Genomic DNA, 218,757 nt, shown 5'->3' with positions numbered 1-218,757 from the left:
GATCGAGGAGGACGCCCAAGTTGCGAACCCTCTCTGAGGGGGTCAATGTTTCTCCCCCCAGGGTGATGGATGGACAGATGGAATTGTCCTTGGGAAGCAAACTCCCCTAGTGTGTTTTATTGTTACCATAACTGTGTGTTTGTTTGTCTGTCTGTCTGACTGACTTGAGTCAGTGTTGAATCCTAGTGAATGCCTGGACTAGTTCCTACAATTCTCTTGACAAGATTTTCAGAAATGGCTTTCCACTGTCTCTTTCCTAAGGCTAAGAGACAATGACAGGTTGGAGGTCACCGACATGGCTTTGTGCCTAAAATAGCACTAGAAGTCATGGTTTCTCAAACAGAATAGAATAGAATACTTCACCAGAAGAGCCCTTCACTCCTCCACTCGAAATAGAATACCCTATGAGACTAGACTTTCAAGCCTGGGCCTAGAAAGCTTAGAACTAAGACGCCTTAAACAAGATCTAAGTATTGCCCACAAGATCATATGCTGCAACGTCCTGCCTGTCGATGACTACTTCAGTTTCAATCACAACAGCACAAGAGCACACAACAGATTTAAACTTAATATTAAGTGCTCCAAACGTGACTGTAAAAAATATGACTTCAGTAACCGAGTTGTCGAAGCGTGGAAGTCATTACTGGACTCCATAGTGTCATCCCCAAACCCCCAACACTTTACCCTTAGATTATCCACGGTTGACCTATCCAGATTCCTAAGAGGTCAGTAAGGGGCGATTACAAGTGCACTAGAGTGCCTTCCATCTCCTGTCCTATTGCTCTCCTATATCTCCTATACCTTTCTTTTATTCCTATATCTCTTCTTCTATTCTTTCATTGATACGTTTTATTACTATATCTTCTTTTCTATTCTTTCTTAGATATATTTTACTATGAGTATCTCCTCTATAACCTTAATCATGTATTTTACTATGTGTGTATATATATATATACCCACTAAAACCCTCATTGTGTATTGGACAAAATAAATAAATATATAAAAGAAATAAATAAAAGAATAAAATTCTTTATTAGCCAAATGTGATTGGACACACAAGGAATGTCTTTGGTGCACATGCTCTCAGTATACATAAAAAGACAAGATGCATCTGAAGTTAGTTCGGGGAAAGATTAAAAGCAACGTGAGAAAATATTATTTTACTGAAAGAGTAGTAGATCCTTGGAACAAACTTCCAGCAGACATGGTTGGTAAATCCACAGTAACTGGATTTAAACATGCCTGGGATAAACATATATCCATTGTAAGATAAAATACAGGAAACAGTATAAGGGCAGACTAGATGGACCATGAGGTCTTTTTCTGCCGTCAGTCTTCTAATGTTTCTATGCTTCTACATTTATCAAGAATCATAAGTTACAACACTTAATGATAGTCATAGGGTACAAATCAGCAATCAAATCATACTGGGAATCATAATCATGTTCAAATATTTTCCCCTTGTGGTTGGTGAACAAGGCCTTGACTGCTGTTTCCACATTCATCTCTTTTTCCTTCCCCAGTCCTAGCCAGTCTAAATCACTGTAATTTTGAGAACTTGGGGAAATCTTCAAATTATCAGCTATTTAAGATGGCAAAAGCAAGGTAGAGTCAGCCACTATAATCTTTCCTCCTGTCTGTAAAATACACCAAAGAGAAAAACATTGATTTGTTCAAGATTACAGTCAGTGGCAAAATTACCACCTTAGGGGACAGAAGCAATTTTTCTGATGTGATGAGAAAGATACATCCTAAGAAGAGCTTTATACCTTTTAGATGGTTTTGGTATTAATCAATTTTATTGATTTTCATTTATTTTTAGATATTGTAAGCTTTGGAGAGCCTTTTGGAGTGTGGCAGTATATAAGAATAGTCAATATATCAATCAGTTCTTGGAAGCCAAAGCAGGAGAGAATAATATGGTGTTACATTGAAATCTACTACATATATGTATATTGTGTTCAGATTAATTTTGCATAGTTTGTGATACATGTTTTAGGATACAAGCATCCTAAAACATTCAACATAGTGCTGTATCAGTCAGGATATATTATTACTTATCTTCCTACCACTAACAGCCTATAAGCTACAAGGAAATACTCATACAGAGGTACCTTTACCTACGAATGCCTATACTTATGAACTTTTCTAGATACGAACCGAGTGATTAAGATTTTTTTGCCTTTTCTCATGAACCATTTTCCACTTACGAACCCCCCTCCCCCAGGAATCTCCTGGGTGGAAATAGGGCTGGAAAAGATGGGGAGAAGCCTCTGTGGGGCCTCTCTAGGAATCTCCTGGGAGGAAACAGGGCCTCCACCCTCCCTGTGGTTTCCCCAATCGCACGCATTATTTGCTTTTACATTGATTCCTATGGGGAAAAAATTGCTTCTTCTTACGAAGTTTTCTACTTAAGAACCCGGTCACGGAACAAATTAAGTTATTAAGTAGATGTACCACTGTATTTATGTCTGAGATACTGAACCCTGGCTGATGACAATAGGGACAGCAAGGGACAGCGACAATACAACCACAATGACACTCTCTTAAGTGTCTCCTAAAAATCCTTCTCCAAAATGCTACCATTTTGTCAACAGGCTGCCAGGCCCTATTAACAATACAACCACCATGGTTTTACCATGGTTTTATGGTTTCTTAAAAGGCATTGAAATGTTTCACTGGTGGGACTGCTTTCCATCACGTTTGGAAAACACATAGGAAGGATTCAAGATTGCTGCTAATGGTAAGAATAGCCTCTTCAGTTGAATAATTCATGGGAAGTAAGGAAACGCCAGCCAGTTGAAGAACAAAAGCAGCACACAATGCAACATAATGATGAAGTGGCAGCAACACAGATGGAGCTTTCAGATGCACTGATTATGGTGACATCATACACCAGCCATAATGGAAGATGAATACACACATACAAACGTCCATTTTCATTTATAATAACACTGCTTCGTTCTTCAGATGAAATCTTAAATTCATTTGCAACCCTTAATTACACTCACGGTGAAATAGCCAACCCACACCTGATTTTAAAACATAATTTTAAAAGTTCTCACCAGATTTAGAAGTCTCTCCTTGATATTCTCTTCTGCAACTAGCTATAATTGGCACACCAACCACATTGGCGCAAGAACGTAAATGCCTAAGTGTCAAATAATGGCCCCTTGGTGGTGAAGTGATCGCTAACCTATTTTGCCAAAATAACCATGCGCTTATAATAACCTTGTTCTCCTTTCTAGGCAAATGAGGAGGAATACAGCTCATCTGTTTGGAACCCATATCATATCTCAGACATTAACACGCTTGAAAATGTCCAAAGATACTTCACCAGAAGAGCCCTTCACTCCTCCACTCGAAACAGAATACCCTACGAGATTAGACTTTCAATCCTGGGCCTAGAAAGCTTAGAACTAAGACGCCTTAAACAAGATCTAAGTATTGCCCACAAGATCATATGCTGCAACGTCCTGCCTGTCGGCAACTACTTCAGCTTCAACCACAACAACACAAGAGCACAAAACAGATTTAAACTTAATATTAACCGCTCCAAACTTGACTGTAAAAAATATGACTTCAGTAACCGAGTTGTCGAAGCGTGGAACTCATTACCGGACTCCATAGTGTCATCCCCAAACCCCCAAGACTTTACCCTTAGATCAGTGTTTTTCAACCAGTGTGCCGCGGCACACTAGTGTGCCGTGAGACATGGTCAGGTGTGCCGCAAAGCTCAGAGAGAGGAAAAAACAAGAGAGAGAGAAAGAGAGAGAGAAAGAAAGCAAGAGAGAGAGAGAGAAAAAGCAAGAGAGAAAGAAAGAGCAAGAGAGAGAGAAAGCAAGCAAGCAAGAGAGATAGAAAAAACAAGAGAGAGAGAAAGAAAGCAAAAGAGGGAGAGAAAGAAAGCAAGAGAGAGAGAGAGAGAGAAAGAAAGAAAGGGAGAGAAAAAGAAAGAACGAGAGAAAGAGAGGGAGGGAAGGTGGGAGAGAGAAAGACAGAGGGAGGTAGGGAGGGAGAGAGAAAGAGAGCAAAAAAGAGGAAGGAAGAAAGAGAGAAAGAGGGATGGAGAGAGAAAAAAGAGGAAGGGAGAGAAAGAGGGAGGGAGAGAGAAATAGAGCGAAAGGGAGGAAAAGAGAGAAATTTTTTTGTCCAAACTTTTTTTAGCCGCCCCCCCTCTCTACTCAATGTGCCCCATGGTTTTGTAAATGTAAAAAATGTGCCGCGGCTCAAAAAAGGTTGAAAATCAATGCCTTAGATCAGAGGTCCCCAACCGCCAGTCCGCGGACCAGGACTGGGCCATTGGGGTTTTTCAGCCGGTCCGCGGCGCCGCTGACAGCTAGCTTTGGCTGCCAGGGGGGCGGGGAGGATTAAATCCTCCCCCCCTCCAGGAGCAGCAAAAGCCTAAGCGGCGGGGTGCGCCCTTTGCATTTCGGCAATGCTTTCCCTACGCGGTGGGGGGTGCAGGGCAGGCGCAGGCAGCCCCAGGAGACGCCGCCGCTATTCGAGCCTCTCGTGGGGGTTGGTCAGCCGTCTCTGCCGTCGCACCCGGCCGGCCCCGGGTTAAATACCGCTCCCTCCCGGCTCCTTCCCCGACGGGGCGGGGCGCTCGGCCACCACTGACGCCGCGGCTCTGCTCGGCCTGCCCCGCGCTTCGCCAGCCGCCTTCTTCGAGCATGGCTGGACGGGAGGTGCGGGGCCTGCGCGAGTGGCCCCTCGGAAGAAGGCGCTCCCTCCGGCCCACGCGCCTTTTGCCCCATAGCGGCCGCTTCCCGGGCGCGGCGAAAGCGAGTCGGTCGAAAGGCTGCCCGGGTCGCGCCTGCGGTCGTCCTCGCGCTCCCATCGCGCAACAAGTGCGGGCTTGTTGTGGCTGCCGCGCGCCGCTTTGCCTCCCTCTGCTGCGAGCCTTCGGGGCTCCGGGGCGGCGCGGCTGGCGGGAGGGCAGCTTCCAGCGGGACGTTGATGGGTCTTGGAAAGCTTTCTCGTGGCGGTGGCTCTGGCGCGGCTGCAGGGCGTTGGTGGGAGCGGGAACTCCGTCGGATCGCCCGAACTCCAAAGCCTCAGCAAGGTTTGGCTGCCGGGGGGGCGGGGAGGATTAAATCCTCCCCCCCTCCAGGAGCAGCAAAAGCCTAAGCGGCGGGGTGCGCCCTTTGCATTTCGGCATTGGCGCTCTCCCCTCCAGGAGCAGCAAAAGCCTCAGCGACTGATCGCGTCGTTTGCCTTTCGGCTCCATCGCTGAGGCTTTTGCTGCTCGTGGAGGGGAGAGCGCCAATGCCGAAATGCAAAGGGCGCACCCCGCCGCTTAGGCTTTTGCTGCTCCTGGAGGGGGGGTTGGCGGTGCCGATACCAAATGCTTTCCCTCCGCGGTGGGGGGTGCAGGGCAGGCGCAGGCAGCCCCAGGAGACAAAGAGTGAATGAGAGAAAGGAAAGAGAGAGAAAGGGAGGGAGAGAAAGGAGTGAGAGATAGAAAGGATAGAGAGTAAGAGGGAATGAGAGAAAGGAAAGAGAGAGAAAGGGAGAGAGAGAAGGAAAGAGTGAGAGATAGAAAGGATAGAAAGAGGGAATGAGAGAAAGGAAAGAGAGAGAAAGGGAGGGAGAGAAGGAAAGAGTGAGAGATAGAAAGGATAGAAAGAGGGAATGAGAGAAAGGAAAGAGAGAGAAAGGGAGGGAGAGAAGGAAAGAGTGAGAGATAGAAAGGATAGAAAGAGGGAATGAGAGAAAGAGGAAATGAAGGAAATGAACCCCACCCCAATATGACCAAAGCGCCCCCCCCCCACCGGGCCATGGAAAACTGGTCTAGCTTAATGCCGGTCCCTGGTGCAAAAAAGGTTGGGGACCTCTGCCTTAGATTATCTACGGTTGACCTATCCAGATTCCTAAGAGGTCAGTAAGGGGCGAGTACAAGTGCACTAGAGTGCCTTCCGTCCTCTGTCCTATTGCTCTCCTATATCTCCTATACCTTTCTTCTACTCCTACATCTCTTCTTCTATTCTTTCATTGATATGTTCTATTCCTATATCTTATTTTCTATTCTTTCTTAGATATATTTTACTATGAGTATCTCCTCTATAACCTTCATTATGTATTTTACTATGTGTATACCCACTAAAACCCTCATTGCGTATTGGACAAAATCAATCAATCAATAAATAAAAATTTGGTTTAGCATCCATTGTTACAAACAGAAAATAATAGGAGTCCTATGTATTATGACTATGCTGAATTGATTTGGGTCAAAGTAGAAAATGAAAGAAGACTTTGAATGCAGCTTCAGAAAGCATCAGACAAGAAAAAGAATTAACAAAAAGCAATAGTGCCTGCTTCTAAAAGGTAAAACATTGCCTCCGTTAGTAAAACCTCTTTTAAATTATTTCTTTTCCTTTAGAAGTCATCCCTTCAAACAAACTAACACACCGAAGTGGTTTTCAAGTGCAATTACACAGCTGGAAACAGAAGCAGAATGTAAAATATTCTGGGGAGAAATGGAGGTAGATTAACATCTGCCAATATATTATTGTAGGCAAAAGCAGCATTCTTCTTTTGAGGGCAATCTAAGAAAGAATGGGATTCTGTTGTACTTTAAAAGCTTACTTCTTTCAACAAACACCTCCGATTTGTTTGCATTATAAAGGGAGGAAAATAGATTTTGAAAATAATTTGCTGCCATTTTCTCTTAAAAACTGCCAAGATGATCAAGAATTATATGCAAAATTCAATCACTTCTGCTACTAAATTACTATCTCTGCACTAAAACCAGGGTGGAATAAGGGCAAAAGAATATGCATTAAGGATTAGAAGATCATGCTTAGGAACACTAGATGGGCAGCCTCTTTGCTGGGAAATCATATTAAAAGAGAAAGGAAGGAAAGAAAGCAGAATTGCTCCAGTTAATTAAGAAAACAGCAGATCTTAATAACTTTAGTTTTAATCTAAATCCAATCAGTTGGATACATTGGCAAATCTGACTGGTGATCATCATTAAGCAGCTATGCTTGCAAAGAAAAGGGATGGAAAATTTTACTTCTTTGCAGCGTTTATCATATATTTCCATTTTTGTGTCCACTTGTATTCCTCCATCTCTTCTACATCAGGACTGTCAAATTCCCGGCCTGAAGGGCAATTGCCCATGTCCATGCCCGGTTTAACGAGGGGGGGGGAGTCCCAATACATAACACGATGCCACTGTGATGATGTGAGTTTGACAACCATGTTCTATGTAATCTACTGTAATGGGCAATGCTGCCTACAATAAATGTTAGCTAACTAAATCCTTCTCCTCCAAATTTACAATATTGCCCTTCCTTCTTTGTTGCCCAAATAAAACACAAGTAAGCAACTTAAATGCACATCATGATAAAATGAACAATGGTTAATTTGTAAAAAAAAAGAAAGAAAAGTAATGAAACCTCAGGTAGGGCACATAAAAGCACAGCTAAAATGCTAAAATGCTTGTGTTAATGGATTTGATAATGACATTGATTGCCTCTCATTTAAAAGGAAATTGCATTCTTAATGAGTCCTGCAAAAACCTCTTATTTATTCTGCAATCTGGAGATTAGTTGCTATGGGTATTTATGTAAAAGCAGTGAAGAACTGCTGCACATCAATGTTTAGTCTCTTAAATTTGTTTGAAACAGACGAAATCTTTAACATAGAAACATAGAAGACTGACGGCAGAAAAAGACCTCATGGTCCATCTAGTCTGCCCTTATACTATTTTCTGTATTTTATCTTAGGATGGATATATGTTTATCCCAGGCATGTTTAAATTCAGTTACTGTGGATTTACCAACCACGTCTGTTGGAAGTTTGTTCCAAGGATCTACTAATCTTTCAGTAAAATAATATCCTTATTATTAATCATTATTAATAATATCCTTAAACATTCCTAATTCAATTTTTTTATGATTTAAGTGTGCCAAATTAAGTCTACTCTAATACATGAGAAATAAAAAATACGTATGCCATCTCTGCTAACTCCATCAACTTTGGCAGCCATTCATCCATTGTGGGAATCAAAGTGTTCTTCCATTTTTGTGCATAAAGTTTTCTTGGTCTCTGGTCAATTTATGAAAAATCAGAATTCCATTTTTTAACAAGTTCTTTATCCATTAATCAATCTGCAAATTTATAAATTACATTATATATTTGTAACCTTTAAACTAATAGTGTGTGGCCTTTCTTTATAGTAACCTCTTACCTTCCTTGAAAAATTATAGAATATCTACTGGCCATTCAAATACTACAACTAATTGTCCCTCATCACCTCGAGGCTTGACTATTGTAATGCTGTCTACATGGGGCTACCTTTGAAAAGTGTTCGGAAACTTAAGGTCGTGCAGAATGCAGCTGCGAGAGCAATCATGGGCTTTCCCAAATATGCCCATCTTACACCAACACTCCGCAGTCTGCACTGGTTGCCGATCAGTTTCTGGTCACAATTCAAAGTGTTGGTTATGACCTATAAAGTCCTTTATGGCACCGGACCAGATTATCTCAGGGACCGCCTTCTGCCGCACAAATCCCAGCGACCGGTTAGGTCCCACAGAGTGGGTCTTCTCCGGGTCCCATCAACTAAACAATGTCACTTGGTGGGACCCAGGGGAAGAGCCTTCTCTGTGCCGGCCCCGACCCTCTGGAACCAACTCCCCCCAGAGATTAGAATTGCCCCCACCCTCCTTGCCTTTCATAAGCTTCTTAAAACCCACCTCTGCCGCCAGGCATGGGGGAACTGAGATACTCTTTCCCCCTAGGCCATTACAATTTTATCCATGGTATGTCTGTATGTATGTTTGGTTTTATAATAAGGGTTTTTAACTGTTTTAAAATTGGATTGTTTATATGCTGTTTTTATTACTGTTGTTAGCCGCCCCGAGTCTACAGAGAGGGCTGGCATACAAATCCAATAAATAAAACAAAAATAAATAAAATAAATAAATAATTGTACTATGCTTAAGTTGAAGGGCACGTGCATTAGGTACAGGTAAAAAAAAGACAATTAGAACAGGGGTCTTCAACCTTGACAACATTAATGACTTATGGACTTCAACTCCCAGAATCCCTCAGCCAGCACAGCTGGTTGAGGAATCATGGGAGTTGAAGTCCATAAGTCATTAATGTCGTCAAGGTTGAAGACCCCTGAATTAGAATATAGTCCTGGCCTGGGCCCATATCAAATATATATCTATATAAATGCCAATCTGGTAATACATTTTCTAAATTGGAAAAAAATTGTGCAATTTTATATAGGCAAATATTTCCCATCTGCGTGCTTTCAGAAGCATTTGCTGCCCATACGTGACAACAATAGATTTAGCTCAAGACTGAAAGGGGGGGGGGGGTTCTTGGTGCTCTCTCAGCTTGGTTGTTTTCTTGCAGATGTTTCATTATCCAAACTAGGCAACATCATCAGTGGTACTATTACATCCAAGCTCAAAGAGCACCAAGGACCCCATATTTCAACCCTGAGCTACAAATATTCTCCTTTATTGGAAGCTTATACAGATGTGTCTACTGTCCAGGTTGGGATGAAGAATAAAAGAAAGCAGTACTCAGTTTGCAGGTAAGAGTGGCAAGAGGAGAAGAAAATTCAGATTAAATTCTGAATCTTTGAAAATACTGAGGTTTCCCATTGCTATTGCAACTGATAGCTAAGGAAAGAGAAACATGTGCTTTCTCCTGACATCAACTTGCCCTCTACCTTAAGAAGAGAATTTTTTACTTGTGAAAAGGAAAATGCTTAGTGATTTGGAATGTTTCTAATGGGGTCCAATCAGAGAACTATGCTGAATTGGCCATGAATGTCCTATAGCAGGAGCATCAAATTCAAACCCCATGGGATGGATTTGGCCCATGGGACCATCCTTGAAACAGCAAGGGCAGTGCCTCTGCCAACGTAAACAGTGCTTGGAAGGGCTTTTCACTGGCTGCAAGAGGCTGTCACAGTGCTTGGAAGGGCTTTTCACTGGCTGCAAGAGGCTGTCACAGCTGAAAATGGAGGCGGGGGGCTGCGTGGACCCCCTAGTTCAGTTTTCACTGGCAGAGTGCTACCAAAACAAATACAGTGGTACCTCTACCTAAGAACGCCTCTACTTATTGTTGTACATACTCCTGGTCAGTTGGACGATGAAGAAGAAATTGGGGACTCTGATACAGGTAGTGTTTATGAATTAGTGGGGGGCCCAGGGTAACAGGTAGTAGAACAGGTGGGAAGCCAGCCACAGGATGGGGCTATGAGTTCAGGATCTAGCGATGAAGAATCAGATACTCGCTGGGTAAACCCTAAATTCAGAAGGGCCCAAAAACGTAGAGAACAAGTGTCTGGAAGAAGATATTAAGGGGAGGAATGGGTTAAATACTGTAGTGATGTATTTGGCACATAGGGGGTCAGTGGGGGAGAATGGTGGAGTTTCAATGTTGCCAAAGAGAAATATGGAGGTTTTCCGTGCCGCTCCTAAGTAAGCAAAAGTATTCTGTGTTGATTAACAGCCAGTTCTGCTGTTTTAGAAATCAAGCTGTTAGGAAATAAATCTTGTTAAGTGGAGAAGGAGAAGGAATGTGAGAAATGCAATTAAGGAAGATAACGGGCCAAGAGATAGGTGCCTCGGCAACGGGGAAACCCCATCTTCGGCTCCTCGCTGCTGCCGCGCTGCGGAGCAGATCAGCTGTTGGGCGGCCGAAGGAACCTTCCCTGGGTCTTCCCCGCCGCCCACACGCAAACTCCACCATCTGCGCATGTGCGGCCATGGAAAAAGGGGCGCGCATGCGCAGATGGTGTTTTTACTTCCGCACCACTACATCCCGAAAAATCGATTATCGCGAGGGGTCTTGGAACGGAACCCTCGCGATAATCGGGGGATCACTGTATTTGATTTTACATTGATTCCTATGGGAAAAATTGCTTCTTCTCACAAACATTTCTACTTAAGAACCTGGTCACAGAACAAATGAAGTTCATAAGTAGAGGTACCACTGTACTAGCATAAGTAGATCCACACCAGCCCCGTCTGAGCCACCATAGGTGCCCCCAACCCAAGTGATATTAAGCTGGCCACACCCACGATAGCCCACCCACATTCACCCAACTCCCAGAGGTCAAACACAATCCTGATGTGGCCCTCAATGAAATCAAGTTTGTCCCCTCTGTCCTATAGTATTATGGGGCAAGAACAGAAACCAAGCATTTTCAGCAGCTTTGACAAAATGTTCACTTTTTAAAAGTTCATGCTAAAGGCAGCAGGATAATAAATAATTTGGTTCATATGATATTATCACAGCTTTAAATATTAGGCTATTACAACATATTTCTCTGTAGCCTATTTGTACGCTCCTAAAAAGAGGAATGTTTGGAAAACGCAGCCAAGGACCCCTGGCATGCTAAAGTTACTTGAACTATAGATCTGTCTAGGTTGTGAATCAATAGTGGCAGGCTAATTGTTTTTCCAAGCATATTACTGGATCAAGAGATAACTCCCAGATGTTTGCTCTTAGAAAGGATCATTCAATAGCATGGGAGGAAAGTATCAACGGTCCTAATGCTGAAGCAAATATAGGATCGGCTGGTTATATGTCCAGATCATTCAATAAATGGTTGATAATTGACAGGATGTGCATGCTTTACTTACTTGGCTGCATTTGGCTCATAATGGAATTGCAGGCTTCAGTGTTACACTAGATCTTTTAGCTGAGCAATACAAAATGCAAATCTTTTCTATCCGAAACATTTAATAAACTCCCTTGGTGTCACTTCTATTAGCATATTAGTGTCAACCTCTACCTTTTCAGCTGATGGTAATGGGCAGCAGAGAAAGAGCCCCCCCCCCCATCTTTGTTCCCATCCATGGTAAAACTGCATGAAGAGGCTTTTTATTTTTGGATTACATAGAAATTACCCTGGATGATTTTTTTTATAACCGGGATTCAAAATATGCTGAGCTACACTAGTTGGAATCCAATTCTTGCAGATATTGTGGCTTTGAAGACATAGAAAATAAAATGAGATGTTTGTTTGTTTGTTTATTTGTTTGTTTATTTGTTTATTTATTGATTTATTGATTTATTGATTTATTGATTTATTGATTTATTGATTGATTGGATTTGTATGCCGCCCCTCTCCGCAGACTCGGGGCGGCTAACAACAATGGTAAAAGACAATATGTAACAATCCAATTTAATAAAACAACTAAAAACCTTAATTATAAAAAACCAAATATACACACAAACATACCATGCATAACTTGTAATGGCCATGGGGAAGAAATATCTTAACTTCCCCATGCCTGGTAACAAAGGTGGGTCTTGAGTAGTTTGCGAAAGACAAGGAGGGTGGGGGCCGTTCTAATCTCTGGGGGGAGTTGATTCCAGAGGGCCGGGGCTGCCACAGAGAAGGCTCTTTCCCTGGGCCTAGATAGAGTTAAGAGGGTTTTTTTTTGCCAGCAATTAAGCCAATTAAGGGACTCTAGGGCTCTCCAGATGATTGATTGACTGTCTGCTGTCTACTTACCTGATTGATTGCCTGCTGTCGACTTATCTATCCAATACTCTGAATCAGAGATGGGTTCCTCCCAGTTTGGATCGGTTTGCCCGAACTGGTAGCAACCTGCTGGTGATGTCATGATGACATCACAAAACCAGTTTGGTCAGTGCCAGTCTCTGGATGTTGCCATCTTTTTAAAAAAAAAATGGGAATTTTTTTTTAAATTTTTTTTTAAATTCAAGGTTTCTTTTGTTTTGGGCATGCACAGAAGCTACGTTTCTGGCATTGTGCACCCATCGCCATCTTGTTTTGGGGTTTTAAATTTTTTTTAAAAAAAATTGGCACTGTGCATGCATGACGCATGGCCACGCGGCACAGGAGGAAGCGAACCGGCAGTGAAGTATGATAGACCCCAGCCCTGCTCTGGATGACACCCCAAAAAAGCAGATAAATTGAGCAGAAAATCTCGCATGACAAGAGAAAACACACATCGCTGTCATAACAAACAATATAAAACATCACATGGGCACATTTTTCACATTTCTTTTTTCCATATTGTGATGCACAGAAGAGATTTTTCTGTTCTTCAGCTGGAAATAATTGAAACAATTGCAAAGGGGCTCTGAAGACAGATTATTTATTCATCTAAGCACTTGGGGATTGATGGGAAACTTTATATTACGGCATAGGAATATTTTTGTACATTATGTTGTTAACCTCTAATTGAACAAATGATACTGGTCCCATTGTCTGTTTGTGAATAGAGAGAAGAAGAGACAGAATGAAGAGGATTTTCTAAAACTAAGTGTCAGTAATTTACAAATGGTGAATTTATTCCTGGATATTATTCCAAAGGTTACACTAGTCCCCAATACAATTGGATTACCGTAATTCTTGAGTTCATTCATTTCCTTTTCTACCCCTGCTTTAAAAATCAGTAAACTCTGTAATTAAATTTCCTAATGATAATTTCTAATTGTATCAATCTTTGAGCATCTATTTAAGTATGATTGCCTCTTCTGTTTCCTACACCAAAAGGAATGTATTAGCATCTTAATGATTGCTCCTGATTTACCTGTCTTCCAGATCCTCAGGGAATGATCTCCAGGATGAAAAAACCCTGCGTGGGTTCTATTTTCACTTTTCTAGGTTTCAATGGATCAAACCACTAGTGTTATAGAACCAGCTTAATTTATGGCTCAAACATGTGATCTCAATGTTAAACGTAGTATGCCACCTATATGGGTAAAAAAAAAACCTTCCAAAGATAAAATCATAATTAGCCCAGGGGTGGAGTAAACCAGTCTTATCTGAAAGATACCTCCTATTAATTGTATATCAAATTTTTTGTAGGATTTTGCTTATAATTTATTGACTAAACCTTTTGTTTAACACCCTACCCCTGCAGTTGCAAATGATGGCATCTTCCTCAAAGAAGCATATTCTCTACTCTCATAATTAAGAAAATTCCCATAAAATGGCACATAAATTTTGCACGTACTGGGTACACAATGCTAACATTCAGTAGTATGTGATTGCTGCTATTTTTTTAATGAAGATTGCATTGCCCACAAGCTTTATTTGTTCACCTTCTCAACAGGCATTGTTAGAGAAAAACCAAACAAAACACAGTTTTACTAGGTTGAATGAAGAGTTTTGCAAATCAGGCAGTGGCTTGAAAATAGCGGGCACTTTTTCTCTTCTTTCAATATAATTCAATTTGTCACTATTTTACATGCCATTAAGGGAACCAATATTCTTACTAGTATAAACTACCAGATGAAAAAAATGTAGGGTACATTTCTTTCTTAATCTGATTATAAACAAATTCTTTACAAGCTTCTGTTTTTCAAAGAAGAAGCTATTTGCTCATTGAACTGGACTTAAATCAGGGAATTAAATGGCTTTCGTATTCTTATGAGCACCCTCTGGTGGTGGTTGTTAATTGATTAGACAGATTCAAAAGGATACCTCCGCTTCTACAATTTGATTCGGTGTTGCCTGAAAAAGCATGATCAATATAAAGAGATGGACCAAACTCGAGGAGAGGAGGACTACAAATGTCTCCGTCATATTACCTATTTCCCTGAAAATAAGACCCAACAGGAAAATAAGCCGTAGCATGATTTTTCAGCATGCTCCTAATATAAGCCCTACCCAAAAATAAGCCCCAGTTAAGATCGTAGGCCAGGTGGTTACATTTAGTACCGTATTTCCCTGAAAATAAGACTTAACCAGAAAACAAGCCCTAATGCACCTTTTGGAGCAAAAAATAATAATATAAGATCCGGTCTCATTTGGGTGGAAACATGGGTATTTGAAGAGCAATGTTTGCACACGTTTGTGAAAACTAGCATATTCTCCTGTATGTAAGCTGTTTAAAGTAGCTAAAAGCACTGCCATGCAAGGAAAGTGGTAACAAAAAGCACACATTAAACACATGGAAGGATGGCAGTGGAAGTAGAAGCCAGTACAAATCAGACGTATCCAGTGATTCTGTCTGGAAGTCGAAATGGGAGTGTAATGGTATGTGGGAATGGCCTTGGGAGAAAGGGCAAAGAGACACAGCCAAGAATGGTCAGATAAAAGGGAGCTGAGCACCTAGCAAGAATGTGGGTGGGCAAGAGGCTCAAAAGAGACCCTCCCTAGTTTCCTGAGCTGTAAACTTTGGAGGAGAGATGTACTTTCAGACTTGCAAAATTATGTTAATACAACATTACAATAAATTTAGATTTAATTGGATTTGTATGCCACCCCTCTCCGAGGACTCGGGACGGCTCACAGCTTGTACAGAAAAACAACAAACAATAATAAGAATCCAATTAATACATTAAAAAAACAATCTTAAAATTCTAATTTAAAAAACTATCAATATCATTCATTAAACTAAAGCATTCATTGGTCAGGGGGGAAGATCTAAGGAACCCCACAAGAGTTTTTAAACTCTTTCAGAAGACAAGGAGGGTGGGGGCAGGACGAATCTCCGGGGGGAGCTGATTCAGAGGGCCGGGCCCCCCACAGAGAAGGCTCTTCCCCTAGGTCCCATCAGCCAATATTGTTTGGTCGACAGAACCCTAAGGAGACCAACTCTGTGGGACCTCTTTCTCATAGAGTAGAAAGAGATCATTTGGTGGTTGTCTCCTGTCTCGTTTACTTCATAAGGCTGATACCAATTTTGCATGTTTCGTATTCTCTTTCAGTGAGAGGAATTTTAGGAATGCTTCCGATCCTCATGGGATTACGCTATCCACTGAACATTTAGCAGCAAAGTTATTGCAACACCAGCAGCAGGTAGACATAAAGCTTGCAGAACGCCATGATGAATTCAGTTGGGGCAGAATTTGCTTTAACTTGCAGTAGTAGCTCAACCACCTGCAAGTTCAGCTGCCTTTTATCTGACTCTATTTTCTTTTCATCTACTGTATTTTCACTCGGAATCCCTACATGCCCGGAAGACCAAATAGAAATATGGTAACTTTTAAGATGTTCAATCGCAATGCCAGTCACATAGTTGTACAGTCATGGGTACTGATTATGCTGTGAGGATACCAAGGCCTGTTTCTTAATTCCCTACTTGATTAAGAACTAGACAGTAGTGATTTATTTTACATGCAGCTATTTCAGTTCAACTTGGCTGATTCCATTTCCTTGAATGTGACAAAATTGTGTTTTATTTTGTAAAATCTAACATGACTTGGTTGTCTCAATGATGTAGTTAAAATCCTATGATTTTTTTTAAAGAAAAGATATTTGAAATGCAATCTGTTTAATTACCTTGTTGTTTTGTTCTATTACCTTGTTGTATTGTTTCTTCATTGCTTATTTGACCCCTATGACAATCATTACGTGTTGTACCACATGATTCTTGACAAATGTATCTTTTTCTTTTATGTACGTTGAGAGCATATGCACCAAGACAAATTCCTTGTGTGTCCAATCACACTTGGCCAATAAAATTCTATTCTATTCTGTTCTACCTGGTAGATGTCTGATTAGTGACCATTATAAACCAGGAATTGGTGGAAGCCAGGATTGGTGGCCAGTGCTGGTAGGAGTTGAATAAAAACAGGAGTTAAAGTTTGGCAGGCCAGATTTCTGTATTGTTGTGGTTAGCTCTGGCCCAGCTCCTGCCCCAAGGACTGTGGATGTGGGGGAAACATGCACATGCTGCAGGCCTGTTTTGGCCCCAGTGGAATTTGCTGATGAAGGCTCCTCTGACCAAGAAGACATGAGTGACAGGGAGGAGGAGAGTGTGGCAGACAGCTCAGAAGGAGATCAATTATCTAGTGCCTCCTTCAATTCAGAACAAGAGTTAATGATACAGCCACGCATGCAGAGAGCGATGCATAGGCAACAACAACTGAGAGATTATTATCAAAGAAAATGAGGCCACCTGTGGTTGGGTGGGGCTGTGGTAATTAGTGAGGCTGCTATAAAGAGCAGCCTGTGGGTTTGGCCATTGTGGAGGATTATCTGATCGTTGTGTTTCGTGCCTGCTTTGCTGACTTTGACCTTTTGTGTGCTGATTTTCCCCCGCTTTGAAACTAAACCAGAGCAAAGTGTGTTTCACTTTGTGAAAGAAGAAGGACTGTGAATTGCCTCACAGCTGCAAGCTAAGTATCACAGACTTGTACAAATTACCAGTTTGTTTGAAGATGAGTGCTCTTTGCTCTATAAAAAGAGGGCTTAGTTTAAGTGAATTTTCATTATAAAGAACGTTGGTTTGAATTTTCAAACGTGTGTGTGTCTGAAATTTGTACCTGTGAATTTTTGGGAGGAGTCTACCAGAGAGCCCGACAGAACATGTATGAGACAGAGCTTGGTGTATTGCAGAAAAATTGTTTAAAGTGAACTGTTTCTAAGTAGGAAGGGGTTATTTTGCTGTGTCAGAATGGCTTTCTCAGCAGCAAGTTTGCCATTTGCAAGATTAAATGAGACAAACTATCATTCATGGAGCATAAAAATGCAAAGTTTGTTGATTAGAGAAGGACTTTGGGATGTGATAGTTTTTCCGCCTGATGAAGACGATGAAGAAAAGCAGAAACTAGTTCAAAGATCAAAAGCAACCATAGTGTACATAAGAGGTAAATATATTTTTGCAAGAAGCCCTGCTGCTGTGTTTCATTGAAGACTTCGGCTTCATATCTACTGGTCTGTGGTTGGCTGGGTTTGGTAAGCTTCCGAAAGTGCAGCTCTGACAGAAATTACCTATACAGTGATACCTCATCTTAAAAATGCCTCGTCATACAAACTTTTTGAGATACAAACCCGGGGTTTAAGATTTTTTTGCCTCTTCTTACAAACTATTTTCACCTTACAAACCCACCGCTGCCGCTGGGATGCCCCGCCTAAGGACTTCCATTGCCAGCGAAGCACCCTTTTTGGCGCTGCTGGGGTTCCCCTGAGGCTCCCCTCCATGGGAAATGCCACCTCTGGACTTCCGTGTTTTTGTGATGCTGCAGGGGAATCCCAGCAGTGCAAAAACGGGTGCTTCACTGGCAATGGAAGTCCAGAGATGGGGTTTCCCAGTGAGGGGAGCCTCAGGGGAATCCCAGCATCACAAAAACACAGGGGTCTGGAGATGGGGTTTCAAGGACTTCAGTGTTTTTGCAATGCTGCTATTTCAATGATGCTCCCTTCGCTGGGAAACCCCACCTCCGGACTTCCGTTACCAGCGAAGTGCTCATTTTTGCAATGCTGGGATTCCCCTGCTGGAATTCCCCTGCAGCATCGCAAAAACACAGAAGTCCGGAGGTGGGGTTTCCTATAGAGGGGAACCTCAGGGGAATCCCAGCAGCGCAAAAACAGGCGCTTCGGCTGGCAAAAGGGGTGAATTTTGGACTTGCACGCATTAATCGCTTTTTCATTGATTCCTATGGGAAACATTGTTTCGTCTTACGCACATTTCACCTTAAGAACCTCGTCCCAGAACCAATTAAGTTTGTAAGACAAGGTATCACTGTATTGACAGAAGTCGGAATGATATAATCTTTATCTTGTCCAAATCTTTCCGAACAGATTTAGGTTTGTATTTTGTAGTATTTTGGACAAAAACATTTTTCAATGTTTCTAAAGAACACTCTGCGAAGAAATGAAGATATCATAGTGCAATTCATGTTTAACAATTTTATTCAAGTAAGTGTGCTCTAATGTTGAGACAAGGCCTAGAATAGCATTACACTGTAATACAATGTTAATCTTAGCCGTTGAACCAAGCCTGCTTGGCATCCTTGGTTTACCTTTCCTCCCCAATACATTCAGGGGGAAAAAGAGAAAAGGAAATCAGCTTATTCAATTTACATTTTGTTCGCTGGCATAAAATAAACTAAAACACAATAAAGATATATTACATAATACATTGACAAAACCAAAAAATACAATAAATTACATTAAATGTAGCCTGTCGATGTAATCCACAAGAGTAAAAACAAACCAGTCACTGCTGTCAATATTTTTAAACTCCAAAGGCGACAGGCTGTAACACTTTTTAAAAAATAAAATTACTCTCCCACCCTTTTCCTAACTTGCTGCGGAGTTCAAGCAAAAAAGGCAAACTTCCACATCACTTTAACCACTATCACAAAATGAAGGACACGTAGTGTTTAGCATACAAAAATTTGTAACAATGAACTGGGGACAAAAAACATACATTCCTTGTACTACAGTCTTTATAGCAAGATTTTAACAAACATATTGGGAACAGGAACCCCAATGGATTTTATCATGCCAGACTGAATGAGAAGAAACCAAGGATCCAACTTCCTCTATACGTTGCCACGCAAAACACTTGTCATGTGTGCCTAAACTAACACCAACCTAAAATGGCCGCATTCCAAACCAGGGCATGCAAGACCACAGGAGATAGCCTGTGAAATACGTCACGCATATACAATTATTCCACGTGAGCAGTCTTTCCAAAAGACCAAACCACACCCAATCAAGAGAGAGAGAGAAAAAAGATCCAGAGATGGCTGATTATGATTAGAGCAGGTAGATTTTGACCCGACTACACTTCTAAATTTCAGCAGATATAGATTGAAGAGAGTCGATTTGACAAGCAACCTCGTACCCCCGACACACACATTACATATAATTAGAGGTGGCAAGATATAAAAGAAGAAACAAACCACTTACCTGTAATATTCTTGAAGCTGTCAAATGCACAATCGATATCTAGTCTGCAATTGTGCACAACAATCTTTAAATCTTTGCCTATCAAACTTGTGCATGTGTGGGTGTGTGCGTGTGGGTGATGGCGGCAGTGATAAACAATCATATATCCATTAAAGACATTTAACCTTAGATCTGGAGAGCAATCCAACATTTAAATAATACTGTAGTGCTACTTACATTACAGTGTGCTAAATCTCTGCTATTTTATAAGGTAATAAGATGACCACGCTCTATACTCACAGAAAAGAAATAGTTTTCTCATAGGAATGGAATAATATGAATGATTCATGTGGAAAAAATGGATAGCCTATGCGCCCAGTCATGATACAGAATACCAGCTTTAGCACAATTGTGACAAGCCACAATTTAGTTAGCTTATGATGCCACAAATTCCAGTTTGTTTGTTTGTTTTTGAAAAGAAGGAAGTAAATATGAAAAGTTCTCTCTAGCCAACATACAGCATTTTCCTCAGATGGACAGCTTGATAACGTCCATTTTTCCTGTCATGAAAAAATAGGCATTAATAATTTGCATATTCATAAACAGAAGCTGTTCAAATAATTTTGGAATTTTCCCCTAGCAATGTGCAATATGTGGTGGAGTTGGATATATGTTTGTGTGTGAGAAAGATAGAGTGGTGGGTTCTAAGTTAGATTGTTGCCGGTTTGCGCTTACGTACCCACTCAATGCTTTTGCGCACGCACAGAAAGGTCCCAGGTGGGTGGAGCCTCCTGCTGCCACCACTACCGGTTCTGAACCAGAAGCAACTCAATACTGGTGTGTGTACATGTACATGTATGTCTATGTTTGTGTGTGTTAACACTGTGTTGAACTGCTGAAAAGCTAATGGTACAGAACTTCCTATGTGATATTGGTTGGAAGTAGATATGGGAATAAAGTTTTAAAAAGTACAGTGTTCCCTCGATTTTCGGGGGTTTGAACTTCGCGAATAGCCTATGCCATGGTTTTTCAAAAACTATAAATTAAAAAATACTTCAAGGTTTTTTTTTCTATACCACGGTTTTTCCCGCCCGATGACATCATACGTCATCACCAAACTAATAATTTTTGCAAATAAATAACAAAAAAAAATAATTATTGTTAATAAATAATTATGTTTATAAACATCAGGATCACTAAGTGTCTTATTCAATGGTGAGTACCAGTAATAATGGTGAGTAAATGGTTGTTAAGGGAATGGGAAATGGTAATTTAGGGGTTTAAAGTATTAAGGGATGGCTTGTGATACTGTCCATAGCCCAAAATGGTGTATTTACTTCCGCATCTCTACTTCGCGGAAAATCGACTTTCGCCGGCGGTCTCGGAACACATCCCCCACGAAAATCAAGGGAACACTGTACTTCACTTTTAAAAATGCAATCTTCTTATAGAATAGCTACCTGTCAAGTTACATTGAAATCCACTGGTTTTATATTTACTATAGGTAAGAACAAAGCAGTGATGGGCTACCAAAATTTTTACGACCACACTGTGGGCGTGGCTTATGCATTTTGTTTCAACATCTTTCAATGTAAATTGGGTGCTCTGGGTTGGAGCTCCAAATTTTGCTACCAGAACTGCGTTCTTGACCATTCCCATAGGGTCCCATCACTGGAACAAAGCATACGAGCCACTATGACAATCTGACTTTTTTTCTTATAATCTTTCTCTGCTCATTAACATTTCATGGCATGGTGCTTGAAAGATGAAGGTGAGCTGGGGATACTGAACTCTAAATCTAATTTAGATATATTAATCTCACTAAGAGATCTTTAATAAGATCTCACATTATCCATTATTGCCAAGATATGGTGGACGGAATGGAAGAGGACAATGTACATGAGATTCTTGCAAAAAAAAAAGTCTAATTCAAATAAATCAATACATGAAATAATATACATGACATTTGGAAATAACTGCCTTTTGATAATTTTGATATTCTTAGTCAGTTTTTGCAATGTGCACTGTAATATTAATTATGCAATTAGAGTTTGGAGATTCTAAGAGTGTATTAATCATTCAGTTTGCTTTAGCAACAGGCCCACATGCATGTTCAGGTAATTTAGGGAGTTTCTCAAAATGGCTGCCCTGAAACTTCAACAGGATGCAACACCTAGACATTTTGAATAGTGAATCTGGAGGGTACTTCATTCACTCATGAGAAGCCCCACAAAATGTTTTTTCATAGCCCTGATTACCTGAGTTCTCCCCAAAGTTCCAGTTGTTCTATTGCACCGTCTTCATTAAAGCCATACCAAATAACGTTCATTTGTTTTTTTAAAAAATGAAACTGAGACGACCAAACATGATTATAATGAGAGCAAAGTTCAAACCACCATTAGCAGCTTAGGAATTGTCTAGCCTAGGTTGGCCAATACTTATAACTGGGACAATATGGAGATGAAATGTTAAGCATACAAAACAGCAGTAATTGACTCTAGAAAGATACAAGCCATTGCACCAGACTACAAGTGTTTTTCCATGCTGATTGTTAAGTTTGTATTCTCTAGGCCCAGCTAGATGAATAAACTGATATGGAACTAGTTTAAGATTTACCTAGCTTATACTTTATACCAAAGAGAATTTTTTTTTATCATATGTAACTTTTCTTAACGTAAATTATCTACTATCGAGGGCATAAGTTCCCACTTGCACAGTAAGTCTACACTTCTGTTGTATGAGGTAGCTATTAATACAGATGGAGAAACTGAGGCACATATGGCAAACTGATTTGCCTAATGTCATACAAGAAGCTGGTGGCACAAGCAAAGTTAAGCCTGAATTGTCAAAATTCATGTTAGTTTTTAGGCAACAATGGTGCCAAAATGTGTATAACATTCTTTACAAGTGGCCAGCTTATGGTTCAAAGTAAGGAACTGTAGCCATTCATTGTCAAAAACAAGCAAGCAAATTTTTTTTAACATAGTTACAACAGGGAGAAAACATCCCACAATCTGAAGTTAAATATACAGCCTAGGAACATAGGACGAGTTCATTTTTTAAATTCTTTTTAAAAGCCAAATATAAGCAGCTGGAATAAAAAATAAGAAATAGACCCAATCATATAACATGGGAATAAGAGATCAATGCATGTTGCTTACCTTACATGGCTAGTCAATCTGTATCAAAACTTTAGACTCCTAGTCAGAAGATTACGTGAAAAAAAGGCAAGTGTAGTTAACTTTTTCATGAAAAATATTGCCAAAATCTGTGCAAGGAATGCAGAACTCTATACCGTATTTTTCAGAGTATAAGACGCACCTTCTTCCCCCCCCCCCACCCAAAAGAGGGTGAAAACTTGGGTGTGTCATATACCCCAAATGTAGGCCCACCTAGGAGCCCCTAGCCTTTTTGGCTTCTGCCTCCCAGCAATTTGCCACGTTGTAGCAAACAGCGCACAGCCTGAATGGCACAAGCAACTGATTATCAGCCTCCTGACTATCAGTTGTTTCAGGCTGCAGGCAGGCCACAATAGGCTATGGCAATCCCTGCAGCCTGAAACTATTAGCTGCTTGTGCTAAAAGTGAAACTTAAACTGCAAGGAGGAAAATTGCTGGGAGGTAGAGGCAGATTTTTATTTTCTTCTGCTAATCAGGCTGTGCTGAAACTGACTGACTGTTGTTTGCTGCAAGGAGATAACTCAATGCCTATAGAATGTTCAAATTATTAGACATATTTTTATAAAGACTGCTTTATTATTGTTCTAGGCAACTTAACAAAATGAAGAAGCTTTTTAAAATAAATGCTTGATCTGAAGATACCCAGTGCTTTTGTATCTTCTTTTAAATAGCAGAAAATAACTATATTTCCAGAAAGCCACATCAATTTTAATAGCATCTGTACAACTGAAATGTAACAGTGTCCTGTTGATAGGTAGCTGAGTCAGACATTGACTTTGCCATGTTTGGAGTAGATCTATTTAAATAATTGGGAGGAGTTAGTGTGACTACATTTAAGAATACTCTCTGGCATTAATATACTGCTTTAATGTACATTTCTCCAATTCTTTGCTATTTCTGTGGATTAGGTACAGAAATATACAGCTAACGATGTAAATCATCTGTACTGTTTGCTGTTTGCTGTGAAGAAAATTGCTGGGAGGCAGAGGCAGATTCCCCCCATTGTTTTATTCTCCCAAAACTAAGGTGTGTCTTATACTCAGAAAAATACAGTATCTGTTTTTTTCTCCCCCATTGAATTATACCACTTTCTAATTGCAACCCAAATGAAGATTTAAAATTGTTTTTACATGATTGGACTAGATCAAAGTATCAGTGTCCCAATTCTTCCACTATCAGAGCCTTCCCACTACATACATCCCACTGGTGATTCTGCCCTGATGTAACCCTGCATTCATTTACCATCCAAAAATAGCTGACTTTAGGAGCTTGAAAAAAAGGCAACTTTGAAACTCAAGGCTCCCTACTTCTCAACAGAAATCATTAAATATAGTTGAATACATGCTTTATATGATGTTGGCAAGTTCATTATTTATAAGGAATCAACCCCCCCCCCTCGAATGACAAATGACAAAAGGTGTAGTACAGACTTTGTCCCTTTTATATATGAGCTGTACTTCAACAAATATATAAGGAGCAGAGTTTGCATTATGATATCAAAACCCACAATGTTGTCAACTGCAAAAAAAATGAAGGCTTCCTGCAGATAGCCTAAAATCCCCCATCTCTAAAATATTCAGACTCAAAACACGTTTCATATGCATACAGAAAAGTAGAAGGGAAGAAGAAGAAGAAATTAGCAGAGGAATGTCCCAAGCTTGGCAACATTTAAGACTTGTGAGCTTCAACTGCCAGAATTCAAATTGGGGAATTCTGAGTGTTAGAAATCCACAAGTCTCAAAGTTGCCGAGATTTGATACAACCCTGGTTTAGAGCATTGAGAGAGGAAAAACAACATGACAAGAGTGCTGGTGCAGGAACATTTTTTACACAATTTCCTGCTCTCTAACAGTGCATTAAACACTGGTGTCTACTTTTGCAAATTATCATAGCATTCTTGAAAATCAAGAACAGAGGCTTAGATGTCTCACATTGCTTGTTGCAGTTTCACAAGCACTACAAAAAAAACCCCAAAAAGAGTCAGCAACTCTGTGTAGCTCAGCCACGTGCAGCTATAATAATAAAAAAAAATGGGGTTCCCCAATACCAGTTCTCTAGTGGACCAAGAAATGTGATATGGTCTCAGCACCAACTTCCTACTTTACCTGGCTTGAAAGTGCATTCTTAGTGCAAGAAGTAGAACTGAAGCAAAAAAAGGAGCTTACCAGCCCCTTGTGGATTTCATGCTAGGACCAAAATTCTTGCTTGAGTTCATAAGTTGCAGACTGATGCGTTCTGAGTTTTGTTCTGCATAGTGGGACTGTGCTGTCCTGATTCTGACCTTCAACATCCATGTCCAGCAGTGTCCGTTCCTCTTCGGGCAGCCTGGCACGAAAAGAAAGCAGCGCGGACTGCTCTTCAATTGTGCTGCTACTGCTGGCAAAGCAGGAATCCAGGTTACTGGGAGTTTCAGTACTGGAGCTATTAGCAGACGATTCACCCCTAGCCTTACTTGGGGATACAAACCACAAGGGATCAACTCGCTGCCTGTTAGCGGAAGGGCGTGGCCTAGGTAGGAATTCCAAGGTCTTGGGTCTCTCCAACATGGGATCCTGTTGAGCGCTATAACGCCTGGGGGTTGGAGGGAAGATGAGGTTGGGGTCTGGCAGACGAGGGACTTCATTTGGACCCTGACTTGGACTGGGAGTTTTTATTATACCTATTCTCTCACCAGGAAAATAAAATCACAAACAGAAGAAAGGAAGGGGAGAGAGAGAGAGAAAGAGAAGAAAGAGAAACCAACCAGTTAGACAGCACTGATGAAATGAGGCATTGGGATCATTTAGTATATAAAGGGTGTGTTAGACAGAGGGAGGATTCAGTTCACATAAGAGCTACGGGGACTGTTATGCCATTCTGTATGGCAAAAGCCAGTATAAGAATAGAGTGCCCAGATACAAGATTGTCATATACCCAGAGGTGGGCTGCCAAGGTGGAACGGTGATGTGTGCTTGCCCCCATGGCTCTGAGTGTTAGCAGAGTCCAGCGCAATTCTGCTACTGCAGCTGTGCAGGTAGCAGAATCGTGCGTGGAGACACGGGTACGCCCAGGTTTCGGCGCACACGCGGAAGACAAAAAACTGTGCCGAAACACAGATGCACCTGCATTTCCACCTGTGATTCTGCATACCTGCACAGCTGCAGTAGCAGAATTGCTCTGGACTCCGCTAGCACTCAGAGCCACGGGGGCGAGCACACGTCACTGTTCCACCTTAGTAGCCCACCTCTGCATATACCCAACATGCAGTTTATGTCTCTTTCGCTGGAATTGTTTCTCCAATATGGACCACTTAGCTCTAAACTCTAATAAAAACAATTTTATAGGTGGTAAAAATCAGAAAACAGAGCACACCTATATTGAAAAGGAAAGGTTTCAATTACTGTTTTAGATAGAATGGAAGACTGCTTTTAGGCCTCACTGCTTTAGAACTGCTTGGAACAAATTTTATTTATGAAGATACAAAGCATTTATTTGGCTACAGCTTTGCCAAGATTAGCCACTGCTTTTTTTTAAAAAAGTAAACAAAAACAATAAATAGCAACATTTTTCTCATGTCTAGAACCTGCATCTAGATTTCAGGGTAACACACAGGTGTGCCATGATTAGAAGGTAGAACTTTAATTCAAAAGCTCATTTTAACAGTAATTTCATAATTCAAATGCGGCTTCCTCCAAACAAAGTTACAATTAGCTTGTGTATTTTTTGAAGTTTAAATTGTTCTTTAACTATACAGTATTTGGAAACCGACACGGCTTCTTAAGTGTAGGCATTAATTATCCTTGTTATTAGTATTTATTTGCATATTATCTGCATCAGCAGGATACAAGTTATGGCAGTGATTCTATCATGCATTGTTTAGAATCCAACCTGACCAAGGGCGTGACAGGATTGTGAAAATTCAAAAAGGAAAAATATGGAAAGGCTCTTCCAATTGTACTAAGTGGCAACGCCTTAAGTCAAGTACAGTGGTACCTCTACTTAAGAATGCCTCTACTTAAGAACTTTCCTAGATAAGAACCGAGTGTTTAAGATTTTTTTCTACTTAAGAACCCGAGCCCGGAAAAATTTCCCAGGAAATTTGAGAATGGCCCGAAGGCCCGACCAGTTTCCTGCCATTCCTCCTTTAATCCCAGCCATCGCGGGCTTTTCTGGGCTGCCAGAGGAGCCTTTCAGTGGTGCTTAAGGAGGCTTTGGCAGTCCAGAGCAAACAAAGCATTTTCCTTTCTCTGGGTGCTTGGAGAGGGAATAAACTTCTGCCAGCGTCCATAGAAAAGAAACGCTCCCTTCGCTCTGGGCAGCGACTGTCCTCCTTGATTCATTAGCTTCTCTCATTAAACAGTCTCAAGATATCAAGGGTGATAGCATTTGAAACTGAACATATATTGTTCACTATAAACCTTTGATAATATACAGTAGGTATCTGTGAATCTATAAAGGTTCTGTTGTATTCAACTGAGAAACTATTAGGGAAGGCTTGTAGATAGAATTATCATTAGCTATCATGTAACATTCCATATTTTTCAGAGTATAAGATGCACCTTTTCCCTCCCTAAAAGTGGTTGAAAATTTGGATGTGTCTTTTACTCCAAATGTAGCTTTTACTGAACTTTGTTCTAGCCATAATGAGGTGCTAATGCAACCTTCTGTGCTTTGCTAACGAAGAGATCTTCCCTTTGCCTGCTTCTTTCATTGCTGCTCTCTACGACAGTTAGCTGAGCCTTTTTCAGCCCTATCAAGGTGCTAACAGTGAAGCAATCTTCTATGCTTTGCTAGTGAACCGATCTTCCCTTTGCCTGATTTTCTTGTTGTTTCTCTCTGAAGAAAAGTGAAGTGTTTTAGAAACAGTTATTATCCCCAACCAAGGGATAAAAAGCAAGCACGTGGGCTCAAAATCAGCACACTAATGTGCTGCAGCTGATCAGACTAAAGACTAGCGAGATGAATACCTGGTAGGCAGATTATTTTTTCCCTATTTTCCTCCTCCAAAACTAAGGTGCGTATTATACTCCAAAAAATATGGCAATACAGTGGTACCTCTACCTAAGAACGCCTCTACTTTAAGAACTTTTCTAGATAAGAACCGGGTATTCAAGATTTTTTTGCCTCTTCTTAAGAACCTGCGTCCAGAAAAATTTCTCAGGAAATTTGAGAATGGCACAAAGGCCTGGCCAGTTTCCTGCCATTCCCCCTAGGGTTCTCTCTCTGGCGCAGTGTACGTGCTTTTTTTTAAGCCTTAAAGTTTTGGATTTTTTGATTCCCTTCACCTCACCTTCTTCCTTCGGCAGCAACTCTCCTCCTCCTCTTCTTCCTCCTCCTCTTCTTCCTCCTCCTCCTCCCACCCAAATTCTGAGCTTTTATTTCTTTACTAATGGGTTTGCACACATTATTTGCTTTTACATTGATTCCTAGGGGGAAAATTGCTTCTACTTACAAACTTTTCTACTTAAGAATCTGGTCACGGAACGAATTAAGTTCTTAAGTAGAGGTACCACTGTATGTCTTTTTCCAGGACTGCTTTGCAGTTGCAGAGAACAGGTGCTGGAAAATGGTATTATTAGTTTTAGACACAGTCAACAGGCGCTACCTAGTGCCTCCATCTTTGCTGGAACACCTTCTTCTCTTGGAAATTAAAGCGTTACACAGCATATTGTATGTTTGTAGTATATAATATATTGATGTAGTTTTGAACTGGGTTGAATCACTTAGAAAAGACAAAATGGAAGAGTTTTAATTTTGGGTCTCTTTCAGTTATAGGTAAAAGATTTTTTTAATATATCCAGATTATGTTATATAATCATATATTATATTATAAATTGATTATATCCAGACCATTTGTTTAAAAGGTTTAGGAACTCTTTAAAGAAATGTATTTGTTTTCAACTGCAATTGTAATTAATTTAAATATATATTTAAAATTTTAATTAAATTAAAATTATATATTTAAAATATTATTAACAGTGAAGCATGCTTATTTTTCCTTTAAAGGCAGGAATTATAGAACTTTCTCCCCACCTTACTAATATACCCCAAATAACTTCAGAATAAACAAGTTATGATATCAATTTTATGCAATGAAATGACAAACTGATAGCTATAGATTTCAAGTGGAAAAAATAGTATTTTGTGAGAAAATGAAGTTTTTATTTTATTATCACCCTTATGCTTTATTATAATATGCATTTTAATATACAGTAATACCCCGGTTATTGCGTCCCCGACCATTGCGAACAGGGTAATTTGCGATTTTTCAACCCGGAAGTCAAAACACCATCTGCGCATGTGTGCCCTTTTTTTCTATGGGCACGCATGCGTAGATGGCACCCGGCAGATCAGCTGCTGGGCGGCTTCCCTGGGTCTTCCCCCTCTTGCTGGCGGGAGGGCGAGCAGCGGGCATCAGCAAGGAGTTTCCCCACCGCCCACGCAAACTCCTCGCTGCCGCCCGCCCTTCGCCCGCCCACGCCGTTCATTCTCGCCGCTTTCGAGCTGAGTCCTGAAGCGAATTCGCTCCGGGACTCAGCTCGAAAGCGGCGACAGCCAGCGCGGAGAAGCCGTTCGCTGGCGCTGGCTGTCGGCGCTTTTGAGCTGAGTCCCGGAGCGAAGTCGCTCCGGGACTCAGCTCGAAAGCGGCGACAGCCAGCGCGGCGCAGCTGTTTTAAAATGTCGCCGCCGGCATGGGGGGCTTGCCAGCACCCCCGGACCCCCAACCCGGGTTTGGGGGGCTGCTAGGAAGCCCCCCATGCCGGCGGCGACATTTTAAAATAGCCGCGCCGCCCCCAATCTTCGGCTCCTCGCTAGCGCTGCGGGAGTAAAAACACCATCTGCACATGCGCAGATGGTGTTTTTACTTCCGCAGCGCTACTTCGCGAAAACCCGCTCGTTGCGGGGGGTCCTGGAACGGAACCCTCGCAACGAGCGGGGGATCACTGTATATCTTAAGAAAATGGACAAAATTAGGGTATCACAGTATTATTTGTAGGGGAATGGCTAGAAAGCTTCTAACTATCTAAGCATCTATATTTGTAGCCTTAAAAATTGTAAATTAAAATAATGTCATGTTCAGTGCTGCCACAAAATTATTTTTTATTATTAGGTGGAGCGCACAGTTAGCCAGATGTTTAGACTGGATTTTTTATCCACCTATCAAGTTATTTCCAAAACTTGAGTAAGTTATTTTTAGATGTCGTTAAAAGGTAATTGTAGTAGGGTGTAAACTGTTCCAAATAAAACTTTTTTTTTTAACCGACTCATGCAATTTTGCCAATATAATTGGCATTCAATTATATTGGCTCCGGATACTTTGGGATTGTACCTAAGGCACCTGTTACTTGTGGTAATAATACGGTATACTAGTTTCAGTACATCTTTTTCACTGTGCTTCAGATATCCTTCCAATGCCTTTTTCCCTTCTTCAGTTGTCTGATATATTTGTAAGAGTCCATGCCCACCTATTTCCCTTGTAAATAACAGTCTGTCATCATTGCTGTATGAATAAAGGACATGATTCATTGTCCTTATTTATCTGATCCTCCTGCCCAGGGTTGTATTTCTAATGACTGGAATTTCCCAGATGTTGACTTGAAGGATATCCATGTATTTGTAGTGATTATCTTCATCCAATTGCTTGAAATTATTTCCATAAAGCATCTTGATTCCTTCAGTTTTCACTATCTTTAACCTGTTGATGGTAAGGTCATGGCAATATCTTGGATATAGTTATTGACAGTGTTTAGCAGCAATTCTACTTCAGATTGTGTTTTTCCATATACTGTAGCTTCAAATTGTCCACGTAGAGGAGGTGGGATAACTCCGCAGTCTGCATTGGTTTCCCATCAATTTCCGGTCACAATTCAAAGTGTTGGTCATCACCTATAAAGCCCTTCATGCCACCAGACCAGGGTATCTACAAAACTGCCTTCTGCCGCATGAATCCCAGCGACCGGGTAGGTCCCACAGAGTGGGCATTCTCCGGGTCCCGTCAACAAAACAATGTCGATTGGCGGGCCCCAAGGGAAGAGCCTTCTCTGTGGCGGCCCCGGCCCTCTGGAACCAACTCTCCCCGGAGATTAGAATTGCCCCCACCCTCCTCGCCTTTCGTAAGCTCCTTAAAACCCACCTCTGCCGTCAGGCATGGGGGAACTGAGATATTCTTTCCCCCTAGGCCTTTACAATTTATGCATGGTATGTTTGTTTGTATGTATGTTTGGTTTTACAAATAAGGGTTGTTTAATTGTTTCAGTATTGGATTTACATGCTGTTTTGTACTACTGTTGTTAGCCGCCCCGAGTCTACGGAGAGAGGGGCAGCATACAAATCCAATAAATAATAATAATAATAACTTGGCAGATGTTTTTGATGTCTGATAACCATGGGATAACTTCTTCAGTATTAATGACAGAAGAACCAATGAAATATCAAACAGTGGTAGTGATAGCGATCTTGAAAGATTTCTCTGTTGATATTTACCTTTCCCATTCTATCGTTAAAGTGGTTAAAGTGAGTTCCTGTCTTTTGAAATCTCCCCAGTCACATGACTACATAGCAAGCCCACCCACATGACCTCACCAAGCCACGCCCACCAAGCCACGCCCATCAAGCTATCCCCACCAAAATACACTCACAGAACCGGCAGGGGGGGAAATAGATTTCACCACTGGTTGGCAGGTAGCTAATTGGCCACAGTAGTGCTGCCCTTTTACTGAATCGTTCATTGTCAGATAAGCTTCGCTGGATTTGAACTAATCATTAATTTCACCTCTTTGCAGTAGGTTATTAAACTGTTTGGCAATGTGTGGGTGCAAACTGGTCAGCTGTTTCAACCAAAAACCATGCACTTCTTCTTCACCCAGTGCTGACCAACTCTTGAATTTCCTTTCCTTTTTCTCTATAATTTTTGCTATTCTTACAAGTTCTTTCATTTCAGCTTCTTTTTTTCCCCTTTCACATTCTTTAGCCAAGCTGCATTCTTATTATTATTTTTTTAGGTTGTCCCATAGCTGCACTCCGAACTGCAATATTTCTTTATCATCAGGTGTTGACTGATTCATTGCAGTCTCTCCATGGATGAACTGGTAGAAACATTTATGATCTGACTACAATGTGCAATTTGTTTGTTTACATTCCACCTTTATCCATTTTATAAATAACTCTAGGCAGCAAATGTGAACCTCGTATCTGCTGATCTTCTTGACTCCGGGTATTATTTGCTACTTTATTATTTCCAGTGGTTTCTTGAATTTCCTTATTTCTAGATGATGCTTCTTGATCAAGTATTATTTGGCTTTCTTATTCTTCAGCATCCTTTCTTTCACCTGTTCTAGCTTGCTTGCATCTGATCTAAGCACCCTGACCTTACTTTCCAACCTGATCTTCCATTTTACTGGGTTTCAGCAAGTTTTTTTCTCGTCACATTCAAGTTATTTTGCATGTAAGTTATTCAGTTAAAACTGCAGCTGTGTTTTATATCAGTCGGTTTGTCTCTTGCAGTGAACGGGTGCTTATATTTAATATATAGTACAGTGGTACCTTATCTTACGAACGCCTCTTCTAACGAACTTTTCAAGATACGAACCCGGTGTTTAAGATTTTTTTGCCTCTTCTTCCGAACTATTTTCACCTTACGATCCCAAGCAGCTGCTGCTGGGATGAAGGGGTTTCTTTTGCCCCCCCTTTTTTGAAGAAAGAAAAGGGAGGGGCTGCTTGGAGGAGTAAAGATTTTGCATGCTTGCAAAGGCACTGAAACGGTGTCTTTTTAAGAAAGAAAAGGGAGGGGCAGCTTGGAGCAGTAAAGATTTTGCATGCTTGCAAAGGCACTGAAACGGTGTCTTTTTAAGAAAGAAAAGGGAGGGGCAGCTTGGAGGAGTAAAGACTTTGCATGCTTGCAAAGGCACTGAAACGGTGTCTTTTTAAGAAAGAAAAAGGGAGGGGCAGCTTGGAGGAGTAAAGATTTTGCATGCTTGCAAAGGCACTGAAACGGTGTCTTTTTAAGAAAGAAAAGGGAGGGGTAGCTTGGAGGAGTAAAGATTTTGCATGCTTGCAAAGGCACTGAAACGGTGTCTTTTTAAGAAAGAAAAGGGAGGGGCAGCTTGGAGGAGTAAAGATTTTGCATGCTTGCAAAGGCACTGAAACGGTGTCTTTTTAAGAAAGAAAAGGGAGGGGTAGCTTGGAGGAGTAAAGATTTTGCATGCTTGCAAAGGCACTGAAACGGTGTCTTTTTAAGAAAGAAAAGGGAGGGGCAGCTTGGAGGAGTAAAGATTTTGCATGCTTGCAAAGGCACTGAAACTGTGTCTTTTGAAGAAAGAAAAGGGAGGGGCGCCCCCCTTGCCTTTCTTCCTTCCCACTCACCCTTTAGCCTAGCCTTGCTTCTTCCACCCGCCCCCTTTAGCTGCTCCTCCCTGCCCTCTGTTCACCTCCCTTCTAAAGTTTGGGATTTTCCTGAAAGATTTGCATGCATTATTTGCTTTTACATTGATTCCTATGGGAAACATTGTTTCATCTTACGAACTTTTCACCTTACGAACCTCCTCCTGGAACCAATTAAGTTCGTATGATGAGGTACAACTGTATTGCAATTTTTTAATACTGGCAGTAGCTGCTTCTTGGAACAAGATTCAAAGCAGGCAACATATGTTACTTCTGGGCTGCCCAATAACTCAGTTATTCCTTATTTCAGGTACTCTTATTTTATTTTTAGTTATATGGTGTTGTTGTTGTTGTTTTGTTGTTGTTGTTATTATTATTATTGTTGTTGTTATTATTATTATTATTAATAATAATAATATATGAAGACAACAGATCTTTGCTAAATTCATCAGCCAAAACATATCCCAAGAAATCAAACAGTTTTGGGATGTTAAACAACGTAGTTGTATCAAAGAATGAAATAGCTTCCTTGAGATTTAACAAAATTGTAGGTGTCCACAGGAAGTCTAGTATTTGTCATTTGCTTTTAAGATAATATATTGTAATAATTAAGAAGCAGGAAACATATTTCTGCCACAATAAAATATATGCACATTCATTCATCTGAGTAATTTTTAGTGTCACTCGTTAGTCATATTAGTTCAGTTTGGTTAATTTTCTCTTTTGGCAGGACATAGATAAAGAAACAATCTTGAATAAAAGAAAACACTAGGAACACTAAAGTAGAGATGAAAATGATAAAATAGTGATTGTGGGGTTTCCTTTCAAAGCACAGAAAAATGTGCGCAAGAAGTAAAATCATGCTAAAAGGAAGCAAAATACAGTGGAACCCCGACATAAGAGCTGCTCTACTTAAGAGCAACTCGAGATAAGAGCTGGGAGGGGAGAGATATTTTTGTTCTACTTACAAGCCCAAATTCGAGATACAAGCGCCAAGGAGCTGTCTCCTCAAGCCAAACGCTAACTTCCGCGTTCGGCTTCAGGAGACAGCTGCGAAGCGGCGCGCGTGTTTTAAAAGGTTGCAGCCGGCCTGGGGGGCTCGGGGGGGTGCTTGCAGCTTTCTTTCTTGCTCTTTTTCTTTCTCTCTTTTACCTTGCCTTCCTCTATTTCTTCTTTTCTTTCTCCTTCCCACCTTCTTCCCTCCCTCCCTCCCTTCACTCATTCCTCTCTTACTCTCCCCTTTCATAAGTTTCCTTGCTTCCTTCCTCTGTTCCTGTCCCTTCCCCCTTTCTTTCTTTCTTTCTTTCTTTCTTTCTTTCTTTCTTTCTTTCTTTCTTTCTTTCTTTCTTTCTTTCTTTCTTGCTCTTTTTCTTTCTCTCTTTTACCTTCCCTTCCTCTATTTCTTCTTTTCTTTCTCCTTCCCACCTTCTTCCCTCCCTCCCTCCCTTCACTCATTCCTCTCTTACTCTCCCCTTTCATAAGTTTCCTTGCTTCCTTCCTCTGTTCCTGTCCCTTCCCTCTTTCCTTCCTTCCTTCCCACCCTCCGTCCATTCATTCACCCATTCCTCTCTTGATCGCTTAAAGCCGGTCCCTGGTGCAAAAAGGGTTGGGGACCTCTGTCCTACAGGATTGGGTGGCAGAGAAGTTGAACATATGTAAATTTAAAAGTTTAAGAAAGTTTACAAGTTAAGTGAAAGAAACTTCATTATTCATTTATATGTACATGTACATTTCTTCATTAAAAACATGTCTTTCTGCATAATTTAGACTAACTTTGTGAGTTTTTTGAGGGCTGGAACCAATTAAAATTATTTACATTAATTCCTATGGGGAAAAGTCGTTCGAGATAAGAGCTGCTCGACTTAAGAGCCCAGGTCCGGAACGAATTAAACTCGTATCTCGAGGTACCACTGTAGGAAGGGAAGTTAGAACCAGAAGCTACAAGAAAAAGATTAACCTCCAGTTTGAGGAAAGATGACAAGAAATTGGATAAAGGTTTTCTTCTTTCCTTCAGCATCTCTACCAACTCTGTACAAAATAGCTTACTTTTGTTCTTCTATCTTACTTCAAAATCAACTATTGCAGAAATGCAGTGGCAAGGACATTTATGCTCGCACTTTGTATACAATATAAAAAAACAAAGGAAAACCTACCTGTTCCCAACACTCCTGGTGGACAATTACTGGAAGAATCTGCATTAGGAACAAGATCAGCCAGTTTTATGGCACCATCCGAGGGAGTGCGCCTATGCTTCTGTTGACGAGTTTCAGAAGAAAGAGTCACATGTGTAGGCGTCAAAGACTGGTTGGGATTCCGTTTGAATCTCTCAACTCGGATGTTAACTAGTGGGTGATTAACTACTGGCAAGGGAGCCTTCACTGTCACAGGACTAACAGGCATCTCGTATACCACAATTTCATCACTGTCTGAATGAAGCAAAGAACGGGTGGAGTTACATTCAGAAATTGAAGACAAAGAGAGCAGAGTCAGAGAACTGGAGGGTTCACCTAACAAGAAGGTGGGCTCTTCTTTCTTGAAGATCTTCCTTGAAGGTGGGCTGGTACTCCTCCGAGATAGACCAGCCCGTTGGAAGATATTTTCCCGTTTCTTTTTCTCTTCCTTGGACATATCCTGATCTTCCTGGGTTAGCAGCTGGCACTTGCCAGCCTCCAAAAGATCAAAACCGAGGCCAGCAGCAGCCAATACAGCCCCACAGCCTAGAAAGGCCAATTGACATTGTTTATACTGGGAGCCCCCACGTTTGAGGCTGTTGGTGGGAGTGAGCTGAGGAGTGCTTGTGCAAGAGTTCACTGGAGTAGCCTCTTCGTTTGGATCGTTCGAGGGGGTATCCCAGTCATCATTCTTCTGAAACGGGATGCAGAGGTATGATTGGTTAAGTCCAGCGGATTCCTGCATCTTGCTCTCTATATCATTCAAAGAGTCATTGTCTTCGTTGTCTGAAATACAGATACACAGGCAGATACATATAAATATTTTTAATATTCATATAATAAATACGTATTGGTTAACTTTGCATGTGTGTGCATCCTGAAACATGGTAAAACAATAGAAATCTGAATTTCAATTTTAATAAGAGTACAAAATATTGGAATATTGTTCATTCCAGGAAGCCCTTCAAAAGGCTACTTTTGAATTAATAAATCCTCTTCCTCTATCTTATGCAACTACAGTGATCCCTCGATTATCGCGAGGGTTCCGTTCCAAGATCCCTCGCGATAATCGATTTTTCGCGATGTAGGGTTGCGGAAGTAAAAACACCATCTGCGCATGCGCGCCCTTTTTTTCATGGCCACGCATGCACAGATGGTGGAGTTTGCGTGGGCGGCGGGGAAGACCCAGGGAAGGTTCCTTCGGCCGCCCAGCAGCTGATCTGCTCGGCAGCGCAGCAGCAGCGAGCAGACGAAGATCGGGGTTTCCCCTTTGCGTGGGCGGCGGGGAAACCCCGATTCGGCTCCTCGCTGCTGATGTGCTGCCGAGCAGATCAGCTGCTGGGCGGCCGCAGCAGCAGTGAGCAGACGAAGATCGGGGTTTCCCCGCCGCCCACGCAAAGGGGAAACCCCGATTCGGCTCCTCGCTGCTGCCGCGCTGCCGAGCAGATCAGCTGCTGGGCGGCCGAAGGAACCTTCCCTGGGTCTCCCTCGCTGATGCCCCCGCTCGCCCGCCCGCCCGCCCGCCCGCCCGCCAGCAAGAGGGGGAAAGATAGAGAAAGAGAGAGAAGGAAAGAAAGAGATGAGAGAGGGAGGAAGAGAGTGTGAGAGAGGAAGAAGCAAGAGAGAGAAAGAGAGAGAGAAAGAAAGATGAGAAAGGAAGGAAGAGAGTGACATCATCAGGTGGGAAAAATCGCGATATAGCGTTTCGCGAAGAACGAGATCGCGAAAATCGAGGGATCACTGTACACTGATTCAGGTATCAGTTCTAAGAAAGCTGTATTTTGCAGGCAATTATCTAGGATATAGGGGATATTCAATTGTTATAGATAAAGCTGAATTTCCTGCAATGAATCAAAACTATAATATGTTGTACTAATTGATCCAAGTTTGTTGAGAGGGGCCTACAAACACACATAACCTGGTGTTTCTACTACATTTCCTGGAAAGAAACAAATATGAATGATATATTGGTTAATTCAAGATTTTATTCATTCATTCATTCATTCACTCATTCATTCGATTTTTATGCCACCCTTCTCTTTAGACTCAGGGCGGCTTACAACATGTTAGCAATAGCACTTTTTAACAGAGCCAGCATATTGCCCCCACAATCCGAGTCCTGATTTAAAATTATATCTATAAATTGTCCCTAAAATATAGCCTCTAAACTGAAAAGGGAACTAACCTCTGAAATAACATACTATTAAAAAGCTTCATTTGCTATTAGTTTAATTTCTGTGCACAATTAAGAGCCTCGGTGGTGCAGTGGTTAAAGTGCAGTACTGCAAGCTACTTCTGCTGATCACCAGCTGCCAGCAGTTTGGCAGATCGAATCTCAGTAGGCTCAAGGTTGACTCAGCCTTCCATCCTTCCAAGATCGGTAAAATGAGAATTTTAGATTGTTGGGGGCAATATGCTTACTCTCTGTAAACCACTTAGAGAGGGCTGTAAAGCACTATGAAGTGGTATATAAGTCTAAACACTATTGCTATTTTCTTAAAAGTCAATAGGATGTTTTGGATCATTTGTTCTATATTAAGAACTTTGATCAATCCTCGCCCCCAAGGACCCCAAAATTCTAAAAGTGTGACAGTTCTGGAGGGAATGAAGAAGCTAAATATGTCCCAACATGGCCATTGAGATAAATGGAGGCTTTTAAAAAAATCGTGAGAGATATTTGAAAGGCTTTTATTTCTTTATCACAAACGGTGAAATAAAACAACATGCGATTCATTTAATACATTTAATTTAACATGTACTTTACCCATCTCTCTTAGGCTTGCAAACCCAGGAAAAGGGATTATTGTTCGCTGGAATTTTCCAAGGTTTGGAGCACTAGATGACCACTGTCTAGCGCCATCTGCCAAGGACTTTAGGCTAAAATGTAGAGAAGAAAAACTAAATAAATACAGGAGCTTGCTTGGTTCCTATTGTCTATTTTGACACTCTATAGATTAAACTTTAAAATTACTTGACACTCTAAAGATTATACATTAAAAATGATATTCACTTCACTTACTTATATATACATATGAGATGTTCCTTAGCATTGTGATTATGATTAACACAATTCAACAATACAATAAACTAAAACACAGTATAGTACCGTGATGGTAAATCTATGGCACACATGCAAGAAATGGCACACAGAGCCGTTGTCCCTTGCTCTTCCAGGTTCCAGTGCACCAGCCAGCTGATTTACATGCGCACCAGTGTTCCAGAAACCAAAATAACAGCCCTCCATTGTGCATGTGTGCTCCAGGAAAATTTTCTTCCTGTATTGGTTTGCTCAGGGGTAGGCAAAGTTGGATCTTTTATGGCATGTGGACTTCAACTCCCAGAATTCCAGAGTTAGCACGATTGGCTCAGGAATCATGGGAGTTGAAGTCCACAAGTCATAGAAGAGCCAACTTTGCCTATCCCTGGGCTAAGCTAGTCTTTTTTTCTGGTGCAAGTGCGAAGACCAGCAACCCGTGCCAAAAGATGCGGAGATGGGATCCCAGCAGTCGCTTCCTAAAGAAGCAGAGCAAGGTAAGCTGGGCTTCCCTCCCTCCCTACCCACACAGGCTGCTTGCATGGCCCCAGACGTCCAAAGCTTTGGTGGACGTGCAGCCCATGAGAGTAGGTTTGTGGTGGTGGTGAGCTACCTGTGCAGATGACTCAATGGCCTGGGCTCCTCCCCACTGGGAGTTGCCATTCCCCAGCCACCGGCAGACCTCTCTGCCCCCCTCCACCTCAGCAACAGCAGAAGCTCCAAATGCATGGCTTTGCCTGGGATCCTCACTGCTGGGATCCACTGTTCCCCAGCCACCAGCAGAGATCTCTGCCCCCCTCCACCTCAGCAACAGCAGAAGCTCCAAATGCATGGCCTTGCCTGGGATCCTCACTGCTGGGATCCACTGTTCCCCAGCCACCGGCAGACCTCTCTGCCCCCCTCCACCTCAGCAACAGCAGAAGCTCCAAATGCATGGCTTTGCCTGGGATCCTCACTGCTGGGATCCACTGTTCCCCAGCCACCAGCAGAGATCTCTGCCCCCCTCCACCTCAGCAACAGCAGAAGCTCCAAATGCATGGCCTTGCCTGGGATCCTCACTGCTGGGATCCACTGTTCCCCAGCCACCAGCAGAGATCTCTGTCCCCCCCAGCTCATCAACCACAGAAGCTTTAAACATGTGGCCTTGCCTGGGATCCTCACTGCTGGGATCCACTGTTCCCCAGCCACCAGCAGAGATCTCTGCCCCCCTCCACCTCAGCAACAGCAGAAGCTCCAAATGCATGGCCTTGCCTGGGATCCTCACTGCTGGGATCCACTGTTCCTTAGCTGCCAGCAGAGATCTGTGTCCACCCCCAGCTCAGCAACCACAGAAGCTTTGAACATGTGGCCTTGCCTGGGATCCTCACTGCTGGGATCCACTGTTCCCTAGCTGCCAGCAGAGATCTCTGTCCCCCCCACCACCTCGGCAGCCGCCATCCAGGCAACTGTGGCTCCCAACGGAGAGGATCCCAGGCAAGGTTGCACATTTGGAGCTTCTCCAGATATCGCATGGCACTGCCAAGGTAGAGAGGACAGAGAGAGCTGATGCCAGTTGGGCAATGGTGGTTCCCAATGGGGGGGATCCTAGGAATGGCTGTGCGTTTGGAGCTTCTCTGGCTGCCCAGGTAGAGAGGGCAGAGAGTACTGCCGCCAGCTGGGAAATGATGGATCCCAGCAGGGAGGATCCCAGACGAGGCTGCGCATTTGAAGCTTCTCTGCGAGTGTCATGTGCACATGCACAAATGGGGGCGCACATTGCATTATGGGTGCCGGCACACATGAGTACAAGAGCGCTCTTGCACTTGGACATTTGGCATGCAATGACAAAAAGGTTCACCATCAATATAATTAATTTCTTAATTGTTGTGGTTAGCTCTGGCCCAGCTCCTGCCCCAAGGACTGTGGATGTGGGGGAGACATCCACATGCCGCAGGCCTGTTTTGCTCCTGGTGGAATCTGCTGATGAAGGCTCCTCTGACCAAGAAGACAGGAGTGACAGGGAGGAGGAGAGTGTGGCAGACAGCTCAGAAGGAGATCAATTATCTATCTCCTCCTTGGATTCAGAACAAGAGTTAATGATACAGCCACGCATGTGGAGAGCGATGCATAAGCAACAACAACTGAGAGATTATTATCAAAGAAAATGAGGCCACCTGTGGTTGGGTGGGGCTGTGGTAATTAGTGAGGCTGCTATAAATAGCAGCCTGTGGGTTTGACCATTGTGGAGGATTATCTGATCCTTGTGTTTCGTGTCTGCCTTCCTGACTTTGACCTTTTCCCCCCGCTTTGAAACTAAACCAGAGCAAAGTGTGTTTCACTTTGTGAAAGAAGAAGGACTGTGAATTGCCTCACAGCTGCAAGCTAAGTATCTCAGAAGTGATAAGGGACTTGTACAAATTACCAGTTTGTTTGGAGACGAGTGCTCTTTGCTATACAAAAAGAGGGCTTAGTTTATTTGAATTTTCAGTATAAAGAACATTGTTTTGAATTTTCAAACGTGTGTGTGTGTCTGAAATTTGTATCTGTGAATTTTCGGGAGGATTCTACCAGCGAGCTCGACAGAACATTAATAAAATCCAATTTATTTTTTTATTTCAGTCAACCAGTGTAGATTATGATGATGATACTGGTATCAGTTACTCAAGATTTTGGAATGCCTAAATAAATTAAAAAGTCTACCTGAGACAAAAAAAGAATGTCTAACAGTATTTGAGAAACACTGCTATATACATGTAACCATCCAGATATACATTGACAACTCGTGACATGGGAGCAGATGTGTTTCTTACCCATCCTCACTTGATGTCAGTTCCTTGCTGCAAAGGGTTCCTGGCCCCCATGTCCGGCCCTTTTTTTTCTGGCCTCTTTTTTCCTCTTCTCCTTCCTCATCTTTCTGGAACACAGAGCTTCGTCCCCACGTTTTGCTGCTTTCACCAGGGGTTACTGAAGATGAGAGGCAAGATTGGAGAAAGGAAAAAAGTAAGCATGATTCAACAAATGTTGTAGGAAGCGACATTTTATACTTTATAAACTAGAAACTAGACTTATTTTTCAAAAAATTTACAAACCACAATGTTAATTGTTCATAGACATTCTCACTCAGCTTAGCCAGGGAAAAGACTTTCTATAGGGAAATAAAGCCATTTGTCATCTCTCTCTCTCTTTTATTTCTCTTTTTATAAGATGTATATTGAAGGAGAGAGCATTTGTTAGGGAAATAAAGATAAATAAATAAAATAATAGAGCCGGGGTGGCGCAGCAGGTAGAGTGCTGTACTGCAGGCCACCGAAGCTGACTGTGGATCTGTAGGTCAGCGGTTCAAATCTCACCACCGGCTCAAGGTTGACTCAGCCTTCCATCCTTCCAAGGTAGGTAAAATGAGGAGCCGGATTGTGGGGGCAATATGCTGGCTCTGTTTTTAAAAAGTGCTATTGCTAACCTGTTGTAAGCCGCCCTGAGTCCAAGGAGAAGGGCGGCATAAAAATCGAATAAATAAATAAATAAATCAAATAAAAAAATAAAACTCGGTCTCAAATAATACAATTAAATAGCAAAAGATCGCTGCAAGAAGTTGTGAGGGGAAAAACAACCCTGATAGAGCAGTGATAGTGAACCTATGGTATGAGTGCCGGAAGTGGCACACAAAGCCATCTTTCTGGGCACGCCACCCATCGCCCGTTGCTCTTCCGGGTTCCAGCATGCACATGTGCGCTGGCTAGCTAGTCTTCGCATATACATGCACGCCAGAAATTGGAAGACCAGGTGACTGGAGTACATGCACATGCCAGAAACCGGAAGCTCCGCATGTGCGCCAGGGAGCTGCTCTTCCGGTTTCCTGTGTTCCCCTGCCTGTCTGCTCCCATTCTGGCACTCGGTGCCGAAAAGGTTCGACAACACTATGATAGAGCAGTGTTTCCCAACCTTGGCAACTTGAAGATATTTGGACTTCAACTCCCAGAATTCCCCAGCCAGCAAATGCTGGCTGGGGAATTCTGGGAGTTGAAGTCCAAATATCTTCAAGTTGCCAAGGTTGGGAAACACTGTGATAGAGGATAACTATCCAAACATACTTATCATGCTCTGCAAATTGAATAGGGGTGAAGTTTCACATTTATTGAATATAGAATGTATGGAATAGAATATAGAATATAGAATTCTTTATTGGCCAAGTGTGAAGTGGAATTTTCTACTATTGAAAGTGTTGGTCTTCTCTCTTTATAAGAAAAATGCTGCAAACAAGGCCAATTACAGCCCAGGATGGTAAATATACTTTATTTCTTCAAGAAAATTGTAACATGATCTCTATACTTGTTTAAAGGTCAGACTACTTTATATACAACTGTTCCAGCCTTTTTAAAAAAGAAAAGGCTAAATAAGACATCTCCTTCAGCTGTGAAAGATTGTACCAGGCTTGTGATAATTAGTTAGAAACTGATATACTGGGATGGGGAAAACATTTTTTAAAAAATAAAATAAAAGCAGAACACATTTTGTTCCATCCACACAAGAGAAGTTATGAAAATCATAGGTCAATGTTGTACCACATAGTGGCAGACAGAATAAGAAACACTGACTGCATGTTAATTAAGATGTAAGTCTTAAAGGTATGTTCTTCATGGGTTTGAGAAAAAGATAGCTTTCTAATTCTGATGGAATATGCAGTCTAATTGCAGAATTAGTATTGTTCCTAGAAGTCAGGAAGCTGGTATTTAACCTCTTTGATAGACTAATTGTGGCTGTTCTTATATAGGTATAAATTAGTATCAGGGATTTTCACCCTGGCAAACTTGTACTGTACTTCATTATTGCAATGTCAGAGTGCTGCAAATATTAACAATTTATTATTTTTAATTCCCAGTGACTTTTGGTGGTCTTTTTGATGTGAAAATAAAAGCCAGTGCAAAATGCAGTAGAAAAATTACTGTGTACAGTACTGTGTTTAGCCCTTGCCAAATCATACTGCTGTTAAACATCTACAGACCCTACACCAGCTCTACATCTTATAGATATTGTGCCCTGCAAGTGACAGCTATGCATAACTATTTAAATCCATAATGTTAAGGATAAAATGGAAGCAAGCAATCAGTTGTTAAAAACAAATTATAATGAGACACAATGGGGGCACCAAGATTAGCTATAAACAAAACTCCCCAATATAGAAAGCAACACAATGTCTTTATTTAAAACAGAAATTTACAGTTTCATATTGGCACTGGACATTTTTTATAAATTGCAACTAAAATTTCTTACACTGAATGGCCCTGAGTCTAGGAATAATAGTAGGGCTGGCAGGAGGACTAGCACAGTTGTTGATCAAATTTTTTCTTTTATCCATGGTTGGAGATGCTTGCACGGTGAATTTGTGCTGAAAATCTGTTATGGAAGGAAATGTAAAGAAGGAATTATTAAAATGATGTATTAAAATTCATCTCATGCTATAGCTTTAATAAGCTAATTCAAAAGAGAGGAAGGAGAGGCATTGCTTTGATGGAAAAATGCTGCTAAGTTTGCAAAGTTCTGTATCACAAATACTTATTGACGATGTTCAAAATTAAAGATTTTCTTCCAGCAACATTAAGCACTATTTTAAAAATGCTTCCATTGAACTTGGACCAAACCAGAGATAGTCTACTTTAATTTTGGCTAAGATCTGAAGTTAAATTAAAGAAACAGTTCTTTTCTGTGTCTCACTTGTTAACATTACAAAGTCATAAAAATCAATGACATATTTAATTTTTTACAGAATTGATTTATTTTGGAGTAAACCTTTGGAAGTGAAGGTCAGCTAATAGGAACTTTTCAATACTGTTTTTTTTTAAAAAAAAAAAACTACATTCCATAACATTTTTGGTTGATTATTTGGAGACTCAGTTAAGGATCAAAGCAATTCAAATTTCAGGCCGATATTGAGTTTGTATAAATTTGGAAATAATTATGTATTTTTCCCTAAAAGAGGCTGATCATTAGGGTGCATCTTATACTCTGAATATAGCTTTTTTTTCTTTCCTGCAGCCCTAACTAGCTGCTAACGATGTTCCCAGGTCTTACCTTGCAGGCTCTTTCATTGCTACTCTCTGCAAATAATGTTTTCCAAGTCCTAAATCTTTGCAGGGTTTTTTCCATTGCTCTACTTGCTCCAAATGTTTCTTTCCAGGTGCTAATGATGTTCCCAGCTCTTACTGGCTTGCAAGCTCTTTCATTGTTACTCTCTCCAAATAACGTTTTTTATAGCCCTAACCAGAAGATAAAATAATGTGCTGGCTAAGGGCGCTAGCCAGATGAACACCTGGTAAGCAGATTCTTTTCCCCATTTTTCTCCCCCAAAACTAAGTGCGTCTTATACTCCAAAAATACAGTATATTTCAATTTTACTTATTGCCTGCTGATCAAGATCTATCCCTTAATCAGAAACCTGACAAATTACAGGAGATCTTTTTACAATCGGATTTTTATTTAAAAAAATAATATCAGAGTTTGGTAGCACTTACATAGGGTTGACCAAGATGTTTTAACGTTTGTCACATTGATACTATTGTCAAAAAACCCCACCCCAATTTGTCTAGGCCTGTAAAGTTACCAGAAACCTAGCTTGAATTAAAGAATGTTTGAATTATAATCAGATACTATAATTATTCACACATCACATATTTCCATGAATAAATCTGGAAAGTGATGTGTTTAGCTCTGGCCAGCTCCTGCCCCAAGGAATGTGCAGGTGGATGTGGGGGAAACATCCACATGCCGCAGGCCTGTTTTGCTCCCGATGGAATCTGCCGACGAAGCCACCTCTGACCAAGGAAGCGTGAGTGACAGGGAAGAGGGGAGTTTGGCAGACAGCCCAGGAGGAGATCAATCATCTGTATCATCCCTGGATTCTGAACAAGAATTAATGACACATCCACGCATGCCTAGAGTGATGCATAGGAGACAACAACTGAAGGATTATTACAAGAGAAAATGAGGCCACCTATGGTTGGGTGGGGATGCTGTAATTAGTGCTACAGATAAAAGTGCAGCCTGGTGTTTTAGCCTGATGGCAGGTTATCTGATTCATTGTTTCATCAAGATCATGGTTTTTGTGCTGTTCAAGATTGTGTGTGGACTCTCTGCACTTTAGAATTGGACTCAATTTCCCAGTTATTGGGTGAGCAATTGGATTGCATTTAACCTGTGCCTTGTGTACCAGAAAATCCCTTTGACATTTAAAAAGGGAGCTGTTTCTGTTTTTCTGTTTATAAAAACTTTTGGGTTTTCCTTTTATCGTGTGGTGTGTGTCTTCCTGGACTAATTATCCTGTAATTATGGGCGGTTGAAACACGCCGGCAGAACAGAAAGGAAGCAATAGATACTTTACTTTGTTTTGCTAAACGCACCAGAGGGAAGACTGATGTGATTGCCATCTTTCAACTTGAGCCGATTTTTCCTGAATTTGCCCATGCGTTTTCTTACACGGGGCTTTTCCTGGCACAGTTGGTGGATGATGATATTGAGTTCTCTTTCCAAAATATCAATTTCACGTTCGGCCAACTCCTGTTCGCGTTGCCGTAGTAGTTCTTCATGGTTCTTCTGTTGAACTGCTGCTTGTTTTAACTCTTCTTCCCACGTCCGCAACTCCTACAAAAACAAGTCCCAAATCAAACTAAAAATTGGGGTAGCAAAGTTCTTGGAGAGGGGTGGCATACAAATCCAATAAATAAACAAACAAATAAAATTATGCCTGCTATAAACTGAAAGGCTCAGAAAACATAACACAGTTGATATTTTGAATATTTTGAATATGCACATGGTAGATAACAGTTCTTCAATACATATAATTTGAATAATTAAAGTTTAGTGATATGAACGAATCACTTAATTTTTAAAAATCAGAATGCAGTAGTGTTAGCTTTTTTTCTAAAATCAGGCAGTAATCACAATTCAAAGCAACTACAGGTAATCTGGAATTTTGGTCATAACTTATTGCAATTGTTATGCATGTTCACCCATGATCTGACTTGATTTTTCAAATATTATGGGGATGGTTGTAAAGTAAGTCACCAGACCAGAGTCATTAAGTAAATCACATGGCTGTTAAACAAGTGAAACAAGTTAAGTGAATCCTACATATCCAATGGGTGGGGGGTTTTGTGCATTTTGTGCAATGGCAAAAAAATATTGCAAATTTTTGTCACATGACTATGGGGTATTGCAATAGCTTATTAATGCAAGTCAGTTGCCAAGCACTCAAAATGTGATGACATGACACTTTTGTGTGTGTGTTTGCATGCATGGGTGCCTGTGCATGTGCAGCAAACTTGAGAATGAGTTGTAATATTTTTTAGTCTGTTGTAACTTGGAACAGTCATTAAGTGAGGACTACCTAAATGGTGAGAAATTTAAAAACTGAAATAAATGTTTAAAATTGAGTGGAAATCAGATTATCTAGATAATTATAAAATAAGTAGACAAATAACAAGCAGTAGAGCTATATAATAAAATAAAGTAAAGCTATATAATAAGGGTTTTAAAATTGGGGGGGGTTTAATATTGGATTTGCACTTTGTGTTGCTTGTTGTGAGCCGCTCTGAGTCCTCGGAGAGGGGCAGCATACAAATCTAATTAATAATAATAATAATAATAATAATAATAATAATAATTTATTATTAATAATAATTATTTATTATTATTATTATTATTATCATTATTATTATTATTATTATCATCATTATTATTATTATATTATTACTTTTCATGAAGTCCGTATTCACAGCCCGCTTGTCTGATCTGCCAGAATCCAAACCACAGAAGTTCTATATATTTCTTTGGTTTCCATCTAATGGTGATACAGACTCTGCACTTTACTTACAGTAGCACTTCATTAAATAGCTCCAGAGATTAATTTGCAGATATATAAAACAGTCTTGTACTTTAAATCAGTACTGCCTTTCAAATTTGATACCAAGCCCTTTTAAAACTTCTCTCATGTTACAGAGCTTGATAATTTTATTGCCATGAGCTTTTATTATTTTTTAATATTAATCCGTTAACGCTATGATTCTATTTAATAGAATCATAGCAGAGAAGTGGATTATTTATTTATTTATTTAGTTGTTGTTTGTTTGTTTATATTTATATGCTCCCCACTCCAAACGGGTTATCGATGCCACTTAGTCCAATCATGATCAGTGATTATCTACATATACAAAAAGACAACTTGAATATATATATGTCTGTGTAAACAAATAATTATAAAGACAACTGTATATGTTGATTTTTTTGAAATTGTTTGGGTGCCCTCACATTGTTTTCAATTCTTAGCAGCCATAGATTTTCTCCACAACAATCCTGTCCCTAACCAGATCCTTTCAACACACATTCATCACTGCTGTAATGGAATCCCATCCATCTTGCTTCTGGTTGTCTTTCTCTTTTCTTCTACTCTTCACATAATCCTATTTTTCTGGGCACATTTCATAACCTGACATGACTGGCGCAATCAAAAATCTTCCTATCATGAATGAAGCACATTGCGACTTCTTTTTTTAATGTTCTTTGGTCTTCTCAGTTTGACCCCTTGCTTATTTGACCCCTATGACAATCATTAAGTGTTTTATCACATGATTCTTGACAAAAATATCTTTTCTTTTATGTACACTGAGAGCATCTGCACCAAAGACAATATTTCTTGTGTGTCTAATCACTCTTGGCCAAAAAAGTATTCTATTCTTTTCTGTTCTGTTCTTTTTTATTCTATTCTATATGTACATCAGCAATAATGTCTCATGTTCTATGGCCTTTTTTAAAACCCAGTTCAATCGCCTTTCCCTTTTTCCATTTAGGGCTTTAATCGACCTTTTATTTATTTATTTATTTATTTATTTATTCATTTGTCCAATACACAAATACAAAGGAAGAAAAATAGACATGTAGTAATATATATAAGGGTAAAGTGAACTTAGAGGAGAGGATATATGAAAGAAAGAAAATATATAGGATAAGTGAGAGAAAGGAAAGACAATTGGACAGGGGACGAGAGGCACACCAGTGCACTTATGTACGCCCCTTACTGGCCTCTTAGGAACCTGGAGAGGTCAATCGTGGAGAGTCTAAGGGAGAAATATTGAGGGTTAGGGGTTGACACAATTGAGTCTGGTAATGAGTTCCACGCTTCGATAACTCGATTGTTGAAATCATATTTTTTGCAATCAAGTTTGGAGCGGTTCGTATTAAGTTTGAATCTGTTGCATGCTCTTGTGTTGTTGCGGTTGAAGCTGAAGTAGTCATTGACCAGTAGGACATTGCAGCATATGATCTTGTGGACAATACTCAAATCGTGTTTTAGGTGCCGTAGTTCTAGGCTTTCAAGGCCCAGGATTGTTAGTCTATTTTCGTAGGATATTCTGTTTCGAGTGGAGGAGTGAAGGGCTGTTCTGGTGAAATATCTTTGGACATTTTCAAGGGTGTTGAAGTCTGAGATGTGGTATGGGTTCCAGACAGATGAGCAGTAGTCTAGGATGGGTCTGGCAAAAGTTTTTTAGGCTCTTGTGAGTAGTGTGAGATTGCCTGAGCAGAAGCTGCGTAGGATCAGGTTAACAACTCTAGAAGCTTTTTTGGCGATATTGTTGCAGTGGGCTTTAGCACTTAGGTCATTCAGTATTAGTATTCCAAGGTCTTTTACTGAGTGTGGGTTGGCAGTGAGAGACATGCACGTGTGTGAGCATGTAAGCCAGATTCGCTTAACAACCATGTTATTATCTTAACTGCAGTGATTCACTTAACAACTGTGGCAAGAAAGGCTGCGAAACAGGGCAAAAATCATTTACACAGAACAAGTCTTTTTGCATAACTTACATAGTTTGGGCTATGTGTTCTATTCTGCGTCACAATGACCTCAACTACAATTGTGTATTCATAACTGAATATATCCCAGTTTCAGCTAGACCATATTTATCTAAAACGGAGAGGGTTGGCATACAAATCTAATAAATAAATAAATAAATAAATAATTTTATTTAGGAACAAGTATGCATTTTGCTTTCTTAATTATTTAGTGTTAAGGTTTCTTCTCAGGATAGAGGTAGAAAAGAATTCAGATTTAATATGTATACTTCTGTCTGTGTTGCACAGAAATCTACTTTACTTGCAAGTGAGTCTAAGACAGAAGTGGCTATTTGTTTATCGAAGTAACAGTTCCCACCTAATTACCTTTTCCTTGGCTCTGAGTTGATCAAACATTTCCTGGATCTCAATTTTCCAATCTTCTTGCAAGGAATGAAATGATTCTTTGGGCATTTCAAAGAAACCAGATTCTTCTATATTAGTTAGTTTATTCAAAATATTTGCAAAGGATGGTCTTGAATGAGGATCAGTATTCCAACAATCTAAACAGGATAAAGTCAACAATTAAGTAGCTACAATAGTACAGTATTTGTGAGGCTTTGGTAATGAGCTATGCGCTTAATTACTGATATTCCATATAATCATCTCGGTTCCCACACGTACTCAAATGTCCTCTTTCGTTAGAATATATGTGTAATGGTATGCGAGATGACCGTGGAAGATGGGGAAGATGTGGTCCCTAAGGAATGATCAGATAAAGAGAGGACATAGCCTGCAGTTGCATAACAGGCAAAGAAACTCTCTAACATCTTAGGCTATAAAAAGGAGGCAGGAGGCTTGTATTAACAGACTTGAAATCTTCTGTTATTGTAGCCTTCTAAAGTCATTTCTCTGATCTACCTGGGAAGGCTTACATCAGTCTTTTGGAGTTCCTTTCTCTCCCTATTATGTAGCTGTAGGTAGGCTACGTTATATCTAATGAAGTGGAATACATGCATGGGAGACCTTGAGGAATGAGAGGAGGAGATGCTACCTAGGAAACAATCAGATAAGGGGGGAAGGAGCCCCTGGTGGCTTAAGGGTTGGAGAAAGAAACTTAGGAAGAATCTATCCTAATGGATCAAGCAATTAAAAACTGTTGGAAGGAAATTTTTACCTTCAGACTAGTGCAATAGATGTCAGCCCTCTCAGATAATCCAGACAGGAAATAGGACTAGATGAATTAATTCTACTTTATTGTAAGGCTTCATTAACAAAATCTTGCAAGTCTGCTTACCAGTATTTCAAAGAGGCTTAGTGAATCACAATTTTATTCCACTACCAAAGACTCACATTTTATCTGCTGTATTGCCTTTTTCTTGTGTTATAATTAATTTCCTAAATTCTACTTAGTCCAAAGCACCTTAATCCAATATGTATGCACATAAAATTAGAAACATAGAAACATAGAAGATTGACGGCAGAAAAAGACTTCATGGTCCATCTAGTCTGCCCTTATACTATTTCCTGTATTTTATCTTAGGATGGATATATGTTTATCCCAGGCATTGCATTAAAATTTGTTTTTCTGAAATCCAATACTTCGGTTGCAGTATAGGATTGCTCACAATCAGTTTTTACATCAAACCATAAATGGTCACTGCAACCTAAATTTTCTCCCACCAAAAATTACACCCATAATACTACTTTAGCTGATTTCTCTGTTACTTAGTCGGTAAAGATATACTTCTGCCAAATTCAAGGCTAATACTGATGCCAGAAATCTCGTAAATCTGAATGTTTCAAGTGTGATATACCCTGAAAGAACCGTTGTACATACCTGAACGGTCTTCTCGATGCACTGGAAGGAGAGTCCAACATGGGTAATTTACCAATCTTATTGGTAGAGACTGAGTTAATTTAAATATTTAAATATGAGGTAGTCACCGCCCCTTAGCAGCCCCCAAAACCTCAGTTTTAAAAACGAAGCCAGTTTAAGGATAACCTGTTTATTAAACAACAACCATATAACCTCATAACTGTTCAACTTGTAACCCCAAGACTCCGGCGACCTGGCGAAACCAACCATGCCGGGTGGGTTTGGACTCTCCTTCCAGTGCATCGAGAAGACCGTTCAGGTATGTACAACGGTTCTTCTCCACTGCATCTGGAAGGAGAGTCCAACATGGGATATACCAAAGATTACTGCCCATGGGAGGGAAAAGGCTGAGCTACGGTCGCAGGAGTTGAACACACTTGCTGCAAAACCCGTCTCCCAAACGAAGCTTCCGCCGAAGCTACTGAGTCCAGTTTGTAATGGCGTATAAAGGTGGTAGGAGACGCCCACGTAGCCGCCCTGCAAATGTCCTCTATGGACTCCTGAGTCCTCCAAGCAACCGAAGTGGCTGCACTTCTAGTGGAATGCGCTGTTACCCCGGTTGGTGGTACTTGAGACCGAGCTTTGTCAGCTTCCTCAATACAATCCCTCAGCCAGCGACTGATGGATCTAACTGATACTGCAAGACCCATTGATCGCTGGCCAAAGGACACAAACAGCCGCTCAGATTTCCTGAAATGTCCAGTCCGTCTGATGTAGATTTTCAAGGCCCTCCGAACATCTACCTTGTGCCATCTCAACTCGAGAGGGTTGAGGAGTCCATGTGTGCAAAAGTCTGGCAACACTAATTCTTGAGCCCTGTGGAACCCAGAGTTAACCTTGGGAATAAATGAAGGGTCTAACCTCAAAACCACCCGATCTGGGTGGAATACACACAAATCTGCACGCGTAGACAGTGCCGACAGCTCTGACACTCGGCGTGCCGACGTAATTGCCACTAAAAAGGCAGTCTTTAAGGAGAGCAATCGTACTGGAATCGTCCTCATCGGCTCGAAAGGAGGGGCTGTAAGTGCCTTGAGTACCAGGGAAAGGTCCCACGTCGGGAATCTGTGTACTGGAGGCGCGTGGGTGTTAATCGCGCCCTTAATAAAATCCCTAATCCAAGGATCTTGTGCAAGGAAGCGAGCGTGGGGTAATCGGATGATGGTTGCCAGAGCAGCTAAATGCCTTCTCAAGGTATTTGGGGCTAACCCTTTCTCTACCCCTGACTGTAGGAATCGTAAGATTGAAACAACCGAAGCCTCCCCCGGATTAAGGTGTTGGTTCGAACAAAACCTACAGAAGGCCGCCCATGTGGCCTGGTAGAGCCTTACCGTTGATGGGCGACGTGCTGCCTGTATGGTGGATATAACCTCGTCTGGCAAGGCTTGCTGTCTCAGACCCGCCCTTTCAAGTGCCAGGCGGTCAGTTTGAACCACTGAGGGTTCGGATGGCAAACTGACCCCTGAACTAACACTACCTCGGGATCTGGAATCCTCCACGGGGGAGACACCGACAGGGCTACTAGGTCTGCAAACCAAGGTCGTCTTGGCCAATGGGGAGCTACCATTATCATCTCTGCCCCCTCCCGAATTGTCTTGTCTAATATCCTTTGAATGAGACACGTCGGGGGGAAGGCATACAGTAACCCCTGGGGCCATGGTGACCATAGGGCATTGACCCCTTCCGCCCCTGGCGTTGGGAACCGGGAGAAAAACCTCTGCAATTGGGTGTTTGCTGGGGTTGCGAAGAGGTCCACCAATGGAAGACCAAATCGCAGCACTATCTGCTTGAAGAGTGCCGGGTCCAGTTGCCACTCCGAAGGATCCAGAGTGGACCTGCTCAGCCAGTCTGCTTGCACATTGCTGGTCCCCGCAATATGCTCCGCCGTCAGAGAGGCCAGATGAGACTCGGCCCAATCGAAAAGATCCGTGGCTTGAACCATGAGACAATGAGATCTCGTACCTCCTTGATGGTTTAGGTGGGCTTTCGTGGCCACGTTGTCCGTTAAAATCAGGACATGTCTGTCCTGAACCCAGGGAGCGAAGGCCTGAAGAGCTAAGAAAACCGCTCTGAGTTCGAGAACGTTGATATTGACCTGGGTTAAATCCTCCTGAGACCATAGGCCCTGAGCTATATGAGGACCCATATGGGCGCCCCAGCCCGACAAGCTCGCATCCGTTGTGATAATCACACGCTCATGGCTGTGAAGAGGAGAACCCTGGATCAACGCTGGGGACAACCACCATGCCAGCGACTGTTTGACTGAAGCAGGGAGTCTCACTTTCCGGTGCGAGTGACTCAGCTTGTCCCTCTGGGCCGGAAGGAGGAACCATTGGAGGCCTCTCATGTGATGACGAGCCCATGGAACAATCCCTATGGATGAAACCATAGTCCCTAGCACCTTGGACAACGTTGCTAACGGCATCTGTCTTTGCCGCCGAAGGCTGGACACCAATTTCCGGATATTGAGTACCCTCTCTGGTGTTAGGGAAACAGTGTCTTTTGTGGTGTCTATGATGGAACCCAGATGTTGGATCGTCGTAGTAGGATGAAGATGACTCTTCTCCTCGTTGACCGTGTAGCCATGCCATTCCAGAGTCTGCCTTGTGAGCGCCAGGTCGTGTTGCGCTTGGGCCATAGACTTGGACAGAACGAGGATGTCGTCCAAGTATGCCATGACCCGTATGGACTGGGCCCTGAGATGTGCTGTCAGGATGTCCATCAGCTTCGTAAAGGTACGGGGTGCCGAGGACAGGCCGAACGGCATAGCACGGTATTGGTAGTGGACACCGTTGAGACAAAACCTGAGGAACCGCCGATGAGCTCGCCAAACTGGAACATGCAGGTAAGCCTCTTTGAGATCGATAGAGGTGAGGAAATCGTTGTGCCGCACAGAGGCCAGGATCGATTGCAGGGAGTGCATGCGAAACCTGCGGTACCGAATGAAGGTGTTCAGGAATTTCAGGTTTAGAATCATCCTGAACCCCCCCGATGACTTTGGCACTAGGAACACAACGGAGTAGAATCCCGTGCCCTTGGCATGCTCGGGCACCGTCTCTATCGCTTGGATGTTGAGAAGATGAGTTATCTCCCATTGTAGATGATGTCTTTTGATTGGGTCTTGTGTGAACGGACAAGTGACAAACCGGTTTGGCGGGGGCTGCAAGAACTCCAGGCGCAGTCCTCGTGATATTGTGGCTATTGCCCATTTGTCGGAGGACGTAATCCTCCAGGAGGCACTGAAGCGTTGAAGTCTGCCTCCTATGGGCTGCAATGAAGCCAAGTCATTTTGTGCGCCTGAAGCCCCTTTGATTCCCTCTGAAAGGACGCCGAGCCTGCTGGTACCCTCTGGGCCTGTCCTGAAAGGCCGCGCGGTTTCCCCAAAAGGCGGGCTGACCATACTGATTTGGCGTGTATGTCCTAGTCTGCCCAACAGATGAGGAGGGATCCCACCGAAATGGCTGGCGGCGAGCGTAGAGAGTGGTCCTACGATCCTGGCGTCTGTATGCCCTCGGCAGGGTCTTCCTTTTGTCCTTATCCTCAATGAGGACAGGATCCAACGCCTCCCCAAAGAGCTTTTCCCCTTGATATGGAGAAGAGGCCAGGTTCCATTTGGACTTTAGGTCTGCTGGCCAGCTCCTCAACCATAGGAGGCGTCTGGAGGCCAGCGACGTTGCCATCCCTCTAGCAGAAAATTTAGCAGCGTGGAGAGTGGCATCCGCCGAAAATTCCGCCGCCGCCAATAATTTACTCAGGTCCTGACGTAAACGGCCATCCTCTGGACCTAGGCGGGCCTGCACCTCCTGCAGCCACATTATGGAAGCTCGATTGAAAAAGGAAGCAGCTGTTGAAGCTCGAAACGCCCAGCTCGCCATTTGGTGAGACTTCCGCAGTAAAATTTCCGCCTTCCTATCTTCCAGTTTCAAGCTATCGCCAGATTCTGATGGCACCAAGGCCTTTGAAATCAAGGTCATTACCGGCTGGTCGATAGGCGGAAATTCCAGCATCTTCTCCATGTCCTCATCCAAGGTATAAAACCTACGCTCCATGACCGAAGGCCCTTGAGCTGCTGCAGGCTGCTGCCAGGGGCGTTTGAGGCTTTGTCTAAAAATATCCAAGGATGGCACATGATCAGTCTCGGGCTGGGGCTCCTTGAATAATACAGTAGACGGCTTAGGGTCCTCAGAGGCGTCAGTTGCCTTGTTGGGACCCGGTAAATCCGCTGCCTGCTTAGCCTTATGTAACAGAATTTTGAAAAGAGGGGCCTTAAAGAGACCAGCTGTCACAGGTGTATCTGGAGTTGCCTCATCATCAGAGAAATCATAATCTTTTTCGGTGTCCTCTAAGGGTGAAGCCTCCTCCATCCAAGACCCCATACCTGAGGGGGGCGGTGCAATCCACAGGTTCCTGGACTGAATTGGGCGGGAGTGCTGTTCACTTTGCTGCACCCCCGCAGCCATCCCTTGAGAGTAAACATCAGTGATGAGCCCTTGTAAGGCCGGGGACATCTGCTGCCAGGTATCCGGCTGCACCCTAAGCCCAGCAGCCGTGGGCGTAAAGGTGGCTGAGGGAGCACTCCTCAGAGAGTGACTAGCAGATCCTGGCCTCGCCTGCTGAAGTCCAGAGAGAGGGACAGCCTGAGACACAAATGAATTCTGTCTCTCTGGGGACCAATCTTTAACAGATAAAAGTTCTGTAGGTCTCAACCCAGACTGGCAAGCAGGTTGTTCCCTGGCCTGTAATGAGGGGGAGGTGGATCTTGGTGCCAGAAGTGCTGCCTCCAACCTCTGCTCTAAAGCTTTTATACGCCTCTCTGCCTCCTTGATTGAAGAGGAGGTCTGGGACTTAGCTTTGTCTTTGGGCTTCCCCTTGCCTTTATCCTGAGGCATTATGCTGGGGGAAGATACTTTTTCCACACTCTTATCTTCCATGACTACTCACGCTTGACAGATGACACATGTCAAACAAGGCCAGATGAGATACTTTAATAACGACTGTTACCGGTAACTCGATCACAGCAAAAATGGCGTTTAAGCACCTCAGAGCCCACACATGCTCCATTTGCTGTTGGTCGCGCCCACTGATTGGACGGAGAGCAACAATTCTGCCACCTAAACATGGTGGGCGCAGTAAAACAGCTCGCCCCAAAATGGCGGCCTCTGCAGTTTTGCCGCCTTCTCCCCTTAAAAAAATGACTCCAATCTGAAGGAGCTCGGCCAATGGCCTGCGTATGACTTCCGCTGTCCTACTGAACGCAGCTCTTGTCAACAATAAAAAATTTTGCAGTCGCGGCGGTGGCAGTCGTGGCGGCGGCGGCTTTAATGTTTTTGCCGCCTCACAGCTGACAGGCGCTGGCCCTGCGCCAAGCTCACCCCCGGCCTGCCTCCAATCCGTTTCCTGATTGTCGGCGGTCTCGGCGGCGGCGGCTGTGGCGGCGGTTGTAACTTTCGCCACCTCCCAGCTGATAGGCGCTGGCCCTGCGCCAAGCTCGCCCACCGGCCTGTGTACAGGGGAAAATGACCGCGGCACGTCTTTGGTGCTTGCGGCGGCGGCGGTGGCGGCGGCGTTCTTTATTCCCCGTGGCCACCTCACAGCTGACAGGCGCTGGCCCCGCGCCCAGCTTCTTTGTGAATCGCCGATTTCAAGCCTCCCAGTGTGGGGGACTGACCCCCACACCTTCGGCTGACAGCCGGGTATGGCCACTGAGGCCAGTGACCCAGGCTGAGTTGCTCCTCGATAGGAATGGTACCCACTGAGGGAAGGGAAACCCGAGGAGAAGCACGGTGGGGGGTTGTGCCCACGGAGGGCAGAGACCCCCAGAAGATCCCTTTTCCTTTCCAGCATCTGCAAGAGAGAAAAGAGAGAAAAAACACAAAGGTTAATGTATTTATTTTAATCATTAAACGTTACTAAGCTATATCTTTTTCACTAGGAAAAAACTCAACAGTCTCTACTCTTAGACTGAGTTTTTAAAACTGAGGTATTGGGGGCTGCTAAGGGGCGGTGACTACCTCATATTTAAATATTTAAATTAACTCAGTCTCTACCAATAAGATTGGTAAATTACCCATGTTGGACTCTCCTTCCAGATGCAGTGGAGAACATTTATTCTGATGTATTAAATACAATTCAAAGAAATTTCTAACACAGCGTTTAATGGATGCTATCACTTCCCCACCCAAGGTTCTCATTTATACAGTACCATAGTCCTCAACATTTGTTTAATCATCATTTGATGATACCATGGCACTGAAAAAAGTGACTTATGACCAATTTTACTTATGACAATTGCAAGCATCCCCATGGTCAGGTGATCAAAATTCAGACTCTTGGCAACTGGCATGTGCCAGGGTCATGTGAATTGGTGGGGTGTGCCTGGTTTGGCCAGGTTCTGCAAACCGGTAGCAGCGGTGGCGGGAGGCTACACCCACCCACCTGGGACACTTCTGCACATGCGAGTATGCATGCAAAACGGTAGCAACGGGCTTTAGAACCCAGTACTGGCAATATAATCACCATTTGTAACTTTCCAAGAAGATGGCTTCCAATAAACAAAGTTAATAGGAGAAACCACATTCGCTTAATGACCACACACTTCACTTAACAACTGTTAACAGTTCACTTAAGAATTGTTGTAAAATCGAGCAAAATTCACCTAATCACTTCTTCTTCTACAGAAATTTTGGGCTCCATTGTAAATCAAAGACTACCAGTAATTCTATATCATAACCATGATATGATATACAATTATTGTATCATTTTCAGTGGTTTTCAATCTTTCTAATGCCGCGACCCCTTAATACAGTTCCTCATGTTGTGGTGACCCCCAACTATAAGTCTAGACTAGCACTAATTCTTCCAACAAAGCTTTAAGATGATTGGCAGGAAGGTCAAGGGGAGACCCCTCACTGTAAACACTTGATTAGTCATATTGTAAAAATATGTTGCAAGATACCAGAATAGAAGCTTTAGTTCCTAACACCATGGGAAATTTGTCTTTTCCCATGGTCTTAGGGGCCCTGTGAAACGGTTGTTCAACCCCCAAAGGGGTCCTGACCCCCATGTTGAGAACCATTGTTATAGATCATATATTCATAAACATAAACAGAAGTATAAACCTTCTAGAAAGAGCAAAGTGACATACTATCTATTTCCTATTTCTCAAGTACCTGCACAGGTGGTTTATGGCCTTAGTTATTAAAACCAGCAGCTATTGAGAGCTGTGTGATAAAGCATTTTGACAGATCCAATTTGTCCAACAGATTCTTACCTTCCATCAGTCTGGCAAAAGGTTCTGGGCACGTTGAAGGAATAGGAAGCGAAAGTTTATTCATAGCAACTCCGTATGCTACTGCTAGGCCATCAATTCCTCGAAATGGTACTTCCCCAGTTAGTAATTCCCAAAGCAATACCCCGTAGCTATGAATAGAAAACAGAGGTTTAATAACTAATGTAGTAACTTAGAGCAGTGTTTCCCAACTTTGGCAACTTGAAGATATTTAGACTTCAACTACCAGAATTCCCCAGCCAGCGAATTCTGGGAGTTGAAGTCCAGATACCTTGATGTTGCCAAGGTTGGGAAACACTGACTTAGAGTATACCTTCTCTAACACAACGTTCTGGAATCACTCTTTTCTTATATATAAAAATAAGTGTTCCTGTGCAATTAAGATAATGTACACACAGAAAAAAAATTAACTGGGAATAAGTCAACGGGCTATTTTCAGCTACCACTATTATGAATATAACATTTAAAAATATGTTTATCTGGAAGAAATTATTTTACATGATCATTTCAGACAGACAATGATATGGCTATTTTAAAGATATTTTTTATAGCCTAAGGCAGTGATGGCGAACCTTTTTTTCCTGGGGTGCCAAAAGAGTGTGGGTGCGCAGTATTGAGCATGCGTGAGTGCCCATACCCATAATTCAATGCCTGGGAGGGCAAAAACAGCTTCTCCCACCCCCCCAGAGGCTCTCCCCAGAGGCTCCGGAAATGGCTTGTTTCCCAAATTCTGGTGGGCCCAGTAGGCTCGTGTTTCGCCCTCCCCAGGCTCCAAAGGCTTTCCTCCCCCATCCTCCCGGAAGCTCTCTGGAAACCAAAAACGCCCTCCCAGAGCCTCTGTGTGACCCAAAAATCAGCTGGCCAGCACACACATGCAGGTTGGAGCTGAGCTAGGGCAACAGCTTGTGTGCCAGCAGATATGGCTCCGCATGCCACCTGTAGCACCCGTGCCGTAGGTTCACCATCACCGGCCTAAGGAATATAGTTTTTTTTCCAGTTGCATTAGCTGAATTTAAGACCCATTGACCATTTATTTCAATGAAGCATCATTGATGGAAACCACAAGTCTCCCAGGTGATGTAGGTTTAGCTGAATTTAATTTTAGCTGAATTTAAGACCCATTGACCATTTATTTCAATGAAGCATCATTGATGGAAACCACAAGTCTCCCAGGTGATGTAGGTTTAGCTGAATTTAATTTTAGCTGAATTTAAGACCCATTGACCATTTATTTCAATGAAGCATCACTGATGGAAACCACAAGTCTCCCAGGTGATCTAGGTCACTCCCTCATCCCTGTCTTGGGATTATAATTAACACTGTACCAGAAATTGGACTTAGCACCTTCCAATGAAACGCATCACCTTTGTTCTCCAGCCTGGTTTCAGTAATGCATACCAGGTCAAATTTCTCACTAGTGCTTAACAGGTTTTAATTAAAGACAGGGATGGCAGAGTCCCATTTAAAAAGCAGATCTGTGAATACAGCATTGGATACATGCTGGATGGTGCCTTTACAATAGATCAAGCATCTAAAAGTAGTGAGGAAAGCATTTATTCATGCAGCTGTCCACTTTACAACATAAACCAAACATAATTTTAAAAATTGGAAATGTCATGTTTACTACACTAATTTGATCGCAAGCTTTAAAACATTTAAAACGGAACAGTCAATGGTTGATGGTTTGCCTACAGTTCATGTTCAATGGATAGTAGAAGCTGTAGAATTTCCAAATTCATATATGCAAATTTAGAATAAAGTCTGCAAAATGAATATGCAGATTTCATAACCCCAGGCCAGATATACATAACCTTAACATAAGGTTTGGAAAATGAACAATTGAGGGTTCAATGCAGCAAGAATATAATATTACACTTATCACTTATAAAAACGTGTTTTAATGTTACTAAACATACCTCCACACATCACTGCCTTTAGAGAACATAGAGGAACGGATAACTTCAGGAGCCATCCAAGCATATGTTCCAGCTGCACTCATTTTAGTAGTCTTATGCCATTCTCTGGCCAAGCCAAAATCAGTTATCTTCAAATTTTTGTTGCTCAGGTCTCCATTTTCCACTTTTTCAAGGATCAATACTAAAACATAATGTGAGGGGGTGGGAGGAAGAGTTTATAGTTAATTTAATTTATAGTTACATAGAAACATAGAAGACTGACAGCAGAAAAAGACCTCATGATCCATCTAGTCTGCCCTTACACTATTTTCTGTATTTTATCTTAGGATGGATATATGTTTATCTCAGGCATGTTTAAATTCAGTTACTGTGGATTTATCTACCATGTCTGCTGGAAGTTTGTTCCAAGGATCTACTACTCTTTCAGTAAAATAATATTTTCTCATGTTGCTTTTGATCTTTCCCCCAACTGACTTCAGATTGTGTCCCCTTGTTCTTGTGTTCACTTTCCTATTAAAAACACTTCCCTCCTGGACCTTATTTAATCCTTTAACATATTTAAATGTTTCAATCATGTCCCCCCTTTTCCTTCTGTCCTCCAGACTATACAGATTGAGTTCATTAAGTCTTTCCTGATACGTTTTATGCTTAAGACCTTCCACGATTTTTGTAGCCCGTCTTTGGACCCATTCAATTTTGTCGATATCTTTTTGTAGGTGAGGTCTCCAGAACTGAACACAGTATTCCAAATGTGGTCTCACCAGCACTCTATATAGCAGGATCACAATCTCCCTCTTCCTGCTTGTTATACCGGTCTCTATTTAGCCAATGCTGATCCTGATACGCAAAGAGATTACTCAGAACTAAGTGCCAAATGCAGGGTTGGGTTCTATTTTTTTCCTCTACTGGTCCTATTGTGGGTGTATCCTCTTTCATTTTAAGAATACAGAATAACAGAGTTGGAAGGAACCTTGGAGGTCTTCTAGTCCAACCTCTTGCTCAAGCAGGACAAAGAGCTATCCAATCTCTTCTTAAAAGCCTCCAGTGTTGGAGTACCAACAACTTCTAGAGGCAAGATATTCCACTGATTAATTGTTCTAACTTTCAATAAATTTCTCCTTAGTTGTAGGTTGGTTCTCTCCTTGATTAATTTCCATCCATTGTTCTTTGTTCAACCTTCAGTTGCTTTGGAAAATAGGCTGTTCCCCTCTTCCCTGAGCCCCTCAAATATTGAAACTCTGCTACCATGCCAACCCTAGTTCAGAAGTCGTCAAACTTTTTAAACAGGGGGCCAATTCATGGTCCCTCAGACTGTTGCAGGGCTGGACCAGTTGGATGGGTGTGGCTCAGTGGTCATGTGATGGTGAGTGTGGTCAATTTAGCAGTGCATTAAAACTTTAATTTGTTATGCTTCTGGGGTGGAAAGCAGGTTAGTTAAGGGATATGGATATGGTTGGGGAAGGGCAAGGGACTTCTCTCTCTCTCTCTCTCTCTGTGGTGTGTGTGTGCATGCGTGCGTGCGTGCGTGCGTTTGTGGTGTGTGTGTCTCTCTCTGTCTGTCTGTCAAGCTTGGAAGCCATCTCGTCATTAGATTTTCAGACTTGCAACATTTAGTGCTGTGGGAAACTGAGAGGGGGGATTCCATGGAGCTGGGGAGATATATAATCATAACATTCCTTTCTCTGAGAGTCAAGGTCACCCTGCCCAGCACATGGAGGGATGTGGCTGGAAGGCATCTCCAGTTGGGATGCTGCATTGGTTCGACAATGTGATGGACAGGTGGGTGCAAAGTAAGAGTCTTGGACTTTGTTTTGGATGGGAAAACCCGCTCATTTTTGGCCTCCTGAGGCCTCCATGCATTCTGTTTTTTGCCTCCTTAGCCTTCAGTACCACTCTGCCACCCTAAAACAGATGCATTTTTGGCCTCCTGAGCCCTCTGTGCATCCCGTTTTTGGCCTCAACTTCTAGAAGACGGGTGGAGGTAGGTGGGGAGAGGTGGGTGGGGCAGCCTTGTGGTCCCGTGCTGGCCCAATGGCTTCGGTGGGCCATATCCAGCCCATGGGCAGTAGTTTGAGGACCCCTGCCCTAGTTCTTCTTTTCACTAGACTAAACATAGCCAATTCCTGCAATTAAATCTACACCTGGCCCCAATGGTGTCTGTCAATTGATTAAAAAAAGGATGCATAAGTTTATGCTCAAAATATTTAGAGTAATCCCTGCCTTTTATGTATTAATCAGGCAAATATCATACTAATAACAGGGATTGCCATATATTTGAATTCCTGGATTATAGATTAACAGGATGTTATTTCTACAGAACTATTAATTTGTGATAGAAACTATGAACTCCTTAAATTATGCTTTTGTTCAGTTCAACATACATAACACCCACATAATTTCCTTGGAAGCTGAAAAAGTGTTTGATATACTGTACCGGTAATTGAAATATTTTGAATCAATATGATCCATACATTTTATAAATTATTAACCCTGTAATTTAACTTTAAATTTATGTTGAAGTATGAATGAAATGTGATATTTTTTCCTTTTCTCTTTATTTTGATTTTAGAACTCCTGGCTTTTATAATTAGAAATAGGGCACAAGAAGTTATGATATGCTGATATTTTGTGTATTATAGATAGACCAAAATGTTTTATTTTTAGCTTTATGTCGTAAGTTCCTAAGTGTGAAATCCTGATTGGTTACTTTCTTAATTGGATTAATTCAAATCTGCTGCACATGTGAAATTGTAATAAGATTTTTAAAAATAAAGATGGGTGACTTTTTTCTTCCTGATATTGGACTTTCCAAGAATCATCTCAATAGGTGAAAATGAACTACAGTGGAACCCCGACATAAGAGCTGCTCTACTTAAGAGCAACTCGAGATAAGAGCTGGGAGGGGAGAGATATTTTTGTTCTACTTACAAGCCCAAATTCGAGATACAAGCGCCAAGGAGCTGTCTCCTGAAGCCAAACGCTAACTTCCGCGTTCGGCTTCAGGAGACAGCTGCGAAGCGGCGCGCGTTTTAAAAGGTTGCAGCCGGCCTGGGGGGCTCGGGGGGAGTTGCTTGCAGCTTTCTTTCTTGCTCTTTTTCTTTCTCTCTTTTACCTTCCCTTCCTCTATTTCTTCTTTTCTTTCTCCTTCCCACCTTCTTCCCTCCCTCCCTCCCTTCACTCATTCCTCTCTTACTCTCCCCTTTCATAAGTTTCCTTGCTTCCTTCCTCTGTTCCTGTCCCTTCCCCCTTTCTTTCTTTCTTTCTTTCTTTCTTTCTTTCTTTCTTGCTCTTTTTCTTTCTCTCTTTTACCTTCCCTTCCTCTATTTCTTCTTTTCTTTCTCCTTCCCACCTTCTTCCCTCCCTCCCTCCCTTCACTCATTCCTCTCTTACTCTCCCCTTTCATAAGTTTCCTTGCTTCCTTCCTCTGTTCCTGTCCCTTCCCTCTTTCCTTCCTTCCTTCCCACCCTCCGTCCATTCATTCACCCATTCCTCTCTTGATCGCTTAAAGCCGGTCCCTGGTGCAAAAAGGGTTGGGGACCTCTGTCCTACAGGATTGGGTGGCAGAGAAGTTGAACATATGTAAATTTAAAAGTTTAAGAAAGTTTACAAGTTAAGTGAAAGAAACTTCATTATTCATTTATATGTACATGTACATTTCTTCATTAAAAACATGTCTTTCTGCATAATTTAGACTAACTTTGTGAGTTTTTTGAGGGCTGGAACCAATTAAAATTATTTACATTAATTCCTATGGGGAAAAGTCGTTCGAGATAAGAGCTGCTCGACTTAAGAGCCCAGGTCCGGAACGAATTAAACTCGTATCTCGAGGTACCACTGTATTCCCATTCTGACGTAAATTAAAGAAGTTTTAAAGATCTAGAATTCCTCTGAGCATTTTTTATAAGCTAAAATATGTTTAAGATTAATTTAGTTTCAAGATTCATTTCTATTTTTAGACTCCTGCCCACATTTATTCCACCTCATTACTTAATCAAGTTCTTAAAATACTGCATTCATTTCCTTTTAAAGGACACCCTGTTAGATTTTATCTACATAAATTACAATTATTTCATGAGAGCAATTTATTTGGCTTCCTACTTTTTCAGGCTTGCCATTCCACATCAGTCTAGCCTCAAGTACTGAGGTAATTTGTCTGGTAACACCACAAAATGAAGGTATACAATAATAATTTATTAACCTGTATGCCATCCAAATCTCAGTGATTCTGAATGACTCACAATGATCAAGCAAAGAAGTGCAATAAAACAAATAAAACATTTTAAAAAGTCATGCATGATGAAGCAAAGAATCTTATTCTCCCTTGATAAACTCCTGAGTGGTCAGCTAAATCTTCAACCCTCTTCAAAACCACACTGAGGGACTAAATTGTTACAGGGAAAAGGTGTTGCTACAGAGAAAGTGCACTTCCAGGATTCTGACAGGTGACATTTTAAAGTCAAAACAACTTGGAGTACGCCAACCATGTGAGATGAAATTATTTGAGACAATGCTTAGGGCCTCAAGTTATCATGCCCTAACTAAGCCATGTAGAACTTTATAGGAAACAACTAATGTGTTGAATTGCACCTGGAAATAGACTGGTAACCATACTTGTCAAGCACAGGTGGTATATGGGCATATTGAGGGGGTGCTCATTACTGCTCATGATGCCACCTTCTGGAATGGTTAATGCTTCCAGATGGTCTTCAAGGACATGTTGAAGCACATTGTTGAGCACATTGCAGTAGTTGAGCTAAAAGATAACTGGGGGTATGGGTGAATATCTGAAAGTCACCCTCCCCAATCTAGGAAAGGCTATATTTGGTGTACCAAACGGGACACAGGTGACAGCTGCTCTTTTTGTAGAAGATGTAAATCCAGGAAGATGCTTAAAGGGGAAAATACTTTCCCATCTATGGTCAACCTCCCAATTTTGGTGCCCACTCATAACCATTCAGTCTTGCTAGGATAGAAATCAGAGATGATGCCCCCTCATCCAAACCTGGTCAGTTTCCAAGCACTGGGGACTGGGTGGCACTTTGATGGCCTCATTTGCATCTCCAGTTTAAGATATAATTGGGTATTATCAGCATACCATAACTGTTTTGAATTTCAATCCAATAAGATCACAACTCTACAGCGATAATTTGGTTGCAAAGTTAAAAGTGTAAAAAATAAAAATAAATCAAACTACTATAGACCAAATACACAAAACTGAAAAAAACTGTACTGTATTACCCAATCTGGGTTGGTCACCGGTTAAGTCCCATTCCATTAGAAAGAGTTTCCCTGAGGATGGGCTCTAGTACAAGTTTGAAAGCTTGGAAGACTAAACCTCTAGTCCCAGTGACCGACCCAGATTGGGTCCCGCAATAATTATCCTGGCACACATATATTTGCCTTTATTTGTGTATCACTCTTGTTATTGCCAATAACATCCAAGTAAGGAAGAACAATTCATTTCCCTCTAGTGTGTCTTAAGCACTAAAGGTTTTCCTTCATGTTACTAACAATTTGGTAAACAAAAGCAACAGGAAATAGTGCAGGCAGAAAAATTTCAAGACAGAGGATGAATAGTTAGCAGAAGTGTTAGGCTGAGAAAAAAAAAGAGGGGGTTCTGATTTCCCTTTATTTCTATTCTTGTTCAATCAGTTCCTTAGAGCAGAGGTCTCCAACCTTGGCTACTTGAAGCCTGGTGGACTTCAACTCCCAGAATTCCCCAGCCAGCAAAGCTGGCTGAGGAATTCTGGGAGTTAAAGTCCACCAGGCTTCAAGTGGCCAAAGTTGGAGACCCCTGCCTTAGAGGATTAGAATGGATTTTCTCTATTTATCATTTCTATAAACAGATTTATAGGCCTGGAAATTTGTTTTCTAATGTTTCTTCAAGTGCTATCCATCTGGTGATGACATAAGTGATCTCACAACTTTTAAGTACTATTTTATATTCCTGAAAGTTACTGGAATTTCATTCCAAATTTCCACTTACTATTGCTGGACTTCAGATCCCGGTGGATAATAGGAACAATTGCTTCCTCGTGCAGATAGTTCATTCCTTCAGCAATCTGGACAGCCCAGTTAACCAGAATGTCTGGTGGAATCCTTTTACCAGACAGGACTCTATTTAATGACCCTCCACGGGCAAACTCCATAATCAGGCAAAGGTTCGGTTCCTTTAGACATACACCTCTAAGGGCAATTATGTTGGGATGTTTTAGCATAGTAAAGAGCTTGGCTTCTTGATGGACGTTCTCAATGGCTTCACTGAGATCTTCATCTGGATCATAGCGAGCTGCCTTGACAGCAACTTCCTCTCCAAACCAAATTGCACGGTAAACTTTCCCAAAACCTCCTATGCCGATAATTTCCTCCAGAATAAGCTCAGAAAAGTCAATTTCCAGCACTAGGATACAAAATGAAAATGTCTAAGTTACGCAAAGATTATTTAAGACAGTAATTGCTATTAGCCATATTCATTTACTGATACAATTTAACCTTGACTTTTTAAGTCAAAAGACTGCTGAAATACTTACCTAATGAAATATGAGTCAGCTCATTTTGCCCCCTTACCACTGCTAGAAATATTCAGAAAAAATATATTAAATCAATATTGTGATTGTGTCTAAAACAACAGATTTAATTTAAATCAAATACAACTGAATCACTGTTTTAATCTTTAAAAATCACAATCTAAATTACATCCCAGGAAGTTGTTTTATATCATCAGATTCTAATAATAAGACTGCAATGTTGTGCCTGAAGAATGACAATTTTATTATGGGTAAACATTTCCTTTTAAAAGGTAGATGCATTCTTGCCAAACTTCCGGATCTTTAGTTAGTGCCTTAAGATCTGTGGCTTCAATCTCAGACTTTTCAGTAATGACAATGCAGGTTGTGGAATTCTGAGTACTAAAATCCACCCAACTAGGGGAAACAAATTAGGAAAAACTAGATTATACAATAAGAAGCAATTGCTTGTACAATGGTACCTCTACCTAAGAACGCCTCTACTTAAGAACTTTTCTAGATAAGAACCAAGTGTTCAGGATTCCTTTGCCTCTTCTTAAGAACCATTTTCTACTTAAGAACTTGAGCCCGGAAAAATATCCCAGGAAATTTGAGACCAGCAAAAAGGCCCGGTCAGTTTCCTGCCCTTCTCCCTGGGTTACTCTCTCACGCACAGTATATGGAAGGCAACCTTGCATTGGGTGTATGGGAGGTCGGTGCTCCTCCTTGCTGCCTCAGAGTCCCTCTTTTTTTTTAAGCCTTAAAGTTTTGGATTTTTTTGATTCACCTCACCTCACCTTCTTCCTTCAGCAGCAACTGTCCTCTTCTTCTTCTTCCTCCTCCACCTCCCACCCAAATTCCGAGCTTTTATTTCTTTCCTAATGGGTTTGCACACATTATTTGCTTTTACATTGATTCCTACGGGAAAAATTGCTTCTACATACAAACTTTTCTACTTAAGAACCTGGTCACGGTATTTTTTCCTGACTCAATTTAATTAGTCCCCCTGCCTTAGAAGGACAAATGCAGAGACAAAAGAGTAAGACAGAGATCACTGTTTTGAAGATACCAAATTCCACATTCTGGACAGTGTGTGAAAGAGAGGTCAAAGAGAACAATTCACCAACATTAAGATTGAAGAACCCTCTCTCAAGAGAAAGGGAGGGATATGACACTACCTATCTCCTGTTTACAACACAGCTCTTTCAGCAATCCCAAGAAAATGTCATACCCATTTGCACTATTCAGGTGACCCTGGCCTCAACAACTGTCACAAACTGCGCTAGCAACCAGATGACTGCAAGGAATATAAATCCTTCCATTTTTCATCATTCATTCAGAACTGAAGAAACTTCTTGGGTGAGAAGCAAAACATCCAGTTGCCTTTTTGAAGAACCTTTGAGTTCTCCTTCCAACCTTTGCATTTATATTCATCATAATCTCCTCTTTTTTTCCAGATGTATTTCATCTCTCCAGTTGTCTATTACTTTAATTTATTCGACTTCTATGCCACCCAATCCCGTAGGACTCAGGGTGGCTTATAACAGTACAAATATAATACAAAATTAAAAAGAAGTCAAATATCAATAATAAACTATAAAACCCCGTAATAAAACCCCTAATCCAATCTATCAGACAACATACATACCAATCAAACATGACTCAGCCGTGCCAGATGTTAAAATTCATTGACCCCAGGCCTGCTGGCAAAGCCAGGTCTTGACGGCCTTTTTGAAGGCCAGTAGACTGGGAGCAGTACAGACATCGGGGTGAGGTGGGGGAGTTGGTTCCATAGAACCGGGGCAACTACAGAGAAGTCCCTCCTCTGTGATCCTGCCAACTTACATTGCTTAGTCGACGGGATCCAGAGAAGACAGACTCTGGGCAATCTTATTGGTCCCTGGGAGGTATGTGAAAGGAGACGTTTGTTTGTTTGTTTGTTTGCTTACTTTACTTATTTACTTATTTACTTATTTACTTATTTACTTATTTACTTGTTTGTTTGTTTGTTTATTTATTTATTTATTTGTTTGTTTATTTATTTATTTATTTATTTATTTATTTATTTGACTTCTATGCTGCCCAATCTCGAAGGACTCAGGGTGGCTTACAACAATGACAAAATACAGTAAAATAGATATAAAAGATTTTTTTAAAGTTGAACATTTCTAAACTAAAACGTTATAAAACAAAACAAACCCATAAAGGTATTCCCGTAAATAGTCAGGCCCGCCTAAGCCATGTAGGGCTTTATAGGTGATAACCAATACCTTGAATTGTGACCAGAGACTAATCAGTAGCCAGTGCAGCATGCAGAATGTTGGTGTTATATGGGTATACCAAGGCACACCAGTAACACCTCACGCGGCTGCATTCTGGACTATCTGCAAGTTCCGAACACTCTTCAAAGGTAGGCCCATGTAGAGCACACTGCAATAATCAAGACGGGAGGTGATGAGGGCCTGAGTGACTGTCCGCAAAGCCTCCTGGTCCAAATAGGGCTGTAACTGGTATACCAGGCGAACCTGGGCAAAGGTCTCCCTGACCATAGTGGAAAGATGGTTTCAAGGTTCAGCTGTGGATCCAGGAGGACACCCAAGTTACAGACCTTGTCTGAGGGGGTCAAAGTCTCCGCCCCCCAGAACAATGGATGGACAGATGGAACAGTCCTTCAGAGGGAATGCCCAGAGCCACTCGGTCTTGTCTGGGTTGAGCTTGACCCTGTTTAATTTCTTTGATTTTGAAGGATGCTTTAAATGAGAGACTACACTTTTATACCACCTGCAGAACTGATCAGGTCAGTTATCTTTCCTTTCCTCACTCAGCAATTAACGTGTGTTGATGTACCTTAATTAAAAATTACTATTACATTTATAAATATACCTTTTCACTAGGTTCTTTTTTAACCGTTATCTTAAACATTTTTAAAAAAATTAAATCTACCTTCTATAAGCATGTTTTTGTTGTAAGCTATTCTACAGAAAATATCAATTTTTACAAAAGAACATGACTTTTCCTTTGCTACTGATCTTATATTTCAACTTTGCACTGGAAATTTTCTGAAATAAGTAATACTTATGTGAACATATTTCACTCATTCTTTATGGGCATTTCATTCACCCTAAATAATTATGCCAATGCAACAATATACTATATTTCACTGTTAAGTATCATCTTAAGAGTGCCATAGAGTATATTGTTGAGTTAAAAGAAATAATCAAAGTTCACTATTATTCTTTCAATATAAGAAGCATATGTAATATGAAGCACTTTTAAAAAGCTTTAAGATGAGCCAGCCACTCTTTCTTAGGTCAATCCACCTTACAGGAGTGTTTTGTGGTGAATTTAGGAGGAAGAAGGAGAATTAGGTGGAGGCAACAGTATTAAGAACAATCTATTTATATTGTACTTTTCCCTATTACAAAGGCTGCTCAAAGCAGCTTACATTTTAAAGCCAATTGCATGCCTGGGTTATACAACTGTATAGTACTCCTTATGAGTATATATCCTTGACAAACTTCAGCACACCTCTGGAAAAGAGTCCAGTCAAAACACAACAGAGTTGTGTCAGCTGCATTGGTTTTCAGTTTGTTTGCAATCTAAATTGAAATGGTCACTTCTTACCTTCAAAATCTAAATAGTTTTGTTGATGATTGGATACCTGAATTATTTTTCTCTGCAATTTACTCATATGTTAAAGGATAGGTTACACCATGTATGATGAGACACATGATTGGGTGCTGATGACAATGAAGTTGAAAGGAAAAAGCTTCTTGAGAGCTCAGTTTTCCATATAATAGGCTTGAGAAAATCAAGACGGACAAGTTCATCATACTGGTAGTAGGGAACAGCATCATTTGTTTTGAAATATAGCATTATAATATTTGTATGTTATTCTACTTTTCTGGCTGATATCCTACAATTAATACTGTAATACCACCACAAGGAGAATATATCCTCGATTTTCCATAGGAATTTTATAAGCATGCAAATGTCCCAGTATTATATTGTTTTTATCGTTGTTGTGAGCCGCCCCGAGTCTTCGGAAAGGGGTGGCATACAAATCTAATAAATTATTATTATTATTATTATTATTATTATTATTATTATTATTATTATAAAGACTATAGACTGCTGTTCAAATTATGTTCCAAATAATTCCAAGGAAGTCTACAAGTATCTTATAAACAGGATTGGGGGAAGGGGCAGCTATTAAATCAGGATAAAAAGAGAATAAAAATACTGACATGCTGCAATATAAAAGAAAAATAAATTTTAAGCAAAAGATCAATTTGGAAAAGTAAAAATAATTTAGGATGCAATTTAAGATGATTAATATACAAGCTCTATACCATATCCTTGACAATGAAATATTGGGAAATTGACCAATAGTTTTCCCAATAACTTTTGCTGAACTGTTGTTACAATGACAAGGGGTAAAAACTCTGCCTTTGAAAACCATCAACAGTCATCTTCTTCACCCCAATCTGAATTCTTGGATAAATAGCATGATGACCAATTTGCTGAGGACAGAGAATGGCTTCGCCAAATTTAAAAGAGAGTTTAACAAATTCACTTACAACTGACAATGAAGATATAAAAGTGATAGGTAGCTTCTGTCTTTAGAATCATCTATCTACAATAAAGGAACCAGCATTCAAGAAATATGCTGGCTATATTAATATTAACTCCCAGAATTCAAGTAGCTCTGAAAAAAGAAGGGCAGTACTGTATATTAGTTACTACAACACATGCAGTCTATCTAATGAAGACCTATCACTGTTGAAATATCAATGAATAAAGGTAAAAAACAGGCTTCTGAAAGACATTAGAAGTCTAAATAGTTGTCAGCTCTGACTGACCTTCAGGCAGGGGTGGTCTCATTACGTTGCAGCTTGCCTCACTCACTCCATGCTTGGAAGTCGCCTGGCTACAGAAATCAATCAGCTGGCCAGCAAGCATGTCAGACAGACTATCAGGTTACCATGGCCTCGGCTGGATGACGTCAGAGACAGCCGGCAATGCTGAGTGGGGCCAGGCAAACATTTAAAAGGGAAGAGGGAACGCTGGGGAAATGCTGCAGACAACAGTTATTTTGGAAATTTGTTAGTGCCAGAGGACCCTGGATTAAACATTTCATGTACAAACTAAAGCTTTTGTTCTCTTAATGTAGTGTTTCCCAACCTTGGCAACTTGAAGATATCTGGACTTCAATTCCCAGAATTCCCCAGCCAGCAAAAGCTGGCTGGGGAATTCTGGGAGTTGAAGTCCAAATATCTTCAAGTTGCCAAGGTTGGGAAACACTGTCCTAATGCTCTTCTGGAATCTGACAGGTTGTTTGCAGCCTTTTTCTTCCTGCTTATGAGTGTTTGGGGAGGTTTTAGGGCTTGTAAGGAGGGCAGAGGGAACAGAAGGTGTTTTTGCCACCAAAGTGCCAGAGGTGTCTGTTATGTTAACCGAGCCAACTCCAGAAACTTTATCAACATTGCCCTCTGCCACGGAGGGCACTGCTGAACCAGTGGTGAGGCCCAAGGAATATTTGGCCATGAGAGGCGTGGGTGATGCAGTGGGCATAGACTCCACTCAGAATGCGAGGCATGCAGATAATATGAGGAGTGTCCAGATCCCCGCCTCCAGTGTTAACCCCGACTAAGGGCTGTTTCTCCCAGTGGACAGAGAGGAGAATGTCAGAGGATGACTGGAGTTATTTATTTATTAGAAACATAGAAACACAGAAGTCTGACGGCAGAAAAAGACCTCCTGGTCCACCTAGTCTGCCCTTATACTATTTTCTGTATTTTATCTTAGGATGCATATGTGTTTATCCCAGGCATGTTTAAATTCAGTTACTGTGGATTTATCTACCACGTCTGCTGGAAGTTTGTTCCAAGGATCTACTACTCTTTCAGTAAAATAATATTTTCTCATGTTGCTTTTGATCTTTCCCCCAACTAACTTCAGATTGTGTCCCCTTGTTCTTGTGTTCACTTTCCTATTAAAAACACTTCCCTCCTGGACCTTATTTAACCCTTTGACATATTTAAATGTTTCGATCATGTCCCCCCTTTTCCTTCTGTCCTCCAGACTATACAGATTGAGTTCATTAAGTCTTTCCTGATACGTTTTATGCTTAAGACCTTCCACCATTCTTGTAGCCCGTCTTTGGACCCGTTCAATTTTGTCAATATCTTTTTGTAGGTGAGGTCTCCAGAACTGAACACAGTATTCCAAATGTGGTCTCACCAGCATTCTATATAGCGGGATCATAATCTCCCTCTTCCTGCTTGTTATACCTCTAGCTATGCAGCCAAGCATCCTACTTTCTTTCCCTACCGCCTGACTGCACTGTTCACCCATTTTGAGACTGTCAGATTTATTTATTTATTTATTTATTTATTTATTATTTAGATTTGTATGCCGCCCCTCTCCGCAGACTCCGTTATTCCACTGCACCGGGAAGCCAAACTCTGGATGCCATAAGGGAAATGTTTGGCCCAGCCGGTTTTCAGGCTCCTAGGTCTGGTCTCTGGGGGCAACCTGCACAGGATATTAGAGGGAAAATGGGACCTTTTCCACCTCAACGTTTCAACTTCTCAGAGACTGGTCCTGCGGTCAAGACTGGACTGGGCCCTAGGATGGGTGAGCCCCCCATCTGGACTGGTGTAAGAGCTGTTGCTAGATATCATGGTGTTTCAGGCCCTTCCATGGCTTGTGGACAGGATCTTTGCTATGGATTCAGCCCGAGTGGCCAAACGCAAGGCCCAGTTGTGCGGTGGGACCCTCCAGCATTGAAGATGGTATTTGATGGGAATCCAGAGAGGGTCGCTTTGTTCCTTGGACACGTCGTGGACCATAATGATAAATATGGGCATTTGTATAGTTCACAGTGCACCATGGTTATGGCCGTAACCGCTATGTTGGAAGGCGAAGTGGCAGAGTGGGTGGCCAACCTCTATGGGGATCATGCGGCAGAGCTTGGGGATGTCAGTCTTTTTTTGGCCACATTGCAAGAACACTTTGAGGACATGATCCGTGTACAGCAGGCCAAGGGCGAATTGATGGCTATCAAACAGAGGGGCAGGCTGGTGGTGGAGTATATACTGTACACCAGTTTCGCTGGTTGGTTGGAAAAATGAGGGGGTGGCCATAAAGATTACTAGTACACTAATTCAAGGCTGGACTGGACTGGTTGTTGAAGCAGGCTTGTGTAACTCAGTGCCTGCCATTGAGTCTGGTGTTCTGGATGCAAGTCGCTACAGAAACATGATGATTGGCATCAAATGGATTGAGTTCCACGATGAGGGGGCCTGCTGACGTGACCAAGAAGAGGTGGGCTCTGGAACACAAGACTCTGTAACCCGACTGCACCAACAAGACCTGCACTGGCACCAGTCTGGCCAGAAATTATCTGTTTCCATTGCGGGAAGCAACCGTGGCAGGACACTGCTATGGATTTCACCTCCCTAACAGCTGCAGTAACACGGTGAAATGGACCATGATAGATCTGTTCTCCAAACAGGGCCCATTTCATTGCTTGTCCAGGGTTGCCATCTGCCCGGATGTTGCCCAGCCTGTTTATTATGCTCATATACTGACTGCGTGGGGTTCCTAGGCGGATAATTTCAGACCGAGGGGTCAAATTCACTGCGAAGTTCTGGCAACAATTTTTACTCAGGATCGGATCTTCACAGGGATTAAGTTCCGCTTTTCACCCCTCCACCAAGGGTGCTGTAGAACAAGCTAATGCAATGGTGGAACAGTACATCAGGTGCTACGTGACTCACCAACAAGATAATTGGGCTGATTTGCTCTCATTCGCTGAAGTTGCCTATAATAACGCAATTCACAGTAGCACCGGATGTACTCCATTCCACATTGTTACGGGGATGGAATTTGTACCCGTCCCAGAATGTCCACATTCACAGCCAGATAGTATAAGGGGCACAAGAATGGATGTCCAATATAGAGAAAGAGTGGGTTGATGTACGGGATGCTCTGGCAAATGCTAGACATAAATATAAAATTCCAGGCAACAAAAAGAGACAATTGCAAACCCCATTCTATGTGGCCAAAAAGATTATCTGTCAATGAAATATCTCAATTTGAAGATACCCTCCAAAAAACTGGCACCAAACTTCATCGGTCCATTTACTATTGTTAAAATAATAAATCCCATCACAGTGCGACTGAAACTCCCACCTTAGTTGGGAAAGACGCACCCAGTATTCCACGTCTGCTTGCTGCATCCATACATCCAGCATTATGAACTCAAAGACATTATAGATTCCTGGTTGCATAGAGGCTGCCTTCAATATCTGGTTATGTGGAAAGGTTACCCATTATCAGATAGTTGTGGGTCCCTTATCACAACTTTAGAGCCTTGAAACTAATCGCCCAGTTCCACAAAATATATCCTGAGAAACCAGCCACACCTGCAGAGTTGGCAGACTTACTATCTACTCCTTCTCTCTTAGATAGCTCTAGAGAGGGCCGTGTGTCAGCACTGGCTGATTGGGCTGCCATTCAGGCAGGGAGTGTCGCATCATGTTGCAGTCTGTCTCACTCGCTGCATGCTTGGAAGATGCCTGGCTACAAACATTCAATCAGCTGGCCAGCAAGCATGTCAGACAGACTATCAGGTTACCATGGATGACATCAGAAACAACCAGCAGTGCTAGGTGGGGTGAGGCAAACATTTAAAAGGATGGAGAAAATGCTGGGGAAATGCTGCAAACAACATTTTTTTTGGGAAGTTTGTTAGTGACAGAGGACACTGGATTAAACATTTCATGTACAAACTAAAGCTTTTGTTCTCCTAATGCTCTTCTGAAACCTGACAATAATCATATGGGAATTTAATATTAAAAAACATTGAACTAGGAAACATCATTAACAACTGAAACAGTAGGCTCTTTAAGGTTAACTTAAAGTAAAAAAAAAGAAACAGCAGAAGTTATAGTTCTGAATTCCCTATTTAAATAGCTTAAGCCTGCTCAAATTTCCTGCATAGCCTTGATTAAGTGATTAAAACAAGTTAAATTTTTCATTTCATTTAAAATTATCATTTCATTTGCTGTTGTTTTTAGTACTGTATCATAGGACATAAGAATACTAAAACTTTATGAACAGAAAAGCGAGGTTCTGAATTAATGGTGCTGAATGGACAGCTCCTTTGGTGATAATACAAGTTTGCTAGAATTCTCAACAGCAGTCTGAAGCATATGCTTTTTGTAGACTAAAACCTTTTAATGATTACCATACTTTATGAACTATATAGGATTTTTTTAAAAAAGTTAAAAGAAGAGCTAACTCCCATACAAATATTTTCATGTAATAAAAAGCTGGTAAACTCAAAGTGTAGCATATTTAAATTTTACTGATATAAGTCATGAAGAAGTTTTATCGTTTATCAAATTTAATTCTGTTTAGACAATGTATGGGCATGTATATATTGTATATACGCACACAAAGATGTACATTTGGGGACCTACAGTCTTTACTTTCAATACCATATTAGTCTCAGGTGTACAATATTGGTTTTTTGAAAAGGCAATACAGTATAAAGAATGCACTTTTGCAAAAACTGGCTTTATACCAAATCATCTCTGTATGGCTAAAATAAATTCTTCAGCTTTGACTATTTGACTGTGTTTTCTGTTAATTATATTACTTGGCTAGAGATATGAAATTCCATAATTTTCTTGTGTAATAACAAAGAATTGGCCACCAAATACCTATTTCTGAGTAGACGTTTGGCTGTATTTCTGTGTATGAAAAAACAATATAATTATACTGCATCACACAGTATAGAAATATGTTTAAATATAATCTAAAAGAGACAAATGGGATATTATTTATGAAACTTAGCTTCTATTTTTATTTTATATTATGCATTTTATTGTTTTTTTTATCTATTTTATTTTAAGCCATCCAAAGTCATCTCTGTGAGGTGGATGCTATATAAATAAAACTCCTGTAACTTAACTTTTGTTGGTAGCAGCCAGGTAAGTTTACATATGTAAGAACTGAATAGCAACAACTGAAAACAGATAGCTTCGTATCATTGAAAATGCTGCATATAAGACTCCATTTTTTTCCTAACACATTGCCAATTATAATGGTACTCCTAAATGGTCTCAAAGCAACACTATACACACTTTTTTCTACAAAAAGGCAAATGGACAGGGAATAAGACTTTTGTTTATTGCTATTTTCTTTAGAACAAGATGCATCTCAAAACCAAAATGAGGTAGCGCTGTCAAAATTACTGCAGTTCCCTGTTTCAGATTATTTACTATTTCCTTTTAAGGTGGATATAGGTTTCCCATATATTGTATTTTTTTAAAATATATTTTTATTGATTTTTATATAATGGTTACATAGAAACAAACATAAGACAGTGCACAGTGCATGTGCCCATCACCTTACAAACAAAAAAAACCCCCATCACCACCACCACCCATCACAAGGGGTTCAAAATTTTTCTGGTTTGTTTATATATATTTCCTTGGCTCTACCCTGCATTAGGTATTACTAAAAGAGTGATTGCAGTTTATTTTTCACATTTACATCACATATATTGTATTTTTAATCTCTATTTTCTCTTGCAAATGTTTAATCTGTAAGAATGAAATGATTTGCAAAATTAGAATTTGAAAAGAAAAGAAAAATACCAGATCTAGCATTCTCTTTCAAATATCTTGATTTTGGCAATAAAGTATAAGAGTAATCCAAAAATATTGAGTAGTCCATACAAGACATATATATGCACACAAAGATGTACATTTGGGGACCTACAGACTTTACTTTCAGTACCATAGTATTCTCAGGTGTACAATATTGGTTTTTTAAAAGGCAATATAAAGAATGCACCTTTGCAAAAGAATTAATAATAAAGGCTACTCAGTGCAATTGCATAAACATTTAGTCTAAAACTGGCTTTATGCCAAATCATCTCTGCATGGCTAAACTAAATTCTCCAGCTTTGACTAATGCTTCATACTGAATTTTGCAGTGTTAATACATTTCAGTTGTGGCCACTTGTTTACAAGGAAATATTACAAAAGTAACTTGACAGAAAACATCTTAGAACAAAAATCCTGATGAAAACATAAATGTCTTCTTCTGAAGTTTCTAAGCAGAACAAGCAAAAAACTCAACTGTTCATGTGTTGAGGCACTAAGATCAGAAGAAAAAGACGGTGAAATCACAGAAGCTTTGACAGTTGTGACAAACCACTCAAACAGGGGAAGCTTTATCTCTTTGTAGTACGAACTGCTGAAATGTCCTCAATGAATCAAATTAATGAACAGAGGAAAATCATCTTGTGCTAAAATTGAGATCACAACTTTCACAATGAGTTTAAAACAAATTACTGAATTTATTAAACAACCACTAAAAAGTGCATGGAACAGAAGCAGATTACTACTGAAATTTAAGAAAAACCCATTAGGCATAAAGAGCATGGAAGCTACAAAGGTGGAAAACAATGACCTATAACAGCACTGATAATGTTACCTAGTTTGGATAATGAAATATCTGCAAGAAAACAACCAAACAGAGATTGCCAAGATAAAGTGCCCATTTAAAGTACCCATTTAACAAATAAAAGTACACTGCTGAAAAATGTTCCTCTCCTGACACAATTACACTCTACACCAGAGGTCTTCAAACTTGGCAACTTTAAGACTTGCTGGCTGGAGCATTCTGGGAGTTGAAGTCCACAAGTCTTAAAGCTACCAAGTTTGAAGACCTCTGCTCTACATTGTTATCATCCTTTATGAACCCAATAGACCCAATAGACATTCAGCAACACTGGTTGTTATTCTTGAGCGCAGAGTTTTCAGAGATGCAAATTATTAGGAAACCGTAATCAGGCTGAATTTTATATGTCCCAGTTTGAAGCATTGGGTCCATCCGATTATTTCAGTGGTTAGAGTGTAGAACCACAAGCTACTTCAGCTGCTAGATGTAGTTCAGCAGTTCAAATCTCACCACCGGCTCAAGGTTAACTCAGCCTCCCATCCTTCCGAAGTGGGTAAAATGAGGACCCAGATTGTTGCGGGCGACAGGCTGGTTTTTGGCCTTCTGAGAGAGGGCTGTAAAAGCACTACGAAGCGATATATAAGTCTACATGCCATTACTATTCATCTAAAATACAGAGCAAGAGGATGGGGAAGAATAAGTGCATAAGTGCACCTTTGTGCCTACCGTTCCTGTCCTAATGTGTTTATATCTTTTCTATCTCTACTTTATCCTTATATTATGTTAAACATACTACAATACTATATTTGTATGACAAATAAAAATAAATAAAAATATACAGTTCTCCGAGTTTATCGGCGCTGGGATCAAGAGCCTAAAGGGGGGGGGGGGGTGATGGAGAGATGGCAGCAATAAACATCAATGGGATACAATATCACACACTCCTTCCTTAGATGCCTCCGGAAGTATCTGGTTGTTCTTCTGCCAAACGTAAGCAAGATCCTGTCTATTTGCAGTCTCATGAAGATGGGAGAAGTGCCATCCCCGATGAAGTTTCAAAGGCACTGAGTCAAGCAGTGCCGTCCCATCCCCTACCGAAGTGACCAGTGGGCAGTCTTACACGCACGACCAGCTATCTATCCCCCTCCACAAACTTCCTTCAGCACAAGGCAAAACCCAGCCATCCCTTGGGTCATAGCGCTGACCTGCAAGGGGAGGGAATGGAGGGGGGGGAATCCCAGTGGTCATCTGTACGGTCTTATTATGCCCTGAAAATATGGGTGGGGGGATTAAGCCTCTTGCCCAGAAGACCCCCCAACAAACTTCTTCAGCACAAGGCAAACCCAGCTTCTCCTGGATCATAGCACTGACTAGCAAAGGGAGGGAGTGGGGGGAGGGATTCCCAGTGGTCCTCTGTATGGTCTTATTATGACCTGATAATATGGGAGGGGGGATTGTATTAGGCCTTTTCCCCAGAAGACTCTCAACAAACTTCTTCAGCACAAGCCTCCCCCTTGGGTCGTAGCGCTGACATGCAAGGGGAGGGAGTGGGGGGATTCCCAGTGGTCATCTGTACGGTCTTATTACGCCCTGCAAAATATGGAGGTGGGGTTATTATGCCTCTTCTTCCCCAGAAGACCCTCAACGAACTTCTTCAACAGAAGGCAAACCCAGCGTCTCCTGGATCATAGCACTGACATGCAAATGGATGGAGTGGGGGGATTCCCAATGTTCGTCTGTACATCTTATTATGCCCTGCATATGGAGAGGAGGGGGGGTTATTAGGCCTCTTCTTCCACAGAAGACCCTTCAACATCTACAGGGCATTCAGCCCGGGGTTTTAACTGGGGGGGGGGGCGTCTTCCTGAATCAAACAGAGAGAGAGAGAGAGAGAGAGAGACACCCCGAGCCCTCCTTTCTTACACTGGATGGCCGGGCTAGCAGCCTGGAGATCCGATCTCCTCCTGCCTTCCTGCAGGCGAAGGCGTCGCCCGCTGCCGCTTCCCCCGCTGCTGGTCACGTAGTTGCTGGGGAAGATGCCGACGCGCTGGTCGATCTGGCCCGTCCACCAGCCTTCGTCGCCGGAGACCTGCGAGTCCCTGGAGAGCACCTGCACCACGTCGCCCGGGCGCAGGCTCAGCTCGTCCTCGCCGCACGCCTCGTACTCGAAGACGGCCGTCCAGAGGCCGCCGGCGCTGTCGCCCGAGGCCGCGGCTTCCGCCTTCCCCCAAGCGGGGCTGCCCGCCGCCGCCCCCCCTTCAGCCTCTCCCGGCGGCTGTTGAAGGGGGCTTCGCGGGAGGAGGAGAGGAGGCGGCGGACGGAAGGGCTCCTCCATGAGGGGGCAGGGCTGCCCGCGGGGAAAGCTGCCTATCGCTCATGCGGCTGCCGGCTGCCGATCCACCCCGGAGGGAAGGCCGAGGCCGCGGCCGCGCCACGGCCCTCCGCGCGGGAGAGATGCCGCCAAGCAGCCCCTCCACGACCACCTCGCGCTCCGCCGGCCGCGCATCCCTCCTGAGACACCTGATTGACCGGGCAAGCTTGAAAGAGTGGAAGGAGGGCGGAGCGTCCGGAAAACCCCGCCTCTCTTAACCGCCTCTGGCCTCCCATTCGCTGACACGCCGGTCCTTCAATCTACTCCCTTTACCTGATTGAAGATCGGCGGCGCCTTCGCCGCGTCTTGCTTCCCTGTTTAGCCTCTCCGCCCCGCTTTTTTTTTTTTTGCTTTAAGTCGTCCTTCCTATTGGGCGGCTCCCTCAAATCGAGCGTCACTGCGGGAGCTCAAGGTTCTGCCGTTGCTAGGTGAGAAGGCTGCCTTTCTGCCTCTGCTGGCGAACGAACGAACGAATGGGCGGGCGCGGACCCTGTGAGGGGAAACGGCGGGGTCTCCTTCTGAAGAGCGCTTTTTCGCTTACTCCTGGCTGAAAATATCGCGGGGTTCTCCGATCCTGCTCTGTTGTTATAGTATTCTGATTAGTGTCGGCTAGACATGCCGAACGGTCCTTAACAATGAACAGCCTTTTGGCTCTATCGGTACTCTTGCGTCCCTTCCCTGCTCCTGGCAACCAGGTGGAGCTACCTGCCTTTGAAAGAAACTAGTCACAAAATAGAGCTGAGGCTGCGTGCGACCACCCAGGTAGTTGGGGTGTGTGTGAAGTGACCGTTTTATGAGATAAAACTAAAGCACCTCTCAATGTATTTCCAATTAGAATGGAATGGAATAGAATAGAATGTTTTATTGGCCAAGTGTGATTGGACACACAAGGAGTTTGTCTTGGTGTATATGCTCTCAGTGTACATAAAAGAAAATGTAGATTTGTCAAGAATCATGTGGTACAACACTTAATGATTGTCATAATATTGTACCACGTGGAGAAGGGCAGCATATAAATGGTAGCATATAAATAAATAAATTACAGTGCTGTAATTTAAAAGCAACGTCTCGGTCACTATTATTCTCCGGTTGCAATTCAAGTGTACGCCTGGTCCCTAGAAAAAATAATTGTGATGTATATAACAAATGTAAATAGATAAATAGATCCTAATAAAAAGTGTGGTCTTATTATTATTATTTAATTATTTTTATTAATTAGATTTGTATGCTGCCCTTCTCCGAGGACTTGGGGTGTCTCACAGCATATAATATAACAATACAGTACAATCTAAAAATCCAATGTTTAAAGGCCAACTCTGTGGGACCTAATCTGTCGCTGTTTCTTCAAATCACTTTTCCAAATTCTGTTTTCCTACAAGCTATTTCTGTATTCTTTTTTTAAAAAATTTTTTTTTATTGATTTTCAATCTTTAAAAACAATAATGCAACAATACTTTGAGCAACTCTGCATTGTTATATATTTCCATTTCTCGACACATAGTCACGGTACACATTATTTCCATATTCTTAAATACAAGCAAGATAGCTGCCTTGTTAATGTAGCATGTCATTTCAAACTAATGTAGCAATTTGCTTCCTGGAGTAGGAAAATGATGGCTGAAATGTTCAAATTCAGATAATCTCAGTGGACCATTTTTCTAGTTGCTAGATGTATTGTTGGTTTGTGAGTTATCATACTGTGTAAATTATGGCATACCTTTCATGTTGAATAAACAAACCATGTACTGTAAATAGAAAAAAAAATGTCAATGGGAATACAATAGTATTCCATGTGCCTTGATGTATAGTCATGCTGGCTACGTGACCATGCAAGTGTCTGGACAATCCTGGCTCCCTTGGCTTTGAAACAGATAGGTACTGGCATCCTAGAGTTGGATAGGACAGAAAAGGAGAAATCCTTACCTTTATCCTTATAACATCTGTAAATTAAATGTAAACTGACACAAATGACAAATACAAATAGCTATCAATTGTCTAAGTATACAAATTGACACAAGTGACATAAAATTACATCACTTGCCTAGTTTGCTTCATAAATACCAGGCTTTGTTAAATTGTGGGTGATATCTAATGAAAAATTGACCACCCCTCCCAAAATCTCCTAAACCCACTGCCATTAAATCAAGTGTTCAATTCACTTCTACTGAAAATAAAATGACATTATCAGGATGTTTTTACAAAGAAAACCCCAGGTTAGAATACTGAGCATCAGTATCAACATTTTCATTGTATTTTATACAAACTCTGAATTCAAAAATCTTAGAAAGATTTGGCAGAAATTTGATGGTCAAATATCTTTTCCTAATTTCTAATAAAAAGTTACCAACCATGATTGGGCATGGAGCTGTGATTTGTAAACAAGATGAGCCTACACATCAGCATATACCATTTGTAGGTTGTTTTTTTAAAAAAAAAATCCCAGCAATTATTTCCTTTCAACTAGATTAGTAAAAAAAAAAAAGTACCAGGACTGAATGAAAAGCAATGTCTCCAATGTTGTATGTGACCAACTGATGGCAGCACTGATTCACTGGAAGCTCTTTCTTTCACTTGAAGAGTTGCTGGGGGAAAAGCTTGTGTTGATATTGTTCATGAAATGAAAGCCTGTAATGAGTATTCCTCAATATGCTTTAAACCAGTGTTTCCCAAAGTTGGCCACTTGAACATATTTGGAATTCAACTCCCAGAATTCCCCAGCCAGCGAATGCTGGCTGGGGAATTCTGGGAGTTGAAGTCTAAATATCTTCAAGTAGCCAAGGTTGGGAAACACTGCTTTAAACAATCCACTATGACAGTAGTCCCCAAACTTGGCAACTTTAAGACTTCTGGACTTTAACTCTCAGAATTTTCTAGATGTGTGTGCACCACTTCTGCGCATGCGCAGAGTGTCCATGGTAACATCTGGGTATGTGGGTTGAGCCTCTCACCGCTGCTACCAGTACGCCTGAACTGGTAGAAACCTGCTATTCACTATGTAATCCAGATTTGATGCCCTGCAATTTTCACCTTTTCCCATAATATAAGGAATACATTCATGGGCATCTGACTCAAATGAAAAGGTAGAAACACTGTTAGGAGCAAATTACCTGATAAATCACTGCAGGCCATTCCTGTCTCAGCATATTGATTAGTTACAGTCTGGCTCAGACCAAGACATTTTATGGTCCTTAGACCATATCTTTGGGTAGCTCACATGAGAAATTAAAAAATACAGTAAATGTAAATAATTGTATGCCATACACCCAACTGCATTGCTTTTTGAAGATGATTACTTTTTTTCCAATTTACATATGTGCTTACATACAGGCATCCCTCTGCACCTTTACAGCCCTTTTGGTTCAGCCCTCCACAACTGTCCCAGTTTCTCATGTGAAAATAAATTGTCCACATTTGATCTGGCTCAATAGATGGACTGATCTTCTCTAAATTCTGTTTCCAAAGAGACAATGCAAGAACCTCACATGTCTAGTAATTTTCCAATATTTGCTTTTGTTCATTCTTTCTAAGTCACCTAAGTGAGGTGAATAGTGTAGAAATTTGATAAACTAATAAATTGAAGTATAATTCCTCTAACCAGAATTTTCCACTAATTTCCATTAAACAATGTGTTTAACAAAGGAAGAAAACGTAGCTGTCACATTGCTAAATAAAGATTACACATTTTGACCTTCTGGAAACTTAATTTTGATTAGCTTTGCAATGAGTTTTACTGATTCTCACCAATTGCCTTTCTCACTACTGTATATCTCTATTTCTCAATCAGACCTTAAATTTATTTCTGAGCTCAAATCAAATGAAACTATATACCAGTCAACAAAGCAAAGGGTATTTTTCTTGTAAATGTCTTATTTTTAATATATCATTTATATTAGGTATCTTATGCTCCACTGTCCTTTGTAAAATCTGCCAGTTCATTTGGTATTACTTTCTCCAAGTGTGAATCTCCACATCTTTGTGTTATAAAGCATAATACAAAGCATGCATTTATTTATATGAATAATGAATGAAATGAATCAATATAATTTCCCTACATCTCACTTTTTTGTAACAAATATATAAACTGATCTATGTACCTGTGTGTAATTCAGTCTTGGTTTTTAGGTTTTCGTGGTTTTCCTTTCGCACTTTTAGCAATCTTCTAAAATGCCTTTTGACATAGAACTGTTAGCTCTTTGTTAGAACTGTTAGCTCTTTGTTTATAAAACTCAATGAGTATTTCTGTTTCATCTCCATTTGGTAATTAAATGTCATATTTGACAGCTAAAGAACTTTCCTCAAATGAGAATTGGATAAAATATTTCAAGAAACAGATCAACAGGAGAATAGATGAGCCTAACTGTAATATGGGATATTTAGCAATTTTAATATACCATCCCATCATTTAATGAATTATACCCTAAAAGGACATATTATCTGAGTAATGTCCTTTCTAAGCATTATTGCCATGCCATGCCCTGAATAGTAAATCCTGGTACACCTAAGTTCACATATTCCTAAAATGACATTTTCAAGATTTCTTTTTCACATTTTTATGTTATGTCCCTCTTTCAAACTTTGCAGCATTGGTGATTACATTAGCTTCTCTCTAGCCTTATAATTATCTCCAGATCTACTTATGCAACTTCTCAAATAACTAGACGAATGCTTTAACTCTAGCCAAGCATAGGCTGTGTTTGGTAGCAATATAGAAAATAATGTGCTATTTTGTACCAAATGGGAAAGGAGTTGTCCTCTTAGATGGATTGATTTTCCTCATGCTTCCTGAGCGAATTCTGGGATGAATAGGACATTAGGAAATGTTCACAAAATTTGTGAGAATTGCATGGAGAAGTCATTTTACTGTAGATGCTAGGCAGACCTAAATGTAAAAACAGATCCCAAGGTTTTTCCCACCCCTTTCCCACTGCCGCCTTAAAACGGACTTTTTACAGTCCATTTGGTTGCTGAGAGTGCACACAGTTTTCCTGGCCATTGTTTTCTCAGTGTCGGTTCTCACCCTTATGTGGTTAGATGTAACTCCACCTGCCCTTATGGATTCCTCTTAACTTCAGTTCTCCCTTTGATTTTAATGGTGAAAGTAACTTTACAGTGAGTTTCTGGTCCCACACAGTTCTAAAGTCTATTGAAACTATTATGCCTTCCTGTGAATCAAGTAAGATGTGTTTTAATGAACATTGCCCCACACCGTTTGCAAAGCAAACTGCCATTTGTTTTCGGCTGGGGTTACCCTGAAACAACAAATTAATCGGACGTTATTTTGCCTAGCAAGCCATACATCATGCAAATCAAAAGGTTGTCTTGCGTAAACCATGGTTAATTACAGGCAAACCGACACATATCTCCTATGTGAATCTCAGTAATCCCAGACTATGCCCCACGGCAGATCTTACAACCGTAATAAAATATATATTTTATGGTTTTTGAAGATCGAATTACAGCTTTGTCAGCACGCCGCGATGGAAGCTTAGGGGGAAGTCTCGTTACTATGACACCAAGGGACGCTTTCGGATTTCCTGTTCTCGCGGGAATTGGCAATCTCGCGAGAGGGGACGACGGGGGCGTAACTTCTTAATAATTCCTGGCCCCGCCCACTACAATCAAACTCGCTGTTTTCACTTCAGGTCTTCTTTGCCGGGTTGTTCTTCTCCAAAAGCCAATGGGATAGTATTGTACCGCAGTACTCGTGGTTTAACCAGTGACCCACATCGCCCGATTTCACAGTCGCAGCGAACTGCTAACTGCTCACCAACGCTGTATACGTTGTCTTGCGCTTAAGCGTTTTCCTCAGCACAGAGAAGCAATCAGGCTTTTAATGTTCCGTTTATGGAGATTCTTAATCCAGGTCACGGTTGCCCCAAAGGTGTCCCCCCCCAAGAGGTAACTGGAAAAAAAGAGAAAAAATATAGAAATTCCAGTTGCCTCTTGAAAAAGCACCGTTGGGAAATTCAGACTCTCATATTCTCCGAGGAAAAGCATGCCTAGGACTGCGGTCCAAAACCTCAAGCGTCTGCGAAAGAATTGCCATTTGTACTTGGCACTACAAAGCCGCCCTAGGAAAGTTACACGGCTTCCGGGCCCGACAAAGCGAGCTTTCCTTTTTTTCTAGTTTCTAGGTTTTCGTGGTTTTCCTTTCGCACTTTTAGCAATCTTCTAAAATGCCTTTTCCCCCACCCACCCTTTCCCATAATGCTAGCAATGCTAATGGCGCTCAGGTAACAGAATGCAATCCAAAGCAACTAGAGTTCTTTGTTGCTTCTGCTGTCGGTAGCCTTGCCAAAGGCTTGGTTTCTCTGCCACCTAGCCAGGAGGAAGGCCTCTCCAGAGACCTAAGTCAGGGGTAAGCAAAGTTGGCTCTTCTATGACATGTGGACTTCAACTCCCAGAATTCCCGAGCTAGCATGACTAGCTCAGGAATTCTGGGAGTTGAAGTCCAGAAGTCATAGAAAGAGCCGACGCTGCCTACCCCTGAGTTCTAAGTAAATATCTCAAAGCAATTTGGGGACGCAGGAGTTAAAATCCAAGCCCAAGGAACGCAGCCTTTGTGGCTGGAAAGCAACTCCAAGAAAAGACCCTCCAATTCTGAATTCGTTCGCCAAGGGCCGAGAATAAGCGTTTTATTTCCCTTTGCGGCTCTGATTCACTTCATTTGGTGGAGGGGAGGCGGGGGCTTCCTGGCGAAACGGTTCGACAGCCAAACCGAAAATGCTGCCGCCGCACCTTCCGTTCGCGCAGCGAGAGGGAGAATCCAGGTTGGGCGCCGAGGTCGCGTCGGCTGCCGCAAGGGTTGCCGGTCCATAGGCGGGCGGGCGGGCGGTCCGGGGCCCGGACGTAAGATGGCGGCGGCGTTGGCGGGGGGGAGGAGGAGGAGGAGGAGGGGAAGACGGAGGACGGGGGGGTGGCTCTTGTGGCTGTCGCGAGGCTCAGGCTGCGGAGGAGGAGGCGGCGGGCAGTTGTGCCCGGGCTCGCAGGACGGGTAGTGAGGGGAAAGAGGGGCTGGCACAACCCGGGCTGAGGCCCAGGCCGCCATGGGCTCTCAGGTGCTGCAAATCCTGCGCCAAGGTGTGTGGGCGGCTTTGAGCGGCGGCTGGTACCAAGACCCGCACCAGGGCGCCGGGGTCAACGCGTTGCACCTCTACCTGTGGCTCTTCCTCCTTGGCTTCCCTTTCACGTTATACATGGTGAGTGAAGGAGCCGGCCTGACCCATCAATCCGCAGCTGGGAGAAGAAGGAGGGGAAAGGGGCTTTTTTCGGGCTTCAGACTCGCCTTCAGCTTGGGGGGCTGTCGCCTTCGCCCACTGGAGCAGAGTCAGGTTGGGCTGGGGAGACCGACGTCTATCCACCACCGCTCTTCCGTTGCTGCTTTTATTGTATTTTTTTGTAGAGGCGGAGGATGGAAAAAAGGGCCGCTGCCTCCTTGCTCAGGTCAAACACCAATACTAATAAACTTGGGGAGGAAAAAAAGAGTCCAAAACCGACCTCCCGCTCCTTAAAAACAAACAAAAAAGATCCCACTGGTGTGACCTCTCTCCTATCGTTTGAAGCGGATGCGTGGCTTTTTGGGGGGCCACCTCATCCGAGATGGATTTTATTTCCCCCCCTCACAGGAAATTCTTTGTGTGGAAACCGAAATGTTCCTTTTCTTTTTTGCGTGTAAAGGCTGAATGGGTGGCAATCTTACACGTGGGGTGTTTTGATGAGATTGTCCTCCAAAAAAGGATTGGCTGCAGCTTGTCAACATGTACGGTTGCTGAGCATGTAGTTGTGAAGGACCAAGGATAAATGAATAACTAAAGGTTTATGGGCTCGGTCCTAAGGTAGTGAAACACCTGGGGAGGGATGGAAATGTTGGTGCTGATGTTCCCCAATTGGATATGCATTCCTGTCTGGTGTGGGATAAGTAATATTCTCTTTTTTTTAAAAAAAAAGTAGAAATCCTACATCTGGAGGGGCAACTAAATGGTCACCAGACTCTCTTCCCAGTGCTCATTTTATTTTTTTATTGATGTTTATTTATTTATTTAATCAAATTTCTATGCCGCCCAACTTTAAGGCGACTGAGTGTTGTTGTATAATGTTAATTTAAGTTATTATCTTGATTGGAAAGATGACAGAATTGAGATCTGTTTGAGTTATATATTTCTGTAAAAATGAAGTCTTTGTATGTGTGTACAGAAAGCATACACTGTGTGTGAAATGACTGAACAAGTTTAATAGACTACAGCTTATATTTCTACTACATACATTTGTGTTCTGCGGATTAATGAATGAGCTGATGAAGAGAGGCAACAAGATTCTTTCTCTTGTTATAAACAAAATTTCTGTAATTTAAACCCAGCCAGACTATATTATGGAAAAGCTACAAAATATTTCTTAGAATCACTTTTTAAATACTGTATATTTTTCTCTGCATTTATTGTAATATCACTGAGATTCTTGGCCTGCTGAAATCTAGACATTGGTAGTCATAAACTGGTAATGGCTTAAACAATAATATACATATTTTTTGATAATTTGATTTCAGAAATGAATAATGAGCTGAAGAATTATGGAGCATAATTGGAAATTGAACATGCTAAATTCTATTGCTATCTCATTCCCCTTACTAAATTCAGTTCTGTCTAATGTAGGGGAAACTTTTTTGTGAGTATGGTGTTGCCATGACAACCAGACATTATTGCACTTTATTCCTTGGAAATTCTAGTAAACATAAAATACCAGGGAAAAGCTGACTTGTGAAAGATTTATGTTGTTCATCAAATAAGACTCTAGAGAGAATTGTGCATGAGATTGCAACTAGAAGGATAAAATGAGGGGGGCATATTACACAAACAGCTTGCAATAGCCTCTTGAAATCTGTGGAGAGGGGGAGGAAGCAAGTGATTTCTGTAGACAGTCTCATTTGCCTGACTTTTTTCCTGCTGCCAGTGTGATCACATTGCTTTCAATGTGTAAAGGAGCATTTCTGCACTTGTTCTCTTGAAATCCCTCTCCAGTTTCCACTCTATGATGGGAGAAGGGTGGCTTTGTGTAGGTGGGCCCTCCGTTGTCAAGGTTTTTCCACCTTTGGTCCTGGATAAGGTGGCATTATCCCACACAGACCAAGTAAGCAGTCCAGGAGTCCTCTTAGACTATGTATCTATGGTTAAAAGGGCTTTTGCACACTTCCAGGTTTTATGCCAGTTGTGCCCATTTTGGACCAGGAGGTTCTGGTTACTGTCACTCAATCCTCTGTGACTTTCCGACATAGTTACTGCAATGTGCTCTACCTTGGTCTGCCCTCGAAGAGCAGTCAGAAGCTTCAGTTGGCCCAGAATGCAGTTGCATGAGTAGTAAATGGTGTCAGGTACTTGGCATATGTAACTCCTATGAGCCGGAGTGGCACAGTGGTTAGAGTGCAGCACTCCAAGCTACTTCAGCTAACTGCTAGCTGTAGTTCAGCAGTTTCAATCTCACCACTGGCTCAAGGTTGACTCACCCTTCCATCCTTCCGAGGTGGGTAAAATGAGGACCCAGATTGGTTGAGGGCAATATGCTGATTCTGTAAACCACTTAGAGAGGGCTGTAAAAGCATTATGAACTGGTATATAAGTCTAAATGCTAAATGCTATTGGTTGCCAGTGTGTTTCCAGGAGCAATTCAAGATACTGGTGGTCTCTTTTAAAGCCCTTCATGGCTTGAGAACAGGCTATATGAGGGACTGTCTTCCCCCAGTTTTTTTACCTATACAATCTAGTTCAGCAGAATGGGCGCCCTCTGAGTCCACTTAGTCAAGGAATATCTGCTGGCATTGACTAGGACTCTGATGGCAAATCTATGGGATGTGTGCCACAGGTGGCATGCAGAGCCCTACGTGGGCACATGAGCCCTTGCCCACTTCAGCTATACTGTATGAGCGTGTGTCTCCCGCCAGCTAGCTGATTTTCATGTATCTGCTGTGCATGCGCGGAGGGCAGGACACATGCAGGAGATGTGTGTGCATGTGTGGGTGGGTTCGGGTCATGCACGGGAGTGGGGGGAGTGCGGGGGCATACAATGCCCCCCGCACCCAGTTTTTGTCTCAGGAAGCAGCAGGGAGGCCTGCTAGGCCCCAAATTGGGTGTGGGGCGCATGCATGCACAGGGGAGGGGATGGCGTAGGAGGTCACACATGCATGCGCGGAGGTATGGAGGGGTTGTGCACGCATGCGTAGGAGCAGGGCACGTGGGGGTGTTGTGCACGCATTGCATTATGGATGCCAGCATGTGCACTTGCGGCACACGATGAGATAAAGGTTAGCCATCACTGGATTAAGAGGCTTTTTTGCTGTAATGACTATGCTCTGGAATATTGTCACTTAAGAAATTTTCATGGCTTTGATCTTGTTGACTTTTTGTAACTCATTGAAGACCTAGTTATGTGCCTGGGCTAAGGTCCAGAATGTGTTAAGGTTCCCATTTCCTAGTTATGTTATCATTTTCAGATAACAATTTTCTTGGCTGCTGAATGTATTTAATTTTCTTTTGTATTGTACTTGTAATTTAATTGGTTTTGTGATTGTTTGCTGTGCAGAGTCACTTGCTTGAAATCGGCAGCCATATAAGATTTAGATTTAGAATAATAGAGTTGGAAGATCTTCTAGTCCAACCCCTTGCAGGAAACCCTACATGACATCAGACAAATGGTTATCCAACATCATCTTAAAAATAATTTCTAATGTTAGAGCATTTACAACTTCTGGAGGCAAGTTGTTCCACTGATTAATTGTTCTAACTGTCAGGAAATTTCTCCTTAGTTCTAAATTGCTTCTCTCCTTGATTAGTTTCCACCCATTGCTTCTTGTCCTACGCTCAGGTGCTTTGGAGAATAGCTTCACTCTGTCTTGTTTGTGGCAACCCCTGAGATATTGGAACACTGCTATCATGTCTCCCCTGGTCCTTCTTTTCATTAGACTAGCCATGCCCGGTTCCTGCAACTGTTCTTCATATGTTTTAGCCTCCAGTCCCCTAATAATCTTTGTTGCTCTCCTCTGCACTTTTTCTAGAGTCTCAACATTCTTTTTACATTGTGGGAACCAAAGCTGAATGCAGTATTCCAAGTGTGGCCTTACCAAGGCATTATAAACTTGTATTAACACTTCAAATGATCTTGATTCTCTTCCTCTGTTTATGCAGCCTAGAACTGTATTGCTTTTTTTGGCAGCTGCTGCACACTGCGGGTTCATATTTAAATGGTTGCCCACTAGGAGTTCAAGGTCCTTCTAACAGTTACTACTATACTATACCTGTGCACAGTGTTCCCTCTAATTTTTTGGGGGGGTGGGCGGAAAAGTATAGTGTCTGAGCGGCAGTCCCTTCGGGACTGAGCGGCACAGAAATAATAAACAAACAAACAAACAAACAAACAAACAAACAAAAAACCCACCCTGTTTTGCCTCAGAGAATTTCAAAATAAAATACTGTACTATGTGTCTATAACAGTGAGCTCATAATAGGGCAACTCTATCAATATCAAAATGCCACTTAAATAGTTGAGCTAGTTTCAAACTAGATTTTGATTTTCTTTCTCTCTTCCTTACTCCCATTCTTTTTCTTTCTCTTTTCCTTCCTCTCTTTTTTCTATCTGTTTCTCTCTCTTCCTCGCTCTCTCCTTCCCTCTCACTCTTTCCCTCTCGGCTTCTGGGCAGGTTTGGAAAACTCTGAGTTGATGATTATTCTTAAGTGAGCGATTGCTCACTGCTCAGCTTAGAGGGAACTATGCCTGTGCATTGTGTTTTTCTTGCCTAAATGTAGAACCTTACTTTTTTCACCACATTGATTAAATAAATTGAATAAATAAAGGAAAATGCATTTCTCTGCTCTTTGCTATTTCTTTACTTCAAGCAAAATGTGACAAATGGACAAATGAGGCAGTGAATCTTTTGATTCTGCACCTAAAGGTGATTGGCATTTGGATAGAGAGGAACAGACTTACACTGAATCTAGCAATAATGAATGGTTGAGGGTACAAAGACCTTCTGAATCTAGAGATAGTTTTTATATAGAGTGGGTCATGATTCCCCATCATAGTAGCTTTGTAATCTGATGGTTCTCTTGAATTCTTGGGTTCACCTTGAACAGCGACCAAGGCCAGGAAATCCTTTGTACAAACATATTTTTTGTGGTTTTCACTGGATTAGAAGGCATTACACATAGTGCCAGTGGTATTATCACTCCATAGTAGACTTAAATAAAATGTCTTCATTTGAAGACTATCTTCTGATAGACTTAAATAAAGTGTCTTCAAGTGAAGACTATCCAGAAGCTTAAATTAGTTCCAAGATGCACTAGTATGGGATGCACCTATGGTTACCCACAAAACACTTCTATTCTAGAAACTGTACAGGTAGTCCTTGACTTACAACAACCCCAATTTAGTCCAAAATTTATGTTGCTAGATGAGATAATTGTTAAGTGAGTTTTGCCGTTGTTTAGCACCTTTCTTGTCACACTTGTTAAGTGAATCTGGCTTTACCATTAACACTGCTTGTCAGAAGATCACAAAAGGTTATCAAATGACCCCCCAGGACACTGCAACCATCACAAATATGAGTCAGTTGCCAAGCATCTAATTTTGATCATGTGACCATGGGGATGCTGCTATGGTTGTGCGAAAATGGTCATGAGTCACTTTTTTCAGGGCTGTTGTAACTTGAATGATCACTAAATGGACTTGTAAATTGAGGACTATCTATTATTGGTTGCTTCTCAGTTTTAGGTGAAATTCAAGTTGCTAGTTATGAACTGTAAAGCCTTATATGCCTCAGGACTTGGTTATCTTCAAGATCAGCTGCTTCAAACTGAATCTAGCCATAAAGTCAGGGAAAGAACCTCTGCTAAAGTCCTGTCCTCAAGGGAGTCCTGTTTGTAGTACCATAGTAAGGTTTTCCCGGTTTTGTCTTCCCTCCCATGGAACAGCTCACTCCCATAAATATGGACTACTTGCCTGATTAATATTTGCAGTAATATGCAAACTGGTTCTGAGAGAGAGTATTTGAGCTTTCATTATGCTAAGTTTCGGATACAAAGTTCTTGTGATTTTGCTGTTTTTCATATTTTTTTAATTTATATAAAACTCAGAGCTGTGCATGTGTATAGCAATATCAGTAATAAACCTGTAGGAAGCTACGTTATCTTCCCTTATCAAAACTTGTATTTGAAATACTAGTCAAAGAATTATTTTACCACTGGGGCTTACATGAAGGATATGGAATTATCAGGTGAAAAGCATAGAGGACAATAAAATCGAATAACTTTTCAGAACTAAGATAATTAAAAAGAACTAAGATGTTTCTCGAAATAAATCTATACTAATCTCCCTTCATTTTCAATTCAGCAAAAATATATTATATACGCACACATATAAGATACTTATATCTTATATCTTTGTAATATCTGCATAATACAAAAGCAAAAAGATTATAAATAGATCTTCAGGGAAGGAAATAATTGTGAGTATAGGTTGGTTAGTCATACCACAAATCATAATGGACTCTATGGATTACATGTTTTGCCATGTGTGTAAAGTCTATATACCAAATTTGCTCTCAAAGTACTATTTATTCCAGGCTTTCTGGCTTTGGACCAGTAGGACAATTACACATAACAGCAATATTTATTTAGAGTTTGAAAATATATATATTTAGGTGTGGCTTTTAATTATGTAGAGGAGTAAACTTCAAAATGATGAACTAAAGTACAGTGGTACTTTGATGCTCATCCTTAATTGGTTCTAGGATGTGATGAGTACCAAAATGATGCATACCAAACAGATTTTTCCCATAAGAAATAATGTAGTGGTTACAAGGCAGCCAATACTGACAAGATGTAGTTTGTGTGTTGAGTACCAAAAAACCCCCAATGAGCACTCGGACAAAATTTTTGTGTCAAAATGCATTGAGTACCAAATTCTATAAATTTCAAAGCAGTTAAGCACCAAGGTACCACTGTATTTCCTTCAAATATTAGGCCTCTATTAGGGCATACATTTTTGAATAGAATAGAATAGAATAGAATAGAATTTTTATTGGCCAAGTGTGATTGGACACACAAGGAATTTGTCTTGGTGCATATGCTCTCAACGTACATAAAATAAAATATACATTTGTCAAGAATCATGTGATACAACACTTAATGATTGTCATAGGGGTCAAATAAGCAATGAAGAAGCAATATTAATAAAAATCTTAGGATATACGCAACAAGTTACAGTCATACAGTCAACATGGGAGGAAATGGGTGATAGGAATGATGAGAAAAACTAGTAGAATAGAAGTGCAGATTTAGTAGAAAGTCTGACAGTTTTGAGGGAATTATTTGTTTAGTAGAGTGATGGCGTTCGGGAAAAAACTGTTCTTGTGTCTAGTTGTCTTGGTGTGCAGTACTCTGTAGCGACGTTTTGAGGGTAGGAGTTGAAACAATTTGTGTCCAGGATGCGAGGGGTCAGTAAATATTTTACCCGCCCTCTTTTTGACTCGTGCAGTATACAGGTCCTCAATGGAAGGCAGATTGGCAGCAATTGTTTTTTCTGCAATTCTGATTATCCTCTGAAGTCTGTGTCGGTCCTGTTGGGTTGCAGCACCAAACCAGACAGTTATAGAGGTGCAGATGACAGACTCAATGATTCCTCTGTAGAACTGAATCAGCAGCTCCTTGGGCAATTTGAGCTTCCTGAGCTGGCGCAGAAAGAACATTCTTTGTTGTGCTTTTTTGATGATGTTTTTGATGTTAGGTGACCATTTTAAGTCTTGAGATATGATAGAACCTAGACATTTGAAGGTCTCTACTGTTGATACTGTGTTGTCTAGTATTGTGAGAGGTGGAAGAGTGGAAGGGTTTCTCTTAAAGTCTACCACCATTTCTACAGTTTTGAGTGTGTTCAGTTCTGGATTGTTCTGGACACACCACAAGGATAGTTGTTCAACTTCCCGTCTGTATGCGGATTCATCATTGTCTCGAATGAGTCCGATCACTGTTGTATCATCTGCAAACTTCAGTAGTTTAACAGATGGATCGTATGAGATGCAGTCATTAGTGTATAGAGAGAAGAGAAGTGGTGAGAGTACACAGCCTTGGGGGGCACCTGTGCTAATTGTACATATATCTGATGTGATTTTTCCTAGCTTCACCTGCTGCTTCCTGTCTGTTAGGAAGCTTGTGATCCACTTACAAGTGTGTTCAGGTACTGCTAGCTGATTTAGTTTGGTTAAGAGAATGTCCGGTACAATGGTATTGAATGCTGAACTGAAGTCCACAAAGAGGACCCTGGCGTAGGTCATTGGAGATTCAAGATGTTGAAGGATGTAGTGTAGAGCCATATTAACAGCATCATCTGTTGATCTATTTGCTCGGTATGCAAATTGCAGGGGGTCTAACAGTGGATCCGTGATGGCTCTCAAATGGAACATCACTAGCCTTTCAAAGGTTTTCATAACTACAGATGTTAGAGCAACTGGTCTGTAGTTATTCAGTTCCTTGATGGAGGGCTTCTTTGGCACTGGGATGATAGTCGAGCGTTTGAAGCAGGAAGGAACATAGCACAACTCTAGTGATTTGTTGAAGATTTGGGTGAAGATGGGGGCCAATTGGTCAGCACAGACTTTTAAGCAAGAAGGAGTTATCTTGTCTGGGCCTGGTGCTTTTCCAGGCTTCTGTCTGAGAAATAGATCTTTCACTTCCTTTTCTGTGATCACTAGGGGTTGTAAACACAATGGGATGGGTTCAGTTGTAGAAGATTTAGCTGTTGTTGGTGTGTCTGGGATGGAGGTTGTGCACATAAGTGGATGAGGTTTCTTTTCAAACCTGCAGTAGAACACATTCAGGTCATCTGCCAATTGCTGATCTCCTTCAGCTTGGGAAGGTGGTTTGCTGTAACAGGTGATGTTTTTGAGAGTTTTCCACATGTTTGCTGGTTCATTTGTTGAGAATTGATTCTTTAGCTTTTCAGAGTAGTTCCTTTTTGCTGCTCTGATCTCCCTTGTTAATATATTTCTGGCCTGATTGTACAGCATTCTATCACCTTTTCTGTAGGCTTCCTCTTTGGAATGACGTAACTGCTTGAGTTTGGCTGTGAACCAAGGTTTATTGTTACTGTATATTTTCAAGTTCCTGGTTGGTACACATAGGTCTTCACAGAAGCTGACATATGATTTTACAATATCTGTGAGTTCATCTAGATCTGCAGAGGTGTCTTTAAATATATTCCAGTCTGTGCAGTCAAAGCAAGCCTGTAGCTTTAACTTTGCTTCCTCAGTCCAAGTCCTCACTGATTTAATTATTTAATTATTATTATTTAATTGATGAATGTAGGTTACCAATAACCTTGGGCCAAAGCCTGATTAGAGAACTCTTTCACTCTATCAGATAGTGCAAATTCTCTTTGCTTTTTGTAGAGAAACCCTACAATTTTCTAATTAAATTCCAAATTGTATAGCTTTATTTATTTTGATTGATGTAGTTCTTCTACCTTTTGAGAGAAAGCTAATACTATACTCCAGGAATGGTTTTACCATTGCTTATGTACTCCTGTCTAGCATCATAGAGTTTGTATTAAGTAAGAGATTAAATTGTAGAAACAAAGTCCTTTTAAATGCTGATCATGTATGTCTTGATCTTTCCTGTGTCAGAATAGCAGTTTCTATGCTGGAAGACTCTGAAATGAGATTAGCACTGCCAAATGTTGTATTATACAGTCAATGTTCATTCTAAATTTAAAAAAAACTATATACAGATGTATAATGACATAAAAGTTAAATTAATTTCTGATTTGGCTGTCTTAGATGCCAGGTGTATTCTCAGACATTCTGTGCTCATTCCTCCCTTTTGCTGTTTTTGGCTGTTCATGTAGCACAAAATAAGTGAGCATCAAAGAAGAAGATAACCTAATTAGCAGCCTTTACAAAAGAAATATGTAAGCAGTTATATCTGGGCTTTTTAGGTGTTATTTTCTTCTACTACTTCATCAACTTCCAAATTTTGATTTTGTTTGTCTGCCACTTCCAAATATAGTACATAAAAAAAACTTTTGGGGGGCATTAGAATTTTGTTTGAATCTGGATAATTTTTTTTCATATACAGTACTCCTGTTGTAATGATGGAAATTTTGTTGTGAATTTTGTGCATAAAATGGCAGCTTAGATCTTGCCCTTTTACTCAACATGTGAATACCATCTTCAACTGCCTGTTGTATGAAACATAAATTTTATTCAGAAATGGTAGCCCTTATTGCCCAATTAAGATTAAAATCTTGTCAGTTTCACCTAAGTTCTTTGACTTGATATAATTGTGTACTGTATCATGTGGATAGGGAAAATTGAGTATGCTTTACATTCTGATGCAGGCAGGAAGGGAGTTGGCTAGGAATGAGAGGAAATCATAGTCTAAATTTTGAAAAAAAATGCTAAGAAGGTTAACAAAGCAAAACATCTACCAATGTAGCTTATTTTGTAGCTTGACATATAATGTAGGTTGACGTGCAGTGAAAAAATAGCCATTGCTGGGTCAGGTCAGTCTAAATCAATATTTTGTTTGCCACAAGTGCTTAGTCAGCTGCTTCTGGGTACCCATAGGCATAACACAATAGTAATGGTACAACTATTGTATGAGTTATCCAGTTGAGTTAGGCGGACATAGAAACTAAATATTCAGATGTGTAATATTTAGGGAAATTTTGCTCAGGAGCAGAGAGCTTCTTTTATAAAGAACGGTAGAGGCAACTGTTAGTGGCTGACTGAAATTATGTTATGATTATTGAAAATGGTTGTCAATTGCTTTGTGAACAGTAGTAAGTTTTCATAAACCAATTAGAATTTTCTCTTGACTTTTTTGGACTTTGCGCTTGGATTTCATTTGATAAATCTAGAGTTAGTTATGGTTATATATTTTGAAGCTGCTGTGGTGTGCATTTCTCTTGTTAAAGTCCAAGGGGCATGAATTGCTTTTCACCAACTGTGGGTGGTATAACATCTGCATATTCTTTCTAGCTGGAGATAATCTTGCTGCAGATTGGTGCAGTATATTATTATATATGAGGCTATGTTTAAAGACTCCTTTACCCAATAAGACACTTAGGTTAATAACTGAAGTTAATTTCTCTTACCAATCTAAAAATGGCCATTTATTTTGGAATTTGGAATTTAAAGTGCTGATTTTGATCTTTAAAAATTTATAGAGCATATATATTATTTATTTATTTATTTATTTATTGGATTTGTATGCCCCCCCCCCTCTCTGAAGGGTGACATATATGGACATAAATTAACTTTTTTCTCCATATTAAAATTAAGCACTGCGTATGTGCATAGCCATGCCATGTGTCGGGAAGCGAACTGGCAGTGAAGTAAGTCATTTTAAGTTGAGAGATTCTTTTGAGGATTAATTGACATTAGTAACTTAGAATATCATCTGCTGTTTTCATATAATTCAGCAGCTATTTTCCTGGCTAGAAGTAGAGGCAATTTTATCTTGTATATACACTGCTCAAAAGAATAAAAGGAACACTTTTAACTGCACAATATAACTCCAAGTAAATCAAAATTCTGTGAAATCAAACTGTCCGCTTAGGAAGCAACACTGATTGACAATCAATTTCACATGCTGTTGTGCACATTCAACTTTGTACAGAACAAAGTATTCAATGAGAATATTTCATTCATTCAGATCTAGGATGTGTTATTTGAGTGTTTCCTTTATTTTGTTGAGCGGTATATATTGAATTTTATAGCATTTGTAATTGTTGCTTGCTAATAAATCAAAACAGATTTCTCACTAGAGGATACATGAAGATTTACCTATCCTTTTAGTCAAGTTAATGGTTCTTCTAACCCAGTGCATCAAGGACTCATCTTCGGAGAGGGGCGGCATACAAATCTAATAAAAAATTATTATTATTATTATTATTATTATTATTATTATTATTATTATTATTATTATATATCTGAAGGTTGTAGCCCTGAAATGGGAAAATATTCAGCATGGTTTCGGCACCATCAGCTATGTTTATGAACATTCTAAGATGTGTTCATTAATATAACTGAAGGAGTTGCAGCATTAAGTAAGTAGATCTCTGGAGAGTTGAGGCAATTGGGTACTGTGGTGGTTTTTTATTATTACCATGGTGCTTCAGAGTAAGCTTGAGCCAGTAAGCTTAAGCCAGTTTGACATGGCACAATTTCTTCAAAAAGAAATTATAGGTGTCACTCTTCCCAAATAAGTGTTACGACACAGTGAATTCTAGAATGCATCAAATGATTAGTATGACAAATAAGTTAAATGATTAACTGCAGATATTAAAATATTAAATTTTATTCCAATTTTATTTGTAAAATAAAAAGGTAGCCCTCACTGTAACTCTTAATAAAATATGTGCTCTGTTAAATTCTAGAAACAGCTCAGTATGATAAGGAGTACTTAATAGAATTGTCAGAATTACTCTTGTTCTTCAGAGATCTGATTCCCACAATATGTGCGGAAGAAATATAAACAGAAGCATCAATAAGGTTTATTTTAACTAGTTTTTAAAGCAGCTAGTGATGTTCCATTTACTTACCCATTAGGAAATACTACATAATATTAACTTTGCAACTGAAAATATTTTATCCAAATTGTTATATGAAAATTCTGGCATGTAAAAAGTAAAAAAAACCACACCATTGTTTTATATATTAGATGTCAAGAATGGTGAAAAAAAGCTAACAAATTCAAAATTGCTGTTTGAATAGAACAGTAATGGAGATTCTATATAATATTAAACATATACCGTACTTTTAAACTAGAATCATTTTTCAAAATATCTTTTGAATTTTCTATTATTAATTGATACTAGATAAAGAGTGCAAATGCAGATAATTCAGCAGTTCACTAATATTTAATGCCTAATGCCCATATCTAATCTAACTTCTTTGCCAAGTAAATACTATTTTTAAGTTAGAGTTAAAGTACTTAGTGATTTAATTTACCACAATTTCTACTCTTAATAATACACATTAGAACCAATTAGGGCTCTTAATAGCCATTACCAAAACAAACTTGTCTACATCCTGTGATTGGCTGATAGGATGAAAATTAAATACAATCTGTTGGTCAAAGAAATGAAGAAGGCCAAAATTGTGCTCATGATTTCCCCAGCTAGAGAGTTCATGAGTATTTCATAACCTGTGCTTTTATTTGTACAGATAGGTCTCTATCCTCGGTTTGCATTTAAGTCAGATAGATATTCTACTTTGATGACATGGAACCCTTGCCTCAGGTAGCAGACTCATGATATTGCTTATTTACACATATTCATACACCAATAACTGTAGGTAAAATTTACCTTTTTCACTCATCAATGGGTGAAGATCCAGTGAGTAAGGATACAGACTTTTGGGCAGGATAGTTGGTGCATATTCAGCTATATCATAGCAATTATTATTTATTAAATTTCTTTGCCAGTTTCAAGCTACTCTGAGCAGCTTAAAGTGTGATAAAATATGCAAATGTGAAGATAATTATAAATATAAAAACAGACAAACTTATAAAAAGTTTAAAATCCACCCTCCCCCCCAACCCCAACCCCCCACACCTGGGTTTGGAGTATATAGGTGGCGGTGCCTTCTCTGTTACTGCACCAAGCATCTCCAGCCAGCAGGTTCTACTTCAGGATTCCAAGCCAACTAGCATAGCCAAGTTTTAAGTCTTTCTTATTTTGAGGCTAAAAGAGAGGTGGCAGACATCACCTCCTTCGAAAAGGCAGGGGCTGTGCTAGAAAAGGCTCTTCTGGATCCCACCAGCCAATATTAGTGAAGACTGGATAGAAGCATTTATACATTGTACATGGGTTTGGTGGATGTTACACCCTTCAAATGTGTGGAACACCAGTTTGGGAGGCATCTACAATAAAAACTTCATCGTTATTGCTTCATAGCCAGCTAGTGCTTTTGGACTTTGCGGTCCCTGACTTCCTTGCTGCATATACAGTAACTGAATTGTGGTTTTCAGTATCTTAAAGCGTGTTGCAAAGCTTTCACTTTCTCAATTTTCCTTTTTCAATTATGTTTTAAATCACACTCCCATTTTTGAAAATGTCTTGTTTGAGTTTAGGCATGAATATATAGACCTTTTGTAACAGTTCTCTATTTAAATAAAATTTTGATGGTATAGTGCTCTATTTCTATTCAGTAATTACAAAGATTATGTTGATTTAGAATTAGGATTCAGGGTCACCTCATTTCTGATCAGTTCCTTAATCAGCATGGTACAGACTCTTAGATGATCACTACATTTCATCTGTTTGGTTATCACTACATTTTCTGTGTGATTTGATGGCTGCATTTGTCCAGCCTGCATAAGAATAACTGAAACCATATATTAGTATGGGCCTTTTCCCTTTCATTCCCATCTCAGTATCATTTTTAAAAAGAGTCTTTATCAATTAATATTCTTTTCCAGAGAAAACAAAAATGAAAAACTTGAGAACAGGTTGAAAAGGGATCCTTCTTTCATTTATAATGCATATTTATATTGTTAACTTGTGGTTGGCTCTGGCCCAGCTCCTGCCCCAGGGAATAGGGAGATGGATGCAGGGGAAAATGCAACATGTCACAGGCCTGTGTTATTGCCGACAGAATCAGTTCAGAGTTTAGTTTCCTCGGACGAAGAAGGTGGGAGTGACTCGGCAGAGGAAGGCTTGGCACACAGCCCAGGCAGTCACTCTCCCTTATCTTCCGTTGATTCAGATGATGACATTTTGGACCCACGCAAGTGCAGAATTATGCGGAGAAGAGACCAAATAAGAACATATTACAGGAAATAAGGGAGGCCACCTGTGTTTGGGTGGGGCTCCAGTAATTAGGGCCACTGCTATAAATAGCAGCATGTGGGTTTGGCCGTTGTGGAAGAATACCTGATTGGAGTTCATCAGGAATCTTGTGTTGCTGGATTTTGTTGCTTTTTCACGCTTTTGAAACCAAAGCAGAGCAGTGTGTGTGTGTCTCACTTTGTTGGAAGAAGAAGGGGTGTGAAGTTTCTTCACAGCTGCTAGCTAAGTACTTAATGACTGCTTAAGGGAAATTGTACAGACTACCTGGTTGTTTTGGGAAGAGTGCTGTTTGCAATACAAAAAGAGTGCTTTGTTTATTTTGACTTTTGTGATAAAGAACATTGTTTTGAATTTTCAAACGTGTGTGTCTAAAATGTGTACCCTTAAATTTTTGGAAGGCTCCTATCAGAGAGCCCGGCAGAACATTAACTATGTACTAATTAATGCTTAATAAGTTGTACATGACAAGTTGTGAACAATCAGATTCAAAGTGTATATAATTAAATGCTTGAAAATAATTTCCTTAATTTCCTCCTTGTATCCAATTTCTTTTTTAAAAGGCTCTTCCTTCTTCTATGGTGATAGTAGCAATTTACTGCCCAGTGATAGCCACTCTCTTCATTGTTCTGAAGATGATAAACTACCGTCTTCACAGAGCACTTGATGAAGGTGAGATTGTGGAGAGAAATGCCAGTGAGCATATGGACAGGAGTGCAAAAGCAGAGCAGAATAACTCTTCTACCAAGAGAAGGGACAGTAATGGACCCAGGTAAGAAATCTTCAGTGTGACCATTTTTGGTCACTATTTATATTCCTGTATTTATATTTATTTGTATTTATTTATTTATATTCTGAAATTATTTTTTTAAAGTTTTATTTTTTTATCCTGCCTTTATTATTTTTATAAATAACTGTTTATAAATATTCCTTCCTACTCCTATTTTCATCACAACAACAACCTAGTGAGGGAGTTGGGTCAAGAAAGAATGACTGTCCCAAAGTCATCTAGCTGGCTTTCATGCCTACAGCGGGACTATAACTCCCAATCTCCTGGTTTTAGTCTAATGCCTTAACCAGTGGACCTAAGTAACGATTCATTCTTTCTTGTAGACTACAAGACTTGTTTTTTCATATTATGGCCTATCTGCCACTTTATTCATAGCTGCAGATTATTTTATTTACCGACTTTATTTGGAAGCCATTCTGTACAAAAGATAAGTGGATCGGTCCAGGTTCAGCCTAAACAGAGATTCAGACTTTCCCTTGAAACAAATTGCAGTTTGTTTCATCCTCATTTTAATTTCCTATCTGTAGGATATTATAGCCCCAACAATAACTTTTCTTATTCCCATGATTCAAGAAGATAGACAAGTTGGGTGAGGGAGAAACTGAAACCCTTATTTACATACTGTATCTCTTTTCATTAGTCAGTGCTTATAGCAGTTGTTCCTCGCTTTAAATTAGCCTCCAGAGCACAAAGCATGATCACTCGTGCTTGGTCAGCTCACGTAAGGACTTATGCAATGTATTCTACATAAGGCTGCCCCTGAAGAGCATCAATAGACAATAATTGTTGAAGAATGTGGCAACACAGGCAATTACAGTGATCCCTCGGTTAGCGCGGGGGTTACGTTCCAAGACCTCCCGCGCTAACCGATTTCCGCGTTATACTGGATGCGGAAGTAAAAAACCTTCTGCGCATGCGCGCCCTGGCCGCACATGCGCAGAAGGTGGAGCGACGCAAATTCGGAGGCTGGCAATGCAATGGTGATTTTTCCGGGCTCCTTGCCGCTACCCCCCGCCCGCCCGATTCGCCCCGCTCACCGTCATTCTTAAAAGCTCTGAAGGACGAAAGGAATGGAGAATTGCCAGAGCGCCATGAGAACAACAAACTGGAGGATGTGGATGGTGAACCGCGGGCCGCCTCGCCTACGCTCTCCGGACTGGCGGCGGCTGAAAGAGAGTCCAACCCGAGGGGCGCCGGGCCGAGAAGCGGCGACGCGGGCTGGCCGGCCCGAGGCGCCTCGACCCCGCGTCCTCCCCTCTGCTTTCCGCGGCGTTTGGTCTCGCCCGCGCCTCCGCTCCCTGCCATGTTCCTTGCCGCCGCCCCCCTCCCCTTCCTCCCGCTCTGTATTTACAATGGGGCGAGGTTCCGCAATCCCCTCTTCGGGCTTTTTAAAGAGAGAAGGGCGGAGTCTTTTCCGGACCTATTCGAAGCGGTGGGAGGGAAAGGAGAGAAAGACGCGTACCCGCCGATTCCCTCCAGCGGAGGGATACGGACTTTGGACCTTCGCCTTCCGCCCGCTCTCCCGACAGGCACTAAACTTGCACGGCCGGCGCCGGGGAGAAGTTGCAAGTTTAGTGCCTGTCGGGAGAGCGGGCGGAAGGCGCGAGGATTTCCCGGCTGGCTCGCGCGGGAGCCCCCTTCAGGAGTTGCTGCCGCCGCTCCGCAACCCGCTCGCGGCACCCCCTCAGGTCGCCGCCCCGATGCGGCCGCAGTAAAGCGCGGGGGAGGCAGGCTGCTGCGCCGCCACCCTCCAGGAGACGCGGGGCCCGACCCCCCCAACCGCCCCCAGGCGAGCTTAAGAGAGGCAGCGGCGGAAACAACAGCCAGCAGCAACAGCAGCAGCCCCCGCCGCCGCGGAGGGTCTCCAACGTGGGCTCCCTGCTGCTCCCCCCCTCGGCTCCCCCCCTTACCAGCCCCGCCGCGGAAGGCTCCATTCTGTTCCCTGCCGGCCCGATTGAGCGGCCGGCGGTCTCCATTCAGGGAACAGAATAAAAAAAAAATTTTTTTTTTTTAAAAATTTTTTTTAAATAATATTTTAATATTTTATTTTTTAAATAATATTTTTTGAAAAACCGCATTGCAGCGTTTCGCGCTAATCGAGAACGCGCAAGTCGAGGGACCACTGTATAAGCATTCCTCATTTTGCACATGTTTTATCAGGGATGGCGAACCTTTTTTTCCTTGGGTGCCGAAAGAACATGCAGGCGCACTATTGTGCATGCCCACACCCATAATTCAATGCCTAGGGAGGGCAAAAACAGATTACCCTACACCCCCCCCCCCCGGAGGCCCTCTAGAGGCTGGAAAAAGCCTGTTTCCCAACTTCTGGTGGGCCCAGTAGGCTCTTGTTTCGCCCTCCCCAGGCTCCAAAGGCTTCCCTGGAGCTAGGGGAAGGTAAAAATGCCCTCCCCCATCCCTCAGGAGGTTCTCTGGAAGCCAGAAATGTCCTCCCAAAGCCTCTGTGTGAGCCAAAAATCAGTTGGCCGGCACACACATGCACATTGGAGCTGAGCTAGGGCAACGACTCGCGTGCCAGCAGATATGGCTCCACGTGCCACCTGTGGCACCCGTGCCATAGGTTCGCCATCACTATGTTATATCTTTGTTCTGCAACCTGTATTAGCTATCGGTAAACAAAGTACTGGGTATTACCTAAAAAGCTCTTTATGACATGAGGCCAGGATATTTGAAGGACCACCTCTCAATGATTGTTTCTCCCTGTTCTATGAAATCTGCTTGCCTGGATATGCTTTAGGTGCCATGTGCCTTTACAATTGTAGTGCCTTTTCATTACCAGCTAAAATTAGCTTGACCCCTTACCCTGCTGGCATTCCAGAAAGCATTTAAGACTTTTTGGCTTAAGTGGGGGTTGGTATTTTGTGAGACTTGGTTCATTATTTTTATTTCTGTGTTTTATTCTTGGCTGCTGTTTCTGTTTAGTTGGTTTATTTATATTGATGAATTTTATATTTTGTTTGCTACCTAGGTTCACTTTGGCAAGAGTGTGGCTATAAATTAAAATGAATAAATAAATTCCAATTTGTACAAACTGAAAATAGAACAGAACAAAAGCATTATAAAATATTTGTATGGCTCTCCTTGCATTTCAATAAGATCTTAAAAAGTGGCTACGTCCCCAAGTCCTCGTTTAAAATGAGTGATGGGTCCTGTGTGCCCCCCTCAAAATAATCACTGACTTTTCCTGGACTTCTAATGATGTTTTTTGTTTTTATTGTGCATTTTATAAACTACTGAGTTATAGAAGATTGATTTATACTTTAAACTTACTATGCTGGCTTGTGTTCTTCAGAGTTCCCGTTCAGTATTTATTCTGTATAAAGTCTCTATTCCTATTGTTAAAAATAGTAGAAAATAATACATGGAATTGTCCTTGATTATTGAGCTAAAATCATTATGTGTTATTATGGGTTGCAATATGCTTATATTTGTGGGCTTCATAAGAATATATTCACTCTGAATCCATTATATAGGCTATAGAGTCTAAAGAGTAACACTTGAAACCCCAATATTTTCAAAAAGGTCCCTTCATTTTTCTGCATGAATGTGCAGGTACATATGGACTTTTGCCACAAAAAGTGCCTGTAATGAGTATGTGTGAAACTTTTTACTTTTTTATTCCTCTCAATCCCAGCAACTGATTTCCTGCTAAGGATACAAAAGTACCCATGAGATTGGGATTCTAAAGCATGACAGTTATGTGGGTAGATAGCTGGCTCAAAAAAACCTATCATCAAGGATTCATCATCAACAGCAGCAGAAAAATATCAAACAGGGAACCATATGGCTTAGTCTTACAGTCTTCTGTATTCATTAGTGCATATGTAAAAAAATGTGTGGGACAGCTAGTAACCAACAACAATCTTGATTGGTTAGAGAAATGAACTGAAAGTAATGGAATAAAATCGAATACAGAAAGCAGCAAAGTTTTACATCTGAAAAGCAAAAATCAAATGCAGCAATATAGCACAGAGGTTGTCTTGGCTAGGGTGCAATACAGTACTTGAGAAAAAGACTTCAAAGTAGTAGTTGAATGCTACTGATAATGAGTCAGCAGGATGATGTGCTTGCAAAAATAAAGACAAAAATGTAAAGGCTTTAAAGGTCATAACCAATATCTTGAAGGGGCTGGGTGAGATCATCTGTCACCATGGACTGATATATCATCAATATGCTGATGATACTTGCTGTGCTTGGAAGCTGTTAGGAGCTGGATGTGAAGCAATGGACTGAAACTGAACCCTGGCAAGACAGAGTGGCTTTGGATTTGGGGTTTCAATGGAAAATTGCTATTTTTGGTCTTGGATAGGATGGCATTGCCCCAAACAGACCGCATGTGTAATCTGGAGAGTTTCCTGGATTCATGATTCCTGCGTGAGGAGCATGTTGCAGTCATGGCTGGGGTGGTGGGGAACTGCACACTTACAAGTTGTGCAGCAACTATGCCCTTTCCTGGACCAACAATACCTACCCATAGCCACTCATGCTGTAGTTACCTCCCATCTTGACTATTGCAATGCACTCTACACGGGTTGTAGGACTGTCCTTGAAAAGCATCCAAAAGCTGCTGCTGGTTCAATATACAGTGGCCTGCATGGTTTTTGCAGACCTAGATGTGCACATGTATTACCTCTTCTGCAGAAACTGCATTGGCTGCAGATTAGTTTCCACGTGCAGTTTTGGGTGCTGTTTGTCACCTTTAAAGCCCTTTGTGATTTGAGACCGGGTTATCTGAGGGACCATATTTTGCCTGTTACATCTACCTGACCCTTATTCCCTTTGGAATAAGGAGCCCTACAGAAATTAAACTTGCCGCCGCTCTTCATTCTTTCATAAGACCTTGAAGATCCCAGAGTGGGATAGAACCCATCAAATGGCTTAACTTACTGTTTGTTGTTCTGTGAGTAGAGTGGGGAGGTGGTGGTGGTGGTATTATTATTATTATTATTATTATTATTATTATTATTGCTGCTGCTGCTGCTACTACTACTACTACTACTACTACTATTATTCTGTACTGTGTTATTACTGCTTGCAGGCTACTTCACTTCAGAGTCACGGTGAGTCAATAGGTGGACATAAATAAATAAATAGGCTGCACTCATCAGACGTATAGCCAGTGAAGTTTGTGGAGAAGAGGTGTAATATGGGCCAGTCTAGGGGCCCCAAAGACTGTCCTTACTGCTACATTTTGAACCAGATGAAGCTTCCAAATGGATATCGGGTAGCCCCATGTAGAGTGCATTGCAGTAATCCAGACAAGAGATGACCAGGGCTTGAGGAACTGGGCACAAGGAGTTATAATTCAGGAAAGGTCACAGCTGGTGCACTAATTGGAGCTGTGCAAAAGATCTCCTAGTCATGCCTGCCACCCACTCTTTTGGTAGGAGATGTGAGTCCAGGAAAACCCACTTTCTTGTTGACTTGTGGTCTCCCCTCGTGAAGCAACTGTCTGGAGTATTGTGAGTGATCTCAAGTCTTCTTGTCCCAAGAGAAATTAGGAAGAGCCTGTCTATTTGCTGGGTCTTCATTCTGTCACATTTAGTTTGTTCTGCTTTTAGCACAGACATCTTGAGTTTGCCATGTCTTCCCCACAAGTGTCTATCTTCATCTTCCAATCTAGCTTTCCTTAAATTCACTATATAGATTGATTGATTAAATAAAAGAAGAGTCACACTCTTTCGCCCAGCTGGAGCAGTTTATTTTACCATGTTCTGCTGTGCTGTGGTTTTCTGATTTGTATATACAGTACTGTATATGGTTTTGATGAGAACATTTGGATGTCCTGGGATTCCTATTTTTCTGAGCATATTCAATAACAGCTTGATATGATTAACACAATCATGTCAAGCACAAGCATGCACAGACGCATACATGAACACTGAAACCCTGAACATTAAAAGTTAACAACAACAGCAACAAAACGGGATGGAGCTTGGATCTTCTTCTTAGTCTATTAACCATCTCCAGAGTAGGACACTCCTATTGGGACCCCAATCCAATCGGCAGAGCCAGGTTTTTAGGCCTTTTTCAGAAAGCCAAGGGGGTGATGGTGGGTCTCATCTCAAATAGCACAATGTTCCAGGGTGAGGGAGCCACAGCAGAAAAGGCTTTTCTCCTGTCAGCCATTGTATCATTCTCTAGTCTGGTTATACATTTTACTGATTCTTTTTCCGTTGATTTCTATATTTCTGTGGGTTATTTCACCAGTTCCTGTACCCTTCCAACTTGGTAATGACTGGAGTGTTGATCTTACTTTATCTTCTAATACTAGAGGTTCTTATACAGTATTGCAATATACACCTTTTTTTAAGCATATCTATTTAGAATCTTGTTAATTCAGAGATCTTCTGCACTTTTTTGAGAATAATTACTTTTTGGATTCGTCTTAGGGGCATTTTTATGAAGAATAAGTTAGATATAAAACATTATAATAATATAAAGAAGCTTATTCTTATTTGGATATAGAAGAGATTGAACAACTCTTGATATTTTGCTAACTAAAATTTTTTGATTATAACATTGAATTTGATGTGGTTTCAGCAGATGTATTGAGTATTAACAATACTGGCAATTGAAGAAACTTCTAATATATCCTTTGGTGTAACTTGACATAGATAACCAAAATAATACTTTAAAATTTCTTATATTTTAGTGATCCAGGTGGAGGGATTGAGATGTCAGAGTTTATTAGAGAAGCCACACCTCCAGTAGGATGCAGTTCCCGAAATTCTTTTGCTGGTCTAGATCTAAATAACCAGGTAAGAACTGTTTGGGGACACATGCCTTTTTAAAGTTAAATTCAGCTGAGCCAAATAACAATATGCTTTAATGTTTGGAATTTTTATTTTATCATCATTTGTTTTAGTTTATTGAGGATCTGTTACTTCCTTTGCTTTTTGCCAACTTCCAGGATTTTAATATCGTACATTTCTTACTGCAATATCATACACTTGTTAAGTTCCACAGTATTATACATTTGTTAAATTCTTTCAAAGTGTTTGTTTTTTATTTACATAATTTGTTGAAGTTATTCTGGTAAAGAAACCATTATTTTTGTTGTTATTGTCTGCAGTTGTTCAACATTGGTCTGATTGGATTCTGTGAATCATTGTATGTTCATATATTTGGATGTCTGTAGGTATTATCAATTGCAGCTATTTATGCATTATTGTTGTGAGTGGTATTAATATTTCACATTATTCAAAATTCCAAAATATATTTTATGAAAGGAGCAAAAATAGCACAGTGATTTGGGAGAAGGAGCAACTATATGATTAATTTGCAGTAGATAATAGCTTAAAATTTTGTGTTTACAAAATAATCTTTTTTTAAAGATTTTTTTTAAAAAAAGCTAAAAGTACTATTCCTATTATTCTATTAATAAAGGAGATTTTAATTATTTACTCCAGTTATCCCAATTTTGCCTAAGAAGGTAAATGACTGGTGCAACTCATTTCTTTCCTTTTAGATTGGATCAGGTTTATCTCGTCATGGAACTGCAGGTACCATTAAAGGTAACATTCTAATTTTCATCTTTGAATAACCTCAGCAGATGCATTAGTATTAAAAGGATTTTCCGTTATATTGTTGATAGGTGCAAAAAAATAAAGCACAATATAAGATACAGATAAATTGTTATTGATCCTTGAGCACTGACAAGAAAATACAGAATATCATTACTTACTTTAAATTTTAATTTTTTTTTACCCTAAAATTGATGTCCCAGGAATTCTTTCCCTTTGCTTTTCCAGGATGGAAACCTATTCATCTAGAATGTCTTCAAAAGTATTTCCAAGTAGAAACTAGTTTGAACTTTCACAGTTCTAGTTATATGCAATGATATTTATAGACCATATTCATGCCTTTGGCAATATTGCCAGTAATTAAAGATGATAATGCAACAGTGACAAATATCTGTAGTTTGGATGTAAGATGAGAGTTCATTCTGTGAGTTTGTGGGTTTGTCTCTCAATGTTTTGTTACCAGGCTAGGTAACATCTTCAGCAAAGTCATTATCTAGTCTGGTAACAAAACGTTTGGAAGCCAACTCACAAACTTGGAGAACAAACCTCCACTTTCACGGATGGTATTATTTCATCTTAAACTCTGCAATAATTCTTGTTTCCTGATATAGTTAAATGAACTACCAACCCAATCTCTATAGTGCTTCTTCAGATCACAACTTCCATGTTCATAAAGTTGATCAGGCCATACAGGTTTTCCCTCCTTGCCATATTATTTGATGCACTAAATCTGTTCCAGTCTTTGGTTTTCATTTGGAAATGTAATGGTTTATTTCTTTATGCAAATGTATTATAAAATTTCATTTAATTGAACCCGAGGTGGTGGTTTACAGTAATATCATATAAATTAAAAACAGCTAATGCAGCAAAATGAACTACAGTGATCCCTCGATTATCGCGAGGGTTCCGTTCCAAGACCCCTCGCGATAATCGATTTTTCGCGATGTAGGGTTGCGGAAGTAAAAACACCATCTGCGCATGCGCGCCCTTTTTTTTTTCATGGCTGTGCATGCGCAGATGGTGGAGTTTGCGTGGGTGGCGGGGAAGACCCAGGGAAGGTTCCTTCGGCCGCCCAGCAGCTGATCTGCTCAGCAGCGCAGCAGCAGCGAGCAGACGAAGATCGGGGTTTCCCCTTTGCGTGGGCGGCGGGGAAACCCCGATCTTCGTCTGCTCGCTGCTGCTGCGGCCGCCCAGCAGCTGATCTGCTCGGCAGCGCAGCAGCAGCGAGCAGACGAAGATCGGGGTTTCCCCGCCGCCCACGCAAAGGGGAAACCCCGATTCGGCTCCTCGCTGCGCTGCCGAGCAGATCAGCTGCTGGGCGGCCGAAGGAACCTTCCCTGGGTCTTCCTCGCTGATGCCCCCGCTCGCCCGCCCGCCCGCCCGCCGCCCGCCGCCCGCCAGCAAGAGGGGGAGAGATAGAGAAAGAGAGAGAAGGAAAGAAAGAGATGAGAGAGGGAGGAAGAGAGTGTGAGAGAGGAAGAAGCAAGATAGAGAAAGAGAGAGAGAAAGAAAGATGAGAAAGGAAGGAAGAGAGTGACGTCATCGGGTGGGAAAAATCGCGATATAGCGTTTCGCGAAGAACGAGATCGCGAAAATCGAGGGATCACTGTACTGTATTTTCTGGAGTATAAAACGCAACTTTTTCATCCCTAAAAGTGGCTGGAAATTTTATACTCTGAATGTAGTTTTTTCAAAGCTTTTTCCCCCTAGCCCTAACTTGGTGCTAATGATCTTATTTATTTATTTATTTATTCAATTTTTATGCCGCCCTTCTCCTTAGACTCAGGGCGGCTTACAACATGTTAGCAATAGCACTTTTGTAACAGAGCTAGGCTATTGCCCCCACAATCCGGGTCCTCATTTTACCCACCTCGGAAGGATGGAAGGCTGAGTCAACCTTGAGCCGGTGATGAGATTTGAACCGCTGACCTTCAGATCTACAAGTCAGCTTCAGTGGCCTGCAGTACAGCACTCTACCTGCTGCGCCACCCCGGCTTCCTACTCCCTCTGAAGCAGTTTTTCCTGCTCTAAGTCTTTGCAGGCTTGTTTTCATTCCTACTCCCTCTGAAAAAGGCTTTTTCAGCCTTAACCAGGGGATAAAATAATGTGCTGAAACTGAAAAAGACTAAGGGCGCTAGCCAGATGAATAGCTGGTAGGTAGATTTTTTTCCTATTTTCTTCCCCCAAAACTAAGGCGCATCTTATAAAAAATATGGTAATGTGCATCATTGGTATTCAACTGCTCTATATAATAATAAAGTCTTAACATTTTCTGAAAAATAGGTAGTTAGGAACATTTCCTAACTTAGGAGAAAGTATAGAAAGTTTCAGGGCTTGGGGCCAACAAGAAGACATTTGGTTATTTTCCATCTTCTTCACTTGGCATGGGGCCAAGGCCTTCAATTTAGTTTCCTTTAAATAATGCATAAGGTGAACCAAATCTTCTTGGGGATATATTGTTGAATGAACTTGTTTTGTTGATATAAGGAATTACATTAAAACATGTCCTTGGTCCCTGCTGATTGCTCCTCCATGTGTGTGATTTTGTATGGAAGAATGGATTGAAGAATTACAGGTCATTAGTATAATTGCAGACAGAGCATTTAAAGGTGTTACTCATTGCTCTTTCATCCTTATATGAAGGGTGAGACTTATTTTAGTTTTAAGCATGTAGTGACCATTTGGGATTTCATTTGCAACATATATCTTCACAATATCATATATGAGAGTTGTTTTCATGCGATCCTCTTATAGGGATTATCTGGGGCTGTTCACTGGAAATAGTAAGGTAAGCCCTGTATATTATGAAGTCTCCCAGACTGCAGCTGGCCTCCCTGTTGTAAATTCTTCAGCTTCTTGAATAGTGGATGCAACACTAGGAAATTCTCTTAGTCTTCCATGATGTGTCTTTTCTCTTCATCAGTTTTGTTGCTGCATATTAGCCAGCAACATAATGCAATTTAATATGGTGGAGATGGCCTATTATCTTTTGGTTTTCTTAGATGTGCTGTCACAGTGTAGTTGTGCACTAATACAACAGGAGTATGCAATAGTGACCCTGCTGATGTAATACAAATTAGAGTATACAGTTCAGATCATTTATAACACTATGTAGAGAATTAAAAACACTTTTTAAATTTTATTTTCCTTTTGACATATAGGGTGGTGCTTTCTTAGCTAATATTATTTCTACTCCTTAGGTGATACAGACACTGCAAAGACTTCTGATGATATCAGTTTGAGTCTTGGCCAGAGTTCTAGTCTTTGTAAAGAAGGGAGTGAAGAACAAGGTATGTATGTCTTGTTCAACCTGTTATGTGTTATATCCATGTTCCTTTTTTTAGTAAAACAAATGATAACTGTCTTAATTTTGTATTTGCAAAATAATAGTCATTTAACTGTAACTTGCTGTATTAACTGATCATTTTATCTGTTATATAATTGAGCCTAAAGTTATGGTGATTACATCTGAAGTCTTTTGCTATTCTAAAGTCTTAAATTTTTTCTAGCAAACCTCAGAGTGTTAGATGTGTGATAAGTATTTTTCTCTGTGGATTCATATTCTAGTGATATGAATCTTAATGAAAGTAGCTTGCAAAGAGTCAGAGTTAAATACTTTAAAAAAAAGATTTCTCTTCAACAAATGTGATGAAGTGATTTTCACACATATCCATATGTTATATTTTGCATGCTTACAGATCTGCAGTCAAGTGAGCTAATACACTTAGCACAACATTCATGCAATATTAATGACTTGTTTTTGTTATCTGGACTTCCTCAAAAATTTAACTTATTGTAATTATCAAGACTAATTGCTTACAGTATTTTTATTGACATTATTTTATTATTTAACTATGGGGGCATGATGGCTCAGTTGGTAAAGACTCTGAGCTTGTCAGCTGGAAAGTTGACAGCCCAGGTTTGAGACCCAAGTGCCACATGACGGAGTAAGCTTTTGCCCCCCCGCCCCCCCCAGCTCTTGCTCTTGATAAGTAAGGGAGTGCATTTTCAGTTTCCTTCATACACCTATGACCCCCATCTCTACCCCTTTCACTGCTACTCTCCAAGTTGGGCACTGTGGCTCAGGGCATCTTGCTTCACCACAGCCCTGTGACTGTAGGAAGGGCATAGATGGATGCCAAGTGTATCGGTGGTTATTGAAATGGATGTCCATGTGCCACCTCTATGTTGGTTGAGGCAGGCAGGATTCCCTTGGGTACCATTTGTTGGGGGTCAAGGGAAAGGTGGGGTTTGCCTTCTCTTTCTTCTCAAGATCCCCACAATTGGTGGGCCATTGTGTGATACAGAATGCTGGACTTGATGGGCTTTGGCCTGATTCAGCATGGCTCTTCTTATGTTGTTATAGATGGGGAAAGATATATGGTTAGGGAGACTTGCAATATTTTTGTGGTTATTGTAGGCAGCTACCAAGTACCCAAAATGTGATCATGTGACCACAGAAATGCTACAACAGTTGTAACTTGGAGACTGATCATCAATCCCTTCAATATAATTTAGAATTGTCACTGAATTAATGGTTATAAGCTAAGAACTACCTATACATTATTCTAACTTTATCATTGTTTAGGGTTTACGTAGACTGTTCTCATGCATAGATTTGTGAATGATGAACAACTAATAAAACAATCAGCATTGTGGATTTTAATCATATTTGTTAGAGCAGATTCTATATTCACACATTAGCTGGGAAAAAATCTAGAATAAAGGATATTTTATAATATTTGAGAGTACTGTAATATGCAAAATTCTTAATCTTGTTTCATTTTATTTAAACAAACAGATTTGACAGCTGATCGGAAGACTTTTCATCTGGTCTCCATTGATTCCTTTGTATCCATTCAGCCCTCATTGTCAACTGCACAGGAGTTATCAAGAGACAGTACTGATAAAGTGTGCCTATCTAATCAGCATATAGATCCTTCTGGGTCTAATGCATGTGACACTGAAATGGCTTCTCTTGTCCCTTTGCATTCACACTCCTACAGGAAAGATCATAGACCCCGAGGTGTGCCAAGGACTTCCAGTTCAGCTGTTGCATTTCCAGATGTGTCATTAAATGACTTTCCTCTCTATCAGCAAAGGCGGGGTCTGGATACTGTCAGTGAATTAGAAGCTTGCAAACCTCGAACAGGATCCAAAGAATCATTAGCTGAGAACTCATGTATATCTGGTATATTTCAACTAGATGATATTCTAAAATGTAGCAGTCCACAGCTGCTAGTCAAAAGCAGCAGGCGTAAATCCCTACAAACAGATAAAAGTGTGGATAGCCTGAGAAGCCTGAGTACAAGAAGTAGTGGCTCAACAGAGAGCTATTGTAGTGGGACTGACCGTGACACCATCAGTACTGTCAGCAGCTATAAAAGTGAGCAGACAAGTTCTACTCATATAGAAAGCATGTTGTCAGACCATGAGGTGTCACCTAAAGAAGAGAACGAAAGCAGCAAGAAAAAAACCTGTGCTGTTGATCCTGAGGACTGTCACATTGCTACTAACAAAAGGACGAGTAAGGAAAGAACTATAATTGAAGCTAACACCAGCAGTTGCATTCAAGTAGAAGAATGCCTGAATGCATCAGAGGAGATGCACAATCAGAAGCCCCTTAGTACCTCTGCTTCTGAAGAAGCAAATAAGAATCCTCATGCTAATGAACTAACAACACAAGCAGAACAGTCTCCCGGAAACCCTACTGTGAAAAGAGATGAACATAAAGAGAAACCTTTGGTGGTTGACTCAAGAACTTTTCAGGAAATGGTAGAAAAGCAAAAAGAGGGGGATGTGCGTCCTAAATCCTGTAGTTTAATCCATCGGACAGCTTCAGCTCAAAAATCCAGCAGGAGAAGGACAGGGAAAAAACGGGCGAGTAGTTTTGACACAAGCCGACACAAAGAGTATATTTCCTTCCGAGGGGTATCTGCTACCAAGCCCCACAGTGCAGGTTTTTGCCACGATGAAGACTCAAGTGATCAAAGTGATTTGAGCCGAACGTCAAGTATGCAGTCAGCCCACCAGTTCAGCAGTGATAGCTCTTCCAGCACAACTTCTCATTCCTGCCAGTCTCCTGAAGGAAAATTCAATGCCCTAAAGACAAAATATATTGCCAAAGAGAGAGGCACAGACTTGGAAAATTCTTACAAAATTCACTTGGGTACTGATGTGATTGTCAAAAAGCATTCAGCCCGACAGACTCACAGTACAAACAGTGCCAAGAGTCGGACCAGGGTATTAAGTTTGGATAGTGGTGCAGTAGCCTGTTTGAATGATCCAAATCTAATGATGCCAGATACAATAAAACAATTAACAACTTCTAAATCTGACTTAGAGGCCAAAGAGGGAGAGGTGCTTGATGAGCTATCTGTGTTGGGAAGGGCTTCACAACTAGAATCAGTCACTCGCTCTAGAAATAGCTTACCAAACCAGCCTATGTTTACTGAAAGAGAAGATCAGGAGAAGGGAAGCATTGGTAAGTAACTGGAATACTTAGATGTAGCACTGTCTGTCAGTGGCTGTTGCTCTTTACATAGTCTACATTGGCTTATAAAAACTTCACTTTTTTGCAGGTCATCTATATTATGGGTGTTTTGCATTTTGAGATCATTTTGTGCTAATGATATTTTGAGTTCAATTAACAACTAAATAGTACGGCATTGCTATTTCTAATATTGGATCCTCAACACAAACTGAGGCAAGTTGAACAAATACAAACTGTACAGAATTGTTGAGGTTGTTTGGACACATTGGAATATTGAAAATGTATTGATGCTTTCACAAAAGGGATGTTTTGGCAGACCTTATCTCAAACACCCATTTGTCAAAAGACAAACTGGTGAAGTTATTCCTGGCTATCAAAGAATATAATCCCTACGACCCCTGGTTATCATTTATTTTCTGAACTAGTGAACACTTTTCTAATTTTTTTTTTTAAAAATGAAAGTCATCAATTGTATTCATTTTCTAAGAATTGCTGTGATTAAGATAAATGAGACCAATATTAAGGCCTTAATGCCAACCAATTACAGCCTATTGGCAAAAAGATCAATTTTAAAAAGCCATGCAGGATAGGCAATCTGACAGGTGCCCAATGAGGCATCTTGGTATCCAAGTATATGATGCTTTGTATTTGTCACCTAGTAAAATAGTTATTTTTATCACGTTTCATCTGTAACAATAAGGTAAAGTTGAACATAACATTTGCATTCTACTTCTTAAAGCTCTTAAATATGTGTAACATCTTTCCTTTGAAGTTTTTCTGTTACATCTCTTTGTGCTATTGTCATGACTGAACAAAACACAGGTTTCTTTTGTAGTGTGGTACCATCTGGACTTTTTGTGAATCCCATAAGTTAGTTCTTGATATGTGTGTGGTTTCTTCAGTTCAATTCCTATATTGCTTTCATCATCACCAAATATTCCAGTGGAACATGGTTGCAATTTACATTTTAATCCTGAATTAGTGCAAGTATTAAACATATAAAATGTTTTTCTGTTGAGTCACCTGGTATACCCAAATATGGGAGGGAGCATACTGCTTTCTTTTTCTTCCAGCCCCACTCCAGGGGCCATCCAGGCTACAAACCATATTTTCAAACTTACAAAAACCTGATAAATAAAGGGAGACTAGTATAGATCTATTTCAAGCTATTATATCTCTCATCAGCTAGCCATACTCTTCTAGGATTTGAACTTGGACTACTTGCCTAACAAGTATCTTTATCAGTTCTTTGTTAAATCTGTTTGTGTGTGTGTGTGTGTGTTTCTGAATTTATTTATTTATTAGATTACTATGCCGCCCATCTTGAAGCTACTCAGGGTGGCATACAACATAGTAAGTATAAACAGTCTTCGGACAAGGGCGGCATACAAACACACAAACAAACAAACAAATAAACAAATAAATAAATAATATAAATAATATAAATAATATAAATAATATAAATAATATAAATAATATAAATAAATAAATAAATAAATAAATAATATAAATAAATAATATAAATAAATAATATAAGTGTGTAGAAATCTAATAATTTTTTTAAAAATATACAAAATTAGCAATATTCTAAAACCCCATGCACAGACATCCACATTCATCCAATTCAATCATTCACAACATTGGCCGGAGACAATCTCGTCGCTCACGGCCCCCATGCCTGCCAGCAGAGGTAGGTCTTCAAAGCTTTGCGAAAGACCAGAAGGGAGGAGATGGTGCATATCTCCGTAGGGAGTTTGTTCCAGAGGCCCAGGGCCATCACAGAGAAAGTTCCTCCCCTAGGCTTCACCAGACGACATTGTCTGGCCAACAGGACCTGGAGAAGGCCAACTCTGTGCTACCTAATGGGACGCTGGGATGCACGAGGCAGAAAACAGTCCGTAAGTAGTCTGGTCCTAAGTCATGTAGGACTTTGTAGATCATAACCAGCACTTTGAATTGTGCCTGGAGACCAATTGGCAACCAATGCAGCTCACGGAGTGATGTCGAAATGTGGTCAGATCTTGGTTGATTGCCCACAATAGCTCATGTGGCTGCATTTTGCACAATTTGCAGTCTCCAAACACTCTTCAAAGGCAGCCCATGTAGAGAGCATTGTAGTAATTGAGCCTTGAGGTGATAAGGGCATGAGTGACTGTGAGAAGTGATTCCTTATCCAAATAGGGCCGCAACTGGTGCACCAGGCATACCCATGCAAACGTCCCCTCGCTACAGCCGAGAGATGGTCTTCTAAGCTCAGCTTTGAATCAAGTGGACACCCAAGTAGCAGACCCTCTCTGAGGGGGGCAAGGACTCCCACTCCCCCACGTGATGGATGGACAGATGGAATTGTCCTTGAGAGGCAAAACCCATAGCCATTCCGTCTTCTCAGGGTTGAGTCTGAGCCTATTAACATCCATGTATGTTTGTTTGTTTGTATGTATGTATGTATGTATGTATGTATTACATATGTACTCATGCACGCACACAAAACAAACAATTGATAAAGAATATAATATATACGCTCTTTGTTCTCTCAGTATCTTGGCCAATGCTTCTGAAGATTAAGTAGATTTTTCTTTCTCTAAAATGGCTGTTATTTGATTCTTTCAGTGCATTAGGTGCTAGTTAGCTATTTGCTTGATAGCTCTGTTCAAGTTCTACTTTAGGGCACTTTTAAACATATCTGACAGTCAAGAAAACTAAAGTCTTATTAGTGCAGACAGTCCTCGACTTACAACAGTCTGCTTAGTGACAGTCACTGAAAAAAGTGACATGACCATTTTTTTCATTGACGATCCTTGCAGCATCCCCATGGCCATGTGACTTACATTTGGATTCTTGACAACTGATTCGCATTTATGACAGTTGCAATGTCCCTGTCTCACCTGATCATCTTTTGCAATGTTCTGATAAACAAAGTCAAAGGGGAAACCAGATTCAATTAACCAACTGGGAGAAGAAAAATTGTAAAATGGTGCAAAATTCATTTAACAAATCTTTCACTTGGAAACTTGACCTTTGGGCTGGATTGTCATCGTAAGTTGAAGACCTCCTGTGGTATCGGCATATCACAAGTACACCACCACCTTCCAGTTTAGAAATTCTTGCAAAATATGCTTTGTATAAACCTGAACTTTCATATAAAGTTGCCAGTGATCAAAATACAACTTAGAACAAAAGGGTGGCAGAAAGCAAAGCATCTCCAATTGACGGTTCTGATTTGTAAGCATTTTCTCACTAGTATTTTGTATGTTTTTAACAATAAATAGTACCAGTGAATATAACTTATAACTATAGCTGATACATTATAATTATAACATATTATAAATAATATAACATGCTCTTCTGTTGATATAACATGACCAATTAATATAACTGTTAATAGAAATCTGAAGTGAGAGGGTTTCTGATAACTTATATTGACTGGTTGTTTGAGTTTAATTAGCGTAACATATTTATATATGCTGTATTCATATGTATATTTATGTGTGGGTGGGTGAGTGGGTGTGACTTTTTATAATATTTGAATTTTATCCTACTTTGTTTGCCAAAATAGCTGATGCTTCATATTTAAAGTATTTGCAGTTAAATGGAAAGACAATCACTGTTTTTTTAAACTTATGAAATATTTGTTTCAACAATATATAAGTTTAAGCTAACATCACGATTAGTGATGCAGAAAGGCTTATTCTAGCAATTATCAGAATTGATAATGCAAAGAGGCTGAATTTAAAATAGAATTTTTCTGCATTTATGATATATTTGTTTTCTTCTCATATCTTAATTATTAAGATTACCACTCCAGTTAAATTGTTTCCATGTTCATCTAATTAATAAAATATCAACTTCAATTTGATATTCCAATTTCCACTACCGGTATTTTGCTGATTGGATCCAAACATAACAGTGCTAACAGGCCAAGTTAGGTTATGGAGAATTCTCTGCTGTTTTGCGTGGCTTTTTCTATCATGATTCAATGTGGGCTTGTCAAGTGTAATTTGAGTTATTTGTTGTTAACACACACATTAACCAGATCTAGGTTGCTTTAAAACTGAAATAGCAGAAGAGGAAATCTCTCTGATCTCATGAGATTCATGATATGCATGAACTCGTGATTTATTTGTTTATTATTTGGATTTCTAGGGCACCCTTCTCCATAGACTCAGGGCAACTTACAAAACAAGAATAAATACAAATAGAACATATAAGAAACCCAAATGTTAAAGCACATCTAAAAACCCCACTTGTTAAACAACAATCATCCATCATTTATTCCATCACAATTATACATATGGCCGGAGCAGGGTATCGATGCTCAACAGTCCCAAGCCAGCCGGCAATGGTGAGTTTTTAAAATCTTATGAAAGGCCAGGAGGGTGGGGACATTGCGAATATCTGGGGGAAGTTGATTCCAAAGTGCCAGAGCTGCCACAGAGAAGGCTCTACCCCAGGTCCCGCCAGGCGGCATTGCTTAGCCGAATGGACCTGGAGAAGACCAACTCTGTGGGACCTCACCAGTTGCTGGGATTCATTAGGCAGGAGACTGTCTTGTAATTAAACTGGTCCTAAGCCATGTAGGGCTTTATAGGTCATGTCCAACACTTTATGACAACAATTGGACACAATTCATTATAATACAAACATTGATATTTATACGATAGGAAGAATTGTTTTGCCCCATCCTCATTTATCTTTCCTATAAAATATTGTATTTTTCTTTGTATAAGATGCACCCTTCCCCCCCCCTAAAAGCGGGTGGAAATTTATTTATTTATTTATTATTGAATTTTTATGCCGCCCTTCTCCTTAGACTCAGGGCGGCTTACAACAGATTAGCAATAGCACTTTTTAACAGAGCCAGCATGTTGCCCCCACAATCTGGGTCCTCATTTTACCTACCTCGGAAGGATGGAAGGCTGAGTCGATCTTGAGCCGGTGATGATATTTGAACCGCTGACCTACAGATCTACAGTCAGCTTCAGTGGCCTGTAGTACAGCACTCTACCTGCTGCACCACCCCGCTCTAAATGTTGGAGTGTCTTATACACAGAAAAATACGGTAATATATGTTCTCTGAGAATATGGTAACAGAGTCAAATTATTATTTTTTCTCTCATTCCAAGAAAAGTTTCAATTATCTTAAATTCAAAATAATTTTCCTTTTGGGTAAATATTGTAATTTATCCTCTGTAAAGAACTGATAGCCTTATGCCCACAGTAATGGTCGTGTTGGCTTATTCCAGTGATGGTGAACCTATGGCATGGGTGCCACAGGTGGCACGTGGAGCCATATTTGCTGGCACGTGGGCTGTTGCCCTAGCTCAGCTCCACGTGCATGTGTGTGCATATTTTTGGCTCACAGAGACACTCTGGGAGGGCATTTTTGGCTTCCAGAGAGCCTCTGAGAGGATGGGGAGGGCGTTTTTACCTTCCCTCAGCTCCAGGGAAGCCTTTGGAGCCTGGGGAAGGTGAAATACGAGCCTACTGGGCCTATTAGAAGTTGGGAAACAGGCTGTTTCTGGCCTCCAGAGGGCCTTCAGGGGGGGTGTAAGACGCTGTTTCGCTCTTCCAAGGCATTGAATTACGGATGCGGGCACTCGCGCATGCACGATAGCACACGCCCACACTTTTTCGGCACCCGAGGAAAAAAATGTTCATTACCACTAGCTTATTCTATGTAACCAATCTGTCATTCGTATCAGCCAAAAGCAAACTTTAGGAATTAATTGCTGCCATTTAAATTTAGGTCAACATGTAAGATACAAGTTACTTTATGTTCTTCTGTAACTTGCTGGAGCTGAGTTAGAAATGTGAAACATTGTAGGAAGTTGAATAAGAGAAGCATATGCAGCAGTATTCTCAGAAGAAAAGAGATTCAGATTTTATTTCCCCATAGTACTGAGCATAGAAATGCAAATCTCCTATTATCCTGTCAGCTTTAACAATATTTTTTTGCAGGGTAATAACTACTCTGGGTTTATTTGCAAGGTTTAGTTACATTGTTTCTAACACTTGCTCCACTTGTAATGAAACCTCTATATTCTTCATTACTTTCCAAATTGTAAATGTTGTTCTTGGTTCTATTTGCAATGTACATGTCAACTTGTTGGTATATTTAAATTCAAGGGCTAGAAAAAAATGTCAAAATGAGTGTGTTCATGGATTGAAGAAGAGAAGCAAATATAAGACATTTAAGAAACAATATGATAGCACTATTTTAAAATAACATAACAAAATTCATTCTTTCCTTAAAATTATTTTCTGGATACAATGCCAGTTTAGTTTATGTTCAACATTGGGAAAAATAAAACCAACTCAAGTTGCTTTTTTAAAATAGCCTTTCCTCCCTTTTCTACCTTATATGTTAACTTGTGCAGTACATAATGAGAAGATGTTTTGCCAGTAATGTTTTCAGATATCTTAGAATTCAGCTTTTAAAATCTACAATTTTCTCTCTTACTTCTTTAGATCCGTGCCTCCTCCATGGTTTTTGTAAAACAACAAATTCACATAATATAAAATTCCTTTGGGGAAAAAATATATTAAGACTGGGAAATAATTTAACAAAGGGCTTTCATGAATAATTTACCTAAATCTGGAATAAAATTCACCTGTTTGAATTTTAAAATATTCATAAGATTTAGTTAAGATTCATGAATATGGTTGAAAAAGCCAGGAATTAAATACGATGTAATTGTTAATTTTGAGAAGACATAAAAATTGTTATGTGAGATTATGATTTTATATATACACACACATACACCAGTAAAATGTGACAATCTATTTTGAAAAGACATACTCTTATCTAAAAGAAGCCTATATAATTTATTCAAACCTATCTATTACATGTTTCCTGTCCAAAGGAACAAGAAGGAAAGAGTACCATAATGAATGAGTGATAGACTGAGTGAGGAACCCAGAACAGATAGAAATGTTTCAGTGCTCGGTATGATGTATATTTATTTAGTTAATATAATTTGTATGTAGAAACATAGAAACAGAAGACTGACGGCAGAAAAATACCTCATGGTCCATCTAGTCTGCCCTTATACTATTTCCTGTATTTTATCTTACAATGGATATACTGTATGTTTATCCCAGGCATGTTTAAATTCAGTTACTGCGGATTTACCAACCAGGTCTGTTGGAAGTTTGTTCCAAGGATCTACTACTCTTTCAGTAAAATAATATTTTCTCATGTTGCTTTTGATCTTTCCCCCAACTAACTTCAGATTGTGTCCCCTTGTTCTTGTGTTCACTTTCCTATTAAAAACACTTCCCTCCTGAACCTTATTTAACCCTTTAACATATTTAAATGTTTCGATCATGTCCCCCCTTTTCCTTCTGTCCTCCAGACTATAAGTACTTTTTTATTTTCAGGGGAAATTTCAGTTTATGATAAAAGCATGTAAAATTCAATAAATTTCTGGAAATAAACACACAAACAAACAAATAAATATTGATATTTTATATCACTAGGGACAACTGCCCATCTTGATAGCGAGAGGAAGGCCAAGCTGGATGTATATGACCCCAGTTGTTGATAGAAATGCTTTGTTTCTGAGGCCTGCCTGATCTCAGTATAAGATTCTGTGGTGGATGGACTCCATGAAGTTTTGTTTATCTACATGCTGTTATTCATTTCCTTTTTAACTGAGCTATATTAATGGACAATAAACAATCTAAAGCATAATTTTTAAGGACAAAAATAGATATTAAAGAGAGAAGAGTTGCGTGCAAAATTAGTTTAACACATCCATTATTTGATTATGTTGATGCTATCCATTCAGTTGTGTCTGACTCATGATGATTCTATGGGCCAGGTCTCTCCTATCTCCTATCTTCTTGCACTACATGTTCATCCCATATTTAAATGCTGTATCCTAACTTTCTGATAGAAATACAGTATATAATAAATGAAGCTGATTAAAAGTATTCTCTATCAACTCTGCCAAAATAGCTACAGTGATTTAGCAATGTGAATAAACATAATGAACAGTTTTTCTTTTTTTAAATGAACATGCCTGGATTCTGAGCACTTAATGATTATCCATAATAGTGTGGCACTACCATACCATTCATACTTGCATAATTTGGGATAATTTTGAGAGTTCTCTTGGGGGGGGGATTATTCCCATAGTTTTTGTTTGCATCAGTAGCATGTATTTTCCAAAATACAAAGTGTAGTGTTAGTAGCTTTTTTATTAGTGGGATATTGCCTGCAAAGCATCTTTCTGTTTCACAAAATGATTAATTCCTTCTGGTAGCTTATGTTTAGTTCTACATTAAACTTCTGTGAACTTTGGCATATAATACATAGTTTTGGTGAAGTCAGAAGAGTCTTTTGATGATATATCTATTTTATGACCTATGGTACATAATTTCTAAGAAATGCAACTCTGGCTGCTTGTAGGAAAAGCCAGCTATGTACAATGTGTTGCAAGGACGTGCTCTCTTTCAACTGAATATGTTTATGTATGGCTTAGAGTGATGACAATTCATAATTAACCATGTATCCAAAGGTGCAATGACTTGTTCAGCAAACTATTGAGTGTCATTCTGTTTAAATCAAGCTGTGTTTTTCATTTTTTATGAATGTAGGCAGTGTCTACAAATTCAGATCCCATTTCTCCAAGCTAATCAACACCCTCAGAGGCTTGTGCTCTCCACCACTGAAAGCCATTAAGATATAATGATTAAAATATTGGACTGGGATTGGAGGTGACCCAGTTCAGTTCTTTATGGCCTAATCTATTTTTGTTTTGGTTTTGAGGATAAAATTGGTGGTGTAGTAAAAATAAGGTATGTACATTGCCTTGAGCTGTTGCAGAAAAACAGAATAATAAAATGGAAATCTAGAATGTAGATACATGTAGTACTCAGTAGTGTCTAAATTAGAAGATTAATACTGAACTTTGGCTTGGTAACAATTGAACTGATTCTGCATTTTTATTCTCCTACCATGATTGGCCACAGCTTTCAGTAAAAAAATTGCATTGATCTGATGAGAGTGGATTTAGCTTCTGAACGTTACTTCTTTCGAAGTAGAATTCAGTAGCGGTTTCAAAAGTAATATTTTATTTATTTCCGTTTGCAAAGCCATAAATGCTGTTAAAAGTGGAATACAAGTCTAAGTGCTATTGCTATTGTTAAATACTGAAGCCAAAGTATATACAGCTATTTCAGTATAACTACATGCTAAAAAGTGTGGTTCCTTTCTTCTTAATCTGTCAGAATCAGCTAACAGGAATCAGATAACTCTGGTTCCAAGGAAGGCAGGAAAGCTATTTTCGGAAACATCCAACAGCAATATTTTAAAATCCAGTTACTTGAACTTCCTACTCTTCGCTCCTCTCCAAGGATAATCAGTGGAATAAGTTCATTACCACACAGATCCTCATGGGGTTTCTATAAGTCTCTCCTTAAAGAAGATATTTTTAGATTCAATGTAAAAATAATTAATTACTTGAAATGCATTTTCCAAATATATGCCATATATTTCCAGGACAGGTTGGCTTACTAATTAGTTGCTAGAAAACAGTTCTGAAATATTTGGAAACTTGAAAGAACAGGTTAGGGATAGACTGTCCTGGAAAAAAATAATTCTGTGTGGTTGCTAGAACCTGAAAATGATTTAATGGCAGATAACAAAAACAAGATAACATCAGAGAATTCACATTCTCTTTTGTATATCATAATTACATTTGTTGAGAGGAAAAAGAGCAACCGATAATTTTTTTTTGCTTACATTTTACACTTCTAGAAAACTAAAATCTAGGTTCAAAGAAACATAACATTTCTTTCAATGACTCAAGGGGGAAATTTAAGGTTCCCCCTCCCACCACCACACATACCCACATTCTTACCCAGCAATTTCAATTTTAGTATAGAATTGTCTATAACTTTTAAAGAAAACATTGTGGGGTCCATTTAAAAAAATAAACTGTTATGTAATTCAGACTTTATTTGAAATTAGGATATATTTTCAGTGGGTGCTTAAAACTATTGATGTTGTAGAATCAATTTTTTAAAAAAATTGACTTAAACCCTCTGTCTGAAATAAGAAAACCTTAGCTGGATACTTGTTAAGTTGACCATTCCATACTCAGTTTTTATTTGGCAGTGAACTAAAATGATCAACTGATTTGCAGGAGAAAGAAAATTTGTGGGAATAACATTGGATGGTGTAAACATTATTGGTCTGAGGTTCAATTTGACTTGGTCTGTCTTGATGCAGCAGCACAAGCCAATGAGGAAGCAGTCACAGTTCGGCGTGAACGCAGCACATTTAGGCGTCAGGCAGTACGGCGCCGTCACAATGCAGGGAGTAACCCTACCCCTCCTTCATTGCTCATCGGCTCTCCCCTCAGGTATGGTATTTGTGTTCCACCGTATCTAACATGCATGCAGCTGATCACTGCTCCCAACTCCCAATGGTGTTGTAGGCATGCTTTGTTCTGCCTTTTCCCCTTACCCCCACCAATCAAATTCCTTAAGCTGTTACTGCATGCATTTGTGATATTTTTTCAATTGTGCATGTGTACACTAGATGGTTCATTATTTTGTCCATCTTTTCAAAATTATTAGTCCGCTAAAAGTCATCTAAGACAGCCAGAATGCTAACAAACTGATCTAAAATTAGCTCTTTCATTTAAGTTTAAATTTTTTTTCAATGATTACTTTTTTCTACAAATATTAAATGTAGAAATTACTTTAAATAATTCAGGAGCTCTCAGTTAGGGTGGTTAAGCCAATGCAAAACAACAGCAACAAAATATATTAAAGTAGTCTAATATTTTTGGTGACATTATCAATATATTCACTTCCATCTAGTCTTTAAATGTAAACTATATCAAATTTTAAAAATACTAAATCCATATTTCCGTTTTAAAATCTGTTAGCTATTATATTTAAACAAATAATAAATATAAATCTCACTTAATTGTACAGATTTCATAAAAATATGTTCTATTGTAAAATCTTAAATAAGTTTTAGTTGTGATTGTGAAGCACTGCTGTAACTTCAATATTTGTATATCTCACAGTTGTCACAGATTTTCTGTTGTATATGCTACTGAATCCACATAAAAGGCAAGTGTCAAGAGAAAAAAAATTACTGGTGCAGTGTTGTAAAAATATCCAAATGCTAAAGCATCGGTTGAGGTGCTTCAGATATTTATAAATACATATATTTTTCAACTTGGAAGCCAGTTTGTTAGAGTGGATGCCAATAGATAACTAGAGTATTTCTCTCTTAACAGTTACTTCTCGTTTAAGTTATTCCTGAGGTTTAAGTCGCCCTCTGGAACCTTGTGTGATAGGCTGGCAATGAAATGGGGGAATCAGGAAAATTCAGCAATGCTGTTCTATTCTTGTAAAACATAAACATAGCATTTGAGAGGATTGAGAAATTATGTAATTGGAACAAGGAGAACAGTTTTAAGTTTTTCTTATACTCCATCAGTTTCAGGTTTAAGTTTGTTCGTTAATTTGTACTTTCCCACTTTGTCTACCAAATTTAATTTTAACCAATTATGTAAAATTAGAGGCATCTAAGGAAAGGGCAGGTGGTGTCTACAGAATGTTCTGGGAAGACATAAATATGGTTCCAATAGAATATAATATGAATATCAAGGTTAAACTATGGAGTACTTGGTACTCTGAGTTTGGTTGGTTGTTTGCAGACATTTCATTACCTGACTAAGTAGCATCATCAATATTAGTGAATGCGGAGTTTGCTCCCTGTTTTTATATATAGTAACTTCCCTGACAGCGTGATGTGGGTGTGGCTTTCTTCTGGTAGTTTCTTGATTGTTTTCTGCTTAATTCTTTGTCTGATGTTAATTCCTGATTACAGTATCTGGTGTTTTTGCTACAAAGAATATATTTTGATCTTTTTGTTTCCTTCTTCAGTATTTTTTTTTGGGGGGGGGGGTCTTTTTTGAATGGTATGTAAATAAGTTTTGTCTCTAAGTGTTTATTGATAGCTGATTTGTCTGAATGCCAACTTTCAATGAATTCCCTAGTGTTGAATTTGACTTAGTGTTGAATGCTTATAGTTGAAAATATTGTTAATTCTGTCTGTTAGTTAAATTATGAGATTAAATTTTCATCTTGTCTTCTGATTGCTAGTTAGTGCATTCTCCTAGTCTTCTGCCAGTCTGTCTTTGTTTGGAGTCTTTGGGCTAATGGGTCTTCTGGTTTACTTCAGATTTGAGGGGGGGGGGGTTAATTGGTTTGTGTACTACGGTGATGTTGTGCAGACCCAGAACTAGCAAAAGAATACCGCTTTCAGGTTTTATATCAAAGATTATAATACAGTATCTAGAAACTAGCACTCCTAAATGTACAACCAAAAATATGGACAACAACTTTGTCATAATAAAAAAGTAACAACTAGAGAAGACACATGAAATAATCAACAACATCTTCAAAAGAATAAAATTCACAAAGGATAGTGTGGATATTGTCATCATCAGGAGAAATAATGGCAAATTAGAAAGAAACACAACTCTATTGAAAAGCAACCCACACTAATCATTAACAAAGTAACAACCCCAAATCCCTCAATAGGAGCTGGGTAAGATATTATTCAGGTGTTTGATGATGTTCGTCCATCGTGTTAGAGTTCCTATCCCTGAGCAGTAGCAAAAACATAAGTTCATATAGGATAAGGGAATTCTATACGGAGAAGAGAATTCAGACATTCAAGGTTCTTCTACATAAATATAGCTCCATTCAGCTTTTTGGAATCTCTTTCCTGATCTGACCTTGAAGGACTAACTTCAAATTCCACTGCTTTACATAGACTCATAATTTTAATGGGAATCCATTTATGTGAAGAGAATTTTCAATGGTGGGCTATTAAATCTATTGAGCTTGGTTAATATGATAAAGGCACAAATTTGATTCAGCTTCTCTATCTTTTAGACCACAGTTGGTTAATTCAATAATGGGATCAATGTTCCATTTTTCACTCTACTATTGCTAATTTTAATTTAGAATTCATTTAAAGTTATGCTGTTCTTTTAACAAAAAAGATCTCATTTACTGATAATTCTTATCTATTTCTTGCCTATTTCTTGTTACGACAAAACGTCTTTCTCCAAAAGAAGACTTTTTGGGAACATAAGAATTAGGTCATATTTAAGTATTGGGTAGTAGCAATGTTTTTTTTCCAAGTGTCTTCAGTACTTTAAAGAAGAAAAAAGTCGGTAGATTACATGTGTTAAGTAAGCAATGGGAACAAAATAAAATAAAGCAACCTTTCTAACATTTTCTTCTTACTGCAACTATTTATTGAAGTATTTGATTTCTCATTTTTAAATATTCGAAACTTGGTTAGAATATTCCTCAATCATAAATTAATGAACTTCCAAATTCAACTATGCAGTTGCTCTTTCACTTGAAAGATACTACTACATTACTGGATAATATACTACACCCTAAATTTAGATGGGCTCCTAAATATTTCATCAACTTGGGAAAATTGTCTGAGCTCGTTCCAGCTTGTCTTCCATACAGTTACAACATTCTTTAAATTTTAGTTAAAATTAAAGCTATTTATCTTCATTTGAGGTAGCTAGGCTTTGTTGTTTTTTCCTTTAACCTCTGAAACAAAATAAAAACTATTGCAGACAACCCAAAAATAAAGAACCAGACATGCAGGAATCTGAATTAATCTAAAGCATAGCACTTGCTATCAAGCCAAATACTGTACATTAACTAGCAGTAACTGCTTTAAGTAAAAGTTTCCCAGCTCTAACTTGGTGAAATTTAAAATGTCTAGAGTTCAGCATTAGTTTTTGTATGGCAACCAGAGCCCAGCTTATTTATCATACAAAAAAAAAAAAGAATTGTGGCTACTGCCACAAATAACAATGTTTTTAAGGACCATGGAAACTAATACTGTTCTTGCTGGCTTGCATGTTGCATGGTGATACTTTATGTCCATTGAAAATGCACAGCTACATGATACTTTGGTTGGAAATATTCTTCTACAGGATTTCTTACTGAGTATAATTTCTCATATTTTGTTGAATATACAGTATTCTTAGGGCTCTTTTAATAAACTTCATGGCTTAAACTTGTAGAATTGGTGATTTATGAATTTGCAATTTTTGTGCAACAGAATCGAGTACCAAAGGCCTGAGAGTAAATTATATTTATTAAAACTGTACAGTTTTTAAAACTGTATTCCTGAAGGCTTTTGCTAAGTAATGTCACAAAGCCCCCCCCCCCGCTAGACTAAACCCCACGACTAAATAGCAGGAACATTTCCCAAAGAGTACCTATCTTCATTTCTGTAAGAGTTATTTTAATAAATTTTACTTTTATGTGAAATATACTTTTTAAAAATTGATGTTACAATAGACTAATAATAATAATAATAATAATAATAATAATAATAATAATAATAATAATTTATTAGATTTGTATGCCGCTCCTCTCCAAAGATTCGGGGCGGCTCACGACAATAATAAAACAATATTACAATGAAACAAATCTAATATTAAAAACATGTAAAACCCCATAATTTAAAGCCATGCAGCACACACATACCAAACATAAAATATAAAAGCCTGGGGGAGGTGTCTCAGTTCCCCCATGCCTGGCGATACAGGAGGGTCTTAAGTAATTTGCGAAAGACAAGGAGGGTGGGGGCAGTTCTAATCTCTGGGGGGGAGTTGATTTCAGAGGGCCGGGGCCACCACAGAGAAGGCTCTTCCCCTGGGGCCCACCAAACAACATTAGTCGACGAGACCCGGAGAAGGACAACTCTGTGGGACCTTATCGGCCACTGGGATTCGTGCGGTAAAAGCGGTTCCGGAGGTATTCTGGTCCGATGCCATATAGAGCTTTAAAGGTCATTACCAACACTTTGAATTGTGACCGGAAACTGATCGGCAGCCAGTGCAAGCCATGGAGTTTTGGTGAAACGTGGGTGAATCTGGGAAGCCCCACGATAGCTCTCGCGGCATCATTCTGCATGATCTGAAGTTTCCGAACACTTTTCAAAGGTAGCCCCATGTAGAGAGCGTTGCAGTAGTCGAACCTCGAGGTGATGAGGGTATGAGCGACTGAGCAATGACTCCCTGTCCAAATAGGGCCGCAACTGGTGCACCAGGCGAACCTGGGCAAATGCCCTCCTCGCCACAGCCGAAAGATGATGTTCCAATGTTAGCTGTGGATAGAGGAGGACACCTAAGTTGCGAATTATTGAGGGCGTCAATAATTCCCCCCCCCCCCGGGTAATGGACGGACAGATGGAATTGTCCTTGGGAGGCAAAACCCACAGCTACTCCATCTTGTCAGGGTTGAGTTTGAGCTTGTTGACACCCATCCAGACCTCAACAGCCTCCAGGCACCGGTTGATGGTATCAAAAGCCGCTGAGAGGTCAAGAAGCACCAGGCCACAGCAAGAGACTCTGCCGAGCTGTGGACGAGTGAATCTGGCAAAAACCCCAAGCGCCCTCTGAAAGCCCTCTGGGTCCATCAGGCGTCTGGGGCGGAACCACCTAGTCGGTTCCGCCTCCCTTCGGGGGAGGATTGGAGCCAGGAATTTAAGCCGTAGTAGAAAATGGTCTGATCATGATAAAGGCAATGCTTCTAAACCCCTTAATCTCAGACCATTACTCAATTGCTCCGAGAGGAATACCATGTCGGGGGGGGGTGTCCCCTCGTGAGTCGGACCCTGAACTACTTGAGTCAGGTCCATGGCCGTCATGGTGGCCATGAACTCCTGTGCTAACCCAGAGGAACTGCCGAGCAATGGCAGATTGAAGTCCCCCATGACAATAAGTCTGGGGAACTCCACCACCAACCCAGCCACCCCCTCGAGCAGCACAGACAGGGCAGTTGACACTCAGCTGGGAGGCAGGTACGTAAGCAACAAGCCCACCTGAACCCCTAAGTCCAACTTCACAAGGAGGGATACAACCCACAATCTCAGGAGCAACGAGTCCACGCAGGCAGAGGTTCTCCTTGGCTATAATAGCCACTCCTCCCCCCCCTTCCCTGGGGTTGAGGCTGATGCCATACCCGAAACCCGGCTGGGCAAATTTCCGAGAGAGGAACTCCTCCCTCTGGGCCCAGCCAGGTTTCGGTCACACATGCCAAGTCAGCCTCCTCATCCAGGATCAAATCCCAGATGAGGAGAGCTTTATTTGGTATTTAGTTACATTTAACCCTCCGCACCCCATAAATAAATGCACATATACATTTTTTTCTAAGGTTTGGGAAAAGATAATGATAAAATACACACTAACATTAAATAACTTCTTCATTCTTATATTTGCATGTGTAGATATTAATATTATATTGCATGTTTTTTTTAAAAAATGAAAAAATATTTTAAACAAAAACACTAAATAATTAAATTCTATATTTTGACCCAGGTTTTATGGAGTAATGCTGCAACAAGCAGAAAGTCAAGGCTTTAAAAAAAATTAAATTATACCATAGTTCTAAAAAATATGGTTATCCGTTTTAATGGATTGGAATGCAATGTGTTACTCATTTGTAGATGGTTCTTTAAAATATATAGTTGGTGTTCAGATCTTAATTTATTTTACTGAAATATGATAGTAAGGATACTATTAGATTAATGGTAGAATTACTACAGTTTTAGGAATTATACATATCGAACATATGGAATTTAACAGCATGTATTGCATGTGTTCTATAGTATTATTAGTCAACAGTTTTGAAATTAAAGCTATTTTTTTCATAATTATTCTTAATGTAAAATCTCCTATAATATTTTCATGGAAAAGTTCATTTGAATCTATTTCCCAAATACAAGATTTATGGAAGAACCAGTTAAGACATAAAGGAAACCAAACATCCTGACATCTCCAAGACCGCCTTCTGCCGCACGAATCCCAGCGACTGGTTAGGTCCCACAGAGTTGGCCTTCTCCGGGTCCTGTCGAAAAAACAATGTCGTCTGGCGGGTCCCAGGGTAAGAGCCTTCTCTGTGGCGACCCGACCTTCTGGAATCAACTTCCCCCAGAGATTAGGATTGCCCCCACCCTCCTTGCCTTTCGCAAACTCCTTAAAACCCACTTCTGTCATCAGGCATGGGGGAATTGATTCCCCTGAACCAGGGGAATGGTTTGTGTGAGATGTATGATTGCTTTTTATATGAAGGGGTTTAAATTATTTTTAAATATTGGATTTGTACTGTTTTTATTGTTGTGAGCCTGAGTCTTCGGAGTGGGGTGGCATGCAAATCTAATAAATAATAATAATAATAATAATAATAATAATAATAATAATAATAATAATCCTGTCTCATTTTGTTCTGTAAAGAGAAAAAATGTGAGAGAGTGCTTCACAAGAATTAGGGAAAAAATTAATTGTTTAGAAGTCTAAAATGCAGAAAGACTGGTCAGATAATTAGGTATAAGAAGAATATAAACTGTGAAATAAATCAATGGAATAGATTATATGTAGCTCAAGGTTGAATTATAGAGTCCTTGGTGATCTCTGACCTTAGATGTTTTGTTGCAGACTTTTAAACTACCCAGCTAGGTAATACCAATACTTCTAAAACTAATGATGTAACTAGTTGGGTAATTAAACCTATGAAACAAATATGCATAAAACCTTTTATGGATCTCTTACACTTATTTAAATATTGCGAGCAATGTGAATTTATCAAACTTAATCCTTTTTGTTGGAATAATTCTTTTCATCTGAAATGTTATTTGGCTAAGGATTGGAGATACACAAGGACCTTAAGAAACTAATAATAACTAAGCATATTTATAATCTGATTGTTTTAAAATTCAATATTTTTTCAAATAATACTCTGTATTGTAGAAATATAAAACAATACTTTCTACAAACAATTTTAATTTTATTTCATACGAAATTAATAAATGAGCACAGAATAATAATACTTCAATGATGCACAAATGCAGACTGCAAGACTGAGCCAGCCCTATAAAGTTATGTAGAAAAACAATACAAGTTGAATAAATAAATAACTAAAGAGTTACACATTTAGAGATTGCTTGCACGTTCATTTTAGAAATACCACAAATTTTATTATATCTTCAAAATGAATACCTGTGCACATTTATAAGTTCCACCACAGTGTGATTATTGCATTGTAAATTTTATGGAAGGTTCATATCACACTGCTTCTTTCAGGGTTATAGAAATACATATACTGTATCCATTATTAATTTACCAAGAAGTAAGTGTAATTTAATTCAATAGAATTCAATTCAGCTGTAACATACATAATTTCTTTCTTTTTCTTAAAATGTGCTATACAGTTAGGACCCAGTTTATGAATGAATTCTATTCCCAAGTCGAATTTGTATGTAAGCTGGCACAATATTATTATGTAAAAAGTAATACAATGAATTAGAACCATTGCATATTTAATTTGAATCAGTATGTATTTAACTTCAAATTTGCTAGAATAGGCGCTATTATAGCAAATTTGAAGTTAAATACATAGTGATTCAAGTTAAATATACAGTACAATGGTTCAAATTTCAAGTCATGATTATGACTGCAATATTAGCACATGTAGCATATTGTGACTGCAGTACAGCAAGTTCCCAGGTTAAGAAAATCCCAGTGTAAGGATAGCTCATAAATAGGAACAGAGCCTGTTCTTAACTATGGGTTATTCTTATACGTAACCTGGGAATCTGCTATATTGCAGTCATAATGTGCTACACATGCTAATATTGCAGCCATAATCATGACTTGAAAGACTGTGCCTAATCTTATTCAGTGTGATTCCTACCTGTAAGGCAGACTGCTATATAGTGTTTTGCAATAAAACAATTGTAAATCACAATTGATATTAGAGTAGAACTCTATGTAGCGTAGAGTATCAGATATCTGCATACAGAATGGGTTTATTTCATAGTGCATTTGATTTTTCTGTATCATAATTCTATTCAGCACTTGGAAAAACTCGGCTTTATGCAGTACATATTTAATCATTTGTACAACAAGAATTTTTCTTGGTTTTTATCTTCACTACCATGCAAACCTCTGAATTTATCCTGATAAATCCAGACCTTTAAACAAAAAACACAAGTGGAAAAAAAGGGAAATTGGACATGTACTAATAATTTGTTTTCTTCCATATAAATAGGTACTAAAATGAAATAAATAAAACAAAGTGATTTTTAATGCAACAGATGTATGTTATTCTTAAAATTGAGCAAAGCTCTAATTTAATTTAATTTAATTGACTTCTATGCTGCCCAATCTCGTGGGATTTATTCCAATTGTATTTACTCCTTATAGTCTGTTCAAAGTTTACTTTAAACTTGCATGAAAGAGTTAACATTTGATGTTTGTTAGCAAAAAAAAGAAAAAGACAAGGCTTACATTTTTAAAAAAGTTATCATGATATTACATTAGACATTGACATCATGATATAATTGCACTTTCCAATACTGCTTAGAAGGAAACTATGTGAAACAAAAAATATTTTGAGGTAATAACTCCAAGTTAGGGTAGAAACTGCTTGGAATGGTTATCCAGCTAATTTTAACTTTTGTTTGTTTGACTTCCTGGATATATTGTAACAGTGTTGTTCATCAAAGATTGGCTCGTTCAATGTATTTCAGTTTTCTTTTAACCTTAATACAAAATACAGTGTTAACTTAGTCTCTAGCTGCTGTTTCTGTGTTCTTCCCTGTAATGTTTCCACCATCCATGTTCTTTCGTAGCCTTCAAGATGTTCAGCAAGGGCAGCAGTCCACAGCCAAAGTCAAAGTCCAGTCACGCCCCCATTCCCAGGCAGCAGTGCTCAGCGCTAGCACCTCCTTGCTGGTGAGAAATGGGAGTGTCCAGTTAGAAGCAACACATGACAATGCATCTGCTGTCGGCAGCAGCAGTTTGCACAATGAACTTGGTATGCAGGCATTACATAACTTAGTGCAATCAAAGTGTTTATTCCGTAGATTTGTGGCTTATAATGCATTCTACCTAAACTTGCTTAGTCTTGGCTTTATTTCAAACTGTTGAGGTGTGTTTCTTACAGCAAATTGCTTCTGGACTTCCTTTTGCAAGACTTTGTATGTTAAATGATTATCTAGGGTTGTTGTTTTTTAAAAAAAATCATCGATTGAATATACTGAATTAATTTACATAAAAATTCATCAAAATACCATGTCTCAACTTTTTGCATTTATTTTAAAGATTTGAATCATGCATGGAACTCTAATAAATCGCTTTTCAGCATTAATATGCAGAATGCAAATAATAATATTTCAAACTTTGTCATTATAATACACTTTTGTGTTAAATGTTGTCATTGTGAATTATTTATGATCCTATTTACAATACTGACACTTGTGATTATTATTTGTTTTTGATCAACATTATTATTGATCAACATTTCTGAATTCTGTACTGGAACTTACGTTTGGATATGGAAACTAAATGTAAGGAAAGCCTGATGCTACTTGTACTTTAATAATTCAGCAAGCCTATTTTTAATTAAAACGTAATTACAATTTATCATAGAAATAACTTCCACAATCTGTTTCATGTTGGATGATTTAAATTTGTACCAGAGCATGTGACCTCTGATGATTGCTGGATTATCATCCACAATGTAAAATCCTATTAATATTTTAATCAGGTGGGAAATAATTGTGGCTTCTCTGTTCACATATATATGAAAGCAGTGCTAAATTTAAGCACTGATACTTTCAGTAGTGGATGTAAAGGCTGGAATGTCTGTTTTGATTTCAGTCACCAAGATTGATTTGTTTGATCTGATTGGTCAGATGGCTGCCCTTCTTCCTTCACTGCTCTAGGTGCATTCCTTCCATTCCATTGCTTGCTTAGTAGAAGAAAATACCCATTTCAGATATGAATCTTCTCTTTATAGTTTGGGGTATATGATACATATGATAGCTGGATTCCCCTTGCTACAACATCCCAAGTTTTATTTTTGAAAAGAAGTTTTTATTCATGACCAGATTGATCACAGTTTATTTAGATGTTGCTGATGTCTCATTTTGCAAACTGTTTCTATTCTATCTTGTTGCAAAGTACTAGACTTCAATATTGCCATCTCATGATTAATTGGAATAATGTAACTTGATAAAAAAATCTTTTTGACGACTTTGAAAAAGAGCATACTTAAAATGACAACTTGCAAATTGCAAAAAAAACCTTTATGAAATATTGTAAATTATACAGTAAATGCTATTTTGCTAAAGGTGCAATTCTACTTGTATTGTCTCAAAATTAAGTTTAAGAAATGTAATTAATTTTATGTTAATTGATGGCACTTTGCTGGGAATCAAAAATTGCGAATGTGTTGGTTATTTTTAGAAATTGGTAACAATAGAAGTCTCTCGCTGATCATGCAAAACTCTTTTTGCTGCAAAAAGCAGTGATAAAATGAAATGAATATTTTTATATTCTTCCTAAAACACAATCCTGGGAAATAAACAGAAGGATCCTGCTGTGAAAATTACTCCCTAGTTGAAAACTAGATCTTTAATTAGGGAACTACACCTCTCCCTCTCCTCTTTTTGCTGTTTCTATTACATAATTACATAGTCTGTGAAAAAAAACTAATTTTGGAAATGTCCTGCACAATGTCCTTTGAATTTCCAAATCAAATGACATTTGTTTCATAGTGATTCTGTATAATCAGAAGAACCTTTCCTGGTGTATTGGTATATCTAGAGAATCAAATCAGTTACACGCTTTTAGACAAATAATTACTTTTAAATACTTTTTCCCCAGTTGGTCTGACCTTGCACCACCATTTCATTATTGTTCATTTTAATTTTAATTCTTTAAGTTGCCAGAACAGATGTCATTACTAAAGAACCACAAAATATTTGAAAATTATTATATTGCATGAATAGATGGAGCTTCTATATAAATAGTTTATTTAACAACAAGCAAATAGGAATTATGCTGAATTTATCTTCTCTAAAGGACAACATAGGAATGTCCTCTATTAGCATTGTCTTTCCTCCAAAATATGGATTTTCATGTCCTTAGTTTTCTGTGGTCCAGATTTAACTTGGACAACAGGGATGCTAATAAATTTGAGAACTTGATGCATTTTTAATATCATGTATGTGCTGTTTTCAAAAATAATTTGTATAAGGAAGAAAAGATCAGGAAAGCTATTGCAAAGATTTGAAGTGCCATTTTTTACTGGAATAACTTTAGGATCATGTCTGTTTTGATGGAGCTCTTATTCTAATGCTATGACTCTGTCTGTTAGAATGTGACTGCTCTACTGGTACCTGCAGCATTTAGTGGCAATTACACAATGACAGAGTTATATATTTATGTTTTGGAATGAATGGGCAGATGACTGTTATAATTCAGATGTAGGGAGTTCCTATTTTCTTGTCCTCTAATTTTCTTTCAAATGTTATACAGGCTTGCTACCTCTGATTAAGATTTTTGTTCCTCTTTATTTCAAAGTTGTAATTGTGGCCCATTAATATTCTTGGACTGTCATTGTTTACATGATAGAAGCTAAAATCAAATCAAGTGCACAATTAGCCTCACTGCTACCATATTTGACACTAGCAGTACAGGAAAGCATATAATCTGGTGAAAAAATTGTTAATTTAGAAGTGATTAAATGTTGACTTTTGGCAATGCAAGTGGTTGCTTTTAAAAAATATATGCTAATGTATTTCTTTTTGATTCAGTCACATTATATATGAGATTATTTTGTCAACCTTTGTTATTTCAACTTTAATCCAAGGAGTCTTTGCTGTTGCAATCATTATATCATTTATGCTGGGGAAGGTCAAAATATGGCTTCAATTGGAGCTTCATTATGTTCAACAAACTTGCTAAACATTTTTCTGTTAGATATGTGTATATACCTCTAAAATCTTTGTGGCTGATTGCTCATGATCTTCATTTGGGAGAAACAGTGCATGATTGGGCAACTATTTTTGAATCAACACACTTCAAATGGAGTAACTTAACGAATGCATCAAATCTATGATCCATTACTCCAGTGCGATTAATATTTAGCCATGTTGTGGCTGCTTTAGTTTTGCCCCGCTGCTGTACTTCAGCAGTCAGTCATAGTCGCATGTTAGCCATTTCCAAAGCACTCTGCAAACTTTCTACAAGGGAAAATCAGTGAGGAAGCTGGCAGGAAATCAGTTGCTCCCAATTCCACTACTTTTATGCCTGTCCCTGGTCATTCTGTTTCTCTGTTTAGGTATCTGAAACAGTGACTAATGACCCTAAACATTACAATAAATCTATCAAGGAATGGCTTGGAGGGAAAAAAAGAAATGGAAGAACCAAGAATGACCAAGTGAAAGTCTATATCTGCTGCAATTCCCATCAAGATGTTGTGGGATAATTTGAAATGGGCTGAAACCCTTCAAACATCTCACAGGTGAAAAAAATATTCATGGAAGAGTGGGAATAAATTGCAATGGATGTCAGGCACTGTGAGCAATTGAAAGAAATATCAGTTTGAGCTTGTTTCTGCCAAAGGAGGCAATATCAACTACAGATAAGCTGCAATGTCATGGAATTTTGATTGAAAGACTTTGCAGTTGTTAAGCAGATCACCCTGTGACCTGATTTTACAACTATTTTATTGCAGCTGACTGCAATATTTGTTAGCAAATCATATGGTTGTTAAGAATCTATTCTCCCAAATGCCTGGTATTATTATTATTCTTTTGCCAAAAATCATTTTTATGTGCAGCAATCATAACTTAAAGGATGGGTCAGAAGTAACAATTTGGGAGTCCATCATATTTGTTCTGGTTGTTAAGCAAGAACTACCTGCATTAGGGAAAGGGTGTACTTATCTTTTCCACAGAAGAAAATTGTATCTCTGTTATTTCTTTTTTGTTGAATAAATTATTGCAAAGTCAGTATTAAGTAAAACCATCTTTATCTTTATAGAGTAATACCTCATGATACGAACTTAATTGGTGCAAGGAGGAGGTTCGTAAGACGAAAAGTTCGTAAGACGAAACATTGTTTCCCATAGGAAACAATGTAAAGTCAATTAATCCGTGCAACCAAAACCCCCCCCGCAAAAAACCGGCTTTCCGGCTGTTTTAAAAGGTGACAGCCGGCCTGGGGGGCTTCCCAGCACCCCCCGAACCCGGGTTCGGGGTTCGGGGTGGTGCTGGCAAGCCCCCCAGGCCGGCTGCGACCTTTTAAAACACCCACGCCGCTTCGCAGCTGTCTCCTGAAGCCGAACGCGGAAGTTTGGCTTTGCCGTTCGGTTTCGGGAGACAGCTGCGAAGCGGCGCGGGTGTTTTAAAAGGTCGCAGCCGGCCTGGGGGGCTTCCCAGGAACCTCCCGAACCAAACCCGGGGTTCAGCCAAATTTTGCCTCTTCTTACGAACTTTGTTCGAGTTACGAACCGGCGTTCGGGAGGCTTCTGGGAAGCCCCGCCGCCCAGCTGTTACCTTTTAAAACAGCCGCGCGGCTTCCCAGCTGTCTCCGAACGCAGGTTCGTAACTCGAAAAAAGTTCGTAAGAAGAGGCAAAATTTTGCTGAACCCCGGGTTCGTATCACGAGTTGTTCGTAAGATGAGGGGTTCGTATCTTGAGGTACCACTGTATATTGTTTGGATGAATACAAACAATTATTTTGTCCACATATATTAAAAATGATTTTTATACATGGGGTATATTTAATAATAATAATAATAATAATAATAATAATAATAATAATAATAATTTATTAGATTTGTATGCCACCCGTCTCCAAAGACTTGGGGCGGCTCACAGCATTTGTCATATGATTATATACATACTTTAAAGAAATCAAATAAAAATTAAATAAATCGACATACTGTACTATTGAGGGAAATCTGGTTTCCACTGTTAAATTCATTCATGTACATTTATGTTATTTTTATTGTGAATTATCTCACTGTATTTAGGGAAGTGCTAAGAAGTCATCAAGTGTACTGTCAGCCAAGTATCAGAGGTTTTCAAGTGTTTAGATATCCAAAATGTAGCAGCAACACATATTTCTATTTTTTCTCTCTGCTTTGGGGAATAAAATTAAATTTAGATTATTATTTTTAATGATGCTAGATGACGATATTCAGTGAATAAGTCATTCACCCATGGTGTTCATCTGTGCTACATTTATCTAAATAAAACCATTAGTGGGAGATCATATGGAGCTTTGGAGTGGGAGTGATTCTAAGTTTAGTAATATTTGTGCATTCTCGAATTGGATGATTTTCTATTACTACAAATTATGACGTTTATTTTTTTTATAAATATTTTTATTGACATATAAAGCACAGTACAATTTGGAAAACAATAAAAAATGCAAACATAAGTAAGGAAGTAAAGAAAAATGGGGAAGAGCAGAGAAGAAAAAGAAAAGAATTAGAGGAAATGAGAAGAGAAAGGAAAGGGGGAGGAAGATAAAGAAAGAAAAGAAAACACACCGTTATTTTCTTTCTTTAAATTTCTGATAGTTTGAAAAGCAGACCATACACACATCACTCTTGCTTTATCTATATTGTCAACTGTTTATGCTTTTACTATTTTATTTACTAACTAAACAAATTTATGATAGATTTAAGATTCCAGTAGGTCATATACAACTTGGAATATAAGAGAGGTATCTACTTTATTTAAAAAGTATGACTCAGCAAATAAAAGAAAAAAGTGTATGCATTATGTGTCCAAGAAAAATGAGAAAAAGGATTAATAATGAAATAAATAAAGATGGGTTGATATTATGGATTTGTTTTTAGGATTATATGCAATGAAATGGAGGTCTACATTGGATTATAAATTATAACATACCATAACCAGCATGTAAGAAATAAGTTGAATAAATTTGCCTATAGGCTAAATGAATTCAAAATGAATAGGTGAAGGGAGAATGAATTGGTTGAAAGGAAGGGAAATCTAAAATAGGCATGATTGGATAGAATCGTTGAGATTCTGAAAAAAGAAAAAGATGAGAAGTTTAAAGAATTGAAAGCAATATATGAATCTATGTAAGTATGCAGTAGAAGATGAATGTGTTTTCCAAGACTAGAAGGGGATGGAGAAATACAGGCAATGTTACATCTGTGGAATAATTTTATTCTACTACTTTAAAAAAAAATCTTGTACAGTGGTACCTCGAGATACGAGTTTAATTCGTTCCGGACCTGGGCTCTTAAGTCGAGCAGCTCTTATCTCGAACGACTTTTCCCCATAGGAATTAATGTAAATAATTTTAATTGGTTCCAGCCCTCAAAAAACTCACAAAGTTAGTCTAAATTATGCAGAAAGACATGTTTTTAATGAAGAAATGTACATGTACATATAAATGAATAATGAAGTTTCTTTCACTTAACTTGTAAACTTTCTTAAACTTTTAAATTTACATATGTTCAACTTCTCTGCCACCCAATCCTGTAGGACAGAGGTCCCCAACCCTTTTTGCACCAGGGACCGGCTTTAAGCGATCAAGAGAGGAATGGGTGAATGAATGGACGGAGGGGTGGGAAGGAAGGAAGGAAAGAGGGAAGGGACAGGAACAGAGGAAGGAAGCAAGGAAACTTATGAAAGGGGAGAGTAAGAGAGGAATGAGTGAAGGGAGGGAGGGAGGGAAGAAGGTGGGAAGGAGAAAGAAAAGAAGAAATAGAGGAAGGGAAGGTAAAAGAGAGAAAGAAAAAGAGCAAGAAAGAAAGAAAGAAAGAAAGAAAGAAAGAAAGAAAGGGGGAAGGGACAGGAACAGAGGAAGGAAGCAAGGAAACTTATGAAAGGGGAGAGTAAGAGAGGAATGAGTGAAGGGAGGGAGGGAGGGAAGAAGGTGGGAAGGAGAAAGAAAAGAAGAAATAGAGGAAGGGAAGGTAAAAGAGAGAAAGAAAAAGAGCAAGAAAGAAAGCTGCAAGCAACTCCCCCCGAGCCCCCCAGGCCGGCTGCAACCTTTTAAAACGCGCGCCGCTTCGCAGCTGTCTCCTGAAGCCGAACGCGGAAGTTAGCGTTTGGCTTCAGGAGACAGCTCCTTGGCGCTTGTATCTCGAATTTGGGCTTGTAAGTAGAACAAAAATATCTCTCCCCTCCCAGCTCTTATCTCGAGTTGCTCTTAAGTAGAGCAGCTCTTATGTCGGGGTTCCACTGTATCTTTAATTTTTTGGCTTGTGATTTATTACACTTTTTGTGGATTTTGCATTTCTTGAACAGAAAGAACATGATAGTCATGCATGTTTGTATATAATTGTTACATATTGTAATCAAACTATGGTGACTACTGGATTTTTTATGAAGAGAGGTTTAATGTAAACTATGACTCTTTCAGTTCCATATTTCAAACAATGAAATGTGCATTTTCAAAGGAATAATATGCATATTATAAAACAAAAATGCACAGCATCTATTTGCTCAGAAGTTGTCATGAACTCTGTACAGCCTGTCAGTGGCTGCTTGAAGTGGAGGCTTTTTGTTCTTCTATTTTTTCTATTTTATTATTTTTAAATTTTCATTGTGTCATTGTTTAGTAACAATTTAGTAACTGTAGAATTCGACTATTGAGATGCAGAGTTTTATCTCCCTCTGCTGATAAAAGGCAAGCACTGCTAATTCTTTAAATATGTGGTTTAATGGATTTGATTTACTTCAGCAGACAGAACAATTGAAACAAGAAAATCACTAGAATGAATATGACACAAGGTCTTTTGTCCCTTTAAAAAAACAATCACAAAAATGTGTGGTTTTCACTAGCTTTAATCAGATTTTTAAGTGACACAGTGATATTGGGCCTTTACAATTCACCCTTTAAAATCCCACAAAATTCTCAAATTGCATCTTTCCTTTATTCATTTATTAGAAATATCTGAAAGGAACCATTTAGTAATTGTTTTTTATCAGTAGCTAATAATCATGGGTTCCTAATACTGTATATAGTCTTAATGGAAGCAGGTTTCCCATGTTTCCATCAAGTAATAGAGTTATTATGACAGCAAATTGCATACATTGACATCATTTCAAAGAAGCACTTCCATATGTTTGTTTTAAGCATATTGCCAATTAATTTCACTGAATGATCTCATATTCAAATATTATACAAAACAAATTATTTTCCCTTTCTTGTTTGTTTGTTTAATTATTTAATTATTTTTTTCTGCAACTACATAAATCTAACTGATTAGCTTTTTCCTACAGGAAAGGGAGTCTTGCTGCTGTAGGAATTGATAAACTGAATATGGTGAAATTTTCAAACAAAAAAAAATCCCATTGTAAATTCCCATTGTCTTGATGTTGTATTTTTAATGTTTGTGTTAACAAACCATGCTATACAAGGATGATGAAAATGGGTATATAAATTAGCAAGCTTGATAAGTGGCCATCTGTTTTAATTTCTAATCCTGATTACAACATCTTTTGGGGATCTTTCCTATAAAAATAATTTCATATTCATGATTTTTAAATTACTCTGTATGTTTGTAAATAACAATATGTTTGCTGTTACAGTGTTCAAAGATTTCATGATATTTAATGTATCTTGACTTTCTTTTTGATAGGTAAGTTCAGTTCCACGCTCTATGAGACGGGGGGCTGCGATATGTCGCTTGTGAATTTTGAGCCAGCTGCAAGAAGAACATCTAACATCTGGTGTGTTTTTGAAAGTAGTTGCTGTAGTTTATGCAGTGATACCAATTTATTTATAAATGGATAATATTTGTAGGATTATGTTTTGATACAAAAAGCAAATGTTTTAGATTTATATTGTAGAATATCAGGGTTTATGTATTGAATTTTATACTTATGGTTGAATAATAATTGGGAACTGCACATCACTATTGTTGTTATATGTGTGCATGCGTCAGAAAGAAAGAGAAAATTCTGGCCTATGGCTCAAACAGACATTCTGCCAAAATCAAATACAGTATTAGCTTCAATATAATGTGTATGTTTGTGTGTATGAGCATTTAGGGGTAATGTTCTATTTTCTAAAACAGAAAACTGAATTGAATTGGAAATCAGACTAAGGCATCCAATTAAACTTGTCTTCTTGTTTCAGTGATACGGATTCTCATGTATCAAGTTCTACCTCAGTTCGCTTTTATCCACATGATTTAGTAAGTTTTTGCATTTGCTATTATTTGTTGCAAATTATATATAATTTTATATTCTAAATTTAGCTGCTCCAATTAAATTCAGGCTAGCCACCTGAAATTTATGGTACAAATGTTCAGCAGCTAGACATTACAGGTAGTCCTCAACTTATGAACACAATTGAGCTCAAAATTTCTGTTGCTGAATGAAACATTTGTTAAGTGAATTTTGTCCCATTTTATGACCTTTCTTGCCACATTTTTTTGGAATATAATAGAATTTTTAATAGGCCAAGTGTTGTCTTTGATGCATATGCTCTTTGTGTACATAAAAGAAAAGATACATTCTTAAGTGAAACACTGCTGTTGTTAAGTTAGACAAGATTGTTAAGTGAATCTGGCTTCCCCATTGAGTTTGGTTGTCAGAAGGTGGCAAAAAGTGATGACATAACCCTGAATTTTGATCACATGATCAAACCATCATGACACTTTTTTCATTGTTGTATCTTTGAACAGTCATTAAATGAACTGTTGTAAGTCAAGGACTACCTGCGTAGCTGCGGATAATTAAAATGACAATATATTTAAATGGTTTAATATATTGGAGCTAATATGTATAAATTCCTTATTGATATCCAATCCATATGCTTTGTTCAGCTGTCTTAGTCTCATCCTTTGATGTATTAAATATCCCATACCTGGTGTGCAGGTATGTGATCTCTGTTATTTTATTTAATCTTAGAAAATATCTGTGTTTCTTCATTGGAGACAATTAGCCAATTCATATACATATGTATCTGTGGCATACCCATAGTGTTGTTGAGCAAATGGTAATAGTTGATGGCAGCTATTCAAGTAGTCATCACCTAGCAGGAACCCTCTCCTCTAACATTTATGTTCTTTCAAAATAGGACTGAAGAAGTTAAATATGAAAGCAAAATCTTATTAACATTATTGTAGCTTTCCCTCCCTCAGATCAGGCTGAACAGACTGTTAACCATAGATACCGATCTTCTGGAGCATCAAGACATTGATCTAAGTCCTGATCTGCAGGACCATCTACAGCCACAGGAGGAGCCATCGCAAAAAGTGAAACACTATTATCGCTTTTGGATCTTACCCAAAGTCTGGATTGGTATCAATTTTGATAGATTGACTCTTTTGGCTTTGTTTGACAGGTAGGTCCTGTATGCTTTATACTGTTCTAAAATAGAATGTGTTTAGATTATTAGTATGCTTGGAAAGATATCTAAAGATTCTATAAGTATCAAAGCATTAAGAAGTAAAATTGCCAAATAATAATTTATTGACAACTGAGATCATAACAAAATACTGACAACTGAGCTCATAACAAAATATTTACTATTAATTATAAAAAAACCTAGAAAACCCTAGGAACTCTAGAAAACAAAGAGGAAGTGATGATCTCTACTTGTTTAGATTTGGACTGCCAGATGATTTGATTAAATGATGGATTGAATGATGACCTGTTTTGGATCTATTTAGTAGAATAGATTGTTCACTTGAATTCAAGTGAAAGTGTGGTTGATTATAACTAAAATGTATTTCAAAATCAAAAATAACCAAAAATGTCTTCTGAATATGGATAAACAGTTGTTTGATTTGTTCCACTTTCTTGTATTCTTTGTTCCTGTTGTAGCATTTCACTAACATATACATAAACATATTTGTCCATAGGAATCGTGAGATCTTGGAAAATGTATTAGCTATCATTCTAGCTATCCAAGTGGCTTTCCTAGGTTCTGTACTACTTATAGAAGGCTTCTTCAAGGACATCTGGGTTTTCCAATTTTGTTTGGTGATTGCCAGCTGTCAGTACTCTTTGCTGAAGGTAATGTTTTATCCTCACTGTTGCATAGTTTTAAATTATTAAAATTGTCTACTGTATGAGTTAATATCAGTATTTTCAAAAGATGTTCCTGTTTTATAGCTTATTTTTTGAATAAAGACATTAAAAGAGCACCTTGAAGGGGAAAGCGGAATAATGATTCCCAAAATGAGAAGAAATCTTTTCAGTCTTCATATTCCTCTCAGTTCTTTTTTTTAAAAAAAACATGCCAACAATTAAAATAAATTAATTTTGCCTTTAAGTGTAAACCAGCCAAAGCTCAGTAGTTTGCATAAACTATGGTTTGTAGAACAAGCATGGATTTCAAAATATATTTGATTTGATGCTGGCTTGTTCTTATAATCGTGATTAAGAAGCCACTAATCCTCTTTTTGAGATGTCACAGAAATATTAATGTACATAGATGTAGTACCTTGAGAGACAGCAATGATTTAACATTTGGGAATATTATTCATTCTGTAATTTGTTAAAGTAAGATTTCAATCTTACAAATTGTTAAAAACCACATTGGATAATATTTAAAAAAAGAAATAACCAGACGTTTTCTGAATAATTAAAAAACTCACTCACAATTTGAAATATTTTGATTGCTCCAAATTAGGCTATTGCATGTTTGTGAATTTGGATTTTTTGGTCCTAGGAGTAACACAATTTTCCTTTCTATGGCAACCCACACAGAAAAACAGGGTGTTCTTTATATTGTCGATTAGGCTTTTTTATATATTTCTTAATTCACATTACAAGATTTTACAGAAATTGATTATACATCTATACAGAATGTCTAAGGTAGATTTCCCGGGTCTCCTCTTTTGATACGGAGGAAAACATGCTACGTTATCTCCCTTGAAAGACCATACAATGGTCATTTTCCCCACCCAAAATTTTCTTAACAGTTGTGTCTATTTTCTGTTGCAATTAGATATATCTAAACTATGATAGACTTTTTAGTTCCTGTTTGCTCTTGATAATAGTTGAGAAATATTTTTGTCACAGTTGAAAAATGTTGTCCTGATAGTTTAATGTGTCTAGGGAAGTCCAGATTATTATCTTAGGAGATACCAAACCAACAATAACATTTGTTTGCTGTCTTTGCACTTTTTCAGAGCGTTCAACCAGATTCTTCATCACCTCGACACGTAAGTTTTCCCATCTGGTCTTTATGTAGTGTAATACATCAAAAATTAAAGCATCTATTGCTGTTGTTTTAAAAGTATTGCCATTAAGTAGAAATTGTACTTTTAAAACATTGATGGATTTAAAAAAAAAAATCTGTACAGTATATGATATGCTTACAAATGGCGAGCATATGGTTCAAAATGTACTAATTAAATCCACCAGAAATGAAGGTGATTTTCTAAATCATGGGTGTCAAATTCGATCGCGGCATGTGACATTAGATGAGCTATTGTAAATTTTTTGCCTTTGCCAAGCTGGGATAGCCGTGGCCTGCACACGGTGTAAACAGGCCGCCAGTTTGACACCTCTGTGCTAAATAAAACGTTTTTAGAGTGTTAACCACAGAAACTAGAGGAGCAATATCACCTGCTGTCTTGATTATTGCAACACACTCTACATGTGTTCTGAGACTGTAAATAGTCCAGAATGCAGCCGCGAGAGCTGTCGTGGATATGCCTTGGTATGCCCATATAACACCTATTCTCTACGAGCTGCACTGGCTTCCTATTAGTCTCCGGGCACAATTCAAGGTATTGGTTATTACCTATAAAGCCCTATAAATAGGGCCAGACTATTTACAGGACCGGCTTTTGCCACATACCTCCCAGAGACTAATAAGAACACACAGAGTTGATCTCCTCCGGGTCCCATCGACCACGAAGCCCTGGCCACGAAGCCCTGGCTTTTCCGGCAGGCCTGGGGGGCCATGAACTAACAACTGACAAAGCCAAACTGTATGAATGGTATGTATGCATGTGATTATGACTGTTTTATAGTTAATGGGTTCTTTTAATATAGGGTTTTATAGTTTTAGATATTATATTCGACTTCTTCTCATTGTTCTGTATCTATTTGTATTTGTATTAATATTATTACTGTAAGCCACCCTGAGTCCTTCGAGATTGGGTGGCGTAGAAGTCAAATAAATAAATAAATAAATAAATAAATACATACATACATACATACATACATACATACATACATACATGTCCAAAGCAGTATTTATTTTAATGGTGCCTGATAGGAGTTCAATAAAGTCACAAAAGAGTTAAGGCAATTTCTATTACTTTTGTAGAAGCTGCAAAAAATAATAATTTAATGATAGCAGAAAATAAGCTGTTGTTTAGAACTGAAAATCAATGGTCCTTGAATATTTGTTACTTTCTTGGAGTATGAAGCTGATGTAATTGATACAGAATTAAAATAATGTGCAATGTCTTATTGGAGGGGGGGTATTCCTTCATCTAGAAAAGGTCATAAGTTCTGTCTTCAGTGGAACTAGCTTACAAAATGAAGTTTCAGAACTGATTTTTAAATAAAGGAATAGTTATGATTTACAACTTAAGTTGCAGTACTCAAACTTGTCTTCCAGGGTCATAACCGAATCATAGCCTACAGCAGGCCTGTTTACTTCTGTATATGCTGCAGTCTCATTTGGCTATTGGACTATGGCAGCAAGAGCACTTTTACTGCACGGTTCCAACTATATGGAATGGCTTTCACAAATCCAATATTGCTGCTTTCAGCAAGGGACTTGGTAATGGGTGAGTGATTTTTCTATTTGGTGCATTTACCTAAGGACTAGAAAACCTGTAGCCTTCCAGATGCTGTTGAACCAAAATTGCAGTCATCCCAAGTAGCAGCATCAGGGGGTTGCTAGGGTCTCCCATCCTTGATGTACGTTCTGATTGGTTACTGTGTCATCTTTGCTCTGTTGAACCTAATTACAGTGATACCTCGTCTTACGAACCCCTCGTCATACAAACTTTTCGAGATACGAACCCGGGGTTTAAGATTTTTTTGCCTGTTCTTCCAAACTATTTTCACCTTATGACCCCGCCGCCGCTGCTGGGATGCCCTGCCTCCAGACTTCCGTTGCCAGCCAAAACGCCCGTTTTTGCGCTGGTGGGATTCTTCTGAGGCTCCCCTCCATGGGAAACCCCACCTCCGGATTTTGCGATGCTGCAGGGGAATCCCAGCTGGCAAAAGGGGTGAATTTTGGGCTTGCACGCATTAATCACTTTTCCATTGATTCCTATGGGAAACATTGTTTCGTCTTACGAATTTTTCACCTTATGAATCTCGTCCTGGAACCAATTAAGTTCCTAAGACAAGGTATCACTGTATTCTATTTTAGTCTCTCCCTCTCTCTCTTTCTCTTTAAATAAGATGAAGTGTTTTGATACACCAGTTCCAGGAAGATCCCAGAACAAAGAGTTTAAGTTAACATACAGGATTTATATACTAGAAAATATAATCAAGACATAGGGTAAAGAACAGTACAGGTAGTCCTTGTTAAGTGACCATCTTTTTTAGCAACTGTTCACATTTATGACAGTGTTGTAAAAATACCTTTACAATGTGGTACAATGTGGAAAATCAGTCCCCAGTTCTTCATGTACTTACTGCTTTTTATCATTTTTGTCTCCTATAGTGTTTATATTATGCTTCCCTATAGTATTTTTCATTGGTCTTCTGCCCCAAGTGAACACATTTGTGATGTACCTCTGTGAACAATTAGATATTCATGTCTTTGGGGGCAATGGTGAGTAAAACCATTTTATTTCATGAAATATAATCAGTGGGTTTCTAAAAATAATTTGAATGTTTATGCAAACTCTCAACATTCAGTGTTTCATAATTTAGCCTTTTCAGATTATAGGTTGTCTTTGACTTGCAACCACAATTGGAAATGGAATTGCTAACCAATATGCTCATAAAGTAGCATGTCACATGCTTAGTGCAGCAATCCTGGCAATCCCCCTTAAGTATATTTTAGCAGTTGTTAGCAGAGCACCCACCCCAGTCCGAGTCATTTTATCCTTGGTCCCTCCCATCACCATATCTTAGAAAGATAAGCAACTCTCACTCCCACCTGCCTATATCTATGAATTCTGAGACGCCTGATACCTAGCTTACCTTTTTGGTCTTCTTGCTGCTGCTCCTAATGATGTGTGCCTATCCTGTCCTTTTGCACCAAGAAGCCCCATTGGCAAAAGCACTCCAGCAAAAGCATGTCCCTTTGAAAGCAGCTTCTCCAGGAACAAGCTTAGTATAAGAGGCAAGGATTATTCTTATAAATGCCCTTTTGTGCAAAGCCAGCCCAAGAGCATTCTGGCAAAAAAAGTGTCCCTTTTCAAGCAACTTTTCCATGCAACCATTCTTACCTGTGGCTTCCTGAGTCAAGCCCTGCCCTTTCCCATTGGACAAACCTGCTTTTCACTGTTTGCGGCATGTTTGTAACTTCAAATGGTTGCTGAACGAATGGTTGTAAGTCATGACCACCTGTATCTGGCTAAGTATTCCTACAATGCAATGACTTGATAATCAAATAGTTATGTACTGATTTATATAAACAAATATAATTTTAATCATATTTCAATATAATGTAGGAGTTCATTGGTTTTATTCATGGTTTTATTCATTTTTCTCTCTATAGTACTCAGTTGTGGGCGGGAGGGGGAAAGGAAAACTATAACGTATCAATTGAAATATAAAAGTAGACTATGGTCTGCTACAAGTTAGGAAAGTTAAGAATGAAATGCATGCAGTAAGGTTCACTTGAATTTTACTGTTCTATGCTATACTTTGTTTTTGCTATTGTGTGTGTGTCTGTCTGCACACATACACACACTTTTAACTAGCCACTGCCAGTCCCTGTACTTTTCTTTGCAAGATATTTGGAAATGGTTTGTCATTGCTTCCTTCCTGGGATTAAAAGAGAGTGACTGTCCCAAATTCACGCTGCTATTTTGTGTGTTAGACAGGGGTTAGAACCAGGTGGGGATTCCTACTTACTGCCGCTACCAGTGCGATGTGCATGCAGCTCCAGGTGATCGGTGGGCATGTGCATGCGTCCAGCACGCACGCATCCAAGCAAACTTTGGCTTCTGCGCATGCGCATGTGAGATTTTTGCTTTTTTTTGCTTTCATGCATGCGCGGAAGCAAAAAATCACCAAAATATTGTGCGGCCATGCATCCTTTTGTGAGATTTTGCTTCCTGCGCATACGCAGAAGCCAAATCTTGCTCAGATGCCTGCACCCACCCACTGGTCACCCGGAGCTCCGTGTGCAGCTCCATTTTCGTTACCGCTACACAGTGTGGGGTGTACCTGCTAGCAACCCATTACTGGTTAGAACTCACAGTATCCTGGTTTCTAATTTGTGCCTTAAACCACTATGGCAACCTAGTTCCTTTGCCATTATGTCTGCTCTTTGTTCTCCCAGCATTAACCAAGCAATTGATTCATCTGAAAACAGTATCTCAAGATTTCCTAACAAACAAGAACATAGATAGGAACTTTTCATGCACCCAGAATAATGATGAATTGTAATCTAATTCAGAATTCCAGAAATCAAATTCTTCAAATTATAGTGCTTCTATTAAGAATACAGATAGTCCTCAAAAGACAACCACAATTGATCTAAACATTTCCGTTGCTAAGTGAGACACTTGTTAAGTGAGTTTGCCCCATTTTATGACCTATTTTGCCACAGTTATTAAGTGAATGTTTGCAGTTGTTAATTTTAGTTACATGGTTGTTAAATAATCTGGCTTCCCCATTGAAGGTTGCAAAACATGATCCTGGGACACGACAACTGTCATAAATATGACTCAGTTATCAAGCATCTGTGGGAATGCTTGTAATGGTTATAAGTGCAAAAATATTTTTTAATGGTTTTTATGCTGTTGTAACCTTAAAGGGTTACTAAGCGAACTGTTGTAAGTTGAACTATCTCTGAATTATTTTAAAAGTAATAATTTATATTTGATAAAGTAAGAAGCTGTGAAAAAATATTTTCTGAAAGTGAATTCATGAAATTCATTCATATATACTCAGATATACCTAAAACAAACTTCAAAATAATAAATGTTTAATTTTTACATCAAGATAAATTGTGCTCATTTTTAATTATTTTTTTATTGTTATATTATTATCTAGCCACAACAAGCCTCATTGCAGCACTCTATAGTTTTATCTGTAGTATTGTGGCCGTAGCGTTATTATATGGATTGTGTTATGGAGCCCTAAAGGTGAGTAGTAGCACCAGTGTTATATTTTTATATAGTAGAGTTAGATTTTACATTGTTATATTCTGTTTTTCGTAAAATGGATAAATGCAATTGTTTGATTTCATGGTTTTATACCATAAATGGAGATAACACCTTTTTTTTTGTACAATACAGAAACCCAGGGATATTCCAGTAAAAATAGGTGCAGACAAAATCTCACATCTTTATATAAGAAAATATATTTTGAATATTTGTTGATATTAGTTGTAATGCCCTTACCTTAGGAAAATTCAGTGTGATAGTATTATTATTTTATAATACTGTAAAAAGAACTACAACACTATAAAGAAAAAAAATACAATAATGGTTTATAGTGAGAAAAAATATTTCTCTTTTTCTCAATGCATGTTGTGATTATTATAATAAATTAAACCTAGCAAAAAAAAGAAGGAAGAGGCTACATAGAGCAGTGATTTTCAACCTTTTTTGAAGCGCGGCACATTTTTTACATTTTAAAATCCTGGGGCACACCACCAACCAAAATGACACAAAATGACACCCTAAGACACTCTCCTCTCTATTTCCATCAGTCTCCTCCCCACCCTTGTGTGTGTATACACCCTCTTGAACCATTTCCAAAAACAGGTGAGGGCTGGGGGGGTTTTCTCTCTTATTCTTTGGGTGCTTTTTATCGTATGCTTTAAATCAAGAGTCACTTCTCTCTCTTTTGTTTCTCTCTCTTTCCTCATTCTCTGTCTCAATCATTTTCTCATTTCTCCTTTTTCCTCCCCTTTTTGGTCATTTCTCTCTCCCTTCCTCTCCTTTTCTCTCTCTCTCTCTCTCTTGCTTTCTCCCTCTCTCACTCTTGCTTTCTCTCTGTTTCTCTTTTCTTTCTCTCTCTTGCTTTCTTTCTTTCTCTCTCTTTCTCTCTCCCTTGATTTCTCTCTCTCTCTCACTCACTCTCACTCTCTCAACAAAAAGTTGTGAGACCGGAATCTGAGCTTCCTTCTTCGCGGCACACCTGACCATGTTTCGCGGCACACTAGTGTGCCACGGCACCCTGGTTGAAAAACACTGACATAGAGAATTAATTTAGCCTTTAATCTGCTAAATTCTTGAGGTTGATCATTGATTAATAATTTAATTTAATTAATTTAGGATTCTAAATTTTACATTCTTAAGCTTAAGAATCTGGACCATATGGAAATACAGTACACTAATTCATTTTCCGTTTTTATAACATGACAAAATTTCAAAAATAGCTGATTCATATCCTACTTTTAACAGGAGAGTCATACAGCAGTTATATAGGCATGCCTACATTGGGTCTCCAGATTTAGAGAAAATGCTTGCTGAATATAAATTGCTGAGAAGCAGAATTTGTGGTCATTTATTATCCTTACACCTGTATATATGACTCCTAGTGACTGACCATACATGTACTTTATGAAAACGTTCGTTTGTTGGAATGTGACTTACACACTGAGATTTACTACTTCCAAAATCCTCATTTATTTTTCCCAGGGAATTGTAATTTATTTATTTATTAATTAATCAGATTTGTATGCCGCCCCTCTCCGCAGACTCGGGGCGGCTAAAAACAATAAAAAGACAATGTAAACAAATCTAATATTAAAAATAATCTTAAAAACCCTGCTTTCAAATGCTTTCTGATCTTTACATTGAGTGATATGTGCCTTGTTTCAGAGCTCTCAGTTGGAATTCAGTGACCCCTGAATCACTGGAGTTGGATTATTTTATGATTACTTTTCATCATCCCAAAGATGCTTTTTCCAAAAGGCAACTGGACTTCTTGGTTTTTGCTTTGAAGACATTTTGCTTCTCACCCAGGAAGCTTTTTTAGTTCCCCACCAGTTAGAACTGAAGAAGCTTCTAGGGTGAGAAGCAAAACAGTTTCAAAGGAAAAAAATATAAGAAAGTCCTGTTGGCTTTTGGAAAAAGCACCATTGGAACAATCATTACTGGATGATTGAGAGTCACCATAGACATTTACATTTCATTACTTTGTTTTGTATTAATCAAAAAGCACGTTTAATTAAAATAATACCCAAACCAAATAATCTTGTGGTTTACCACTATGCAACTGATGTTACTCATTTTTGATGCAGAATTTCTAACCATTTTAAAATAAAAAACGATCTTTTATACTATAATTTGACTTAATCATTCTGATAAAGGAATATGTATTTGTCTACAGGATTCGTGGGATGGTCAACACATTCCAGTGCTTTTTTCAGTATTCTGTGGTACATTAGTGGCAATTTCCTATCATCTCAGCCGACAAAGTAGTGATCCTTCTGTCCTTTTGTAAGTGATGTCTTCCTGATTTACATCAATTTTGTTTCCCAGATTGAGAAATATAGAAGCAATTAACTTTTTAAAAGCCTAAAGCTGCTTCAATGAATAGGTTACCTTAACTCACTTGGAATTAATAGTAAATAGATATAGGATTGGAATTGTAGCTCTTTACTGCATTGAAATTTCTTCCTTAAAAATGCCAGATTACTTTAATCATTGCCATAGACTGTGATGATTCTGAAGCATTTGTATATTAAAAAAGCCTGAAAGGCCTTGCTCATGGTCACCAATCCTTAGTCACTTCCCAGTTGGATTTTTATAGTGTTCTTTATATGAGACTGAAAATCACTTGGAAGTTACTAGTCCAGAATGCAGCAGTGCGCACAATATTGGCTGCTCATAAGTTTCCCCCCTGCATCTTTATTGCATGAGCTGCACAGCACCTCAGTTTCCTTCCACATGCTTGATATCACCTTTAAAGCCCTATATGGCATAGGACCTAGTTATTTGTGGAACCACCTCTCCCTATTTGCCCATCTCACCAGATCAGATAGGATAAGTGTGCTCCCGATCCCTTCCCTGACATCTTGTCATCTAATGGGATCTTGAAAGTGTGCCTTTTCTGTAATTCCCTATCTTGTGAAACACCCACCCTCCAGCAATGTGATAAGTGCTCGCCCTTCTAGCTTTTTGTAAGAAATTAAGTCCTGGCATTTTACCATTCTCCGTACTGAAGGAGCGGGTCCAGCAGTCACATGGGTTGCTCATGTCCAATCCGGTGGAACTGAGCCTAGTATTAAAAAAGCTTGCCGGATCCGCCCCTTCCCCAGAATTCGCTCAGTTCGCATATCCTGCGGTTGTATGTGATAGCTCGTTCAACATTCTAACACCTTCCCTTCGATCTTTCCTTCAAAAAAGTAGTAAGATTTATTGTCTTTATTTTATTACTTGCACTATTTGCGCCAGCCGTTTTAAAAAGGAAAAAAAGTAAAAGGCGGCTAGGCTTTTTTACTTGGGAGAAGTTGCGGTTTCGTTTTCCCCCGGCGGTTTTGCCGGTTACGATTCCTGCGGCCGCTTGTGGATTCTTCCAATCCCTTGGCCTGGAGGTCCTGGTGCAAGTATTTATCATTGGATTATTGCTTATTTATTGTATAAAAATATATTTAAGGGCTTATAAAATACCTCCTGCGGAGTGAGACGCCTCTAGTCTCCTGGACTTAGTCGATCGCTTTTCCCTTAAGAAATTCTACGAAGCGATTTTTTGGCGCGAAGGCCTTCGCGCCCTTTCTTAAAATATCTAGGCCTCTCGTGTTGGCCTTCTGCCAGCCGCGTAGGCCTCAGTCCACCGCGTGGATCCGGGAGCGGGCCTTGGGGGTCCCAGGCTAAATTCTCCACCGGCCTAGCCTCCAACCAGAGTGCCTTGGTTTTACTTAATTGCAAAGTTTAGGGAGGCTGGCCCCGCTGGATTTGGGGGCACGAACTCTGGGTTTGCCCAGATTGTCCTCACGTTTCAGCAGCTTCGAGGCCTCGAAGCAGGATCCATTCCTCTTGGGAAGTCCTTGAAATCTTCTCCTTATAATTTAGTTATTGGCTCAGCCTTGTCTTCTGTTAATTGTCAGACTATGGCTACTTTTCCCAAGAGAGGCACAACTAAAGGTCCCAGAGAGGCCAGGCCTACAGGCGATGAGATTACTAGTATCCCCCAGGCCTCTTCCTCCTCTTCTCCAGGGGCCCGCCCCTCGACCAAGGTCACCAGGGCCGAGAAGAGAAGGGACCTAGCCCTACAAAAGATTCATGATAAATCAGCAAAACGTTTGAAAGTGCAGGCCCAAGTAATCAGTAGTCAAGACCCACCAGAGGCCTCTAGTCTGCCTCCTTCTGGGGTCCCTGTGTTATCTCTGGATGAGCCAAACCTAGACAGACCCCAACCTAACCTATGGGGCATAGGTCCAGAGGAACCAGATATTATGGAAGATTCCCCCCAGCCAGGATCCTCCCAGGCCTTTAGGAATTCTTCTGCCATTTCTGCTGATATTTCCAGTTTACCTCCTGAGTTCCAATCTATTTTTGCTGTGTTGTCCAAAGCCATTGATGCCAAACTCCCCTCCATCAATGAGCTTCCTTTACCTCTTCCTCCTTCTCGTTCCTCCCGCCCCTTGGGTTCTTCCCCAGCGGTCAGAGCTCCTATCCAGGATGACTCAGAGTCCTCCCAAGATGAATATGAGGATGTAGAGGAGGATGAAGACCCTTTCCAGGGCTTATCAGAGGATGAGGAATCCCAAATAAAGGTCCCTCCTCCTATTACTATTTTCCCTTCTCAACTATTCAAATCTCTCCTCCTCAAAGCTAGAATTGCTACGGGATTAGCGGCCCAGGAGAAACAAGCCTCCACTTCCACTGATCCCCCGGAGGAGAATTTACCTTACTTCACAGAGGAACAGGAGGATAACGAGGTAATCCCTATGCCTAAATTATTTAAAGATGCCTTACTTAAACAGTGGGATTTTCCAGCCTCTGGCCTTAATCCCTCTACCAAGGACAGAAAGTTGTATAAACTCTCCTCTTCCTATGAAGAGCTTCTATCTTTTCCCAAACCAGATGAACCTGTCAAAATTCTTCACTCGGCAGCGGCTGTGCCAGGCGAGGCGGAGGAAGTCCTCCGTCCAGAGGACAAGCGCATCGAGCAAATGCTCAAAAGAGGATTCTCCGCTGATTCCTGGGCCATTAAAAGTTCTGCAGCAGCCTCCTTCTTCTCCAGAGCCATGCTGCTGTGGCTTCGCCAACTTCAACAGCACATTCCTCCAGATGACTTGAGAGGTCAACAAGACTTCAACAAGGTCTTTGCAGCTGCCCAGTACGTGGCTGATGCCACCTTACAATCTACTAGATTTTCTGCTAAGTCTATTGCAGCCTCTACAACGGCAAGAAGACTCCTATGGATTCGCCCTTGGCAAGCGGGAGTTCGCCAAAAGTGGCAGTTATCCCAGGGCCCCTTAAAGCGCGACCTTCTCTTCGGTGATCTTCTGGATCCTCTCCTCACGGAGACCACAGACAAGAAGAAGGTTTTGGGTCCAACCACAAAAAAGGTTACTAAAACGCAGTCCTTTCGTCGCCCAGGGCGCCAGCAAGATCAAGCGGCTTCCTATCAGAGATCTCCAGGTCAGTATTCCCCCCGCTTTCGTTCCCAAAGTAGGAACTCCAGGGGTAGGGGTTTTCGTTTCCAAAGGGGAGCTGCCTCTAACAGGGCTTCAAAAAAACCTAGATGGTAACCTTTCCTCCATTCCCATAGGGGGTCGCCTAGCTCATTTCGCTGCAAATTGGCGTCTCACCTCCAAGGACCCTTGGGTCATTGACACTGTTCAAACAGGCCTTCTTTTAGAATTTATTTCTCCTCCCCCTAAACGTTTTATTTCCTGCCCTTCGCCCAGGTCATCCTCAGATTGTAACCGTATGGAGGAGGCCATTTCTCACCTATGGTCCATTAGAGCCATTCAGCCGGTCCCTTCCGGTCAGAAGGGCCTAGGTTTTTACTCCATCCTATTTATGGTTCCAAAGTCCTCCGGAGGTTGGAGAGCCTTTTTGGATTTAAAGAAACTAAACCTATTCATCAAATATAGGAAGTTTAAAATGCACTCCTTGTCTTCTATTTTGGCCGCCATTCACTCGGGAGATTTCATGGTCTCCTTAGACCTCACTGAGGCCTACCTTCACATTCCTATAGCCAAATGCCACAGAAAATTTTTACGTTTTTCCTTTCAAGGCAGGCATTTCCAGTATAGGGCGATGCCATTTGGCCTTTCCTCGGCCCCTCGGGTCTTCACAAAGCTCTTGGGGTCCCTGGCGGCCTATATCCGGGCGTCTCCCATCCACATTTTATGTTATCTTGATGATATTTTAATTCATGGGAACTCCCTAGAGAGAGTGAAATCAGACCTTTCTGTCACCATGTCAGTCCTTCAGGACCATGGGTTTTCCATCAACTTTGAAAAAAGTCACCTCCAACCTTCCACTTCCATTCCTCACCTGGGAGCCATTATTGATTCAAAATCTTCCCAGGTTTTTCTCTCTCCCGAGAGAAAACTCAGTATTGTGGAGTTAATTTCTAACATTTTATCTAATCCTTCAGTATCCATAGTTACTCTATCTTCCCTTTTGGGGAAGATGGTGTCATGCATAGGCATCATTCCCTGGGCTCGCCTTCATGCTAGGGAACTCCAGTGGCTTCTGTTGCCTTTTCAGAGATCGGGGCACAGCAACTCAAATCGACGCATCGTCATTCCACTGAGTGTTCGCAGATCCTTCAAGTGGTGGAAGTCTCCGGCCATGGACAGAGGATCCCCGTTCAGGTGCCCGGATCAATTTGTCATCACCACAGATGCCAGTCTATCGGGATGGGGCGCCCACGCCCAGGGGATGATAGCCCAGGGCACGTGGTCCCCGGAGGAAGCTTCCAGGCCAATAAATTGGCTAGAGTTAAGAGCCGTCTCCCTGGCTCTGAAGCATTTCTCTCCTCGCATCCCCAACCGGCACGTTCTCATTCTCACCGACAACATTGCCACAAAAAGCCATATCTGCAGGCAAGGGGGCACGAGATCCAAGGCTCTCATGAGGGAGGCCCTCAAGCTGGGCCTTTGGGCGGAAAAACATCTCCAGTCGCTCCTAGCCGATCACATCTCGGGGAGTCTCAACATCCAGGCGGATTGGCTATCCCGAGCAACGATAGACCCAGGAGAGTGGAACCTCCATCAAGACCTGTTCCATCAAATCACCCTCAGATTCGGCCTACCAGTCCTGGATCTCTTCGCGACCAATGCGAACGCCCAACTCCCTCGCTTCTATTCCAGATTTCCATCCCCGGGAGCGGAAGCGATCAATGCCCTCCGGAGTCCATGGCCTCCAGGCCTACTCTATGCATTTCCTCCAATTCCAATCCTCCCGGACGTGATTCACAAGGTCCTCACCGAGAGGGCCCGAGTAATCTTAATCGCCCCTCATTGGCCCCGCCGGCCCTGGTTCGCAGATCTCCAACAGCTGTCCGTCCAGGACCCTTGGCGACTCCCCGTTTCGGGGGATATGCTGCGGCAGGGGGCCTCTTTCCATCCAGACCCGGAGTGGTTCCACCTCACCGCCTGGCTGTTATCAGGAGAGATTTAGAACTGCGTGGGCATGACCCCGATTCAGTGGAGGTCATTCTAAAGGCCAGAAGGGGCTCGACCAATCGAATCTACGACCACACGTGGTCCAAGTTTCACCAGTGGTGTCTTCAGGAAGGTCTCTCCCCTCTGTGCATCCCCATACACAGAATTATCTCCTTCCTTATGCAAGGTTTCCATAAAGGACTCTCCACCAGCACCCTCCGGCGTCATCTGGCAGCCATTTCATCTGTCCTAGGGGGCCCCCGCAGACAGCCTCTCCGATCCTTCCCTGAAGTTCAGGAATTCCTCAAGGGCATAGCCAACCTCAGACCTTCCAAGGTCCACAGGTATCCATCCTGGGACTTGCCACGGGTTCTCCACTCCCTCACGCAGGCACCATACGAACCCCTAAAATCGGCGTCCCTCAGGTACCTATCCTTTAAGGTAGCCTTCCTGGTGGCTATTACCTCTGCCCGACGCATTTCGGAGCTGGCTGCCCTCTCAATCAGGCAGGACCTTTGTCAATTCCATCAGGACAAGGTAGTCTTGCGACTGGACCCCACCTTCTTACCCAAGGTCAGTTCCATGTTCCACAGATCTCAGGATATTGTCCTACCTTCCTTCTGCCTCCAACGAGACCATCCCTTGGCAATTAGATGGCACACCCTGGATCTCACCAGAGCGCTGAGAATATATATCCAACGCACAGGACCCTTTCGGAGGTCAGAGGCACTTTTTGTAGCCTATCATCCCAGAGTCATGGGGGCCAAAGTGTCTTCAACAGTAATAGGCCGTTGGATCAGAGGGACTATATCTAAGGCCTATGAGTCGGCCTCCCTCTCAGTTCCAAGGAACATCACTGCGCATTCCACCAGGAGCGCAGCCACCTCGGCCGCTTGGGCGACTCAAGCCCCGTTGGAGGAGGTCTGCAAAGCAGCCACTTGGGCCTCGCCAAATTCCTTCATCAGGCACTACAAAATTGATTCTTACGCTTCAGCGGACGCTGCCTTCGGCAGAAGGGTACTCCAATCCGTTATCTCACACGATAGCAAGCTAATCCCACCCTAGGGACCATCTATTGGGTATGTCCCATGTGACTGCTGGACCCGCTCCTTCAGTACGGAGAATAGGCGTTGATTGCTTACCTGAACGCCTCTTCTCGTACGGTGAGCGGGTACAGCAGTCACTTCCCGCCCTTGTATGTGTCTTCTTTACCTTTCTATCTCTTTCTTCCTCTAACAATGAGAGTTGAACACTACAGAGCTTCACAACTGAGCCTAGTCTATGGATTCGCGAATTCTGGGGAAGGGGCGGATCCGGCAAGCTTTTTTAATACTAGGCTCAGTTCCACCGGATTGGACATGAGCAACCCATGTGACTGCTGTACCCGCTCACCGTACGAGAAGAGGCGTTCAGGTAAGCAATCAACGCCTATTTTACGAAGGTGCTGGGATAGGATTGTATTATTGTCAGGCATAAACAAACAACCCACTTCTGAAGAGTTCAATTAATTGTTTTATTGCTCAAGTCTATACACAGGAATTTTCTCACACTGTTTGTACCTGGCTAAAGCTAGATAAAGTTCACGGCATTCAAGGAGGGGTTGGACTTTGCCCTCTTGTGCCCACATAGAGATTCTAGACTAACTCCCTATTTGATGCCTCCCCCTGGTTCAACCAATCCCTCTCCTAAAACTGGATAGATAGATAGATAGATAGATAGATAGATAGATAGATAGATAGATAGATAGATAGATATTGATTGATTGATTGATTGATTGATTGATTGATTGATTGATTGAAATATGGGCAACTGGAGCCAACCATGTGGTAGCCAAAGGAGATGATTAAGGCATGGATTTTTCTGTTTACTGCTTTACTGTATGTATGATTATTTTCCGTCATAAAACATTATTTTATAACTTGGTTTTACTGTTGTTGTGAGCCGTCTAGGGTTACTTAAGATGAGCAGTGATATAAATATTCTAAGTAAGTAAATAAATAAATTTAAGAGGCGTGAGAGCTTTGTAGGAATCATTCGCATAAGAACAGTCAGCTAAAAATTACTCAAAGTACTTTAAATTACTTACAGATTGACAGATTGTTTGAAATATTGAACTGAAACATTTCTGATGATATCCAATAGTTAAATGGTAACATTCATTTAGATTTTCAAATCTCAGCTATTTCAATGAAACCATGAATGATTGGCAACTTGCTATAGAGGATATACCAAAGCAATTTATAATATTTTCTCACATGATCTTGTAAAAATATTCGGACAGTGGGGATATCAAAGAGGGATAGAGCTCTTTTGATAGATACCATTTGTTTTATCAAAAAAGGAATGCTCATTTTCCTTTAAACTGAAAGGGATACTTTAGATTTGCTTAAAATACAGTAATGAATAATGCAGTTCTTTTCTGTAAAGACTTTGTTTAAAACAAGTATTTACTTTAGCTCTTTAGTGCAATCAAAGCTTTTTCCTACTTCAGAAGATAAAAACCCAGAAGATCCATTATCTGAAGTCAAAGACCCCTTACCTGAAAAGCTTAGAAACTCAGTGGTAAGTTGGAACATAATAATTCTCACAAGTTTGCTGCTATGAGACTAAATATTGAGCTAAATGGTTGACATATTTCTGAAATATTAGTTCGTAGTGCCATGGCTTGGGGATGCTTTGCTCCCTCAGGACCTGAATGACTTGCCAGTCATGAAGGAAGAAAGAATGTTGATCCCCTTAGTGAATTCTACTGGGAAAATATTACATAATCTGTCTGCCAGCTAAAATTGAAGTAAGGCACAAGTAGATCATACAAAAGTCAATGATTCAAAATACACAAAGAAAACTATACAATAATGGAGGAAGAACAAACTCAGTGTCAAAGTGCTGACCTAAATCTCATTGAAGTGTTACATGCATGGGTGGGTTCCTACTGGTTTGGTAGTCCGGTAGTGGCCCGCCGATTGCCCAATTTGCACGCAACAGGTCCGGTGCTGTCTTTGCCAGTCCATGCATGGCGCCATTTTTTTAAAGTAATTTTTTTTCTTCTGCGCGCGCAAGGAAGCAAAATCGTGTGAGGGGATGCTCACCGGCGTGCGATTCTCGACGATTTTTTCCATCTGTGCATGCACAAAAGTAAAATCGTGCGAGGAGACACTCATGCGGGTGTGATTTTCGATGATTTTGTGCTTCTGCGCATGCGGAGCAAGCACACGTGTGTATGAAACATTGCGATGCACCCGCAGTGCGCCAATATGGAGGTAATAATAATAATAATTAATAATTTATTAGATTTGTATGCCGCCCCTCTCTGTAGACTCGGAGCGGTAAGGTTACTTGCATTACTTGCTTACTTCAGATCCCATGTAATCAGGGGCAGGTTCCTTGCCCCTGATTACATGGGATCTGAAGTAAGCAAGTAATGCAAGTAATCTACAAAAAATTCATTCAGTGGAGTCTATTCACCATGGAGGAATGAGCCAGAATACCTGCTAATCACATGAGAATGATGATAAGAAGCTAATCACTAGTTTCAGAAAATATTTGGTTGCAGTAGTTGTAGTTAAACATGATGAAAGCAATTACTTTTTTACATGGACACATTTTTATGATGATGACGATGATGATTTATAGCTGTTATGCCAAAGAAAGAAAGAAGGAAGGAAGGAAGGAAGGAAGGAAAGAAAGAAAGAAAGAAAGATGATAAATAGATAGACAGACAGACACACACACACACATACACACAGAGTCACAGAAGTGAGTATATGCCCTCATATTTTGTGTAAAGTAGTGATCTTGTATAACAGTGTAAATGTCTCCCCTCAAAATAATGCAACACACAGCCATTAATGCTGGCAACAAAACAATATATACGCGCACATGCACGCACATACAATTTAGCATATTGTATGTGTGTGTTTAAATGATTGTATGTGTGTGCTTAAATGATTTGTTCAGACTATGCTAAGATTTATGATAGTCTGCTGTAATAATTGTTTAAAAAAATTATCCCTGTACAGCTTGGCAAATCATCTGGTACCTAAACTAAAATTCCACAAATATGTCAATAAAAACTCTGGGAGGGGAGTAGGTTTTGAACCTCTTTAAATATTAATTGTAACACTATATTCTGAAACTGTCTTCAAAATAGCCGTGTCAATAATAAAAATGTGGAAATTTTATAGAATCTTAACATGCAGAGGCATTGTCTTTTTTCCCCTTTCTTTCTAGAATGAACGTTTGCAGTCTGATCTTGTTGTTTGTGTAGTCATTGGTGTACTTTATTTTGCAATCCATGTCAGCACAGGGTTCACAGTATTGCAGGTAAGGTTTATTTCTTATTTTAAAAATCACGACACACATTTCTTTTATAAATCTTTCTTGGATATTTTTGATTGCTTAAGCACATAGAAAACTTATTTCTAGGTTCAGTCATATCACATTGACTCTATGTATGCCTCATATTTTTTTCTTTGCTATAAGTGATGCAGGGTTTATTCCAGCTAGTCCCCATTACTATCTTAAGAATTTTAAGTAAGATGGGAAGGATATGAGGTAGTCTGTGATTAGAAAATTCACTCATTTCTCCATGTTCCTGCTTAATGTGTATGGCATATGAGTAAATATGGGAACTTGGGATGCTAAAAACCATGATGTACTGAGGCTGCTATGTTGTCTAAACAGACCAAAATGTCATTTTTGTTTGTTTTGGTTTTGTCTGATACACATACCATAAAATGAAACTACTAAAAGGACTATAGCAAGAAAGTTAGTAAATATATGGTGGCGACTAAATGTTAAACTTCCAGCAAATTAGTGGTTAAAGAGTTGGAGAAGAATCTAGCTTATACAATAGTATAGAATAGAATAGAATAGAATTTTATTGGCCAAGTGTGATTGGACACACAAGGAATTTGTCTTGGTGCATATGCTCTCAGCGTACATAAAATAAAATATACATTTGTCAAGAATCATGTGGTATGACACTTAATGATTGTCATAGGGATCAAATAAGCAATGAAGAAGCAATATTAATAAAAATCTTAGGATATAAGCGACAAGTTACAGTCATACAGTCAACATGGGAGGAAATGGGTGATAGGAATGATGAGAAAAACTAGTAGAATAGAAGTGCAGATTTAGTAGAAAGTCTGACAGTGTTGAGGGAATTATTTGTTTAGTAGAGTGATGGTGTTCAGAAAAAAACTGTTCTTGTGTCTAGTTGTCTTGGTGTGCAGTGCTCTGTAGCGACGTTTTGAGGGTAGGAGTTGAAACAATTTGTGTCCAGGATGTGAGGGGTCAGTAATTATTTTCCCCGCCCTCTTTTTGACTCGTGCAGTATACAGGTCCTCAATGGAAGGCAAGTTGGCAGCAATTGTTTTTTCTGCAGTTCTGATTGTCCTCTGAAGTCTGTGTTGGTCCTGTTGGGTTGCAGCACCAAACCAGACAGTTATAGAGGTGCAGATGACAGACTCAATGATTCCTCTGTAGAACTGTATCAGCAGCTCCTTGGGCAGTTTGAGCTTCCTGAGCTGTAATCATATTCATCCAGAGAAGCTCATTTTAGGACAGCCCTATTTTCTCAAGGGATAGGTGAGAAAATATAGAGGAAAGAGTGGTCTAATCCTGGACAAAAGCCAGAATTTAATTCTAATAATAACATGCAGTATAATATTCTGCATTTAAAGTATAGCATTTCAAGGGAAAATACAGAATTCTATTGCCATTTTTCTACAGTTGGTATCTTATTCCTGACACACATCTAATCAAGGGAAGCAACTAGGATCCAATAGAGGACTACCTCATGTGTTTCCGATGTTTCTGATATGCTCTGACATACAATGTTAGTTGATAAGATTAAGCAGAGAAGATAGCTTTTTAATCAGAGCTGTTATTCACAATGAAATAAGGTAATACAATTCTGAAAGGGATGGTTATTATATTTACCTGATTTTGAGATTTTTTTTTCTTAAACTTTTCTTTTAGCCTGTATTAAGTTACGTTTTGTATGCACTGGTGGGATTAATAGGATTTATGACTCATTATGTGCTGCCTCAACTCCGAAAACAGCTCCCGTGGCACTGTTTTTCTCATCCATTGCTGAAAACCAAGGAATACTATCAATTTGAAGTCCGGAGTAAGTAGCACAATTTGCAGTCGGTTAACTGAATATTGGTTACATTATCAATAAATGTGTTGAGTTTTTCTAATTAAGCTGCATTTTTAAAAATTCTATCTACAATTAAATTACATGAGCCATGGTGGCGCAGTGGTTAGAGTGCAGTACTGCAGGCTACTTCTGCTGGCTGCAGATTGCCTGCAATTTGGCAGTTCAAATCCCACCAGGCTCAAGGCTGACTCAGACTTCCATCCTTCCGAGGTGGGTAAAATGAGGACCCAAATTGTTAGGGGCAATATGCTGATTCTGTTAAGCTGCATAGAGAGGGCTGTAAAAGCACTATAAAGCAGTATGTAAGTCTAAATGCTATTGATTCGTGCTTTTTTCTTTTTGCCATACAAACTTTATTCCTCTATATAAAGAAAAACAGTTGAGCTATCTTAGGAATGTTCTGTTAGAGGTATTAGGGTTGTTTTTGGTATTCTATGCATACTCCAGAAATACTTGATTTCAGATTGTGCTCTTTGACTTCTTAGATGCCGCACATGTTATGTGGTTTGAGAAAGCTCATATATGGCTTCTTTTTGCGGAGAAGAATATAATCTATCCCTTGGTAGTCCTCAATGAGCTCAGCAGCAGTGCAAAGGCTATTGCTAGTCCAAAGAGATTAGATACAGAGTAAGTAGAAAAAGGCATGCAATTTTCTTTTACTTTTGTTTTAATTATGATTAGCATTTTGAAAAAAAGTGCCTGTGTGAGAGCTTTGTTTCTATTTTCACTTCCCCATTGAAAACCTTTCATCATCCTTAACCTCTAGAAATGCTTTAGTATCTCTCTCCTGCAGCTGTAGAATAAGGTCTCATCCAAGCCATTGAGTTCAAACCCCTGATCAGTACAGAAATTCAAGTTAGAGTTGATAACAGATAAACAGTTCTTGTAAAGCAGGGGTGTCAAACCCAATTACATTGAGGGTTGTGTTTGACCTCATGGGGGCTGGATGGGGGGCATGGCCATGGTGGGTTTGGCTGGGGGAGGCGTGACCAGCTCAATGTCACTTGTGTCAAGGGGTCTGTGGGAGCCCAAGCACTGTGCCAGCGAAAACAGGCTCCCTGAATTCCCTTTTTTGTTGCAACCCTCTACCAGAAAAAATGGAGCTCGGGACCATCTGTGACCCTTGGGGGTCCAAATCTGGTGTGAAAAGTGAACTTGGGCTGATCTAGCCTGGAACTACTTCCATAGATAATCCTTTGGTCTAATCCAGAAGAGCTTTTCATATGATGACAGGATCTTGAGGCCTTTTACCCCCATTTTACCTAATCTGCTTTATTAACTGAATATTGGTATATAATGGGAAAAGGGAGGTTCCTATATATCATTTTAAGAGAGGAGAAAATGCATGCAACATAGGTGGGACTAAAGTTTATGACTTCAGTTAGATGAGTTGGTATGAAGGCATAGGCTGAATGAACATACCATTTGTCCAAGACACAAAGTGATCTGTTGCACTCCAGTACCTTTCATCTGTACTTATTGATTTAGTCTATACTTTACTTTTCTGCTTTTTAAAAAATATGGAGCTGGCATTCTGCTGTTAGATATACATTTTGTCATCTTAGTGTTACCACGACCAGTTACAAATCCGGAATGTAGACAATATGCTGAGAAACCAAACAATTTAGGAAGTCTAATAAAAAGGAATTTTAGAAAAATACGTTTGCTGAGAATAATCAACAAACCAATCAAGTACAGTGCTACCTCTACCTAAGAACACCTGTACTTCACTGTTCCCTGTAAGCTGCGTGCGCATGCGCGTGCGCACCCCAAAATACCCCCCCGCACACCCTTTTCCAAGGGCGCGCAAGGAGACGGGCGTTGGAGTCAGGGGCGGGGAGTGATGAAAGTGCGGAGGTGCCCTGCGCGCTCCCCATCCCCCTGCCAGCCTGCAGGGGGCGGGGGCAGGGAGGCACCGGCAGTAGACATGGGTGGAAGGAAAGGGAGCCGCGGCCGTCCCCACCTTCCCACGATGCCTCTGGCCCCCTCGCGCCCCTGGCCTCTCGCCGCTGCCCCCGACCGATCCGCTCCCTCTCCGGCTTTCTCTGCCTCCCGCCTTGGGGTGCGACTTCTCCCACAGTGGTGGCGGTTGCGGCTTCTCCTCCTCAGGGGGCTGCGAGAGGGTTTTCTCCACGCGCTTTGGGAATGCCCGCCCCGCCCCTCTCGCAGCCCCTTCACTGGGAGCGCTTTCGTCCCGAGCTTTCAGCAAGGGGGCTGCAGTAGAGGCAGGGCAGGCGTTCCCGAAGCGCTTGGAGAAAGCGCTCTCGCAGCCCCCTCGCAGAGAGAGAGAGAGCAATAGAGAGAGCAAGATGGAAAGACAGAGGGAGAGAGAAAGTAAGTGAGAAAGAGAGAGAGAGAGAAAGAGGGGGGGAGAGAGAGAGATAGCAAGAGAGAGAACAAGAGAGAGAGAGAGAAAGCAAGAGAGATAGAAAGAGTGAGAGAGAAAGAAAGCAATAGAGAGAGAGAGAGAGAGCAACAGACAGAGCGAGATAGAAAGAGAGGGAGAGAGAAAGTGAGAAAAAGAGAGAGAGCATGAGCAAGAGGGGGAAAGAGAAAGAGAGTAATGACTCTTGATTTAAAGCATATGGTAAAAAGCACCCAAATAATAACAGAGAAAAAAAAACCAGCCTGGGGGGGGGGAGGAGACAGGGATGGAAAAAGAGGAGAAGATAGTAATAATAGTAATAGATTTTGGTTTTGTTTTATTATTAAGTTATTTTAATAAAAATGAAGGAAATTTTTTTCTTATTTACTTGTTTGTCTGGTCACGGAACGAATTAAGTTTGTAAGTAGAAGAACCACTGTAGAGAGGAGTGAATTTCTAATGGGAAAACTCAGGGTTTCATCTGAAATTGTATTTTTCTCATTGCAGACTTGGTGCTTTAATGATTACTATAGCTGGTATGAAGTTGCTGCGCTCATCTTTTAGCAATCCAACCTACCAGTATGTCACTATCATTTTTACAGTGCTTTTTTTCACATTTGATTACAATCGATTCTCCGAGACCATGCTGCTAGACTTGTTCTTCATGTCCATACTCTTCAGCAAGGTAAAGTCAAGTACAGCATCGCCATTCTATTCCATATTGTTACAAGCAGCCAGAAACTGCCTTACTGTGAACATCTCAACATCTGCCAGAGCAAAGGCTTTTTGTGTAGCAGAGCTGTCTTCTTGCTCAGTGAACTTTTATAAAACTCAAGCAGACCTTTATTAAACGCAGATCTTGTTCATGTATATTAAACTCTTATTTATTTAGTCATGGTTTGCTGAATAAACTACAGCTGGCTGATTTTGAGCAACATACAAAGCCATAAATTATGTTTTATAAAATATAATGGCTGCATTCACACACTATTAAGCTGAAACCAGTACTTATAGGTGACCATGTCATGTGAGCACAACCTGTAGGCTTCTTTAAGTATTATTTTATTGTTTCCTGTGGGTGGTTTAGTATGATGTATGCCTTGTTACTAGCTGAGAGGCTATATAGGTTTCTCTGCACGAGTTAATAAGTAAATGGATAAACAAGAATTGTTATGGTATCAAGTATAAAAGTGTGTGTCTTGGTCAATGTTGACTAATCTTCAGAAACCAATTAAAATTGTACATATTAGACACATAAAGTAAAATTGGATAATTGGACAAATTTGGATTGGAGATTTAACATCTTGGGGTGGGGGGTAGACAAAACTGAGAATTTGAGAAAAAAAATTCCCAGAGGAAGTCAACATAAACTACTGAGAAAATGGTTTGTTGCGAAGAACAATACATGGGCACATCCATGTAGTCTCCAGAAGTGACGATTGACTCTACTTTTTAAATTTTTCTAGTTTTACAGTGCAAAATAAATCTTGCAATATCATAGTATTTTCCCCCCTTAATCTTAAAAGGAAACCCAGAAAAATTACACTTCATTTCTGTTGTTGACAGTGGTGTCTAATCAGTTCAACAGGGCTTGCTTACACACAGACATCGAATGCGGTGGTAGGTCTCTGGCAGAGGTGAGATTGAGCTAGCTCGGACCGGTTCACGCACTCACATTTCTGGTGCTGGGTGAACTGGTTGTTTCAGTTTGTGAATTCCACCTCTGTCTGTGGCTCACGCAAATTGAGTTCCCTTAAGCCTTAATTGGAGGCATTATTCTGCAGGTGATTCAAGAGGATAAAATCCATGCATGATTATGCTTCTGTATTGCTACTCCTGCTGGTGCTTATATTTCTAAATATTTTCTTCTTATTTCTTTTGTAGCTTTGGGAGCTATTTTACAAACTCAGATTTGTGTACACTTATATTGCTCCTTGGCAAATCACATGGGGATCTGCTTTCCATGCTTTTGCCCAACCATTTGCTGTGCCCCGTATCCTTTTGAAATTCAAACTTATTTTAATTTGATCTCCTGAAATTTAAATCTAATAGAGAAAATATACAGCCAGTGATTACAAAAATCAAAGATTAATTTACATGCTCAGTGCTGTAAGAAAAAAGTAATTGGGGAAAAATATCCAACTTCATTCTATCCTGCTCATAAGATATCTGGGTAACAATTATGGCATCCTTAACTTTATTGTCCGGTAGATTCTGCAATGCTGTTTGTCCAGGCAATCATCTCTGCATTTTTCTCTACCCCATTGAATCCTTTTTTGGGAAGTGCAATATTTATCACTTCTTATGTCAGACCTGTCAAGTTCTGGGAGAGAGATTACAAGTAGGTATTAATGAAATCACACAAGGCTTTCATGTGTACTTTATTTGTAATGGATTGAAAAATAGGATATTTTTTCATGAAGGTGTTGGATTGGTTCACTCTAGAATTTAAAATATTTTTTTTAATCTCAAAGGCACAAATGTTTCTTTTCTTGATACTGACTATCTGAATGTATAACTTTTTAAGAAACAATGAAGCTACACAGCTTCAAATATTTCCATTTAACACATACGTTTTTAAAGGAGCGGAAAAGATTTGAGTTTCATAGTGTATAGGAAAATAACGCATCTGCTTTTTTTTCAGCCACATTCTCATTTTGATATGTTTTTTGAGCAAGTCTTGTCAGAATTTAAAGAACTATTCATTATGTTTCTCCTGATTTTTATTTAATGTTTTGATTTCTTTATTGTAATGGCCCCCTAAAATGGATTTTTATGGCTGTTGTAAACTTTAGCTTTCTGGTTGCTACAACATTCATGAAAGTATCATTCAGAACTTTGAAAAACAGACAGGATCTGTTTTCACACACAGAAAACATATCTGACTCAGGCTCTCTTGTCAGAAAACAAGAAGAAAATAAATGAGCGGAACTGTCACTGTTCACCACCCTGTTTTCAGTTCTGTAAGAGGAAAAGTGTAGCACGGAATCAAATATTTTGCAGAGTTGGTAATTGGGGAAACCCCTTATTGCCATGATGGCAAACCTGTGGCAAACCATATCTTCTGGCATGGGAACCATTGCCGTAGATCAGGTCCAGCGCGCATGTGCACGCTGGCCAGCTGATTTTTGGCTGCCCCTCCCCTCTCCCTTCCCAGGAGTCTCCAATGGCCCATTTTGAGGTAAGTAAAGGGCTCGTGCGGAGGCTTTGGGAGAGTGCTTCTGGCCTCTAGAGGGTCTATGTGGGGGTGGCGGAGGCTGTTTTCATCCTCCCAAACCTCCAGGAAAACCTCTGGTGGCCGGGGAGGGCAAAAATCGGGCCTAGTGGTCCCACTGGAAGTCGGGAAATAAGTCATTTCTGGGCTTCCAAGGGGCCATTTTTCACCCTCCCCAGGCTCCTAGAAAACCTCTAGAGCCTGGGGAGGGCGACAAATGGCCCCACCATGCCATTGCATGTCAAAAGCTTGGGGGGAGTATGAAGGGGGTCCAATGTGCAGGGGCCGGAGTGCATTGAATTAGGATATGGATGTGCATGCGCACAAACCACCACCACCCGCCACACCAACCCACTTTTGGCATGTGATGGTAAAAAGGTTAGCCATCCCTGCCTTACTGTATATTATCTTCTACAGAGGTTTCTCCCTTACTTACTTTAAGATAAGGCATGCAAAAATGAGCCCCTGTCTGGAAGGTAGAATTGTAAGAAAAGAGATAGAGTAAGTACCCTGTGGGGCTTCATTTTAAGACAGTTCAGGAGTACAAGTAATTTTACTTTTTTTTGTCTTCATCTCAGCACAAAACGAGTGGACCACTCAAACACAAGATTGGCTTCTCAGCTTGACAGAAACCCAGGTAATATTGATGAAAATAGGCAGGTGATCTGTTGAGTGGATTGTGCAATGGTTCAATTCAATCCATATGAAACAGTATTTACATGCTTTTATAACATACATCAACTTATAGAGAACAACCTGTCTATAAAAATTTTGGGGTATACCAGATCGAGAGGGGGGAAATTAAAAATCGAACACATCATTTTATGACTTAACTATCTATAATAAAAGGGAAACCCTATAATATAAAATATAACAAAAGAAAGGAAAAATGTAAAAGAGAAAAAAGAGGTCAGTAAATACTTGGATTATATGTTCAATGTAAATAATTCCAAACGTAGCAAAAAAAGAAAAACAAGATTTTTAAATTTAGTCCTTCTTAGATACTTCTTAAGTCCTTTTTCTTCGTTTCATCTATCTTTAATACTGTAATATTTGGTCTATGATGTTTATTCCATTCTCATGTTCTCAGGTTCACAATTGTTTTTTAATCCATAAAACTAAGTAAAAAACAAAGTCCCAAAAAAAAAAGACTTAGCATCAATCCACAATCCTCAGTCCACAATCCACGAAAAGAAAAAAGGAAGAAAAAGTAAATAGTAAAAAAGTATTTAATCCATACGGTGCAGTCTCTTGTAAAATAGTCCCTCTACGAATCTAAACCTCAAAAATCCATTTTATACGGTATTTTATATGGTAGAATCAGGTTAATTTATCTCATCAAAAGTTGATCAGTATTTTTCAAAGTCCAGTATATAATCTTGCAATATTTTAATTTTAATCCAAATTATATATAATGTTCTTTAAAAACGGAATCGTTCTTCAGAAACCGGAAGTCATTAAATACGTGATATTTTCAGTTGGTTAAATTCCCCTTTTCTTTAAGTTTCATCTCTTATTTGCAAGGCAATTACATTATTCTTTCCAGGGATGTGAAATACTTAAAGGGTATGTCTTGTCTATTACAGTTTGTTTAGAAAAGAAACAGTAAATAGTTGAAGAAAAAATAGAAAAGTAGATCTGGTTGTAGCTTGACTTTACGCCCAAGGATATGATTCTTAAAAGGAAAACTTTTCTTTGTTCGCCTTATTTCTTTTGAGTTCTTTTATTTTTCCAAAAATGATAAAATCCAAAAAAAGTACATTATTCTGTGCTTTCTTTTCTTTCTTTTCTGTTGATCTTTATTCTGTTGACCTCTGTTTTAGCTATTTGTGCTTGCTCCTTCGTGAGCAAGCCACTATGGCCGCGTCCTAGCCGAAACGGAGGCGCGGTTCTTCATCGTTTGGGGCTGCAGGGTATTCCCTTCCCTCCGGGAACGTGGCGTTCTGCCCTTCGGGACCAGGAGGCCCCCTGTTCTGGATTGAGCCCTCCGAGCTCGATCGAATCGCAATCGGTGATCCCCCAACACGAAAAAAGGAGTGACAGGGACGGAGCTCTATCCCCGTCCTCCCAGCGCGGCTCGATCCCCACCCGGAAGTCCCGCAAATCTTTTATTTCTACTTGGGCTATCTCTGTATAGTACTATTGTAGAAGAAAAGGAGAAGGAAGTGCTGTGGGTACTATTTTGAATCCCGAGATGGTTCAACACCTGATCTCTTTCACTTTTGGGGTGCCCCACCTAAGAAATTTACCTTGATGCCAAGAGAACTACATATGTTAATGTTTCTACAGTGAAAATATTATGGCTAAAGGCAGGTGTAGAGTCACCTATAAACTCTTAGTGATCATCTATCCCAGTCTGTTGTAATATCTTGGGATGATTTTTCAGTGGAATTGTAAAAATAAATTTATGTTTTTAGTATACTGTATTATTTTTCTCCCCCCTGTAGGTTCTGATGACAATAACTTGAATTCAATCTTTTATGAACATTTAACTCGCTCCCTTCAGCACAGCCTGTGTGGAGATTTACTCTTGGGGAGATGGGGAAACTACAGTACTGGAGATTGCTTTATTCTTGCTTCCGACTACCTCAATGCACTTGTACACCTTATAGAGATTGGCAATGGCTTAGTCACCTTTCAACTGAGAGGGCTTGAATTCAGAGGTAAAGTCTATGTGAATGCACTTTTCATTAATCTTCCTGTACTGCTTTCTGCTTCAGACATTGTAACATGCAAATTGAGTCCACTGGATTAATCAGTATTTTAGATTGAGATGCTCTGAGTCTGGGTAAAATTGATAGAGCTGAGCAAAGTTCATTTTATAATCTTAGATCATTTAACTTTACTTTCTTCAAATACGTCAACAAAAGAACATGGTATTTTTCTTTCATTAGTGAATTTTATTTTAGTAATTTCTGACATCTTTCCAATGATATAAGCCAGTGATGGCGAACCTATGGCACGGATGCCAAAGGTGTCACTCGGAGCCATATCTGCTGGCACGTTGCCCTAGCTTAGCTCCAACATGCATGTCTGTGCCAGCCAGCTGATTTTTGGCTCACACAGAGGCTCTGGGAGGGCATTTTTCACTTCCAGAGGGCCTCCAGGAGGGGGGGGTGATGTTTTTACTCTCCCCTGGCTCCAGGGAAGCCTTTGGAGCCTGGGGAGAGCAAAACACAAGCCTACTGGGCCTACCATACATTAGGAAACAGGCTGTTTCCGGCCACCAGAGGGCCTTGGGAGTGCGGGGGAAGCTGTTTTCACCCTCCCTAGGAATTGAATTATGGGTGTGGGCAGTCGCACACAGGCTCTGAGGAAAAAAAGGTTCACTTATACCATCACTGGTACAAGCGCTCTAGTTAAAAAAAATACCAATGATACAGACATCACTGATCAAATGAACATGAACTCCTGAAGGTCCTTAATTACTTATCCCAATATTACTCATCCCATTTTATACCAGAAAGCAAGCGCAAAATCATTATTTTTAAATTATCAGAACTGGTGATGTTAATGCTCCTATTTTAAAGAATTTATTTTTTCCATTTCAGGAACCTATTGTCAGCAACGAGAAGTAGAAGCTATCACTGAAGGGGTTGAAGAAGATGAAGGGTTTTGTTGCTGTGAACCTGGTCACATCCCTCATGTGTTGTCTTTTAATGCTGCCTTTGGCCAGCGTTGGCTCGCTTGGGAAGTTCTAGTCACAAAGTATGTCTTGGAGGGTTACAGTATCACTGACAACAGTGCTGCTTCCATGCTTCAGGTCTTTGACCTAAGGAAAATACTCACCACGTACTACGTCAAGGTATATCTCTAGCTCAGGAATGTAGAATTGCCTTCCTCTTTACAAATGAGTACAAAGCTGTTTTACCCATGCTATTAATATCTGTGGTATATACAGGCAGTCCTAACTTAACAAAAGTTCATTTAGTGACCATTCAAATTTACTGAATAAGGCACTGAAAAAAGTGACTTAATTACTGTTTTTCATATAACCACTGAGACATCCCCATGGTCACATATGACAGAATTCAGATGCTTGGAAACTGATTCATATTTATAACAGTTACAGTATCTTGGGCTTATGTGATAACCTTTTGCGACCTTCTGACAAGCAAAGCCAATGAGGAAGCCAGATTTAGTGTTGCTAACTTAACAATTTCAGTGATTCACTTAACAACTCTGGTAAAAAAAAAACATGAAATAGGGCAAAATTCATTTAACTACCGTATTTTTCGCTCTATAAGATGCACCTGCTGATAAGACGCACCTAGATTTTAGAGGAGGAAAATAGAAAAAAAATATTGGTGGGGCTTGGCGGCGGGCGGGACGCGCGAGGGAGCGAGCGATCCGGCATGTGATGGCGTTGGGGTGCGGAAAAACTGTTCTCGTGTCTAGTACTCTTGTTGTGCTGAGTTGTTGAAGTTCGCCTTTGGCTTCAGGAGTCAGCTGGAAAGCGGCGTGGCTGTTTTAAAAGCGGCGCGGCTGTTTTAAAAGATCGCAGCCGGCCTGGGGGGCTTCCCAGCACCCCCCCGAACCCGGGTTGGGGGTTTGGGGGGGTGCTGGAAATGTCGGGGGCGCACGGGCGGTTGCGCGCGCTCCCTGTCTCCCTGCTAGCCTTTGCCGGCGACAGTCCCCCTGACAGCGTTCGGATCCCCCCAGCAGAAGCCAAGGACCCCCAGAGTGGGGCGGCAGGGGAGGCGACCGCCTCTCTGCTCACCAAGTGTCGGGATACCCCCCCTCTGCTCCAGCGCCTCCCCCCCCTCCCTGCCTGCATCTTCGCTCCATAAGACGGGGCTGATTTTTCATCCTACTTTGGGAGGAAAAAAACTGCGTCTTATGGAGCGAAAAATATGGTATCTCACTTAGCAACATAAATTCTGGATTCAGTTTTGGTCATAAGTCGGGGACTACCTCTACACCAATATTGTAATTATTTTCAAAAGAATAGGTGAAACATGCCTATAGAAAAAATATTGGCTAGAAATGCACTATGTGCAGCCTCCCTGAGCTCCATTTTTGCTGGTAGACAGCTGCAAGAGGTGGTCATGGCCGAAAACAGCCTCAATGAGTGCTATCACGCTAGCCATGCCCCCCCTGGCCACCCCCCCTCCCCCAGGTCAAACACAATCCTGATGCATCCTTCAGTGAAACCGAGTTTGATACCCTTGTTCTAAATTGTTTCATGTTTGTTCCTGTACAGTAGTTCTCAATTATTTTCTGCCTTCCCCCCCACCCACCCCAAGGAAGTAAACATTTCACACACACACAATTCTCCATTGGGATGATTGTTTGCAATGTTCAGCACATTTTCGCTGAAAAAACTCAAGCGGCTTATCAGTGTGATTGGGGTGTAATGTGTTTAAATGATGCCTTAATTTATTTGGCTTCGTGCTGTCCACTGCCAACATTTTTAGACACAGTAAACATACCTGTCTTTCCTCTTCTCCTACTGGAGTCACAGTGAAACCAAGCGCTATGTACGCTTTGTCATATTTTCTCAACTTAGCTTTCGGGAGACTTACATTTGTCTCATTATCTCTGTCTCTCTCCTCCTTTCTTTTCATCTCTGTTAAATTATTATTATTATTATTATTATTACTATTTTACTATTATTTATTTATTTATTTATTTATTTATTTATTTATTTGATTTATATGCTGCCCCTCTCCGCAGACTCGGGGTGGCTAACAACAGTAATAAAACAGCATATAATAATAATCCAATACTAAAAACAGTTAAAAGCCCATTATTATAAAAACCAAACATACATACACATATACCATGCATAAAATTGTAGAGGCCTAGGGGAAAGAGTATCTCAATTCCCCCATGCCTGGCGGCAGAGGTGGGTTTTAAGCAGCTTACGAAAGGCAAGGAGGGTGGGGGCAATTCTAATCTCTGGGGGGAGTTGGTTCCAGAGGGCTGGGGCCGCCACAGAGAAGGCTCTTCCCCTGGGTCCTGCCAAGCGACATAGTTTAGTTGATGGGACCCGGAGAAGACCCACTCTGTGGGACCTAACTGGTCGCTGGGATTCATGCAGCAGAAGGCGGTCCCTGAGATAATCTGGCCCGGTGCCATGAAGGGCTTTGTAGGTCATAACCAACACTTTGAATTGTGACCGGAAACTGATCAGCAACCAATGCAGACTGCAGAGTGTTGGTGTAACATGGGCATATTTGGGAAAGCCCATGATTGCTCTCACAGCTGCATTCTACACAATCTGAAGTTTCCGAACACTTTTCAAAGGTAGCCCCATATAGAGAGCGTTACAGTAGTCGAGCCTCGAGGTGATGAGGGCATGAGTGACTGTGAGCAGTGACTCCCGGTCCAAATAGGGCCGCAACTGGTGCACCAGGCGAACCTGGGCAAACGCCCCCCTCGCCACAGCTGAAAGATGTTTCTCTAATGAGAGCTGTGGATCAAGGAGGACGCCCAAGTTGCGGACCCTCTCTGAGGGGGTCAATAATTCTCCCCCCAGGGTAATGGATAGACAGATGGGATTGTCCTTGGGAGGCAAGACCCACAGCCACTCCGTCTTGTCTGGGTTGAGTTTGAGTTTGTTGACACCCATCCAGGCCCCAACAGCCTCATTATTATTAATAATAATTAGATTTGTATGCCACCCCTGTCCGAGGACTCCATGATGTCTCTTAAGGGTTCATATCTCCTGCTCTGTACTGTGCTGTTTAGTACAAAACCCCCTACTCCTTGGGGCAAAAATAAAGCACATTTCCCGGGGTCGTACGCCCCCCCCTGGCATTGCTACATGCTCTCCCAAGGGGGCCCACCCCACTATTTGAGAAGCACTACAGCCAATAGAAAATCTGGGTATTTTCCTTTCTTCCATTTCTTTACCTTTCCTTTCCTTACTATGACTTGGGTCTAGTAAATGAACCATCAGGGTTCCACATCTACAGACGATGTGTTTAATCCTTCTTTATGTTTGCCAAATGTTTTAAAGTTACAACCAGATGTATATACAATGTTCCCTCGATTTTTGCGGGTTCAAACTTCGCGAAACGTCTATACCACGGTTTTTCAAAGATATTAATTAAAATATACTTTCTGTTTCCCCCCCCTATACCATGGTTTTTTCCGGCCTGATGACGTCATACGTCATCGCCAAACTTTCGTCCGCCTTTAATAAAATTTTTTTTTAATAAACTTTAATGAATAAACATGGTGAGTAATAATCTAAATGGTTGCTAAGGGAATGGGAAATGGTAATTTAGGGGTTTAATGTGTTAAGGGAAGGCTTGTGACACTGTTCATAGCCAAAAATAGGGTATTTACTTCCGCATCTCTACTTCGCGGAAATTCGGAACGCATCCCCTGCGAAAATCGAGGGAACACTGTATTCTAATAACTAATGTTTTATTTTGTAGGGTATCATCTATTATGTAATATCCTCTCCCAAGCTAGAGGAATGGTTATCAAATGAAACAATGCAAGAAGGATTGCAGCAATGTGCAGACCAAAATTACGTAGATTTAGACCCGACATTTAATCCTAATATTGATGAGGATTATGATCATCGGCTAGCAGGAGTTTCAAGAGAAAGTTTTTGTATAATTTATCTCAACTGGGTAGAATACTGCTGCTCTCAGAGAGAAAAAGTAAGTATTTTTTAATGATTAAAAAATCCTTTGAAGATATGCTATCTTATCTCTTAAAGAACATCTAAATCCTGAAAATGTGAAAGAATTGGGAGTTGAACTTCTTAACTGAATCATATATATATGTAACATATTTTTGCTGACAATGAAAAGGATTTTTAAGAAAACTCGACAAAAAGATCACACACACACACACATATTTGCTTAAAGTATTTGTATTAGCTCTGAAGAGAATTTATTGCTATCAAGAACCTACTCAGTAATAACAATATCTCACAATTTACTTTTTCAAAGTGAAAATATACTTGGGTATTATTCTCCACTTTTTTTCTTAAGAAAGTAGAAAACAATGATAGAAAGTTACAGTTTGAGTTATATGGTGTAACATAATGGTATTATGCACACAGAAACATCTTATATTCTTTACCTAATGTTTTCAACTTTTGTTTTCGTTTTTACTCAAAGCCACTCAATGCAGATAAGGATTCTTCTCTGGTTACCCTTTGCTACGGACTGTCTGTTCTTGGTCGAAGAGCTCTGGGAACGGCTTCACATCATATGGCTAGGTACTCTTGTTTATTATTCCAGAATAGGTCTCCTAGAATATAGCTGTACCTTTTTCCATTCCCACTCTTAATTTAATTTACCAGATTTGAGTAGCTAATTTCAGTCTCTAAATATTAGTGACAAAATCTGACAGAGGAAGTTTATCCTGCTGCAGTTTTCCTCCATAATCATTTAGTACTTAGACCTCTTAGGCCTTGCTTTTTGACCTTTATGACCCTCATCTTGATGATTGTAAGAAAATGTTTTCAATGAAAAAAATTGCAACTCCTTTATGCAATACAGTGTTTCCTTGATTTCCACAGGGGATGTGTTCCGAGACTGCCCGCGAAAGTCGAATTTCCGCGAAGTAGAGATGCGGAAGTAAATACCCTATTTTTGGCTATGGACAGTATCACAAGCCTTCCCTTAACACTTAAAACCCCTAAATTACCATTTCCCATTCCCTTAACAACCATTTACTCACCATTATTACTGGTACTCACTATTGAATAAGACACTTAGTGATCCTGATATTTATAAACATAATTATTTATTAAAAAATAATTATTTTTTTGTTATTTATTTGCAAAAATTATTAGTTTAGCGATGATGTATGACGTCATCGGGCGGGAAAAACCGTGGTATAGGAAAAAAACCATGAAGTATTTTTTAATTACCGTATATACTCGAGTATAAGCCGAGTTTTTCAGCCCCAAAAATGGGCTGAAAAACACAACCTCGGCTTATACTCGGGTCATTGACAAAGTCACCACATGAGGGCGTCATTGCTTGAGCCAGAGCGAGGAGGCACCAGCTTTTGTCCCCTCTCGCACGCCGTAGTTCCTCTCCCTGGCTCAAGCAAAGGAGGCAGCCATTTGCTCCAACCGAGAGGGGAAAAAAGCAATGGGAAGCCGGTGAGGTCGTGTGTGTGTGTGTGTGTGTGTGTGTGTGTGCATGCCCCCTCTCCCCCCCACCGTGAAAAAAGCCAGCTACCTCTTGCTGAAACCCAGAGGCTTTTTTTTTTACTCCCTGTGTGTATTTGTCAACAGGTTTACAGTAACTATTCCTTGCTCTCTCTGCATTGCCCTTAGTTGGATTAAAAAGGCCCCCTGCTGTCACATTCTCCTCCCCCTCCTTTGAAAGGATTTAAACTGTTTAAAAAATGGTATTTTGTGGTAGTTGCTGTCCTTGCTTGGATAGGATCTAATAATGTGTTATGAGGCAGAGCTAGACAGGAATTCTTTTTCTATCTGTCTATCTTTCTATCTATCTATTTTTCTATCTATCTATTTTTCTATCTGTCTGTCTGTCTGTCTATCTTTCTATCTATATCTGTCTGTCTATCTATCTATCTATCTATCTATCTATCTGTATCTATTTCTATCTATCTATCTATTTTTCTATCTTTCTATCTATCTATTTTTCTATCTATCTATTTTTCTTTCTTTCTATCTATCTATCTGTATCTATTTCTATCTATCTATCTATCTATCTATCTATTTTTCTATCTGTCTGTCTGTCTGTCTATCTATCTATCTATATCTATCTATCTATCTATCTATCTATCTATTTGGTTTTCTATGCTGATAACCTCACAGCAGCTAATGCTGAAGCTCTTCTTTGGATACACTTATTTATTTGTTTGTTTGTTTGTTTATTTATTTAATTGGATTTGTATGCCATCCCTCTCCAAGGACTCAGGGTGGCTCACAGCATATATAAAAACAGAACAATAATGTAAATCCAATTAATGATGAGAAGGAATCCAGTTTTGAAGGATTTTAACTCTTAGGTTTTAGCTTTGTTGCTGATCGAGCTACTTTTTTTACTTTTTAATTTATTGTTAATATTGTTAATTTGTTTACCCTCTTTTAAATTTACAGAGCTAGTTTACTGGTTTTCTTTAAAATAAATATTCTAAAACATGTCTCAATTAATGTAATTTTATTGTTTTCCATTTTTATAAGTTACCAGTAGCCACTGCATTTTCTAACCTCGGCTTATACTCGGGTCAATACGTTTTCCCAGTTTTTGTGGCAAAAATTGGTGCCTCGGCTTATACTCGGGTCGGCTTATACTCGAGTATATACAGTAATATTTTTTGAAAAACCGTGGTATAGGCTATTCGCGAAGTTCGAACCCGCGAAAATCGAGGGAACACTGTATAGTTGTTTGTTAGGCCTTTGGCATTCCCTGAGCTTGCTTTTCTCCGTCCAAATATTTCACTCTAGCTAACCACATCAGTGCATGGTGAAGTGCAGTTTGCCATCTTCTTTCATTAGTGTAATTGTTTCTTCTTTGGTTGTTGATTTAGTGCTGGTTCCTATTCTGGCTTTGGTTAATAAGTGCAGGATGATCTTCGATCTGTTTGCCCCTTTCTTTGATTTTGGTTGCTTCCTTTTTTGGAATGGTTCATAGCTAGACCTTATCTCAATATGTCTGTTAATGGCTGATTTCTCAGAGTGACTAACCTTTAAAACAGTGTTTCTCAATCTCGGCATCTTGAAAATATGTAGACTTCAAGTAACGGAATTCTGGAAGCTGAAAGTCCACACATCTTGAAACTTCAAAGGTTGAGAAACACTGCTGTAAAGAATATGCTTGCATTTTTGGATCTTTTGATTTAGTTATTTTGATATAGTTATTGACCAGCACTGAGTTGGTATTTGAGACAAGCTCAGTGTGGAAGAATTGGGAGTTGAACTTCTTAGCTGACTTCCATATATATATTTGCTTAAAGTGTTTACATTAGCTCTGAAGATAATTTATTGCTACTAAGAACTGCCAAGAAAAAGAAAAGGGAACTGAGAGAATCTTTCCCTTAAGGTCAAGAATAGAATAAGTATAAAATTGATTCTGAGGAAAGTGAAAGACTCTGAGACACAGAAATTGATTCTGAGGGAAGTGAAAGATTCTGAGACACAGCAAATAAGCCATTTGCTTATTCAGTAAATAACTGCAGAGTACAAGGTAATGCAAGTTTCCAGACAGAGCTACTACTGTTTTCATTAACCCAAATAATTTATGCCACTTTTCTGTCAAATAATTTGAGGATGATTAGTTTCCCTGTAGTGTTTCAGCCATTCTTGAATACATAGTCAGGACAGATGAGGAACTGAAAAATGATTGCCATCCTTTTTTCTTAACTCTCCTGATTTATATCTGTTTATTATGGCATTTTAAATTTGCTTGGGCAGTCCACAATGTTTATACAGAAATGAAAGTCTTACTTTCTTCAGCTAATTTTAGAATACTGAATGCTTGCTTTAATGTTTGGGGTTTCTCTCCCAAACCAAACAGTAATCTGGAATCTTTCCTGTATGGGCTCCATGCCTTGTTTAAAGGAGACTTTCGTATATCATCAATTCGAGATGAATGGATTTTTGCAGACATGGAATTACTGAGAAAAGTGGTGGTCCCTGGAATACGCATGTCACTAAAACTCCATCAGGTATAAAGAATGCTTGCACACATGCACATTGGCCAAAAGTGACGTAGATAATTATAATCCAAACTCTGTGGGTTTGTAAAAGTCCTCTCATTAGTAAAAAGTTGATTGAAGAGCAAATGAAGCTCTTGGAAATGGAAACAGTTTTAGTAATATATGAGGAAAAAATTTAATTGTGAAATGAATGCCAATAAATATAGTAAAAATTAATTCAGTGTTATATTCATTTATTCATTCGTTCATTTGTTCATTCATTCACTCATTCAATTTCTGTTGCCACCCGTCTCAAGCAAGTGACTCTAATATCATCTGTTAAATTTATGAAATTTATCAGAGTTATTCACTGAGATGGGCGGCTTTAGAAGTTGAACAAAATAAATACATAAATAATGCATGGTTCATACATTTATTTGTATACAGAGTGGGAATGTGTTAAAATAATGTCCCAATAGACCGAAAAATAAATGGATATTGACTGGCAATAGTATTCTTTGTCAGTTTGTTTAGGATAATTTATCAGGAAAGGAAAACATTAAATTCCAAGAAGTAAATCGGCTTTGAATTTTTTGCAGTTTCTGTTTGAACGGGATTTATTTGCACAAATAGCTTCATAATTAAATATATGTAAGTTATGTGTATTTCGTTTACTGCCCATATTAGCAGGAGCAGCAGTTCAATATAGAGTGAATAGATATTTTGAATACATATTTCAACAGATCTGTTTGGTATGTTTTTAAACAAGGTTACCTCATTTAAGAAAGAACAGGACTGAGCAAATTTGGGGTTGGAATTAAACAGAGAAGGGGAGAATTGAGAATTTAGGAATTGAAGGGAAGAATATCGGCTTAAGAAAAACATTAAACAATGAAGAAAGCTGTTTCCCTAAAGGCTAAAAAATTTACTACTATATAATCATTTGTAGATAACAGACTAGGTTTTAAGCTGATATAAAACAACTCAGCCATACATATAAGACAAAGCCATACTTTGTCACTGGTTTCAAAATTCCCTGGTATTGTTTTATCAAATTTTCCCTGGTCTCCATTGTTTGACTATTTTCTCATTTTTTAGTACCAAACCTTCAGAAGCATATATTTGTTTCCTATGCATGTCTTAAAAACAAATGCATTTTACATCTTTTGGCAAGGGGGAAAAAACTATGTACAAGATACGAACCCCTCGTCTTACGAACAACTCGTGATACGAACCCGGGGTTCAGAAAAATTTTGCCTCTTCTTACGAACTTTTTTCGAGTTACGAACCGGCGTTCGGAGACTGCTGGGAAGCCGCGCGGCTGTTTTAAAAGGTGACAACCGGGCGGCGGGGCTTCCCAGAAGCCTCCCGAACGCCGGTTCGTAACTCGAACAAAGTTCGTAAGAAGAGGCAAAATTTTTCTGAACCCCGGGTTCGGTTCGGGAGGTTGCTGGGAAGCCCCCCAGTTCGGCTGTCACCTTTTAAAACAGCCGCGCCGCTTCCCAGCTGTCTCCCGAAGCCGAACGCGGAAGTTCGGCTTTAGCGTTCGGCTTCAGGAGACAGCTGGGAAGCGGCGCGGCTGTTTTAAAAGGTCGCAGCCGGTCTGGGGGGCTTCCCAGCACCCCCCCGAACCCCGGACCCGGGTTCGGGGGGGTGCTGGGATGCCCCCCAGGCCGGCTGCGACCTTTTAAAACAGCCGCGCCGCTTCCCAGCTGTCTCCCGAAGCCGAACGCGGAAGTTCGGCTTTAGCGTTCGGCTTCAGGAGACAGCTGGGAAGCGGCGCGGCTGTTTTAAAAGGTCGCAGCCGGCCTGGGGGGCTTGCCAGCACCCCCCCGAACCCCGAACCCGGGTTCGGGGGGGTGCTGGGAAGCCCCCCAGGCCGGCTGTCACCTTTTAAAACAGCCGCGCGGCTTCCCAGCATTCGCCGAAAGCTGTTTTTTTGCGGGGGTTTTTTGGGTTGCACGGATTAATTGACTTTACATTGTTTCCTATGGGAAACAATGTTTCGTCTTACGAACCTTTCGTCTTACGAACCTCCTCCTTGCACCAATTAAGTTCGTATCATGAGGTATTACTGTATGTTAATTGCATTTGGTATTGCTGTGGTGCCAGATGTCACAAATCCATCCCTGGAGAAATGTATGGCTGAGTTGTTTTATATCTCAGCTTAAAACCTAGTCTGTGATCTACAAATGATTATATAGTAGTAAATTTGTTAGCCTTTAGGGAAACAGCTTTCTTCATTGCTTAATGTTTTTCTTAAGCCAATAACTAGATGCAATCTTAAATAATTGAGTTTGGCAGAATATAAGCTTTGACTATATAATTTTAGTGCACACTAAAACTCTTATGTCTTGAATATATATAGCTGTGTTAAGCCCAGCTAAAATGAAATTAACCTTTAGATGACCCTAACAGATAACTTCAGCTGTTTTGGAGGGAAACATAGAACATTCATATTTGGAAGGGTTCTTTCCAGAATTATGATTGGTTAAGGCTCTGTGGGCCCAGAGTATTAATTACAGGGATTTGTCTGTTGTTTTTAGTTCAGTTCAATTTGAGTCAGTAAATGCTGTTGTATCTATGCTGGCCTGTTCTTGCCTATTGCAGCCCACTACACAATATAAACAATGTTTCTCAACTGTGGCAGTTTGAAGATGTGTGGACTTCCCCTCCCAAAATTCCTCAGCCAAACTTGCTGTTCTAGGAGTTGTAGTGCACATATCTTCAAGTTGCCAAGGCTCAGCACCACTGGATTAGAATATAATCATTTCCCTTTTCACAATAAAGGCTCATATTGATATGGTAATGTTTTTACTCTTCGGTTTAGGATCATTTCACCTCTCCTGATGAATACGATGACCCTGCTGTTCTCTATGAAGCTATCACAACGCATGAACAGAACCTGGTTATAGCTCACGAGGGGGACCCGGCTTGGCGAAGTGCTGTACTTTCTAATTCTCCCTCCCTACTTGCCCTTCGTCATGTGATGGACGATGGCACCAACGAATACAAGATCATCATGCTGAACAAGCGCTATCTAATCTTCAGAGTTATTAAAGTAAATATTATTCATGGGGTGGATGAGACCATATGTTCTAGGATGAGACATAATTGTAGAGTATAGGCATTTATTACTTTCTACTATGAAATTGATGGTTTTGATTTTTTTTTTAAATTCCTTTTTAAATGCAGTGATTTTGCTAAGCAACTCTTTAGTGTTAAATTGTTCTAGGTTTTTAAATACTTTGATTAGGGAAATCTGCAGGACTTCCACAAAAGACCCCCAATTATATTTTATACTTAATTCTATAATTGGGAAAAGTATAGCACAGGTATCTCTCATTACTTTGCTACATCTTACTTCTTACAGCACATTGATAACAGTTTTTATCTATTTATTGTGTATAAGCAAATTTTAAATTTGTTTACGCCAATGCTTAGAAGTAGAATAAATAATGATATAATATATGCATGAATGGGTTCCATAAAGTTAAATACAAAGGCTGCATGTTTCTGAAGTCATTAAATGCATTTTACTTATTTTTCTAAAAGATAGAACTTTAATGTATAATTTTAAAATTGTCTAAATCTTGAGGTTATTTAGGATTAGGATGGAAGTGTACGTGCACGCACCTTCCTGTTTTCAGTATGCATTTAAAAAGCATCTACAGAGACTCTCGATCATCCATGTAATATTTTCCCCAAGGATTTCTTTTTTCAAAAGGCAATTAGATTTTCTTAGGGTTTTTTTTCCCTTTGAAAACGTTTCACTTCACATGCAAGATGCTTCTTCAGTTCCCCGCCTGTTAGTTAGAACCAAAGAAACTTCTTGGATGAAAAATGAAATGTTTTCAAAGGAGAAAAACAAACAAACAAGAAAGTTCAGTTGCCTTTTGGGGTTGGGGGAAACACTTTTGCGACTTTAGAAAATGTTTGTAATTTTAGACTGCTTTCGTACTAGTAGATTTATTTGATAAAATCAGTGAATATTTCATGTCATAAGATTCATGTAGTTATAGCTGTCTGGTTTGCATTTTGCCACACTTATTTTCCTAACATTCCTTCTGGTTTTTGTTTTTTTGCAGGTAAATAAGGAATGTGTCCGTGGCCTTTGGGCTGGGCAGCAGCAGGAGTTGGTTTTCTTACGTAATCGAAACCCAGAAAGAGGGAGCATCCAAAATGCAAAACAAGCTTTGAGGAACATGATCAACTCATCTTGTGATCAGCCTATTGGATACCCAATTTATGTGTCCCCTCTGACAACTTCATATTCTGATAGTCATGAACAGCTAAGAGAAATTCTTGGTGGTGCCATCAGTCTTGGAAACATCAAGAACTTCATAGTATCTACATGGCACAGGTGAGTAAAATAAGTCTCCAAGGTATAGTTGCCCAGCCTAGTATATTTAATTAGAATGGTACACTATAAAGTTTTATTTTATCACTTTTCTTTTTATGGTGCAAACTCTGAGTAAGATTCCTGTCAAAACAAGAATATTGCTTTTATTAGAAATATGGAAAGCTTATTACAGTATTTTGTCAACAGTCAGTTTCAATATCAGTTGTGTTATCTACCTCCTGCATACATTAACTGTGGATAAAGTTTGCTTTTTGTGAAACTCTTTTCCAGGCACAAAATACTCCCTTAATATTTCTATTGAATTCCAGGGATGATTTGTAAGTTTCTGAAGGCAAATTAGACAATACAGTCTTACCTGTTTTGTTTCTCCCCTCCCTACAACAACTGAGAAAACTGGTGTTGTGTTGTATTGTGTTAAATAACTTTTGAACCAGATCCACTTGCTTACTTTTATCTGGCTCAATAAACTGTTATGAGATAGATGCAGGGATGGAGAACTGTGTGTATATGTGTTTGTTTGTGTGTGTGTGTGTGTATACATACACACACACACACACATTTACACACAATTCTCTCTCTCTCTCTCTCTCTCTCTTTATATATATATATATACAGTATGTATATATATATATACAGTGATCCCCCGATCATTGCGAGGGTTCCGTTCCAGGACCCCTCGCAATGATCGGGTTTTCGCGAAGTAGCGCTGCGGAAGTAAAAACACCATCTGCGCATGCGCAGATGGTGTTTTTACTTCCGCTGCAGCAGCGAGGAGCCGAAGATTGGGGTTTTAAAACACCCGCGCGGCTTACAAACTGAGCCCTAAAGCCAAGCGCCAAAGGCGAACTTCTGCGCTTGGCTTCAGGACTCGGTTTGGAAGCCGCGCGAGTGTTTTAACAGGTCTCCGCCATCATGGGGAGCTTCCTAGCACCCCCCCGAGCCCCCAACCCGGGTTTGGGGGGTGCTAGGAAGCTCCCATTGTTGGCGGAGACCTTTTAAAACACTCGCGCGGCTTCCAAACTGAGTCCTGAAGCCAAGCGCCAAAGGCGAACTTCTGCGCTTGGCTTCAGGACTCAGTTTGGAAGCCGCGCGAGTGTTTTAAAAGGTCTTCGCCAACAATGGGAGCTTCCTAGCACCCCCCAAACCCGGGTTGGGGGCTCGGGGGGGGTGCTAGGAAGCTCCCCATGATGGCGGAGACCTGTTAAAACACTCGCGCGGCTTCCAAACCGAGTCCTGAAGCCAAGCGCAGAAGTTCGCCTTTGGCGCTTGGCTTCAGGACTCAGTTTGGAAGCCGCGCGAGTGTTTTAAAAGGTCTCCGCCAACAATGGGAGCTTCCTAGCACCCCCCAAACCCGGGTTGGGGGCTCGGGGGGGGTGCTAGGAAGCTCCCCATGATGGCGGAGACCTGTTAAAACACTCGCGCGGCTTCCAAACCGAGTCCTGAAGCCAAGCGCAGAAGTTCGCCTTTGGTGCTTGGCTTCAGGACTCGGTTTGGAAGCCGCGCGAGTGTTTTAAAAGGTCTCCGCCAACAATGGGATCTTCCTAGCACCCCCCAAACCCGGGTTGGGGCCTCGGGGGGGGGTGCTAGGAAGCTCCCCATGATGACGGAGACCTGTTAAAACACTCGCGCGGCTTCCAAACCGAGTCCTGAAGCCAAGCGCCAAAGGCGAACTTCTGCGCTTGGCTTCAGGACTCGGTTTGGAAGCCGCGCGAGTGTTTTAACAGGTCTCCGCCATCATGGGGAGCTTCCTAGCACCCCCCCTGAGCCCCCAACCCGGGTTTGGGGGGTGCTAGGAAGATCCCATTGTTGGCGGAGACCTTTTAAAACACTCGCGCGGCTTCCAAAACAAGTCCTGAAGCCAAGCGCCAAAGGCGAACTTCTGCGCTTGGCTTCAGGACTCGGTTTGGAAGCCGCGCGAGTGTTTTAACAGGTCTCCGCCAACAATGGGAGCTTCCTAGCACCCCCCCCGAGCCCCCAACCCGGGTTTGGGGGGTGCTAGGAAGCTCCCATTGTTGGCGGAGACCTTTTAAAACACTCGCGCGGCTTCCAAACTGAGTCCTGAAGCCAAGCGCCAAAGGCGAACTTCTGCGCTTGGCTTCAGGACTCAGTTTGGAAGCCGCGCGAGTGTTTTAACAGGTCTCCGCCATCATGGGGAGCTTCCTAGCACCCCCCCGAGCCCCCAACCCGGGTTTGGGGGGTGCTAGGAAGCTCCCATTGTTGGCGGAGACCTTTTAAAACACTCGCGCGGCTTCCAAACTGAGTCCTGAAGCCAAGCGCCAAAGGCGAACTTCTGCGCTTGGCTTCAGGACTCGGTTTGGAAACCGCGCGAGTGTTTTAACAGGTCTCCGCCATCATGGGGAGCTTCCTAGCACCCCCCCCCGAGCCCCCAACCCGGGTTTGGGGGGTGCTAGGAAGATCCCATTGTTGGCGGAGACCTTTTAAAACACTCGCGCGGCTTCCAAAACGAGTCCTGAAGCCAAGCGCCAAAGGCGAACTTCTGCGCTTGGCTTCAGGACTCGGTTTGGAAGCCGCGCGAGTGTTTTAACAGGTCTCCGCCAACAATGGGAGCTTCCTAGCACCCCCCCCCGAGCCCCCAACCCGGGTTTGGGGGGTGCTAGGAAGCTCCCATTGTTGGCGGAGACCTTTTAAAACACTCGCGCGGCTTCCAAACTGAGTCCTGAAGCCAAGCGCCAAAGGCGAACTTCTGCGCTTGGCTTCAGGACTCGGTTTGGAAGCCGCGCGAGTGTTTTAACAGGTCTCCGCCATCATGGGGAGCTTCCTAGCACCCCCCCCCGAGCCCCCAACCCGGGTTTGGGGGGTGCTAGGAAGATCCCATTGTTGGCGGAGACCTTTTAAAACACTCGCGCGGCTTCCAAACTGAGTCCTGAAGCCAAGCGCCAAAGGCGAACTTCTGCGCTTGGCTTGAGGACTCAGTTTGGAAGCCGCGCGAGTGTTTTAAAAGGTCTCCGCCAACAATGGGAGCTTCCTAGCACCCCCCAAACCCGGGTTGGGGGCTCGGGGGGGTGCTAGGAAGCTCCCCATGATGGCGGAGACCTGTTAAAACACTCGCGCGGCTTCCAAACCGAGTCCTGAAGCCAAGCGCCAAAGGCGAACTTCTGCGCTTGGCTTCAGGACTCGGTTTGGAAGCCGCGCGAGTGTTTTAACAGGTCTCCGCCATCATGGGGAGCTTCCTAGCACCCGCCCCCCAGCCCCCAACCCGGGTTTGGGGGGTGCTAGGAAGCCCCCCATGCCGGCGGGAAGACCCAGGGAACGTTCCTTCGGCCGCCCAGCAGCTGATCTGCCGGAACGCAAACTCCACCATCTACGCATGCGTGCAGATGGTGTTACTTCCGGGTTGAAAACTCGCGATATAGCCGTTTCGCAATGATCGGGGTCGCGATACCCGGGGGATCACTGTATATCTATATATATGACGGTCTTGGTATATTCGGGTTTCTTCCCGTGTAGGATTTGGAAATTTCTGGCGACGTTTCGACGAGGTCTCACTCGTCATCTTCAGGCTGGTGTTTCTGTCCTTGATCTCAGGCGAACAGGTGTTCGCCTGAGATCAAGGACAGAAACACCAGCCTGAAGATGACGAGTGAGACCTCGTCGAAACGTCGCCAGAAATTTCCAAATCCTACACGGGAAGAAACCCGAATATACCAAGACCGTCATACCTGTACCCGTGAAAATCTACGAAAACAAATATCTATATATATCTATATATATCTATATATATATATATCTATATCTATATATATCTATATCTATCTATCTATCTATCTATCTATCTATCTATCTATCTATCTATCTATCTATCTATCTATCTATCTATATATATATATATATGTAGATTGTTCTGAGTTCGGGTTTTGCCCTGTGTAATATTTTGCATGTTTATGCGACGTTTCGGTGAAATCACATCCACCATCATCAGGCTGAACACACACACACACACACACACACGATATTGAATTTCTGGAAGAAAAGTAGGGTGTATGATAAATAAACAGGAAAAGAATTGGTCAAGATATGACTGTGAGATTTTGGCAGAATATGATAACTAATTTCTTAGTCTGCTTGCTATTTTTTTTATTGTTGCTACATTCAGGTTGAGAAAAGGCTGTGGTGCTGGTTGCAACAGTGGAGGAAACATTGAAGACTCTGATGCTGGAGGTGGTGCTTCCTGCACAAGTAATAGTGCAACTGTCAATGATTCTCAGAGCAGCGTATCTCAAGGAGGTGGGAATGTAACTGCTGGACAGGGATCTGGAGTAGGATTGCAACCCCCTGTCGCCTCTCATCCAGTCACCCTAGGTAAAACTGAACTGGTGTCGGGGAATGTATGTATTCAAGTACCTCGCTGCCAGATTGGGAAAATTAATCTTTGAAATGTTGTTGTTTTAACTTCTATCTTCCCATCAATAGTGTCTGTTAAGCATGTTTAGAATCCACAGGCCTGGTGCCATTCAGCTTGCAACTTGGGTGATTCTGTAGATGGTGATAAGAAGATAACTGTACCTTTTCCCCATGAAGATCAGCGCACAAATCATCTTCCAAAATCTCAATATTATGAAGCTTGCACATATTTCCCAAGTGGAAAATTCGCAGACCAAATCCTAAAGTAAATTTTGATAGGAATAACATCAAGTTTGGATTCTAGCCTTGAGGCAGGCTTGGCCTACCTTGGTTATCTGGGAAGAGTTTGATCCTATGGGTCCTAATGACAAGGGTTCTTGGGACTCTTAATTTCAATCATGGGTGTGTGGACCCATATTTTTCCTGGTTAGCCAAGGCTTCCTTGAGTTATGATAGATGGCTATGGCATTAGCAAATTCCTCATTGAGGGAGGAAGTGGTCTTACCACTGCTTAAAGAGGCAAAAGTTTACTTCCTGCTCAAGAAGCCATCACTGGATTCAACCTTTTAGGATAATGCTGATTCCCTCTCCATTTTTTTTTCTTTCTAAAGAAGGTTGTTGAGAATGTCGTTGTACAGCAGGCTTTAGAGAGTTCTGAAGGAAAATTGATTATCTTGACCCTTTTTAGCTGAGTTTCAGACCAGGGAATGAGACTAAAATAATACTGATTGCATTTATGGATAGCCTCTGTGGGAGAGGTATGGGGAGGTGTTCATCCTGGCTATTCTTGATCTCTTACTGCCCTTCAATACCATTGATTGTGGTACACTTTGAAACCAAAAACTTGACTCTAAAAAGCAGGCGATAGCCATGTCTTAGAGGTCGTTTTTGTTTTGTAAAGCAGTTGTGCATCTTCCTGCATCAGGAGACAATGCTCGTGGTCACTCCTACCTTGGTCATATAATGAGTAGATTACTTCTAGGTATTGTCATGACTATGTACTCTATGATTATCTAGAAGCTGCAGCTAGCCTAGAATGCAGGCATAAATGGGCACACCTTAGTATACCTATATTACACTTCAATTCCATAAGCTCCACTATTTTCCAGTGGGTATCCAGATGGAATTAAAAGTGTTGGCTATATAAAACCTACAATTGAATATAGGCAGATTGTTTCTCAGAGTATCTTTCTCCAGTTGTTTCTACCTGTCCCACTAGGTGGTGTCGGGAGAGACATGCTCCCTATCCCTTTGATTTAAAAAATGATACAGGACTTCTATCATAGCACCTGTCCAATGGAAAGCTATATTTCCGAAGACCAGATTGACTCCAATTTTGCTAGCTTTCCATATGGCCAGCACTATAAAGTGATAAAACTAGAATGTACTCCAGGTCTGGGTGTTGAGAGGCTAGCTGGCCTTTTAAGTAGTTTCTGTTTCTATTGGATCCATTCTTGGTAGTCATTGTTGATTTTTCACTTCACTTATGCTGTTTTTATTTTTGAGTTATTAGCCACCCAACAACGTGTCATATTTCTCATATGTAAATCAATTTAATGATTAATTAGTTAATTGCATTGTATCACGTTTGCATTTCCTTAGCCAGGGAAAGATCTGAATTTTATGTCAAGGTCATCTCATAGGGTTATTTTTCACTTTGTGGGAAGTTCTTTGTAGAAACCACACCACACAGACCAAACAGCTTTATTTATGCCTCAAATGATAATATCCAAAACTAAAATGTTCAGAGTACATTTCGAAAACTATCATAAAGAGCAATGATCAATCAATCAGAATAGAGCTGGAAGTTATCTGGGAGGTTTTCTAGCCCAACCCCCTGCTAAAGCAGGAGACCTTATACCTTATACCACTGATGGTGAACCTATGGCATGTGTGCCCCGAGTGGCACACTTAGCCATATCAGTGAGTACACGAGCTCAGGTCCGGCACACATGTGGACACTGGCCAGCTGGTCTTCAGGCCTTCTGGGCCCTTTGGGAGTCAGGAAACAGGAAAAAGGTCTGGTTTTTGCTCTACCAAAGCTCCAGAGCCTTTCTAGGAGCATGGGCAAGGCGAAAACGGCCTTTCCCAGCACACACAAACCCCCCACCCCCACCCCCGAGGTCCTCCAGAGGCCAGAAACCACCCATTTGCCACTTCTGGTTGGACATGAAGTTCTGTGGGGGGGTTTTGTTCTCCCTAGGATTCAGAGCCTTTCTAGGAGCCTGGAAGGGATGAAAACAGCCTTTCCCACCCTGGAGGCCCTCTGGACTCCAGAAATCCCCCCTTTGGAAGTTGACAAACGTGCCATTTCTGGCTTCTGGAGGGCCTCCAGGGGGATGGGGAACGCCATTTTCGCCCCCCCTCAGGCTCCTACAAGGCTCTGAAGCCTGGGGAGAGCTAAAAACAGGCGTGCCACCACATGCTGGAATTTGGGGTGGGGTGGGGTTATGCGTGCATACGTGAATGGCACATGGAATTATGGTTGTGAGCACGCGTGCACGTGACACCTCCCCCCATGCTTTCCCCCCTTTTGGCATGCAAACCAAAAAAGATTCGCCATCACTGCTTTATACCATTTCGGACAAGATGACTGTCCAGCCTCTTCTTTAAAACCTCCAGTGATGAAACAGACTGCCTGCCAGCGTAAAAAACCTGGAAACAGGAGGAGGGGAAAATTATATTTATCGTTGAAGAAAGTTGAAGGGGCTTCTCTGTAGTTATCAGATACATTTTCTTTAATTAATAGCCATTGCTGCTTCTAGAAGGAATGGATCCAGAATCTTTTGAATCCAAGTCAATAGCTTTTTCAATTTTCTATCCTTCCATTTTAGGAATAAACAAACTATAGCCTATTTTATTTATTTATACGATATATATATTGTATAAAGCATATAATAATTTCATAAAATTATTTTCATTATTTTTTCAGGATTTTCCCCCCCATATCATTTCATTTATTTTTTGTTCATATTTTATTTTTAGGCACCAGCCAGAGTGCTCATTCTGTTCAATCGAGCCTTATCAGACATTCCCCTGCTCGTGCTTCAGTTGCCAGCCAGTCAACGTACTGCTACAGCAGCCGTCACTCATCCCTCCGGACATCCACCACAGGCTTTGTGCCTTGCCGACGGTCTTCCACCAGCCAGCTTTCCCTTCGCAACCTTCCATCCTCCATACAGTCCCGTCTCTCCATGGTGAACCAAACGGAAGCCGCTAACCAGACTGGTGTTGCCAATATGCAGCATGGCTTCCCTTCTTCAAGCAGTTCCAGTCAGAGCATCCCAGCCTGCAAACAACATGCCCTCGTTGGCTTTTTAGGGAACGATGGGATGACAAATGTTACTGATTCACAGGCAGGCACACACGTGAGCCCTGTGAACCAGACACAAACCAAAAGGGATGATGTTGTTTACAGAATTCAGGTAAATGCATTGTAGGAATTGAGCTGGTTTATATCCCTTTTATTAGCTAATGACTATTTTTTGTGGGTGGACAGTTATGGGTTTAATTTTTTTAAATCTTCCCTACACTTCTGGAATGCAACATTGTAGAATAGAAAACTAATTCTTAATATACAGAATTCACCGAAGAGTTCAGATGTAACACATCTTAACAGCTGGTATTCTCTCTTTTCTTTAAAATAAATTTTATTAGCTATAATAATAATAATAATAATAATAACAACAACAACAACAACAACAACAACAACAACAAATGCACACTACACAAAAGGACCCGGATTGTGGGGGCAATATGCTGGGTCTGTTAAAAAGTGCTATTGCTAACATGTTGTAAGCCGCCCTGAGTCTAAGAAGAAGGGCGGCATAAAAAAGTAGGTAGGTAAGTAAGTAAATAAGTAAGTAAGTAAGTAAATAAATAAACAAACAAACAAACAAACAAATAAATAAATGGCACCCAACATCACTGCCACCCAACATCATTCATTCAATCCCCTCCACCAAAATGAGGATGTACTGATTTGTAATATTTTAAACCAGAAATATTAGCATATTTACAAATTAGAGTGATTCCAGTTTATTCTTTATAACTCGGTCTCGAACAGCTGATATTCTCTAGGGCTGTGCTGTGTTATGGCTACACTTTGAAAATGGTGCTTCAGAGTATTCGCTAAAGCAGGGGTCCCCAACCACCGGGCCGCGGACCAGTACCGGGCCGCGGTGCATGTTGCACCGGTCCGTGGAGTCAGCAGCTGCCAGTCCTCCTGCCGCCGCCCCCTCCCTCCAGTGCTTCATCTCCCGCTGGGAAAGAGGCCTCGGGAGGCAGGTTCTGCCGGCCACAGGGTGATGGACGGGACAGAGGGGCGGGAAGGACCGGGAGGCTCAAGCCTCTTTTGGCTTCTGCCATGGCACGCCTTTGTGTTTTTGGCTGGGGGGCGGGAGGCAGGAGAGCCGGCCTGACCCCCTCCCTCCAGCGCTTCACCTGCCGCCGGGCAAGAGGGTTTGGGAGGCAGGTTCTGCCGGCCACAGGGCGATGGCGGGAAAGAGGGGCGGGAAGGACCAGCACCCCCATGCTTAATCCCGCCCCCAACCACACCCCTTTCCGCCCCCACCGGGCCATAGAAAAATTGCCTTGCTGAAACTGATCCCTGGTAGAAAAAACGTTGGGGACCACTGCGCTAAAGGATAGGGAATGAACGAGGCAAAGATATGCTCATGGAATAAAGATCTTTGCATTACAGAAAAATATGGTGCAAGTTAAGTATTAAAGTTATTTCAACAGCTTTCTGTAATGTTATAACAATACTATTAGGTAGAGAATTAAGCAATTGTTTCTTTTTACATTAAATAGACTTGCTTGTCTAGTGTTGGTTTGAGGTCCAAGCTTGATGGCCCAAGTTTGGAAGCTAAAAATAGCATTAATGGGAAACGTTGAATTATATCACATTTTCTCTGTGTTCTAGTCATGTAGGAGTGTGAAACCTGTGGCTCTCTAAAGGTTGTGGAAATATACCTCCCTTCTTATTTTGCCAGTCTGTGGTTTATAGTGGTTGGAATTGAATTATACTTGGAGGGATATGCAAAACATTTTGAATTGAAAAGGTTTTAAACTATTTCCAAAAGGGGAATTTCAAACTTAATTCTTGCATAGCACTAATTTTAACCTACTTCTTTTTCTAGATAATAGATCCTAGCCAGGTTTTGGAAGGGATCAACTTATCCAAAAGAAAAGAACTGCAGTGGCCAGATGAAATGATAAGACTAAGAGCTGGAAGGAACAGCTGGAAAGACTGGAATCCTCAGGAAGGCATGGAAGGCCATGTAAGTGTGATTCCTCGGCCGCTTTTGCTATTGGCATGCTCAGAGGTTATATTGATTGCAAATAAATTCAAAAAGTGGAGCACAAAAAGAAAAAGCCAGTTTTACAAATTCTGAATTATAACAATAGGCAGGAATATGCATCTTTGCGCTATGTGTTCTGGAAATCTGAACTTCTTTTAAAACAGCAACAACAACTTAAGACCCAATGGATTTCTTGGAAGATAAGAGCATAGTATATTAAATCCACGTAAAGTCTACGTAAAGAAGTGCACTATTCACCAAAGTATGACATTTCCGGTTCCCTTGTTAACAGTTCTAGAAACATAGAAACATAGAAGACTGACGGCAGAAAAAGACCTCATGGTCCATCTAGTCTGCCCTTATACTATTTTCTGTATTTTATCTTAGGATGGATATATGTTTATCCCAGGCATGTTTAAATTCAGTTACTGTGGATTTATCTACCACGTCTGCTGGAAGTTTGTTCCAAGGATCTACTACTCTTTCAGTAAAATAATATTTTCTCATGTTGCTTTTGATCTTTCCCCCAACTAACTTCAGATTGTGTCCCCTTGTTCTGAATGCTTTCTACAAGATACTTTCTCCTGTGAAATATGGGAATATTTCTATTACTATTTTATTCTCAGTATTATAACAGAGGAGGTTCTTACCAATAACTTTTAAGAGTAGAATCAAAATAGTTTATTTGCTGGAGCAACAATATACATAAGTAAGACCTGAAAGCCTAATCTTGATCTTCTCACCTAGCCTGTATGTATTACTTCAGTATGATAAAATTCCAGTATTACTGCTGAGTACATTTTCTTTTTCTTGCTACCCCTGCTAGGTGATTCACCGTTGGGTGCCTTGCAGCAGAGATCCAGGGCATAGGTCCCATATAGACAAAACCATATTGCTGGTGCAAATTGAAGACAAATACGTTGCAGTGATTGAAACTGGAGTCCTGGAACTTGGGGCTGAAGTGTGACACCTTGTCCACCTCCACAATGTTCAGAAATGAAGTAAGGCGCCTCAGAAGGATACCCCAACAGCTCAAGTAATAGGAAGAGACTTGAAAAGGAAGTTAAGGGTAGGATGTCAGTCTCCAGAAGAATTAAGGGGGTGCTTTTGATATTTTTCAAGTTAGCTACTGAAGAAAATATTGTGCATGAAGGGTAAACAGGATATCTCTTTTGCTTTGTACATTATTTTATCCATTGCAATGCTTTAAAACAATCCCACATTTTCCAGGTTTCCAAACAGGAGCATCTCATTTTTTTCCTAATTGTCTTGCCAAAAATATTTTGTCTCATCAATGTAGATTCACTTCATTTTTCAAAAGCAGCTGAAAATTGTATAAATGTCGAGATCAGTGTGAAGCTGAATAGAATGTTTCATTAACTGCAAGTGTAACCAGATTTTAAATTTCTTATTTCTTCTAAGGGGGGAAAAAGATCATTGAGAAAACTGCACTATTTTTTTTTATGGCAATGCACTACAAAAATCTGAGATTGCTCAGAACATTTATTGATATAAATATATATACATATATATATATATATATAAGAAAATACCGTTATTTAAATTGCCTTTGGGATTAGCCACCTTCTCCACATTCATATGATGGTAGGAAATACCATTGGTTCATTTTTGGCTAAAAATTTGCCCAACAACTTATTTATTCTGTCCTATTTAGAATATATGGTAGATTAACCAGTAATTACAGGAAAAAAAACTCCAGGAAAGCCTAACTCATGGTGAAACCAATTGATAGCGTAAATTTTATTTTTTACAAAATGGGCTCGATCATACAATTGTGCATTTTCTTCCTCTACTTTTTTTACTTTCCAATATGGAGTCAACAAAAATAGATTACTGGGCTCCTTTGAAAAAAAGTTTGCTTTTCTTTTTATGGAAAGCTGGATGGGATATATTGTTATAAATAAGGTTGTGACTTTATCTCTGTTCTGGGGCTTACTCCTTTATCAAGCAAAATAGTTTACTTTTTTAAAAAAATTAAAGGATAAAAATCAGAAGGCATGTTGTATCATATTATCTGTATCATTTTGCGTTTTAGCTCCCTTTAGTTGCTATTATGTTCTGTGACTTGAATTTATTTTCAAAAATTATATATTCTATAATAATTGTACTTTGCATATAACTGTGAAACTGATTTATGTTGCATATCATCAATTTTTACTGATTGGAATTTTTAGTGTGTGTTTTCAGGGAAACAAGTTACTCAAACAGCAACAGAGTAAGGGGACAAAGTTGCAATTTTTTATCTTGCTGTTTCTATGACTTGCTCACAATGTTAATGGAACGTTTTATATGTAGTGGTTGTTTCCTTCATGTGATCTGAAACTCTGGGCTCAGTGGGAAAGAGAACAATTTGCAATTGCAACTTTTAGAAGCAGCCATCTTTTATTTTTGAACTGTTCCTGTGTTAATTATGCATGGGTGATCTTACAAGCAAGAAATTGCAGTGAATCATAACCATTGTATTATAATTAACATAATATTATCATAACATGAACAATATGATACCATAAGAAACAGCCCTTGTGGTTTGCTGAGTATAAAGTAAAATCCAAATGCCACAATTACTGCATTACAATCTTGACCATATTTTGCAAAGCTGTTCACTGCTGCAGGTAACTCTGGCTAGAATCTAAAAACCACAAAATTTGTCCGGAGGGAACAGTATTAATAATAAAATATAGAAAAAAGCTTTAAAAATACTAATGTCTGAATGCCCCCAGTTTAAACCCTGAGGCTATCATATTTTCATCATTTTATGAACAAGAGAAAATCATTTTCTTAGTTTTGGTCAGCCATCTCACTTCACATTTTAAGTGACAATTAAATATTCATTTATCTTTTTTACTTTTCCAAAAATAGAAAGAAAATGCAATCTACCTTTCAAAAAGATTAATCAATCATTTTGAATATATTAAATCCATTGATAAAGAGAGTGCTTTTGAAGGTTAGCCCGAATGAGACAATGAACACTATAATACGGAAAATTGGATTTTTCTGATAAGATTTTTCTTTCCTGTTTTTAATTGTTAATAGCAACAGAAATGGCACTCTGTGACATAGGATCTGATTATATTTGAAACTAAATAGGTATATTGAAAGAGGATAATTTCAAGACTTCTAATATATCTAGATACATTTATGATGTGATAAATTTAGTTTAAATAATTGAAAACAAATTATTTGATTAGCACAATCTTAATCACACCTTTGTTAGATATAAATCTCATCTAATTAGCATTCATGAAAATATATATTGAGTTTTATTTCCAGATTTTTAAGATGTTCATCACCCAATAATTTGGTGGATTATCCTTTATGTAGTATTAACTAGTGTTTATGAAACTTTTTTCTTTGGTTGTTGCGGTATATGAGCTTGGAAGCCAAATTAATTGTTTTGCATCTTTTCATATGTGGACTTGGTGGCTTTCTTTCTTTATTTTCTCCAAATAGTTATGACAAACTTTCTGAAAATTTTACTAATCCACTAAATTAATTTCTAGATTAAGCTATAATATTTATGTAGAAAAAGTTTATGAAAGTTAATTTGCCTACTATCAATGTTTATAAATATATGCATAAAATACTGATAATCCAACTAGGCATTAATTTAATGTAAAATCACAGACATATACTTAGCTTCCCAGTTAATATTTTGGGAAATTAAAGGAGAAATTTCTTTTACCTCGTTAAATGCTTTAATTTTCATAAAGAACAAAAAATCTTATTATTGCTCAATATTGAGGTAATATTATGTAGATGTTCTTGTAACCTAGGAAATAGATATGGAGGGAAGGAAATGTTTTTGAAAAATTATATCTTTTACAAGGTGGGTTTTTTTTAAACTTGTTGCTTTTTCTACCCATGCTTGCTGCTGTTGGAGAATGACTAGTTGCATAGTTGCAATGTTATGTGAAAATATTGAACAGATGGTACGAAGTGTTATGGAAGAGGCCTTTGAACACTTAGATTTGGGGGCACATTTTACCCAAACTGACATTGAAATGCCTTCTTAACAGATGAGATGAAGTAGTGACACCAGCCCTTTAGTTCTATATATTTTAAGTGGTAATAACTCTACCAATGGACTAGTACATTTGAAAGAGCTTTTCAAAGCATACCTAAATATTTCATATTAGCTCTAGGTTCAGCCACCATGGTTTTATATACCTAATTTTATTAAGAGAGATTTTTCTTACCTATTATATAGGTTCTACTTGTCTGGTCCTACTTGGTGATTGGTAACCTGATGCCATTAGCCCTGCAATGCTAGACAGTATAAGAATTACAGCAGTATTTAATGTGTGCCTTAGTAAAATGATGGTGAGTGCATAAGACCTTGGTGGGAGCTACTGCCCATACCTAGTTGTCCCCAAATTTTTTTAAAGATGGCTGCTCTAAAAGGCTTCGTAGATTTGTATACACTGTTCATCAGCAAACATTTGAAAGTACCATTTAGATATTTATACTAACTTTAGAGACGGCCCAAATGGATGACAAAAGTCACAAAGGTTAAAAGTCAGACGTTACTTCTTTATGAACTCAGCCAGATAATGAACTGCTTAATGAACCTTAAACAATGGGAGGGCGAAGATAAAATGAGTTGGAAAATGGAATATGTGCTTTGCATTTACCAGCATATGGAGAACTTGCCAGGGATAGGGTTATATATACTTTGTATGTGTCAGTGAGAGTATGAGCGCATGGGTGTGTGTATGCTGTTTGAAACAGACTGTAAATATTGTCGCTGTTTAAAACTGGGAAAAGTTGACAGGATTTGTTTGTAACATGTTGCTTTGAAAAGACAGTATTGACAGTGAAGAAACAATGAAATTTAAAAACAAAATCCTCTTGTCCCTTGTTTTATTCTCATGTTTAGTTTTTTATATCGAAGATTTATAAACAACTCCACATGGATGTTGTATATTTCCTTGCTCTTTTCCCTTGAAGGACAATGGTGAAAATGTTATGATTAATATGCCTTCTCTTCTGTTCTTTGGCTAGAAATAACTTTATATATTCTTATATTGCCACTCTCCAAAGCTTCATTGTTTTTCATTTTTCAGATGTGCATTTTACTGTACTTATGCTATACTTTAGCTCCTGCAATGTTCTTTATTCTCATTATACTCCTGTTAAAATCCAGCACAGCATATCCCTTTCTTTCTAACCCCTCTCCCCCCAAAATTGAGGTTGGTCTTATATAAGATTATAGTAATTATAGTAATATTCAGTAACACTTACACACATAGGCTGAGGTATGAAAACATGACGACCAATATTATTAAAATATTGTAAAAAGAGACCTTCTGATAGTGACCTTGTCTAGCAATGGGTAAATTTGAGGGAATTTTGTACATGCAACATTTTGAATTATGACTGATAACAGGAGGAATATGTGGATTTGAGAAACATGCCAGAAGAAATAAAGTGCACCAATCGTACTTAAGTGTGAAAATCATACTGAATTAGAATACAGGAACATTCAAAATCAGCCATTCAAAACCTGGATAGATAAATTTCCTAGTTGGCTTTTTATCTTTGCTTTTCTCCTATCTATAAGAATTTTTGCAAATTTATACAAAATATAAAACCAGATAAACTAAGGAATAAAGATTGCTTATGGTCATTAGCAATGCAGTAATTCCCTGATTAAATTAAGAATTGATGCAGAGAATTCAGTTTCTCATTCTTACCAGATGGATCATTCTTCTACAATAAATGATCTTCAGAGATTGTGATCATAACTCAGAAGGTGATTTAAGGGATTGGTGCTGGTAAGTAAAATTTCAGGAAGGAATGTTGGATGTAGAGAGGAAAGACAAGGCATTTTAGAAATTGTATTTTTGGAACAATGAAAATGTAAACAATTTTGAAAGAGAAATGAGCTAACGGAAGATGGGAGAAAGATGTTAATGCTAGATGAAGGGCAATATTTTAATAAAGGAACTGATGTCATTTTGTAATACAGTACACTTCGAAGCACAACGAAGAAGGATGAAGTACATCCTATGAGAAGTAAAAAAAGCAAGATAGAGTGATCAGGACAGAATGGGAAATGGTAGGATCCAAAAAGGATAAACAAAAAGCATATAGAGTGTTATGAATAATACATGTATATAATTGGGAGGTGGGGGTGGAAATGAATGAAGACATATAAATCATTTGCCGTAAGAAATATCAAAACTGTAATACCCACACATTTTTGTCAGCCAGAAAAGCCATCTATCAGCAAGAATAGGTTATTTTATACTGTATCCTGCAAATTTAACAAAAATTAGAAGGCACAGTAGTTTTGGAGAATATTTTGAAAATATTTTCAATCACATTCTGATGGGAAAATGTACCTTTTTGGGAAAATAGTTTTATTAAATCAAAAGGTTCATAAAAACATAACAAGCTTATCCAAAAGTACTGTACTGGGCTATGTTAAAAGTTAAACAGATACTAATGTGATTAGTCAAAGACTTGTTTAATGTTGATTCTTACTAGGACTGAGTATTTAATTTCATTCATTTAATCTATAGATTTATATCGAGCCCTTCTTCTAGGAGCTTACCACAGTATATATAACAACCCTACATTTTTCTCCTCTGCAACAACTCTGTTATTGGGGTTAAATAGTTCAAAGTGCCCAGTTAATTTCTAGGACTAAAATAAGCCCTGAACATGGTTCTCTATCATCCCAATCTAACAGCTGTGGTGACACAGTGGTCAGAATGTAATATTACAAGAGTTCAATTCCGACCAACTAACTGTTGACTCAGCCTTCTATCTTTCCAACCTGCTGTAAAGCAGTTTGGAATGTATATAAGCTTAAGTGCTATTGCCATTGCTGTCTTAATAAACATATCACACTGGCTTTGGCCACAGCCATAATCTGTTTTGGAAAAATTCACGATGGTTCCATGTGGATTAGGACTAGACCTTCACTTTACTGATTTTTTCCTAGAAACACAAGAAATAGTTGCATTCAGCACAAATGTTAAGCCAGAATTTAGAATTAGTGGAGTAATCCATATTTGTTTGATTTGCACATAAAAAGTAAAGTATAATGGAGCCATAATTTAAGCCATAATTTTTATGACTTAGTCCTGTATGCATGTATCCCCTCATGAAATAACTTGATATCTCCAATTTTTCTTTTCACTTCAGGAAAAAAAAATAGAGAAAGTAAATTTGATCCCCCCTCCCCAATTTATTGTTTAAAATTATGGTAGATGGTTTTTACCAAAGTCTCCAATTCTTGTTCTTTATAAAAGTACTGAATCGATATTCTTTTACCCCGTCCAGCCCTTTCTACTAGTTCTTGTTCTCTGGAGGACAACACTGAGGGATGAAGACTTTGCAACCCGGGATCTGCAATTTAAAAATGCTGGGGTTTGTCCCCCCAACCCCCAAATTATCATTCATGTTATGTTCTATGGGTTTTTTAAATGTTGTAAACCACCCAGAGTCCTCTTGTCATGAAATGGGCAGCTATCATTTTAATAAATAAATTTATTTTAATAAATAAATAAAATAAATTTGCTAGCATTGAAGTTAAAAATAAACCCAAATTCTTCAATGTCAGCCTTGATAGCTTCAAGGCAGGGTTAGACAGATTCATGGGTGCCAAATGCATCAGTGGTTATTGAAACGGATGTCCAAGTGCCGCATCTATGTTGGTTGAGGCAGGCAGGATTCCCTTGGGTACCATTTGTTGGGGGGGTCAAGGGAAAGGGAGAGTGTTGCCTTCTCTTTCTGCACAAGATCCCCATGTACAATTGGTGGGCCACTGTGTGACACAGAATGCTGGACTCGATGGGCTTTGGCCTGATTCAGCATGGCTTTTCTTACGTTCTGGATTCCTCCCAGTTCGGACCGGATCATCCTAACCAGAAGTGATCCACTGATGGCGGATCATGATGGTGCCACAGATACGATTCGGTCGGTGCCGGTCCGTGGGCACTGCCATCTTTTTTGTGAAACTTTGCGAATTTTTCCCTGTTTTGATGGCTTCTCCTCTTCTGCTGCTTGAAAAAGGGCCTTCCCGTCCGCCCTTGGGTTAATACTGACCTTTATTTCTTCGCCCGAAGCACAGCTGGTCAGCTCCTCAGATGTGTTTTGGGCTGATTCTTGCTACTGAGCATGCGCAGAAGCCAAATGGCATAAGGGGTCACACGTGTGTGAGGGTAAGTGCGTGCGTGCATGTGCAACATCGCAATGCGAACCAGTGCCGAAGGTAAGTGGAACCCACCCCTGGAGTGTGCAGGGGGGGGGAGGAACAAAGTTAACAAGGAAGGAACTAGTAGTTCCCATACTGAGACATCTCCCCCAGGCCTATATAGTTTATGTATGGTATGTTGTGTGTATGTCTTTTTAAATTATGGGCTTTTAGATATTTTTAAATTTGTTTTAAATTAGATTTGTTATTGTACATTGTTTTTATTATTGCTTTGAGCCGCCCCAAGTCTACGGAGAGGGGCGGCATACAAATGTAAAAAATAAATAAAATAAATAAATGCTACAAAATACCATCATGCCAACCATGATCAGGAGCCTTATGTGGCCATTTAGAGAAGCACCGAATTTATTTATTAGATTTATTACATTTCTTCATTTAGATTTAGAAAGGTAGCAGGAAAAGGGTTAGAATTGAAAACCAGCAGTATAGCCTTCTATAAAGGCTCTGATTTCTTTGTTCCTCAAGGGAGAAATCTTCCCAGTGTTTATGGTTTCATTTATTTTCTGTTTGCAATAAAGTGACTAATCTTGCCAAATCATATGCAGGACTTCTGCCAAGTAAGTCAGTTTCAGAATAAGGTTTTCAGTATTTGCGTATCTGATATTTATGACTATGCCTATTTGAAGCTTGCCATCTTGACTAAGATATACCTGTGATGTATACATAGCTTGTACAAATTACAACTCACACGCACAAACACATTTTAAAATAACCACCGGGGAATAAAGAAAAGCAATTCGCATATGATCCAGTTTTGTAGATATAATTTTTATTCCGCCTTCATAATCTGTCTGTCTTTCTGTCTGTGTCTGTCTGTCAATCTATCCATCCATCCAGCCATCTATCCAACTATCTATCTATCTATTTTTATGCCACCCAATTCCCTAGGGACTCTGGCTGACTTACAACCAAAAATATAACATCTAGATAGTACTAAAAACCTATAAAACAGTTTAAAAATAATTAAAATGAAACCATGAAATCCATGCATACCAGTTATGGCTGGACCTCGATGGTTACCACCCTCAAGTCAATGCTCCTAGGTCTTTACCACTTTCCGGAAGGCCAGTACGGTGGGGGCAGTCCAGATCTCAGGGGGTAACTGGTTCCATAGAGTCGATGCAGCCACAGAAAAGGCCCTCCACCACGGACCCGCCAGCCAACACTGTTTAGCTGAGGGGACCCGGAGAAGATCAACCCTGTGGGCCCTTACTGGTCACTAGGAGCTGTGTGGTAGAAGGCGGTCTCAAAGATAGTCTGACCATAAGCCATGTAGGGCTTTAAAAGTAATGAACCACACCTTGAATTGCATCCAGAGTCCAATCAGGAGCCAGTGCAGTCCGGGGAAGATTGGTGTAATGTGGTGTAACAACTGCTCATGCAGCCGCATTCTGGACCAATTGTAGTCTCTGAACACTCTTCAGAGTAGCCCAATGTAGAGTGTGTTGCCATAGTCTAGCCTAGAGAGGTGACAAGGGAATGAGTGACACTGGGAAGAGCCTCCTGATCCATGTAGGGTCGTAATTGGTGCACTAGGCGAACCTGTGCAAAGGTCCCTCTAGCTACAACTGTCAGATGTTGGTCTAATCTTAGCTGTGAGTCTAGGAGGACACCCAAATTGTGAACCCGTTCTGAGGGGAGTGGTCCCCCCCACCCGAATCAAGGATGAACAATTGATATAGTTTTTTTGGAGATAATATCTACAGCCACTCGGTCTTCTCGGGGTTAAGTCTGAGCCTGTTAACTCTCATCCAGACTGTCACAGCATCCAGGCACCGGCACATCATATCCACTGCTTCACTGAACTGACGTGGTGGAGATATATAACTGGGTGTCATCAGCATATTGCTGATACTTCACCCCATGTCGTCAGATAATCTCACCCAGTAGTTCATGTAGATGTTAAATAGGAGAGAGAGGACCGAACACTGATGCACCTCGCAAAAGAGGGGTCAGGGGGTCGACCGCTGCCCTCCTACCAACACCGATTGTGAGCTATGAAGTTATTTAAGTTATTTATAAATAACTTAAGGCAGCAAATATACACTAGAGTCCTCCTGTTCGTATTTGAAGGGTCCCTACTTACATAAATGATAACATCTAACTTTATGAATATTTAAAAGATTTTTTTGGCTAGGACTATTTGTGTACTGGATTATTATTTATTTATAAAATGTCTAAACCACAAAATACATGTGTGTTTTTCCTGGAAATCTCAAAAAAGACTCCTTTTGTATTGAAAACAAAATCTGAACATTTTAATTTAAAACTTGCTAGATCTAATTATTGTATCATAGGAAAGTTTGATTGCAAACTTCCCCACTTCCTTTAAAATAAAAACTTGTAAGTAGCCAAGCAGAAAATACTTTTAGCTGGAAATTTGGCATGATTAAGTCCCCTTTAATTCCTGTGGGAGAATTTTTTTTTTAAAAAAAAACAACATTATTTCCATAGCTATCAATGGGAAACACAGAATCAGATTTCCGATTAGAGAGTTTGACTTGAGTTCTAAGCAAATCCAAGGCACATTATGTTATTTTTTTGTTTTCCAAATCAATTCCTTTGCTAGAAGGCTTACACATTACTGTCCTTGCTATACTTATTTCTTTCTTAATGAATAGTTCCCAGGTAAAAAACACATTTGCTTTATTTTTAAAAATAATCCAGTTTTAGATTGGGTAAAATGAATTATTATTATTTTTTACGTGTGAACTAATACGGATGCCTCCAGCAGATGGCAACAGCAATCCAACCTTGTGTTAAACTGTCACTGCACATTTCCTAGGAGTGAGCCCCATAATTGCACAGTAAACAGTACTATTTCACTGTGTAAAGCTTCAGTTCTTAAAAGAAAGTAAGCGCAAGCAGGATTTGGGCATAGAGATGAAAGCGTTTTAATACCAGGACAATGGATGCAAAAAATCATCTGAAATAGGAGCGTTTTGCTAATGGTGCAGTGGAATGAAGCCAGGATGGATATCAACAGTTTAAAGCAAGCTGTGGGAGTCAAAACATCTACAATACCCTATTACCACAAAAGAATCCACAGACATGAGCAAGCCTCCTTGGCAACTCTTTATCTGCTGCCTTAAACCAAAATGTCCTTTCATCCAAACTAGTTATGAACTACCAAAGCTCTGGTGTGTATCTTCCCTGAAGCTGAGAAATATGTTGCTATATAAGTGAGCCTGAAAACTGGATGACAGTACTAAGGAAAAAATGAACAAGGATAACAAATTGTGGGGGGAAAGAAGAATAAGACTGAAATTGAAAATAAAATATATTACTGATTATGTATTAGAAATAATGTAAGAGAAAGGAGCCGGAAAACACTTTCTTCACAAAAGATGTATGTTCTGTGTTTTTAAAAAAAACTTATTTACAAAAAACCCGAAATACAACGTTAAGGGCAATTTTTTAGACTGGAAATTCAGAGCCTATTTATAAACAACCGCTCTAAACAATCAAGAGATAAAAAGAAGGGCAGTGCGAGATTATCTCAGACAGGAGATGGACAAAGTAATTCATCCTCTTGAGAAACGGAAGAGTACAGAGAGAGGATTGTACAGTACATAATACATAAGTTATATAGTCCCTATTCCTCTAAATACCTTTTAAGTTTCTCTTCTAGTTCTTCAACTATCCACATTTAAGTCTTTAATTAATTTTATAATCAAACCACTCTAATTTCATCTAGTTTCCCATCATCTACAACATATTTCACTCTTACATATATATAAAAAACCATTTTCCACATTTTTTAGTACTAGTACATTTAATTTTCTTCCTTCTGGTACGTATTCAAAATCAACATTTTACCATTATGCACCCTTAATTTCTTGGTTTCTTTAACAACTCATTAATTTACCCATTTTTAGCACTAGTACACTCCTATTAAATTCTTTATACCTACCCTTACAAAACCTAGTTTTCTTCCTCCCTCCTTAATCTTCCTTTTTTTAACCACTATCTCTTGCTCTCTCTCTACCATTCCATTTTCTATTATTTTTCTGTTAATCCTTTTATCCCTTTCTCTTGGCTTCTCCCCTCACCCCCTTTTTTTCTTTATCTGTATTGTCTCTTTTCCAGGGGTGATATGTTCCCAGCCTGGGCGCACCCACCAGCGGCCGGAGAACTGACAGCGATGGCAGCGCGAAGCCCCGCCCATGCAGCCAGATGCCGCCACCCAGGCCACACACACACACGTGTGCGCAAAACATTATGCACATGCAGAGGGCAAAAAAAACAAACTGCGCCTGGGAGGGCAGACGCCCAACGCCACCCTCCCATGACCACTGGCAGGCACACTTGAACCAGGAGCACCCCACCCCGATTTTTTCTTCTGGACCTTCCTAATGATCACAGTCAGCCGGTGGAATGCTTGGCTGCATAGCTAGAGGTATAACAAGCAGGAAGAGGGAGATTGTGATCCCACTATACAGAGCGTTGGTGAGACCACATTTGGAATACTGTGTTCAGTTCTGGAGTCCTCACCAAAAAAAGATATTGACAAAATTGAACAGATCCAAAGACGGGCTACAAGAATGGTGGAAGGTCTTAAGCATAAAACATATCAGGAAAGACTTAATGAACTCAATCTGTATAGTCTGGAGGACAGAAGGGAAAGTGGGGACATGATCAAAACATTTAAATATATTAAAGGGTTAAATAAGGTCCAGGAGGGAAGTGTTTTAATAGGAAAGTGAACACAAGAACAAGGGGACACAATCTGAAGTTAGTTGGGGGAAAGATCAGAAGCAACATGAGAAAATATTATTTTACTGAAAGAGGTGGTAGATGCTTGGAACAAACTCCCAGCAAACGTGGTTGGTAAATCCACAGTAACTGAATTTAAACATGCCTGGAATAAACATATATCCATCCTAAGATAAAATACAAGAAAGGGCAGACTAGATGGACCATGAGGTCTTTTTCTGCTGTCAGTCTTCTATGTTTCTACCTTTTGATTGTGTATAAATGTCCCTCTCCAGCATTTTTCTTCTTTTCTTCCTCTTGTTTCTCTCTTCATCTTTTATTTGTTTCTTTTCTGGAAGGCATTTCCCCTTTTCCCTATCCATTCTTTCCAAACTGTCTTATTTGGTTTTCATTTCTACCTCCTTTTTGCTCTTTTTCCACTTCCTGATTCTCATTCTCATTTTCTTTCACAAATTCTTCTCTCTCTTGTTTTATGTGCGCCCTTGGTTTTTCTGGCTCTATAATCTCTTAATGTTACTTGTCCACTTTTTAACATCCCAAATAATTCTTTATACACCCAACATTCCATTTTGAATTTTATCAATTTTTCTTTTATATTCAAGCTATTCAAACAATTTTCAGTTCTTTCCCCAGAAATTGTTATACCACACACTTTCTTTTATTCCCAATCCAGATGGCTACTAACCCACAGATTATTGAAAAGGTTGGAAGAGATTATATGAAGACCACTTTGTGGCCCGACTCCAACTACACTGTCGAGCTCTCTGGTAGACTCCTCCCAAAAATGCACAGGTACAAATTTCAGACACACACACATTTGAAAATTCAAAACAATGTTCTTTATAATGAAAATTCACTTAAACTAAGCCCTCTTTTGGTATAGCAAAGAGCACTGGTCTCCAAACAAACTGGTAATTTGTACAAGTCCCTTATCAGTTCTGTGATACTTAGCTTGCAGCTGTGAGGCAATTCACAGTCCTTCTTTCACAAAAGGTCAAAGTCAGTAAAGCAGTCATGAAACACAAGGATCAGATAATCCTCCACAATGGCCAAACCCACAGGCTGCTATTTATATCAGCCTCACTAATTACCACAGCTCCACCCAACCACAGGTGGCCTCATTTTGTTTGATAATCTCTTAGTTGTTGTTGCCTATGCATCGCTCTCTGCATGCGTGGCTATATCATTAACTCTTGTTTGAATCCAAGGAGGAGCTAGATAATTGATCTCCTTCTGAGCTGTCTGCCACACTCTCTTCCCTGTCATTCATGTCTTCTTGGTCAGAGGAGCCTTTATTAGCAGATTCCACCGGGGGGGGCCGCAAAACAGGCCTGCAGCATGTGGATGGCTCCCCCTCATCCACAGTCCTTGGGGCAGGAGCTGGGCCAGAGCTAACCACAAGTACCCTGAGTTCTTTCCCATAATAAAGCTCCATCCCCTTATATACTGCTCAAAAAAATTAAGGGAACACGTAAACAACACAATATAACTCCAAGTAAATCAAACTTCTGTGAAATCAAACTGTCCACTTAGGAAGCAACACTGATTGAAAATCAATTTCACATGCTGTTGTGCACATTCAACTTTGTGCAGAACGAAGTGTATTCAATGAGAATATTTTATTCATTCAGATGTAGGATGTGTTATTTGAGTGTTCCCTTTATTTTTTGAGCAGTATGTTTGATTGAAGATCTGCCTAAATTCTCACTCCTCATTTCCAACTGAGCATTTCATGCCTAAGCCCAGTGTTTCTGACTGAGCATTTAACACCCAATATTTTGCAAACTGTTTTCTGCAGCCCCTAGAGAAGACTTTTTGTCCTCCCTGCACATCCTCTGCCTGATGTAGTTGCCTCCTCCTGCCTAGATTTCTAACAGGCAGATTGTGGGGGCAGAAGAGTTACTCATGCAAAAGTCAGAAGTCTGTTTAATCCTGAAATTGCTTCTGCTAACAGATATCCTGCATTTTGGCAATTCAGTCCTGATGTTTACACATTGAGATAAGTCATATCAGGCTGTAGCAGCCATTAGCTTTGTGAATATCTATGGTTGCTCTAAAATCCGAAAAGATAAGCCATTGAACTTCAAAAAGAAAAGCACTGGAAAATGTTGTCTTGATAAATCTGGCCTGTCACACCTCCCAAGATTTTACGCAACTCCACCCAAGTCAATTTGTGGCGGTGGAAGATTTACCGTAAGTTGTTTTTCTGGTACTGTGATATGCTGCTTTGTCACTTCCTTACTTCTCTAGCATTCTCTGATGAAATACAAGATATGAAACTTATGAAATAAATGATAAAAGCTCTTGTAGCACCTTAGGAAGAAACTGAAATGTTGCTCTGTTAATCTGGACCCACAGCTGAAGCGAGCAGCAGTTGGTTGTTCTCAGGGGAAAAATAAAGAGAACATTTATTTGGTTTTTGCCTGCCTGTCCTGAGGAGACAGCAGGGCTGAAATATCATTTTCCTAAGCTCGGAAATCATGAAGAAATTGTGATTATTTTAGTGCTGACATGTGAAGAGAAACAAATCCTACTATTGACAACGGGCAGGCATTTGAACATGTGATGAAAGTAAAGGAAATCCTGTCTCTATGAACCTAGGCCGGGGGTCTGCAACTTTAAACACTCAAAGACCATTTGGACCATTTCCCACAGAAAAGAAAACACCAGGAGCCACAAAACCTTTTTGACATCTAAAATGAAGATAACACTGCATGTATCTTTTTTTAAAAAAAAAAAAAACCCTTTATGCTATGTATAAAAAATGATAGTACTGTATTTTGCATTTATGAAATTAATGGCCTGCTACAGAGAAAACATGTTTTTATTTCCACATGCAACAAAGAACATTTTGAACTCAAAAAAAAAAGATGGGTCGAAAAACTCAATAAATCACCTGCCGGTGGGTGTCATACATTGGCACTTGTGATGCATATTATGAGCGACAGACAGCCACAGCAGAGGTATGAAAGAGTCACATGGATTGCAGACCCCTGACTTAAGTGCATAGAGAATAACATTTCCTACTCCAACCCTGATGATAGGATTAGTTTTAGAAGTAGAATTAGTGGAGGAGGGTTGTGACTCTTGCTGTTTTGTCTTTGGAATACAGTAAAACAATTATACTTTTAGTGATTGTCTCAGGTTCGGAATGTTCAGGACTAAATTCTCTGTTCTTCTAAGCCCGCCTTTCTGCAAACTCTCCTTATCCTTTGACAGCATGATTATAAATACCCCACATTTCTGCTTACATAAGCACCCAAGGCAGTAATCACAGGCCATGCATCAAGATGCAAACATATAAAGCACAACAATAAAATCTCTGCAATTAAAACCAGGATGAAAAGAAGAACAAGTCCTACTTGCATTTAAATGCTTGGGGGAGCTATGCCTTTTAGCTATTTTGCAAAGTCACTGGAGAAAGGCCCTTCTCACCTGGGACCGCTAAAGGTCACTTCCTTCTTACAAGACAGCCCAGCTGTCTGGTGGTTAAGGACCATTGTTTTAGAAACAGAAGACTGAAGGCAGAAAAAGACCTCATGGTCCATCTAGTCTGCCCTTATACTATTTCCTGTATTTTATCTTAGGATGGATATATGTTTATCCCAGGCATGTTTAAATTCAGTTACTGTGGATTTACCAACCACGTCTGCTGGAAGTTTGTTCCAAGCATCTACTACTCTTTCAGTAAAATAATATTTTCTCACGTTGCTTTTGATCGTTCCCCCAACTAACTTCAGCCGCCCTGAGTCTAAGGAGAAGGGCGGAATAAAATAAAAATTGAATAAATAAATAAATTGAATAAATAAAGTCTCGCGTGGCTCCGTGTGGCATCACGGCCCCAGGGAGTTGGGCAGCCTAGTAATTTAGTGGAAGAAATGAAATAAACTTCAGATTATGTCCCCTTGTTCTTGTGTTCACGTTCCTATTAAAAACACTTCCCTCCTGGACCTTATTTAACCCTTTAATATATTTAAATGTTTTGATCATGTCCCCCCTTTTCCTTCTGTCCTCCAGACTATACAGATTGAGTTCATTAAGTCTTTCCTGATACGTTTTATGCTTAAGACCTTCCACCATTCTTGTAGCCCGTCTTTGGACCCGTTCAATTTTGTCAATATCTTTTTGTAGGTGAGGTCTCCAGAACTGAACACAGTATTCCAAATGTGGTCTCACCAGCGCTCTATATAATGGGATCACAATCTCCCTCTTCCTGCTTGTTATACCTCTAGCTATGCAGCCAAGCATCCTACTTGCTTTTCCTACTGCCCGGCCACACTGCTCACCCATTTTGAGACTCAGAAATCACTACCCCTAAATCCTTCTCTTCTGAAGTTTTTACTAACACAGAACTGCCAATGCAATGTTTTGCTGCATACCTGTTCTTTGTCAAAAGACATTGTATAACCTTGGCTCTACAGTTGGCTTGAATGGGCAGCTGCCATAAGCTGCTTCCTTGGATGTCACAAAAAAAGTGATGTCACTCTGGTTATCTTTACAGTAAAAATGAGGAAATAAAGCCCCACTTTTTAATTTCATTCTTAAAATCACTCAACTTGCTTTGAGTACCATGTAGTTGACTTTCTGAAATAGAGTCAGTGCTCCTTTACTTGAAGCAACTAAATGCTTGGGGCCAAGACTGTCCCTGACTATGATTTTTGCTCTTCCAATATGACTTTCCTCAGAAATCCGAGGATCTACTCCTTCACAAGATTTATTAATTTTATTTTTTTTATTTATTTTGTCCAATACAAATTGAAAGTTAAGGAGAATAAAAACGTGTAGTAGTAAATATCAGGGAAGGGATAGAAGAAGAGATATGAGAATAGAATACATCAATGAAGAGTAGAGGAAGGACATATGGATGGGAGAGAAGATATATAAAATATAGGAGAGACAATTGGACAGGGGACGGAAGGCACACTAGTGCACTTATGCTCGCCCCTTACTGACCTCTAAGGAATCTGGAGAAGTCAACCATGTAAAGTCTAAGGGAAAAATGTTGGGGGTTGACACCACAGAGTCTGGTAATGAGTTCCATGCTTCAACAACTCAATTGCTAAAGTCATATTTTTTACAGTCAAGTTTGGAGCAGTTGATATTAAGTTTGAACCTGTTGCGTGCTCTTGTGTTATTGCGGTTGAAGCTGAAATAGTTGTTGACAGGCAGGATGTTGCAGCACAGATAGTCATAGGTTAAAGCAGTGCTTCCCAATTATTTTCTGTTATGCCCCCCCCCCCCTTAGGAAGAAGTAAACATCCCCCCAACTCTCCAATCTGGGCCCCAGTGGAATTTTAGTATCAATATTTATTACTTCTTATAAGCTGCAATCAAACTATTGGCTACGGAAGACTGCTCTACGCACTTACCTGGGAGGAAGTCGCACTAAACTCAGTGGAGCCTGTTTTCGGTTAGGCAGGTATAGGCTACTGTGCTTAGGGCCCTCTTTTGACACAGGGCCAGGCCAGCTTAAGCTAATGTTTTGGGGTCACCGGCTCGGCCCATAAGCGCCGCCTCTGCTGGCCACTCACAGCAAATGGTGTGGAAGGAGGCTTTAGCGTGCCATTCGAAGCTTTTGTCTAGCTGCAGAGGATGCTCGTCCTTGTCCCCTGATGTAGCAGGTTCGCCGCGCCGTTCATGGCTACCGTGGTGCCTGCTGAGAACAAGAACCTACTCAGCCACCCTGCCTGCCTGGATGCCTTCTTTTCCAGACTCGGAGCAGTGTGCAACTGGAAAAACACTCTGTGTCCTTGGAAATTGATCAAGAAGGACCACATATTTATTTTATTTATTTATTCATTGGATTTGCTTGCTGGGCATGCGCAGGAGCCAAATCTCATGTGGACGCACATGCGCACGCATCAGGGGCTCAGAGGTGCATTTGCATCTCCATTTCTACTGCTACGGGAGCCCCGATCCCGGCCAAACCGGCTGCAAACCATTCACTGACCCTTGAGGATAACGCCCAAACTCTTCACACCATGTCACGAGTCACCCAGGTGCACTGGGACATCATGTCTCACTCTATCCACCATCGTCACGTTGCACCACAGACTGTCCAGGAGTTGGCGGATGCTTTAGTCCAGGTCTGGGAGGAGAACCCTCAGGAGACCATCCACAATTTCATTAGGAGCATGCCCAGGCATTGTAGGGAGGTCATACAGGCATGTGGAGGCCACACAAAATAGTGAGCCCATATATTTTCCGTGGTCACACATGCATCCCCCTGGCATCGCTCCGTGCCCCCCAGGAGGTTGCTCCCCACTATTTGAGAAGCACTGGGTTAATGTAATAAAACCAAGAGAGTGGCCAGGATGGTGTAACCATCTGGGGGGGTTGGTGTTTTGTTTGCAACCCATATAAAAAAACCCCACAGCTTTGATCATACCATCTTGGACAACATGTTGACTTTTTTGACCATGTACTACAGATATCCCTGTCCATGTATTAAGCCTGTCTTGACAACCTTAAAAATAGCATCTTGTGTAAGTTATTTTATCTTTCTTAAAATCAGATCAATATGTTTACCTAACAGTTGTTGGGAGTTGGGTGGTATATAAAAGAAAGACAGAGAGAGGGAAGGAAGGAAGGAAGGAGAAAGAAAGAACAGGATAGGCTTGTCTGCAGAATAAGGTAAAAAAGATCAAGATGGAGA

At 40.2% G+C, this 218,757-nt stretch overlaps 2 protein-coding genes across 13 annotated transcripts; one reads left to right on the top strand and one right to left on the bottom strand.

Annotated features, from left to right (window-relative positions):
* Positions 1-18,589: 18,589 nt before the first annotated feature.
* On the bottom strand, positions 18,590-80,602 carry MAP3K9 (mitogen-activated protein kinase kinase kinase 9). 9 transcript variants are annotated; one of them, XM_070758498.1, is made up of 13 exons: positions 80,125-80,600; positions 66,198-66,611; positions 60,212-60,392; positions 58,278-58,426; positions 49,516-49,691; positions 45,705-45,945; positions 43,582-43,704; positions 41,121-41,274; positions 38,062-38,174; positions 35,280-36,083; positions 24,933-25,092; positions 22,750-22,788; positions 18,590-20,148 (listed from the first exon to the last, which is right to left on the bottom strand). In XM_070758498.1, the coding sequence occupies exons 1-12, from the start codon at positions 80,534-80,536 to the stop codon at positions 22,773-22,775; spliced, it is 2,943 nt and encodes a 980-aa protein (XP_070614599.1). In that variant the 5' UTR covers positions 80,537-80,600; the 3' UTR covers positions 18,590-20,148; positions 22,750-22,772. The 9 variants fall into 9 exon arrangements, 7 of the variants coding, with proteins under 7 accessions (XP_070614599.1, XP_070614554.1, XP_070614564.1 ...); XM_070758481.1 differs by having other exon boundaries at positions 20,065-20,148; positions 24,933-25,143; positions 80,125-80,601; XR_011559675.1 differs by having other exon boundaries at positions 20,106-20,148; positions 24,933-25,426; positions 80,125-80,602.
* Positions 80,603-87,443: 6,841 nt separating this feature from the next.
* Positions 87,444-204,005, top strand: PCNX1 (pecanex 1). Of its 4 annotated transcripts, XM_070758437.1 has the most exons (36): positions 87,444-87,771; positions 102,964-103,172; positions 109,864-109,969; positions 110,680-110,725; positions 113,935-114,024; positions 115,536-117,218; positions 127,465-127,597; positions 136,936-137,120; positions 145,728-145,818; positions 146,228-146,285; positions 147,222-147,439; positions 147,960-148,113; positions 149,235-149,267; positions 150,680-150,851; positions 151,742-151,852; positions 154,252-154,343; positions 156,541-156,650; positions 164,236-164,341; positions 166,010-166,102; positions 167,765-167,915; positions 168,434-168,575; positions 170,821-170,998; positions 172,198-172,306; positions 172,525-172,654; positions 174,106-174,164; positions 175,975-176,190; positions 177,079-177,332; positions 180,916-181,146; positions 181,612-181,712; positions 184,993-185,143; positions 187,944-188,174; positions 189,202-189,476; positions 193,591-193,796; positions 196,824-197,263; positions 198,980-199,120; positions 199,968-202,029. In XM_070758437.1, the coding sequence occupies exons 1-36, from the start codon at positions 87,619-87,621 to the stop codon at positions 200,106-200,108; spliced, it is 6,999 nt and encodes a 2,332-aa protein (XP_070614538.1). In that variant the 5' UTR covers positions 87,444-87,618; the 3' UTR covers positions 200,109-202,029. The 4 variants fall into 4 exon arrangements, with proteins under 4 accessions (XP_070614538.1, XP_070614520.1, XP_070614529.1 ...); XM_070758419.1 differs by lacking the exons at positions 127,465-127,597; positions 136,936-137,120 and having other exon boundaries at positions 147,237-147,439; positions 199,968-204,005; XM_070758428.1 differs by lacking the exons at positions 127,465-127,597; positions 136,936-137,120 and having other exon boundaries at positions 167,849-167,915; positions 199,968-204,005.
* Positions 204,006-218,757: the final 14,752 nt, after the last annotated feature.

Source organism: Erythrolamprus reginae, chromosome 1 (genome assembly GCF_031021105.1).
Source record: "Erythrolamprus reginae isolate rEryReg1 chromosome 1, rEryReg1.hap1, whole genome shotgun sequence".
In the NCBI taxonomy this organism is placed as follows: domain Eukaryota; kingdom Metazoa; phylum Chordata; class Lepidosauria; order Squamata; family Dipsadidae; genus Erythrolamprus; species Erythrolamprus reginae.
Note: the sequence above shows the minus strand (reverse complement) of the source record. Positions and strands in the feature narration are given on the sequence as shown.

What these genes read in the sequence shown, in the direction of transcription:
- MAP3K9 (XM_070758453.1), bottom strand. Translation starts at nt 80,536, where the DNA reads ATGGAGGAGCCCTTCCGTCCGCCGCCTCCTCTCCTCCTCCCGCGAAGC. An exon ending in AAAGGCAGTGATGTGTGGAG is followed by an intron (nt 58,427 to 60,211) that starts GTATGTTTAGTA and finishes TTCTATTCATAG; the next exon opens with CTACGGGGTATTGCTTTGGG. An exon ending in CTGACATCAAGTGAGGATGG is followed by an intron (nt 38,175 to 41,120) that starts GTAAGAAACACA and finishes TCTACATTTTAG; the next exon opens with CCTAAAGTCCTTGGCAGATG.
- PCNX1 (XM_070758437.1), top strand. Translation starts at nt 87,619, where the DNA reads ATGGGCTCTCAGGTGCTGCAAATCCTGCGCCAAGGTGTGTGGGCGGCT. An exon ending in AGAAGAACATCTAACATCTG is followed by an intron (nt 145,819 to 146,227) that starts GTGTGTTTTTGA and finishes TTCTTGTTTCAG; the next exon opens with TGATACGGATTCTCATGTAT. An exon ending in CCAAAGAGATTAGATACAGA is followed by an intron (nt 168,576 to 170,820) that starts GTAAGTAGAAAA and finishes TTCTCATTGCAG; the next exon opens with ACTTGGTGCTTTAATGATTA.